The sequence below is a fragment of the Cervus canadensis genome, chromosome 17 (genome assembly GCF_019320065.1).
Source record: "Cervus canadensis isolate Bull #8, Minnesota chromosome 17, ASM1932006v1, whole genome shotgun sequence".
Taxonomy (NCBI): domain Eukaryota; kingdom Metazoa; phylum Chordata; class Mammalia; order Artiodactyla; family Cervidae; genus Cervus; species Cervus canadensis.
The window spans coordinates 42239021-42527378 of NC_057402.1; the positions used below are offsets into that span (position 1 = coordinate 42239021).

General features: G+C 42.9%; 1 pseudogene; it reads left to right on the forward strand.

The window, feature by feature from the left end:
- The first annotated feature begins 201191 nt into the window (after positions 1-201191).
- LOC122454943 lies at positions 201192-203161 on the forward strand (annotated as a pseudogene).
- Positions 203162-288358: the final 85197 nt, after the last annotated feature.

Here is a 288358-nt window from a genome sequence, read left to right on the forward strand (position 1 = left end):
AACAATTGCTCCTGATGCTGCAGCTCCAGTACTTTGGCCACCTGATGTAAAGAGCCTGATGCTGGAAAAGATTGAGGGCAGAAGGAGAAGGGGGCAACAGAGGATGAGATGGTTGGATGGCATCACTGACTCAATGGACGTGAGTTTGAGCAAACTCTGGGGGATGGTGAAGGACAAGGAAGCCTGGTGTGCCACAGTCCATGGGGTCCCAAAGAATCAGACATGACTTAGTGACTGAACAGCAACAACAAAACAAAGGCATCTCTTCCAAGGTTAGAGCCCCTTCTTGGTGACAGCCCACACTAGCATCTGGTCACTGAAGAGGTGGTGAGGTCTGGCCCCTTTGCTTCAGGGCAGGCCACTGGTGAGGGGCCATCCCAGGGCAGCCACCATTGGCCTGGCTGAGGCCATGTGGCCGTGCATGCCTGCATTGCAGTTCCACTTCTCCCCCTATCCGGTTCTTTTTTTAAATTATATTAACTTCATTTTTTTTTTTTTTTTTTTTTGCTGTTCTGGAGATTCTGCACTTGGGCTTTCTCTAGTTGCAGAGAGTGGGGGCTACTCTAGTTGCAGTGCGCCAGCTTCTCATTGTGGGGGCTTCTCTGGTTGCAGGGCACAGGATCTAGGGCTCATGGGCTTCAGTGGTTTTGACACATGGCTCAGTAGTTACAGCTCCTGGGGCTTAGTTGCTCTGCAGCATGTGGGATCTTCCCAGATCAGGGATCTAACGTGTCTCGGGCATTGGCAGGCAGATTCTTTACCACTAGCGCCACCTGGGAAGCCCCTTCTGCAGGCTGCTGCTGCTGCTACTGCTAAGTCACTTCAGTCGTGTCCGACTCTGTGTGACCCCATAGACGGCAGCCCAACAGGCTCTGCCATCCCTGGGATTCTCCAGGCAAGAATACTGAAGTGGGTTGCCATTTCCTTCTCCAATGCATGAAAGTGAAAAGTGAAAGTGAAGTTGCTCAGTTGTGTCAGACTCTTTGCGACCCCACGGACTACAGCCCACCAGGCTCCTCCATCTGTGGGATTTTCCAGGCAAGAGTACTGGAGTGGGGTGCCATTGCCTTCTCCGATCTTCCGCAGGCTGCTTTCCTCAAATCTGGGTTTTCTCTTGATTTCCTTATCAGCCTTTCCGTCACCACCGAGTGAGGATGTTTTTGCTTTTAAGTTTCTACATATGGTCCAACCATCACACACCTGCATCCCCTCCCCTTCTCTTTCTTCTTCCCCCGACCCCTGCATCTCTTGGCCCCCTCTCTTTCGTTCTTTCTCTCCTTCTTCCTTTGTCTCCCTCCAAATCTGTCTCCCATCTCTGTGTCTCTCTCTTCCTCTCTCTTCTTCCCCAAGCCCCTCACTTTGAACCCTACACGGACAGGGCTATCTGCAAAGGAGGGGTCTCCGTCACATGAGTATGAGGCACCCCCCATATTTTTTTAATTAAAAAATTTTAAATCATAGTATCATTGCTTTCCACTGCGGTGTTAATTTCTGCTGTGCAGCAACATGAATCAGCTATATGTATACATATATTCCCTCCCTCGGGCGCCTCCCTCCCACCCCCAAATCCCACCCCTCTAGCTCATCACAGAGCACCAAGCTGAGCTCCCTGTGCTACGCAGCAGCTTCCTGCTAGCTGTCTATTTTATACATTGCAGTGTGGGGCTTTCTAGGTGGTGCTAGTGGTAAAGAACCTGCCTGCCAGTGCAGGAGATGCAAGAGACTCAGATTTGATCTCTGGGTTGGGAAGATCCCTGGAGAAGGAAATGGCAACCTGCTCCAGTATTCTTGCTTGGAGAATCTCATGGATAGAGGAGCCTGGCAGGCTACAGTCCTTGGGGTCACAAAGAGTTGGGCATGACTGAGCTCACACACACACACACACACACACACACACACACACACAGAGTGTATATATGTCAATGCTACTCTCCCAATTTGTCCCTCCCCTTTCCCCTCTGTGTCCAAAAGTCAGTTTGAGACCCTCTCTCCCTTTATCTAACAGAAAGCAGTACCCTGGGAATGTTCTGCTGGGGGCTGAGGGTTCATGAAGGAGTCCTGAATATGACGAAAACTCTCTGAAAGGTGCTGGGCTTGGGGTAGCTGCTGTGGGAATGAAGGTGGGTATCTGCCCCTCCCACCCCCTGAGTGAGCAAGAACATGACAGAAGGAGAGGGGAGGGGTTCCCCACCTCATTTTATCCTCTTGACAGTTTTGCCCAGAACTAGTGCTGCCGGTGTTATTTTTGCTTGTAAATGCAATTTATTTCTACTGTCAAATCCATCCTTTTTTTAAAAATTATTATTAAAGTTTAGATAAAGTTTAAAAAAAATCCCCTCAACATCTGGCACCAGAAGGGAGATTTCAGAGAATGAGATGTTCAGATTTCCAAGTTTATTGAAAAACCTATAGATAGATAACTGCATGGCTGCTCAGGCCATTTTAAAAAACAAGAGCAGCTAGGTGGGCCATTTAAAAATGTGGGAGTTGTTGGCCGTGTGAGTTGTGGTCAGAAGCAGGGAGATGAACACCGGCCCGAGGCCAGCCAATAGCACAGAGTCACACTGCAGACTGAGCCTCTTAGCAGCCTCCACCGTGCTGCTGACCCCCTGCAGGCAGAGTGTCTAGGTGTGCCTGAGAGCAACAGAACCCAAACTCACCCCCTTCCATGTCAAGCCTCACCCTGGAGCTCCCTTTTTGAGCAGTGATAGGTCTTAAGAGGCATTTAATACCCACCAGAATCCTGAGATATGTATCATCACCCCTGTTTGCCAGGGGAAGAACATTGATGAGCACAGGAGGGAGGGACCACAGGGCTTCACTGGTGGGCCAGTGGTTAAGAATCAGCCTGCTTATGTAGGGGACACAGGTTCGATCCCTGATTCGGGCAGGTCCCATGTGACGAGGAGCATCTAAGCTCGTGCACTACAACTCCCGAGCCTGTGCTCTGGAGCCTGGGAGCTGCAACCACTGAAGCCCATGCGGCCTAGAGCCTGTGCTCCACAGCTCGGGACACCACAGTGAGAAGCTCACGCGCCACAGCTAGAGAGTCGACCCTGCTCACTGCAACTAAAGACAAACTTGCTCGGCAGTGAAGACCCAGTGCAGCCAAAAATAAATAAATAAATAAATTATTTTTAAAAATTAATTAATTAATTTAAAAAATAAATAGAGAATCATGGAATGGAGCAGCAGAGCTAAGGCAGTAGCCCAGATTTTCCAAGCCCTAATCACACGCGCACTTTGCTCTATCAGGTCACCTTACCACCAAAAGCAGTCTAGAGGGAGATGTTAGGGGAACCATCTTTTGGCCTCAGGGATAAATGTGCAAGAATTGATAGGTGAAAGGGGCATGGGAGTTAGATAGAGACTGTGGAACGTAGAGGTTACAAGTATAGATTCTAAAATCAAGCTCTGGGAGTTCAATTCCTGGTTTCCCCACTTAGGAACTGTGTGACCTTGTATAAGGTACTTAATGTCTCTGTGTCTCTTTGTAAAAATGGGAAATGATAATAATATCTACCTTGTAGGTGTGAGGTAAAGGTTAAAAAAAATAAGGGGGAACTTCCCTGGTGGTCCAGTGATTAAGACTTTGCACTCCCAGAGCAAGGGGGGGTCCTCGATCCCTGGTCAGGAAACTAGATCCCACATGCTGCATGGCCTTATTTGCTACTAAACCCACCTATGGAATTCTTAGTTATTTCATTTTCAGTTCTAGAATTTTTATTTGTTTTTAAAAACACATTTTCATCTTTCATTAGTAGTAATATTCTCCACCTTGTCCTTCATTTTCTTGGGCATATTACTCGCAGTTATCTTGAAAGCCTATCTGATAATTCCACTATTACATCTCCCTGGATCTGTTTTTGTGTCTGTTCTTTCTCTTGGTCGTTGGCCTTTCACATCTCCTAGGACGCTTTGTGGGCTTTTCTGGTGGCTCAGACGGTAAGAGTGTTTCCCCACAGTTTGGGAGACTTGAGTTTGATTCCTGGGTCGGGGAGATCCCTCTGGGAGTGGAATGGCTACCCACTCCAGTTTTCCTGCCTGGAAAATCCCATAGACAGAGGAGCCTGGCAGGCTATTGACCATGGAGTCGCAGAGTCGGACATGACTGAGCAAACAAAACACACACACACCCCGGTTGCTTTATAATTTGCTTATTAAGTGTCAGATATTGTTTATGAATTGCGAGATAATCCGAGACTCTGAGAGGATTTACTCTTGTTCTTGGAAGTTAAAGGAGGGGCGGATAGTTGTGATCCTGTCTAGGATTGAGCAGATTTGAAATTAGGGTTTAGTCTATGGCATCACTGACTCAATGGACATGAGTTTGGGTAAACTCCAGGAGTTGGTGATGGACAGGGAGTCCTGGCGTGCTGCAGTCCATGGGGTCCCAAAGAGTCAGACACGACTGAGAGACTGAACTGAACTTTAGTCTTCGTGAAAACGGAAATGACTCTTTCTGGTTAGTCCATATTCCTAGGCTTCAGATCCCATCTGAAATCTTGGGGTGCACGCCAGGATTCCAATTCTTGCCCTGAACCCCCATTTTTGCTCCCCCAGTTTGCCGAGATGGCGAAAACCCTGCTTAGCTTCAATCTGCTTGGCTGATAGTTTCTACTTTGTTTCTCCTTCTCTTGGCTTCCTCAGTGATCCATTTCAACAAGAGAGCTCGTCTCTGCTTTTAGGTTTCTTAAGAATTAGCAAATGTCTCAAGGCAAAAAGCTGTGCCAAATATCAGGTTCCCCTCTTGTGATTTCCTTTTGTGCGATCTCAGTGCCTTAAGATCTTACCACCTTTGATAACTCTGTTTTGTTTTAGTTTTTGGCCACGACATGTGGCAGGAATCTTCCCTGATCAGGGATTGAACCTGTATCTTCTGCATTGGGAGCACAGAATTATAACCACTGAACCACTAGGGAAGTCCCCTCTCTGTTATTTTTAAATAGAATTTTTAAAAAATATAGTTTTGTTCATAGTTTTTATTTGTTTGTGGTAAAAATGTTGATCTGTATACATTCAGTTCAGTTCAGACGCTCAGTTGTGTCCGACTCTTTGCAACCCCGTGGACTGCAGCACGCCAGGCCTCCCTGTTTCATCACCAACTCCCGGGCTTTACTCAAACTCACATCCACTGAGCCAGTAATGCCATCCAACCATCTCATCCTCTGTCGTCCCCTTCTCCTCCTGCCTTCAATCTTTCTCAGCATCAGGATCTTTTCAAATGAGTCAGTTCTTCGCATCAGATGGCCAAAGTATTGAAGTTTCGGCTTCAACATCAGTCCTTCCAATGAATATTCAGGACTGACTGTATACATTAGTCTGCCACAGAAATGGAGTTTCCTTGGTATTGTTTGTCAGATCTTCTCAGAGGATTTTACTGTGAGAAGTGCCAGATAGAATCAACTCCTTGACAGATCATAAGAAGCACCTGAGGCCCTTGTTTAAAAGTCTTATTTCTAGTCCTACCTTAGGCATACTGAATTACAGGCTCCAGGGAAAAAGACCGATGATTTGTAGTTCCAACAAGTACGTCTAACACAGGCACGATAGGGAAACACTAAACGTGACTAGGTCCAAGTGCGTCTGTGCATGTGTGTTTAGTCGTGTCCAACTCTTTGTGACCCCATGGACTGTAGCCCAGCAGGCTCCTCTGTCTATGGGATTTCCCAAGCAAGAATACTGGAGTGGATTGCCATTTCCTCCTCCAGGGGATCTTCCCCACCCAGGGATGGAATTCATGCCTCCTGTGTCTCCCACATTGACAGGCGAATTCTTTACTTCTTGAGCCATCAGGGAAGCCCTGACTAAGAGTCCAAAGCACATTCCACTTGTGTTCTGCTTGTCCAAGCTATTCCAGTTACCCCAGTGACCCCTCTCTACCTACCAGCAAGCCCTATGTATATGGATGAGAAAGAGCCTGGTTGCCCTGAGACACAGGCAGGGCAGAGAGCTGCTTTTTCACTACCCTCTCCAAATTTCCTTTGCATCCCACAGCTTCAAGAGTGGGAGCTTCCTTTTGCTGAATTATTTCCAATTTCTTCCTCAGACATTTTAATCAGAGATGAAAAATGATTGGTCTTCAGCCAGCCTTTTTAGTCTAAGAGGAAGTTATTTTCCTCTTAAAGGTCCATTAATTTGCAATGGCTTTAGCGCAGAAGACAGAGTGGTGCTGTAGAAAGGGCCCTAAAATCTGGGGTTGGGGTGATGAGCCCAGAGTACCTGGGTGGCCTAGGAGTCCCTCCTCACCTCCATTCCTCCCTCTGTTAGTGTAAGTTCCCTTTGCCAGCTTGGTGGCTCAGTGGTAAAGAATGCGCCTGCCAATGCAGGAGACTCGGGTTTGATCCCTGGGTCAGGAAGATGCCCTGGAGAAGGAAATGGCACCCCACTCCAGTACTCTTGCCTGGAAAACCCCATGAACAGAGGAGTCTAGCAGTCTGCAGTCCATGGGGTCACAAAGAGTCGGAGACGACTTAGTGACTGAACAACAACCAATAAGAAAGCAGGGAAATATGCCCAAGGAAAAAGAAAAAAAGGATGTGAATAGGTAATTCATAAAGGAAAAGGCACAAATAGCCATAACGTATGAGAAAAAATTAATTTCATATATCATCACAGAACTGCAAGTCCAACCATAAGAGTGATAAAAAACTAATCAGAATAATCATAGTGAGTTTGGGCTCTGAGTTTGGCAACCGACCCCAGTTTTCTTACCTGGAGAATTCCATGGACAGAGGAACCTGGCAGACTACAGTCCACGGGGTTGCAGAGTCAGACATGACTGAGCAACTGAGCACGCACATACGCATATACTGCTGTGAGATTATAAATTTTTCAGTCTTTCTGGAAAGCAATTTGGCAAAATGTAACAGAAATCTTGTAATTTTCTATGACTTTTGACCCTGTGCGTTTTGTTGTTGTTTTGGGTTGGATTTTTTTGTTTCTTTAAATTCGGCTGTGTGGGCTCAGTTACTGTGTGTGGGCTCCAGAGCATGTGGACTTAGTTGCTCCACAGCATATGGGATCTTAGTTCCCTGACCAGGGATTGAACCTGCATCCCCTGCATTGGAAGGTGGTTTCTTTACCACTGGACCCCAGGCATGTCCCAACCCTGTGTTTTTACTTGCAGGAACTTTGCAAAGAGTTGGACATGACTTAGCAACTGAACAGCAACACCATCATCCTAGTGAAATAATGTAAGCTATTTGCCCAGAGTTATATACAAGGATGTTCGGCATGGGGCTGTTTTCATAGTGATAATTGGTGTTATCTGGTGAAATACAGCCACATAACAACAGGGGACTGGCATTATTATACCAATGATACACTGCATAGCCATTAAAAATATTGCTGATGAATGTTTAAAGAGGAGAAATGTTCAAGTTTTAAGCTTTGAGAAGAAAAACAGCTTACAAAGCAATATATCACAACAATTGCACTTTATAGAAGGAAAAAAATCAATGAAAAAACATATACTAAAATGTTAATATGGCTATATCACTTTATTTTATCATACACAAAAAAATCACAGAGACATGAGTTATTCAAAAAGACAGAAAGAAAGTAGGAATATTATCACTATTATGTGGGAAGAGTGGCTTCCATTCTAGTTGTGAATTTGCCTCCTTTGCTCTAAGAGAGCCTGAGCAGGTCACCTTGGCTCTTTGAGGGGCCGTTTCCTCATCTGTAACATAGAAGTGGTCTTTGCTCCATGTAATAGCATCCATGTATGTTTGGGACTTTCCTGATTACAGGTCCTTTTTCTGTTTGTTTGTTTTAAATTTATTTGGCTGTGTTGGGTCTTGGTTGTAGCACAAGAACTCTCTCAGTTGTGGCATGTGGAATCTAGTTCCCTGACCAGGGATGGATGGTAAAGAATCCACCTGCAATGTGGGAGACTTGGGTTCAATTCCTGGGTTGGGGAGATCCCCTGGAAGAGGGTATGGTAACCCACTCCAGTATTCTTGCCTGGAGAATCTCCTTGGATAGAGAAGCCTGGCAGGCTCCAGTCCATTGGGTTGGTGAAGAGTTGGACACGACTGAGTGATTAACCACAGCACAGAGGGGCATGGAGTGGCGTGGTAGCCGAGTTGAGGCTGGGCAGGGCCTGGGGGGAAATTGGTCTGCACTGTTGGGTCTGTGGTCAGTTACTAGTTGAGGATGGAGAGGTTGGTAGCAAGCCACAGCCAGGACTGGAGAAGGCCAAAGAGAAATGTTGGAAAAACCAGAAAATGTTGAGGGAGAGAGGTGCAGGGGCTGACCTAGCAGTGATGGTCTCCCTGGAGGTCCAATACAGGGTCCTGGTGGTCAGATATAGGACTTGAAGCCCCCCCCCCACCCCCGCCAAAAAAAAAGAGCAGAAACCAGACCAGGAGGATTCAACTGGGCAGAGGAGAGACTGAATACTTTTGAGTCTGGGAGCTAGCCTGGCAGGCATTACTTTGACACAGGTGGACTTGTGTGCAAGTTGCAAGTCTGCATTTATGCAAAACCAGCAGCAGTGGAGCATGGGTAATAGATGAACTGATCTGCAGATAACCTGGACAAATGAACTCACTTAAGTGAAAACAGAGCAGTTCATTTCCTGCTCGCTAACAAGTCGAAGCCTAATCTTTAAAACTGATGCCCCTGATCTCAGGGTGCCTGCGGTGGTAATGTTGGCCATCACTGACATGGTATATCTTATCTTTTAAGTACATTTCCTCTAACAACAACTGAACTGAACGCCTCAGTTTATGGAAAAGGCTCAGCATGAAACTGCAGATTGACTCTCCCATCTCAATCTTTTTAATTACTGCACGAACCCAATTTTATTATCCAATTATGAGTAAGGTTAAAGTTCATCAAACTACTCGTTTTATGTGAAATTCCTTTATTTCCGAAAGAGCTGAGGAACATTAAAGAACAAATGAAATAGTCGGTTGCAGATTACACAGGGTGATTTATCACCCATCTTCCACGAACAGCAAAATGGCTCTAAGACTTCCCCCAGTCTAACAGTTCTGGGTGTCCAGTGGACTGTAGATTTTTTCATTTCAGCCTTGAAAAAAAATATGATCTACCCCCGACGGGAGTCATAATTTCACTGAATGTACAGTGCTTAAAGCTGCACAGGGCTCAGCCAGTTTGTTATGGCAGATGGATGACAACCCACTGTTTCATGAAATTGCTTTTGAATATTTGCAGAATGACCTTTTCCCACCCAATCCCACCGAAATGCATTAACTCATTCTACACACAAAGGAAAAAAAGGCAAACTGCTCTCCTGCAACATCTGGTTGAAACAACACATCTTTTTCTAGGAAACCTACGGTCCAAGCTTCTGTCATATGGCCCCCACCCGTATCACTTTAATCTATACTCAGTCTCCAAATAAAAATAATGACAAAGTCATGCTTGTGTGTAATATGCTACAACGAACCTACATTCAGTCAAAGAGGCACTCACTGTTTTCTCGGAAGAGGATATAGAGTCCTGTTTTTTTTTTTTGTCTTGGGGTACTGTTCCCTCTTCTCTTAACCAATTACCACTCTCCCTTTGGGATATTAAGTACTGACCAATAAAGCTAAATGTTGCTAATGCACCTTATGCAGATATTGAGGGGGTGATAGAACAGTACTTGGTTTACTTGTACCAGTATTTATATCAAAATAAGTAACAGTCATGAGCATGATAGTCTCCTTTTCTACAACTGGTTACCTGTCATAGCTGGCATTTATAAGTACCTTATTTCCTTGCTCATTCAGTATTTCCTTTGCCTACAGTAGGTACCTGGGTGGTGGGTTTAGGCTAGGAATTTGCAAATTTTTTTGTGAAGGGTCAGATAGTAAACATTTGGGCTCTGAGGGTCATAGAGTCTCTGTCTCCACTGCTCAACTTTGTGGTTACAACGGAAGACAGGCATTTGTTGTTGTTCAGTTGCTAAGTAGTATCTGACTCTGCCATCCCATGGACTGCAGCACACCAGGCTTCCCTGTCCTTCCCTATCTCCCAGAGTTTGCTTAAAATCATGTCCATTGAGTTGATGATGCCATCCAACCATCTCATCCTCTGTCAGCCTCTTCTCCTCCTGCCCTCAATCATTCCCAGCATCAGGGGCTTTTCCAATGAGTTGGCTTTTTGCATCAGGTGGTCAAAGTATTGGAGCTTTAGCTTTAATAACAATCCATCCAATGAATATTCAGGGTGATTTCCTTTAGTGACTGGTTTGATCTTGCTGTCCAAGGGACTCTCAAGAGTCTTCTCTAGCACCACAATTCGAAAGCATCCATTCTTTGGTGCTCAGGCTTCTTTATGGTCCAATTCACATGTCCGTACACAACTACTAGAAAAGTCATAGCTTTGACTAGATGACCTTTGTCAGCAAAGTGATGTCTCTGCTTTTTAATACACTGTCTAGATTTGTCACAGCTTTTCTTCCAAGGAGCAGTGTCTTACTTTCATGGCTGCAGTCACCATCTTCAGTGATTTTGGAGCCCAAGAAAATAAAATATGTCACTGCAAAACAGTCACAGACAACATATAAACAAATGGGTGTGGCTGTGTTACAGTAAAACTTTATTTACAAAAATACGTGGAGAGACAGATTTGGCCTTTGGGCTACATTTTGCTGATCACTACCTAGATCTTTAACAGTCCTGCTTGAAATGGGTTGTTGCAGTTTTCCCATTAACAAAGGGGAACTCTTGCAAATTGGGATGATTCAGTTGACTCTGCAAGTGTTCTCATGTCTAGAAGTGTGTGTCTTATAGAGCATACCTCGGCTGCACGTCATGGAAAATACTTTTTTTTTTTGGTGCAGTTCTTCTGTGTATTCTTGCCACCTCTTCTTAGTATCTTCTGCTTCTGTTAGGTCCATATTGTTTCTGTCCTTTATTGTGCCCATCTTTGCATGAAGTGTTCCCTTGGTATTTCTAATTTTTAAGAAACCCTGTCTTTCCCGTTCTATTGTTTTTCTCTATTTCTTTGCGTTGTTCACTTAAGGAGGCTTTCTTATCTCTCCTGGCTATTTTTTGGAACTCTGCATTCAGATGGGTATACATTTCCTTTTCTCCTTTGTCTTTCACTTCGCTTCTTGGCTATTTGCAAGGTCTCCTCAGACAACCGTTTTGCCTTTTTGCATTTCTTTTTCTTGGGGATGGTTTTGATCATTGCATCCTATACAATGTTATGAACCTCTGTCCATAGTTTTTCAGACACTCTATCAGATCTAATCACTTGAATCTATTTGGCTCTTCCACTGCTTTAAGGGCTGTTGCCAATTTTCTTCCCATCGACGGCACAGGGGGATTCTTCTTCCTCCAGGTTCTCTCTTCCATTTATTGTTTGTAGACATATGAGGATGACCATTGTGACTGATGGGATTTGATTTCCAACTGTTGTTCTAATGGCATTCCTCCAACAATTAGGGATGCTGAGCATCTAGTCCTGTGGGCTAGATGCTTAAAAAAGTTCAGTGAAGGTTTGCGTTCTTTTTTTTCAGTAAATGGTGTGAGGAAAATTTCCCCGTGGAAGTTGCCTTCCTGGTAGTTGGTTGCGTTTGAAATTTATTTCTGCAATACCCACCCCATGACATTTCACGAGGCCAGGTGTCAGTCACAGAACCCCAGGCCTTGAGAATCAGAGGTGCCAGTTGGCACCTGTGATTAAATTGTAGTTATAGTAAATGTCTGCAAGGCGGTAGCACTTTGCCATGCCCACCTCTGGCTAACAGGGCAACCAGAGCCTTAGGGAAATTTGGCTTCCTGGGCTGTGAATTTAGAGTGGAATGCCTGAGCAAACAGCCAAGAGCTTGTTTCTTAAGACTTTCTTGTTTTAAAGCATCACACATACATACACTCACTAGACTAGTTCCTCCTGGGTCCGCAGCACCCTGCTCGGGGTGCTTAGGATCCTAAGAGGTTGCACCGAAGGAAGAAGGCTTGAGCTGGGATCCCCAGCACCAGGAGATTAGGAGGCTTGGTAATTATTGCTCCCAAGTTCCTCAGGACGTTGATTCCCTTTGGGACTCTGGTGTAAGCTAGAACATAGCAGACAGTAGATCTTAAAAAAGTTCAGTGAAGGGCACCATGCCAGACTGTCTTGACCCCATCCCAGTCCAGCTGTGGGACCCAAGCCCACTCAGGGTCCAGGGATGGGACACCAGCCCAAGTCAGGGAGGTTGGAATAACATCATGGCCTTGCTATGTTGCAGCACAGTCAATTGCAATGTTGTGATTGTTGTCAGTGTACAGCCGCTTGATTCAGGCATGACATACCTATGGGGTATCTGGATTCTTTCTTGGACATTTTGCCGTAAAAGTCAAGCCTATTGCTAAGCATCGGGTCCTTGTGGATAATGTATCTCAGGTACAGTGTTTTGTGTATACAACGAAGGAAGGAAGGAAGGATATAATTTTTGTGGATTTTCTTCTAGAGACACAGATTTCTGTTGTACAGGTTAGAGATAATGGATTTCTGTGTACGTGTGTAAGGAAAGAAGGAAGGAAGAAGGAAGAGGATAATCCATGTGCATTATCTATTACAGGTACAGAATTCTGTATCTATGTTAGTCCGGACCTCCTAACTCATTCCCGACCTTTCACTTTTTTTTTCTTTGAACCCTTTCAGTACTCAGGGTCTCACATCATATACTATTGTCTTCCTTGGCCTTACTGACCTCCCTTAGTTTATGATTCTTCAAGGTCCATCTCTGTGGCTAGACCAGTGTCATAACTTCCTAATTTCAATGACTGTTTTTTATGGCTGGGTCATAGTTCATCATACATACGTACCACATGTTTTTTTAAGCTTTCAACCTCTTGGTTTAGATTGTGCTTGTCGTCTGCCTTGGCTATTGGAATTAGTGCTGCATTGTTGGTTGGGGTGTGTGTTTCTGGTGAGTGTTGGCCCCAAGGTCCTTGGGGCCTTGTTCCCCCTCAGGACTTTTGGTCCTAGCTGGAGGACAACAGACAGTAGAGGTTTAAAAAGGGCTCAGTGAAGGGCACCCTGCCAGGCTCTCTTGACCCCATGCAGTCCAGCCATCTGACCCAAGCCTGCTCAAGCTCCAAGGATCAAAAGCAGCCAATGTCTGGGAGGTCGGAGGGAAAAAACAAACCGTGGCTTTTTTAAAATTTCTTTAGTTTCATGCCTGTGATGTACTGGAGTATAATCGATGTGCAGTGTTTTTCTTGTTGTCAGTGTACAGATGGCTTATTCATTTATAACATGTACGTAAAGCATATCTCTGCTTTTCTGGATTCTTCTGCCATAGAGGTTATTATAGAGGTTGAACCAACTTCCTTGTACTAAACATCAGGTCCTTTTGGAGCATCTGTGGGCGATACACATTTCTGTGGTTATGTTGGTGATACAGATGTCTGTGAATATGTTAGTCTTGACCTCCTAATTCATCCCCAGCCCTTCAGTTTCTTTTTCGGCCTGGCAGGGCAGCAGCGGGGGGAGCCCTTTGTGTTCGTATTCTCCGATTCTCTTTTTCTGTTGTGACTTACTTAGTTCCTTTTTTTTTTTTTTTTTAATTTTAATTTCCTTTGATTCAGGAAATCAACCCTTAATACTCACTGGTTCAGCTGAAGCTGAACCTCCAATACTGAGGCCACCTGATGCAAAGAGCAGACTCACTGGAAAGACCCTGATGCTGGGAAAGATTGAGGGCAGGAGGAGAAGGGGGTGACAGAGAATGAGATGGTGGGATGGCTTCATCGACTCAGTGGACATGAACTTGAGCCAACTCTGGGAGATAGTGAAGGACAGGGAAGCCTGGCATGCTGCAGTCCACGGGATCACAAAGAGTTGGACACGACTGAGCGATTGAACAATGACCAGTGGTATTACAAAATAATGGCTATATTTACCCTCTGCTGTTCACTACATCCTTGTAGCTTATTTATTTTATACATAGTGGTTTGTATCTCTTAATAGCTTTACCATCTGAGCCACCAGGGAAGTCACTATTCAAGGAACCAGTGAGATAGGAGACAGATGGGCTCCAGGTTGGAAATTCACAGCCAGCCTCCATTCTGCATTCCCTGGGGCAACAGATAGGTGGGTACCAGTTGAGGAATTTACAGCCAGCCCCCTGTTTGCTCTCAGAAATTGAAGTAACAACAGAAACAGAGTAAATAGACAGTCTTTGTCTCTTGTAAACACCTCCAGGGAATAATCTTGGCAAGGACAAAGAGGCAAAACCCTGTCTAAGTAAAGGATTAGGAAGAACACTACACATGCACAGAAAGGCTCTGTGGAGTCAAAAGTCAGAGGATAATTCCAGGCCATAATGAGCCTTGCTCCTCCCAGAAGCCTTCACTTCGAGATCCATCTTGGCTAAGGTGTGTGTGCATACCCTATGGGTCCTGAGGCAAATTACTGGGATGTGGGAGACAAAGACGATTGGCCTGAGGGAAGACAAATACCTGGAGAACTGCCCCCTTATAAAGGATATAAACTTCCAAAGGCACGACTCTGTCTCTGAGCTCCCCCATGCACCTTTCCCCATGTACTTTTCTTTCTTTTTTTTTAATTTTTATTTTTATTTTGTCGTTTTTTTTTTTCTGTACTTTTCTTTTAAATAAACTTTTTACTTTACTCTTCACCTTCTGTCTCCTCACCTGAATTCATTCTTGACAAGGCAGGCAAAGACTAGGGACTTTAGCCCTGACTGCTGGCTCCTGTGGTCCAGTGGTTATGACTCGGTCTGGGAAACTAAGACCCTGCTTCCAGCTATCACTCGCTGCCACTTACCACTGCATGAGTTGGAAATGACCGGCACGCTGTCCTCCAGAGTGGCCGTCACCAATTTGTATTTCAAGTAGCACAGGAGAAGGGTTCCCGTTCTTCCACAGCGTCTGCAGCATTTAGCGTTTGTGGAGTGTTTAAAAATGGCTGCTCTGACCGGAGTGATACCTCGTTGCGGGGTTGACTGGACTTCTCTCTTACTAAGAGATGTTGACATCGTGTGACTTTTTTCTTAAAGGATGTGAGTTAAAGGTACCTGCTGAAATCGGCTCCCTGAACGTCTGCCCAGTTTTGAATTCTTTTTTGTGGACCACCCTTAGGGGACTTCTGGAGGGCAGTTGTTTACTTCCAGCCCCACGGACCTTGGGAATGTGAAGTGTCCATCAGCGCGGCTTTTATAGTTGCTGTTACAAAAAATGTCCACAAGGAGGCAGCATTTCTTCATGTCCCACTTTCATTTTTCCTTTTTCTGGACCTCCATTATTTTATTTTGGAGTAGAGTTGATTTTTGATATTACATTTATCAGTTCTTTTGGGGGTTCTCTTCTCCATATAGATAATTAAAATGTGTTCTGTAGGCTACCCTATACTATTCAATGGATTTATTTTGATCAGCTATCTGATAAATATTAATGAGCATGTGTTATTAGCAAAGTCTTAATTTATCCCTTAATCCTAAGATTTTTTTTTATAATAATAATCTTGTTTTCTAAGTTTGTTTTTCTTGTGTAATATCTGAAATTTGCATTCATTTCAAGAATATACCTGTCAGTGATACCCTGTGATATTTGTCTTTCTCTCTCTGACTTCCTTTACTTAGTAAGGTAATCACTCTGTCCATCCGAGCTGCTGCCAGTGGCATTATTCTGTTCTGACTTGTGGCTGAGTAGTATTCCAGTGTAGAGGAGCACCACTCGGTCCTCATTTTTCTGTTGATGGATTTCTTGGTTGAATTTGTTGCAGTGAAAAGGAAAAAAAAAAAGAGTTTTTTCTTTCGCTTTCCTAAGAACAAAGACGATGAAGAGAACAGTGAGCAGGCCTGAAAGTTCCTAGTTTTTTTAACTTTGCTTCTAACTCTATGTGTCTGTAACTAAGTGTGCTTTTCTGCCCCCTAACCCTGCAGGAGCTATGCTTTGGACCTATTTTCCTTGCACTCTAGGCTAAATACATCTCCTGTCTGGTGTCTGCTTTTACAACACCCTCCCCCTTGTAGTTGCACATGAGAAAGAAGGCTGCAGAACCACCGAACTGCCAGACTCAATTACTGGATTACTGACACCAGTTTATGACTGTCCTTGAAACCATGCAAGAGGAAGAAATCAAAATCCTATCACTTTTGTTCCTTATCACTGACTCCTGACTGTGAATCCTCATCTTATATGAACTCCTAAACTCCTCATGGGGGGACACAATTCTTGAGGCTCGAACCTAGTGTGTTCCCCTCTTTACCAACTGAGAATTAAACCACTTTCTATTTCCCCCAACCCCCGTCTCCATATTTTTTATTTGGCTTCACCAGGCAGAGAAAGCCAATATTTTGTCCAGCAGCAATTCTAGTTCTTGGCCATTGTCAACTGTGCTGCCCTGAAAACAACGGTTCATAGATTACTGTGAATTCTGATTTTCTCTAGGTCTAAGCCCAGACGTGGGATTATGGGACCACGTGGTTTCTGGATGTTTAGTTTATAAGGAACCTACTTGCTGGCTTTTATAGTTCCTGAACCCACTTAGGTCCACACCAAGACTGTAGGAGGATTTCCATTGGCCTCCATCCTCTGTAGCATGGGTTCTCTGTGGATGTTTTAGATGGTGGCCAGTCTGACCTGTGTGAGGTGATTTTTCATGGTAGTTTTGATTTTGTTATTTTCAATTGCTCAGTTGTGTCCAACTCTTTTCAAACCCGTGGACTGCAGCACACCAGGCTCCCTGTCCTTTACCATCTCCTGGAGCTCGCTCAAACTCATGTCCACTGAGTCGGTGATACCATCCAACCATCTCATCTTCTGTCATCCCCTTCTCCTGCCTTCAGTCTTTCCCAGCATCAGGGTCTTTTCCAGTGAGTCAGCTCTTCACATCTGGTTGCCAAAGTCTTGGAGCTTCAGCTTCAGCACCAGCATCAGTCCTTCCAATGAATATTCAGGATTGATTTCCTTTAGGATTCACTGGTTTGATCTCCTTGCAGTCCAAGGGACTCTCAAGAGTTTTTTCCAGCATCACAATTGGTAAGCATCCATTCTTTGGTGCTCAGCCTTCTTTATGGTCCAACTCTGTCATCTGTACCTGTCTTTTCCAGTAGTCAGTGTACCTGACTACTGGAAAAGACAGAGTTTTGACTAGACAGACCTTTGTCGGCAAAGTGATGTCTCTGCTTTTTAATATGCTGTCTAGGTTTGTCATAGCTTTTCTTCCAAGGAGCAAGAGTCTTTTAATTCCATGGCTGTAGCCACCATCTGCAATGATTTTGGAGCCCATGAAATTATTATATTGTCATCGTTATACTGCTGCCTGATTCGGTTATGACATACACATACAGCATATCTCTTCTTTTGGATTCTTTTACCATAGAGGAATTGCAGAAGATCTAGCAAAGTTCCCTGTGCTGAGCATCAGGTCTTTGTGGAGTATCTATTAGAGATACAGATTTCTTTGTATATGTTAAAGATACAAATTTTGGTATATACGTTAGACATACAAATTTTTGTTTATATCTGGAGGAAGAAAGCAAGGAAGGTGATTATCTATTACAGATATGGATTTCTGTGTATGTGTTAGTGATACAGATTTCTGTGTAATTCTCAGAGATTCTGAGATTTCTGTATTTGTGGGAGGAAAGTAGAAAAAAAAAAGTGACAATGTTAGTCGCTCTGTCATATCTGACTTTTCGCCACACCATGGACGTAGCCTACCAGGTTCCTCTGTCCATGGAATTTTCCAGGCAAGAGTACTGGAGTGAGTAGCCATTTCCTTCTCCAGGGGATCTTCCTGACCCAGGGATCAAACCCAGGTCCCCTGCATTGAAGGCAGATTCTTTACTGTCTGAGTCACCAGGGAAACCCATTTGTGGGAGGAAGGGACAAGGAAAGAAGAAAGGAGGAAATCCTTTTGGATTATCTATTTTAGATACAGATTTCTGTGTATATGTTAATCACTACATTCTAATTCATCTTTGCTCTTTCAGTTTTTTTTTTTGAACCCTCTGAGTCTGAATTCTCAGAGTCTCTTTATGTGTTGTAAATTGTCTATTTCTTTTCAAATTTTGCCTAGTATTCACATCATATGCTGTTTTCTCCCTTTGTCTGCCTGACTTAATTTAATCTGATTTTCCAAGGTCCATCCTTGTAGTGACCAGTGGAATAATTTCTTAATTTCAGTGGTGGTTTTTCATGGTTGAGTAATGGTCCATTGTATATATGTACCACTTTTTTTTTTTTTTTTTTAATGTACCACATTTTTAAGCTTTATTGTGTCAGTAGACATTTTCCTGGATCTGTATTTTGGTTACTGTAAGTAGTGCTGCGGTGAACTTTGGGGTGCATGTGGGTTTTTGAATGGTGGTTTTCTTGGGATATAGGCCTACATGTGGGAACAGCATCCCTGCATTGGGAAGATCCCCTGGAGAATGGAACAGCTGCCCACTCTAGTATTCTGGCCTGGAGAATTCCTGGGTCGCAAAGAGTCGGACACGATTAAGTGACTTTCACTTTCATTTTCTCTGGATATAGGCCCACATGTGGGAATGTCAGATCCTAGGCTTAGCTCTCTAGAAAAAAAATTTTTTTCTGGCAGGGGAGGCTATTCTTTCTAGTAGGTATTGCTAACGTCCATTTCCACGTACTGTGTAGGTGGGTTCTCTTTTCTCCTGGCTTGCTCCTGCATTATTGCTGTGACATGTGAGAATGGCCATTCTGAGTCATGTGATTTGATTTGTCATTGTCATTTTGATTTTCAGTTTTGTGCTCATTGGCAGTGCACAGCCACCTGAGTCAGTTGTGATGTATCAGTTCAGTTCAGTCGCTTCTCCATGAATCGCAGCATGCCAGGCCTCCCTGTCCATCACCAACTCCCGGAGTTAATTCAAACTCATGCCCATCGAGTCGGTGATGCCATCCAGCCATCTCATCCTCTGTCGTCCCCTTCTCCTCCTGCCTCCAATTCCTCCTAGCATCAGGGTCTTTTCCAAAGAGTCAACTCTTTGCATCAGGTGGCCAAAGTACTGGAGTTTCAGCTTCAGCATCAGTCCTTCCAATGAACAACCAGGATTGATCTCTTTCAGGATGGACTGGTTGGATCTCCTTGAAGTCCAAGGAACTCTCAAGAGTCTCATCCAACACCATAGTACAAAAGCACCAATTTTTTGGTGCTCAGCTTTCCTCACAGTCCAACTCTCACATCCATACATCACCACTGGAAAAACCATAACCTTGACCAGATGCTTTTTAATATGCTATCTAGGTTGGTCATAACTTTCCTTCCAAGGAGTAAACGTCTTTTAATTTCATGGCTGCAATCACCATCTGCAGTATTTTGGAGCCCAGGAAAATAAAGTCTAACACTGTTTCCACTGTCTCCCCATCTATTTTCCATGAAGTGATGGGACCACATGCCATAATCTTAGTTTTCTGAATGTTGAGCTTTAAGTCAACTTTTTCACTCTCCTCTTTCACCTTCATCAAGAGGCTTTTTAGTTCCTCTTCACTTTCTGCTGTAAGGGTGGTGTCATCTGCATATCTGAGGTTATTGATATTTCTCCCAGCAATCTTGATTCCAGATTGTGCTTCTTCTAGCCCAGCGTTTCTCATGATGTACTCTGCATATAAGTTAAATAAGCAGGGTGACAATATAAAGCCTTGACGCACTCCTTTTCCTATTTGGAACCAGTCTATTGTTCCATGTCCAGTTCTAACTGTTGCTTCCTGACCTGCATATAGGTTTCTCAAGAGGCAGATCAGGTGGTCTGGTATTCCCATCTCTTTCAGAATTTTCCACAGTTTATTGTGATCCACACAGTCAAAGGCTTTGACGTAGTCAATAAAGCAGAAATAGATGTTTTTCTGGAACTTTGTTGCTTTTTCGATGATCCAGAGGATGTTGGCAATTTGCTGTCTGGTTCCTCTGCCTTTTCTAAAACCAGCTTGAACATCTCGAAGTTCTCGGTTCACATATTGCTGAAGCCTGCCTGGCTTGGAGAATTTTGAGCTTTACGAGCTTTACTTTACTAGCGTGTGAGATGAGTGCAATTGTGCGTGTACAGACAGCATATCTGTTGTTTTTTTCAATTCTTTTTCCATAGAGGAAATTGCACAAACTCAAGTAAAGTTTAGTGTGATGATCATCAAATTTTTGTGGAGTATCTGTTAGAGATACAGATTTTCTGCACATGTGGAAGGAAGGAAGGAGATAAACTCTCCTTTTTTTTTTTTTTGGCTCTCCTTTTTTGGGTTTGAAGTCTCAAAGTCTCTTTTTGTCTTGTAAATTAGTTCCCTGTATCTGCTTTTTTATTTTGCCTGGAATGGACTCTATGCTATTGTCTTTTTCTGTCTGGCTGACTCCACTTAGTGTATGATCGTCCACGTTTCATCCCTGTGCCTAGCAGTGGAGTAATTTCAATTTCAGTGGCAGTTTGTCTTGGGTGAGTAGCAGTCCATTATCTACATGTACTGTATATCTTTTAAGTTTTAGCCTGTTGGTAGACTTCTTGCTGGTTCTGTGTCTTGGCTATTGTAAGGAGTGCTGCAGTGAAAGTTGGGGTGCATATGCCTTTTTGAATGTTGGTTTTCTCAGGACATTTACCCAGGTGTGGGAAGGTCAGATCATAGGATTAACTGCCTCAATGGGCTGTCTCTACCCCATCTCCAGTTCTTCCTCCCTTCCTATTGACTCTTTATCTTTTTTGGCCAGGTGTGTGTTTCAATCCTTACTAAATTTTAGTTCGGTTGTTTGGTATAATTTGGTATAACTTGAGGAGAGAGAACCCACCTACACAGTACGTGGGAATGGACATTAGCAATAGAGACTAGAAAAGACAGCCTCCCCTGCCAGAAAAAAAATTTTTTTTTTTAAGAGAGCTAAGCCTAGGATCTGATGTTCCCACATGTGGGCCTATATCCAGAGAAAACGAAAGTGAAAGTCGATTAGTCGTGTCCGACTCTTAAATGATATGTGATTTGAAAATGGTCTCTTCCAGTTTGTGGTTCATTTTTTTATTTTTCTGAATAAGGTGTTTCATAGAGTAGAGGCTTTATAAATAATTTTATAATTTTTATTTTCCTGAGGAAGTTTTTAATTTTCTGAGGAAATTTTTAATTTTCTGAGGAAGGTTTTAATTTCCTGAAGAAGTTTTAAATTGTACTAAAGTGAGTAATTGTATGGAAGTAATTCTATGAATATTATTAATGTATGAAAGTTATTTATTTTAGGAAAGTAAATAATTTTATGTTATTCAATTTATGAAAATTATTAATTTTATGGAAATTTTCAATTTTATGGAAGTTATTAATTTTATGGAATATCTGTGTAGTGATATAAATATTTATCTACTGAGAGATATAAATATCTATCTACCTAGACATGTAAACATCTATCTACAGAGAGATATAAAAAGTTCTCTATATATTGATATAAATATCTATGTACATATCTGTTTACATTCTTTGTCCAGGTGTGTTTTCAAATCTTTACCAAATTTTAAGGAGCTGTTTGGTATAATTTGAGTACAGATCCTTTCTCTGATATGTGTTTTGGAAATAGTTTCTTTCAGTCTGTGGTTCATCTTTTGGTTTTCTGGATAAGGTGTTTCATGTCATGGACACAGTCACCATCCACAGTGTTTTGGAGGCCAAGAAAATAAAATATGCCACATTCCTTCCCTATCTATTTGTCATAAAGTGATTGGACCAGATGCCATGATCTTAGTTTTTTGAATATTGAGTTTTATTCCAGTTTTTTCACTCTCCTTTTCCACCTTCATCAAGAGGTTCTTTATTTCCTCTTTGCTTTCTGCTGGTATCATCTGCATATCTGACATTGTTAATATTTCTCCCAACAGTCTCAATTCCAGTTTGTGCTTTATCCAGCGTGGCATTTCGCTTGATGTACTCTGCATAGAAGTTAATTAAGCAGGGTGGCCATATAGAGCCTTAATGTGCCCTTTCCCAATTTTGAACCAGCCCATTGTTCCATGTCTGGTTCTAACTGTTGCTTCTTGACCTGCAAACAGGTTTCTCAAGAAGCAGGTTGGGTTGTTTGGTATTCCAGTCTCTTTAAGAATTCTCCACAGCTTGTTGTGATCCATACAATCAAAGGATTCAATTCTTTGAAAGTTTAAAATTTTATGATATAAAAATATATACCTGTATTTTATATATGACTTATATACCTCTATTTTTATGTATGAGGTAAGTACCTATATTGTCATATAAGAGATGTATACAGATATTTTCACATAAGACATACATACCTATATTGCCATATATGAAATATTTGACTCTATTTTCATATATGAAATACCTATGGAATACAACTCAGAAAAATAGCAAAATAAAAACAGGACAATTTAAAAAATAGATGATGTCATCAAGAAACAGGTTTTGATGAGGTTTTTAAAAATCACATAATAGTTTTACCCCTTTAACTATTTCTTTATGTGTTCTCAGTCACTTCAGTTTTGTCTGACTCTGTGTGACCGCATGGACTATAGTCTGCTAGGCTCCTCTGTCCATGGGATTCTCCAGGCAAGAATACTGGAGTGCCATGCCATCCTCCAGGAATTTTTGCTTTACAAACAATTTATCAGTCAAGTCAGCCAGTTAATCTAACTACAGGATAAATATGTTTTTTAAAAAACTTAAGTTGCTTCTGTCAATGTTTCTCTGACAAAACATTTTATTTTCATTATTTTTGATGCCTACATATTAATTTCAGTTCACAATGTCCTATAAATTGAAGTCATTTAGCAATCTTCTAGTTTCAAATTAAGACTTTTGTATGTATTAAGACAGGGTACTTGATTTAGAAGTGTTATCTTAAGTCTCTAAAAGCTTTACTCAAAAGGCACAATGATTTTCATTATGGTCAATGGACTGGTATTTAAAAATCTACTAAATCAGAAGCTCTGGAGTTGCTGTCTGACAATTTTAGTTAATAAGCTGTCCAGGTAAATCTGAAGCACTGAACCAAACTGAAGTTTGAGGACTATTGCCCTGGAAGGCCTGGCAAAACACACATTTTACCAAGTCCAAGTTGTAAGAATTAGTATCATTATAAGTTATACTAAAACTTTCATTCTCTTGGTTAAAGAACAATAGCAAAGGAAAAAAATATATATATATTTATCTGCAAATATATATGTATATATTCATAAATGAAATATATACCTAGGTTTTCTTTTTTTTTATACCTAGGTTTTCATATTTGAATATACTGAATACTACTCAGCTATAAAAAAGATTAAAATAATGGCATTTTTAGCAGTATAATCCTAAAGATTTCATAATAAGTGATATAAGTCAGAAAGACAAAGAGAAATACCATATAATATCACTTACATGTGAAATCTAAAGTATGACGCCAATGACCTTATCTATGAAATGGAAACAGACTCAAAGATATGGAGAACTAGAGGTTACCAGGGGGATAGGGTGGTGGGAGGGGCAAGATAGGTGTAGGGGATTAGGAGATAGAAACTACTATGTATAAAATCAATAAGCTATAAGGATATATTATACAGCACAAGTAAACATAGTCTTTATTTGTAATGCCTTTCAATGAAGTATAATCCATTAAAAATAGTGAATCACTATGTTGTATACCCCAAACTAATATAGTATTGTAAATAAACTGTACTTCAATATAAAAAATTGTTGTGGTTACCTACAAAAATAATAAACTAATCAAAAAGAAAAAAATAAGCAAAATAAAAATGGGGAAATTTTAAAAAGAGAAAATTCCATCAAGAGACTAATTTTGATGAGAATTTAAAAAATCACATAAAGTAGCTTTACTATTGTAATTTTTGCTTTCCAAGAACTTCTTAGTCCAGTCAAGCCAATTAATCTATCTAACACTAAACCTTACCAAGCTAAGGACACTAAGCCCATTTTGTCACCAAGTTTTTCCAAGATGTCTCTGGTTGGCAAAAAAATTTTTTTTAACTTTATCCTTTCTTGTCACTAATTGTAGCTATGCCAGGAACAATATTGTTCTAGTGGCAATATCATGTGGTCTAACAAGTCTTAAGACCACATTACCAAGGGTTTTCTTTTTAACTGAGCAATTTTTTAAAAAGTTGTGCTGTACTTCATCTTGCCAATGTTAAATTCTCATTGGAGAGGAAGTCACTTGTGAGGCTTTTAGCCCCAAAGTCTTCTGTTCTCAACCTAAAGTGCTCCTGTCTTGCATTATTAGGAATTTGGGAACTGCAAAGTGAACAGAGAACTGTGTTGAAGGAGCTAGGAAGTGGCCTGTTTGGAGCAGTCCATCTGGGCAGGTTCAAGGGGCAGTGTGATGTTCTGTTGAGGCGATCAAGGAAGGCTCCATGTCAGATGATTTCTTCCAGGAGGCCCAGACCGTCAGGTAAGTTTCTTCTGGGGAATCATGATTTAGCCCTCACCATGAGAGGACGTTCATGCTAACAGTTCTGTGTGTAACGTCCGTAAGGCCTGAATCAAGAGTCCACATATCATAGAATATATAATGGGATGTTAGTCAGTTGTAAAAATGAAATAATGTCATTTCAGCAACATGGATGGATGTAGACATTAGCACATGAAGTAAAGACAGAGAGACAAATATTATATATCACTTATGAGTAGACTCTGAACTATGATGCACATGAATTTCTTGACAAACAGTCTCAGACAGAGAAAACAAACTTAGGGTTTTCAAAGGGGAAAGGGATGGGGGATTAATTAGGAATTTGGTGTTAACTGATATACAGTACTATATATAAATAGATAAGGCCTTCCTGTATAGCACAGGGAACTATATTCAATATTTGGAATCACCTAATAACCTGAAAGCATGTATGTAGGTGTGCTTATATATGTATGTATTATGTATGTTTATATATAATAAACATAAAGTATATTATATACTATATATATGTAATATATCAAACTGAATCCATTTGGCATGCTCCTGGAACTAGCATAGCAACATGAAACAACTATTCTTCAATTAAAAATATACCTGTTTTCAATACAAAAAAAGAGTCCACATATCATTGATACAAATATTTGAACTTTAAATCAGTTCAAAATACCATTACACAAAATGCACGTCTTTAAAACTGCTTAAAGATGCGTAACCAAACTCATCACCTTGAGTAACATAACACATGTTCCTAAGAAGAAAGGAAATACTAAATATGTAATAAATTCTTATCTGTGAAAAAACTGTCAAGTTTACATGTTAAACTTTATTTTACACATCTGAAAAGTAAAGAATCATCCTATAATGCTCCTCTTGTTTATTATTTGAGAAATGCAAATCAAATCTACACTGAGGTACCGATTCAAACTGGTCAGAAGGGCCATCATTAAAAAGTCTCCAAATAATGAGTGTTGCAGAGGGTGTGGGGAAAAGGAAACCCTCTGACACTGTTGCTGGGAATGTAAATTGGTGCAGTCACTGTAGAGAACAGCATGGCAATTCCTCAAAAAAACTAAAACTAGAGTTACCATATGATCCAGCAATGCCACTTGTAGCCAAACATCCAGACAAAGCTATAATTCAAAAAGATACATGCAGTATTCTAAAAGAATTTGTGCCTATCAGTTGCAGATCTGACAAGAAACCTTTACTCTCACATCTAAGATACCAAATTTGTTTTCATATATTGTGTGCTATATTTAGACTCTTGGTTCATACTCCATGTAACCCCATTGTATCATAGTTAAATCCAATTTGAATTTTAGCCTTCGTTTTAGGATGTGGTTTCCCTCCAGCAGCATAGGAGACCTCCCTTTTCTCCAGGTCCTGTTTCCCTGGTATGACATTTCAAACCTCAAAAACTGTTACTTGTTTATGTGAATATCAATTGCATTCTAGCTCAGTTTGAACAGAGAAGCAAAAAGTCAGGGGCCTATGTTTTCTGTTTTCTTCATAGAGAAAAATGAAACTGTTAGAAGAAAAACCACCTGCAGCTCACATGCTCTTTGAGCCACTAATTGTTTGCAGGAATTTTCTCTTATTTCTTTTCAAGTGTGACCTTTTATTCATATAATAAAAAATAACAGAATTAGAAGAAAGTAGTTTGAAATGATGGCTTGCTTCTACCTAGAAAATCTGAACCAAAGGAAACAATGGGAACTGCAAATATCAGGGTGCCAAGCTTTTAAGAATATTTTAGGTTTGCAAATAATAACTAGTATGCTTGCAATTTCAACAATATATTTTTATTCTGATCAAGAATATACTTTTCCAGAAGGGTTCCAGTGTGGCCACCTTCTGCTGGAAACCTGGGATGCTGGAATCTGGCCACTTCCTGTCTGACTTTAAAGGACACTGGGTTGCACTCTTAAGAAATTCCTGGGTCTCCCCTAGGTCCTGATGATCACGTGGCCAGAGAAATTGGTATCATTGTTGTTTTGCCTGTTGAAATGTTTAATGACACAGATCCTTTCAGTTTCCTGATGTGGGTGAAGTGTGGAGCCCAGTGATGATTTCTTTAAGAAATGTACATCCTAGTTCCCACATGAGGGTGAGCCCCGTGTCCAACAATGAGAGACCCTGCATGTGGGTGACCTGGGCCTCTGGGAGACCAGCTCTAAACTCTTCTGAACCTGACCAAGTTCTGTCTACATGGTAGGTTTAGACCTCTCTAAGTCCTGTGTACACTAATGATGTTTAGACAAGACCACGTGCTTTCTGCAATAAGAACATTTAGACCTGACCTTGTACTCTGTGCCCTAGGACATGGAGACCTGGGTAGAGACCTGGCCTGGACTCTGTCTTGGAAAACTCCATGCCTGCGTCTGAATGTCAGTTTTCAGATGTCTGGGGTCTGGGGCTGAGGTGGGCTTCTCTGGGTAACCGTGCTCTCCTCTGAGTGGGGTTCCATGGCCCTCCCGGGGGTCAGTGCTGCGGTAGGGCTCCTAGTCTGTACCCTGCCAGGTTCACCTTCCCTGGGGCTCATGTAGCCTCCTCAGGTGGGCTACCTGGTAATTGTTTCAATTTTCCAGCACATTCAGGTTGAGTAGGGAGGCAGGTTCACCTGGTGAATTGGTTCCAGGGCACAGGGATCAGGCATAAAAGTCAATGGGCACCAGGTGAGATTGCTGGTCTCCTTCCCATCGACTCTCTCCCCCGAAGAGAACAGAGCTGCCCCTCGTCTTTCAGCCCAACTCTCCTGTTTTTTAACACCTCAGCGGGACAAGAAAGATGGAGCCTGCCAGAACCGAGGTAGTGTGCTCACCTCTAGCATGAGCTTTCAAACGAGTGAAAAATCATATGGTACCAAAGTGAAAACAGGAGGGGCCTGACTTCTCAGGGACAATTGAGGGGAGAGGAGACGGTCCCTACATGTCTTTCTAGGGTCCTAGGAGGTCCCAGGGTCCTGGCTTGTTCACACATTGGGGGCCCACCAACCACAGCCATGGTGTCCTGACCAAGGGGATGTGTGACCCCAGTTTTGGGGGTCTGGGGGCTGTGTGAGACTCACCTCATCTGCATGGGTCAGGATCATGTGTACGGGGAGACCACAGACTCAAATCTAAGAAAAAGTGAGGAATATATGAAAGCTTCACTTGTGTTTAGGAATTAATGCTTTACGGTATTCACTTTATACAGGCCTGTGGCTGTTTGCTTCTTTACCCCTGCGGGGCTCACCTTCCCTGGGGCTCCTGGATGTTCCTCAGGTGGCTATCTGGGAATTATTCCATTCACCAGCACGAGCATGGAGGGAAGGGAGGCAGGTTTACCTGGTGAATTGATTGCAGGGCACACGGATCAGGCAAAAATCCAATGGGCAGCAGGTGAGGTTGCTGCTGTGATCTCCTTCCAGTCGACCGCCCCTCCTCAGCAGACACCAGACCTGCACCTCATGTTTGTTTTCTCAACACCTCAGTGAAACAAGAAGGACCGAGCCTGCCAGAAACAAGGTAGTGCGTTCAGCACTGTCATGACAGCTGTAAAAACAGTTACTATCACAGAGAACCAAAGGGAGAAGATGAGGACTTCTCGGGGACAGCCTGGGGGGAGGAGACAGACCCTACACTTGTTTCTACCATCCCAGGAGATTACAGGAGCCCACTCGTTCCTACCTTAGGGGCCCAACCAGCAGAGACCTGCTGTCCTAACCAAGGGTCGTGGGACCCCAGGTGCACGGTCTGGGGAGGTGGTGTCACCTTGGAGACTGTGGAAGTGTTTCCCCAGGTACGGGGTCTGGGGATTGTGTGGTCTCACCGCATCCACATGGGTCAGGATCCTGTACCCGGAGACCACATATCTGCTCTTTACCTGCAGCGTGTCTTGTTCCCTTGGAGATTCCCAGTGTCTGAATTGAGGGTGTTGCCCTGATTAACCCATGGCCTTTTCCTTCTCGTCATCTTGTCACATTCACATGAGGTCAGGCACCTTTGAGTGGGTTGTCACTCTCTGCTCTGCTCAGTGTAAACCTTTGGTGTCATATTACTATCATAGCATATCCCATATCTAATTTATAGGGGTCACCACTGGTTTCCCCTACACCAACCTCAGGTAATTTGCTTTGTAATTTAATTTTTGTTTTATATTGGAGTAGAGTTGATTTCCCTTGTTTTGTTGGTTTTAGGTGTACAGGAACTTGATTTGATTTTACACAGATGTAGGGAAAGAACAAATTAGCCAAGATGGTGATCTCAGGCTCTCTTGCCCCATGGCCTCTTGCTTTTGCCGCACGTTTTGTAAATAATGATTATTAACAGCTGAGATCATTTAAGAGCACTGTGCATGTGCGTCACAAGGTACTCGCTTGGCCATGGGCTACTTTTGTACAGTAAGTACATATAAGCTCCACCTGGAAAGCCCTTGAGGTTATATTAGGTTATGTTATGACTGCTGCTATGGCTGCTGCGTCAGCCAGGAGAGGATAAATGTGTCCGCAGTTCCTACAGTTCCTTGCATTTTCTTCCAGCTTCCCTGCCCATGCCGTGCCTGTCATTGGTTCAATGAATAGCGTGCACAGTCAGATACAACGATGCAATTGGCACTGTGAGCAGGATCAGCAGGACAACAGAGTTATATCTATTCATTTTCCATTTTTTCCTCGTATAGGTTATTACAGTTTTTTCAGTAGAGTTTCTGATTCTATTGAGTAGGTCCTATTTGATTATCAATTTGATAGATATTAGTGTGTATGTATTAATCCAAATTAATTTATCCCTCCCTTTTAGCTTTCTTTTGATGATCATAATTTGGTTTCCTCAGTCTGTGAGTCTGTTTCTGATTTCTACACTAGCTCATTGGTATAAACTTAGATTCCCTTGTGTATGATGGCTTACAGTACTTGTCATTTTGTCTCTGACTTACCTCACTTTGTATGAAAATTTCTCAGGCCATCCATGTTGCTGCAAATGTCATTTTTTCTGTTTTACAGCTGAGTGGTATTCAATTGTATAGTTGTATCACGTGGTCTTCATTTTTCTTCAGTGGACATGTTGGTGGATTCTATGTCTTGATTATTGTAAATAGTGCTACCCTGAAAATCAAGGAGCACATGTCATTTTGAATGATGAATTTCTCCAGATCTAAGCCTGGGAGTGGGATTGCAGGACCATATGATACCTCCATGTTCAGTGTTTCCGGGAACCTCCATGCTGTTTTCAATAGTGGCTTCACTATTTACATTCCCACCAAGATTGTAGGAGAATTCCCTTTTCTGTACATCCTCCGCAGTATTTATTTTTTGTAGATCTTTTCAATGATGGCTATTGTGATGAGTGTGTGGTGATACCTCATTGTAGTTTTGATTGGCAATGATTTGATAATTTTTGATGTGGAGTATCTTTCCATATGCTTGTATTATTTTATGCTTTGTGAGTACAGTTTACCTCTTGAAACTGGCTTCTTGAGAGTTAGCCCTGTTTGGAATTCTCCAATGATTTACCACAGGACATTTCTTGTGTCAGATGTCCTTTAAAGCCCTGTTGGACTTTTGACTAGTAAGAGACCTTCAGCACCTGTTTTACAGGGTGTCTGTTAATCTGACCCAGCTAACTGCTCCCTGCTCCCTGTCAACTTTTTTTTGGTAACCATGAGATTCTTTTCCAAGTCTGTGAGGCTATTTCTCTTTTGTAATGAAATTCATTTATACCCATTTTTTATATCACCAGAAATGATATCCTATGATAACTGTCTTTCCTGTCTCACTTCACTTAGTATGATCATCTCGAGTTTCTTCCCTGTAACTGGAAATGGCATTTTTCATCCTTGTTAGAGTAATACTGCATTGTGTATATGTACCCCATCTTCTGTATCCATTCATCTGTCCTTCTGCACTTAAGTTGCTTCCCTGTCTTGGCTAACATAACTAGTGCTGCCATGGTTGTTGGGCAGCAGTTATCTTTTAAAAATTTTGGTTTTTTCCAGATCTACGTCTAGGTATAGGATTGCTGGGTCACTTGGTACTTCTCTGTAGTTTTTTAGAGAACCTCCATAATGTTCTCCCTAGTGGGTGTACCCGTTTACATTCCCACCCACAGTGGGAGTGTTTTCTTCTCTCTACACTTCCTACAGATTTTGCTGTAGATTTTTTGAGATGGTCATTCTGGTCGGTGTGATGTGATATCTCATTGGACAACTGATTTGCCTTTCTCTAAGAACCAGTGAGGCTGAGTATCCTTTCTTGTGTTTTATGGCCATCTCTGTGCCTTCTTTGGAGAAATGTGAATTTAAACCTTTGGCTTATTTTTTATTGGATTATTTGTTTTTGTTTTTTGATATTGCACCGTCGAGTTGTCTGTACATGTTGGAGATAAATTCCCTGTGGGTATCTTAGTTTGTAAGAGTGTTTTCCATTCTGAGGGTTGTCTTTTTCTTCCACTGATGGTGTGTCATTTGCTGTGCAAATGCTTTTTAAAAACATTTATTAATTCCATTTGTTTGTTTTATTTGTCCTGATTCTAAAACGTGGATCAAAAAAATTTGCTGCATTTTATGTCAAAGTGTGTCTTTTGCTTTTTTCCTTAAGAGTTTCATAGTACCTGTCCTTTTATTTAGATCTTTAACCTATCTGCGGTTTATTTTTGTGTATGGTGTTAGGGAGTAGTCTAATTTCATTCTCATTTTCATGCTAAGGAATCTGTCTGGTGTCCTCCATGATGGCTGCTCCCAATTTCCATCCCCAGAATCTGTAGGAGGGTTCCCTTTGCTCTATACCCTCTCCAGCATTTATTGTTTGCAGAGTTTCTGCCTACGCCCATTCTGACCTGTGTGAGGTGATGCCTCATTGAAGTTTTTATTTGCATTTCTCTCATACTTAGCGATGTTGACATCTTTTCATGCATTTACAACACTGTGCATTAAACTTACTTATTCAAATTGGCTTCTTGAATGCCTGACCCATTTTGAATATTTTTCTGACGACCTCTTTTAGGATATTTCTTGAGGATGGTGCTTTTTACTTACAGTCAGGTGGCTCAGACGGTAAAGCATCCGCCTACAATGCGGGAGACCAGGGTTCAACTCCTGGATCGGGAAGATCTCCTGGAGAAGGAAATGGAAACCCACTCCAGTGTTCTTGCCTGGAAAATCCCATGGATGGAGGAGCCTGGTAGGCTACAGTCCTTGGGGTTGCAGAGAGTCGGACGTGACTGAGCGACTTCACTTTCACTTTCCCCAGACATTTTGAATATGAAGTGCCCATGAGCAAAGGTTTCAAAGTTGTTGTTATGGGAAATGGCCACAAGGTGGCAGCATGTCTTTATGCCCAACTCTGGTTACTGGGGGAACCAGAGCCTTGGGGAAAGTCCTGTTCCTGGATTGTCTGTCAGAGTGGAAAGTGCCAGAAGAAACACCCATTCTTCTTGTGTCCCATTCTTCTTCCTTACCCCTGGACACATCCCAATTCTTGCAACACCACTCTAGGGAGGGTGCTTTCATCCATAGGTGGGAGGACCCAAAGGAAGGAGGCTGGAGGCAGAAACCCCACCTCCAGGAGACATGGAACCCACAGGGCTTTTCAAAGCTCTTCCAGCCCAGAGGCTCCTTTGGGTGCAGTAGGTGTAGTTTCACTGCAGGAGGACTTGTCTGGATCTGGAGGTTGTGGGACCGTGCAGAGAGGAGCAGGCTCACCAGGTCCATGGGGCAGGGCTCATTGGCTGGCACACCCTCCCCAGCTCCATCAGCCCCATGATAGTCCATCCTTGGGAACCAAGTCTGTCCAGGTCACCAAGGCCTAAGGGGAATAGAGTCAGAATTCTCTTCATAATTTGTATTTTGTATTGGTGTATAGGTGACTTACAATGTGGTAGGGTCTACTTGTTTGTTTTTTGTTAGGTGGACAGCAACATGATTCACTTATGCATAGATGTGTACACGTCCTTTTTGGGTTCTCTTCCCATATAGTTTATTATGCAGTGTGGAGTAGAGGCCCTCACTGATTTTTTTAAAGAGTAGTGTGTGTATGTTCGTCTCCACCTGCTCATTTCTCGATGCCCATCACATTTCCCTTTTGGTAACTATAAGGTGCTTTGCTATGTTGTGAGGGTTTCTGTTGGTAGAGAAGTTCATTTGTATCCATCGTTAGGTTTCAGCACTAAGTGATATCACATGATGCTTGTTTTCCTTTGTCTCCTGTCACTTAGTATGATTGTCTCTACTTCTTCCTTGTTGCTGGACATGGCATGATGTCACCCTTTTGTGGCTGAGTAATAATGCACTGTATGCATGTACCCCATCTTGTTTATCCATTCATCTGTCCTCATCCACTTAGGTTGCTTCCATGTCTTGGCTGTTGTACATAGTGCTTCCTTGAACATTTCATGCACCTGTCTCTTAAAATAATGTTTTTTTCTGAATCTATGCCCAGGAATGGGATTGCTGGTCCTATGGTACTTCCCTGTTTAGTTTTTAATGAACCTTTGTCCGGTTCTCCTTTGTGGATTAGCTGACTTTCATTCCCACCAACAGGGAGGAGGGTTCTTTTTCCTTCATATCCTCTCCAGCATTTATTGTTATTGATTTTTTGATGCTGACCATTCTGACCTTGTGAGGTCACATTGTACTACTGATCCACAGTTTTCTAATACTTATAGATGCTGAGCATCTTTTCATGTGCTTCATTGCCTTCTCTGTCTTCTTTGAAGAAATGTCCACTTAAATCTTGTTCCCCTATTTGATTGTGTTGTTTCTTTGATATTGAGGTGCATAAGCTCAAGTTTGTGTGTTTTGGAGATAAATTCCTTATGGGTGTCTTTGTTTGCAAACATTAGTTTCACTATGAGGTTTGTCTTTTTGTTTATGGTTTCCTCTTCTGTTACAACACTTTTAAGGGTAATTAGGTCCCATTTATTTATTTTTGTTTTAATTTTTATGATTCTAAGAGGTGGGTCAAAAAAGGACTTGTATTTTATGTCAAAGTGTGTTCTGCTCTTTTCCTAAGAATTTCATTGTATCCAACCTTTTATTTAGGTCTTTAATCTATTTGGAGTTTATTTTTGTGTATTCTGTCGGGGAGTATTGTAATTGTATTCTCATTATCATTTCTTTAAAAACCTGCACACCATTCTCCATAGTGGCCGTTACTAATTTACCTTTTCCGGAAAAGTGTAGGAGGGTTCCCTTTTTCCACACTTTCTCTAGCATTTATTGTTTATTGACTTTTGGACAATGGTGACTGTGAACTGTGTGAGCAAATACCTTATTGTTTCCAAATTTTGATTTGCATTTCTCTAATGTTAAACAATGCTGACATCTTTTCATGTGATTTTTTTTTTAAAGGGTGTGAGTTAAGCCACCACTTGAAGTTGGCCACTTGAATGCCTGCCTTGTTTTAAATTCTTTTTCGCTGACAATCCCTAGGACATTCCTTGAGGGCATATGTTTTTTTACTTCCAGCCCCTGGATCCTTGTGAATGCTAAATATCCAGCAGCACAAGTCTTCATGGTGGTGTTACAGAAAGTGGCCGCTAGGCGGCAGCACTTCTTCACGCACACACCGTTTCAGTTTTTTCTTATAATTTCCTTCTTACATTACTTTGGAATAGAGTTCATGTCTGATCTTGCGTTTGTTTCAGGTGTAGAGGATCTCGATTCAGTTATGCGTAGTCATTTATCTGTTCTCCTTCTGGTTCTTTTTCGCATATAGGTGATTGCAGTGTATTCAATAAGCTTCCCTCTGCTTTTTAGTATTTACTATGGATCATTTATTTAATATATATTAACATATATGTTACCAAACTCTTAATTTATCCAGACTGTATCTGGAGGTTGGGGTCTCTGCAGGGGGCAAGAGGCACTCTACCTGCTACCTACTCCAGGCTCCCTCAGTCCCAGGACATTCCAGCATAGGTACCCCAAGCAATCGGGATCCAGGAATGTGACACCAGCCCATGTCACTATGGCCTGAGGGGAGCAGAGTCAGCATTTTTTAAATGTTTTTATTCTATAATTTGAATTGAAGTATATTGGTGAATTACATTCTTGTGGGGTTTTCCCCCCCTTTTTTCAGTCTAACGCAAATTGATTCAGTTCTACATAGATGTACATATGGGTTTTGGGGGGGTTATTTTCCATATAGGTTATTACAGAGAGTTGCATACACTTCCTTGTGTTGCACAGTGGGTTGTGGTGATTTAGTTTATAGATAGTAGTGTGCATGTTGGTCCGAAGCAACTCATTTCTCCCTGACTCACCTCATTCTTTCTTGGTTACTAGAGGTTTCTTTCCAAAGTCTGAGAGGTTGTGTCTCTTTGGGAAAGAAGTTCATTTGTATCCATCTTTAAATTGCACCTGGAAGTGATATAATACAATATTGCCTTTCCCTGTCTCCTTTACTTCACTTGGAATGATCATCTCTACTTTCTATTTTTTTTTTCTTCTTAAGCACAGTATTTCATTTATTTTTATTAGTTGGAGGCTAATTACTTTACACTATTGTAGTGGTTTTTGCCATACATTGACATGAATCAGCCATGGATTTACATGTGTTCCCCATCCTGAACCCCCCTCCCACCTCCCTCCCCATCCCATCCCTCTGGGTCATCCCAGTGCACCAGCCCCGAGCACTTGTCTCATGCATCCAACCTGGACTGGCGATCTCACACTTGATTTTATACATGTTTTGATGCTGTTCTCTCAGATCATCCCATCCTTCCTTCTCCCACAGAGTCCAAAAGTCTGCTCTATACATCTGTGTCTCTCTTTCTGTCTTGCATATAGAGTTATCGTTACCATCTTTCTAAATTCCATATATATGCGTTAGTATACTGTATTGGTGTATATCTTTCTGGCTTACTTCATTCTGTATATGGGCTCCAGTTTTAGCCATCTCATTAGAACTGATTCAAATGAATTCTTTTTAGTGGCTGAGTAATATTCCATTGTGTATATGTATCATAGCTTTCTTATCCATTCGTCTGCTGATGGGCATCTAGGTTGCTTCCATGTCCTGGCTATTATAAACAGTGCTGCGATGAACATTGGGGTACATGTGTCTCTTTCAGTCCTGGTTTCCTCGGTGTGTATGCCCAGGAGTGGGATTGCTGGGTCATATGGCAGTTCTATTTCCAGTTTTTTAAGAAATCTCCACACTGTTCTCCATAGCGGCTATACTAGTTTGCATTCCCACCAACAGTATAAGAGAGTTCCCTCTTTTCCACACCCTCTCCAGCATTTATTGCTTGTAGACTTTTGGATAGCAGCCATCCTGACTGGTGTGTAATGGTACCTCATTGTGGTTTTGATTTGCATTTCTCTGATAATGAGAGATGTTGAGACTACTTTCTTTTCTATAGCTGTACTTGGCATTATTTCCTACTTCTTTATGGTTGAGAAATACTGCATTGTGTCCATCGTCTGGATCCATTCATCTGTATTTTCTACAATTAGCTTGCTTCCCAGACTTGGCTATTGTACCTTGTGGGGTCGAGATTCCAAGGGTACCTGTGTCTTTTATATTTTGGAATTACTCCAGAAGCGTGCCCAGGCATGGGATTGCTGGATCCTATTGTTGTGGAATATCTATTAAAGTTACAGATTTCTGTGTATATTGGAGAAAAATATTTCCATGTATAAGGTGTGGAAGAAAAGAAGAAGGAAGGCAGGAGATAATCCTTGTGGATTATCTAAATCATATATATATTTCTGTTTGAATCTCATATTCCCTTTTTGTATTGTAAACTACTTTGCCTGTATCTCTTTCATTTTACCTAGAAGGAACATCACCTGCTGTTTTCTTCACTGTTGCTGACTTCATTTAGTGTATGATCCTCGAAAGTCCATCCTTGTGGGAAGAATTGGAATAATTTCATAATTTCGGTGGTAGTTTTTCATGTCTGAGTAATTGCCCACTGTACATATGTACCACATTTCTTTAAGATTTAACTTGTTAATGGACTTCTTCTTGGGTCTGCATCTTGAGTACTGCAGGTACCACTGCAGTGAACCTTGGAGTACATGTGTCATTTTGAATGATGTTTTTTCCATAGTATATGCCCAGGTGTAGGTATTAAAATCTTAGGCTTAGCTCTCTTGAAATTTTCTGTTTGCCTGTTGAGGCTGCCCTTTCTAGTGGCTGTTGCCAATGTCCACTCCCATGGCGCGTGTAGGGAGTGTTCCATGATCTCCCAGCTCTCTTCCCCCATTTACTGCTTGCAGACAGGTCGGACATCCTGCCAGGCGGGGTTTGATTTCCTGTTGTCATTTTGGTTGGCATTTCTCCCGTAGTAATTAGCGATGCTGAGCATCTTGCCCTGTGGTTGTGTGTGTGTTTTTCTCTTAAAGGGTGTGAGGAAAGTCTACCTGTTGCAGTTGGCTTCTTGAAAGTTGGTTGTGTTTGGAATTTATTTATGCAATACCAGTAACGGGACCTTTCCTGAGGACAGCTGTCAGTCACAGCCCCCCGCCCCCAGGCCTTATGAATCGGAAGTGAAGATGCCAGTAAGCACCGGTTACTGGCAAGTTGCAGTTACAGGAAATGACCACAAGGCGGAAGCACTTCTCCATGCCAACCCTGAAACAACCACAGTTTTAGGAATAGTTGGCTTCCTGGGCTGTGCATTAAAGAGGGAGGGATGTGCCTGAGCAAACACCCAAGGGTTTAAATATCACTACTTCTTCCCACTAAAGCTCTTCCCCTCCCCTCCAGACTCATCCTTCCTTGGGGTACTGCTCCTTGCTGAGGTGCCTAAGAGGCTGCACTCTGAGGAAGCAGGCTTCAGCTAGGGACCTAGCGCCAGGGCCCTGGATACTTGGTGACTTTACCCTGGTTGTCGAGGCCAGAGGGTCAGGCCACCATCGTTGGGGTGCACTAGGGATTCTGGTCCAAGCCAGAGAAAAGCAGACAGTACAGGTTTAAGAGGAGTCCCAATGCAGGACACCCTACCAGGCTGTATCATCCCCACCCTAGTCCAGCTCTGGGACTCAAGCCTATTCAGGTTCCAGGGGTCAGAGAGCATCCCAAGTCAGGGAGGTTGGCAGGAATAAACTAGGCATTACTTTTCTTTCCTTTAATCTCAAGCCAATGGTATGTTGAAGTGTAGCTGATTTGCAGTTTTGTGCTTGTCCTCAGTGTACAAGGGACTGATTCAGTTATGACATATACTTACAGCATAGTTGTACTTAATTTTTTTTTTTTGCCATAGAGGTTAGTGAACAAGGTGAAATAAATTTCTCAGTGCTAAACATCCCACTCCTTGTGGAATATCTGTTAGAGATACAGATATTTTGTATATGCGCAAGATATGAAGGAAGGAGATAGTCCTTTTGGATTATCTATTACAGCTACAGATTTCTATGTATATGTTAGAGATAAATATTTCTCTGTATATGTACATGGAAGGAAAGACAAAAGAAAAGGAAGGAGGAAGGTAGGAGATAATCCCTGTGAATTACCTAGTAAAGATTTCTGTGGGTATGTTAGAGATAGATTTCAGTGCATATGTGGAAGGAAGGAGATAATTCTTGTGGATTGTGTATTATAGATACTGATTTCTATGTATATATTAGTACCAACCTCCTAATTCATACCTGGTCCTTTCATTTTTTGGAAAGCTTTGTGTTTGAATCTTAGTGTCTCTTGTTGTATGGTAAATTATTTCCCCTGTATGTCTTTTTTTTTTTTGCAGAGAAGGGATATCATCAGCTATATTTTTTCTATGTTGCTGAGTACACTAAATATATGATCCTTTAATATCCATCCTCGTCTGGACCAGTGGCATAATTTCATGGTGGTTTTTCATGTCTGAGCAAAAGCCTAAGGTATACATGTACCACATTCCTTTAAGATTTAATTTTTCAATGGAACGTTTCTTTGGTCTGTGTGTTGACTGTTGGAAGTGACACTGAAGTGAACATTGGGGTGCATGTGTCATTTGAATGATTTTTTTTGTATTATTGGCTCAGGTGTGGGTATTAAAATCCTAGGCTTAGCTCTCTTGAAATTTTTCATTGTTGCCTGTGGAGGCTGTCCTTTCCAGGGGCTGTTGCCAATGTCCATTCCCATGGAGCATGTAGGGGGATTCCATCATCTCCAGTTCTCCCTCCCATTTACTGTTTGCTTACAGTCAGGATAACCATTCTCTCAGATGGAATTTGATTACTTGTCGTTTCGATTGGTATTCTTCCTGTAATAATTAGGGATGCTGAGCATCTTGTCCTGTGACTGTCTGGTATTTTTTTCTTTTTTTCTTTTCCCTTAAAGGATGTGAGAAAACTTTACCTGTTACAACTGGCTTCTTGAAAGTTGATTGTGTTTGGAATTTATTCCTGCAGTACCCACCATAGGACCTTTTCTGAAGGCAGTTGTCATTAATAGCCCCACATATGTGTGGGCATGCTAGGTCGTTTTAGTCGTGTCCTACTTTGTGCAACCCCATGGGCTGTAGCCTGTGAGGTTCCTCTGTCCATGGGATCCTCCAGACAAGAGCACTTGTGTTTCCATGCCTTCCTCCAGGGGATCTTCCCCACAGGCCTTGTGAATTGGAGATGCCAGTAAGCGCCTGGGGCCAAGTTGTAATTACAGGAAATGTCCACAAGGCGGCAGTACTTCTTCATGCCAACTCTGGTTCCATCTGCAGCCAGATTCTTGGGGAAAGTAGGCTTCCTGGACGGTGAATTAGAGTGGAAGGTGCCTGAGCAAACACCCAAGGGCCTGTCTCACTACTTCTTCCCCCTGAAGCTTCACCCCTTCCCTCCAGACTCACCAGTACCTGGGGAACGACTCCCTGGTGGGTGCCTAGGAGGCTGCCCTCTCAGGAAGGAGGCTTCAGCTGGGGACCCCAGTACCAGGAGACCTGGTACCCAGTGAGGTTACCCTGGTTCTCAAGACCAGAGGGTCAGGCCACCATTGTTGGGGTGCACCAGGGATTCTGGTCCCAGCTAGAGGAAACCAGACAGTACAGGCTTAAGAGGAGTCTTTATGAAGAGCACCTTGCAGGGTTGTCTTGACCCCACCCCAGTCCGGCCCTAGGACTCTAGTTTACTCAGCTTCCAGGATAGGATAGCAACCCAAGTCACGGTGGTCAGAGGGAATAAACTAGGCATTACTGTTCTTTCCTTTAGTCTCATACTGATGCTATGTTGAAGTACACTTGATTTGCAGTGTTGTGCTTGTCCTAAATGTGCAATGGACTGATTCAGTTTTATATATGTGTGTGTGTGTATACACACAGCATATTTGTACTTTTAAAAAATTCTTTTGCCATAAGGGTTATTGAACAAGTTCGAGTAAGGGTCTCTGTGTTGAACACCAGGTGCCTGTGGAACATTTATTAAAGTTAAACCTTTTCCTGTTCATGTGCAAGGAAGGAAGGAAGGAGATTATCCTTGTGATTATACTTGTGGATTATCTATTACAGCTATACATTTCTATGTATATGTTAGAGATAAGTATTTCTGTGTATATGTGCATGGAAGGAAGGAAGGCAGGAGATAATTTTTGTAGATTACCTAATATAGATACTGATTTCTGTGGGTATGTTAGAGATAAAGATTACTGAGCATATGTCAAAGGAAGGAGATGATGATTTTGGATTATCTATTACAGATAAGAGATTTCTCTGTATATGTTAGAAATTTCTGTGTATATTTGGAAGGAAGGAAATCTGTATCTCTGTACAGATACAGATTTCTGTGTATATGTTAGCCCTGATCTTCTAATTCATCCTTTTTCTTTCACTTTTTCTTGGAAACTTCTGATTGTGTTTGAATTCTCAGAGTCACTTACTGTGTTGTAAATTTGTTCCTTTGTATCTGTTTTTAAATTTTGCCTACAAGGGACATCATATGCTATTTCCTTTCTCTGTCTGGCTGACTTCACTTAGTTTATAATCCTCCAGGGCCCATTCTTGTGACAGTTAGTTGCATAATTTAATAATTTGAGTAGCCATTTTTCATGGCTGATAGTAATCCATTGTATATTTGTACCACATCTTTAACCTTTAATCTGTCAAAAGACATCTTGCTGGTTCTGTGTTTTGACTGTTATAACTAGTGCAGCAGTGAACATTGGGGTGCATGTGACTTTTTGATTGATAGTTTTCTCAGATATAGGCCCAGGTATGGGTATGTCTGATCTTGGGCTGAACTCTCTTGGAATTTTACTTTCAGGCCTATGGAGGCTGTCCCTTCTAGTGGCTGTTTTCAATGTTCTTTCCCGCCGACCATGTAAGGGGGTTCCTCTTCTCTCATCTCTCTCCTGCATGTAATATTTGTAATCTTGTGAGGATGCCCATTCTGACAGGTGGGATGTGATTTCTTGTCATTTTGATTGACATCATATTTAGGAGTGTAGAGCATCTTGTCCTGTGGCCTTTTTTTTTCTTTTCGTTAAGGGGTGTGAGGAAGATTTACCGGTTACAGTTGGCTTCTTGAAAGTCAGTTGTGTTTGGAATTTATTTCTGCAATACCAGCCCCAGGACCTTTCTAGAGGGTGGCTGTCATTAACAGCCCCAAGTGAAAGTGAAATCGCTCAGTCGTGTTCGACTCTTTGTGACCCCGTGGACTGTAGCCCACCAGGCTCCTCCGTCCATGGGATTCTCCAGGCAAGAATACTGGAGTGGGTTGCCATTTCCTTCTCCAGGGGATCTTCCCAACTCAGGGATCGTACCGAGGTCTCCCGCATTGCGGGCAGACACAGGCAGACGCTTTAACCTTTGAGCCAAGGTAAGCCCAACAGCCCCAAAGGCCTTGTGAATTGGAGGTGCTGGTAAGTACGAGATCAAGGTGTAGTTATAGGAAATGTCCACAAGGGGCGGAACTTTTCATGCCCAATTCTGGTTCCTTGGGCGGTCTGATCCTTAGGAAAGTCAGCCTCCTGTGTGTGAATTAGAGTGGAATGTGTCTGAGCAAACACCCAACGGCTTGTGTCTCACTGCTTCTTCCCCCGAAAGCTCCACATCTCCCCTCCAGACCCATCCATACCTGGGCCAGTGCACCGGGTGAGGTGCCTAGGAGGCTGCGCTCTCAAGAAGGAGGCTTGAATAGGGGTCCCCAGCACCAATTAGACTTGGTCCAGGTTACTTTTCCAGACTTTGAGGCCAGATGGTCAGGTTGACCATCCTTTGCTCTGGTCCCAGCCAGAGCAGAGCAGACAGTACTCGATTAAGGACACCCTGCCCAGCTGTTCAGCCCCACTCCAGGGCAGTCAGGTTTCCAAGGCTGCTCAGACTTCAGGGATCGGATAGCAGGCCAAGGCAGGAAGGTGGGAGGAAATTAACTAGGCATTACTTTTCTTTCCTTTTCTTTAATCTAATGCCAGTGCTACATGGGAATATAGTTGATTTGCCGTTTTTTGCTTGTCATCAGTATTCAATCACTTGATTCTGTTATGACTTACGTTTATATACAGCATATCTGTTCTTTTTTGGATTGTTTTGCCCTAGAGGTTATTGTAGAAATTCGAGCAAAGTTCCCTGTGCTGAATATCAGGTGTTTTTTGGAGTATCTGTTAGATATACAGATTTCTGTGTAAATGTGGATGGAATGAAGGAAGGAGATAATCCTTGCAAATTGTTTATTACAGATACAGATTTCTGTGTATATGTTAGAGATGCAGATTTTGTGTTTGTATGGGAGGGAGGAGCAAGGAAGGAGATATTCCTTGTGGATTATCTACTGAAGATACTGATTTATGTGTATATGAAAAAGGAAGGAGGTAATCCTTGTGGATTTTCTATTATAGATACAGATTTCTGTGTATACATTAGAGATACAGATTCTTTATATTTGTGGAAGGTAGGTAGGAGATATTCCTTGTGGATTTTCTATTACAGATTCATATTCCTGTTTATATGTTAGTCCCAATTTTCTAATTCATCCCTAGCCCTTCACTTTTTTTTGAGGAGGGGGGACACTTTCTGTTTGAATACTCAGTCTCTTTTTATGTTGTAAATTAGTTCCTTTGCATCTCTTTTTTCTTTTAGCACAGATGGGAGACAGTATACTATTGTCTTTCCTTGACTGGCTGACTTGGTTGGTGTAAGATTCTTCAGGGTCCAGCCCTGTGGCACCCGGGGGCGCGGTTCCATGATTTCAGCGGTGGTGTCTCATGGTCCGTGTGTGCATGTGCTGCATCTTCTTTCGCTTCAGTCTGTCAGTGCACATTTTCCTGGGTCTGTGTTCTGCTGTTGTAAGTAGGGCTGCAGCGAACGTTGGGGTGCATGTGTCTTTTTTGAATGGTGATTTTTCGGATATAAGCCCATGTGGAGGTATGTCAGATTCGAGGCTTAGTTTTTCTGAAGATCTTTTTCTAGCATGTGGAGGCTGTATTTCCAGGGCTGTTGGCAATCTCCATTCCCACTGACTGTGTCAAGTAGGTTCCATCACTACCCAGCTCTCTCCCGCATGTATTGTGGCAGACTTGTGAGGATGGTCATTCTGATAGGTTGGATTTGATTTCTTGTTGTCATTTTGATTGGTATTTCTCCTGTAATAATTCAGGATGCTGAGCATATTATCCTGTGACAGTTTGCGGGTTTTTTTTCTTACAGGTGTGAGGAAAATTTACCTTTTGCCATTGGCTTCTTGAAAGTTGGTTGTGTTTGTAATTTATTTCTGCAGTATCTGCTGCAGGACCTTTCCTGAGGGTGTGCGTGTCTGTGTGCTAAGTCGCTTGAGTCGTGTCCCACTATTTGTGACCCTATGGGCCATAGACCACCAGGCTCCTCTGTTCATGGGATTCTCCAGGCAAGAATACAGGAGTGGGTTGCCATACCCTCCTTCAAGGGGTCATCCTGACCCAGGGGTCAAACCAGTGTCTTTATGTCTCTTGCATTGGCAGACAGTTCTTTACCACTAGTGCCACCTGGGAAGCCCCAGTAGAATCCTAAAAAGTCCTTAACAACTCACCTAGTCAGACAGAAAGAGGTCAAGCTGTATCACCAGGGCAAACTGTTAAACCTCAAATGGAATGGTCACACTGAAGCCTGAGATGTGGGAAGGGTCTGTTGACATGGTGGTCTTACTGTGTGCCCCCTTGGTTATGATAGTATTGGCTCAAGGAACAGGTTTTATTGGTCCCACCAGAAGCCTTCCCTTTGAAGGGACAAGTGCACATCCTTAAAACTGCTCAAAAATGCAAAACTGAGTGTATCACCTTGAGTAACATGATAATGCATGTCCCTATAGTTAGACTAAGAAGAAAGGAAACAACTAAATATTTCATAAATCCTTATCTGTGAAAAAATTGTCAAGTTGAGATGTCAAACCTAATTTATTTTATACATCTGAAAATTAAAGACTCATCTTGAATGCTCCTCATTGTTAATTATTTAAGAAATGCAAATCAAAATTTCAGTGAGGTACCACCTCAAACTGGTCAGAATGGCCATCATTTAAAACTCTCCAAATAACAACTGTTGCTGAGGGTGTGGAGAAAAGGTCACCCTCCTACATACTTTGTGGGAATGTAAATTGGTACAGTCACTGTAGAGAACAGTATGGCAGTTCCTAAAAAAAACTAAGAATAGTTACCATATGATCTAACAATCCCACTTCTAGCCATACATCCAGACAAAGCCATAATTCGAAAAGATACATGCAGTATTCTAAAAGAATTTGTGAATACCAGCTGCAGATCTGACAAGAAACCTTACTCTCATATCTGAAATGTCGAATTTGTTTTCACATATTATCTGCTATATTTAGACTCTTGGTTCATACTCCATGTAACCCTATAGTGTCATAATTAAATCCAATTTGAATCTTAGCCTTATTTTTTGGATGTGGTTTCCCTCCAGCAGCCTAGGAGCATTCCCCTTTCTCCAGGTCCTGTTTCCTTCTATGACCTGTTACTTGTTGATATAAATGTCAGTTTCTATCTAGCTCAGCTTAAACAAAGAAGCAAAAAAAACAGGGGGCCTAAGTTTTCTGTTTTCTTCATGGAGAAAGATGAAACTGTTAGAGAAGACTAAGTCCCTGCAGCTCATATGCTCTTTGAGCCATTAATTGTTTGCAGGAGTTTGATTTTATTTTCAAGTGTGACCCTTTATTCATATAATAACAAATAACAGAATTAGAAAAAAGTAATTTGAACTGATGGCTTGCTTCTACCTAAAAAATCTGAACCAAAGGAACAATGGAAACTGCAAAATCATGGTTCCAAACTTTTAAGAATATTTTAGGTTTGCAAATAACTAGTATTAATTAAACTATACTTGGAATTAAACCAATATATTTTTATTCTGATAAAGAATATATTTTTCCAGAAGACTTCCAGTGTGGCTGCTTCCTGCTGAAAACCTGGGATACTGGAATCAGGCCACTTCCTGTCTGTCTTTATAGGACATGGGGAGGCACTGTAAGAAATTCCTGGATCTCCCCATAATGTGGCCAGAGAAATTTGTAACATTGTTGTTTTGCCTGTTGAAATGTGTAATGACACAGATCCTTTCAGTTTCCTGATGTGGGTGAAGTGTGGAGCCCAGTGATGATTTCTTCTTTAAGAAATGTACATCCTAGTTCCCACACGAGGGTGAGCCCCGTGTCCAACAATGAGAGACCCTGCATGTGGGTGACCTGTGCCTCCTGGGAGACCAGCCCTAAACTAGTCTGAACCTGACCAAGTTCTGTCTACATGGTAGGTTTAGACCTCTCTAAGTCCTGTGTACACTAAGGATGTTTAGACAAGACCATGCACTTTCTGCGATGAGAACATTTAGACCTGACCGTGTTCTGTGTGCACTAGGACATGGAGACCTGGGTAGAGACCTGGCCTGGCCTCTGTCCTGGAAAACTCTGTGCCTGCGTCTGAACGTCAGTGCTCAGATGTCTGGGGTCTGGGGCTGAGGTGGGCTTCTCTGGGTAACCGTGCTCTCCTCTGAGTGGGGTTCCATGGCCCTCCCGGGGTCAGTGCTGCGGTAGGGCTCCTAGTCTGTCCCCTGCCGGGTTCACCTCCCAGGGGCTCCTGGATGTTCCTCGGGTGGCTACCTGGGAATTATTCCAATTCACCAGCACGAGCATGGTGGGAAGGGAGGCAGATTCACCTGGTGAATTGATTCCAGGACACAGGGATCCGGCAAAAATCAATGGGCAGCAGGTGAGGTTGCTGCTGTGGTCTCCTTCCTGTCGACACTCTCCTCCGAAGAGAACAGAGCTGCCCCTCGTCTTTCAGCCCAGCTCTCCTGTTTTCTCAGCACCTCAGCGGGACAAGAAAGACAGAGCCTGCCAGAACCGAGGTAGTGTGTTCACGTCTAGCACGAGCTTTCAAACCAGCAAAAATCACACAGAACCAAAGTGAAAACAGGAGGGGCTTGACTTCTCAGGAACAATTGTAGGGGGAGGAGATGGACCCTAGACTTCTTTCTAGGGTCCCCGGAGGCCCCAGGGTCCTGGCTTGTTCACACATTGGGGGCCCACCAACCACAGCCATGGTGTCCTGACCAAGGGGATGTGTGACCCCAGTTTGGAGGTCTGGGCACTGTGTGAGTCTCACCCCATCTGCATGGGTCAGGATCATGTGTATGGGGAGACCACAAACAAAACTAAGAAACAGGGAAGAATACACGAGAGCTTCACTTGTGTTTAGGAATTAATGCTTTACGGTATTCACTTTATACAGGCCTGGGCCTGTTTGCCTCTTTACCCCCATGAGGTTCACCCTCCCTGGGGCTCCTGGAGACTCCTCAGGTGGCCACCTGGGAATTACTGCAATTCACCAGCAAGAGCATGGAGGGAGGGGAGGCAGGTTCACATGGTGAACTGAATGCAGGGCACACGGATCAGGCAAAAATCCAGTGGGCAGCAGGTGAGGTTGCTGCTGTGATCGCCTTCCAGTCGATCGTCCCTCCTCAGCAGAGACCAGACTTGCCCTCATCTCCCAGCCCACTGGTGTGTTTTCTTAACACCTCAGTGGAACAAGGAAGGACCGAGCCTGTTGGAACCACAGTAGTGTGCTGAAGATTATCATGACAGCTGTAAAGAGAGTTAATACCACACAGAACCAAAGGAGGACTTCTCTGGGAGAAGTGTGGGGAGAGGAATCTGACCCTACACTTCTACCATTCCAGGAGGCTACAGGAACCCACTAGTTTCCACCTTAGGGGCCCAACCAGCAGAGACACCGTGTCCTAACCAACCATCGTGGGACCCCAGGTGCAGGGTCTGGGGATTGTGTGGGTCTCACCCCATCCACATGGGTCATGAATCTGTACCCAGAGACCCCATATCTGCTCTTTACCTGCAGTGTGTCTTGTCTCCTCAGAGATTCCCAGCATCTGAATTGAGGGTGTTTCCCTGATTAACCTGTGGTCCTTTTTCTTCTCTTCACCTTGTCACATTCACATGCGGTCAGGCACCTTTGAGTGGGTTGCTGCTGTGTTCTTCAGAATGAAAACCTTTGGAGGTGTCGCATTAATATCATAGCATATCACATGTCTAATTCATGGGTCACCACTGTCTACTTTCCCCTTCACTAAGCTCAGGTAATTTTTTATTTTATAGTGGAGTAGAGTTTATTTTCATTGTTTCATTGGTTTAAGGTGTACAGGAATTTGATTTGATTTTACATAGACATACATATATTTCTTTTCCTTTTTGTTCCTCATATAGGTTATTACAGTTCAGTAGAGTTCACTGTTCTATTCCGTAGATTCTATTTGATTATCAGTTTGATAGCTATTAGTGTATGTATTTTAATCTGAAACTCTTAATTTATCCCTTTTAACTTTCTTCTTTAAAAATTATTTTAATTGGAGGCTAATTACTTTACAATATTGTGGTGGGTTTGCCATACATTGACATGAACCAGCTACGGGTGTACATGTGTTCCCCACCCTGAAACCCCCTCCCACCTCCCTCCCCATCCCATCCCTCAGGGTCATCCCAGTGCACCAGCCCTGAGCGCCCTGCTTCATGCATCAAACTTGGACTGGTCATCTATTTCACATATGGTAATACACATGTTTCAGTGCTATTCTCTCAAATCATCCCCCCCCTTGCCTTCTCCCACAGAGTCCAAAAGTCTGTTCTTTATATCTTGTCTCTTTTGCTGTCTTGCATATAGGGTCATCGTTACCATCTTTCTAAATTCCATATATATGTGTTAATATAGTGTATTTGGTGTTTTTCTTTCAGACTTACTTCACTCTGTATAATAGGCTCCAGTTTCATCCACCTCATTAGAACTGATTCAAATGCATTCTTTTTAATAGCTGAGTAATTAACTTTCTTTTGATAATCATAATTTGGTTTTCTTAATCTGCGAGTTCATTTCTGTTTTGTAAAAGTGTTCACTGGTATGAATTTATAGATTCCAACTGTCTGCAGTATCTTACAATATTTGTCTTTTTCTCTCTGACTTACCTCCCTTAGAATGAAAATTTCTCAGTCCATACATGCTGCTGCCAATATAATTATTTTTTCTGTTTTATGGCTAAGTAGTATCTCACTGTGTAAATGCATCACGTAGTCTGCATTTTTCTGTCAATGGACATTTTTTGTGGGTTCTATGTCTTGGCTACTATAAATAGTGCTATGGTGAAAACTGAGGAGCACATGTAATTTGAATGATGAATTTCTCCAGATCTAAGCCTGGGAATGGAATTGCAGGCTCATGTGATACCTCTATGTCTAGTGTTTCATAGAACCGCCATGCTGTTTTCCAGAGTGGCTTCACCATTTACATTCCCACCAAGACTGTAAGAGGATTTCCTTTTCTGTACATCCTGTGCAGGATTGATTTTTTGTAGATCTTTTCAATGATGGCCATTGTGACCAATGTGAGGTGATACTTCATTGTAATTTTGATTTGCTTTAACAATTCTTGATGTGGAGTATCTTTCCACGTGCTTTTATTATTTTGCACCTTGTGGGTACAATTTAACTCTTGAATCTGGCTTGCTGAAACTTGGTCCTGTTTGGAATTCTTTTCTGATGCTTTACCCTAAGACACTTGTTGAAGGCAGCTGTCATTTACAGCCCTTTTGGACTTTTGACTTCTGAGAGTATATCAGCACCTGTTTTCCTGTGTATCTATTAATCTGAACCAGCTGGTTGCTCTCTGCCCCTTTATTTTTTGTAATATAAGTTTGTTTTTTAAGTCTCTTTTGTAAAAAGTTCATTTGTATCCATTTTTAGATTCCATCAGAAATGATGTCCTATGATAGCTGTCTTTCTCTGTCCCATTTCACCTAGTATGATCATCTCAGATTTCTTACCTGTAACTGGAAATGGCATTATTTCATCCTTCTTTATTTCTGAGTATTATTGTATTGTGCATACGTACCCATCTTCTGTATCCATTCATCTGTCCTTGTACATTTAAGTTGCTTTCCTGTCTTTGCTATTGTACCTAGTGTTGCCATGATCACTGGGGTGCAGGTATCTGTAAAAAATATTTTTTTCTGGATCTATGCCTAGGTCTGGGATTTCTGGGTAACTTGGTACTTCTATTTTTAGTTTTTTAGAGAACCTCCATAATGTTCTGCCTAGTGGATGTATTCATTTACGTTCCCACCCACACTGTCAGAGGGTTTTCTTCTCTCTACACCTTCTGCAGAATTTATTGTAGATTTTTTTGAGATGGTTATTCTAATCGTTGTGAAGTGTTACCTCATTGGACAACTGAGTTGCCTTTCTCTAGTAAAGTAATGCTCAAAATTCTCCAAGCCAGGCTTCAGCAATACATGAACCGTGAACCTCCAGATGTTCAAGCTGGTTTTAGAAAAGGCAGAGGAACCAGAGATCAAATTGCCAACATCCTCTGGATCATTGAAAAAGCAAGAGAGTTCCAGAAAAACATCTATTTCTGCTTTATCGACTATGCCAAAGCTTTTGACTGTGTGGATCACAATAAACTGTAGAAAATTCTGACAGAGATGGGAATACCAGACCACCTGACCCTGCTCTTGAGAAACCTATATGCAGGTCAGGAAGCAACAGTTAGAACTGGACAGGGAACAACAGACTGTCCTAATAGGGAAAGGAGTACGTCAAGGCTGTATATTGTCACCCTGCTTATTTAACTTATATGCAGAGTACATCATGAGAAACGCTGGGCTGGAGGAAGCACAAGCTGGAATCAAGATTGCTGGGAGAAATATCGATAACCTCAGATATGCAGATGATACCACCCTTATGGCAGAAAGTGAAGAGGAACTAAAAAGCCTCTTGATGAAAGTGAAAGAGGAGAGTGAAAAAGTTGACTTAGAGCTCAACATTCAGAAAACTAAGATCATGGCATCTGGTCCCATCACTTCATGGCAGATAGATGGGGAAACAGTAGACACAGTGGCTGACTTTATTTTTCTGGGTTCCAAAATCACTGCAGATAGTAATTGCAGCCATGAAATTAAAAGATGCTTACTCCTTGGAAGGAAAGTTATGACCAACCTAGATAGCATATTAAAAAGCAGAGACATTGCTTTTTGCCCACAAAGGTCCGTCTAGTCAAGGCTATGGTTTTTCCAGTGGTCATGTATGGATGTGAGAGTTGGATTGTGAAGAAAGCTGAGCACCGAAAAATTGATGCTTTTGAACTGTGGTGTTGGAGAAGACTCTTGAGAGTCCCTTGGACTGCAAGGAGATCCAACCAGTCCATCCTAGAGGAGATCAGTCCTGGGTGTCCGTTGGAAGGACTGATGCTGAAGCTGAAACTCCAGTACTTTGGCCACCTCATGCGAAGAGTTGACTCATTGGAAAAGACCCTGATGCTGGGAGGGCTTGGGGGCAGAAGGAGAAGGGGACATCAGAGGATGAGATGGCTGGATGGCATCACCGACTCGATGGTCATGAGTTTGAGTAGGCTCCAGGAGTTGGTGATGGACAGGGAGGCCTGGCATGCCACGATTCATGGGGTCGCAAAGATTCGGACATGACTGAGCAACTGAACTGAAGAACTAATGATCCTGACAATCTTTTCTTGTACTTTATGGCCATCTCTATACCTTCTGTGGAGAAATGCACATTTAGATCTTTGGCAATTTTTTATTGGATTCTTTATTTTTTGATATTGAGCTTTATGAGTTGTTTGTATGTGTGGAGATAAATTCCCTGTGGGTATCTTCATTTGCTAGAATTTCTTCCATTTATGGTTGTCTTTTTCTTTCACTGATGGTTTCCTTTGCTGTGCAAATGCTTTTAAGGTCTACTAGGTCCCATTTGTTTGTTTTTGTTTCATTTGTCCTGATTCTAAGTGGTGAATCAAAACAGAACTTTGCTGCACTTCATGTCATGGTGTGTTCTGCTTTTTGCTTTAGGAGTTCCATTGTATCTGTCCTTTTATTTATTTATTTTGTGTGTGTGTGTGTTTCCTTTTACCTAGACCTTTAATCTACATGCAGTTTATTTCTGTGTGTGATGTTAGGTTGTAGTCTAATTTCATTCTCATCTTCATGCTAAGGAACCTGCCTGGTGTCCTCCACAGTGGGTGCTCCCAATTTCCATTCCCAGCATCAGTGTAGGAGGGTTCACTTTGCTCTATACCCTCTTCAGGATTTTATTGTTTGTAGAGTTTCTGCCTATGGCCATTGTGAGTGGTGTGAGGTGGTACCTCATTGAAGTTTTGATTTGCATTTCTCTCATGTTTATCGATGCTGGTATCTTTTCATGTGATTTTTTTTAAACAGTGTGAGTTAAACTTGTTCAAATTGGCTTCTTGAATGGCTTCCCTATTTTGAATATTCACCTCGTTTAGGACATTTCTTGAGGGCAGGTGTTTTTTACTTATAGCCCCTCAGGCTTTGTGAATGTGAAGGGCCCATGAGCGTGGGTTTTACAGTTGTTATGGGAAATAGCCACCAGGGGGCAGCATGTCTTAATGCCTAATTTGAGTTACTGGGGGAACCAGACCTTAGAAAAGTCCTGTTCCTGGTTTGTCAATTAGAGTGGAAAGTGCCGTTAAGAAACACTTATAGCTTGTGTCCCATTCCTTCTTCCTTCCTTACCCCATCCCCTGGACACATCCAAGTTCCTGCAACACCACTCTGGGGAGAGTGCTTTCATCCACAGGTGGGGCGACCCTAAAGAAGGCGGTTGGAGGTGGGAACCCAACACCAGGAGACAGGAGCCCACAGGGCTTTTCAAAGCTCTTCCAGCCCAGAGGCTCCACATCCTTTGGGTGCAGTAGGCGTAGTTTCACTGCAGGAGGTCCTCCTGGCACTGGAGGTTGTGGGCCCGTGCAGAAAACAGGCTCACCAGGTCCACGGGGCAGGGCTCATTGGCTGGCACACCCTCCCCAGCTCCATCAGCCCCATGACAGTCCATCCTTGGGAAACAAGTCTGCCCAGGCTTCAGGGACGTGCCAGCAGCCCAGGTCACCAAGGTCTTAGGGGAACAGAGCTGACATTCACTTTTTAGAACTTGTATTTATTGGTGTATAGGTGACTTACAATGTTGTAGGGTTTGTTTCTTTTTATTTTTAGGTGGACAGCAACATGATTCACTTATGCACAGACGTGTACATGTCCTTTTTTTGGTTCTCTTCCCATATAGTTGTGTGCTATTGAGTGCACAATAGTGAGGGGTCCTTATTATTATTTCATAAACAGTAGTGTAGTATGTTCACCTCCACCAGCTCATTTCTCCCTGCCCAACACATTTCCCTTTTGGTAACTATAAGGTGCTTTGCTATGTTGTGGGCTTCCCTGGTAGCTCGGCTGGTAAAGATCTGAAATGTGGGAGACCTGAGTTCGATCCCTGGGTCGGGAAGATCTCCTAGAGAAGGGAAAGGCTACCCACTCCAGTATTCTGGCCTGGAGAATTCCACGGACTGTATAGTCAATGGGGTGCCAAAGAGTCAGACAGGACTGAGTGACTTTCACTTGCTATGTTGTAGGGCCATTTCTGCTTGTAAAGAAGTTCATTTGTATCCATTTTTAGAATCCACCTCCAAGAGATATCATATGATACTTGCCTTTCTTTGTCTCACTTCACTTAGTATCCTCTCTATTTCCTTCCTTGTTTCTGGACATGGTATGATGTCACCCCTTTTTATGGCTGAGTAATACTGCACTGTGCATGTACCCCATCTTCTTTACCCGTTCATCTGTCCTTATCCAGTTATCCAAGTCTTGGCTATTGTACATAGTGCTGCCAGGAACATTGGGTTCACCTGTCTTTTAAAATAATGGCTTTCTCTGGATCTATGCCCAGTAATGGGATTGCTGGGTGCTATAGAACTTCTCTGTTTAGTTTTTAACGAACCATTACCTGTTCTCCTTCATGAATGTATTGACTTTTATTCCTACCGACAGGTAGGAGGTTTCTTTTTTCTACATACCCTCTCCAGTATTTATTGTTGCAGATGTTTGGTTCTGACCATTCTGGCCTTTGTGAGGCATAATACATGGTACTTCTGAGCTGCAGTTCTCTAATACTTACAGATGCTGAGCATCTTTTCATGTCCTTCATGGCCACCTCCATGCTTTCTTTGGAGAAATGTCCATTTAAATCTTGTGCCCCTGTTTGATTGCATTGTTTCTTTGATGTTGAGGGGCATAAACTGTGTGTTTTGGAGATAAATTCCTCATGGGTGGTTTGTTTTTTTTTTGCAAATATTAGTTAGATTTTGAGGGTTGTCTTTTTGTTGTCTTTATGGTTTCCTCTGCTCTGCCATCATTTTTAAAAATTTTAATTGGAGGCTAATTACTTTACAATATTGTGGTGGTTTTTGCCATACATTCACATGAATCAGCCATGGGTGTACATGTGTTCCCCATCTTGACCCTCCCTCCCACCTCCCTCCCCATCCCATCCCTCAGGGTCATCCCAGTGCACCAGCCCTGAGCACCCTGCCTCATGCATCGCCTGGACTGGCGATCTATTTCACATATGATAATATACATGTTTCAAAGCTATTCTCTCAAATCATCCCACCCTCGCCTTCTCCCATAGAGTCCAACAGTCTGTTCTTTACATCTGTGTCTCTTTTGCTATCTTGGCATATAGGGTCATCATTACCATCTTTCTAAATTCTATATATATGCATTAATATACTGTATTGGTGTTTTTCTTTATGACTTACTTCACTCTGTATAATAGGCTCCAGTTTCATCCACCTCATTAGAACTGATTCAAATGCATTCTTTTTAATAGCTGAGTAATATTCCATTGTGTATATATGTACCACAGCTTTCTTATCCATTCATCTGCTGATGGACATCTAGGTTGCTTCCATGTCCTGGCTATTGTAAACAGTGCTGCAATGAACATTGGGGTACATGTGCCTCTTTCAATTCTGGTTTCCTCGGTGTGTTTGCCCAGCAGTGGGATTGCTGGGTCGTATGTCTGCCATAATTTTTAAGGGGAATTTGGTCCCAGTTATTCATTTTATTTTTCATGATTCTAAGAGGTGGGTCAAACTAGAACTTGCTGTGCTCTATGTCAAAGCGTGTTCTACCTTTTTCCTCAAGAGTTTCCTATTATCTGTCCGTTAGGTCTTTATTTATAGTTTATTTTTGGTATGCTGTTAAGGAGTATTCTAATTTGATTCTCAATTCTTAAAAAACTGTATGCTGTTCTCCGTAGTGGCTGTTACTGGTTTACCTTTTCACTGACAGTCTAGGAGGGTTCCCTTTTTCTCACAATTTCTCCAGCATTTATTGTTTCTCCAGTTTTGGACAATGGCCATTGTGAACCATGTGAGGAAATGCCTCGTTGTAGTTTTGATCTGCATTTTTCTAATAAGTAGCAATGTTGACATATTTTCATGTTATATTTTTTAAAGGGCGTGAGTTAAACTTATCTCTTCAATTGGCCACTTGGACGCCTGCCTTGTTTCTCATCTACACAGATGTATATGTGATTTGTTGGGTTTTTTCTTTATAGGCTAATACAGAGTGTGGAGTGATTCCTTGTGTTACACAGTGGGTCCTGGTGATTGATTTTATAAATAGTATTGTGCATATATTGGTCCGAAGAAGCTCTTTTCTCCCTGCTCCACATCTTTATATTTTGGTGATGGGAAGTTTCTAAGTCTGTGATTCTGTGTCTCCAGGCAATAAGGTCATCTGTATCCATCTTTAGATCACACCTAGAAGTGATATCATACAATATTTGTCTGCCCTTGTCTCCCTTACCTGGAATGATCATCTTTACTTTCTTTCCTGAGGCTGGACTTGGCATTACTTCCAACTTCTTTAGAGTTCAGAAACATTGCATTGTGTACATGTACCCCATCGTCTGTTTCCATTCATGTGCTTCTACATTTAACTTGCTTTCCTGTCTTACCCAGTGGGGCTGAAATCACAGGGTTGCCTGTCTCTATTAAAATTTTGGTTGTTTCCACCTGGCTGCCTCGACGTGAAGATGTCTCGCTGTCCAGATGTGAAGACACAAGCCTGCTCAGGGATGGGAGAGAAGCCCCGGTCAGGGAGGAGGGAGTAAGCTCGGCATTGACTTTTCTGTTCCTTTTCTTAATCTCATGTCTCTGCTATGTTGGAGCACAGTCAGTTTGCAGTTTTGTGTTTGTCTGCAGGGTACTGCCCCCTACATCACTTATGCCATATGCTCACAGCATATCTGTTCTTTTTGGATTCTGTTGCCCTAGATGTTAGTGCAGAAGGTAGACCAAGTTCCCTGTGCTGAACATCAGGTCCTTCTTGAGTATCTATTAGAGATACAGATTTCTGTGTGTGTGTGGAAGGAAGATAGGTAATGATTTTAGATTATCTATTACAGATACAGATATCTCTGCATATGTTTGAGGTACAAATTTCTGTATATATTTGGAAGGAAGGAAGGAAGAAAAGAGATAATCCTTGTGGATTCTCTATTACAGATACAGATTTCTGTTAGACCTGACCTCCTAATTCATCCTTGCTCTGTGACCTTTTCTTGGAACCCTTTGTTTGTGTTTGAATTCTCAGAGTCTCTTTTTGACTAATAAGTGTGTTCCTTTGTATCTCGCTTTTTATTTTGCCCAGAGGGACATAATATGCTATTTTCTTTCTCTTTTTGGCTGACTTCACTTATCTGTGATTCTCCATCCTCCATCATTGTGACAATTAGTGGCATAATTTCAAAATTTCAGTGGTGGTTTTTCACAGCCGAGTAATACTCCATTGTATATACAAACCACATCTTTAACTTTTAATCTATCAGACGACATCCTGCTGGTCCTGTGTCTTGGCGACTGTAAGTGGTGCTGCAGTGAATGTTGGGTGCATGTGACTCTTTCAGTGATGGATTTCTCAGGATATAGGCCAGGTGCGGGTATGTTGGGTCATGGGCTGAGCTATTTTGAAATTTTATTCACAGGACAGACTGTGAAGGCTGTCCTTTCTAGGGGATTGTGCCAATGTCCATTCCCACTGACCGTGTAGGGGGTTTCCTCTCTTCCTGGCTCTCTCCTGCATCTATTCTTAGTAGACTTGTGAGGATGGCCATTCTGACAAGTGTGATTTGATTTCTTGGTGTCTTTTAGTTTTTTGGTTACATTTATGTTTATTAAAAATTATAAAATTTTAAATTTATAATTATAAGTTATATTTATAATTTAATTTTTATAAAGTAAAATATAAAATAAAATTTTTAAATTTTATAATTATGTTTTAATTATAAGTTATAAATTAAAAATGACAAAACTCTTGTCTTTTAGAATGGCATCCCTCCTGTAATAATTAGGGATGTTGAGCAACTTGTGGCCCATTGTTTTGTTTTGTTTTCTTAAAGAGTGTGAGGAAAATTTACCTGTGGGCATTTGAAATTTATTACTGCAATACGTGTTATAGGACCTTTCCTGAGGTCAGCTATCACTAACAGCCCTTCAGGCCTTGTGAAATGCAAGATGTTGAGGAAATTAATAGAATGGGAAACGCTAGAAATCTCTTCAAGAAAATTAGAGAAACCAAGGGAACATTTCATGTGCAGATGGTTCCGATAAAGGACAGAAATGGTATGGACCTAACAGAAGCAGAAGATCTTAAGAAGAGGTTGCAAGAATACACAGAAGAACTTAGGTACAAAAAGGTCTTAATGACCTGGATAACCACGATGGTGGGGTCACTCACCTGGAGCCAGACACCCTGGAGGGTGAAGTCGAGTTTGCCTGTGGAAGCAGTGTGTGTGCTCAGTCGTTTCAGTCATGTCTGACTCTTTTGGGACCCCATGGACTGTAGCCCGCCAGGCTCCTATGTCCTTGGGATTCTCCAGGCAAGAATACTGGAGTGGGTTGCTGGGCCCTCCTCCAGGGGATCTTCCTGACCCAGGGATTGAACCCATGTTTCCTGCATTGCTGGCAGATTCCTTATCACTGAGCCACCTGGGAAACCTGGAAGGAAGCGTTACTATGAACAAAGCTGTGGAGGTGATTGAAAGCCTGCCAAGCTATTTCAAATCCTAAAAGATTATTCCATTAACGTGCTTCACTCAATATGACAGCAAATTTGGAAAACTGAGTAGTGGCCACAGGACTGGAAAGTTCAGTTTTCATTTCAATCCCAAAGAAGGACAATGCCAAAGAATGTTCAAACTACCTCACAATTGCACTATTTTCACATGCCAGCAAGGTAATGCTCAAATCATTCAAGCTAGGCTTCAACAGTACATAAACTGAGAAATTCTAGATGTACAATCTGGATTTAGAAAAGGCAGATGAACCAAAGATCAAATTGCCGACATCCATTGGATCATAGAGATTTCCAAATTTGCTGTCATATTGTGTGTAGCACTTAAACAGAATCATCTTTTAGGATTTGAAATAGCTCGGCTGGATTTCAATCACCTCCACCAGCTTTGTTCAGACATTCAGTCATTTCCAACTCTTTGCAACCCCATGGACTGCAGCACACCTGGCTTCCCTGTCCTTCACCATCTCCCAGAGGTTGCTCAAACTCCTGTCCATTGAGTTGGTGATGCCATCCAGCCGTCTCGTCCTCTGTCATCCCCTTCTCCTCCTGCCTTCAATTTTCCCCCAGCATCAGGGTCTTTTCTAATGAATCGGCTCTTCACAGCAGGTGGCCAAAGTATTGGAGCTTCTGCTTCAGCAATAGTCGTTCCAATGAATATTCAGGATTGATTTCCTTTAGGATTGACAGGTTTGATCTCCTTGCTGTCCAAGGGGCTCTCAAGAGGCTTCTCCAATACCACAGTTCAAATGCATCAGTTCTTTGGCGCTCATCCTTCTTTATGGTCCAACTCTCACATCCATACGTGACTACTGGAAAAATCATAGCTTTGACTATATGGACCTTATTATTAGAAACAAATTTCTGTGTATGTTAGAGATACAGATTTCTGTGTATATGTGGAAGAAAGGGAGGGAGGGAGGAGGAGAGAGAGAGAATCCTTCGGTTTATCTATTTCCAATTCATATTTATTTATGTTAGTACAAAGTATATAGGTTGTACTCTCAGGAAGGAGGCTTCAGCTTGGTGAGTCTACCCTGTGTCTTTGAGGCCAGAAGGTCAGGCCACCATCGTTGGGGTGCACTAGGGATGCTGGTCCCAGCCAGAAAAAATCCAGACAGTACAGGTTTAGGAGACCCTGACCCTATGAAGTGTGTCTCTATGAAGGACACCTGCTGGGCCATCTCGACCCCAACACAGGCCAGCCCTGGGACTCAGGTCCGGGGATGGGATAAGAGCCCATGTCTCAGAGGGAATAAAGCAGGCATTACTTTCCTTTCCTTTTCCTTAGTCTCATTCCAGTGCTCTGTTGAAGTCTGGTGGATGTGCAGTTTTGTGCTTGTCCTCAGCATACAAGGAACTGATTCAGTTATGACAGATACATTCAGCATACATGTAGCTGTTTTTGTTTTGATTTTTTCCCCATGGAGTTCATTGAACAAGGTCCAGTAAAGTTCTCTATTCTGATCATCAGGTCCCTGCAGACTATTTATTAGAGATACAGATTTTTTGTATGTGTGCAAGGAACCAAGGAAGGAAATAGTCCTTGTAGATTATTCCAGAAACAGATTTCTATGTCTATATTAGAAATACTTCTGTGTATATGTGCAAGGAAGGAAGAAATCAAGGAAGGCCAGAAGTAAGCCTTGTGGATTAGCTCATACAAATACAGATTTCTGGATATATGGTAGATATACAGATTTCAGTGCCTATGTGAAAGGAAGATAGGATGGAAGGAAAGAAGGAAGAGGGAGATAATCCTTGTGGATTATATATTAGAGACACAGATTTCTGTGTACATTAGTACTGAACTCCTAATTCATCCCTGGCCCCTTTCCTTTTTCTTTTTTTTTAAACTACTTTGTGTTGGTATTCACAGAGTTGATTTTTGTAAAATTAGTTTCCCTGTATCTCTCTTTTATTTTAAATTTTGTGTAGAAGGTTAAGTTCACTCACTCAGTTGTGTCAGACTCTTTGGGCTTCAGCACGCCAGGCCTCCCTGTCCATCACCAACTCCCGGAGTTTACACAAACTCATGTTCATTGAGTTGGTGATGCCATCCAACCATTTCATTCTCTGTTGTCCCCTTCTCCTCCCACCTTCAATCTTTCCCAGCATCAGGGTCTTTTCCAAGGAGTCAGTTCTTCACATCAGGTGGCCAAAGTATTGGAGTTTCAGCTTCAACATCAGTCCTTCCAATGAATATTCAGGACTGATCTCCTTGCAGTCCAAGGGACTCTCAAGAGTCTTCTCCAACACCACAGTTCAAAAGCATCAATTCTTCAGTGCTCAGTTTTCTTTATAGTCCAACTCTCACATCCATATATGACTACTGGAAAAACCACAGCTTTGACTAGACGGACCTTTGTTGGCAAAGTAATGTCTCTGCTTTTTAATATGCTGTCTAGGTTGGTCATAACTTTTCTTCCAAGGAGCAAGCATCTTTTAATTTCAAGGCTGCAGTCACCATCTGCTGTGATTTTAGAGTCCAAAATGATAAAGTCTGTCACTGTTTCCCCGTCTATTTGCCATGAAGTGATGGGATCAGATACCATGATCTTAGTTTTCTGAAAGGTGACTTTTAAGCCAACTTCACTCTTCTCTTTCACTTTCATCAAGAGGCTCTTTAGTTCCTCTTCACTTTCTGCCATAAGGGTGGTGTCATCTGCATATCTGAGGTTATTGATATTTCTCCTGGCAATCTTGATTCCAGCCTGTGCTTCTTCCAGCCCAGCTTTTCTCATGATGTACTCTGCATAGAAGTTAAATAAGCAGGGTGACAACACACAGCCTTGACGTACTCCTTTCCTATTTGGAGCCAGTCTGTTGTTCCATGTCCAGTTCTAATTGTTGCTTCCTGACCTGCATACAGGTTTCTCAGGAGGCAGGTCAGGTGTTCTGGTATTCCCATCTCTTTCAGAATTTTCCACAGTTTGTTGTGATCCACACAGTCAAAGGCTTTGGCATAGTCAATAAAGCAGAAATAGATGTTTTTCTGGAACTCTCTTGCTTTTTCAATGATCCAGTGGATGTTGGCGATTTGATCTCTGGTTCTTCTGCCTTTTCTAGATCCAGCCTGAACATCTGGAAGTTCACGGTTCACGTACTGTTGAAGCCTGGCTTGGAGAATTTTGAGCATTACTTTGCAAGTGTGTGAGATGAGTGCAATTGTGCAGTAGTTTGAGCATCCTTTGGCATTGCCTGCCTTTGGGATTGGAATGAAAACTGACTTTTCCAGTCCTGTGGCCACTGCTGAGTTTTCCAAATTTGCTGGCATATTGAGTGCAGCACTTTCACAGCAGCATCTTTCAAGTTTTGAAATAGCTCAGATGGAATTCCATCACCTCCACTAGCTTTGTTCATAGTGATGCTACCTAAGTCCCAATTGACTTTGTATTCCAGCATGTCTGGCTCTAGGTGAGTGATCACATCATTGTGATTATCTGGGTCGTGAAGATCTTTTTTGTACAATTCTTCTGTGTATTCTTGCCACTTCTTAATATCAACTGCTTCTGTTAGGTCCCTACCATTTCTGTCCTTTATTGTGCCCATCTTCACATGAAAATTTCCCTTGGTATCTCTAATTTCCTTGAAGAGATCTCTAGTCTTTCCCATTCTATCGTTTTCCTCTATTTCTTTGCACTGATCGCTGAGGAAGACTTTCTTATCTCTACTTGCTATTCTTTGGAACTCTGTATTCAAATGGGTATATCTTTCCTTTTCTCCTTTGCCTTTCACTTCTCTTTTCATAGCTGTTTATAAGGCCTCCTCAGACAACCATTTTGCCTTTTTTCATTTCTTTTTCTTGGGGATGGTCTTAATCACTGCCTCTTGTACAATGTCATGTACCTCCATCCGTAGTTCTTCAGGCACTCAATCAGTTCTAATCCCTTGAATCTATTTGTCACTTTCACTGTATAGTTGTAAGGGATTTGATTTAGGTCATACCTGAATGTTCTAGTGGTTTTCCCCACTTTATTCAATTTAAGTCTGAATTTGGCAATAAGGATTTCATGATCTGAGCCACAGTCAACTCCCAGTCTTGTTTTTGCTGACTGTATAGAGCTTCTCCATCTTTGGCTGCAAAGAATATAATCAATCAGATTTCACTGTTGACCATCTGATGATGTCCATGTGTAGAGTCTTCTCTTGTGTTGTTGGAAGAGGGTGTTTTCTATGACCAGTGCAGTAGAATGGTTATCATCTGCTATTTTCTCCCTCTTTTTCTGACTTCATTTAGTGTATGATCCTCCAAGATCTACTGTTATGGCAACCAGGGGCATAATGTCATAATCAGTAGCAGTTTTCAATGGCTGAGTAATAGTCCTTTGATATATATGCCACACCTTCTTTAAGCTTTAATATATCAGTGGATGTTTTCCTAGGTCTGTACTTGGCTGTACAGACAGGCTGGAGTGAAAGTAGGGTGCTTGTGTCTTTTTGAGTGATGGCTTTATTTTTGGAATATAAGCACAGGTGAGGGTATGTCAGATTCTAGGCTTCGCTTTTTGAAAGACTTTTCTCTGGCATGCAAAGGCTGGCCTTCCTAGAGGCTGTTTGCAATGTCCATTCCACTGACCTTGTTGGAAGGGGGTTCCATCACCTCCTGATGGCTCTCCCACATTTATTGTTTGTAGAATTGTGAGGATGGCCATTCTGACAGGTGGGATTTGATATCTTGTTGTTTTAATTGGCATTTCTTCTATAATAATTAGGGATGCTGAACATCATGTCCTGTGGTCATTTGGGTTGTTTTGCATTTTTTTACCTTAAAGGGTCAGAGGAATATTTATGTGTTGCAGTGGTTTTCTGTAAAGTCAGTTGTTTTTGGAATTTATTTCTGCAGTGCCCACCCCACGAACTTTCCCCAGGGCAGCTGTCGTTAATAGCCTTCCAGGTCTTGTTACTTGGAGGTGACAGTGAGCCCCACTGATCAAGTTGTAGTTACATGAAATGTCCATAAGGTGGCAGTACTTCTTCATGCCCAACACTGGTTCCTCTGGCAGCCAGAGCCTTAGGGAATGTTGGCTTCCTGAGCTGTAAATTAAAAGTGGAAGGTGCCTCAGCCAACACCCAAGGGCTTGTATCTCACTACTACTTCCCCCTAAAGCTTCACCCCTCCCCTCCAGGCTCATTCCAACCTGGGCCACAGCCCCTGTTGAGGAGCCTAGGAGGTTGCACTTTCAGGAAGGAGGTTTGAATTGGTGACCCCAGTACCAGGAGACTTGGAGGCTAGGTGACTTCTCCAAGGTCCTGGAAGTCAGAGGGCTGAATCATCATCTTTTGGTTTACTATGGATTCTGGTGCCCATCAGGGCAAATAAGACAGAACAGGTTAAAGAGAGGACTCAATTAAGGACGCTCTACTGGTCTGTTGGACCCCATTCTTGGCCAATCGTGGGTTCCAAAACTGCTCAGACTCCAAGGATGGGATAGCAACCCAAGCCTGGGAGGTCAGAGGAAATAAACTAGGCATTGATTTTCTTTCCTTTTCTCAGTGACTAGTGGGAATATAATTGATTTGCCCTTTTGTTCTCGGTAGTATACAGCCATTTGATTGGGTTATGATATATATTTACATATAGAATATCTGTTCTTTTTTTAATTGTTTGCCACATAGCTTATTGCAGAATTTTGAGCAAAGTTTCCTGGTCTGAACATTGGGTGTTTGTGGAGTACCAGTTAGATATACATATATGTGTCAACGTGGAAGGAAAGAGAGAAGGAGGTAATCCTTGTGGATTATCTATTAGAGACACAGATGTGTACATTAGTACCGACCTCCTAATTCATCCCTGGACCTTTGCTTCTTTTGGAATCCTTTGCCTGTGCTTGAATCTGAGAGTCTCTTTGTGTTGTAAATTACTTTATCTGTATCTCTTTTTTTTTTTTTTTTAACATTTTCTCTAGAAGGGACATGATCTGCTATTTTCTTCTTCTGATGCTGACTTCATATAGTGAATTCTCCTCTATAGTCCATCCATGTGGGGACTGTTGGCATAAATTCATAATTTCAGTTGCGGTTTTTGAAGTATGAGTAATAGCCCATTAAATATCTGTATCACATTTCTTTAAGATTAAGTCTGTGGAACTTTTCTTGGGTCTGTGTCTTGGCAATTAGAGGTACCACTGCAGTGAACATGGGGGTTCATGGGTCATTTTGAGTGATGGTTTTTCATAATAATGACAGAGGTGTGGATATTAAAATCCTCGGTTTAGCTCTCTGGAAGTTTATTGTTCTGACCTCTGGAGCCTGTCTATTCAAAGAGTTGTTGCCAAAGTCTATTCCCTGTGGACATGAAGAGGGGGTTCCATCATCTCCCTTCAAAAAGCCAGTGGAAACAGGTAAATTTCACTCTCACCCTTTAAGGGAATAAAGAAAAAAAAAACATAAAAACCAATCAGCGAGAAAACAGGATGTTCAGCAACCCTAATTGTGACAGGAGGAATGGCAATCAAAATGACAAGTAATCAAATCCAATCTGACAGAACGGCCATCCTGACTATCTGCAAACAGTAAATGATGGAGAGAATAGGGAGATGATGGAACGTGCCCAACAAGTGCTGTGGAAGTGGATTTTGGCAATAGACCCTAGAAAGGACAGCCTCTACAGGCCAGAACTAAAAATTTCAAGAGAGCTAAGCCTAGGATTTTAATATCCACATGTGAGCCTCTGTTATGAAAAACCATCACTCAGAATGACACATGCACCCCAGTATTCACTGCACTGATGCATAAAACAGCCAAGACAGAGACCAAGATGAAGCCTATCGACAAATTAAATCTTACAGAAATGTGTGCATATATACAATGGGCTTATTATTCAGACTTGAAAAACTGGCACTAAAATTATTAAAATAGGCCAGTGGTTTCCCCCAGATAGACCTTTGAGCAACATACACTAAGTGAACCCAGCAATTAACAAAAATAGCGTTATCCCTTCCAGGCAAGATAAGAAAGAGGTACAGGGGGAAGTAATGTAAGACACAGAAAGAAAGTTTGACTTTCAAATACAAAGAATTCCAATTAAAAAAAGGTTAAGCATCAGGGATGAATTAGAAGGTTGCTACTAACCTATACACAAAAATCTGTACCAGTAATAGATAATCCACAAGGATTATCCCCTTCCTTCCTAGTACGCCCTGAAATCTGTGTTTCTAACACGCTTGTTGTTGTTGGTAAGTTGTGTCTGACACTTTGCAACCCCATGGACTGTAGTCCACAGGCTCCCTGCCAATGGGATTTCCCAGGCAAGAATACTGGAGTGGGTTGCTATTTCCTTCTCTAGTATCTCTAACATACCCAGAGAAATGGGCATCTCTATTAGCTAATCCACAAGGATTCTCCTCTGCCTGCCTGCCTGCCTGCCTTCCTTCCTAATTCATTCCTGGTAGTTTCCTTTTATTGATTTATTTTTTTGGAATCCTTTGTGCTAGAATGTCAGATTCTCTTTTTGTGTTGTGCACTACTTCCCCTGTACCTCTTTGTTATTTTGCCTAGAAGGGACATCGTCTGCCATTTTCTTCTTCCATTGCTTGGCTTCACTTTTATGTATAATGCTCCAAAGTCCATCCTGTGGGGACCATTGGCCTGATCTCATAATTTCAGTGGTAGTTTTTCAAGTCTGAGTAATAGCCCATTGAACATATGTACCACATTTCTTTTTTAAAAAATGTATTTATTTTAATTGGAGGCTAATTATTTTACAGTATTGTGGTGGTTTTTGCCATACATTGACATGACTTAGCCACAGGTGTACATGTGTCCCCCATACTAACCTCCCTCCCATCCCATCCCTCTGGGTTGTCCCAGTGCACCGGCTTTGAGTGCCCTATTTCATGCATCAAACTTGGACTGGTCATCTATTTCACATATGGTAATATACACATTTCAATGCTATTCTCTCAAATCATCCCACCTTTGCCTTCTCCCACAGAGTCCAAAAGTCTGTTCTTTACATCTGTGTCTCTTTTCCTATACTGCATATAGGGTTACCATCTAATTTCCATATATATGCATTAATACACTGTGTTGGTGTTTTTCTTTCTGACTTCACTCTGTATAATAGGCTCATTTCATCCACCTCATTAGAACTGACTCAAATGTGTTCTTTTTTATAGCTGAGTAATATTCCATTGTGTATATGTACCATAGCTTTCTTATCCATTCATCTGCCGATGGACATCTAGGTTGCTTCCATGTTCTAGCTATTGTAAACAGTGCTGCATTAAAAATTGGGGTACACGTGTCTCTTTCAATTCTGGTTTTCTTGGTGTGTATGCCCAATAATGGGATTGCTGGGTCACATGGCAGTTCTATTTCCAGTTTTTAAAGAAATCTCCACACTGTTCTCCATGCTGGCTGTACCAGTTTGCATTCCCACCAACAGTGTAAGAGGGTTCCCTTTTCTCCACACCCTCTCCAGCATTTATTGTTTGTAGACTTTTGGATAGCAGCCATCCTGACCGGTGTGAGATGGTACCTCATTGTGGTTTTGATTTTCATTTCTCTGATAATGAGTGATGTTGAGCATCTTTTCATGTGTTTGTTAACATCTGTATGTCTTCTTTGGAGAGATGTCTGTTTAGTTCTTTGGTGTTTTTGTTTGGGTCATTTATTTTTCTGGTATTGAGCTACATGAACTGCTTGTATATTTTGGAGATTAATTCTTTGTCAGTTGCTTCATTTAGTATTATTTTCTCCCATTTTGAGGGCTGTCTTTTTCACCTTGCTTATAGTTTCTTTAGTTGTGCAAAAGCTTTTAAGTTTAATTAGGTCCCATTTGTTTCTTTTTGCTTTTATTTCCATTACTCTGGGAGGTGGGTCATAGAGGATCCTGCTGTGATTTGTGTCAGAGAGTGTTCTGCCTATGTTTTCCTTGTACCACATTTCTTTAAGGTTTCATCTGTGGATGGACCTCTCACATCTGTGTCTTGGCACCTGGAGGTCCCACTGCAGTGAACGTTGGGGTGCATGAATCATTCTCAGGGATGGTTTTTCGTAACAGAGGCCCATGTGTGGATATTAAATTCCTGGGCTTAGCTCTCTTGAAATTTTTAGTTCTGGCCTGTGGAGGCTGTCCTTTCTAGACAATGTCCATTCCCACAGCACTTGTTGGGGGTTTCCATCATCTCCCTGCCGTCTCCACCGTTTACCATTTGCTGACACCAGGTTGGTCGTTCTGTCAGATGGGATTTGATTTCTTGTTGATTTGATTGCCTTTCTTCCTGTCATAATTAGGCTTGCTGAGCATCTTGCCTTCTGACTGATTTGGTTTGGTGTTTTTATCTTTTTTCCTTAAAGGGTGTGAGGAAAATTTACCTGTTGGCATAGGCTTCTTGAAAGTTGGCTGCTTTGGGAATTCATTTCTGCAAAACCGCTGCGGAACCTTTCCTGAGGGCAGCCGTCCCTAAGGGCACCACAGGCCTTGTAAATTGGAGGTGCAGTTAGAACCCGGGGTCATGTTGTAGTTACAGAGAATGTCCACAAGGCGGCAGTACTTCCTCATGTCCAACACTTTCCACCTGCAACCGGAGCCTATGGTTTCAGAGCAGAGATTTCAGTGCCTATGTGAAAAGAAGGAAGGAAGGAGATAATCCTTGTGGATTATCTATTTCAGACACAGATTTCTGTGTATACATTAGTACTGACCGCCCAATTCATCCCTGACTCTACATTTTTTTTTTATTCCCCCCTCTTTGGAATTCTGGGTTTGTGTTTACATCTCAGAGTCTCTAAGTTGTAAACGACACCCGCTGTCTCTCTGTTTTTCAATTTCGCCCTCCAGGACATTTTCTGCTATTTTCTTCCTCTGTTGCTGATTTCTCGTAGCATATTTTCCTCCAAGGTCCATCGCTGTGGGGACCATTGGCCTAATTTCATAATTTCATTGTTGGATTTTCAAGTCTGAGTAAAAGCACATTTTACATATGTAACCACGTTTGTTTAGGATTTCATCTGTCATTGGACCTTATCTTGGGTCTGTGTCTTGGCAATTGGAGGTACCACTGCAGTGAACGCTGGGGTGCATTTTTCAATTTGAATGACGGTTTTTCGTAACATAGGCCCATGTGTGGGTATTAGAATCCAGGTTGAGCTGCCTTGAAATTTTTTTTTTCTGGCCTGTGGAGGCTGTCCCTTCAAGGGCTTATTGCCCATGTCTATTCCCAGGGAATGTGAAATGGGGTTCTTTTGTCTTGTTGCAGGGAGAAAGCCAATTCTGACTCCATGTTGAAAACTTTGACTTGCTTTTCGTTACTTTAATTACTATAATCGTGCCTGGGGGTCCCTATGCCCCACCCTGACTGTAAACTGAAGTCCCTTTGTTCAGCTCAGGGAGAGATAATTTGTCCCTACCCACCTGGAAACAGAAGAGATTAATATACCCCTTCAGAAGTCTTTTCATTCCTTTGGAAAAGTTTTGCCAGACTGAAGTCTTTCTCACTTTACTTCCCCACTAAATCTCCCTCTCCTTCTGCCTTTTGACTTTAGTTCCTCCTTGCTTCTTTTTCTCTGGCCTATAAAACAACCTGGCATCCAGACCCCAATAAGATGGTTAATTTGAGGCACTAGCCTGCCATCTTCTCAGTCTGCTGGCTCCCCAATTAAAGTCCCTTCCTTGCCTCAACACCTCATCTCTCAGATTCATTGCCTATCTTGAGGGTGAGCAGAGTGAGCTTGGTCTCAGGAACAATTTGGCTTAGCCAGCCAGGAGCCTTGGTGCTCGTGGCTAGCCAGCCCCGATCAGGGAATACTGGCACAAGACCCTAGCAGCTGCTGGGACCATTTGTTGTCCTGAAGTTCTTTTCTGAAGTGGCACCGGCTACCCCCAGCACTTGGCAGTTGAGACAATGAACCGACAAACTTCTAGAGTTGAGGGACTCAATTTCATTCGTAAGATAAGTATATGCAATTTGATAGCTGGTTCAGTCAGTACGAAGTTTTGTGTGTCTTTTTGTGTTAAGAGCCAATAGGCTCCATTTTGGAGGGTAAGTCGCTCTGGTGAGCACACAGGAACACAGTTTCCCCTCAATCTGGTCTTTTCCTTTATGGAATAAGCAAATTTGGTTGGGTATCCATTTGCAGAGAGGAGGTGGTAATGGACTCTACCCTGAACCAGTTCGTTGGGAATTAGTCCTCGTGGGGCATGCCCACCCTAGTTACAATTACCTCAAATTGTAGGGTAAATTTATTTACCTAATTTGAGAACTGGTCCAGTTGGAACCAGTTCATTTGGGAGGTAACTCTTGTGGAAGTGGGTAGCCTAGTTGGAATTAATCATTTGTTTTATAGGGTAAATCATTTACCCAATCTGGGAATCAGTTCATCTGGATGCATCAATGCTGAATCTGTGCCAGTTTTGTTGGAATCTGTCTGGGTCTTCTGGGTTTGGCATTATACAGTGGATAAAAGTAGGAAAACTTTCATCTATCACAAAGGAAAGATCTTTGGGGTGCACATTAGATATGTTAAGATCAGAAGAACAAAGCCCCTGAGTGGTTCAGAAATAAACAATCTGGCCTCATAGATACACAGGAACTGAGCATCTGCCAAGAGGCCTCATAGATACAGACCAGGTTAGCATCAGCCTATAGGCAAATAGATGAGGAAACAGTGGCTGACTTTATTTTTCTGGGCTCTAAAATCACTACAGATGATGATTGCAGCCATGAAATTAAAAGACGTTTACTTCTTGGAAGGAAAGTTATGACCAACCTATACAGCAGAGACATAACTTTGTCAACAAAGGTCTGTCTAGTCAAGGCTATGTTTTTTCCAGTGGTCATGTATGGATGTGAGAGTTGGACTATAAAGAAAGCTAAGCGCTGAAGAATTGATGCTTTTGAACTGTGGTGTTGGAGAAGACTCTTGAGAGTCCCTTGGACTGCAAGGAGATCCAACCAGTCCATCCTAAAGGAGATCAGTCCTGGGTGTTCATTGGAAGGGCTGATGTTGAAACTGAAACTCCAATACTTTGGCCACCTGATGGTAAGAGCTGACTCATTGGAAAAGCCCCTGATGCTGGGAAAGATTGAGGGCAGGAGCAGAAGGGGACCACAGAGGATAAGATGGTTGGATGGCATCACCGACTCAATGGACATGGGTTTGGGTGGACTCCGGGAGTCAGTGATGGACAGGGAGGCCTGGCGTGCTGTGGTTCATGGAGTTGCAAAGAGTCGGACATGACTGAACTGAACTGAACTGAACTGATAGGCCTCATAATTCCCACAAGCTGAGTGTCTGCCTAGAGGCCTCTCAGACACACAGGAGCTAAGTGCATGGCCAGAGGCTCCTCAGACACACAGGCTGAGCATCTGCCTACAGGCCGCACAGACATAGGCTATTTGTAGGGATTTTTTCCCCCAAGGGCCTCCCTAAAGCACAAGAAAACCCAGAACAAACACTGTCAAGATAAGCTTGATAGGTGTGCAATTGGAGGCACATCTCAGGGTGCCTTTGGGATTTGGCACCTCGAGACACAGGAGCTGAGCGTCAGCATAGAGGCCTCTAGTTAGATACAGGCAAGCTTCTGCCCAGGAGCCTCATAGAAACACTGGAGCTGAACATCAGCCTAGAGTCCTCTAGAGAGAAACGAGCTGAGCGTCTATCTAGAGGCCTCCTAGTCACACACAACCTAAGCATCAGCCTGGAGGCGTCTAGATGTACAGGAGTTTAGCATCTGTTAGAGGCCTCAAAGACACACAGGCCTCCTAGACACATACAAGATAAAGTGCTGCCCCCTAGAGATCATTTCCTGTCACAGCAGCCCTCAGGAAAGGCCCTGCCGCAGGTATTGCAGAAATGAATTCCAGACACAACGGACTTGCAAGAAGCCAGTTTCAAAGGTCAATTTTCCTCATACCCTTTAAGGAAAAAAAGAAAAAAAATAGAGAGAACCCAAATGGCCAAGGACAAGACGCTCAGTGTCCCAAATTACTACAGGACTGATGCTGATCAAAACAATAAGAAATCAAATCCCATCTAAAAGAATGGCTCTCCTAACTGTCTGCAAAGAGTACATGGAGGGGAGAGCCAGGAGATGATGGAACACCCCCTTCACGTTCCCTGAAAAGACATTGGCAACAGTCACTTGAAGGGACAGCCTGCACTGGTGAGAACAAAAAACGTCAAGAGAGTTAAACCTAGGTTTCTAATACCCACAGCTGGGCCCGCATTACAAAAACCTGTCATTCAAAATGACACAGGAGCCCCAACCTTCACTGCAGTGGTACTGCCAAGACACAGCCCTAAGAAAAGGCCCACTGACAGATTAAACTTAAATGTGGTGCATATGTAGAAGGGGCTATTACTTAGACCTGAAATACCACCACTGAAATAATGAAATTATGCCAGTGGTCCCCACAAGGATGGCCCTTGGAGGAAAGTACAGTAAGAAGTCAGCAACAGAAGAAGAAAATAGCCAATGATGTCCCTTGGGGGCAAAATTGAAAGGAAGGGAAAAAATACAGAGGAAGTAATTTACAACAGCAGGCCTGCTGCGCTCGGTCCTGTGCGGACTCGGACTCCAGACCCCTGCTTTGTCACCAGCAGGGGGGGCTTCCGTCTCAGGCCAGGTGACCGCGCTTCTCCCAGCTCTGGGGCATCCCCCGGGGACCGGCACAGACTGGCCAGCCCCCTCGCCCTACACTCGGCGCCCCGCACGTCTTTACATGAAAGGCGGCTCGTTCCGCACTAACTGCGGTGAGGATGCGGCGGCACGTTGCTAATCTCCGCCAGACCGCGGTTGAAGCTCGCTAGCCCCTCTCCCCTCCTCCCGCTGTCGAGGTGACGCTCTGTACCTAGTCCCCCAGGTTCTGACGGCTCATGTCACAGAAGCTGGCTCCCAGACGGCACCCTTCCCCTTGGGGTTGCGTTAGGTCTGTGATTCTAAAGCGTCCCCCCTCTTTCCCGACGAGCAGCCCTGCGGGGCACCCTCTGGTCAGGTACATGCTGCTGGGTCACCGGCAGCCCCCGCCCACCTGTGCCGTCCGAGGTTGGGGGTCCTCAGGGCTGCTGGCCTGCTGCCTGCGGGGGCCGGGTGTCTCCCCGTCCAGGAGTCCGACCTGGAGGCGGTGTCACGGCAGACAGGCCTGGCGGGCTGGGGGCCAGCCCTGAGCAGCTGTGATTAAAACAGGAGAGAAGGAAAATGTGGGCCAAGATTCTTCTTAATTGAGCATGGCTTAGCTGTCAGTTTAAAAGGTTTAATAGATATTTATGACAAATAGAGCATCTGTGTTCCTGTTGATGGATTTAGGACACTGGGGTGATTCAGTGTCTCAAGCTAACTCAGTCCAAAGCAGGAACTCCTAAGAAGATAATACTTCCTCAGATCTCAGTGATGCTTTATTGCGACTGTGCTGCAATATCTTGACTTTACACACTTTCATCAGCCTTTTTGGAGAAGGAAATGGCAACCCACTCCAGTATTCTTGCCTGGAGAATCCCATGGACAAAGGAGCCTGGCGGGGGCCAGAATCCCTAGTGAACACAAATCCTAATAGCCTGACCCTCTGACTTGAAGGAACATGGAAAATCACCCAGACCCCAGGTCTCCTGGTGCTGGGGTCCCCAGCTCAACACTCCTTGAGAGTGCAGCCTCCTAGGAGCGGTGCCCAGGTAGGCAGGAGGCTAGAGGGGAGGAAGGGGTGAAGCTTCACTGGGAAGGGGTCCTGAGATACAAGCCCTTGGGTGTTTGCTCAGGCACATTCCACCCTAATTCACAGCCCAGGAAGCCAACTTTCCCTAAGGCTCTGGTTGCAGGTGGAGCCAGAGTTGGGCATGAAGAAGTGCTGTCGCCTTGTGGACATTTTCTGTAACTGCAACTTGCGCATCAGTGCTGAGGGGCACCTCCAATTCAAAAGGCCTGTGGGGCGGTGAATGACAGCTGCTATTGGAAAAGGTCCTGCCACAGGTATTGCAGAAATAAATTCCAAAAACAACTGACTTTCAAGAAGCCAATTTCAGAGGTCAACTTTCCTCACACCCTTTAAGGAAAGAAAGAAGAGAGAGAAAAATAACCCAAACGGCCACAGGACAAGATGTAGACAAGAGCTGGGAGTCTTTCTAGATGCCCACAGTCTCACACAAGTTGAACAAGAGCCTTGTTGAACAAGTTGAGGCCTCGAGAGAGACATGAGCTGAGTGTCTGCCTGGAGGTGTCATAGACACAAGGAGCTGAAAGTCTGCCTTGAGGCCTCATAGACACAACGAGCTGAGTTGTGTCTAGAGGCCTGTTCTTGCCTGGAGAATTCATGGGAAAAGGATCCCAGCAGGCCTTCAGTCCTTGGGGTCCCACAGAGTCAGAACAGATACTTCAGAAGGACATAATGTTCAGCACAGGGAGTTTACTGGACCTTGTTTAATAACCTCTCTGGCAAATAATTGAAAAAAAGAACAGATATGCTGCATGTATATGGCATAACAGAATAAGGATTCTGTATACTGACAAAAAGAACAAAACATCAAATCAAATATCGGGCTATTTTGTATCAGCATGAGATTAAAGAACAGAAAAGAGTGATACCTATTTTATTCCCTCTGATCTCCCAGACATGTGCTGTTTGCCATACCTGGAACCTGAGTAGGCTTGGGGCCCATGACTGGACTGGAGAGGATTTGAGACAGTAGGGCCAGGTATCCTTAATTGAGCCCCCTCTTAAACCTGTACTACCTGGTTTTCCCTGGCTTGGACTATAGACTCTAGTGCATCGAAAGAATGGTAGCCTGAGCCTCTGACCACGAGAACTTTTGAAAAGTCACCTGGCCTCCAGGTCCCCTGCTGCTGGGGTCCCCAGCTGAAGCCTCTTTTCTGAGAGTGCAGGCGTTTCAGCAGGCAGCAGTGCCCCAGGCTGGGATGAGTCTGAAAGGGAGGGGTGAAGCCTTAGGGGAAGAAGTAGTGAGACACAAGGCACTGAGTGTTTGCTCAGGCGAGTCCCAGTCTAATTCTCAGCCCAGGAAGCCAGCTTTCCCAAAGGCTCAGTTTGCCTGAAGAACCAGTTGGACATGAAACAGTGCTGCTGCCTTTTCCTATAACTACAACTTAAACATCTTGCTTACTGACAACTCCAGTTGACAAGTTCTATGAGGTTGCTAATGACAGCAGCCCTCAGGAAAGGTCCTGAGGCGGGTATTGTAGAAATAAATTCGAAACATAACTGAGTTTTAAGAAAGCAATTGCAACAACTACATTTTCTTCACACAATTTAAGAAAGAAAAATAATCCCCAAATGGCCACAGGACAACATGCTCAGTATTCCTAATTATTACAGGAGGAAAGTCAATCAAAATAGCAAGAAATCAAATCACACTAGTCAGAATGGCCATTCTAAGAAGTCCACAGACAATAAATGCAGTAGGCAGCTGGAAAGATGTAACACCTGCCTCCCCTACCCGACACAGTCAATGAGATGGACATTGGCAACAGCCACTGAAAGGAGAGTCTCTGCATGCCAGGAAGAAAAAAAAAACTTTCAAAGGAGCTAATCCTGGGATCTGACATACCCACGTCTGCCCGTATATCTCAGAAAAACCATCATTCAAAAAGACACATGCGCCCCTACCTTCACTTCAGCACTACTTACAGGAGCCAAGAAACAGATCCAAGAAAATGTCCACTGACAGATTAAAGAAAAAGTGGTACATGTATACAATGGACTATTACTCAGCCTTGAAAAGCCACCACTGAAATTATGCCAAAAGTCACTACAAAGATGAACCTTGGGGGAATCATACACTAAGTGAAGTTAGTGAGACAGAGGAAGACAAAAGAATATGATACCCTACAGGCAAAATTTTTAAAACATATTAAAGAAAAATCATTTAAAACTCAAAAAACTTTTCTTGAGAATTCAAATACAAACTAACAATCCCCCAAAAGTAACAGTAAAGGGGCAGGGATAAATTCAAAGGGTCACAACTAACATACACAGGAATCTGTATCTGTAATAGGTAATCTACAAGGATTTTTCCTTTCTTTCATCTTTCCAAATTACACAGAAATCTTCGCATCATAATATACACAGAAAATGATACCTGTAATAGATAATTCACAAGGATTATCTCCTCCCTCCCTTCCTTTCACACATACAAAACATCTGCATCTCTAAAAGGTAATCCTGATGGACATGATTTTCAGCAGATGATACTTTCCTTGGCCTTCTGAAATAACCCCTGGAAAATGAATCCCCCAAACAAGAGATATGCTGGAATGTGTATGTCATAATTGAATCAGGTGGCTGCCCACTGACAAGAAGCACAAAACTGGAGAGTAAGAAAAGTAAAAGAAGAAAAGGGATGTCCATTTTGTTACCTCCAACCTCCCTGACTTGGGCTGCCATCCCACCCCTGGAACCTGAGCAGGCTTGGGTCCCACTGCTGGACTGGGTGGGGTGGAGACAGCTGGACAGGGTGCCCTTAACTGAGGCCCCACTTAAACCTGTATGGTCTGGTTTTCTTGTGAACAAAGTCCCTAGTGCACCCAAAAGATGGTGGCCCAACCATCTGACCACCAGGACCTTGGAAAAGTAACCTAGCCTCTAGGTCTCTGGTTGCTGGGGTCCTCAATTCAAGCTTCCTTCCTGAGAGTGCAGCCTTCTAGGCACCCCAGCAAGGTGCTGTGGCCCAGTTTGGGAGGAGTATAGAGGGGAGGGGTGAAGCTTGAGGGGGAAGGAGTAGTAAGACACAAGTCCTTGGGTGTTTGCTCAGGCACTTTCCACCCTAATTCGCAGCCCAGGAAGCTGGTTTTCCCTAAGGATCTCATTGCCCAATGAAGCAGGGTTGGGCAAGAAGAACTGCTATTGCTCTGTGGATATTTCCTATAACTACACTTTGACCAGCAGTGCTTAATCACAGGTGTAATTCACAGGTCTGGGGGTCTGTTAATGACAGCTGCCTTCAGAAAAGGTCCTGGGGAAAAAAAGAAAAGGTCCTGGGGTGAGTATTGCAGATATAAATTCCAAACACAGCCGACTTTCAAGAAGCCAACTGCAACAGGTAAATTTTCCTCACACCCTTAAAGGAAAAAAACCCCAAATACCCAAAGGACAAGATGCACAGCATTCCTAGTTATTACAGGAAGAATGACAAAATAGCAACCAATATCACACCACACCAGTCAGAATGGCCATCCACACAAGTCTACAAGCAATAAATGTAGGAGAGAGCCAGCAGGTGAGGGAACCCCCGTACACGGTTGGTGGGAAAGCACATTTGGCCACAGTCACTAGAAAAGACAGTCTCTGCATGTCAGAAGTTAAAGTTCCGAGAGAGTTAAACTAAGGTCTGACATTTCCACACCTGAGCTATATCCTGAGAAAACCATCATTCAAAAAGACACATGCAGCCCAATGTTCACTGCAGCATTACTTAACAATAGACAAGACACAGAAACACAAAATTTCCACCCACAGCTTAAAGCTTAAACAAGATGTTGTATGTATTTACCATGGACTATTACTCAGCCATAAAAAGGCACCACTGAAATTGTGATATTAGGCCACTGATCTCCACAAGGGTGGACCTTGGAGGATCATACACTAAGTGAAATTTGCAGGACAAAGGAAGAAAATAGCAGATGAAGACCTTCTAAGGCAACATAAGAAGAGATAAAGAAACTAATTACAACGCAAAAGGATCCTCTGAAATTCAAACACAAAGAATTTTAAAGGAATTTAAGTGGCCAGGATGAATTCGGAGGAGGTTGGACTAACATACACAGAAATCTGTTAGTCCAACATATAAACCGAAATCTGTATCTGTAATAGATACTGCACAAGGATCTGATGTTCAGCAAATGGAACTTTCCTCTACCTTCTGCAATAACCATTATGGAAAAAGAATCCAAGAAAGCACAGAAAAGCTGTATGTATACATCATAACTGAAAAAACCAGCCATACACTGATGACAAGCACAAAACCGCAAATCAACTATATTCCAACGTTGCAAAGGCATGAGATTACAGAAAAGAAAAGGAAATAAAAGAAGTGTCTGTTTCATTGCCTCTTGCCTCCCTGACATGGGCTCCAATCCCATCCCTGGAGCCTGAGGAGGCTTGGTTCCTGTGGCTGTACTGAGGTGGGGTCGTGACACCAGGAAGTGTGCCCTTAATTTAGACCCCTATGACACCTGTACTGTCTGGAATCCTCTGGCTGGGACCACACGCCCTAGGGCACCCAGAGAATGGTGGCACGACCCTCTGAGCCTGAAGGCCTGGGAAAGGCACGTGGCTTCCAGGTCTCCTGGTGCTGGGGTCCTCAATTCAAGGCCCTTTCTTGGGAGTGCAGCCTCCTGGGCCCCTCACCTGAGGTTGTGGCCAAGGCTGGGATGAGTCTCCAGGGGAGAAGCTTAGAAGTAGTGAGACACAAGCCCTTGAGTGTTTTCTCAGGCACGTTTCACTCTAATTCACAGCCCAAGAGGCCGGCGCTCCTTAAGGTTCTGGTTGCAGGAGGACCAGAGTTGGGCATGAAGAAGTGCTGCCGCCTTGTGGAAATTTCCTGTAACTACAACTTGTACACCTGTGCTTACTGGTACCTCCATTCACAAGGCCTGCTGCTGCTAAGTCGCTTCAGTCGTGTCCGACTCTGTGCGACCCCATAGACGGCAGCCCACCAGGCTCCTCTGTCCCTGGGATTCTCCAGGCAAGAACACTGGAGTGGCTTGCCACTGCCTTCTCCGTCACAAGGCCTATGGGGCTGCTAATGACGGCTGCCCTCAGGAAAGGTCCTGGGGAGGGTATTGCAGAAATGGATTCCAAACACAACCGACTCAAGGAGCCAATTGTGACAGGTGAATTTCCTCAAATCCCTTATGAAAAATAAAGTACTGGAGAAGATGTTCAGCATCCCTAGTTATTTCAGGAGGAAAGACAATCAAAACAATAACACGAGACCAAATCCCACCAGTCAGAATGGACATCCACAAAAGTTACAAACAGTAAATGTGGGAGAGGGCCAGGAGCTGATTGAACCCCAAAACAAGGTTGGTGGGAATGGACATTGCCAACAACCCCTAGAAAAGACAGCCTCTGCCTGCCAGAATACAAACATTTCAAGAGAGCTAAGCCTAGTATATGGCATCCACACCTGGACCTATATTCCCAGAAATCCATCATTCAAAAAGACACATGCCCCCCAATATTCACTGTTGTACTGCTTATAATAGCCAAGATACAGAATGACAAAATGTCCTCTGACAGATTAAAGCTTAAAGACATGTTGTAAATAAATACATTGGACTATTAGTCAGCCATGAAAAAGCAGCACTGAAATTATGAAATTATTCCACTGGTGGCCACAGTGATGGACGTTGGAGGATCATACACTAAGTGTATTCATGAGACAGAGGAAGGAAATAGCATATGATGTTCCTTCCAGTCAAATAAAAAAAGAGACACAAAGAAACTAATTCGCAGCACAGAAAGAGAGTCTGAAAATTCAAACACAAGGAATTCCAAAGAAAAGAAACAATAAAGGGCCAAGGATTAATTAGGAATTCAGGACTACATATACACAAAAACCTGTGTCTCGAACATGTATACAGAAATCTGTAATAGATAACTCACAAGGATTATCTTCCTTCCACATGTACACAGAAAACTCTGTGTCTAACATATACACACAAATCCATATGTCTAACATATACACAGAAATCTGTATCTGTAAAAGAATACAAAGGATTATCTCCTTTCTCCTTCCCTCCACATATATAAAAAATCTTTAATAGATACTCTGAGCTTCCTTGGTGGCCAAAGGGTTAATAATATGACGGCAGTGAGGGAGCTTTGGGTTTAATCCTTGGGCCCAAAAGATCCCCAGGAGAAGGGAATGGCTACCCACTCCACTATCTGTGGCTGGAGAATCCATGGAAAGAGAAACCTGGGGTATACTGTCCTTTAGGTAACATAGAGTCCAAATAGATACTCCGGAAAAACAATGTACAGCACAGAGAGCTTACTTGACCCTGTCCAGTAATCTCCATGGCAAAGAACTGAGAAAAAGAAGATATATGCTGTATGTATATGCCATAACAGAATCAGGAGCCTATACACTGACAAGAACAAAACTGCTAATCAAATATAGGGCAACACTGCATAGGCATGAGAAAGGGAAAAAAAGCAATGCCTATTCCCCACCCCCACCCCCCACACACTGATCTCCTGACTTGGACTGCTTTCCAGTCCCTGGAACATGACCAGGCTCAGGTCCCATGACTGGACTGGAGAGGGGTCGAGCCAGTTGGGGCAGGTGCCCTTAACTGAGCCCCTCTCAAACCTGTACCATCTGCTTTGCCCTGGCTAGGACCATAGACCCTAGTGCACCCAGAGGATGGCAGCCTGACCCTCTGGCCACGAGGACCTTGGAAAAGTCACTTAGCTTCCGTGGCTCCTCGCGCTGGGGTCCCTAGCTGCAGGCTCAGCAGGCAGTGGTGCCCCAGGCTGGGATGAGCCCGAAAGGGAGGGGCGAAGCCTTAGGGGAAGAAGTGAGACACAAGGTCTTGAGAGAGGTGACAGGCAGGAAGGCCAGGAGTCTCCAAACAGAGGACACAGGCTGCAAGTGTCGGACATCTTTTATCTCTCTCTCAAGCAGCAGGAGGAACAAACAAGTGTCAGATTTTCCCCTCTCTCTATACAAAATTAAAATGAGGTTTCTCCTAAAATTCTGTGTTGCCATGATGACACCTGGCTCCACCTGAACTTAACTTTTCTCAAATCTTGAGCTAACCAATGTGTTTTTCTTATGGAAATGTTTGTCTTAAGCTATGTTAATAAACTATGTATTTACCCTAGACTCTCTTTCTTCAAGTCAGTTAAGACTCAGAACCAATAATGGCTCAACAAACATGTATGTTTTACTCATACATTGTTCACCTAATCTATGTTAATGAAACTATATATTTACTTGGAAACCTGTCTTTCTTCAAGATTCATGTCGATCATTTTATGGCCTGGGATGACCCACCTTGTGCCAATGGTATCTCAAAATGCACGTTGTGGGCGAGGGGCTCGGTGCCACTCTGAGTTTTGAGACATCTCCTTTCTCTAATGAACAACTTGCTGATAGGTATATAACATCCAGCTAAAGACTAGCAGGGGCACACTCTTTCTGCCCCCTTCTGATGTCTATGTCAGAGGCTTTCTCTATCTCTTCTATACTTTAATAAAACTTTATTACACAAAAGCTCTGAGCGATCCAGCCTCATCACTGCCCCCAAATTGAATTCCTCTCCTCTGGAGGCCAAGAATCCTGGCGTCTTTCATGGCTCAGCGACAACCTTTCACTTGGGTGTTTCTCAGGCATATTACACTCTAATTCACAGACAGGAAGCCAACTTTCCTGAAGTCTCAGTTTGCCTGAAGAGCCGGAGGGGACACGAGACAGTGCTGATGCCTTGTGGACATTTCCTGTAACTACAATTTAAACACCTTGTTTACTGGCACCTCCAATTGACAAGTCCTGTGGGGTTGCTAATGACAGCTGCCTTCATGAAAGGTCCTGGGGTGGGTACTGCAGACATAAATTGCAAACACAATGGACTTTCAAGAAGCCAACTGCATCTGGTAACTTTTCTACACACACTTTAATGAGAAAAAAAGAAAAGAAACAATCCACAAAGGACCACAGGACAAGATTCTTAGCACCTCTAATTAAACAGGAGGAAAGTCAATCAAAATAGCAAGAAGAAATCTAATCACACTGGTCAGAATGGCCATTCTAAAAATTCTACAAACAATAAATGCAACAGAGATGGCAAGAGATCCAACACTCCCTCCCCAACTCCTGACTTAGTCTTTGGTATGGATGCTGGCAACAGCCACTGAAAGGATAGCCTCCATGTGCCAGAATAAAAACATTTCAAAGGAGCTAAGCCTAAGATCTGATACATATGGGACTGTATCCTGAGAAAACCATCATTCCAAAAGACACATGCACCTGAACTTTCACTGAGGCACTACATACCGCGGCCAAGACACAGATTCAAGAAAACGTCCACCAACAAATTCAAGATTAAGAATATGTGATATATATACACACTTGACCATTACTCAGCCATGAAAAGCCACCACTGAGATTATGAAATTATGCCATCTGTCACTACAAGGATGGACCTTAGAAGATCATACACTAAGTGAAATCAGCTAGACAGAGGAAGAAAATAGCATATGACACTCCTTCTGTGCAAATAAAAAAAGAGATACAAATGAATTACTTTACAACAGAGACAGAGACTCTGAAAATTCAAACACAAACAAGGAATTCCAAAACAAAAAAAGAAACAATAAAGGCCAGGGATGAATTAGGAAATGAAAACTGATATATACACATAAATCTGTGTATATATCTCTAACATACACATAGAACTTTATATCTCTAACATATACACAGAAATTTCTACATGTAATATATAATCTGTAAGGATTCTCTCCTTCCTTCCACATATACAGAGAAATCTGTATGTCTAACATATACACACAGATTTGTAGGTCTAACATACACACAAAAGTCCGTATCTGTAATAGATAATTCACAAGGATTATCTCCTTTCTCCTTCCCTCCACATATATAAAAAATCTGTATCTCTAATAGATACTATGGGCTTTTCTGGTGACACACAAAAAGGGTAAATAATATGAAGGCAACGTGGGAGACCTGGGTGCAATGCATAGGTCCAAAAGATCCCCCAGAGAAGGGAATGGCTACCTACTCCAGTATTTGTGTCTGGAGAATTCCATGGAAAGAACATAGCAGGTTACAGTCCTTGGTGTCACTTACATATGGATACACCAGAAGGACATAATATTTAGCCCAGGGGAGGATACTTGACCTTGTTCAATAATCTCTATGGCAAACAATTGAAAAAAGGACAGATATGCTGTAATGTACATGGCATACCTGAATTAGGAGCCTGTTCACTGACAACAAGCAAAATACTGCAAATCAAATATAGGCCAACATAGCATCTGCATGAGATTAAAGAAAAGAACAAAGCAATGTCTATTTTATTCCCTCCGATCTCCCTGACTTGGGCTGCTTTTCAGTCCCTGGAACCTGACCAGGCTTGGGTCACATGACTGAACTGGAGAAGAGCCCCAACAGTTGGGAGGGGTGCCCTTAATTGGGCCCCCTCTTAAACCTGTACTATCTGGTTTGCGCTGGATGGGACCATAGACCCTAGTGCACGCACAGGATGGTGGCCTGACCTCTGGCCACTGAAGCCCTTGGTAAAAGTCACCTAGCCTCTAGTCACCTAGTCTAGTCACCTAGACTAGTCACCTAGTCTCCTGCCACTGGGGTCCCCGGCTGAAGCCTCTTTCCTGAGAGTGCAGCCTCCTAGGCACCTCAGCAGGGAGTGGTGCCCCAGGTTGGGATGAGTCTGAAATGGATGGTGAAGCATTAAGGGGAAGAAGCAGTGAGACACGAGGCCTTGGGTGTATGCTCAGGCACATTCCACTCTAATTCACAGCCGTAGAAGCCGACTTTCCTTAAGGCTGTTTGCCTATAGAACCAGAGTTGGCATGAAACAGTGCTGCCGCCTTGTGGTCATTACCTGTAACTACAACTTGAACAGGGATACTTCATGCCACTTCCGATAATGACAGCCGCACTCAGGAAATAACCTGGGGTGGATACTACAGGAATAAATTCCAAACACAGCCGACTTTCAAAAAGCCAACTGCAACACACAAATTTTCCTCACACCCTTTAAGAAAAAAAAAAAAACAAATTACCCCAAACTGCAACAAGACAAGATGTTCGGCACCCCTAGTTACTGCAGGAAGGATGACAGAATGACAACAACATCACCCTACACCCGTCAGACAGGCCATCCACACAAGTCTATAAGAAATAAATGTAGGAGAGAGCCAGGAGGTGAGGGAACCCTCCTACACGTCAGTGGAAATGGACATTGGCAACAGTCACTAGAAAAGACAGTCTCTGCATGTCAGAAAAATAAAATTTCAAGTACAGGATCTGACATTCCCACACTTGGAGTATATCCCGAGAAAACCATCATTCAAGAAGACACATACACCCCAACGTTCACAGCCAAGACACAGAACAACAAAATTTCCATCCACAGCTTAAACAAGATAGGGTACATATTTACCGTAGACTATTACTTGGCCATAAAAAAGCACACCTGAAATTATGAAATGATGCCACTGGTCGCCACAGGGTGGACCTTAGAGGATCATATGCTAGTTGAAATCAGCCAGACAAAGGAAGAAAGTTCCATATGAAGAACCTTCTGGGCAACATAGACAGAGATAAAAAAGGACATAATTCACAGCACAAAAGAATCTTCTGAGAATTCAAACACAAACAAAGAATTAGAAAAAAACAATAACAACAAAGGGCCAGAATGTTTTCATAGGCGTTTGGGACTGACAAATACACAGAAATCCATTACTCCAACATATACAGCAAAAACTGCAATAGATGACCCATGAGGATTATCTCTTTCCCTCACTCCTTCCTTTATCCCCAAAACACCTGTATCTCTAATGCCCCCCAAAGGATGGTGGCACGACCCTCTGACTTTGAGGACCTTGGAAAATTCATGTAGCCTCCAGGTCTCCTGGTGCTGGGGTCCCTAATTCAAGGTTCCTTCCTGAGAGTGCAGCCTCCTAGGCTCCTCACCAGGGGCTATGGCCCAGGTTGGGAGAGTTCTGGAGGGGAGGGGAGTAGCTTTAGGGGGAAGTAGTGAGACACAAGCCCTTGAGTATTTGCTCAGGCACATCCCACTCCAATTCACAGCCCAGGAGGCCGGCTCTCCTTAAGGCTCTGGGGGCAGGACCAGAGTTGGGCATGAAGAAGTGCTGCCGCCTTGTGGACATTTCCTATAAGTACAACTTGAACACATGCATCATGTCACATCCAATTCACAAAGCCTATGGGACTGCCAAGTCTTTGACTGTGTGGACCACAACAAACTCTGGAAAATACTTAAAGAGATGGGAATACCAGACCACCTGACCTGCCTCTTGAGAAATCTGTATGCAGGTCAGGCGGCAACAGTTAGAACTGGACATGGAACAACAGACTGGTTCCAGATCAGGAAAGGAGTACATCAAGGCTGTATATTGTCACCCTGCTTATTTAACTTATATGCAGAGTACATCATGAGAAACACTGGGCTGGAGGAAGCACAGGCTGGAATCAAGATTGCCGGGAGAAATATCAATAACCTCAGATATGCAGATGACACCACCCTTATGGCAGAAAGTGAAGAACTGAAGAGCCTCTTGATGAAAGTGAAAGAGGAGAGTGAAAAAGTTGACTTAAAACTCAACATTCAGGAAACTAAGATCATGGCATCTGGTCCCATCACTTCATGACAAATAGATGGGGAAACAGTGGAAAGAATGACAGACTTTATTTTTCTGGGCTCCAAATCACTGTAGATGGTGACTGCAGCCATGAAATTAAAAGACACTTACTCCTTGGAAGAAAAGTTATGACCAACCTAGACAGCATATTAAAAAGCAGATATATTACTTTGCCAACAAAGGTCCATCTACTCAAAGCTATGGTTTTTCCAGTAATCATGTATGGATGTGAGAGTTGGATATAAAAAAGCTGAGTGCAGAAGAATTGATGCTTTTGAACTATGGTGTTGGAGAAGACTCTTGAAAGTCCCTTGGACTGAAAGGAGATCCAACCAGTCAATCCTAAAGGAAATCAGTCCTGAATATTCATTGGAAGGACTGATGCTGAAGCTGACACTCCTATACTTTGGCCACCTGATGTGAAGAACTGACTCATTGGAAAAGACCCTGTTGCTGGGAAAGATTGAAGGCAGGAGGAGAAGGGGATGACAGAGGATGAAATGGTTAGATGGCATCACCGGCTCAATGTACATGAGTTTGAATAAGCTCCAGGAGTTGGTGAAGGACAGGGAAACTTGGAGTGCTGCAGTCCATGGGGTTGCAAGGAGTCGGACATGACTGAGTGACTGAACTGAACTGAACTGATGGGGCTGCTAATGGCTGCTGCCCTCAGGAAAGTTCCTGGGGCAGGTATTGCAGATAAATTACAAAGAGAACTGACTTTCAATAAGCCAACTATAACAGGTAAATTTTCTTCACACACTTTAAGGGGAAAAAAAAGAACAAAACCAATCCTCAACAGCCACAGGACAAGATGCTCAGTATCCCTAATTATACCTGAGGAAAGTCAACCAAAACAACAACAAGGCATTAAATCACACTAGTCAGAATGGCTATTGAAAGAAGTCTACACACAATAAGTACAGTAGAGGGCTGGCAAGAGATGTAACTACCCCCCCCCCCCCAACCTCACTGCCAGACACAGTTGGTGGGATGGACACTGGCAATAGCACCGAAAGGACAGCCTGTGAATATCAGAAAAAAAAAACTTTCAAGAGAGTTAAACCTAGGATCTTACATACCCACACCTGGTCCTATATCCCAAGAAAACCGTGATTCCAAAAGACACATACTCCCCAGCATTCACTGCAACACTACTTAACAGCAGCTGAATGCGGACCCAAAGAATGTCCACTGATAGATTAAAGCTTAAAGAATATGTGGCACATATATACAATGGATTTTACTCAGTCATGAAGAATCACAACTGAGATTACGCTATTGGATGCTACAAGGATGGACCTTAGAGGATCATACACTAAGTGATGTCAGCCTGAAAGAGGAAGATAGATAAGAATATGCTATCCCGACAAGCAAAATTTAAAAAATATACAAAAGAGCTAATTTAAAATACACAAAAAATCCCTGAGAATTCAAAAACAAACAACCAATCTCAGAAAAAGAAACATTAAAGGGGCAGGGACAAATTTGGAGGTAAGGACTAACATACACACAAGAATCTGTAGTTTTAATATATAAGCCAAAATGATTATCTTTTCTTCCTTTCTTCCTTCCAAATATACACAGAAATCTGGACCTCTAACATATACACACAAATCTCTATCTGTCATAGATAATTCTCAAGGATTATCTCCTCCCTTCCATCTTCCCACAAATACAAAAAAATCTATATATCTAATAGATGATCCAGAAGGACATGGTTTTCAGCAGAGGGAACTTTGTGCAACCTTCTGCAATAACCTCTATGGCAAGAGAGTCCCCAAAGCAAGAGATGCTGTTTGTGTATGTCATAATTGAATCAGGCGGCTATGCACTGACCTAAAACAAAGAACTAGCGATTAAAGAAAAGTAAAAGAAAGAAAAGGAATGCCTATTTTGTTCCCTCCGAACTCCCTGACTTAGGCTTCTAACCCACCCCTGGAGCCCGAGTAGGCTGGGGTCCCATGGCTGGACTATATGGGCTGAGACAGCCGGGCAGGGTGTCCTTCACTGACCTGCCTTTTGAACCTGTGCTGTCTGGTTTGCTTGGCTGGGAACAGAGTCCCCAGGGCACCCAAAGACGGTGGTTCAGCCCTCTGATCTCCGGGACTGTGGAAAATTCACATCTCTTCTTGATCTCATGCTGCGGTCCCCAATTCTAGCCTTCTTCCTGAGATGCAGCCTCCTAGGCACCTCAGCAGGGTGCTGTGGCCCAGGTGGGGCGGTGTCTAAAGGGGAGGGTGGAGCTTTATGGAGAAGAAGGAGTGAGACACAAAAGCACTTCGGTGTTTGCTCACACTTTCCACTGTAATTCACAGCCCAGGAAGCCAGTTTTCCCTAAGGATCTCTGTGCTCCAGGAACAACAGTTGGCCATGAAGAAATGCTGCTGCTTTGTGGACATTTCCTATAAATACAACTTAACCAGCAGTGCTTAACTGCAAGTCCAATTCACAAGGCCAGTTTAGTTCAGTCGCTCAGTTATGGCTGACTCGCTGCGACCCCATTAACTGCAGCACGCCAGGCCTCCCTGTCCATCACCAACTCCCAGAGTCCACCCAAATCCATGTCCATTGAGTCGGTGATGCCATCCAACCATTTCATCCTCTGATGTCCCCTTCTCCTCCTGCCCTCAATCTTTCCCAGCATCAGGGTCTTTTCCAATGAGTCAGCTCTTCACATCAGTTGGCCAAAGTATTGGAGTTTCAGCTTCAACATCAGCCCTTCCAATGGACACCCAGACTGATCTCCTTTAGGATGGACTGGTCGAATCTCCTTTCAGTCCAAGGGACTCTCAAGAGTCTTCTCCAACACCACAGTTCAAAAGCATCAATTCTTCAGTGTTCAGCTTTCTTTATAGTCCAACTCTCACATCCATACATGACTACTGGAAAAACCATAGCCTTGACCAGACAGACCTTTGTTGGCAAAGTAATGTCTCTTCTTTTTAATATGCTGTCTAGGTTGGTCATAACTTTCCTTCCAAGGAGTAAGCGTCTTTTAATTTCATGGCTGCAATCACCATCTGCAGTGATTTTGGAGCCCAGAAAAATAAAGTCAGCCACTGTTTCCCCATCTATTTGCCATGAAGTGATGGGACTGGATGCCATGATCTTAGTTTTCTGAATGTTGAGTTTTAAGTCAACTTTTTCGCTCTCCTCTTTCACTTTCATCAAGAGGCTCTTCAGTTCTTCACTTTCTGCCATAAGGGTGGTGTCATCTGCATATCTGAGGTTATTGATATTTCTCCTGGCAATCTTGATTCCAGCCTGTGCTTCTTCCAGCCCAGCGTTTCTCATGGTGTACTCTGTATATAAGTTAAATAAGCAGGGCGACGATATACAGCCTTGACATACTCCTTTTCCTATTTGGAGCCAGTCTGTTGTTCCATGTCCAGTTCTAACTGTTGCTTCCTGACCAGCATACAGATTTCTCAAGAGGCAGGTCAGGTGGTCTGGTATTCCCATCTCTTTCAGAATTTTCCACAGTTTATTATGATCCACACAGTGAAAGGCTTTGGCATAGTCAATAAAGAAGAAATATATGTTTTTCTGGAACTCTCTTGCTTTTTCGATGATCCAGTGGATGTTGGCAATTTGATCTCTGGTTCCTCTGCCTTTTCTAAAACCAGCTTGAACATCTGGAAGTTCACGGTTCATGTCTTGCTGAAGCCTGGCTTGGAGAATTTTAAGCATCACTTTACTAGCGTGTGAGATGAGTGCAATTGTGCAGTAGTTTGAGCATTCTTTGGCATTGCCTTTCTTTGGGATTGGAATTAAAACTGACCTTTTCCAGTCCTGTGGCCACTGCTGAGGTTTCCAAATTTGCTGGCAAATTTGGCCTTGGAGTACAGAATGAAGCAGGGCAAAGGCTAATAGAGTTCTGCCAAGAGAACGCACTGGTCATAGCAAACACCCTCTTCCAACAACACAAGAGAAGACTCTGCACATGAACATCACCAGATGGTTGACACCAAAATCAGATTGATTATATTCTTTGCAGCCAAAGATGGAGAAGCTCTATATAGTCAGCAAATACAAGACCAGGAGCTGACTGTGGCTCAGATCATGAACACCTTATTGCCAAATTCAGACTGAAATTGAAGAAAGTGGGGAAAACCATTAGACCATTTAGGTATGACCTAAATCAAATCCCTTATGACTATGCAATGGAAGTGAGAAATAGATTTAAGGGACTAGATCTGATAGACAGAGTGCCTAATGAACTATGGATGGAGGTTCGTGACGTTGTACAGGAGACAGGAATCAAGACCATCCCCAAGAAAAAGAAATGCAAGAAAGTAAAATGCCTGTCTGAGGAGGCCTTACAAATAGCTGTGAAAAGAAGGGAAGCCAAAAGCAAAGGAGAAAAGGAAAGATATAGCCATCTGAATGCAGAGTTCCAAAGAATAGCAAGGAGAGATAAGAAAGCCTTCCTCAGCAATCAATGGAAAGAAATAGAGGAAAACAATAGAATGGGAAAGACTAGAGATCTTTTCAAGAAAATTAGAGATACCAAGGGAACATTTCATGCAATGATGGGCACAATAAAGGACAGAAATGGTATGGACCTAACAGAAGCCGAAGATATTAAGAAGAGGTGGCAAGAATACACAGAAGAATTGTACAAAAAAGATCTTCATGACCCAGATAATCACGATGGTGTGATCACTCACTTAGAGCCAGACATCCTGGAATGTGAAGTCAAGTGGGCCTTAGGAAAAATCACTACAAACAAAGCTAGTGGAGGTGATGGAATTCCAGCTGAGCTATTTCAAAACTTGAAAGATGCTGCTGTGAAAGTGCTGCACTCAATATGCCAGCAAATTTGGAAAACTCACAAGGCCAAGGGGGCTGTTAATGACAGCTGCCATCAGGAAATGTCCTGGGGTGTGTTCTGCAAAAAAATTTCTAAACACAATTGACTTTCAAGAAGTCAATTGGGACAGGTAAAGTTCCTCAAATCCTTATGAAAGAAGAAGAAGAAGGGGAAAAAAGAAAACCCAAACGGTCACAGGACAAGCCATTCAGCATCTAATTATTACAGGAGGAATGATAATCAAAACGATAACAAGGAATCAAATCCTACCAGTCAGAATGGACACCCTCAAAGGTCTACAAACTGTAAATGTGGGAGAGAGCCAGGACATGATTGAACCCCACTACACAGTTGGTGGGGATGGACATTGCCATCACTCCTAGAGAAGACAGCCTCCGCATGCCAGAAGATAAACTATTGAAGAGAGCAAAGTCTAGTATCTGACATCCATGCCTGGGCCTATATCCCCGAGAAAACCATACTTCAAAAAGACACACGCACCCAACATTCACTGCTGCAATACTTACAGTAGCCAAGACATAGAACCACAAACTGTCCTCTGACAAAATAAAGCTTATCGAACATGTGGTACATAAATACACTGGTATTAGTCAGACATAGAAAAGCAGCACTAAAATGATGAAATTATGGACCATGGAAGATCATATACTAATGGTATTCAGCCAGACAGGAAGAGAATAGCATATGATGTTCCTTCTAGGCAAATAAAAAAAGAGATACAAGCAAACTAATTTACAACCCAGAAAGATACTCTGAAAATTTAAAGAGAAACAAGGAATTACAAAAAAAGAAACAATAAATAGCCAGGGATGAATTATGAATTCAGGACTAATGTATACACAGAAATCTGTATCTGTAAGAGAGATTCACAAGGATTATCTCCTTCTTTTCCTTCCCTCCTTCTTTCTTCCTTTCTCATACACTTAACAGAGAAGGCAATGGCACCCCACTCCAGTACTCTTGCCTGGAAAATCCCATTGACGGAGGAGCCTGGTAGGCTGCAATCCATGGGGGTCTCGAAGAGTCGGACATGACTGAGCGACTTCACTTTCACTTTTCACTTTCATGCACTGGAGAAGGAAATGGCAACCCACTTCAGTATTCTTGCCTGGAGAATCCCAGGGACAGGGGAGCCTGGTGGGCTGCCGCTATAGGGTCGCACAGAGTCGGACACAACTGAAGCGACTTAGCAGCGGCAGCATACACTTAAATCTGTATCTCTAACACATACATAGGAATTTCTATCTCTAACATATATACCAAAATCTGTATCTGTAATAGATAATTCACAATGAATATATCCTTCCTTCCTTCCACCTTTACACAGAAATCTGTACCTAACAAGATGGTTGGATGGCATCACCACCTCAATGGACATGAGTTTGAGCAAGCTCCAGGAGATGGTGAAGGACAGGGAAGCCTGACATGCTGCAGTCCATAGGGCCACTAAGATTGGGATACAACTGAACAATTGAACACCAAAAAATAGATAATTCAAAGGATTATCTCCTTCCTCCTTCCTTCCACATATACAAAAACTCTGTATCTCTAATAGATACTAGGGGTTCCTTGGTGACTCAAAGGGTAAATAATATGACAGCAATGTGGGAGACCTGTGTTCAACCCCTTGTTTCACAAGGAGATAATCCTTGTGAAATCTCTCTTATAGACACAGATTTCTGTGTATACATTAGTCCTGAATTCATAATTCATCCCTGAAGTTCCAAAAGATCTCCAGAAGGGAATGGCTATCCACTCCAGTTTTCATGCCTGGAGAATCCGTAGAAAGAGGAACCCAGAGGGTTACAGTCCTTGGTGTCGCATATGGTCGGAAGAGATACCTCAGAAGGACATAATGTTCAGCACAGGGAGCTTACTCAACCTTGTTCAGTAATCTTTATGACAAAAAAAAAAATTGAAAAAAGAACAGGTACACTGTATGTATACGTTACAACTGAATCAGGAGCCTGCACATTGATAACAAGCACAAAACTGCAAAACAAATATAGGTCAACATTGTATCAGCATGAGATTAGAGAAAAGAGAAGACTATTGCCTATTTTATTCCCTCTGATCTCCCTGACTTAGGCTGCTTTCCAATCCCTGGAACCTGACCAGGCCTGGGTCCCATGAATGACTGGAGAGATCAGTTGGGGCAGGTGCCCTTAATTGAGCCCCTCTTAAACCTGACTACTTGGTTTGCCCTGGCTGGCACCATAGACCCTACGGCACCCGAAGGATAGTAGCCTGATGCTCTGGCTACGAGGACCTTGGAAAACTCACCTAGCATCCAGGTCTCTTTGCTGGGGGCGTCCCCAAAAGAAACCTCCTTCTCAAAGTGCAGCCTCCTTGGTGCCTTAGCACAGAGTGCTGTCCCAGGTTGGGAAGAGTCTAAAAGGGAGGGGTGAAGCCTAAAGCAGAAGTAGTGAGACACAAGGTCCTGGGTATTTCTCAGGCACATTTCTCACGCCCTAATTCACAGCCCATGAAGCTGACTTTCCCTAAGGCTGTTTGCCTGAAGGACCGGAGTTGGACATGGAATAGTGCTGCCCCCTTGTGGAAATTTCCTGTAACTACAACTTAAACACCTCGCTTACTGGCACCTCCATTCACAAGAACTATGAGGTTCTTAAAGAAATGGGAATACTTAAAAAGACGGGAATACTCGGAAATACTAGACAGCCTCTTGAGAAATCTGTATGCAGGTCAGGAAGCAACAGTCAGAACTGGACATGGAACAACAGACTGGTTCCAGATCGGGAAAGCAGTATGTCAAGGCTGTGACAAGGCTATTGTCACCCTGCTTATTTAACTTATATGCAGAGTACACCATGAGACATGCTGGGCTGGATGAAGCACAAGCTGGAATCAAGATTGCTGGGAGAAATATCAATAACCTCAGATATGCAGATGACACCACCCTTATGGCAGAAAGTGAAGAACTGAAGAGCCTCTTGATGAAAGTGAAAGAGGAGACTGAAAAAGTTGGCTTAAAACTCAACATTCAGAAAACTAAGATCATGGCATCTGGTCCCATCACTTCATGGCAAACGGATGGGGAAACAGTGGAAACTGTGACAGACTTTATTTTTCTGGGCTCCAAATCACTGTAGATGGTGACTAAAGCCATGAAATTAAAAGACACTTACTCCTTGGAAGAAAAGTTATGACCAACCTAGACAGCATATTAAAAAGCAGAGACATTACTTTGCCAGCAAAGATCCATCTAGTCAAGGCTATGGTTTTTTCAGTAGTCATGTATGGATGTGAGAGTTGGACTATAAAGTTCAGCGCCAAATAATAGATGCTTTTGAGCTGTGGTGTTGGAGAAGACTCTTGAGCACCCCTTGGACTGCAAGGAGATCCAACCACTCCATCCTAAAGGAGATTAGTCCTGAAAATTCATTGGAAGGACTGAAGCTGAAGCTGAAACTCCAATACTTTGGCCACCTGATGCAAAGAATTGACTCATTGGAAAAGACCCTGAAGGAGGGTCAGAGGAGTAAGCCTAGAATCTGACATAGCACAGCTGGCCATATATCCTGAAAAAAACCATCATTCCAAAAGTCAAATGCGCCCCAACATTCACTACAACACTACTTATAGCCGCCAAGACAAGACATAAGAAAATGCCCATCGACAGATTAAAGTTTAAAGAAAATGTGGTACATATATACAATGGACTATTCCTCAGGCATGAAAAGCTACCACTGAAATTATGCCATCAGTCACTACAAGAATGGACCTTGGAGGATCATCCACTAAGTGAAGTCAGCTAGACAGAGGAAGACAAAAGAATATGATATCTCTTACAGGCAAATTTTTAAAAATATACAAAGGAACTCATTTAAAACACAAAATAATCGCTGAGAATTCAAACACAATCAATCTCAAAAAAGTAACAATAAATGGGCAGGGATAAAATCAGAGGTCCCGAATAACATACACACAGAAATCTGTATCTGTAATGATAATCCCCCCTTCATGGATCACTGGCTTGTCGTGGCCAAGGGGCTTGCATGACTCAATGAAGCTCTGAGCCTTGCCACCCAAGGTGTAGGGCCACCCAAGATGGATGGGTCATACTGGAGAGTTCTGACAAAACGGGATCCTCTGGAGGAGAGAATGGCAAACCACCCCAGTATACTTGCTGTGAGAAACTCATGAACAGCTGTTAAACAAGCTAGTGGATGAAATGGAATTCCAGTAGCGCTATTCAAAACCATAAAGGATGATGCCATCAAGGTGTTGCATTTAATATGTCAGCAAATCTGGAAGACTCAGCAGTGGCCACAGGACTGGAAAAGGTCAATCCTTATCCCTATTCCCAAGGAGGGTAGTACCAAAGAATGTGCTAACTATCAGATAGTTGCACTCGTCTCCCATGCTAGTAAAGCCATGCTTAAAATCTTGCACACGTGGCCTCAGTATTATGTGAACCAAGAACTTCCAGATGTCCGAGCTGGGTTTAGAAAAGGAAGAGAAACCAGAGATCAAATTGCCAACATTCGCTGGATTATAGAGAAAGCAAGCGAATTTCAGGAAAACATCTATCTCTATTTCATTGACAACACTAAAGCCTTTCACTGTGTGGATTATAACAAACTGTGGAAAGTTCTTAAAGAGATGGGAATACCAGACAATCTTACCTGTCTCCTGAGAAACCTGTATATGGGTCAAGAAGCAACAGTTAGAACCCTGTATGGAACAACTGATTGGTTCAAGATCAAGAAAGGAGTACAACAGGGTTGACTGCCATCAACCTGTTTGTTTATATGCTGAGCACATCATGAGAAATGCTGGGCTGCATGAATTACAAGCTGGAATCAAGATAGGCAGGAAAAACATCAACAGTCTCAGATATGCAGATGATACCACTCTAATGGCAGAAAGCAAAGAGGAGTTAAAGAGCCTCTTGATGAGAGTGAAGGAGGAGAGTGAAAGAGCTGACTCAAAACTCGGTATTAAAAATACTAAAGATCATGGCATCCAGCCCCATTGCTTAATGGCAAATAGAAAGGAAAAGGTGGAAATAGTGACAGATTTCCTCTTCTTGGGCTCTAAAATCACTGCAGATGGGCATGAAATCAGAAGACAATTGCTTCTTGGCAAGAAAGCTATTACAGACCTAGAGAGTGTGTTGAAAAGCAGATATTACTGTGCTGACAAAGGGCCATATAGTCAGCATTATGGTCTTCCCAGTGGTCACCTTCGGTTGTGAGAGCTGGACGATGAAGAAGGCAGATCGCCAAAGAATTGATGCCTTCAAACTGTGGTGCTAGACAATACTCCTGAAAGTTCCTTGGACAGAAAGGAGATCAAACCAGTCAATCTTAAGGAAAATCAACCTTGAATACCCATTGGAAGGACTGATGCTGAAGTTCCAGGATTTTGGTCATCTGATGCAAACAGCTCAGTCTTTGGAAAAGCCCCTAATGCTGGGAAAGATTGAAGGCAGAAGAAGAGGGTGTCAGAGGATGAGACGGCTGGATGGCGTCACCAGGGCAATGGACATGAACTTGGGCAAACTCTGGGAGATGGTGAGGGACAGAGAGGCCTGGCGTGCTGCAGTCCATGGGGTCTCAAAGAGTCGGACATGACTGGGCAACTGAACAACAACGACAATCATAATCTAAAAGGATTATCTTTTCCTTCTTTTCCTTTCAAATATACACAGAAATCTGTATCTCTAATATATACAAAGAAATCTATCTCTGTAATAAATAATTCGCAAGGATTATCTCCTTCCTTTCTTCCACAAACACAAAAAATCTGTATATCTAACACATAATCCAGAAGGACATGATTTTCAGCAGAGGGAACTTGGTTCAACCTTCGGCAATAACCTCTATAGCAGAAGAATGCCAAAAAGAAGTGATATGTTGTGTGTATATGTCATAATTGAATCAGGTGGCTGTATTCTGACAAGAAGCACAAAACTAGAGATTAAAGAAAAGTAAAAGAAGGAAAAGGAAGGAGCCTTTTGGGCTGTCGTCTATGGGGTCTCACAGAGTCGGACGCAACTGAAGCGACTTAGCAGCAGCAGCCACCAACAGTTTTTTAAGTTGAAGTACAGTTTATTTACAACACTATATTAGTTTGGGTATACAACATAGTGATTTAGTATTTTTATGGCTTGTACTCCATTTAAAGGTATTACAAATAGAGGTGATATTTTCTTGTGCTGTATAATATATCCTTACAGCTTATTGATTTTATGCATAGCAGTTTCTATATCTACCCCCTACACGTATCTTCTCCCTCCCACCTCCTTCTTGCCACTGGTGACCAGTAGTTCTCTATATCTGTGAGTCTGTTTCTGTTTCATGGATAAATTCATTGGTGTCATACTTTAGATTTCACATATAGCACATGTCTTTCTGACTTACATCACTTATTATGATAATGTCTAGGGTTATATTGCTCAAAACCCATTATTTTAATCTTTTTTATAGCTGAGTAGTATTCAGCATATATATTTCACATATGAAAAGCTAGGTATATATCTCATGTATGAAAATATAAGTATATATATTTGCAGAGAGGAATACTTTGCTTTGTTCTTTAACCAAAAGAATCAACATTTTACTATAATTTATAATGATACTAGCTCTTTCAACTTGGGCTTGGTAAAATCTGAGTTTTGTCGGGACTTCCAGGGCAATAGTTCTCAAACTTCAGTGTGCTTCAGAATCACCTGGAGAGTTTATGAACGCAAATTGTCAGATTGCTGTTCTAGAACTTCTGATTTAGTAGATGTGCAAATACCAGTCTGGTGATTATAATGAAAATCACTGTGTCTTTTGAGTAATGCTTTTAGAGACTTAAGATAACCCTTCTAACTCAAGTATACTGTCTTACATCTCAATCCATACAAGTCTTAATTTGAAACTAGAAGATTGCTAAGTGATTTCCATTTATAGGGCACTGTGAACTGAAATCAATATGTAGGCATCAAAAATAATGAAAACAAAATGTATTGTCAGAGAATATTGACAGAGGAACTTCAGTTAAAATAAAAAAAACAGTTATCCTGTAGTTAGACTCATTGACTATACACTTGACTGATAAATTCTTTGTAAAGCAAAAATTAAAAGAGGAAAACTACTTTATGTGATTTTTTAAAATTCTCATCAAAATTAGTTTCCTGATGGAATCTTCTATTTTTAAAAATTTTCCACTTTTATTTTGCTATTTTGCTGAGTGATATTCTATATATATTTCATATATGGAAATAGATGTTTATATTTCATATATGGCAATATAGGTACGTATGTCTTATATGAAAATATCAGTATATCTCTTATATGACAAAACAGGTGCATATCTCATATGTGAAAATAGATGTATATGTTTTTATATCATAAATTTAAAATTTTCATAAATAAAAAAATTTCAAACAATTAAAGCCTTTGATTGTATGGCTTACAACAAACTGTGGAAAATTCTTAAAGAGATGGAAACAGACCATCTAACCTGCCTCACAAAAACCTGGATGCAAGTCAAGAAGCAACAGTTAGTACTGGACATGGAACAATGGGCAGCTTCCAGTTGGGAAAGGAGTTTGCAAGGCTTCATATTGTCACTTATTAAGGCTTATTTAACTTATATGCAGAGTACATTATGTGAAATGCTGGGCTGCATGTCTCAAAAGCTGGAATCAAGATTGCTGGGAGAAATACCAATAACCTCAGATATGCAAATGATGCCACCGTAATGGCAGAAAGTGGAGAAAAACTAAAGAGCCTCTTGATGAACCTGAAAGAGGAGAATGAAAAAATTGGCTTAAAACTCAACTTAAAATCATGGCATCCAGTCCCATCGCTTCATGGCAAATAGGTGGGGAAAAATGCAAACAGTGGCAGATTTGCTTTACTTGGGCTCCAAAATCACTGCAGATGTTGACTGCAGTCATGAAATTAAAAGACACTTGCTTCTGGGAAGAAAAGCTATGACAAACCTAGACAATGTATTAAAAAGCAGAGACATCACTTTGCCAACATAGGTCCATATAGATAAAGCTATGGTTTTTCCAGTAGTCATTTGTGGATGTGAGGATTGGGCCATAAAGAAACCTGAGCACCGAAGAATCAATGCTTTTGAACTGTGGTGTTACAGAAGACTCTTGAGAGTTCCTTGGACTGCAAGGAGATCAAACCAGTCAATCTTTAAGGAAATCAACCCTGAATATTCATTGGAAGGACAGATGCTGAAGCTGAAGCTCCAATACTTTGGCCACCTCATGCGAAGAGCCAACTCATTGGAAAAGACCCTGATGCTGGGAAAGATTGAGGGCAGGAGGAAAAGATGGTGACAGAGCATGAGATGGTTGAATGGCATCACCGATTCACTGGACAAGAGTTTGAGCAAACTCCGAGAGAGAGTGAAGGAAGGAAATTTAATACCATTTGTATTACTCATTTCCATACAATTACTCACTTTCACACAATTAAAAAGTTCCTCAGAAAATAAAAACTTCTTTGGAAAATTATAAGCTTCCTCAGAAAAATTAAAATTATAAAATTATGTATAAAATTAAAAGTGTCTACTCTATGAATCACCTTATTCAGAAAATAAAATAATGAACCACAAATTGAAAGAGACTATTTGCAAAACACATATCAGAAAAAGGATCTATACTCAAATTATACCAAACAGCTCCATTAAAATTTGGTAAGGATTGAAACACAAACCTGGGGAAAAAAAAGAAAAACAGTAAATAAGGAAGAAGGACTAGGGTGGTTAGAGGCAGCCCCTTGAGACAGCTAACCCTAGGATCTGACATTCCCACACCTGGGTCAATGTCCTGAGAAAACCACCATTCAAAAATCCATGTGCATCCCAACCTTCATTGCACCACTAATTACAATAGACAGATTAAATCTTAAAGAAATGTGGTACATATATACAATGGGCTATTACTCAGACATGAAAACCGTCACTGAAATTATCAAATTATGCCACTGGTTACCATGAGGTTGAACCCTGGAGGCTCAAACACTAAGGCGAGTCAGCAACAGAGGAAGAAAATAGCAGGTGATTAACACTCCCTTCTAGGCAGAGTTGAAAAAAAAAAAAAAATAGAGATACAGTGGAAGTAATTTACAACACAATAGGAGACTCAATAGGAGACTGAGTATTGAATAGGAGATTCAAACACAAACAAAGAATCCAGAAAAAAAAAAAAAAAAGGAAATAGCGAGGGATGAATTAGGAGGTCAGTCCTAACATATACACAGATATCTGTATCTGTATTAGCTAATCCACAAGGATTAACTCCTGTCTGCCTTCCTTCCTTTTTGCCTATCTTTCATTTACATATACACAGAAATACTTATATCTAACATATAAATAGGTATCTGTTGCTGTAATAGATAATCCAAAAGGAGTATTTCCATCCTTCATTCCTTGCACATATAAAAAAAAATCTGTATCTTTAATAGCTACTCAACAGGGACCCGATGTTCACCACAGAGAAATTTACTCCACCTTGTTCAATAACCACTATGGCAAAAGAATCAATGAAAAGTACAAATATGATGTATGATTAAGTCATAACTGAATCAGTCTGCTGTACACTTGTTGCAGTGAAAGGGAAAAAAACAGGAATGAGTTTTTCTCTTTCCCTTTCCTGAGAACAAAGAAGATAAAGAGAACAGTGAGCAGGCGTGAACATTCCTAGTTTTTTTTACTTTAACTGCTCGTAACTCTGCAGGTCTGTAACTAAGTTTGCTTTTCTGCCCCCTAAATCTGCAGGAGCTACAATTCACATTTTTTCCTTTTGCCTCTATGCTAAATACATCCCCTATCTGCTTACAGCACCCTTCCCCTTACAGTTACACATCAGAAAGAAGGCCACAGAGCCACCGAACTACCAGACTCAATTACTGAGTTACTGATGCCAGCCTGTGACTGTCTTTGAAACAATGCACAAGGAAGAAATCAAGATCCTGTCACCTTTGTCCCTCATCTTATATAAGCCCCTAGACTCCTCGTGGAGTGGGGGCCCAGTTCTTGAGGCATGAGACTACTTTGTTCCGCTCTCTGCTGGATGAGAATTAAAGCCACCTTTCTACTTCCTCCAAACTCTGTCTCCATATTTTTTGTTCGGCTTTGGTGGGCAGAGGCGCCAAGCTTTTGGCCAGCAACACCCTGAGGAGAAGCACAAAACTGCATTTCAACTACATTTCACCATAGCGTTGACATGAGATTAAAGAAAAAGAAAGGAAAGTAATGCCTAGTTTATTCCCTCCCACCTGCTGGACTTGAGATGCTTTCTGACCCCTAGAACCTGAGTAGGCTTGAGTCCCAAAGTAGGACTGGTGTGGAGTCGACCCAGCTCAGCACAGTGCCCTTCACTGAGATCTGTCTTAATCCTATTATGTCTGATTCGCCCTGGCTAGGACCAGAACTCCTAGTGCACACCAAAGATGATGGTCCAACCGTCTGGCCTCGAGGGCAAGGGTGAAGTCACCAAGTATCCAGGTTCCCTGGTGCTGGGGTCCCCATCTGAAGCCTTCTTCTTCAGAGTGCAGCCTCCTAAGACATCAGCAGGGAGCAGTGTCCCAGATACAGAAGCCTAGCGGGGAGGGGTGCAACTTTAGGGGAAAGAAGGGCATGTGAGACACAAGCCCTTAGATGTTTGCTCATGTGTGTTCCACTATAATTCATAGCCCAGAAAGCCCACTTTCCCAAAGGCTCTGGTTGCAGGTGGAACAAGAGTTGAGCATGGAGAAATTCTGCCGCCTTGTGGACATTTCCTGTAACTACAACTTGGCCACCAGTACTTAACAGCACCTCCAACTCACAAGGTCCCCTGGGGCTGTTAATGGGGTGGGTACTGCTGAACTCAATTTCAAACACAACTGACTTTCAAGAAGCCAGTTGCAAAGGTAAATATTCCTCACACTCTTTAAGGAAAAAAAAGAAAGAAAAGGCCTCAGGATAAGATGCTCGGCCTTCCTAATTATTACAGGAGGAATGCCAATCAAAAACAAGAAATCAAGTTCCATATGACAGAACTGGAATCCTGACTGTGCAAACAGGAAATGGGGGAGAGAGCCAGGGGATTATGGAACCCCCATACCAGTTCCATGGGAATGGACATTGGCAACAGCCCCTGGAGAGGACAGCTTCCACAGGCCAGAAGAAAAATTTCAAGGCAGCTAAACCTAGCATTCTAATACCCACATCTGGGCCTATATTACAAAAAGCCATCATTCAAAATGACACATGCACCCCAATGTTCACTGCAGTGCTACTTCCAATAACCAAGACACAGACCCGAGAAATGGTCCATAGACAGATTAAATCTTAAAGAAATGTACATATATACAATGGACTTTACTCAGACATGAAAAACCACCACTGAAATTATGAAATTCTGCCAATGGTCCCCAGTAGGATGGACCTTGGAGGATCATACGCTAAGTGAAGTCAGCAATAGAGGAAGAAACTAGCAGAAGGTGTGCCTTGTAGGCAAAATTTTAAAAAGGAATACAGGGGAAGTAACTTAAAACACAAAAAGAGACTCTGAGGACTGAAACACAAAGAAAAAAAAAAAGGAAAAGCCAGGGATGAATTGGGAGGTTGATAACTAAGATACACCCCAAAAGCTGTATCTGTAGTAGGCAGTCCACAAGGATTATCTCCTTCCCTCCTTCTTCTGCGTTTGCACAGAAATCTGTATTTCAGATACTGCACAAACACCTGACGTTCACCAGTGAACTTTGCCTGAAGCTCTGCAATAACCTCCAGGGCAAAACAACCCCCAAAAGAACAGTTTGTTAATATGTGTCATACTGAATCAAGGCAGCTGTATATGACAAGCACCAAATGGCAAATCAACTATATTCCCATATAGCATTGTCATTAAAGAAAAGCAAAGAAAATCGAAGCCTAGTAATTTCCACTCACTCCCTGACTTGGGTTGCTATCCCATCCCTGGAGTCTGCGCAGCCTTGGATCCCATGACTGGCCTGGAGTGGGATGAACAGCCGCGCTGGGTGTCCCGGATTGAGCCCCCTCTTTAACCTGTGCTGTCTGGTTTACTCTGGCTGAGACCACACATCCTAGTTCAACCAAAGGATGGATGTCCGATCCTCTGACCTTGAGCTTGGAAAAGTAACCTAGACTCTAGGTCTACTGGTACTGGGGTTCCCAAATCAATCCTCTTTCCTGAGAGTGCAGCCTCCTAGGCACCTCAGCAGGGAGTCCTGCCCCGGCTGTGATAGGTCTGAAGGGGCGGGGTAAAGCTTTAGGAGGAAGAAGTAATGGGACTCAAGACCTTGGGTGTTTGCTCAGGAACATTCCCCTCTAATTCACAGCCCAGGAAGTCGACTTTTCCCTAAGGCTCTGGTTCCGGGAGGAACCCGAGTTGGACATGAAGAAGTGCTGCCGCCTTGTGGACATTTCCTATAACTACAACTTAATCAATGGTGCTTATTGGCACCTCCAATTCACGAGGCCTGTGGGGCTGCTAAAGACAGCTGCCCTCAGGAAACGTCCTGGATTGGGTATTGAAGAAATAAATTCAAACACAACCAACTTTCAAGAAGCCAGGTAAAATTTCCTCACATCATTCATGCAAAAGAAAAAAGGAAGAAAAACCCCAAATGGCCACAGGACAAGATGCTCAACATCCGTAATTATTACAGCAAGAATGCCAATCTAAAAGACAACAAGAAATCAAATCCCACCTGTCAGAATGGTCATCCTCACAAGTCTATAAACAATGAACAGGGGAGAGAGCCGGGCAGAGAGGAAACCCCCCTACACGGTCAGTGTGAATGGACACTGGAAACAGCCCGTGGAAAGGACAGTCTCCTCAGGCCAGAAACTAAAGCTTCCAAAGAGCTCAGCCCATGGTCTGACATACCCACACCTGGGCCTGTATCCTGAGAAAACCATCAACGAAAAAGACACAGGCACCCCACCATTCACCTCAGCACTGCTTCCCAGAGCCAAGACACAGAACCTGCAAGATGTCACCCGATGGATTAAAGGTTAAAGAAGATGTGTACATACATACAATGGACTATTACTCAGTCATGAAAAATGGCCACTGAAATTGTGTCAATAATTGTCACAAGGATCGAACTTGGAGGATCACAGACTGAGTGAAGTCAGTCAGATGGAGAAAGACAATAGCATATGATGTCCCTTGTAAGCAAAATACAAAAAGAGATACAATGGAACAAATTTACAGCAAAAAAAGTGACTCTGAGAATTCAAACAGAATCAGAAGTTTCCAAGAAAAAGTGAAAGAGCAAGGATGAATTAGGACTAAGGGCTGATATACACAGAAGTCTCTATCTGTAATAGGTAATCCAGAAGAATTCTCTCTCCTTCCTTCCAAATATACACAGAAATCTGTATCTCTAATAGATACTCAGAAGGACCTGATGGTCAGCACAGGGCACTTTGCTCAACCTTCTGCCATAACCTCTATGGCAACAGAATCCAAAAAAGAGCAGATAAGCTGTATGTATATGTCATAACTGAATCAGGTGGCTGTACCCTGAAGACAAGCACAAAACTGCAAAATGACTATACACCAAGAGCATAGACGTGAGACTAAAGAAAAGGAATAGAAAGCACTGCCTATTTTATCCCCCATGATCTCCCTGAGTTGGGCTGCTCTCCCGTTCCTGGAGCCTGAGCAGGCTTGTGCCTCGTGACTGGACTGGACTGGAGTCAGGACATGAGGCAGCCAGGTGGCTAAAACCAAAATCTTAATAGCGATGGGTAGCCCTGTGATTTTGGCCCCACTAGGCACAATAGCCAAGACAGGAAAGCAAGTTAATTGTAGAAGCACAGATGAATGGATACAGACAATGGGGTACATGTACACAGTGGAATATTTCTCAACCATAAAGAAGTAGAAAATAATGCCAAGTCCAGCCTCAGGAAAGAAAATAGAGATGATCATTCCAAGTGAAGTGAGGGAAACAAGGAAAGACAAATATCATATGATATCAGTTCAGTTCAGTTGCTCAGTCGTGTCTGACTGTGACCCCATGGACTGCAGCACACAAGGCTTCCCTGTCCATCATCAACTCCCAGAGTTTACTCAAACTCATGTCCATCAATCCGGTGATGTCATCCAGCCATCTCATCCTCTGTCGTCCCCTTCTCCTCTCTCCTTCAATCTTTCCCAGCATCAGGGTCTTTTCCAATGAGTCAGTTCTTCACATCAGGTGGCCAAAGTATTGGAGTTTCAGCTTCAGCATCAGTCCTTCCAATGAATATTCAGGACTGATCTCCTTTAGGATGGACTGGTCGAATCTCCTTTCAGTCCAAGGGACTCTCAAGAGTCTTCTCCAACACCACAGTTCAAAAGCATCAATTCTTCAGCCCTCAGCTTTCTTTATAGTCCAAATCTCACATCCATACATTACTACTGGAAAAACCATAGCCTTGACTAGACAGACCTTTGTTGCCAAAGTAATGTCTCTGCTTTTTAACATGCTGTCTAGGTTGGTCATAGCATTTCTTCCAAGGATCAAGCATCTTTTAATTTCATGGCTGAAATCACCATCTGCAGTGATTTTGGAGCCCAGAAAAATTAAGTCAGCCACTGTTTCCACTGTTTCCCCATCTATTTGCCATGAAGTGATGGGACCAGCTGCCATAATCTTAGTTTCCTGAATGTTGAGTTTTAAGCCAACTTTTTTAACTCTCCTCTTTCACTTTCATCAAGAGGCTCTTTAGTTCTTCTTCGCTTTCTGCCATAAGGGTGGTGTCATCTGTATATCTGAAGTTATTGATATTTCTCCCAGCAATCTTGATTCCAGCTTGTGCTTCATCAGCATTTCTCATGAGGTACTCATATAAGTTAAATAAGCAGGGTGACAATATACAGCCTTGATGTACTCCTTTTACTATTTGGAACCAGTCTGTTGTTCCATGTCCAGTTCTAACTATTGCTTCTTGACCTGCATACAGATTTCTCAGGAGGCAGGTCAGGTGGTCTGGTATTCCCATTTCTTTAAGAGCTTTTCAGTTTGTTGTGATCCAAACAGTCAAAGGCTTTGGTGTAGTCAATAAAGCAGAAGTAGATGTTTTTCTGGAACTCTCTTGCTTTTTCTATTATCCAACGGATGTTGGCATTTTGATCTCTGGTTCCTCTGCCTTTTCTAAATCCAGCTTGAACATCTGGAAGTTCATGGTATGATATCACTTCTAGGTATAAACTAAAGATGGATACAGATGAACTTATTGCCTGAGACACAGGCTCACAGACTTAGAAAAGAAACTTCTGATCACCAAGATATAAAGATGTGGGGGCATGGACAGATAATATTCTGTCTAATATTTGCATACTACTATTGATAAAGTAAGTGACCAAGGCCCAGCGTGTATCACAAGGAAACTTACTCCACACTCTATTAACCTGTAAAGAAAAACCCCCAAGAAATCTATATACACCTATGTTGGTGTGAAACAACCTGTGGTAGAAGGAAAAGGAAAAAAACAAAACAACAGGATTGTAATTCACTGTATACTCCAGTTCAAATGATGGGATGGAAACAGAAAAAATGAAAAAGCAATCCTGACTCTCTTCCCCTCAAGACCCACTGAGCCGGGCTGGTATCACATCCCTGGAGCTGGCCGGGTTTGGGTCCTGAGGCTGGAGTGTCCTGGGGCTGAGGGAGCTGGGAGCATGTGGCAGGCAGTGTGTCTCCAGAGTGGACCTGGAGTGCATGTTGCCCTCTGCAGAGGCCCCAGACTCCAGATACAGGCAGGAGAAATTGAGAGATTGGAATTAACATACACTTACTAATATATATCAAATAGATGATAAAAAGTACCTACCGAATAGCTTAGGAAAGTTGATCATACTGTAATCACCTATCTAGGAAAAAGAACCCTAAAGAGAATAGATAAATGTCTATGTGTAAGTGAATCGAGTTCCTGTACACCTAAAACCAACACAACATCAGAAATCCACTCTAAGCCAATAGAAAATAACAAGGAATTTACAAGGAAAACAAAAATGTGGCATGAAATAGTGCTGCCGCCTCGTGGCCATTTTCTGTAATAACAGCATGCAGAGCTGTTAACATTCACAAGGATCCAGGGGCTGTAAGTAAAAAACACCTGCCCTCCTGAAATGTCCTTGGGGTTGTCATCGAAAAAGAATCCAAAACAAGGCAGGTGTTAAAGAAGCCAATTTCAAGAGCTAAGTTTAATTCACCCTCTTTAAAAAAATCACAAGATGTCAACATCACTGAACATTAGTGAAATGCAATTCTAAGCTACTATGAAGTATCACATCACACTGTTCAGAATGGCCATTGCCAAATACCCTACAAACAATAAGTGCAGAGAGGGTGTGCAGACAAGGGAACCTTCCTTCACGGATGCTTGGGATATAAATGGGAACAGCCACTCTGGAGGACAGTGAGGATTCCTTCAACCATGAAAATGAGAATGAAATTAGAAAACATCCTAACACCAAACACAAAATAAACCCCAGAGAGTATAAATATCTAAATGTAATGATGGATACTATGAAATCCTTGAGAAAATATAAACAAGACACAATTTTACATAAAATGCAAGCCTTTAGGGATCCATCTCTTAGAATAATGAAAAATAAAGCACAAATCAGAAACTGGGACTGAATTAACCTTAAAAACATTTGCAAACCTAAAGCAAACCCTCAAGGAGAGACAAGGACAATCCTCAGAATAGGAAAAAAAAAATTGCCAAAGATGATATCCACAAGGGATTCATCTCCAACACATACAAACAGCTTGCACAACTTAATATCAACGATACATACAACCAAGAACAAAATGGGCCAAAGACTGAAATGGTTATTTCTCTGAGAAAGGCCTATAGATTGCACTTTGGAACATGACACTGTGCTCAGCATTACTAATTATTAGAAAAACACGAATCAAAGTCCAAGGAGTTAAGCAGTTAACATTGGTCAGAATGGTCATCTCAAACATCTTTAAAGAATAAAATGCTAGGATGTCCTTGGTGGTGCAGTGTTAAGAATGCGCTTGCCAATGCAGGAGACGCGGATTGGAGCCATGGTCTCAGAAGATTCCGCATCAGTGGGGCCACTAGGCCCATATGTCCACAGCTGCTGAGCCTGTGCTCTAGAGCCCCTGAACTACAACCCCTGAGGCCTCCCACCGCGACTCCTGCAGCCTGGTGCTCTAGAGCCCGCGCTGCAACCGGAAGCCACCACAGTGAGAAGCCTCATTCTGACAGTGAGACCAGAGAGTGGCCCCCGCTCACTGCAGAGAGAGCGAGCTGGACTCCTGCAACCAAGGCCCAGGGCGACCAAAGACAGATGATCAAATAAAACTATTTAGACAAGAACAAATGCTGGAGAGGGTGTAGAGACAAGGAAGCCCTCCTGAACTGTTGGTCGTAATGTACATAGGTCCATTCAGTAGGGAGAACAGTATGGAGGTTCACTTGAAAAATAACAAAGAAGTACTTTAGGACCTAGAAATCCCATGCTTGGGCATAAATCCAGAGAAAATAAAAAGCACAAGACACCCCTACAATCTTGGCCCACAAGGTACAATAGCCAAGTCTGGGAGATAAGCTAATTGTAGAAAATACAGATGAATGGATACAGACGATGGAGTACATGGACACAATGTGGTATTTCTCAACCATAAAGAAGTAGGAAATGATGCCAAGTCCAGCCACAGGAAAGAAAGTAGAGATGATCATTCCAAGTGAAGTAAGGGAGACAGGAATACACAAGCATCGTATGATATCACTTCTAGGTGTGATCTAAAATTGGATCAAAGTGAACTTTTTTCCTAAAGAGACACAGCCTCACAGACTTAGAAAAGAAACTTCTGCTCACCAATATAGAAATCTATGGGTTAGGGAGAAATGAGCTGCTTCAGACTCACATATACACACTACTATTTATAAAGTCACCAGGACCTACTGTGTAACACAAGGAAACTTGTCCAACACTGTGTAATTATCTATAAAAAAATACCCAAAATAATGTGTATACACCTATGTACAAGTGAATCAATTATGTTAGATTGAAAAGGAAGAAAAAAAAAAGAGCCACAAGATTATAATTCACCTATATACTCCAGTTCAAATTATAGGATAAAAACTTCAAAAAAGAAAAAAACAAAAACAAAAAAATGCTGGCTCTATTCCCCTCAGGCCATAGTGACCTAGGCTGTGGTCACATCCCTGGTGCCTGCCTGGCTTGGGTCCCAAGGCTGGAGTGTCCTGGGGCTGAGGGAACTGGGAGCATGTGGCAGACAGTGTGCCTCAACGAAGAATCTAGAGTGCCTTTGCCCTCTGCAGAGCCTCCAAGAAACTGGAAGCAAGAAGGAAGGCGCAAGAAATTAGGAGTTTGAAGTTAACATATACACATTAATATATATAAAAAAAGATGATCAAAAATTAACTACTGAAAAGCAGAGGGAAGTTTATTGAACACACTGTACTCACCTATATGCAAAAAACAACCCGAAAGGGAATAGGCAAACATCTATATATGACTAAGCTGAATTCCTGTACACAGGAAACAAATACCACATCAGAAATCGACTCTATTCCAATATAAAATGACAAGGAAATTAAAAAAAAAAAAAAAAAGTGTGGCATGAAGAAGTGCTGCCTCTTTGTGGCCATTGTCTGTAATTACACCTTGAAGAGCTGTGCTGTTGTGCTTACTCACCCAAACTTGCCCAACTCGTTGTGACCCCACCAGGGTCCTCTGCCAGTGGAATTCAGCTGGCAAGAATACTGAAGTGGGTTGCCATGCCCTTCTCCAGGGGATCTTCCCAACCCAGGGATGGAACCCAGGTCTCCCACAGTGCAGGTAGATTCTTTACTGTCTGAGCCACCAGTGAAGCCCAAGAGTTGTGCTGCTGGGCACTTAATATTCACAAGGGATCAAGCTCCGTAAGAAAAAACACAGAGGCTCGAGCAATGTCTTATGAGTGGTCATCAAAAAAGAATTTAAAACAAGGCAGGCATTAATGAAGCCAATTCCAAGTGGTAAGTTTAAAAAAAACAAAAACACCCTTTAAAAAAAAAATCACAAGAAAAGATGTCAACATTGCTAATATTAGAGAAAAGGAAATCTAAACTACAGTGAGGTATCACATCACACCGGTCAGAACAGCCATTGTCAAACACTCTACAAACAAAAGTGCTGGAGAGGGTGTGCAGACAAGGAAACTCTCCTGCACTGTTCTTCACAATGTACATAGGTACATCCAATAGGGAGAATAGTAAGCAGGTTCATTTGAAAAATAATACAGAAGTACCTTAGGACCCAACAATCCAATACCTAGGAAAAGATCCAGAGAAAACCTAAAAATTAAAGGACATGGGTAGCCCTTGATCTCAGTCCCACTAGCCAAGACAAGGAAGCAAGCTAATTGTAGAAGGACAGAAGAATAGATACAAAAGATGGGGTACATATACACAATGCAATATTCCTCAACTATATTCCAATATAAAATAACAGGAAATTACAGGAAAATAAAAAAGAGTGAGGCTTAAAGAAGTGTTGCTCCTTTGTGGCCTTTTTCTGTAACAATATGGAAAGCAATGGTGCTGGGCATTTAACATTCACAAGGATCAAGGGGCTGAAAGTGAAAAAAAAGAAAAAACACCTGCTCCAGAGAAATGTCCTGGGGTTGTCCTCGAAAAAGAATTTAAAACAAGGCAAGTGTTGAAGTGGCCAATTTCAGGTGGTAAGTTTAACTCACACTCTTTTAAAAAATCATGTTAAAAGATGTCACCATGGCTAAATGTTAGAGAAAAGCAAATAAAAACTCCAATGAGATATTTCCTCACATGATTCACAATCGCCATTATCCAAAAGTTGACAAACAATAAATGCTAGAAAAAGTGTGAAAAAAGGGAACACTCCTACACTGTTAGTGAAAAGGTAAATTAGTAACAGCCACTGTGGAGAATGGTGTGCAGGTTTTTAAAGAAATGATAATGAGAATGCAATTAGAATACTCCTTGATGCATACACAAAAATAAACTCCAAATAGATTAAAGATCTAAATAAAAGGACAGATACAATGAAACTCTTGACGAAAAGAGCAGAACACACTTTGACATAAAATGCAGCAAGTTCTTTTCTGACCCACCTCTTAGAATCATGAAAAATAAAGCAAACAAACAAAATAAATGGGACCTAATCACCCTTAAAAGTGTAACAGCAGAGGAAACCATAAACAAAACAAAAAGACAACCCTCATAATGGAACTAATATTTGCAAACAAAGACACCCGCAAGGAATTTATCTCCAAAACACACAAACAAGCTTATACACCTCGATATCAAAGAAAAACCCAATCAAGTAGTGGAACAAGATTTAAATGGACATGTCTGCAAAGAAGACATAGAGATGGCCATGAAGCACATTAAAGATGCTCAGCATCTGTTAGTACTGCTACTGCTAAGTCACTTCAGTCTTGTCTGACTCTGTGCGACCCCATCCCTGGGATGCTCCAGGCAAGAACACTGGAGTGGGTTGCCGTTTCCTTCTCCAATGCATAAAAGTGAAAAGTGAAAGTGAAGTCGCTCAGTCCTGTCTGACTCTTCGCAACCCCATGGACTGCAGCCTACCAGGCTCCTCCATCCATGGGATTTTCCAGGCAAGAGTACTGGAGTGGGGTGCCGTTGCCTTCTCCAATCTGTTAGTACTAGAGAACTGTAAATCAGAAGTACAATCAGAAGTAAAAAATCTACAACAACAAATGCTGAGGAAGGTATGTAGAAAAGTGAACCGTCCTACCTGTTGGTAGGAATAAGAGTCAGGAAATCGACGAAGGAGAACAGGACAAGGGTTCATTAAAACTAAACAAAGAAGCACCGTGGGACCCAGCAATCCCATTCCTGGGCATAGATCCAGAGAAAATCATAATTTTAAGAGACAGGTGCACCACAACGTTCATGGCAGCACTATGTACAATAGCCAAGACTTGGAAGCAACCTAAGTGGATGAGGACAGATGAATGGGTAAACAAGATGGGGTACATGCACACACTGCATTATTACTCAGCCATAAAAGGGTGACATCATGCCATGTCCAGCAATAAGGAAGGAAGTAGAGATGATCATACTAAGTGAAGTGAGACAAAGAAAGATAAGTATCATATGATACCACTTAGTGGTGGATTCTACAAATGGATACAAATGAACTTCTTTACCAAACAGAAATGGCCTCACAACATAGCAAAGCACCTTATGATTACCAAAAGGGAAAGAGGCGGGCAGTGAGAAGTGAGCAGGTGGAGATGAACATACACACACTACTCTTTATAAACAAGCAACGAGGACCCCTAATCAACACTGCATAATAAACTACATGGAAAGAGAGCCCAAAAAAGGACACGTACATGCCTATGCATAAGTGATCATGTTGCTGTCCACCTGAAACTAAAAGCAAAAACAAACAGATCCTACAACATAGTAAGTCACCTACACACCAATATAAGATACAAATTACAAAGAATGAATGTCAGCTCTATTCCCCTCAGGCCTTGGTGACCCGGGCTGCTGTCACGTCCCTGAAGCCTGGGCAGACTTGTTTCCCAAGGATGGGCTGTCATGGGGCTGACGGAGCTGGGGAGGGTGTGCCAGCCAATGAGCCCTGCCCCGTGGACCTGTGAGCCTGCTCCCCTCTGCCCGGGCCCACAACCTCCAGATCCAAGCAGGTCCTCCTGAAGTGAAACTACACCTACTGCACTAAAAGGATGTGGAGGCTCTGAGCTGGAAGAACTCTGAAAAGCCCCATGGGTTCCATGTCTCCTGGTGTTGGGGTTCCCACCTCCAACCTCCTTCCTTAGGGTCACCCCACCTATGGATGAAAGCACCCCCGCCAGAGTGGTGTTGCAGAAACTGGGATGTGTCCAGGGGACAGGGGTAAGGAAGGAAGAAGAATGGGACACAAGCCTTAAGTGCTCCTGGCACTTTCCACTCTGACAATCCAGGACAGGACTTTCCCCGAGGCTCTGGTTCCCCCAGTAACCAGAGCTGGGCATAAAGACATGCTGCCACCATGTGGCCATTTCCCATAACAACAACTTTGAAACCATTGCTCATGGGCACTTAATATTCAAAAGGTCTGAGGGACTGTAAGAAAAAGACACCCTTTTGAAGAAATGTCCTAGGTGAGGTCATAGGAAAATATCTAAAATATGGCAGGCATTCAAGAAGCCAATTTGAATAAGTAAGTTTAACTCACACTGTTTTAAAAAATCACATGAAAATGTGTCAACATCACTAAATATGAGAGAAATACAAATCAAAACTTCAACAAGGTTTATCACCTCACACCAGTCACAATTGCTATAGACAGAAACTCTACAAACAGTAAATCCTGGAGAGGGTATAGAGAAAAGAGAACCCTCCCACACTGATGCTGGGAATGGAAATTGGGAGCAGCCACTGTGGAGGACACGGGGCAGGTTCCTTAGCGTGAAAATGAGAATGAAATTAGACTGCTCCCTAACACCATACACAAAAATAAACTGCAAATAGATTAAAGGTCTAAATAAAAGGACAGTGCAATGGAACTCCCAAGGTAACTTGTACTCACAGGGTATAAAATAATAAAAGCACATGGAAAGATACTCCACATCAGTAATTATTAAATCAATGCCAATCAAAACTACAATAAGGTATCACTTCACACTGGTCACAATGGCCATCATCAAAAAGATCTACAAAGAATAAATACTGCAGAGGATGTACATGTGATATGCTATATTAATATGACACCTCCAAAGGTTTTCACTCAGCAGCACACAGAGAAACAACTCACTCAAGTGAATGGCACAAGGTGAAGAAAAACGACCACAGGTTAATCAGGGCAACACCCTCACTTCAGATGTTGGGAATCTCCGAGGGGACAAGAAACGCCGCAGGTAAAGGGCAGATGTGTGGTCTCTGTGTACACAGGATCCTGACCCACGTGGATGGGCTGAGACCCACACAATCCCCGGCACCTGGGGACACACTTCCACACTCTCCAAGGTGACACCACTGCCCCAGATCCTGCACCTGGGCCCACGACCCTTGGGTAGGACATGGTGTCTCTGCTGCTTGGGCCCTTAAGGTGGAAACAAGTGGGTTCCTGTAACTTCCTAGGACGTCAGAAAGAACTGTAGGGTTGGTCTCCTCTCCCCACACTTGTCCCAGAGAAGTCCTCCTCTCTTCCCTTTGGTTCTGTGTGATATTAACTGTTTTTATAGCTGTCATGATAATGTTGAACACACTACCTTGGTTCTGGCAGGCTCGGTCCTTTCTTGTTCCACTGAGGTGTTGAGAAAACACACCAGACACAGGGCTGGGAGATGAGGGCAGGTCTGGTCTCTGCTGAGTAGGGATGGTCGACTGGAAGGAGATGACCTGGAAGGAGAGCAGCAACCTCACCTGCTGCCCATTGGCCTTTTGCCTGATCCGTGTGCCCTGCAATCAATTCACCAGGTAAACCTGCCTCCCTTCTTGCCTTGCTCGTGTTGGAAAATTGGAATAATTACCAGGTAGCCACCTGAGGAGTCTCCAGGAGCCCCAGGGAGGGTGAACCTCACAGGGTAAAGAGGCAAGCAGGCACAGGCCTGTATAAAGTAAACACTCTAAAGCATAAATTCCTCAACAAAAGTGAGTGAAGTGAAAGTCCCTCAGTTGTGTCCGACCCTTTGTGATCCCATGGACTATACAGTGCATGTAATTCTCCAGGTCAGAATACTGGAGAGGGTAGCCTTTCCCTTCTCCAGCGGATCTTCCCAACCCAGGAATCGAACAGGGATCTCCTGCGTTGCAGGCAGATTCTTTACCAACCGAGCTATCAGGGAAGTCCAAACACAAGAGAAGCTCTCATGTATTCTTCCCTTTTTCTTAGCTTTGTGTGTGTGTGTGGGCTCCCTGTACACGTGACCCTGACCCATGCAGATGGGGTGAGACTCCCACAGTCCCCAGACCACCCACCTGGGGTCACATGAGCCCTCGGTCAGGACACCATGGCTGTGGACAGTGGGCCCCCAATATATGAACAAGTCAGGTCTCTGGGACTTCTGGGGGCCCTAGAAAAAAGTCTAGGGTTGGTCTCGTCTCCCCTCAATTGTCCCTGAGAAGTCAGGTCCTTCCTGTTTTCACTTTGGTTCTGTGTGATTTTTTTCTGGTTTGAAAGCTCATGCTAGAGTTGAACACAGTACCTTGTTTCTGGCAGGTTCTGTCTGTCTTGTCCTGCTGAGGTGTTGAGAAAACAGGAGAGCTGGGCTGAAAAATGAGGGGCAGCTCTGTTCTCTTTGGAGGAGAGAGTCGACGGGAAGGAGACCACAGCAGCAACCTCACCTGCTGCCCATTGACTTTTTGCCCGATCCCTGTGCCCTGGAATCAATTCACCAGGTGAACCTGCCTCCCTACTCAACCTGAATGTGCTGGAACATTGGAATGTTTACCAGGTAGCCCACCTGAGGGGTCTCCAGGAGCCCCAGGAAGGTGAACCTGGCAGGGGACAGACTAGGAGCCCTACCACAGCACTGACCCCCGGGAGGGCCATGGAACCCCACTCAGAGGAGAGCACGGTTACCTAGAGAAGCCCACCTCAGCCCCAGACCCCAGACATCTGAGCACTGACGTTCAGACGCAGGCACGGAGTTTTCCAGGACAGAGGCCAGGCCGGGTCTCTACCCGGGTCTCCATGTCCTAGTGCACAGAGTACAAGTCAGGTCTAAATGGTCTCATAAAAAGCACATGGTCTCATCTAAACATCATTAGTGTAGACAGGACTTGAAGAAGTTAAGTGAAGTGAAGTCACTCAGTCGTGTCCAAATCTTTGCGACCCCATGGACTGTAGCCTACGGATTTTCCAGGCAAGAATACTGGAGTGGGTTGCCACTTAGAGAGGTCTAAATCTAACATATAGATAGAACTTGCTCAGGTTCAGACGAGTTTAGAGCCGGTCTCCCAGGAGGCACAGGTCACCCACATGCAGGGTCTCTCATTGTTGGACATGGGGCTCACCCTCGTGTGGAAACTAGGATGTACATTTCTTGAAGAAGAAATCATCACTGGGCTCCACACTTCACCCACATCAGGAAACTGAAAGGATCTGTGTCTTTATATATTTCAACAGGCAAAGAACAATGTCACCAATTTCTGTGGCCACATGATGGTCAGGATCCAGGGGAGACCCAGGAACTTCTTAGAGTGCAACTCAGTGTCCTGTAAAGACAGACAGGAAGTGACCTGATTCCAGAATTCCAGGTTTGCAGCAGGAGGTGAGCACACTGGAAGCCTCCTGGAAAAAGATATTCTTGATCAGAATAAAAATATATCGTTGAAATTGCAAGCATACTAGTAATTATTTGCAAACCTAAAATATTCTTAAAAGCTTGGCACCCTGATATTTGTGGTTCCCATTGGTTCCTTTGTATTCAGATTTTTTGGGTAGAAACAAGCCATCATTTCAAATTAGTTTCTTATAATTCTGTTATTTGTTGTGAAATGAATGAAAAGTTCTACTTGAAAAAATATATAAAATTCCTGCAAACAATAGCGATTCAAACAGCCCATAAGCTGCATGCAATTTGTCTTCTAATAGTTTCATTTTTCTCCCTGAAGAAACTTGAACAAATAGGCCTCCTGATTTTTTTGCTTCTCTGTTCAAATTGAGCTAAAATGAAATTGATATTCATATCAACAAGTAACAGTTTTTGAGTTTTAAGATGTCATACCAGGGTGACAAGGGCTGGAGAAAATGGAACACTCCTACGCTATTGGCAGGCAAACAACATCTTTAAAATAAAGCTTTCGGGTGTTGGTTCAAGTACATGCCAGAATATTGTGTGAAGTGAAGTGTTAGTCACTCAGTCTTGTCCGACTCTCTGCGACCCCATGGACTGTAGCTTGCCAGGCTCCTCTGTCCACGGGATTCTCTAGGCAAGAATACTGGAGTGGGTAGCCATTTCCTCTTCCAGGGGATCTTCCCGACCCAGGGATCGAGCTCAGGTCTCTTGCATCACAGGCAGATTCTTTACCAGCTGAGCTACCAGGGAAGGCTGGGAGGAACAGACTTCTCTATCTCACCTTCCTTTGCTGCCCTCTGAACCTTGGCTTGCCATCCAGCACCCCACCCAGGGTTCTGCTAATGGACGTTAACAAAGTCACAAGTCCCCCTTTTCCTAGTCAGCCTGGCCTCTGGGGTTTTGAGCCAGACACCTCACCTTGTCCTAGCTTGATTTGTTCGTTCTTTTTTAAAAAAATATATGTTTATCTGGAGGTTCTGGGTCTTATCTGCAGCATGAGGATTTTTAGTTTCAGCATGTGGGATCTAGTTCCCCAACCAGGGATCAAACCCAGGTCCCCTGCATTGGGAGCAATGACTCTTGGACCACCAGAATCACCAGGGACATCCCTGCATCCTCTGCTCTTACCCTCTGGATTCAAGACACCCCCGTGCCAGCAGGACACCATCCCTCATTGCTTGTGACAGTTCTCAATGTTGGCCATTTTCCCCAGAGCCAGTCCAGTTCCCCCTTCCTGCCTTCCATGGAGACTCCCGGCTCACCTCCCGTGTCCTCCACGGGACTCAGCAGCTGGGATCATGTTCCCAACCCCAGGCCATAGAGTTTGCCTTCTGCCCACCTACCCTGGCTGCTGGTTCCACGGAGGCCCAGGGACCACTGCTTCCTGCCAGGGGGAGCCTGGCGAGCTGCACCCAAGCAGATGGCAGTGGAACGTGGCGAACTCCCCTCCAGGACAGGGAGAGGGAGAGGAGGGGTGGACACAGGGCCTGGGTACGACTTGGAGCCGCTTCGTCACTGAGTGTACCAGGTGCATCCTCAGAGCCCCGGGCAGAGCGATCACACTGCTGCCAGATGGGCTGCGGAGCTACCAGCATGGGCTGCGTCTCCTGGCTGTGGAAGGACGCAGAATGGGGGTGGAGAGGCCCAGAGGGTGGACGAAGGGGAGCCAAGGAGAGCATCTGGTCCTACACTTGCTCCCTTCGCTATTGCTCTTCTTCTAGCTTCTTCCCTGTTCACACTGTTATTTCAAACCCCTTTGTGTGAATTCACACAACGAGTATTATCGAGTGTCTGTTATTCTCTAGACACGATGCTGGGCTCTGGGGCTCTGTGGTCCCGCTGCATTGGAATTCCAGCCTAAGGGGGAGATGCACTGGAGGGGACCAGCACATCATCCATCAGACAAGTGTGGACGTTCCCCTGGAAGCATCCTGACAGAGCAGGACATGAAGTGGTGGCATGGGTCCAAGGCAGGGAGATGTGATGCTCAGGGAGCTCAAAGCAGGCATCCTGGGAAGACCACACCTGAGCAGCCCTCTGAGGCATGAGCCGGAATTAAGTGCAAGGAGAGGCAGGAAGGTGTCCCAGGTTGGGGAACAGAGTGTGCGAGGTCCTATCGTTGGAGGGAGAAGAGCAAACTTGAAGGATATAGGGAAAGTCAAAGTGGTGCAAGTGGAAAGATGGAGGAGGGGTAGTGTGGTGAAAGATGAGGTGCTCAGCTGACTCCTTTATAAAAAAAATTATTCATTTATTTTTGGATGTACTGGGTCTTAGTTGCTACGAGGGCTTTTCTTTAGTTGTGGCTAGGCTATTCTCTACTTGTATTCTGCAGGGTCTTCTCCTGGTAGTGGCTTCTCTTGTTGCAGAGCACAGGCCCTAGGGTGGGCGGGCTTCTGTAGTTTTGGAGCACCTTGGTTGCCTTGGTTTCCCCGAGGCATGTGGGATCTTCCTGGACCAGAGTTGGAACCCGAGTCCCCTGCATAGCAAGGGCAGATTCTATACCATTGAGCCACCAGGGAAGTCCTGGAATTGCCATTTATTTTCCTGTTTTGGAATCCAAGCCTGCCCATAATTTAGGTCTTTCCTATGAAACATAGTCTTGCACCTGAAACCAGATGCTGCCCTGCCCTGGCTCTCAGACCTCAGTTCTTGGGGTCAGTGAGAGGGAGCTAGCCAGAATCCACTGGCTGGGTCTGCAGCTCTTGGACCTTGTCTACGTCAGGCTGCAAGTGCTGAGAAAAACTGGCTGTCCCCCAGCAGCTCCTCGCCAGTGACCCATGACCTCATGCATGACCCCATCAGCACCCTCAGACACGGCTGGGGGTAACCCCGAGGAGTGTATTCTGTACTGTTTCCCAGAGTGGCCCTATAGGGGTGAAGCACTGTCCCCAAAATAGTAGCTGGTTGATAATACACATCTCATTTGCTGACTTCCCTTCCCTGTCTCTCCTCCTCATTCTCCTTCACACCCCTAGTAAACCACTTGACCTCAAATCCTTGTCTCACAATCTACCTCTGGGAGAACTGGAACTGAGACAAGAAACTTTTCCTACACAACACGATGCTATTCCATTGTTATTACATAACATACACTCTGCAAAGTGCTCCAGCAGGAGTCTGCTCCTCAAGCCCATGAATTAGCCTTTGTTTCATTTCACTGATAAGGAAATACAGATACATCAGAGAGGCAGAGAAACCTGCCTAACCCTGACGTGCTCAGCCGCTCAGTCATGTCCGACTCTTTGTGACCCCTTGGACTGCAGCCCACCAATCTCCTCTGTTCATGGGATTCTCCAGGCAAGAATACTGGAGTGGGTTGCCATTTCCTCCTCCAGGGGATCTTCCCAACTCAGAGATCGAACCCCGTGCTTCCTGCATCTCCTGCATTGGCGGGTGGATTCTTTAACACTACACCACCTGGAAAGCCCAGCCTAATGCTGAGCAGCTAATCAGTTACAGCTTGGGTCTGTTGCTCAGAGCACTTTTATTCCCATCATCAGGACTCCTAGGCTGTGGGTCGGAGCCAAGCAGATGCCCATGTGGAGATGGAGCAGCTAACTGCACAGCCCAGGCTGGGAAGGATGCTCTCATACTCCAAGACTGGCAACACTCACAGAGAAGTATCCAGATGAGCCGGCATAGACATTCATTTCCAAATTCCCAGAGACTCATGCAGACCCTCAAATCCCACTGTGTGCACATTTACACTCACATATACAAACAGTGGAGGAGGAAGTGGCAACCCATCCGGTATTCTTGCCTGGGAAGTCCCATGGACAGAGAAGCCTGGTGGGCTACAGTCAAAGGGGTTGCAAAGAGTCAGACATGACTTAGTAACCGAACAACAACAGCATGCAGAAACAGGCACACCTCTTGATATCAGCCTCGGGTTTTTTTTTGTAATTAATTAATTTTAATTGGAGGCTAATTACAATATTGTGGTCATTTTTCCCAAACATAGATGTGAATCAACCATGGGTGTACATGTGTCCCCCGCATCCTGAACCCCATCTCCCACCTTCCTCCCTACCCCACCCCATCCCTCTAGGTTGTCCCAGAGCACCAGTTTCTTTTTTTTTTCCCAGAGCACCAGTTTCGAGTGCCCTGGTTCATGCATCGAATTTGCACTGGTCATCTATTTTACATATGGTAATATACATGTTTCAGGGCTATTCTCTCAAATCATCCCACCCTCACCTTCTCCCACACAGTCCAAAAGTCTGTTCTTTACATCTGTGTCTCTTTTTCAACCTCGGTTTTCTAATCAAAACCAAACAGAACAGGGGACTTCCCCAGCGGTCCAGTGGTTAAGACTCCACCTTCCAATGCAGGATGAGTTCGATCCCTGGTCAGGGAAAAGATCTGCAGGGTGTGGCCAAAAATTAAAATAAATAAATGAATAAAACTTGGGGGAAAAACAAAACAGGACAGTAAGGCATGTACAGCCCAGCATCTCACACTCAAGCTTACAAAAGCTAGGAGCTTCCTCACGTCTGGCTCAGCCTCCTGCTTCTAAACTCTTCAGACACCAGAACTAGCACAGAGGGAAGCTTTGTCAGTTCTGAAGGGGCACTTAACCAGCTACTGAATGAGCTGTTAAGGGCCCTGGAATGATAACAGGCTTCCCAAAATGAGAAGATGAGGCCTTTTCTCTTTGACAGTTTGAGGTTTAAAATTACACGGTAGGACTAATAGGCTCTTTCTGTCTCGTAATGATGTTTGTCATGATACAAACACTTCAGCGTTTGGCTGCTGGTCTCCTTGGACGAAGCTCCCAGCATCAGATGGGTTTGTAATGCCACAAAGAGTTGTTACATTGTGGGCTGATGACAGTCTCTGTGCGATGCTCGCTGCCCAGCAAAGCTGTAGTTCTCTGGACATATGACGTGGGCTAATAATCGGGGGGTGTGTTCTCCATGGAGCTGTCACATGGGCCCTGGGACTGGGAGGCAGGAACCAACAGCTCAGGAGCCCTTGGGAGTCAGATGATCTGAGAATCCTGACACCTCTCTCTCTGCTGCAAGCGTACAGAGCTGTCCGATTGTTATGGTCCAAACAAGGACGGCACTCAAATAATTTCATCTACATGTACTGTTCCTTTGATGGAGCCATCACAGAGAATTAAACTGTAAATTGTGCAATCTGTGAGAAGAAGGAACACTGAGACCATTCTGGCTGGAACATCTTAATTTCTGGAATCATTACAGTCTGATGAGTTCAGTCCTCAAATGGACTTTGTGGAAGTCAGGCGGTGAATTGCTCTGCCTTTGTGTGGAGTGATATTAGGAAGACAGCAAGCTGAAAATGAACATTCCAGGAGGGATAAAGACATCTCAGTATGATATTAGAAGATTTTATGATACTACGTTTCTAGGTAGTTTGGACTTCTGAATCCTTAAGAAATTAAATTTCTTTCCATCAAGAAATATCTAGCACTCTTCTGGTTGCAAGTGAGAGGGATCAATGTAAACTTATTAAAATGAAGAGCAATGTTGTATAAGAAAGGCAGGATGACCTGCGGGAGAAATTGGGTGTTTTGTCTTTCCTTCTCTCAAAATGCTAGGAAAGGACTAGCTTAGCTGTTTTGAAGGGTTGGTGTATCCTTTTCTCTAGAAGAGACTTAAAAAAAAAAAAGACTATTTTTATTTTTAGCTGAGCAGCATACAGGATCTTAGTTCCTCAACCAGGGATTGAACCTGTGTCCCCTGCATTGGAAGCGTGGAGTCTTAACCACTGAACCACCAGGGAAGTCATGAGAAGAGGATTTTTTTAAAGTCAGTTTTATTGAGATGATTTACATATGGTGTTTAAACATTTATCAATCTCCAAAGTACAATGTGATGGGCTTTGAGAAAGATACCAAAGATGCCAAAGAAAGGCAATGCCAGTGAATGCTCAAACTACTGCACAATTGCACTCATCTCACACGCTAGTAAAGTGATGCTTAAAATTCTCCAAGCCAGGCTTCAGTAATACATGAACCATGAAATTCCAGATGTTCAAGCTGGTTTTAGAAAAGGCAGAGGAACCAGAGATCAAACTGCCAACATCGGCTGGATCATGGAAAAAGCAAGAGAGTTCCAGAAAAACATCTATTTCTGCTTTATTGACTATGCCAAAGCTTTTGACTGTGTGGATCACAATAAACTGTGGAAAATTCTGAAAGAGATGGGCATACCAGACCACCTGACCTGCCTCTTAAGAAACCTGTATGCAGGTCAGGAAGCAACAGTTAGAACAGGACATGGAACAACAGACTGGTTCCAAATAGTAAAAGGAGTACATCAAGGCTGTATATTGTCACCCTGCTTATTTAACTAATATGCAGAGTACATCATGAGAAACGCTGGGCTGGAGGAAGCACAAGCTGGAATCAAGATTGCTGGGAGAAATATCAATAACCTGAGATATGCAGATGACACCACCCTTATGGCAGAAAGTGAAGAAGAACTAAAGAGCCTCTTGACGAAGAAGAAAGAGGAGAGTGAAAATGTTGACTTAAAACTCAACATTCAGAAAACTAAGATCATGGCATCTGGTCCCATCACTTCATGGCAGATAGATGGGGAAACAGTGGAAACAGTGGCTGACTTTATTTTTCTGGGCTCCAAAATCACTGCAGATGCTGATTGCAGCCATGAAATTAAAAGACGCTTACTCCTTGGAAGGAAAGTTATGACCAACCTAGACAGCATATTAAAAAGCAGAGACATTACTTTGCCAACAAAGGTCCATCTAGTCAAGGCTATGGTTTTTTCCAGTCGTCATGTATGGATGTGAGAGTTGGACTCTAAAGAAAGCTGAGAACCGAAAAATTGATGCTTTTGAACTGTGGTGTTGGAGAAGACTCTTGAGAGTCCCTTGGACTGCAAGGAGATCCAACCAGTCCATCCTAAAGGAGATCAGTCCTGGGTGTTCATTGGAAGGACTGATGTTGAAGCTGAAACTCCAATACTTTGGCCACCTGATGCGAAGAGTTGACTCACTGGAAAAGACCCTGATGCTGGGAGGGATTGAGGGCAGGAGGAGAAGGGGATGGCAGAGGATGAGATGGCTGGGTGGCATCACCGACTCAATGGACATGAGTTTGGGTAGGCTCCAGGAGTTGGTGATGGACAGGGAAGCCTGGCATGCTGCCGTTCATGGGGTCACAAAGAGTCAGATACGACTGAGCGACTGAACTGAACTGAGAAAGATGCACTACACAATATACCCACTGTCATCATGATAAAGAACATCCACAGCCCTCCCCTACAACAAAATTTCCTGGATTCCCCTTTGGGACAGTCCCCTCCCCTCACCTGGGTCCTAAGAAGCTCTGCTCTCTGTCATAGTTTTGCTTCGGATAGAAGTTCCTATACATATGACCTCTGCAGTGTCACATTTTTGCAATCCAACTACATTCTTGTTTATATTCTTGCTTCCTTCTTATTGGTGACTAGGAGTATATTGTACAGCTATACAACAATTTATCTATTCACCAGTTGGTAGATATTTGGTTATATCTAGCTCTGAATAAAATACATTGCCTTTGTGTGGACTTATGTTTTAGTATTTTGTGGGTAAAGACCTAGGAGGGGGGCTTCCAAGATTGCTCGCTGGTAAAGAACCTGCCTGCCAATGCAGGAGACATGGGTTTAATCCCTGCATGGGGAAGATTTCACATGCCGGGAAGCAACTAATTCTGTATGCTACAACTGTTGAACCTGTGCTCTAGACCCTGTGCTTTGCAACAAGAGAAAGTGAAAGTGAAAGCCGCTCAGTCATGTCCAACTCTTTTCAACCCCATGGACTGTAGCCCAGCAGGTTCCTCTGTCCATGGAATTCTCCAGGCAAGAATACTGGAGTGGGTAGCCATTCCCTTCTCCAGGGGATCTTCCGAACCCAGGGATCAAACCCAGGTCTCCCACATTGAAAGGCAGATTCTTTACCATTTAAGCCACCAGGGAAGCCTGCAACATGGGGGGCCACTGCAATGAAAAGCCTGTGCAAGGCAACTAGAGAGTCTCCTCCCTGCTCACCACCAACTAGAGAAGAGCCAGAACAGCAACAAAGACTCAGCACAACCAAAAGCAAATAAAATATTTTTCAAAAAAGAATTAATGAATAGAAAATGTGAACATAAAAAAAACAAAGAATAGCTATTGGGCCAGGAATTCGTAACAATTTAGAGTATAAATCTGCTACACAGCCAATCACCCAACTCCCAGTTCTCAGAAAGATACAGATAAGGGTCCCACAACACAATCCCAAGTTTTTCTTAGGGGAAGCAGACCCCTGCAGATGAAAACTGCTGACCGCAGGCACAGAGACCTACACTGGTTGAAACCAGAAGGCTGATGATGCTCGAAACATCATCTTGATGCCAATCAATTTGTGATCAAACCCCTGGCTACACCCTCCCTCACACGGCCATCAAACCCCTTTCCTGGAAGCCATCAGGGAGTTGGGGTCTTAACGGCAGGTTCTCCTTGCTTGGTGCCTGCAGTAAACACTAAATCTTCCTTCATCATGACCTGGTGTCAGTAGACTGGATTTCCTATGTGCGGGAAGTGAGGAGCTCTGCAGGTGTGATGCAGTTAAGGGCTCTGAAAGGGAAAGATGATCCTGAATCATTCAGGTGCATCCAGTGTCATCACAGAGATCCTTTGAAGAGGGAGGCAAGAAGATCAAAGCAGAAGAAGACAGGATGACAAACCAGAAGTTAGAATGATGAACTCTGAGGATGGTGGGACGGCCACAAGCCAAGGAATTAAGTGGGGTCTAGAAAAGGTGGGAGAGAATCTATCTTAGAACCTTCAGAAGGAAGTGGTTCTGCTGACATCCTTTTTTTTTTTTTAAGGTTTTTTTTGTTTGTTTGTTTTGACATGGGCCATTTTTCAAGTCTATATTGAATCTGTTACAATTTTGCTTCCATTTTACATTTTGGTTTTCTGTCCCTGAGGCATGTGGGATCTTAGTTCCCTGACCAGGGATCGAACCCACACCCACTGCACTGGAAGGAGAAATCTTAACCACTGGACTGTCAGGGGAGTCTCTCTGCTGACATCTTAATTATAACTAAGTGAAACTGATTTTAGAGATCTGGGCTGCAGACCTGCAAGAGAATAAATTCATATTGTTTAAAACCATCAAGTTTTTTGGAATTTGTCACATAAGTCAGAAAAAGAGGACTTTTTCTTCAATATTGATCCATGAAATCTTTTTTTTTTTTTAAATTTTTGCAATGTAGTGTTGGCTTTCACTACACAACTACACACATGTCCCCTCCCTCCTGTGTGTCCTCTACCCCCATCCCATCCCTTCAGGTCATCACAGAGTGCCAGACGGGGGTCCCTGTGCTGCACTGCAACTTCTCACCGGCCATCCATCTTACACCTGACAGTGTGTACATGCTGCTGCTACTTTCTCCATTCATCCTCTCCCTCCCTCCCCTACTGTGTCCACAAGGCCATTCTCTATGTCTGAGTCTCCATTCTTTCCCTACAAATAGGTTCATCAGTACCATTTTTCCAGATTCCATATACAATATATTAATATATGATGCTTGTTTTTCTCTTTCAGACTTACTTCACTCTGTATAACAGGCTCCAAGTTAATCCACCTCATCAGAACTGACTCAAATGTGTTCTTTTTTATGGCTGAGTAATATTCCATTATATATATATACCACATCTTCTTTATCCATTCATCTTTCACTGGACATCTAGGTTGCTTCCTTGTCCTGGCTGTTGTAAATAGTGCTGCAATGAACACTGGGGTACATGTGTCTTTTAGAATTTGATCCACTAAATCTTAAAGAAGATGTCTGATTTGCCTTGTCCATATGCCCACTTCTGGACCAACCATGATGAACAGGAGGTTGAGCTAGCCAGGCCAGAGTGGCCAGGTTTGGATCACATGCTCTCTTTGAAGTCAGGAAGCAGAAAAGACCCATATGGAAGGATGACGCTAGCCCATACCTCCACAGAGGGAGGGTGGCTGGCCCAACTGTACCTTCCCCTGGCATGCCCAACCAGCCTTTGCTTTGGAAGACCATTGAAAATTACCTTCATCCTTCTAGGACAAAGCCTTGACTGCGATGAGAATATTCCAAAGATCATGTTTGAGGTTCACAAAGCTATTTCTAAGGAAGACTATTTTGCAGTCTCTTGACAGCCTATTTGAAAGAAGAAAACTTCAATCGGATGCATAAGATCTGGTATTTTTGTTGTAAATTATGTCTTTTTTCAGTCAAAAGAAAGATCTGAGTTTATCTTGCTGCGCTCTCTGAGTTTCAGTTTTCTCATCTGTAAAATGGAGATTATAATGCCTTTCTAAGGATTGTTGAAAGGATTAAAAAAGATAATTTATGTAAAACCTAGCACAGTTTAAATGAAATATGCAAAGCTTAGCACAGTTGTTCAATAAAGGATTGGTATATTTGTCTTTTCTGTATATACAGTAATAGGCAATTGGCTTATGAAAGTCAGTCGAAATCATGAGTGGGCTTGAGATGTTAAACATCTATATTTTGGTACATGGATTACCCAAATAAGCAGACTGTTAACATTTATTGGCACTGCATATGTATATATGGAATGACTTTTTAAAAAAGCTAAACATTTTCACATTTTTTTTTATCTTTTCTGGTGCCTGCTCCATTCTCTGCCGAATTTGAATATTTAGTATTTAGCTGATTACACAGAATATGAGTGTTAGTTCAATGGAAATCACTGTGAAAAGCCAGAAGCGGAGAAAAGAAGCTCCCACTTACCCAGCAGCAGCCCACAGGGCCCGGCGTGGGGAGGGAGCCAGAGGCAACAGCTCACAGCTCCCCAGGGGAATCTGCTCCTCCAGGGCGGCCCCTGCCTGGGCCACACTCTACAACATGCCAGCGTTGTGTGTGCCTGGTGTGACCCTGTGGCCTCCACGTGACCATGCTCCCCACTGCTGATTCCTGGAGCAGCAGCCTCACCTTCATGCCCGGGTGGCTCTGGTGGAGAGTGGGCAGGCAGGGGTCCTGAGGCCAGTCAAGTGTTCAGTGCTTCTCATCCTGCGGGCTGATGTCCAGTCCCACACCCAGCAAGAGTGCTGGTACCTCTGAGAAGGTGGGACCAGTGTCTAGCTGGTCATCAGGCTCATCTCAAGGTCTAGAATAGGAGGCAACCAAGTATGAGCTGCTGTGTACTGGTCATTTTCATAGAAGATGATGTCATGGTGGTAGAGTCCTAGGGACCAAGGAGACAGGACCAGACTCCTCCTGTTTTTCTGCATAAGTTTCATCTGTGCAAGACACTCTCACCTGCATTGGTTTCATGTGGCCTTGTTTACACTCATGGCAGCCTCAGTTGGCCAAAGCAAGAGCTTAGTTTTCCCTCCATTGCTCAGCAACCACACAGAGTCAGGCCATGTCTGAAGTGGCCTGGGAAACCCGACATGGTAGTCCACTGGCACGTTTTTCTCTGATTCCAAACCAAGGCCATTTAGCACCATTCACTCATCATCTCAGCTTCTCTGATAGCTCAGATGGTAAAGAATCTGTCCGCAGTGCAGGAGACCCATGTTAAATTCCTGGGTCAGGAAGATCCCCTGGGGAAGAGAATGGCAATCCAGTCTAGTATTCTTGCCTGGAGAATCCAGGGACAGAGGAGCCTGGCAGGGTATAGTCCATGAGGTTGCAAAGAGTCAGACACAACTGAGCAACTTTCACTTTCACTCATCATCTTACCATATTTTTTTTTTCAAATTTAGCACATATTTTTTACTTTTGAATTAAACATTTTAAAAATTTTATATTGGAGTATAGTTGATTTATTATGTTGTGTTAGTTTGAGGTGTACAGCAAAGTGATCCAGTTATATATATACATATATCTTTTCTTTTGCAGATTCTTTCCCCATTTAGGTTATTACAGACTACAATAATAAGGTCATTGTGGATTACCTGTTTTATATATAGCAGTGTGTACATGTTCATCTCAAACTCATAACTTATCCCTCTCCCTTACCTTTCCCTTTTAGTAACTGTAAGTTTGTTTTCTAAGTCTGTGAATCTGTTTCTTTTTTGTAAATATGTTCATTTGTATTAGTTTTTAAAATTATTGATATAGGCAATATCATATGATACTTGTCTTTCCCTGTTTGGCTTCCTTCACTTAGTATGATCATCTCTAGGTCTATCCATGTTGTCACAAATGGCATTATTTCATTCCTTTTAATGACTGAGTAATATTCCACTGTATGTATGTACCATATCTTCTTTATCCATTCATATGTTGATGGACTACCCCATGTCTTAAGCCAGAATTTCTATCTTGCTGCATAAAGACAGTGCCTCCTCAGCTTTCTTCTTGTGAGATTCTGTACATCTGTCATTGATGGGTTGTATTTTCAAGGCTCGGGTTCTTCATGTGTAGGTTCAGTTTTTCTATTGGTGATGGTGGTGGTAGATGGTGTGCAGTGGGGTTAGGAGGGGGCAAGGGTTGAAGACATGGAGAATCTAAGAGCTTGGAGTCAGGCTCTGAGGGCTAATTTCAAACTAGAAGTCTGTTGTCTTCAACACAGAAATGAAAAGGGCTGCATTCATTCCTTTCTCATGGGATAGAAATCCTATTCTGCTTGTTGGGCATCATGAAAGGAAGGGTTAGTTTCTTTTCATTTATTTTTTCATTTGGCTTTGCTGGTTCTTAGTTGTGGCATGCAGGATCCTTAGTTGCAGTATGCAGGCTCTTAGTTGCAGCATATGGGATCTAGTTTCCTGACCAGGGATGGAACTCAGGCTCTCTGCATTGGGAGCTGGGAGTCTTAACTGCTGGACCACCAGGGAAGTCCCCAGAAAGGGTTAATTTCTACTGCATCTGGCCAAAGATCCCCAAGGTATCAGAGGACTAAAATAGATAAAATGTAGCCCGAGAGTAGAATAAAGGCCTCTTGATTCCTACTCTGATGATAATAATAATCACTATTATAGATATAAATAACATTTAAGCACCATCTGTGTAAATCACCTTATTTCACTTACTTTCCCCTGTTGGTCTCTGCTCTCCAGCACTGCAAGTGAACCTGTAGAGAAGAGAGGCTGCAAGGCCAGCAGTGTGTTACTAAGTTTATCTGATTACTATGTACAGAATATTCAAAGTATAGGTCAGGTCCCTGAAGGATGAATTTACAGAGAATGAATTTAATATATATCAAACCTGGATTTCAACTATGAGGCCTGTTACAGCCTCAGCCTCAGTTTTAAGTTCATTAAGAACAAAAATAAATTTATTTAAATGCAAAGTTCATCCACATTTAGGACATAAGTATGAGAATAATTTTCTGCCTGATGCAATTCAATATGCTGGCTCCTGACTCATCAAAAAGTGGCTGAGGCCTACGTGAATATTTACATTTAATCAGACTAAGGCATTCCCCACCATATTTTTGCTGGAGAAAGAGAAGTTAAGAGAAGCCTGTCTAATTTGTATATGCAAATCTGGCCAGTATAATATGTATTCCTTGTTCATTATCACTTCTGTACAATCAGAAGCCAATTTTTCTTTCCAAGGAAGCCCCACAGCTGAGCTTTCAGCTTTTGCCAGGCCTCTCTTAAAAACTATTGTCAAATGAAGGAAAAATCACTTTTCCATGCATAATTGAGCTTACCTATGAGTGAAAAATCTCTGCAGGGTAAATTGGAAAGTTGTGTGTGTGTGTGCGTGTATGTGAGTGTGTGTGTGTGTGTGTGTGTGTGATGAGTAGCAAACTCAAATGGATAAAATTTAATGAAAGGGCTGACTTAATGTCCACTCCTGGCCTGAGAACATTAATTTCAACAATCAGATAGTTTCTAGTTCATAAGAATATTTGAAATGGGGATCAAGAGACAGTATTTTTTCACCACTTTCAGGCCTCCTGCCCCTTTGAAGCTGTGGCCTGTGGGTTCACAGAGTGACACAGGGAAAGACAGACTGTGATTTAGCTCATTGCCTGTTAGGGTGGGCTTCCCAGGTGGCTCAGTGGTAAAGAATCCACATGCCAATGCAGGATACATGGGTTCAATTCCTGAGTCTGGAAAGATCCCCCAGAGAAGGAAATGGCAACCCACTACAGCATTGTTTGGAGAATCCCATGGACAGAAGAGCTTGGCGGACTATAGTCCATGGAGTTGCAGAGTTGGACAAGACTTAATGACTAAACAACACAACTACTAGTGCAGTTTATAGGCTTTTAAGATGTCAGCTGGCATCACAAGGGCAAAGAGTGCAATGTCTCCTGCTCAGTGGAGTGAACTGTGATCAAAGTGTGCAGAGATCAAAATCCCATCGTTGAAACTAAATGAAGCAAAATGAGATGTAAAATGTACAATTCTTATTAAAATTCACATAGAAGTAAAAAAACTGCAAGAAACCTAAAATAGCCCCCCTGAAAATCACTGGAGAGCTCACACTTCTCAACTTTAAAACTTATTACAAAGCTACGGTAATCAACAGTGTGATACTAATATAGGGATAAACATAGAAATCAATGGAATATAAATGAAGATCCAGAAAAAAACCCCTCACATTTATGGTCAACTGACATTTGCCAAGGCTACTAAAACAAATAAGAGAAAGAATATGTAGTCTTTTCAACAAACAATGCTGCAACAACTGTATATCTACATGCAAAAGAATGGAGTTGGACAGCTTCCTCAAAGCATATACAAAAATTAACTTGAAAGAAATCAAAGACCTAAATAGAAGAGCTAAAATGATAAAACTTTTAGGAAAAAACACAGGAGTAAATCTTCAGTTCTTGGATTAGGAAATGGTTTCTTAGATATGAAATCAAAAGCAAATGTGACAAAAGAAAAATAGATACATTGGACTTTACCAAAATTAAAAAATTTTGTGTTTGTGAGGATACTATGAAGAACGTTAAAAGAAAGAAAGAAAAAAGTTAAAAGACAACCAATGAGATGGAAGAAAACACTTGCAAGTTAAATATCTGAAAAGGGACTGGTATTCAGATCTCTTACAACTCAATGACAGAACTTAAAAATAAAAACAGTTAAAAAAAAAAAAACAGTTAAAATGGCAAAGGATCTGGAATAGACATTTCTCCAAATAACATACAAGTTGCCAATAAACATATGAAAAGATGCTCAACTGACATTAATTATTAGGGAAATGCAAATCAAAACCATAGTGAGATTCCTTGTCATAACCACTATGTATTCTGGTCAGAACGCCGTTTCTACTTTTGGAATTAATTTAGATTTTCCTTATGACTTAAAATATGATCTGTTTTCATAAATAATCTAAATGTAGTTGAAAAGAAGGAATATTTTGTATTAGGAGGGTACAGGGTTGGACATATAGCTATAAGATACACTTTATGGACTCCTCATTTAGATTTTCTTTATTCTTTCTAGATATTTTCTCCTTGATCTGTCTAGGTCAAAGAGAGGTGTTTTGAACTCTTATTATTAATGTGGATTTATCTAGTTTTCCTTTTATCTTCTATAGTTTCTGCTTTATTAAAATTTCTATTTTTTTTGTACATAGAAATTTATGCAAACTTCATTATACGTTATGGCTTTTAGCAATATAAAGTATCCTTCTTTGTCTTTTTTAATGCTTTTAATTTCGAATTATAGGTTATTTGCAACCAAGATCATAATACCTGCTTTCCTTTTATTTTTACCTTACTTTTTTTTTTTCACTCTTTAACCTTTCTGAATTGGTTTCGTGTGTGTGTCCCTAAGGGACGTTTTACAATGTCTGCATACATTTTTGGTTGCCACAACTTAGGAAGGGTTTCACAGGCAGCTAGTGGGTAGGCGTTAGTGATACTGCTAAACAACTTACAATTAACAAGACAGACCCCACCACAAAGAATTTTCCAGCCCCAAATATCAATAATGGTGCTCTAAGGTTTGGTGTATGTGTGTTTGTGTATGTGTGCATGTGTGCGCAAGCAACTGGGGCCAAGAGTCTTGGTGGGCTGGGTTCTCAGGGCTTCTACATGGATAAGCAGGTAGTCCCAGGAACACTAACTTTGCAGTTAGAGAGATGAACATATTAAAGAGGAAATACGAGCCTCTCGAGTCAACATGAAAAATTATCCCATTCTTAGTGGAAAACAAAACACTCCAACTATGAAAACCACCATGGTGGGTCGTCAGGATTGTACAGAAAAACAAAACCCATATAATGGTCTGTCTGTTCCATCATCCATCTGCCTCTGAAACCAGGAATTCTTTTGTTTAAAGGGATGTCTAGACAATTACATAGGCAGTTATTTTTTCCCACTGTGCAGGACATTTTTGGTTTTAAAGTAATGATGTTTAATTACTCTCAAGGCACTGTGCTAATCTCTAAGCGAGGTGTATTGAAAATTCGGCTGTTTATGCTCAGCAAACATGATTTGCAGGCATTCTCCGTGATGTTATTTCAGACAGAGGCTCATTAAATTCTCAGTGAATAACAGAAACATCAGTGTAACAGAACCATCTTTCTAACGCGTGATATACTTGGGGACGTGGTTTAATTAAAAATATGTTCATTCAACCTCAGATATCCATATTTGATTTTCCCTTTAAAAGTGTGTCCAGGACCCTAGATTTAGAAATCATCTGTGGCAAGGATAATTATCGTACTAGCATTTGATCCTGAATGCCCATCGAGCCAAGGAACGGGTCTCTAAATTCACTACGTCTTTTGCACGGACATCTAAAGATCTGAGAACAGAGGGTATGAGTTGGAAAACAGGGTCTTCTATCAGACCCCACTGAGGTTTCCCACTTGTCAGCTTTTCCTTGGGGATTTGATGACCCTCTGTGGTTGGCTACTTTGTATCCTGTTTCCTCTGCCTGCAAAGAGAGAGACAGGTCCAGTATCACTGCTGCTGTTGATGTATAATAATTACTCTGTTTATCCACTGTTGCTGCCTTTCTGTATCATTCCATTCTCTTCCACCCCATGATAGTAATCCTCAAATCCAGAGAAACATGCTTCTAAACATAAGCCCAGGGGACTTCCCTGGTGGTCTAGTGGCTCCACTCTTCCAATGCAGGGGGCCCAGGTTTGATCCCAGGTCAGGGCACTAGATCCCACATGCTGCAACTAAAAGCCCACATGCCGCAACTAAAAGCTCACATGCCACAACTAAAGACTTTGCATGCTGCAGCTAAGACCTGGGGCAGCCAAACAAATAAGTAAATAAATATTAAAAAAAAATAAATTAAACCTAAGCACAGCCATCCAACTCAAACTCAGATGGCCTGACTTTGGCAAGTACATCTTGTGACTGGGCTTCGTCTTCCAGCCTGCCCAGGACTTCAGGGTAACCTTAATGAGAGAGTCTGGAGGAGTCTCACGCCAATTAGAGGCTCTCCCTTTTTCAGAATCAATCCTAGGTCAGGAAAGCACTTCAAATGCAAACTCCTTCAGGTCAACACAGCAACCTCTAGTCAGCCCTTACCTTGACCACCAGCTTCCTAGCCCTTCAGTTCTTTTTTAAAAGTGATTAATTAATTTGTTTATTTTGGCTGTGGTGGGTCTTCATTGCTTTGCTTGGGCTTTCTCTCACTGTGGTGAGCAGAGGCTACTCTCTGGTTGTGATATGAGGGCCTCTCATTGCAGTGGCTTCTCTTGTTGCAGAGCACAGGCTCAGTAGTTGTGGTTTAAGGGCATAGTGGCTCTGTGGCATGTGGGATCTTCCCAGACTAGGAATCAAACCCATGTCCCCTGCATTGGCACGTGGATTCTTAATCACTGGACCACCAGGGAAGTCCTAGCCCTTCAATTCTGGTAGATCGTTGCCTGGGTCCCTCAACCTTCCTGCCTTTTTTTTTTTTGGCCCCAGGCTAGGACTTGTCTCTCTCAGCTCCTGGTTCACCTTCTACTTCTTTCGTTGACCCCAGGGTCCTCTCTGTGTTTTCCTGGCAGGCATTCCACACTGCAAGAATACTTTCAATCTGGTTTCAAACTACATTTTCAACAAGCTCTTTCTCCATCCTCTGCCTCCGCCAGCCTTCCTACAGAATTCAGGATTCTCTGGATCTCCATAAACATGTAATCCACATCACAGCTGGAGCTCCAAGCAGCTCATGCTTAGTCATTCCATGATGCCCAACTCTTTCGACCCCATGGACTGCAGACTGCCAGGCTCCTCTGTCCATGGAATTCTCCATGCAAAAATACTGGAGTGGCTTGCCATTTCCTTCTCCAGGGGATGTCTTCCCGACTCAGGCATCTAACCCAATCTCCTGCATTGTCAAGTGGGATCTGTACCACTGAGCCACCTGGGAAACTCTTGTTAGCTTAAGAAATAAATAAGCAAGTCTACACAGTCCCAGGACACAGCACAAGCTGGGGCCCTTGGAGGTCTGGACTCTGGGGTGAGATTGTTGTATGACCTTGAATACCTGGACCGGGAAATGGCAACTCACTCCAGTTCATGGGGTCACAAGAGTCGGACATGACGGAACTACTGACCGTGAGCTGCTTGGAGCCCCAGCTGTGATGTGGCTTACATGTTTATGGAGATCCAGAGAATCCTGAATTCTGCAGGAAGGTTGGTGGAGGCAGAGGATGGAGACAGAGCTTGTTGAAAATGTAGTTTGGAACCAGATTGAAAGTATTCTTGCAGTCTGTGGAATGCCTGCCAGGAAAACAGAGAGAGTGGATCCTGGGGCTAGTGAAAGAAGTGGGAGCTGAACCAGGAGGCAGTGAGAGACAAGCCCTAGACTGGGACAAAAAAAATGCAGGAAGGTTGAAGGACCCAGGCAACAATCTACCAGAATCTCCTGAACAGAATCCCTTGCAGAGTGCCTGCAGAATCCCCTGAACAGAGGAGCCTGGTGGGCTACAGTCCATGGGGTCGCGAAGAGTCAGATATGACTAAGCCACTGAGCACACATCACCTTAAAAAAGTCAATTAGTTTCTCTGGGTCTTAAAAGCCTTTCTGGGGCCAACTTTTATTAATGACTGAATCTTTGTATCAGAGCTAATTATTCATCTATTTTTGCAGGTGGAACCGTCCATTTTGTCTCCCTGCTTACTGCCAGCCAAAGCAAGGGGGAACTTGTACCTGGGAGCGCTGGGCGATGGCCTCTGCAGAGCTCTCCACTCCTCCTTTGCTCCTCTCCAGGGAGCAGGGGTGACCTGCCTACTCGGCGAGGCTTGGGAACATGCCACCGCACAGGTGTGTCCTTGCTTGTCCTCCACAGCTCAATGTTAGAATCTTTCTATCACCTGCCTTCTCTCGTCCGCTCTGCCTCCCACACAGGATAAGCAACCAGGGGCAGGCTTTGCCCGCACAGGGGCGCTGTGGAGCTGGACATTCGGGGAGGGGCCTGAGGATATGATTCAGATATTCAGACGCTCTGCTTGACATCGGACAGGGGCAAAGAGCACTTTGGCCTTGGGCCCAAGCCCCATTGTCTAATTTTACCCAACTGTATTGTTGTTGTTCAGTCGCCAAGTTGAGTCCAACTCCTTAGGGCACTGCCTCTGGAAAAGCAGCTTTGCTCCCTGGGAACTTCAAGGGTTTTGCCTCCTCCTAGGTTGCCGGGGAGGGGTAAGACCCTTCATGGCGTTTTAACTCTAGTCCTGGGGCCTCAAGTGTGCATGTGCTAGAGCCTTTACAATTAATGTGCTGCGGGGCATTGAGCTGTAGAGGGTAAATGTATTTTTGCTTGTTTTCTGCCTTCATCCTCTTTCTTAGCTCTGGCTAAGGGGCTGGTACCCCAGGAGAAATTAAACCCTGCTGAAACAGGGAAAAGGCTGATGGAAAGGAGTGGTGATGTGTGTGTGTGTGTGTGTGTGTGTGCACGCACGTGCTCACGCGTGTGTCTGTGCTGTGTGCTCAGTTGCCTCTGACTCTTTGTGACCCCATGTACTGCTGCCTGCCAGGCTCCTCTGTCCCTAAGATTCTCCAGGCAAGAATACTGGAGTGGGTTGTCATGCCCTTCTGCAGGGGATCTTCCTGACCCAGGGGTTGAGCTGGCATCTCTTATGTCTCCTGTATTGACAGGCAGGTTCTTTACCATCAACACCACCTGGGAAGCCCTTAAGGAATGGTGATACTCCCATCGAAATTGAGAACCTTCACCAAGAAGTGGGAAATTAAAGGCTGAGAAGGCAAGACTTGGGGTGAAGCAGGTAGAGGATGGCATTGTCTCTATTCAGGGTTCCAGGGGAGGCCCCAGGGCTGAGAGACCATTGGCCTTCTGCCTGGTCTGGGAGGAGGAGGGCTTGGGAGCACAATTACACCTTAAATGAGGGATTTCTTCTGCTTGAGTGAATGCTTATTGGCAGGGAACTCCAGGCAGCCAATGTAGATGGGCTGGCATCCTGGCAGGACTGAAACAAAGAGGGATTTCTTTTTTCTCTTGTGATTTTTCTGTTTACCTGAGGCCACTCTGTCTCTACTTGACCACTTGCCGCCCACAGTGATGTGGGTCTGGGTGACACTGAACTTGGCATTCTGCACACCCTATTCCCCTGGGGTAAGAGGGGGTCTAAGGGTGACTGTGGTTGGGGGCTGGTACTGTGGTCATTTTCTGTATCCTGTGGATACTTGCAGTCTAAAATGTTGAACCTGCAAGTACTTCAACCCCTCCAAAAAAAAGGAAAAAACCCCAGAACACCCAGATTTTGAGCTGCTGAAAGAAATTTCTCTCTATCCAGACTCTGAGTCAAACCCCCATGACTGGAAATGCCAGACTGAGGGATCAGGAAGAGAAAAATATTGTGAGAATTTGCACGAGCTTCAAGTTACAAGGGGTGGGCACTTAAGTTTTTGGACCTCAGTTTTTCTTGGGAAATAAGAAATGGGAAGGGGTTCAGAAGAGTTCCAATTCAAGCATTATCTATGTGACTGGCGTAAGTCCCGGGAAAATTCTGTATGGTTGTTTGCGTTTGTTGCTTCATCTCTGAGTGGCCTGTTCTAGGCAGTGTGACTTGGCATGATTCATAACTGGTAATAAAGAGGATGTGGTACATGTATACAGTGGAATATCACCCGGCCATTAAAAGGGAATGGGTAGTGCCACTTGCAGAGACGTGGATGGGAAGACAGAAGAGGAATGCTTTCTCAGTGTCTCAGTTCCAGCACTTCATTCTGTTTTCTTTCCTGTGGCCACAGGCTTCACACAAAGTCATGCTAGAATCACAGGGCCACAAACAGCTCATCCACCTTCATCTGCCCTCAGCCCAGGGGGCCCTCCTGGCACATATCGAACCCCTGCTGAGAGGGAAGAACCTGGAGAGCAGCGAAAGCCTGTCTTCTTGATGGGGCTTCCCTAGAGCCAAGCACAGTCAGCTTTCAAAGACTGTTAGTGGAGCTGGATTGTTCCTTAAAATTGCCAGAGAAATGTTCTTGTCTTCCCTAGAAACACATTACAAGGCAGTGATGTTCTTCCAAATGCTTCCTATTAACTTTCTAATTATTTGATTAATGTTTCACATCCTGCCAGCTCTTAAAGATGCTTTGAGAACTCATTGGCTAATTGGAGAAGGAACTTCACAGATGTAAAAATAAGGCAGCTTCTATGCTGTCTGGTTTGGTAGCCACAGGACTTCCCTGGGGGTCCAGTGGTTGAGATTCCAAGTTTCCACTGCTGGGGACACTGGTTCCATACCTGGTCAGGGAACTAAGATCCCACAGGCTGCACAGCGTGGCCAAAAAGTAGAAAAAAGATAGAGTAGCCACTGGCCACATGTGGCTGCTCCCAGTTAAGATGTGCTGTAAAAATAGAAGTGCTCACTGGAATTTGAGGACTTAGGATAAAGAAAAGAAAGTGAAATATCTCATATTAATTTTGTTATTGATTACACATCAAAGTGAGAGTATTTTGGATTTACTGAGCTAAATAAAAATGTATGTTAGTAGTACTTATTTTATCTGTCTCTTTTTAACTTTTAACAAATGTGGCTGCTGAGACAGAGTTGTTCCAGGTGGTACTCACTGTAGTACTTTATTCTCTTTTTATCTAGGAGCAGGAAGTGAGTGAGTGGGTCTTAGTCATGTAGTCGTGTTAAACTCTTTGTGACCGCATGGACTGTAGCCTGCCAGACTCCTCTGTCCATGGGATTCTTCAGGCAAGAATACTGGAGTAGTAGCCATTCTTTTCTCCAGGGGAACTTCCCAACCCAGGGATTGAACCCAGGTCTCTTGCATTGCAGGCAGATTCTTTAACATCTGAGCCACCAGGGAAGCCTCTTGGGCAGGAAGGGGAACTAGAAAGGCATTGACTTGCTGCATGTTTTTGGAGAAATCTTTCTCTTTTTCTGGGTATCTCTTTTTAACTCCTGTGAAATAAGAGTAGGTTCCATATCCTGTGAGGTCATTTCTAAATCCTTGTTTCAAAACTTATTAAAAAAGAAAAGCCAATTGACCCAAAGGTATTAAGATACTTAAGTCCACTCATCTAGAGCCAGACATCCTGGAATGCGAAGTCAAGTGGGCCTTAGGAAGCATCACTACGAACAACGCTTGTGGAGGTGATGGAATTCCAGTTGAGCTATTTCAAATCCTAAAAGATGATGCTGGGAAAGTGCTGCAGTGAATATGTCAGCAAATTTGGAAAACTCAGCAGTGGCCACAGGACTGGAAAAGGTCAGTTTTCAGTCCAATCCCAAAGAAAGGCAATGCCAAAGAATGCTCAAGCTACCACACAGTTGTACTCATTTCCCACACTAGCAAAGTAATGCTCAAAATTCTCCAAGTCAGTCTTCAACAGTACATGAACTGTGAACTTCCAGATGTTCAAGCTGGATTTAGAAAAGGCAGAGGAACCAGAGATCAAAATGCTAACATCGGCTGGATCATGGAAAAAGCAAGAGAGTTCCAGAAAAACATCTACTTCTGTTTTATTGACTATGCCAAAGCCTTTGACTATTTGGATCACAACAAACTGTGGAAAATTCTTAAAGAGATGGGACTACCAGACTACCTCACCTGCTTCTTGAGAAATCTGTATGCAGGTCAAGAAGCAACAGTTAGAACTGGACATAGAACAACAGACTGGTTTCAAATCGGGAAAGGAATATGTCAAGGCTGTATATTGTCACCCTGCTTATTTAACTTATATGCAGAGTACATCATGTGAATTGCCAGACTGGATGAAGCACAAGTTGGAATCAAGATTGCCGGGAGAAATATCAATAACCTTGGATATGCAGATGACACCACCCTTATGGCAGAATGTGAAGAACTAAAGAGCCTCTTGATGAAAGTGAAAGAGGAGAGTGAAAAGGTTGGCTTGAAACTCAACATTTAGAAAACTAAGATCATGGCATCTGGTCCCATCACTTCATGGCAAATAGATGGGGAAACAATGGAAACAGTGAGAGACTTTATTTTGGGGGGCTCCAAAATCACTGCAGATGGTGACTACAGCCATAAAATTAAAATATGCTTGCTTCTTGGAAGAAAAGCTGTGACCCACCTAGACAGCATATTAAAAAGCAGCGACATTACTTCGCCAACAAAGGTCCGTCTAGTGAAAGGTATGGTTTTTTTCAGTGGTCATGTATGGATGTGAAAGTTGGACTATAAAGAAAGCTGAGCATGGAAGAATTGATGTTTTTGAACTGTGGTGTTGGAGAAGACTCTTGAGAGTCCCTTGGACTGCAAGGAGATCCAACCAGTCCATCTTAAAGGAAATCAGTCCTGAGTAGAATATTCATTGGAAGGACTGATGCTGAAGCTGAAACTCCAATAGTTTGGGCACCTGATGTGAAGAACTGACTCATTGGAAAAGACCCTGATGCTGGGAAAGATGGAAGGCGGCAGGAGCAGGGGATGACAGAGGATGAGATGGTTGGATGGCATCACTGACTCAATGGACATGAGTTTAAGTAGGCTCCAGGGGTTGGTGATGGACAAGGAAGCCTGGCATACTGCAGTTTATGGGATCACAAAGAATTGGGCACAACTGAGTGAACTGAACTGAACTGAATGTCCACTATAGTACGGCTACCTGTCAATTATGAATACTGACAGAAGGTGGCTTATGACAGTGTGGACTAGATGAATGGTAATGTTATCCCACCAGCCAATATGAAAATCTCACCAACAATAAACACAAGACAGGCTTAAAAAGATGAACCAAAAGGGAGGGAGAGCAAATGTTCATGTCTCTGCTGATTTAGACATTCTGTTTGTTTTTTTTTAACCTCCACAACTGAACTGCATCTTGACAACAATTAGAGGATGAATCAAGCCTTTGCATCCAGGCAAACAGCTAGAAGAGGTGTTTAATACAACGCAGGATAAGGATGCTGCATTTGAAATGATGACCCTCTGTGCCCTAATCACTGTGTCTACAGATTTAAATATGCTTCTCAATACTGGTTATGGGAACAGAAATTTAAATGGCTTGATTTTTCTTCATCAGACTTTGCTTAACACAGACTCATTGAAGTGGAAATCTAGTTTGTACAGAATTATTTACAGTTTGTTGGTTTTTTAAAGGATCTGTTTATAAGGAGACACATGGGCTCAAGAGTGCCAGTTTCTGAAACCAGAATCTTTTCTGTTGGTCTCATCTCATTAGCCCCCTACTAATGGGCTCTGATGTCGTTACCCCATTCCTCTCTTCTGCTCTGCCCCCTGGCCTAATTTCTTGGTTTATGTCCTCTCAGTGGGTGTCCATTTCTTTTCTCTGCCTAGGATCTAATGTTGTGGAACATTCTAGCGGGAGAGGGAACCTACCTCCTGCTATAGAAGCGGACATGACTAGACACCTGCAGTGCTGTGTTCTGGGTGCCAAGATGCACTCCTGTGACCCAGATGTGTCCAAGCAGGTAGCACTCCTGAGAGAAGTTGAGCTAGGCCTTCCAAGGAGCAGGGGACAGAGAATTCATCCCCCTTGTAGTGACAACCACTGTCTTGAAGGAGCAGTGATACTAGTGGCCTCCAGTGGGCAGCAGGGGCCAGAGGTTGTGACCTAGTTGTGGTGGTGATATATGTCAGCTGGACTCATAGTTTAATGACACCTGCCTGTCACCTGTCTGTCACTACTCACACCCAGTACCACGTCCCCCTTACCTTGCTCTATATGTTTTTTTAAAAAAATTTAGAATTTCCCTGATGGTACAATGAATAATTCACCTGCCAATGCAGGGGAAAACAAGTTCCATCCCAGGTCTGGGAAGATCCCATATGCCTGAATCCTGTGCTCCTCAAGAAGAGAAGCCACTGTAATAAGAAGCCCATGCACAGCAACTAAAGTGTAGTCCTTGCTTGCCGCAACTAGAGAAAGTTCACACAGCAATGAAGACCCAGTGCAGCCAAAAAGAAATACATTTTAAAAATCTATTAGAGTATAGTTGCTTTGCAATGCTGTGGTCACTTCTGCTGTACAACAGGAGTTGTCCTATCCTACAGAGTCCAGGGAACAGGCCAGCAGGCAGGCGCGGAAGGGCCCAGCTGGGCCTGGGCATGGCCAGAACAGGTGCACACCAGCTGCCCCAAGAGCTGCCACTTGGAGGGACCGAGTCTGCAAGGCCAGCTCTCTCTGGGGTCTACTTTGTGCTCGCTGTGTGTCACCTGGTTGGTGAAGAAACCTGACCTCAACTTATATGGTTTCAAGGTCAAGCTGCCCGTAGGTGGGCTTGGAAACTGACCAAGGTTCAAGGTCCAATTTTCAATTTAGAATTAGGTGGAAATCCCAGATATCTGCTAGTAGCTATGTGCTTTGTTGCTGTTGGTTAGTCGCTAAGTCATGTCTGAGTCTTTTGTGACCCCATGGACTGTAGCCCACCAAGTTCCTCTGTACATGGGATTTTCCAGGCAAGAATACTAGAGTGGGTTGCCATTTCCTTCTCCAGGGAATCTTCCCAACCCAGAGATCAAACCTGCAGCTTCTGCATTGCAGGCAGATTCTTTACCACCGAGCCACTAGGGGAAGCTATGTGCCGCTAGGTCTTAATCTTTTTGTGTCTTACAGACTTAATTTCTCTGTGTCTTAGTTCCCTCAGTTGAAAAATTAGGGTAATAATACTTACCTCTCATGGAGGTGTAAGGTTTAAATAAAATAGCTCATGTAAAGTGCTTAGTACATAGTAGAATTTCAGTAAATGTTAGTTCTTCTTCCATTTCCCTTTATTAAAGAGTTTAAGCATCCTCCTTTCAGTGTTGGAGAGCTACTGAAAGATAATCAGATGACATTATTGGATGTGATTTCTCTCTTTGGAGTGCAGGAGCTATATCAGAGAGGAGGAATATTGTGTGAAACAGTAATAGGCAAGAATTTCCATGTTGCTTTAGAATTCTTGCTAGAGTCCTGATGCTGAGTAAGTTTAGTTCAGTTCTGTCACTCAGTCATGTCCAACTCTTTGCGACCCCATGAACTGCAGGATGCCAGGCCTCCCTGTCCATCACCATCTCCTGGAGCCTACCCAAACTCATGTCCATTGAGTTGGTGATGCCATCCAACCATCTTATCCTCTGTCGTCCTCTTCTCTTCCTGCCCTCAATCTTTCCCAGCATCAGAGTCTTTTCAAATGAGTCAGCTCTTCGCATCAGGTGGCCAAAGTATTGGAGTTTCAGCTTCAACATCAGTCCTTGCAATGAACACCCAGGACTGATCTCCTTTAGGATGGACTGGTTGTATCTCCCTGCAGTCCAAGGGACTCTCAAGAGTCTTCTCCAACACCACAGTTCAAAAGCATCAATTCTTTGGTGCTCAGCTTTCTTTAGAGTCCAACTCTCACATCCATACCTGACTACTGGAAAAACCATAGCCTTGACCAGACAGACCTTTGTTGGCAAAGTAATGTCTCTGCTTTTTAATATGCTGTCTAGGTTGGTCATAACTTTCCTTCCAAGGAGTAAGCATCTTTTAATTTCATGGCTGCAAGCACCATCTGCAGTGATTTTGGAGCCACCCAAAATAAAGTCAGACACTGTTTCCATTGTTTCTCCATCTATTTACCATGAAGCAATGGGACCGGATGCCATGATCTTAGTTTTCTGAATGTTGAGCTTTAAGCCAACTTTTTCACTCTCCTCTTTCACTTTCAAATAGGTCCTAAATATTCCACCTCAAGAGGGGTGCTGGAGACATCTCCCTGTATCTTAGTAGAAGGCACAGAAACCACCCACGGGCTCTCACCAACTCCATTTCTGAGGCCGTGTATGTAAGCGGTAGCTGTTGTGTGTGTGCTAAGTCACTTTAGTCATGTCCGACTCTTTGAGGTCCTATCAACTGTAACCCACAAGGCTTCTCTGTCCATGGGATTCTCCAGGCAAGAATACTGGAGTGGGTTGCCATGTCTTCCTCCGGGGGGGCCTTCCAAACCCAGAGACTGGATCCACATTTGTTGTGTCTCCTGCAGCTGTGGTGTATCCCCAACTAAAAATGGTCTGCTTTTTATCATCACTATACACTGCTGATTTTGAACAATGTCAGTGATAAAGTGGTGCTCCCCACCTAACTGTTTTAGTCTAAGTTCTAACAACTGCGGTAGTTACTGAGTTCTAGCAAAGTGCGTGTGAATATGGTAAGTCCCTCGCATATGAACCATCAAGTTGCGAACTTCCAAAGATGTGAACGTGTGTTCACATGTCCAATCACGTGAGTTAGTTCACGTGTCTGGCGTACATTGTCATGTGTGTGTGTCCTCTGCAAGTGGTTGTGCTCGTGTGTACTTTACTTACACTCTGGTATAGAGTACAGTAGTGCAGTGTCTTTATTTCAAGCCCAGAACCTGTGCCATCAACGTCAGGTGTGAGTGACACTTCAGTTTGCCCTCTGTCTCCTGTTGCTGATGACCTTTCAGCTCTACTATCTCCCACCTCCTCTCCCTCCTCCAGTCAGTAACTCTTCTTGTGTGTTCATTCGATGCCAATTCTGGTATGCCAGCTATTGCATTGTACTCCTGTACTTTTCAAGGTACTGTACTGTAACATTAAAATGTTTTCTTTGTGTTTGCTATATATTATTTGTGTGAAGAGTATTATAAACATATGACAGTGCAGTACTATACAGCCGAGAATGTTAGTTGGGTACCTAAGCTAACTTTTTCGGATGTATGAACAAATTGGACTCAATAAATGTGCTCTTGTAATGGAACTTGTTGGTATAAGGGACTTACTATAAGGCTCACATTTGCACTTATTTATTAAACATTGTAATTTACATGGAATTTAATTGGAAGAACTCCTAGTGGTACATGTCCCTGACCCCTACCCCATGGACTCAGCTATAGGCATTCCTTTGGAGAGTAAGTTCATAAAGATTCAGAATCACTGTGCTTTTTATAGAAACAGTTGGTATCTCCATTCCTTGTACCATACATCCCTACATCTATATGGTGGATTAGAAATATGTTATAAGGGTAGCAGAATGATTGCAAAGACAATGAAATAGAACCCAAGTTACTTCAATTCTATCATTCTATGAAAGTCTAGAGAAATGACAAGATGCTGGTCCTCACTGCCTGGAGAAGCCAAAAGGGCAATGATTTTCACCAAGAAGCAGGCAATCTTCCTAAAGCCCTGGATCAAATAGTGCCTGCTATTATCAGCCATTTTTCTCTGGTCTTTGCAGAAGAAGAAAAACTTCAGATTTTTTTTTTTTTTTAACCAATTGCAATAAGCCATAGGCTTTTATGTAGAATAGACTTTTATTTTCTGGTGATGATGTTTTAGTGAAATTTTTCTATTTGATTGCCTCCAGAGTTCATCCCAAAGAAATGAAGACATGGACATTATTTTAATTTCTGGAATTTGTTGTGAAATGGGATTTTTAATGAATCTCTGTCAAACTTAAGATTTCCCCCAACTCTTTCTCTATCTCTTGCTCACGTTAAAGAAACTTTTTGAAGTTAGAATTTATAAAAAGTGTCCTTTTATCAACTACAAGCAAAGCAATATGACAAATCTGGCTCTACTGTCTATTGAACGTGAACATGCAAACAACATCAATTTTCAGAAGTCATTGACAAATGTGCAGAAATTAAGCCTTGAACATAGAAACCATAGTGCTATTTTTCATGACTGTGACAGGCCAATATGTAGGTACAAGTTTTTCTTTTAAAAAATAGGTTAATTAAAAAGAAGTAATCTCTTGCTTTTGAACTTTTTTGTGCTTTAATATTTATTTTATTTTTATAGGCATGATTGTGTATATGAAGTTCAATGAACATTTTTCTCTCCGGCATTTTTTCCTGGCTATTATTATTTGTTTCATTTCATGTTTATTCCTGAAAATAGTTTTGTCCTGTAGAGGATGGGCGCTTTAACAGAATGATTCACCTGATATTTCGACTATACTACTGAAAGTGAAAGTGAAAGTTGCTCAGTCATGTCCTAGTCTTTACAACCCCATGGACTAGAGTCCATGGAAATCTCCAAGCAATAATACTGGAGTGGGTAGCTTTTCCCTTTTCCAAGGGATCTTCCCAACCCAGGGATCGGACCCAGGGCTCCCACATTGCAGGCAGATTCTTTACCAGCTGATCACTGAACAGAAGACTAAACACTGAAGCATTCATCAGCCCCATGCCTCTAAGCCAAGAGTGGAGGCCTGATAGCTCCACTGTGGAAAAAGGTAGTCCCCACAAGTAGAAGATGCTAGGATACCATTCCCCAGCTGGGCAGTCACCTGTGTCATAAACTTCCTGATGTGCCCTTTACAGCAGGAAGAAAGAAGAGGGAGAAGGGGAAGAGGAAGTCAGGGTGGCAAGGATGAGTCTATTTCCTGTGGTCAAGAACACTGTGCAGGATGTCCCTGGTGACCCAGTGGATAAGAATCCACCTGACAATGCAGGAAACATGGCTTCAATCCCTGGTCCAAGAAGATTCCACAAGCTGCAGAGAAACAAAGCTCATGTGCCACAACTGCTGGAGCCTGAGTACCCTACAGCCGGTGCTCTGAAACAAGAGAAGCCACCGAAACGAGAAGCCCATGCACTTCAACTAGAGGGTATCCCATGCTCGCTGCAACTAGAGAAAGCCTGTACATAGCAACCAAGACCCAACGCAGCCAAAAAGAAAAAAGAACACTGTGGAAGACAGTTGGACTTGGGCTGTTTACAGATTCCTTGCCCAAAATGGTGGCTTGCAGGGTGAAGGAAGCCCAGCAGTGAGAAGACCACAAGGCAGGGACTGAATCCTGTTTGGAAGAGGGCAAGCTTCAGTTTATCTTCAGAACTGGGCAACTACACCCTGGAAAGTGCCTTCTGAAGAATTCACGATGGGCTCCCCTGAGAACCAACCTCAGGCCTGCTCTGCAGAGGATGTGGATGGTCTGTCAGTATAGCCAGGGGAGATGGGTAGGATGATAAGAACTTGGAGTTTTAAATAGGACTGGACTTTAGAGAAGAATTATCGAAAACTGAACAGAAAGCTGTAGGTTTTGCCACCAATGTCATCCAGGTGTTGATAAGAGGAATGGACAAGGCAGAGTTCAAGGTCACAGTGGTTGGAGCGAAAAAAGGAGTTTAAGTTCATGTCCACTCTGTTTAGATTATAAAAAACAGCAGCCCCCTATTTCCAATATTTCATAAGAGTAGCAAAATATTTTGTAATTTTAACTTGAAAACAAAATTTACAAAAATAAATACATCTTGGTGAGATTTTGAAAGTCTTTACTATAAAGTTGAGCACGATATCTTATAATTTTTTGAAAAAAATTTATTTATTTATTTGGCTGCTCTGGGTCTTAGTCGCAGCATTTGAGATCTTGATCTTCACTGCCGCATGTGAGATCTTTAGTTGTAGCATGCAGGATCCCTGTGGCATGTGGGATCCAGTTTCCTGACCAAGGATCAAACCCAGGCCCCCTGTATTGGGAGCATGAAGTCTTAGCCACTGGACCACAAGGTCAGTAGTCTTAGTCACTGGACCCTAGCGTAGTATCTTATAATTTTAAAATAATCCACATCTGGAACTCTGGCTCCTATTTGCGATGTAGAAAGCTGAAAAGAGAACTATTTCTACCCTTATGACCAAAACAACATTTGAAAGCCTACAGATTCACAAGTTTCTCTGAGTCTACCAGAGTCTTGAAGATGTAGGAAAACCAGCTGACTTCAAAGGATCGAGGTATATTCAGGCAGGGTCTGAAGGTGGTTAGTCAGAAACTATAGATACTAAGCTACAGTTCGGCCAGAGCAAAAATATTCACAACAGCAATCATTATGAGAAGATTGGTGGAAGATTTAACCTTGTCTTTGTCCACTAAAAAGCTTTCAGAAGTTTCATATTTGACAGAGTGTTCAACAGAGCAGTTTATAATCCATTTGTGTGGGACAAAGATATGTAAACCAATTTCTGGGTTAAGATTGATGACTTTAATTTTCTTGTTGAGAAAGCTGTCTGGGTGTGGGCTGTTATCATGAGTTCATTTGAGGTTTGGACAGTTGGTGGATACCAGGCATGCCCTCAGTTTTGGGGCCAATAAGCTGAGTCAGCTGACCATGACCTTGGAACCTCGCTGCAGTACAAGATTGGCCCTGAGTAGCAGAGGCAACCAATGAGGAAGGTCTAACCAGAGGGTTAATTTGACACTTGGTGTTTCTGAATCTTGGTTTCTTCATCTGTTGTTGTCGTGCAGTCGCTAATTTGTGTCCGACTCTTTGACCCCATGGACTGCAGCACGCCAGGCTTCCCTGTCCTTTATTCTTTCCTGGAGTTTGCTCAAACTCATGTCACTGAGTTAGTGATGCCATCCAATCATCTCTTCATCTGTAAGACCATACAATTTGTAATTGCGCAATCCTGCCCCTGCTTAACCCACATGGTTGTTGGGAAACAATAAATAGCAAATGAAGGGAGATCCAAACAAAGAAATAATGCTGATGAAGTCATTTGTAAATATTATGCAAATTACATGATTAATTAGCTTATCTTTCTATTCAAAAGTGTTTGATGAATACTCTGAAGATCTAGTGTCAGTTACTCAGTCGTGTCCAACTATTTGCAACCCACTGGACTGTAGCCCACCAGACTCCTCTGTCCATGGGATTTTCTCAGCAAGAATACTGGAGTGGGTAGCCATTCCCTTCTCCAGGGGCTCTTCCTGACCCAGGGATTGAACCTGAGTCTCCTGCATTGCAGGCAAATTCTTTACCATCTGAGCCACCAGGAAAATCCCTGAAGATCTAGAGCTAGAAGCTAATGGAGGACCATGAACACCAGGTGGCAACTTTAGGATGTAGTCTACAAGCAGTGGGAAACCTGTGAAGGTTTTGGTCAGCCAAGTGGCCTAATAAAAATGTTCTTTTCAGAAGACAAGTTGGTTGCCATGTGAGAACTGTGACCCTTTCAATTCTGTTTTCTGAATCCCTCTTGAGTTTGTTTCCTCCTCCTGTCCTATGTATTCTTGCCTGGAGAATCCCATGAACAGAAGAGCCTCATGGGCTACAGTCATGGGGTTGCAAAGAGTTGGACGTGGCTGAGTGACTGAGCACACACGCATTTGTCTTGTAGACACTGCCATAGTTCATAATTTAACATCTCTCATGTGAAATAGATATCTCAATAATCTTCTAAATGGTCTTCTTCCCTCTAACCTTGCTTATTCTGATTCATTCTCCATGTGAAAATTTTTTTTTTCTCTGTCATGCTGCATGGCATATGGGATATTATTTCCCAGACCAGGGATCAACCATGTCCCTCTGCAGTAGAAGAATGGAGTCTTAATCACTGGACCCATCAAGGAAGCCCTACGTTCTCCAAGTCTACCTTGAGAATTTTATCTGATTATTTATTGGTTGATTTAATGTTTACTGAGCTCTATCAAGTACAAGGTCTTGGGAACACAGCAGCAATTTTTGCTGAAGCGTAGGTCTTGACATACTGCTGTTCTCTATCAATACAATAAAGTCAAAACTCCTTCCATGGCATACAATGCCATTTATAACCTAGACTAGGGGCCTCTTAGCAGCCTCAAGGCTTGGCATTCATTTTTCTGCCTTACAATCTTCCTTGTATTCTGTACACAACTGTTTGCTATTGAAGTTGTGGAAAGGACACTAGGATTAGGATTGGGTATGAATTCTGGTGGGGAGACTTAAAAGGGAGATGACCTTGGGTAAGTCAGTTAGGTTCTCAGTTTATTTATTATAAAACATACCTTAAACATCTGTAAAAATCAATGATATAGGAATGTAAACTGACTAGCACAGTGTCATATCAGTTGATTTTGTCACAACAGAACACCTGACCTTAGAGGTTTAGATAAATAAATGTACAGAGTTTGGAAGTAGTTTCAATCTTGATTCAGTGGCTCAAAAATGACAGGGCTGAATTTCTCGATGTCATGCTGGTCACCTCATGCTCACAGTATTGTTGCTGTGGCTCCGGACTTTACATATACATCCAAGGAAGGAAAGGGGGAGGGATAGTGACTGCCATATTACTCTTTTTCATCAGGTTAGTAAAGATCTCCTGAACTCCACATAGCAGATTTTTCATTAGACCATTTTTTTCCCCCAGAAGCAGATCACATGGCCTTCTTCTGTTGTTATGGAGGTTGGGAATTTGGAGAGATGGATTTTCCAGACTGGTTGAAACAAATCATGATTTGTCATTTGGGGATGGGCACCTTGCCACTCTGAACAAATTTGGAGTTCAGTTAACAAGGAAAATGAACAAATGGTATTGACTAGCATTACTCAATAGTATGTTCTAAACACATCAGTCATTAGCAGCATTATTCATTAGTGTTTTCAAATCTTTCTGCAAGAAATTCCACATGTGTTCATGTCACTAAGTATTTGCACGTGGTATGTTGTGTGCTCACACGCTAGCAAAGTAATACTCAAAATTCTCCAAGTCAGGCTTCAACAGTACATGAATTGTGAACTTCCAGATGTTCAAGCTGGATTTAGAAAAGGCAGAGGAGCCAGAGATCAAATTGCCAACATCCACTGGATCATCAGAAAAGCAAGAGAGTTCCGGAAAAACATCTACTTTTGCTTTATTGACTATGTCAAAGCCTTTGGCTGTGTGGATCACAACAAACAGTGGAGAATTCTTCAAGAGATGGGAATCCCAGACCAACTGAGACCTGAGGCAGACCAACTGCCTCCTGAGAAGTCTGTATGCAGGTCAAGAAGCAACGGTTAGAACTGGACATGGAACAACAGACTGGTTCCAAATAAAAAAAGGAGTACATCAAGGCTGTGTGTGATCACCCTGCTTATTTAACTTATATGCAGAGTACATCATGAGAAATGCTGGGCTGGATGAGGCACAGGCTGGAATCAAGATTGCTGAGAGAAATATCAATAACCTCAGATATGCAGATGACACCTCCCTGATGGCAGAAAGTGAAGAAGAATTAAAGAGCCTCTTGATGAAAGTGAAAGAGGAGAGTGAAAATGTTGACTTAAAACTCAACATTCAGAAAACTAAGATCATGGCATCTGGTCCCATCACTTCATGGCAAATAGATGAAGAAACAGTGGAAACAGTGAGAGACTCTATTTTGGGGGGCTCCAAAATCACTGCAGATGGTTAACTGCAGCCATGAAATTAAAAGACGCTTGCTCCTTGGAAGAAAAGCTAGACAGCATATTAAAAAGCAGAGACATTACTTTGCCAACAAAGGTCCATCTAGTCAAAACTGTGATTTTTCCAGTAGTCATGTATGGATGTGAGAGTTGGACTGTGAAGAAAGATGAGTGCCAAAGAATTGATGCTTTTGAGCTGTGGTGTTGGGGAAGACTCTTGAGAGTCCCTTGGACTGCAAGGAGATCCAACCAGTCCATCCTAAAGGAAATAAGTCCTGAATGTTCATTGGAAGGACTGATGCTGAAGCTGAAACTCCAACACTTTGGCCATTTGATACAAAGAACTGACTCATTTGAAAAGACTGATGCTGGGAGAGATTGAAGGCGAAAGGAGAAGGGAAGGACAGAGGATGAGATAGTTGGATGACATCACCAAAGCGATAGACATGAGTTCGAGTAGGCTCTGGAAGTTGGTGATGGACAGGGAAGCCTGGTGTGCTGCAGTCCATGGGGTTGCAAAGAGTTGGACATGACTGACAGACTGAACTGAACTGTTGTGTGCATACAACACCCCCCTCCCACACTGTACTTACACAATTTTTTATTGCACCTTTTCTCAATACATGGCCATTTCCCACTTATTATCATTTTTAGTTTTAAGTTTTACTATTTTAAAATATTTATTTCTTTATTTGGCTGTGCCAGGTCCTAGCTGCAACATTTAGGGTATTTGGTTGTAGTATGAAAACTCTTAGTTGTGGCATGTGGGATCTAGGTCCCAGACCAGGGATTGAACTGCAGCCCCCTGCATTGGGAGCCCTGAGTCTTAGCCACTGGACCACCAGGAAAGTCCCTCGTTATCCTTTTTTAAAAGATGCACAGAGAAGATCCATTAACTGACTGCATCATGATTTACTTAACCATTTCTCTTTAGTTGGAAATTTGTTATTTTCAATCTATTATATTATTATAGGAGAGGGAAATTTAGTTAAGTTTATGTTCTGGTCCACATATGTTACATAAGATTATTTTGTGCAAACCGCAAAACCTTCCTATGTAGGAAAACTACCTATGTAGGTATTATTTCCATTTAACAGATGTGGAAATCTAGGTGCAGAGAAATTAGTTTGCCCTAAGTTCTACAACTAGTGAGGAGCAGAGTCAGGATTCACAAAGAAGATGCTTCAGCTAAAAGGCTGTGCTTTTTTATTGGAATCCACACTGAAATGGACATTTGTGTGGGTGTATCAGTCATGTTCAGATCCTCTTAGCCTCTATGGCTTTGGGGCATGTAGTCCAGCCTGCACTGCCTCTATAGTGACTACGTCAGTATCGACTTTGTCCAGCTTCATGTCAGCACATGTTACTGCACTTCTCTGGGTGCCCCAGGGTCTCCTGTGGAATCTGAGGTGTGAGCCACTGAGGGGCTCTCTGGACATCCACCCCACTGTAGCCTGGAAGTTTGAAGGAATTAATGTTTCGTGGGGAAAACTTTGACCAATGGGGGATGGAAACCAGGGGATAATTTCTGTACTTCCTCCTTGTAGATGGACTGTGTTGATTCATGGTTATTGCATGGCCTTGTTTAAGGTGGTCTTGTGACATCAAATAATCAGTTTTGCTCAATACCAAGCAATGGGCAGCCAGCCTCCTGCTCCCCCCATGTTGGTTCTTTCTCCTTGTCTTCTTCATTCTTCTCCCCACTTCCCTGATAATGAAGTTCAGTTCAGTTCAGTCACTCAGTTGTGTCCGACTCTTTGAGACCTCATGCACTGCAGCATGCCAGGCCTCCCTGTCCATCACCATCTCCTGGAGCCTACCCAAACTCATGTCCATTGAATCAGTGATGCCATCCAACCATCTTATCCTCTGTTGTCCTCTCCTCCTCCTGCCTTCAATCTTTCCCAGCATCAGGGTCTTTTCAAATGAGTCAGCTCTTCGCATTAGGTGGCCAAAGTATTGGAGTTCCAGCTTCAACATCAGTCCTTGCAATGAACACCCAGGACTGATCTCCTTTAGGATGGACTGGTTGGATCTCCTTGCCGTCCAAGGGACTCTCAAGAGTCTTCTCCAACACCACAGCTCAAAAGCATCAATTCTTTGGTGCTCATCTTTCTTTATAGTCCAATTCTCACATCCATACATGACCACTGGAAAAACCATAGCCTTGACTAGATGGACCTTTGTTGGCAAAGTAATGTCTCTGCTTTTTAATATGCTGTCTAGGTTGGTCATAACTTTTCTTCCAAGGAGTTAGCATCTTTTAATGTCATGGCTGCAATTAACCATCTGCAGTGATTTTGGAGCCCCCCAAAATAAAGTCTCTCACTGTTTCCACTGTTTCTTCATCTATTTGCCATGAAGCGATGGGACCAGATGCCATGATGTTAGTTTTCTGAATGTTGAGTTTTAAGTCAACATTTTCACTCTCCTCTTTCTTCTTCGTCAAGAGGCTCTGTAGTTCTTCTTCACTTTCTGCCATCAGGGTGGTGTCATCTGCATATCTGAGGTTATTGATATTTCTCCTAGCAATATCAGTTCCAGCTTGTGCTTCATCCAGCCCAGCGTTTCTCATGTTGTACTCTGCATGTAAGTTAAATAAGCAGGGTGACAATATACAGCCTTGATGTACTCCTTTTTTTATTTGGAACCAGTCTGTTGTTCCATGTCCAGTTCTAACTGTTGCTTCTTGACCTGCATACAGATTTCTCAATGAAGTAATAGTACACAAATGTGTACAGTTTCAGCCTGCCTTTCTGGTCAACCCAGGCTGAGCCTGTACATAATGCTATTTAATTATTTAGGATGATTTCCTTTGTCCAAAAGTGTTCCCATAGTGGGGTTACTGGATTAAAAAATATGAATATTCCTAAGGCTTTGAGAGCTTTATAATTGATTTCAAATCTACCCCCCTGGCCTTTGGCTCACCGAATCGATGAATATTGTCAGGGAAGAAGAAATTTTCCTCTGTCCTTTTGTGTTATTCTGGCTGACCTAAGAATTAGCTTGACATAAGATAGATTAACAAGAAATAAAGGAAAGTTCAGTAACCTGTGTAAATAGGAGAGATCCAGGAAAATTGAGTAACCTGCTAAAATTCCCAAACTCCTCAGTTGATTAATTATTTTTTGTTTGTTTTTTGTTTTTTTGGCCACACCATGCAGCACTTGGGATCTTAGTTCCCCACCAGGCATTAAACCGAAGCCCCCTGCAGTGGAAACTTGAAGTCTTAAGCGCTGGACAGCCAGGGAAATCCCCATTTTATTTTTTTTTAAATTTTAAAAAACTTAGTTTAATTTTGGGTGTGCTGGATCTTCCATGTTACACAGGCTTTCTCTAGTTATGGAGGCATGGGGCTACTCTCTAGTTGTGGTGCATGGGCTTCTCTTGTTGCAGAGCACAGGCTCTAGAGTACAGATTCAGTAGTTGTGGCACACAGGGTTAGTTGCCATGAGGTATGTGGAATCTTCCCTGACCAGGGATGGAACCCATGTGCCCTGTATTGGCAGTTGTATTCTTAACCAATGGACCACCAGGGAAAGTCCTCATGTGGCAAATTTTACTCCCCTCTATGTCTCTCGTCTTTGTCAGATTGACTTCACTCATTATTGCACTAAGTGTGGAGCCGAGATCCTCCTGGCAATGACTTATAAAGAAGGCCGTAAACAGAAACATTTTTGACCACATACAACCAAAATTGATTCAATGTTAATGTGTGGGAAAACGTCATCTTTGCAGAAAGGGAATTTTAACCATTTGAGTTTATGTTCCCTAGGGAAAAACCCCTAGGCACACAGCTTCTAGGAGTGTGCTGGCCCCTGGCAATTGCTCTAATTACCTGTGGGCTAATTAGAGACCATTATGTATTCAGAAGTGAGATTTTCATCCTTCAAAATTTGCATCTTCAGCGAGGAGCTCATTCTCTATGCATCACAAGGTGAGTGTTCCCTGCTGATTTCTTCTCATATATAAGCCGGGTGCACTCTGGGACTGCTTTAATCAGAAGGCCATTAAGCAGAGCCCAAAGAAGCCAGGAGGAGGAAGTCGACTTCTGGAGCACACAGATGGGTCTGGAGTCTATCTCATCATAGAAAACAATGATTTGGAGAGAGAATTTGGACAACTCTTTGCAGAGGCTGCTTTTGAGTTTGTTCAGTCATAATCACAGGCTTTCCAGAAGAAAGCAAATATCAGATACCTCCCTGAGTAAGAAATGACCATTGTTAGGGCCCTTCTAAGATTCTAGGAGGACCCTGTCTTTCTTTCTTTTCTCTATTTCTTTCCTTCCTTCTTTCCTCCTTTCTTCTTCTTTTTTAAATTGGGGTATAGAAGCTATGGTTTTTCCAATAGTCACATACGGATGTGAGAGTTGGACCATAAGGAAGACTGAGCACTGAAGAATTGATGCTTTCTAACTGTGGTGCTGGAGAAGACTCTTGAGAATCTCTTGGACAGCAAGGAGATCAAACCACTCAGTCCTAAAGGGAAGCAACCTGGAGTGTTCACTGAAAGGACTGATGCTAAAGCTGAAGCTCCAATATTTTGACCACCTGATGCAAAGAGCCAACTCATTGGAAAAGACCCTGATGTTAGAAAAGACTGAGGATGGGAAAAGAGGGCAGCAGAGGATGAGATGGTTGGATGGCATCAGTGACTCAATGGGCATGAGTTTGAGCAAGCTCTGGAAGATAGTGATGGACAGGAGGGTCTGGAATGCTGCAGTCCATGGGGTTGCAGAAAGTCAGACATGACTTAGTGACTGAACAACAACCAATAGTTACTTTACAATTTTGTGTTAGTTTTTTCTGTACAACAAAGTGAATCAGCTGTACACACATGTATATCCCCTCAGAGATGAGGTCTAACCGTCAGTTGAGATGATGCAGAAGATAGAAACAACAAGGGCTATATGACTAGAAATCCGAGGTGATCTTGGGTGATCTTGATCCAGGGGTGCACTTTCCATTTTCCTGCAGTCCTCTTGACTCTGCTTTACTCAGGCCAGTAACCGAGTTCTAGACCACTGAAGGGTGCAGTGACCCCCAAAGAAAGAACCCCCAGCAGCCTTTTCTAGAGTCTCCTTGGCCCCAGTTGGGTCAGTCCTAAAGGCAGAAGAAAACCTTGTGTTGATTACCGTCATCCTGGGGTCTTGACTCATTCACTGGTGAGAGGATGGGAACACCAGGACTGACTGAGACGAGCCAGGATGCACCTGCAATCTGCCACTCATTGGAGATCGGGTGGAATCCACTCACTGGCTCTGAGTCCTGGCCCCTCCCGCACCTCAGGCACTGAGGACTTTGCCCAGGGACCAGAAATCAATCCAGCTTTGCTGAGGCACTAGTGATGGAGTAGACAATATTACATGACAATTTCAAGTATTAGAGCAGTGCATGCAAAAGAGCCTTGTGGGGCTTCTCTGGTGTGTCACTGGTAACGAATCTGCCTGCCAATGCAGGAGGCGTGCATTCTCTCCCTGATCCAGGAAGATCCCACATGCTGAGGGGCAACTAAGCCTGTGCGCCACAACTACTGAGCCTGTGCCCTAGAGCCTGCACTGTGACAAGAGACGCCACCACATTTAGAAGCCCAAGCACTGAAACTGGAGTGTAGCCACTGCTCTCTGAAACTAGAGAAAGCCTGCTCAGCAACAAAGACCCAACATAGCCAAAAATAAATAAACAAAGTTATTTACAAAATAATAAGAATGTTGTGGAGAAGCACAGCTCGCCCCAAGCAGTGACTAATAGGACAACTTGGAGCACTGGGACAGTAGGTCAACGCCTAACAAAATCGCTCAGCAGTGAATTCATGGGATAAGGCTTAGAGGTCATTTGAGCAATCTTCCATAAATAGGCCATGTTCTTAGAATAAAACATAGATAAATGATACTCAGATAAAGATGTCTTTTCTCTTTAAATCAAGCCTTCTTTTTATTCAGGCAAAATTAAAACAAAAAAAGTTCAAGCGCAGGGGCTCTGCTTCTCCACGCTGTTGCTCTGCACCATTGATTCAGTCTCATTTCAGAGATGCAGGAATTTATAATTGGTTTTCCAGTTGTCACCAAGGCACCTTAATGGCTTCTTACAAATTATCTGTTGTATGAACAACATTGATGGAAACCAAACAAAAGAAAAATAAAAATTAACCCATGCTCCAACAACAGACCAAGCTGTTTATGTTTATTCATGCTTTGTTCAAACTCTTGCCCAGGTCCACACAAAATTTTATCATAGAACAGTCATATTTATATTGCTGCATTGTGAGCACATTCTGTGTTTATTGTGTTAATGTCCTAATTATGCCTTTTGGTCTATAATGGACTTTTTGGAAATGAAAAGTCAGTGTCTGTCTTTGACACAGCCATGCCCTTGCCCTCTCCTGCATCCCACCCAGATTTGGAACTGAACTGAGGTAATTCCTCCACCCCTTGTTTTATTTTTGTGTTAAGGGAATGTGTGCTCTTAGGTGAAGGAACGTATGTTGTCCTAACATGGCATAAATTGCATGTCTCTAGAGGAACACCTACTTCTGCAGAATTTTTTCCTTATAATCTTGCTATTCTAATTGCACATCTTTTTCTTGGCTCTATTATTTAGGAGTTATACCCTGTATACTTCCCAAAGGAATTGTGTGGTTTAGGGATAGAGACGGTGTGAAGTCTAACTAGAGATTTCTTAAAAGAGGATTGAGTCCAGGGACTTTGCTGGTGGTCCAGCAGTTATAAGACATCACACTTCCATGACTGGGGGCACAACTTCGGGAAACTAAGTTCCCACTTGCTGCACAGTATGCCAATAAATGAATAGAAAGCAAAATTACCATCTCTCCCTTATCATGTTCTAATTCTTCTCTAATAACTGCATACACTCTGATGGGTATGATGAGTGTCATGGAGAGTTTCTCTCTCGAAACAAACTTGATAATTACTCCGTCATTTGAACAAATAGAAGCATCATTTATGTTTCATAAATTCCGTGGGCAGATTTCATACTATTGTGTTTTATATTCTGTTATGTTTTGGACTGTTAACTTTTTTTTTAATGAGACTTTGGATAATATGCTGCGTTTCAGGATTTTTGTCAATCAGATAGGTTAGGGTTACGCTGCTGCAATAGACAATGCCTCAGTGTCACTTGCTTAGAACAATAAAGGTTTATTTCTTGCTTATACTACAAGTTCATCCCACTTGGCTGGCAAACCTTTATCCATGTCTCATTCAGGAATGCTGACCGACGGGGGCTTCACCACCATCTGTCGGTCGTTGATCACCATGGCAGGAAGAAGAAGGAAAATATGGTGAATTGTGCACTGGATTTTTTGTTTATTTTGTTTTGCTTTTATTCAGTTTTGGGGGGAGTATAACTGAAGTATCATAAACTGTACTTTTTTTTTCCAGTGAAGTTATCAGTCCAGGATCTATGTATTATAGCATTAGCTAGCATTCCTCATCTTGTTGTGTTTGTTCTGAACCAGGTGAGCCCTTTTATTTCTCTCCTCTCCTATGGCAGATGTATAGACTCTGTATTAAAGGTATCCTCCCACTTTCCTGAACCTGCATCCCCAAGAATCTCTGCAGATTGATTCCTGTCTGTCCTGTCTTGCTGATTTCACTGGTAGATCCTTTATTTTTTTAAACTTATTATTTTGTTTTGGAATATAGCCGATTAACAATGTTGTGATAGTTTCATGTGGACAGTGAAGGGACTCAGCCATACACATACCTGTATCCATTTTCCCCCAAACTCCCCTCCCACCCAGGCTGCCGCATAACACTGAGCAGAGCTCCCTGTGCCATACAGTAGGAGCCTGTTTGTTGCCCATTTTAAATATGGCAGTGTGTACTTGCTGATCCCAAACTTTTTAGACCTGACTACTTCTTTGCCCACCTCCTTTTTCCATTTGATGTCTCTGGGCTGCAATTCCAGAGCAACCCAATCCCAGGGATCTTTTTTTTTTTTTAATTTTTAAATTCTCCTCATTTAAAAAAAATTTAATTGGAGAACAATTGCTTTACAACATCGTGTTAGCTTCTGCTGTTTAACAAACTGAATCAGATATTAAGTGTTAGTTGCTCAGTTGTGTCCAACTCTTTGCAACCCCGTGGACTATAGCCCACCAGTCTCCTCTGCCATTGGATTCTCCAGGCAAGAATGCTGGAGTGGGTTGCCCTGTCCTTCTCCAGGGGATCTTTCAAACCCAAGAGTTGAATCCACGTTCCCTGCATTGCAGGCAGATTCTTTACCATCTGAGCCACCAGGAAAGCCTGTAGGTATACAGATATCCCCTCCCTTCTGAGCCTCCCTCCCCACCTCTCTAGGTCATCGCAGAGCCAGAGGTTAGCTCCCCCAGAGCTCTTTTGACTCAAATGTATGCCAAGCACTGAGTTGAGTGTGAGTCCCTCCCTCTTCTAGTACCTTCCAGGTCCCAGAGAAGTGATTCCTAAACCAGAGTCCTAGACAATCTACCATCCCAGGGGCACTCACACAGCCATGAGGAAGAAAGTGATATTAAGTAGGACAGTTTGTATGGTATAAAGAATTCATGTGAAAACTATGCTGACATAAAATCCATTCTGCTCATCTAAAAAAACAAAAAATTAACTAGCTGAGTCCTGTCAAAGTGCCTTCCAGATCTCCTGTCCAGAGCATCCTTCCTTCCAGCAGCTAGTCTGAGATGTGAATCAGAGCTGGATTTCCAAGGTTATGGCAGATTCTGGGTGATGCTGGCAGACAACTGTCTAGATAAATTGGTAGCAGGAGAGTCTAGCTGGTTGGTTAAGCATCTGGCAGATTTGGCCACTGTGATGGGAGGAGCTTGTGAAGGAAAGTGTAGGACTCCAGAAGGAGGCTTGGGTGTGGTCAGGTAATGGAAGGAAAACTCAGGAACGGAGCCTCAAGCCAGAATACAAACTGAAACAGATTGGCTGAGGCTCAAGTGGGAGCTACCTGCGAGATCGAGTATTTTTTCCAGACCTGATGATTACTCTGAGGCGTCAGATCCACACCTTACACAGATTCTGCAGGTTGGGGAGGATGGAGGTGGGGGTGTGGGCTGCTCTCCAGCTGTGGGTGCTGATGAATGAGTGAAGGAGCGCCAGGCAGAGTGTGATGAAGGGAATCATTTGTTAGTTTATTTATAGAGGACTAAAAATGATGATCTCTTCCAGATGCAAATACTCACACTCCTCCTAAGGAACCAAGAAAAGAAGCATACAGATGCAGCTTATGGAGAGAGAGTCTTTTTAAATGTCTACAACTGTATTATCATCGTACTGCATGGATGCATGTGTGCCAAGTTGCTTCAGTCATTTACAGCTCTTAGTGACCCCATGTACTGTAGCCCGCCAGATTCCTCTGTCCATGGGGATTCTCCAGGCAAGAATACTGGAGTGGGTTGCCTCCTCCTCCTCCTCCTTCCCGACCCAGGGACCAAACCCAAGTCTCTTAAGTCCATGCATTGGCAGGCAGTTTCTTGACCACTAGCGCCACCTGGGAAGTGCTACAGCTACATATAGATCATATTAGTTTGCTACAACTGCCCCAGCGAAGAACTACAAACAAGATGGGCTTAAACAACAGAAACTGATTTTCATAATTGTAAAGGCTGGACGTCTGAGAGTAAGGTCTAGGTAGAGTCTGTTCCTTCTGGTTGCTATAAAAGAGCATCTTTTTCATGCTCTCCTCTGACTCCTGATCGTTTGTTTGCTGTCTTTGGTGGTCTTTGCTTGGTGAAGGATTTCTCCAGTCTCTGCCTTTACTTTCACCTGGCATCCTCTCTGTGTCTGTCTCTAACTTTCTCCTCTTTATCAGGACACCAGTAATTGGATTGGGGTCAACTCTAATCACCTAACTTTAGCTTAATTATCACAGTAAAGGGATATGTGACTACGTTGCATTCTGAGGTCCTAGAGGACTGACTCTCTCCATTGTGCATGCTCAGCCGTGTGCTACTCTCTGCGGCACCATGGACTGTAGCCCACTAGGCTCCTCTGTCCATGAGATTCTTCAGGCAAGAATACTGGAGCAGATTGCCATTCCCTTCTCCAGGGGATCTTCTCGACCCAGGGATCAAATCCACATCTCTTGCATCTCCTGCATCACAGGACTCTGAAGAGAAGATGTGTTTTTCGGGTTTTGCAGTCAGTTCATCACATCTGCATGTCTTCCGTCATGTGTGAAATGAATTTTTCTGGAGTTATCCTTTACCATTGCTAAGCATACATATTTTGTGATTTGTACAGAATAGGAGAACTTGAGTTTTCACTTCAAAAGGAAATGTAGATTTTCCATTTTAAGTAAAGTCCTTCATTTCTAAATGCTGAATAGGATGGCAGTCTTTAAAGAATTCCACATGGTTAAATTAGGAGAATAAAAAGAGAGAGAGACCAGTCCGAGATTACTCACAGAGTTCGAAGCATTTTAATTTGGTTATGAATGAAATGTGTTTTCACTTATCTTCAGTGTGTGACTTTTCATATTTTGTTCGGAAATGATTGCCAGTCTCACAACAAGAAGCCCTTGGGCATGTTAAGGTCCCCTTCCCCCAATCCTCCCTCCCCTACCCCGGCTGTGCCTGACTTCCCTCAGAAAGCAATTCAAGATGAAGTTGTCCTGCTTAGAATAAAAAGAGGCTGTACTAAGAATGTACATGTTTTCCTCTTGTTTAGTCACTAAGTCATGTCTGACTCTATGTGACCTCATGGACTCTAGCCTGTCAGGATCCTCTGTCCATGGGATTTCCCAGTCAAGAATACTGGAGTGAGTAGCCCTTTCCACCTCCAGGGAATCTTCCAGTCCCAAGGGTCAAACCCACATCTCCTGCATCGGCAGGCAGATTCTTTACCACTGAGCCATGGGGAAAGCCCAGGTGTTTTCCTATACAGTTTGTCTTTTTGAAGGGGACAAGTCTGTGTGGGTCATAGAGAAGGCTGTGGTGCTGTGATGCTGCTGTTTCTTGGGCTTTGAAGCTGTGGACCCTTCCCCCAGATTCCTCTCAGGGTCAGTGTTCAAAACTGGCACTTGGTCATTTCTCTTCGGGAAGGTAAAGCACTCCCCAGTGGGTTATCCGAAACCATCCTCTTTCCTGAGATTCTTGGAGATCAAGTTTCTTCTCTCTGTGCTGTTGCCTTTCTGGTTCTCTGAGCCAAAGATGTACGAAGAGGAGGAAGAGGAAGAGGAAAGGAGGATGAGGAGCATTTGAAAGTAGACACCCTCACTGTGGTTAGGATTTGCAAGGAAACATTGCAAAAGTCCTCAAGGAATCAAGAGGCTGTTGCTCAGATACTCCCAGTGTTGACTTAAAAAATACTCACAACCTAAAAATTGAGGGTTATGTTTTACTTGGTGGGAATTTTTAGGACTTCAAGCCTGGGAGACAGCATCTCAGATTACCGTGATAGAACTGTTCCCAGGAGGTGAGTTGGGGAGGATTCAGATTATATAGAGTTTTGCAAGGAAGGGCAGGTGATCTGAACATCAAACGATTATTGTTAATTAAAGAAAACCAGATATCCCAAGTTCTTTGTATGGGAAGATGGAAACATCTGGGCTCACTGAGATCATTCCTTTGGCAGTAGCTCAGCTGGCTGGGGCCAGTATCCTGTGTATTCTCATCCTGAGTTTCCCTGGGGCTCAGTGTGGGGAGTGGCTGCAGCCTGATGGCTGCTAGATGGCAGATTTTCTTTTCCTTTCTGAGTTTCTTCAGCCTCACTGGCTCACACTGGAGGGCTTCAATAGCTGATGATTGTTACATCCTTGTTTACTGATATGGCAGGAAATACTCCATCTCTCACCAGATATTTCCATGTTCAGATGATGCCCACGTTGCTTTAGGAGACTGACTTCAGCATCCTGAAGTCCCTTCTTAAACCAGGAGATTTCTGCTGGCCTGTGATGTGGCTGTGGAGTCCCATATGGCCAACCCAGGGACCATAGATGCTGGTCTCATGGAATCCTCAAGGATTTTAGCAGTAGACAGATTTGATTGGGATCCAAGCCCTGACACTTACAGGAGTTCTAGCTCCATGGGCATATACTTCCACTGGAAAAACTAAATGACTCCTAGACTTTTTTGAAAGAAAGACTTCTTTTTTCAAATTGTTATAGCCAATGTTTTAATTTTTTAAGTGGAGGTGTAGTTGCTTTATAATGCTGTGTTAGTTTCTGCTGTACAACAACGTGACTAGCTATATGTGTACATATATCCCGTCCCTTTTAAGCCTCCTTCCAACCCCCATCCCATCCCCATCCCACCCCTCTAGGCATCACAGAGCACTGAGCTGAGCTCCCTGTGCTATACAGCTGCTTCCCACTAGCTATCCATTTTACACATAGTAGTGTATGCATGTCAGTGCTACTCTCTTAATTCATCCCTCTGCCCTCCCCCATATCCAGACGTCTGTTCTTTACATCTGTGTCACTATTCTTTCCTTGGAAATAGGTTCATCTGTACCATTTTCTAAATTCCACATGCATGTGTTAATATACAATATTTGTCTTTCTCATTCTGTCACTTTGCATGACTCTCTCTAGGTTCATCCACATCTCTACAAATGACCTAATTTCATTTCTTTCTATGGTTGAGTAATATCCCATTGTCTATATGTACCACATATTCTTTATCCATTGATCTATCATTGGACATTCAGGTACTTCCATGTTCTAGCTATTGTAAATAGTGCTGCAGTGAACACTGGGGTGCATGCATTTTTTGAATGTTGGTTTTCTCACGGTATGTCCAGCAGTGGGATTGCTGGATCACTGGGCTTCCCAGGTGGGGCAGTGGTAAAGAATCTGCATGGCAATGCAGGATACACAAGGGACGTGGGTTTAATCCATGGATTGGAAAGATCCCCTGGAGTATGAAATAGCAACCTACCCCTAGTATTATTGCCTGAAAAATTCCATGGCAAGAGGAGCCTGGCAGGCTGCAGTCTGTGGAGTCACAAAGAGTCTGACATGACTGAGTGATTGAGCACACACATGGTAGTTATATGTTTAGTTTTGACCTTCAGTTTTATAGCATAGAAGGAGATCAGTCCTGGGTGTTCATTGGAAGGACTGATGCTGAAGCTGAAACTCCAATACTTTGGCCACCTCATGTGAAAAGTTGACTCATTAGAAAAGACCCTGATGCTGGGAGGGATTGGGGACAGGAGGAGAAGGGGATGACAGAGGATGAGACGGCTGGATGGCATCACCGACTCAATGGGCATGAGTTTGAGTAAACTCCGGGAGTTTGTGATGGACAGGGAGGCCTGGTGTGCTGCGATTCATGGGGTCGCAGAGTCAGACACGACTGAGCAACTGAACTGAACTGACCTGAACTGAGGGAATCTGTATAACATGGAGACTAAGAATGCAGTCTCTGACCCACCATTTGCCACATTTGTGATTTGTGCAAGTTACTTGAACTCTGTTAGCCTCTGTTTCCTGTAAAATGAAAACAATCACTCTCATGCATGATGCATGTGCCCAGCACAAAGTCAGAACTTAGTATGAGTCATTTTAGACACCTGGACTCTTGCTACCGTTTCACTCATACGTCCTCAGCATGATGGTTTGTCGTCTCATGGTCACAATGTGGCAGACATAGTACACTTAATGCAAGTTGGCCAAAAGGAGTGGCTGGGATATGTCTATTCAAAAAATATTATGTTATTTATTTGAAATTTGAAGTTTACCAGGTGTCCTGTGTTTTTATTTGTTGTGCCAAGCAATGCTACTGCATACAGATGACCATTGAAAGTCAGCCAAACAAAGAAGGGAGTTAGGGAGTTTGGGACTGACATGTGCACACTGCTATATTTAAAATAAATAATCAACAAGAACCTACGGTATAGCACAGGGAACTCTGTTCAATGTTATGTGGCAGCCTGGATGGGAGGGGAGTTTGGGGGAGAATAGATACATGTATATATATGGGTGAGTCCCTTGGATGTTCACCTGAAATTATCATAACATTGTCAATCAGTTATACTCCAATATAAAATAAAATTTATTTTAAATTATTAGAGAAATTCAAATCAAAACTACAATGAGATATCACCTCATTCCAGTTAGAATGGTCATCATCAAAAAGTCTACAAACAATAAATGCTGGAGAGGGTGTGGAGAGAAGGGAACACTCTTGCACTGTTGATGGGAATGTAAATCGATACAGCCACTATGGAAGATGGTATGGAGATTCCTTAAAAACCTAAGAATAAAACCAGCATATGACCCAGCCAGCCCCACTCTTAGGTCTATACCTTGAGGAAACCAAAACTGAAAAAGGCACATGTATCTCATCGTTCATTGCAGCACTATTTACAATAGCTAGAACATGGAAGCAACCTAGATGTCCATTGACAGATGAATGGATAAAGAAGTCATGGTACATATACACAATGGAATATTACTCAACCATAAAAAGGAATGCATTTGAGTCAGTCCTAATGAGGTGGATGAACCTAGAACCTATTATACAGAGTGAAGTGAGTCAGAAAGAGAAAGAGAAATATATTCTAATGCATATATACAGAATCTAGAAAAATGGTACTGAAGAATTTATTTACAAGGCAGCAATGGAGAAACAGACATAGAGAATAGACTTATGGACATGGGGAGAGGGGAGGAGAGGGTGAGATGCGAGGAAAGAGTAGCATGGAAACTTATATTACCATATGTAAAATGGATAGCCAATGGGAACTTGCTGTGTGGCTCTGTATCAACCTAGAGGGGTGGGATGGAGAGGGAGATGGGAGAAAGTTTCAAAAGGGAGGGGATATAGGTATACCTATGTCCAATTCATGTTGAGGCTTGACAGAAAACAACAAAATACTGTAAAGCCAATTATCCTTCAATAAAAAATAAACAAATTAAAAAAAAGTCAGCCTAACATGACACTGCTTGCTTCCCTTCATCCTTAGCAAAAGGAGAAGAGGCCGGCAGAGGATGAGATGGTTGGATGGCATCACCAATTCAATGGACATGAATCTCAGCAAACTCTGGGAGATAGTGAAGGACGGGGAAGCCTGACATGCTGCAGTCCATGAGGTCACAAAGAGTTCAACACAACTTACCAACTGAATAGCAACAAATGAATGTCACTTCTAGGTGGGGGCATGTAATTGCCTATGTTTGAGTTTCTAAAATTTCCCTGATGACGTGACTGTAGAGGCAGAAGTGGATTTGGAGCCCTCAGCATCCTGCATCCCTGAGTGTCTGTGACGAACTGAACGTCTCTGCTGACCTGTGATGTACATGTCCATATCAGGAGACATAAAACCTAAGCAAGGAGTTGGCCAACTATGACCCACAGGCCAAATCTGGACTATTTTTTGTTCTTTAAGTAAACAGAGCCACACCCATTCATTTATGAATTATCTATGGTTGCTTTTTTTGCTATCATGACAGAGTTGAGTAGTTGCCACAGAGACTGTGTGGCTCACAAAGCCCCAAATATTTACTATTTGACAGTAATTCACAGAAAACATTTGGAAATTACTGTTTTCAGTCACTTCTTGTAGTGGTTACTACAGCATACTAGCCTCTCCTGATTGCTTTCCTGAGTACAGTTTTTAAAGTTTGCTAATTTAATGGGTGAAAAAAAAGATAAGGTAACATTGTGTTTAGTTTACATTTCTTCGATTTTTACTGGAGACACAACTTTTTCTGTTTGTTGACTAGTTGACTCTCTTGTCTGTTTATGGCCTTTACCACTTTATCATTAGGGATTTAGTTATCTTCTTATTGATTGAGTTCTCAAAGGAGAAAGGATATTAATTCTTAGTTTATGTTTGATTTATTCTACCAAGTCTTAGCTTAGAAAGGAGGTAGTCTTGTTTCTCCAGAAGTCCAATAAATATTTAATTATATTTGCTCTAGTTTTTGTATTTGATTTTAAAAAATCTACCAGTAATTTGTTTCAGTGGGAGAAGATAGGAACTTAAATAAATGCTTTTTTCAAATTGTTAATCAATTTTCCAACACTATTTATTGGTAAAACTTTCCTTTCTCTTTTTTTAATATTCCTTTCATAATGTGATAAAGTCTTCCATGTGAAATGGTCCCTTTTAAGATTAGTTTTTCTGTTGAGTGAATTATCCTGTACATTCTTGCAAAAATTGCTTTTGTTATAATGTTAAGCAGAAAAGCAAAATACAAAGAAATGTATATTCTCAACTATACAATAAAAGAAACTTACACATAGTAAAATAGACTGAAGGAAAAAAATTCTAAAATGTTTATATCTGCATTCTTTGTATGAAAACCATGTTTTATAGTTTTCTCCTTCTTTCTATTTTTTTTTTTTGTCATTTTCTGAATCTTCTCATATATACAAAAGAGGAAAACTAATTTATTTTATGGGAAAAAATTCATCTTAAAATGGAATCTTGGTTTTCCAATTTCTTTGACTTCTATTATATTTATTACTATCTTGAGACTTTTGGCTGTGACTCTAAACTACTGCCCTACATTTTAATTTCTACCAGATTCTATTTACTGCCACGTAAAGCCGTTATCTTTCCAGCAGCCACTGTACATCACCTCCTTATTTATTCAGACAAAATCTCTTTTACCTTTTTGCTAGTGTTTCAGCACTCAGCGCTCTGAACTGAGATTCAGATCAACATTGTCAAGAGTTTTGGCCCCTGGAGGAGAAACTGTGGGTGGCTGGTTGCAGGAGATAGGAACCTCCAAGCCCAATGGCTCCTCATTCAGCCTCTAGCATTCCAGATCCTCCTCCTCAACCACTGACGACATATCAAGAACTAGTAAGGCCACATCCTTCCTCATAAGACATACCCTCAACCTTCCAGTGCTTCCCACAGCCTCGCCATCTACACAGCCGCCCTTACCAGACACTGGAACCTCTCTCACGTCATTATTACCAGGCTTGTCCATCCTTGATATTCCCCTTGAAACCCTCCTGTCGTCCCCACTCCTAGTTCAAGTTCACAATCACTTGTTGGATCGACAGGGGTCTCCTTTTCTCTGGTCTAATCTACTCTGATAGCCTGCCAGAGTTTTCTTGCTAAAATACATAGTTGAAATCAAGTTCTTTGCTTTAAAACTCCCACTGTGAGACAGCCATTAAAATGCCTTAAAAGTCCAGATCAAACAATTCCCTTAACCATATATGTTGTAGTTCAGTCGCTAAGTCCTGTCCGACTCTTTGCTACCCCATGGACTGCAGCAATCCAGGCTTCCCTGTCCTTCACTATCTCCTGGAGCTTGCTTAAACACATGTCCATTGAGTCGATGATGGCATCCAACCACCTCATCTGATGTTGCCCCCTTCTCTTCCTGCCCTCAATTTTTCCCAGCATCAGGGTCTTTTCCAATGAGTTGGCTCTTTGTAGCAGGTGGCCAAAGTATTGGAGCTCCAGCTTCACCAACAGTCCTTCCAATGAATACTCAATGAACATTGTCTTTGTCTTTCCTATTTCACCCATTCCCTGTCTTTTTTTTTTAATGTGGACCATTTTTAAAGTTTTTACTGAATTTGTTGCAACACTGCTTTTGTTGTATACTTTGGTTTTTTGGCTGCAAGGCATATGGGATCTTAGCTCCCCAACCAGGTATTGAACCCCCACCTCCTGCATTGGAAGGTGAAGTCTTTATCACTGGACCATTAGGGAAGTCCCACTCATTTCCCTTCTTGTAAGATGATTTCTGACTTGCTTGTCTGACTCTCTGGATGTTTGTGATTTAGAATCAGGAGAATGGTTAGAGATGGAGAACCAGAAAAATGGGCAAAAGGGGGGAAGAAAAAGAGGAGACCAGAGTCTGTCCCAGTGGTAGTGGGTTGTCAGTGAATTCTATGCAGAAATGAAAGGTAACACTGGGATAAGAGACTGCAGAACTGCAAAGGGAATATGAGAATAGAGAGGAGACGAAAGGAAATGTTAAGGAGTTGATTTCAAATGCAAGTAATGAATGGAACTATTTTAAAATTTCTTTTGACTACCAGATTGCGTTTCTTTGAATGTGCTTTTGCCTGGAAATTGGGTTACACTGGGTCTTTGGTTTTATTTGGGTAAAATATGCAGATGCTTCTTTGATACAGGAGACATAGAGGGTCCTCAATAAATGATACATGCTACAACAATCAAAATCACTGCTGGTTGCCACTTCCATTTTTCTTCGGCTAAGTATGATGGTTCTCTTTTCAGGCTCTCAGATCTTTCTTACTTCCATTTTTGCCCACCCCTCATGAAGAGAGATTACTTTTGCAAGGCCCGAAGTAAAAATCTGGGGCATTGCTGCAAGACATTACATTCCAGTATGGCACAAAGGAGTAATTCCATTTCTGCCCCTTCTCCATGCATCATTTAAGGCCATAGATCCTGAGGAAACTGTCACAAATGCAGGCAGTGCCAGCGGGGAGAAAATTCATGGGCATAGATTTCTGGGACTGTGGAACCTTACAGGTCTAGTCCTCATTATCATGGGTTTGTGAATTTCCAACATCTCTGCTCTCATATTTTTCTGTCTGTTTTTTTTAAAGTGGGGCCCTTCTTTTTAATTTTTCTACTTTGATCACGATCTTTCTTATCATCTTGAGACCAGGTAAGGTAGGATTGAAAATCTCTCAGAGGTAACAATTTTCTCTTCATTTACCAATGAATATTTCAGTATGAATTTCTAATTTTATTTTCAGTTTATCACCAGGTGAAAATATCTTAAATAACTATTTATCCTCTCATTTCTTTGCTTTTTTTCAACTAGAATGTGAGCCTCATGAGGTTTTGGTCTTTATCTATCTGTTTACCACTGAATTGCCAGCATCTGGAAAAGAATCTGGCACAGTTGATATTGAGAGAGTAATGGATTTTCTTGTCAATTTTTTTTTCAACACGGGAGACTTCTGGCACAATAAGGTATAGCCAGAATATAAGAAGTTAGGTGTCTCTTGAACTTCATAAATTTGGGAAACAGGGACATAAGAGTCAAACGTTAAGGTCAATTCACAATAGACCAGAGCAAAAGATCAAAGTCATTTTAAAAAGACAGTTTTAGACTTAGAGAACTAACTTATAGTAGCCAGTGGCAGGGATGGGGCGAAAGGATAGTTAGGGAGTTTGGGATGGACATGTACACACTGCTATATTTTAAATGAATAACAAACAAAGACCTACTGTATAGCATAAGCAACTCTGCTCAATGTTATGTGGTGGCCTGGATGGGAGTGGGTGTTGGGGGAGAATGGATACATGGATGTGTGGCTGAGTCCCTTCGATGTTCACCTGAAACTATCACAACATTGTTAATCAGTTATACTCTATACAAAAAAAGTTTTTTTGGAAGAAGACACTGTTTTAAAGGCTCATAAGTGTGGATATAACATGACTGAATATACTAGCATAGATTAAAAATATGTCATTCAGAAATGAGGTTAGGGGACTTCCCTGGTGGTCCAGTGGCTAAGACTCTGTGCTCCAAATTCAAGTGGTCTGATCCCTAGTTAGGGAACTAGAGCCCACATGCCACAACTAAGAGTTCGCATGCTGCAACTAAAGATCCCACATGCCACAATGAAGCTCAAAGTTCCTGAGTGCTGCAACTAAGATCCAGTGCAGCCAAATATATAAATAAATGTTTTTTAAAAAGAGATGAGGCTGGACAGCGATGGAAATGAACTTTAAAAGATAGTGGAGGGGTGAACTTAAGCCAATGCCTCTTAAATAAGGGGAAGAAGCAATCCTGGTCATTGAACTTGAGTGGCATTCCCACTGAAGGGCTCTCCTTAATGTGAGAAATAGTACTTAGGTTATCCCAACTGGATCCGTTAGAAGCCTCACTCATTCACTGATCTTGAGTTCCTGCTCACCATGACACTTTCTGGTGGGACTTAACTTCCCACCCAGGTTTGTTTTCTGAAAGAAAGTGTACTGGTTGTAATTACAACTGTTATACTTCTCTTTGTAACATCACTAATTGGAATCCTGATGTTATACATCTTTCTCATCATCTTGGTTAGTGGGAGTCCAGCCTTGGGCGTCAGACCCCTTCTCCACAAACTGGCAATTATGGTTCTGAGTCTGCACAGCCAAAGGTCAGACTTATATTCTGGGTCATTATTATAATGAATGTTTCCCTGTGATGGCTCCAAAGTCACAGCCACTATCATCTCTTAGAGCCACCATGGTTTTGTCATGGGTTATTCCCACTAATCCAAACATATTTAGGAAGAATTGAAATGGTCTTTGTAGCAGGCATGTGGCATGAACACTGCCTGTCTGGAAAACCACGTCCTTGTTCTAATGAGGTCACTATTGCTTCAACCATTTCTCATCTCTTCTTTGAGAATGACCTTCAAGGCCACTTGTGATAGACCTGTATTAATACTGAAAATTTCATTTAAATTCAATCACTGAGCCATGCCTTGTGCTAGGTTGACTTCTAGTTACTGAAGGTATGATATTTAACAATATCATACCTGTCTGCCCCTCAGAGACATTGGGTGTAATACCTGTAGAGAAAGCTCCCAGCTTGGTTAAGAAACAACTCACCTGACTTGATTCCAAGTGATATTTTGTTTATTCCAGAGATTAAATCTGCAACCAGAGATCCAAATTTTTCACCATTTAAAACATGTTAATAAATCTACTTCAGCTTCAAAGGGCAATTTCTCTTAATAAATTTATTTTTCCAGAGTGGCAGCATCGTTAAAATAGGTTTTATAGCTGATCTTCATGTAGTAACTACTTTGAAGGGACATAATAATTCAAATATACAACTGTAGGATCTTTGTTGAAGATAAAGCTTTTCTCAAAAGCCCTTTATGTATATTCATTCTTAACTCAGTTGTTGGACAGTTTTACTATGAATGTTAGCATTTTCCATCCCTAAGCATATTCTAGTTTTGCTAACACATGTGAAAAGAGGTTGCTTTGTATTCTTAATTCCACTTTTAATATTCCAAAGTCATTTTAAAGTTTCTCAAGGGTGAATGTGGAGATAACACTTTTGAGAAGAATTTACCAAGTGGTTTTTAACCCTGGCTGTGCATCAAAATCACCTGAATGTGCTTTGAAAATACCTGCCAAGGTCCCATCTCAGGATAATTAAGTCAAAATCTCTGGTAATAATATCTTCGTGCCATATCCTCACACCAACTTTATGAAGTTGTTATATTTTTCCTATTTTTTTAGATATCGAATCATAGACAGGTTAAGTAAATTGCCAAGGTCAAACCCAGATCTGTATGATTGCAACTCCATGTTCTCTGTATAATGTTGCCTCTGTCAGTTCTTAACAGAGCAGTTTGACAGGGTAAAAAGCAAATTTCCAGTGATTCTGAGAGAGCAATAGAAAGAGAAATTAGTAACGACCCACTGTTTGTAACTTTAAAAAAAATTTTGTTTCTATTATAGTAAAGTCACATAATATAAAACATACTATTTTAACCATATTTAATTATACAGTTCAGTGGTACTAAGTACATTCACATTGTTGTACAGCTCTCACCATCATCCATCTCCCTAATCATTCACCTTCCTAAACTGAAACTTTGTTCTCATTAAACATGAACTCCTCACCCTAACCACCTCCCAACCCCTGGCCCCTGGCATCTACCAGTGTACTTTCTGACTCTATGAATTTGACTATTCCAGGTATGTGCTTAGTTGTTCAGTCATATCCAGCTCTTTGTGACCCTCTGAACTGTAGCTCGCCAGGCTCCTCTGTTCATGGGATTCTCCAGACAAGAATATTGGAGTGGGTTGCCATGCCCTCCTCCAGGGGATCTTCCCAACCCAGGGATCGAACCTAGGTCTCCCTCATTGCAGGCAGATTCTTTACAATCTGAGCCACTAGGGAAGCCCAAGAATACTGGAGTGGGTAGCCTATCCCTTCTCCAGGGGATCTTCACTACTCAGGAATTGAACTGGGGTCTCCTGCACTGCAGGCGGATTCTTTACCAGCTGAGCTACCAGGGAAGGGCAGGTACCTCATATAAGGGGAATCAAACAATATCTGTCTGCACCTAATGTATATTGGAGTGCATTTTTGAGATTAACTTAATATAGGTCCTACCAATGGCTTGGACTCTTTATTTTTTATTTTAATTTTTGTACTCTTTAGATTTCCCCTTGGTAGGAGAAAGCATTGAGAGCTATTGTGGTGAATAATTGCTTATCCTTGATGGTCATAGAAAGGGGCTCCATGTATAATACTGGGTTATTAAAGCTTTAGTTTCAGTTCAGGTGAATTATATCAGGAAAATATGAGTTAGTTTGCTAGTATGTCCAATAAAACAGCTGGGATATAGAGAAATTTGGTGTGGAATATTTCAGCTTTTACTGTGTCTTGCTGTTGCTCAGTCACTCAGTTTTGTCTGACTCTTTGCGACCCCATGAACTATGTTTGCTGCTTCTTAATATGTTTACTGTCAGCTCAAAATAATTTTTATGTCAAAGAGGCACGTTTTGGTGTGGCATATGCTGGTTTCCTTTAGTGTTTTTTTTAAATTTTATTTATTTGGCTGCTCCAGGTTTTAGCTGTGGGATACAGTATCTCTAATTGCAGCATGTGGGATCTAGTTTCTAGACCAGGGATCAAACCTGGGCCCCTGTATTAGGAGCACAGGAGTCTTAGCCACTGGACCACCAGAAAGTCCCACTTTTAGGGTTTGGAGTGTCTACTCTGATCCTACATTACATTAGGTGATGGGAAACAGTTGTCCAATGACCTGGTCCCTAGGCTCACCAACAAGTGAGAGAGACAGGCAGATGACCAGTACTGGGGTGGGAAGGACCGGTGGAAAGGAGAATGGACCAAGGACAGGTGCAAATGCTGGTGACTCTGGTGGTAAGAAGTGGAGGGAAGATGTTTCATTTTCTCTGATGGAGGAGATGCAATGAGGCTTGTTGTCAAAATGGCAGCAGAGTAAAAGTTCTGAGAAAGAGCAAGGTTGGAAACAGCAGACATGAAGAAGGAAGATAGGACAAGGGGAGCCATAATTTACCTTTCAACAGTTTCTTTCTTTTTTTTTTTCCCCTTCTCATGTTTATGAGAATGTAAAGATAAGTAAAAGGAATTGAATTCTCTTTCTTTCACCAAGAAATCAACGATAACCTTCACATCTGCTTTTGGAAATCTGTACCTTGCAACCAAGGTCAAACTGAGAACATTGCACAACGTCTCATAAAAGAAAATGCTCTCAAACACTGCACTAGGGGAGGATTCCCCATTTTTTTGTGTGTGAATGAACTGAAGTGTCTCCAAAAGACAGTCTGGTTCTTACACCCCAAATTCTTTATGCGATAGAGTGTTTATTGTTTGAGAGCATTTGCTTATTCCCCGGTGGCACTAGTGGTAAAGAACATGCCTGCCAACACAGGAGACATAAGAGACTCGGGTTTAGTCCCTGGGTCGGAAAGATCCTCTGGAAGAGGGAATGGCAACCCACTCCAGTTTTCTTGCTTGGAGAATCCCATGGACTGAGGAGCCTGGTAGGCGACCCAGTTCATGGGTCACAAAGAGTCAGACAGGACTGAAGTGACTTAGCACGCATGCCTGCATGGAAGACAATCAGATTAGACCTCTAACTTATGCCATATATCAATATAAATTCCAAAGGAATTCAAGTGCTAAATGAATAAAGCCAAACCATGAAAGTTATAGAAGAAAATGAAGGATTATTTATAACTGAGGGAGGAAAAAAGGCCTTCCCACACAAGATGCAAATTCAGAAGCTGTGAAAGAAAAGATTGATAGACTTGATTACATGTACGAGAAGGTAATTACAGCATTGTTTATAATGGTGAAAAATTAGAAACAATCTACAGATTCCTTAATAAGGAACTATTTAAATACATTAAGGAGCATTTACATTATGGAGGAGCAATGCTGCCTAGCAGTGAAAAGCATGACATTCTGATGCCAGACTGCCCGAGACTGAATCTCATCTCCTCCACTTAACTAGCCAGGTGTCCTGGGGAAAACTATCTTACTTCCTCCATTTCCCCATCTATACATTAAGCATGAGGATTTTCTTTCATAGGGTTAGTGTGAGGATTAAGTGAATTAATAATGGAAAGTGCTTTAAATAGATCCTTACATACCTGCACTTAAGTATTGCAACTTTATCATGTGGCACTTAAAAAAAGAATGAGGCATGACAATGTGTGATGACTGTAGCCTGCCAGGCTCTTCTGTCCATGGAATTTCCCTGGTAAGAATGTTGGAGTGGGTTGCTATTTCCTTCTTTAGAGGATCTTCCTGACCTAGCGATGGGACCCAGGTCTCCTGCATTGGCAGGTGGTTTCTTTACTGCTGAGCCACTAGGGAAGCCAATGTGTGATGATTCATATAATCTCAAATTATTATTAAGAAAGCAGGACAAGATATAGAGTGTGGTCCCATTTCTTTTAGATGATATCCATAATTTTTTTTAAATTTTAAGGTATAATGGTATAATGGTATTACTGTGATGTTAAAGAGTTTATGTTTTATTTTCTTTTTGTTTTTTAAAATTAATTTTTATTGGAGAGTTGTTGCTTTACAATGTTGTACTAGTTTCTTCAGCTATACATATATCTGCTCTCTTCTGGATTTCCTTCCCACTGAGGTCACCACAGAGTACTGAGTAGAGTTCCCTGTGCTGTACAGTAGGGTCTCATTAGTTATCTATTTTATACACAGTATCAATAGTGTATAGAGTGTGGTTCCTTTTTAATAAAAATATGTTCATATTTACATTCATATAGATGAAAAGGAATAAAGAGAAAGACTATGGAACAGGACAACCCACCAAACTATGAACAGTTGCTATCTCCAGGGAGGACTGCAGGAGTGCTTGGAAAGGTATAGTCACATTTTATGCTTTGTAATTTTGTATTACTTCAGCCTTTACAAGGAGAATGAGGTGACGCACTGTATGTTAAGGAAAAAAGGAAGGAAGGAAAAAGGAAGAAGAGAGAGAGGGAGAGAGGAGAGAGAGAGGGAGGGAGGGAGGGAAGATGTCTTTTAACACTCTCTGCTGTCAATAGAGGGTAAAACTGATGGCCTAAAATTACAAGCATCCATGGCATGGGCACTGCTCCCCTCTCCTTGTGACACAACTCTAGTCTTAGGAGTGAACCATGAGGCACAAGACTTGGAGGGAATAAACTAGAAATGGATAGAACTGAAGCTGTGGTCCAAATGATCTTATGACTAATAGAAAAATCAAGTCTAGGTAGCTTCTACACAAATGAGGCATGAATTCAAATGGAATATTGAGTTACATTTTGAATAAATCAATTCTTTTTTTCTAAGACCATTAATGGTCTTCTTAAAATATCTTTCCAGATTTGTGCATGCTTTAAATAAGAAAAGGATCTTTGTCATAATACAGAAAACAAGCTGTGTTGGGTGTGTATGTGTGTGTGTGTGTATGTGTGTGTGTGTTTAGTCACTCTGATATATGGCCTTGGTTAGTCATTTTCTTCAAATCTTCATAGAAGAGACATAACTTAGAGACACAGCCTCATTAGATGGAAAGAACCCAGAATTGAGAGGCAGGAAACCTGACTAGTCAGTCCTTTTCCCAATTACAACAGTTATTTGTGTGCCCTTGAGCAAATCACAGAGTTCTTTAGCTGAAAAATGCAAAGATAAGTTCTTATGTGATAACGTAGGTCCCATCTAGTTTCAAAAATTACAAGATTTGCTGTGCATTTTTAAATTTTTGAAAACAAAAACAAAGCAATCACTGTCCAGAATGACTCCAGTGAGAAGCCATCTGCTTCTTATTCAGTCGCTTATTAGGCTTAATTAATAAAAGTCTAGTATCAGCATGCGAGGTGTTAGAGGTGATTACTTAGAAGACAGTTTTTCCCCCAGTGAATGGTCCTGGCAGTCTTGACAAATATTAGTAGACATATGGATGTATTGATATTTCTGGACTCTCAATTCTTTTTTTTCTCTTTCTTTTTTATCTTTTAAATTACAAAAGTATAATAACACATTTACAGGAGACTTGGAAAACACAGAACAAAGTTACATATAGTTCTACTATGTGTGTGAATGTTTAGTCACCAAGTCATGTCTGACTCTTTGTGACCCCATGAACTGCTGCACGCCAGGCCTCCCTGTCCCTCACCATTTCCCAGAGTTTGCCCAAATTCCTGTCCATTGAATCGGTGATGCCATCCAACCATTTCATCTTCTGTTGCCCTCTTCTCCTTCTGCCTTCAATCCATTATATATTCCACTATATATTATAGTTATTTTTAAGTAGATAAATTAAGATTTTTAGTTGGAGTTTCAATATCAAGCTCTCAAAAATTAATAGAATGACTAGAAAAGAAGAAAGATATAGGAGACCTGAAAAGCCCCATGAATCAATTCAACATGATTAAGATTTATACAATTTTCATGCAGCAGTAGTACAAATTCTATTCAAGTTCCCATAGACAATAAACTGGGAGGCCCTGGAACATATCTAGACTCTCAGTTCTATTCTACTGAACTATATGCCTATTTTGTACCCACACTCTCGTGATTACTGTTGCTTTGTAGTAAGTTTTGAAATTGGAATGTATGAGTTCTCCTACCTTGTTCTTCTTTTTCAAAATTGTTCTGGCTGTTCTGGGTTATTTGCAATTCCCTAATAAATTCAAAAAGAGCTTGTTAATTTACAGAAAGAAGTCAGCTGGGATTTGGACAGGAATTGCTTTGAAATCAGAGATCAGTTTGGTTCCCAAGTTATATGGGATGCCTTTCCATTTCTTTGGATCTCCTTTCATTTCTTTCAACAATGTTTTGTTGTTTTAGAGTATACATTTTTCATTTCCTTTGTCTAATTCACTCCTAAGCATTTCATTCTTTTTGATGCTATTGTAAATAGAGCTATCTTCTTAAATTTATTTTTGGTTCATTCGTTGCAAGTGTACAGAAATGTAATAGGTTTTTATATATTGGTCTGGACTTCCCTGGTGGCTCAGATGGTAAAGAATCTGCCTGCCATATGGGAGACCTGGGTTCAATCCCTGGGTTGGGACGATCCCCTGGAGAAGGAAATGAACCTACTCCACTATTCTTGCCTGGAGAATTACATGGACAGTACAGTTCATGGGGTCGCAAAGAGTTGGATATGACTAAGCAACTAACATTTTCACATGTTGGTCTGGTATCCTGTAACTTTTCTGAATACATTTATTAGTTCTAGCAGTTTTTTTTTTTTTTTTTTTTATTCTCTAGGATTTTCTCAGAATCATGGCAGCTTATGTCATGGCTACAGTCTGGTCATCATATAGTCAACTTCTTCCACCTGGTGGGGAGTTTAGTATCCATAAGACAGCTCACAGAATATGGCTTAGAATATTTTCTATAGCCCTTGAAGAGGAGCTAAAGGTCCTTGACTTTGCTTAATAACTAAACTATTATTTAGTCTCGTTGGACTCTTTTCCTTTGTGTCTGAGTTTTCTCACTACTCTGATTAAATTTATCCTTTGGCTAAAGTTGTTCCAGAGACAAAAGGCAGGTGGAGGACATGTGCGGCAAGGACCATAGGGTCCTGCTCCATCTCATTACCAATTCAGTTTGCTGTTATTTTTGCATCAGCGTTCATGAGAAATATTGGACTGCAGTTTTTCTTCCTTGTGATGTCTTTGTCTAGTTTTGGTATTAGGTTAATGCAGGATGCACAGAGTAAGGATGTGTTTTCTCCTCCTCTAGTTTCTGGATGTGATAGTTGAGAAATGGTAACTTTTCTTCCTTGAATGTTCAGCAGTATTCATCAGAGATGCCATCTGGGCTGGTACTTTCTATTTCGGAAATTTAATTATCGATTCAACTTTAAAAATAGACCTAGACCTGTTCATATACTCTATTTTTCCTTTGTGTGTTTTGGCAGTTTGTGGATTTCAAGGAATTGTTGCATTTCATCTGTACTATTCAAGTTGTTCAGAAAGGTTGTGCTTGGTCATGTCTGACTCTTTTCAACCCTATGGAGTGAAGCCTACCACCATGCTCTTCTGTCTGTGGGATTTTCCAGGCAAGAATACTGGAGTGAGTTATCCTTTCTTTCTCCAGGGATCTTCCAGGGATAGAACCCATGTGTCCTGTGTCTCCTGCATTGGCAGAAAAGGTTAGTATTCCCTCAGTATCCTTTCAGTGTCCCTGGAATCAGTAGTGATGGACCCCTCTTTCATTTCTGATATTATTAATAATTTGTGTCTTCTTTCTTTTCAGCTTGACTAGAGATTTATCAATTTTACTGACCTTTCAAAGAGCCAGATTTTGATTTTATTATTTTTCTCTATTGATTTCCAGTTTTTAATTCCATGGATTCCTGCTCTAATTTTTGATGTTTATTTCCTTCTGCTTGCTTGAGATTCATTTCCTCTTCTTTCTTGAGTCTTAGGATAAAAACTCAGATGACTGATTTTAGATCTTTGGTCTTTTCTAGTGTATGCATTCAGTAAGATAAACTCCCCCTGCCCCAGGTACTGCTTTTACTGTATCATGCAAACTTTTATAAGTTGCCTTTTCACTTAGGTCAAAATATGTTTAGATTTCTCTTGAAACTTCTTCTTTGATTCATGTGTTATTTAAAAGTGCATTATTTAGTCTCTAAAACTGTGGTGGTTGCAGGTTACTGGTTTTCAAGGGCACTTTGAACTGAAGTGGAAGAATAGGGAGGTGTGAGTTAAATGGGCAAGTTAAATGTCACAAAATTTGCTATTCTTACTGAAATCCAGCTCTTTCTAAAAAATAAATGAAAGAAATAAATATTCTTTAGATTGTTGCAAACTTCTAGTTAAAATTAGAGTTTTTAAAAAGTTGACTTAGGCAATTTTTGCCTGTGTTCTTGTTACCTTAATGGAGAAATGGAGGAGAGAATTTTCAAAGTCTTTAGTTTTTCTATTATTTTCACTGATGTTCTTAATTCCTTTTGATATGCATATTTATTCCCTATATATCTTCTTTGACAAAGTGTCTATTTAAGTCTTTTGCCAATTTTTAAATTTAATTGTTTATTTCCTTTTTGTTGAGTTTTCTTAAACTTTATTTTGGAAAAAAAAACTTAGATTTACAAAAAAGTTGCAGAAATAGTACAGAAAGTTGCCTTATAAATCTCACCCAGTTTCTCCTTTTGTTAATATATCTCATATCCTTGATATATTTCTCAGAACCTAAGAAATCAGCATTCATACATTATGACTAACCAAACTGCAGACTTTAAATTTCTTAGTGTTAAGTCTTGAGAGTTCTTTGTATACTTTGGATGGAAATCTTTTGTCAGATTGTAATTTGCAAATGTTTTCTCCCAGTCTATAGCTTGTCTTTCCATCCTTTTAAACATATTACTTTTATTTTTTAAATGTCAGCAAGAAAAATGTGTTTGAGTGGTACCATTTTTTATTCTTGGCATTTCTCTTTGATGAACATAAATGTTTAAAATAAAATAACCAAAAACTATTGTCCCAAAATGTCATATTCAGTTTAACTTGAATCAAATGCCTTATGACAAAATTTTTTTTTTGTTTTTCTGTTGTTTTTGACTTAAAAATTCCAAGTGTGTTTATCTCCTTTTCAATGCAAGGACATAAGCCATAAAATTCAGTCTGTAATTGTGCCAAGAAGGCATGAAAACCCCTTCATTCACTTACAGAAATCCATGAAATACATGAACCCTGTTTCTCAACATTTAAAAATTTCATGTTTTTCTTTTATTCATAAGTCCACGTTTTTATTTTACTTCTTCCACAGATTAAAAAAATTTTTTGTGGTAAAAGTCACATAATATAAAACATAATATTTTAACCATATTTAACTGTGCAGTTCAGTGGCACTGAGTACATCCAATTGCTCTGCAACACTCAGCAGCATCCACTTCCCGAATTTTTCTCCTTCCTAAACTGAAACTCTGTCCCTATTAAACACTAACTCCCCATCTCCCCTCCCTATCCCCATTCTCCGTTGCTCCTGGCATCTACTAATGTACCTTTTTTGTTTACTAATGATAATTAAATATAAGCCATTTTTATTGGAAATGTACTTATTAATGAGAAGAATTAGGTTTTCCCAATTATTTCTTATATCTCTGTGTGAATGTGATTTATGTAGGCAGTGAAATGGAGTCAGGCATCTATTTTGTTTCTACTCTTTTTTTTTTTAATAGTTGGAAACACTGAGAAAACTTCTTCATATAAAAAATTACACAGAAATAGAATTTTGTTATGTCACTGTTGCTTAATACTTTGAATGCCTTTTGAGTTATTTCCCAAAATTCACACTAATTTATCATCAAGATGACTTTCAATTTTATTAAAAAACAAAGTATTAGGAACCACCAGGCTTGGAAATGGAATTCTTATCCACTTAGAGTCATTCACTTTTTCAGTTACTGGAAAGTATACAGAAAAGACTTTTATAATATAAATTATTAAGAATCCACCTTGTTTAATCAGATATAGTTTAAAAATTGTTGGGAATAACAACATACTGTTTGTTAATGGCCTTCCACTTTTGCTAAAACAATCTTTTCTGATACAGTGCTTCTTTATTATCACGTGTTTGAGTATAGTTTCATCAAAACTTGGAACTATAAGTTTGTTTTATTAAATATATATAAAATGTCTGCCATATCAACTACTTAGCAAAGCTAATCCTCACTGTAAAACGAATCAGTCAGGTAGTTCTTACTGTCTGTTAAGATAACATCTGATTTTTTTTTCAATTCAATCAAACATGCTAATAAGAATTTCAAGGACTATTAAAATACCAGCGGGAAAAAAATTATAGAACCCATCTTGCAGAACAGATAATAAAAGCAGTCAAATCAGGATTGAAATGATGCAGAACTAATGTAATTAATTTATCCATTTTATAATGTTATAAAAACAAGATCATAAATCAAAATGCAGTTTCTCTTTGCTGAATTTGTGATATGGCAGTGTTATATGTATGGAAAAGCACATTTATAAAATAAATCTGGTAAATGTGTATGTGTATCAAACATTGTTTTTCCACTTTGGAAAATAACTGAGTCAAATATAAAGATGAGAAATTGCTCCACAGATTTTATGAGATAGTGTGACCACACTTTTCCCTTATGTGTTAGAAGAGAGAGAAAGCTAAGCACCACTAAAAGCTAATTAACAACCCAATATATGTGCTCTACTGTCCTAAATCATTTCAGTCATGTCTGACGCTTTTCGATCTTATGGACTGTAGCCTGCCAGGCTCCTCTGTCCATGGGATACAGGCAAGAATACTGGAGTGAGTAGCCATACCCTCCTCCAGGGGATCTTCCCGACCCAGGGATTGAACCCATGTCTTACATCTCCCCCATTCGAAAGTGGGTTCTTTACCACTAGCGCCACCTGGGAAGCCCAATTCAATATATACTACACTAAAATTAAGCGTTTCTTTTCTATAGAAGACACCATTAAGAGAGGGATATGACAGGTCACAAGGAAAAAAAAAGTTTGCAACAGTCTGCTCTGGTGATTCCAATGTACATTCAGGTCTGAGAGGAGGCCTGGAATAGGCAGAGCTATTGAAGGGGCTGGGTAAGGGAGGAGCCATGGGCCCTCCCTCCGAGGCTTCACAGAGGAACTGAACTTTCCATCTGGTAGCATTTTGATGAAGGAAGAGCATCAGCAGGATGCAGGGTTATGTGATAAGATGTACAAGGATGTGAATGTGTGGGGTGTTGAGTAAACTGGGCATGTGAAGGAAGGGGTGATAAGAGCTGATATAGGGCCAGGGAGAAGGGGTTGCCTGAGAAGGTTATTCAGTAAAGGGCTGAATATGGTTGGCTCTGGTTCTGTAGGAAAGGCAGGAATGGGATCACTCTCTGACTTTAGGAGCACAGTGTTGGTGGCCAAGGGTCTAGAGTAGCAGGACTAGAGGTACCCGAACTGTCTTCATCATCTATTTCTGTGTAACAGATTACCCCAAACCTCCTGGATGAACACAAGTCCCTTCATTCCCTCCTGTTGCTGAGAGTCGGTGATCCAGGCAGGGCTGGGCTGGACAGATCCACTCCACTAGCACTGTTTACACTTCAGTTGGCAGTTGAACTTGACTACAAGGGATTTGTTCTGCGGTCTGGCCCTTCAGCACTCCTCTACATGGCCCTTCCCTCTCCAGTGGGGAGGTGCTAGTTCAGAATTCTGCAGAAGACAGTGATTTCAGAAGAATGCCTTCCCGAGGGAGCATTCCAAGTAGCAAAGGGCAGAAATGTGGACCCCTGAAGCCCAGCTGGGGGAGTGACTTTTGCTGCATCCATTGACTGAGACAAGTCACAATGACAGCTCAGATTTAGGGGGCAGAGGGTAGGCTCCTCTTGTACCTGTCCTCATGCAGGAGAGTCAAGATTGTGTTGCTTGCATGCATATGAGGATGTGGGGTAGAAGACCCTGATGCAGCTACCGTGGTAAACACCACCTACAGCAGAGACTAGTTGGGCTATTGCAGTCTTTCAGACGAGAGATCTGGATGCTCAAGCTTAGCAGGAACAGTAGTGATGGACAAGGATGTCCCTGAGAGATCTTTCAGAGGTAGAGTCGCTTTGACCTCTTTCTTGAGTGGATTGAGTAAAGAGGAAGGATAGATTCCCCAGTTCCTGGGCTACATTAGTGGTCACAGCCACTGAAAAAGGTGAGATCCCTGGAGATATTTGGTGACTGTGAGTCTGGTACAAGCTGAGTTTGATCCGTGTCATGCTGACTCTAAGACCCTCCAGATGAAGAAGTTGAGTTGGCATTTGGAGCTCAGGAAACAGATATGGCTTAGTGATGCAAGAAGTCACTGAGTTGAAACCATTAGTTTGTTATTGTTGTTCAGTCACTAGGTCCAACTCTGTGACCTCATGGACTATAGCCCTCCAGGCTCCTCTGTCCTCCACTAACTCCCGGAGTTTGCTCAAATTCATGTCCATTGAGTTGGTGATGCCATCCAACCATCTTATCCTCTGCTGCCATCTTCTCCTCCTGCCCTGCGTTTCCCAGCATCAGGGTTTTTTCCATTGAGTTGGCTCTTTGCATCAGGTGACCAAAGTATTGGAATTTCAGTTTCAGCATCAGTCCTTCCAAGTGAGTATTCAGGGTTGATGTCCTTTAGGATTGAATGGTTTGATCTCCTTGTTGTCCAAGGGACTCTCAAGAGTCTTCTCCAGCACCACAATTCAAAAGTATCAGTTCTTCGGTGCTCAGCCTTCTTTATGGTCTACCTCTCACATCCATACATGACTACCGGAAAAACCATAGCTTTGACTATACAGACTTTGTTGGCAAAGTGATGTCTGATATACCTACATTTCTCTTTTTAAAATCTTCACCAGTCTTATTAAAGTCAAGGGCAGTTTCATCCCTTTGAATATGTCCTTTTCTAAACACAAAGTAAGTATGAAAACACATCCTGGTTGGGGGTGAAAATGACACAAACCAAAGGCACAAGCCAGAGAAGAAGAGGAGCAAATCTCCCCTTCAGCATGAATCAGAGGCATCTGCTTCCCCTCCCTGCTCCCCAGTCCTCCCACTGTGGCTTCTCTGAAGTGGCTCTTCTGCAATTAGCCATTATTTCTATTCCCCCTTCTCCCATCCAGTGAACAGAATCAGAAGTGTGAATCAGGTCTCAACTTAGCAATTGGAAAAAACACTGTAAATGTTATTTTTAAAAAACATTTAAAAATATCTCCTCTGAGCAGTCTTCTAGAGGAAGAAACTCGTTTAAAATGTAAATACTAGAAGCATTTCCTTTTGTTTGTTGTTGTTGTTTATTCAGTTTACTCCTAACAAAATTAGTTTGTAAGGTCTGATTTTAAAAGATTGATTTTTATTCTCAGATGTTAGGGAGAACATATCCAGAAATGAAAGTACCTTGACCAAAAACATCTTTACAAATAGGCCACCTTTGAGAAAATAGAAGGGACCTCCCAGGTGTCTCAGTGCCAAAGAATTGGCCTGCCAATACAGGAGATGCAAGAGATGCAGTTTCGATCCTTGGGTTGGGAAGATCCCCCAGAGGAGGAAATGGCAATCCACTCCAGTATTCTTGCCTGGAGAATCCCATGGACAGAGGAGCCTGGCAGACCGCTGTCCATCGTGTTGCAGAGTCATGCTCAGCTGAGCAAGTATGCACACCTTGAGCCGGAACCACACCGCTACTGATGATGGATTCAGCTGCTTTATTTTTATATCTAACAGAGATTGAGCTGAAGAAATTCATGTGTGAGAATCATTCTGTAATTTAGCAAGATGCTAGAATTCTTCTTTTGAAATATAACCTAAAACACTGAGACTGCAGTGACATATTAAACCACAAAGACGGTGGTACATTCTGTGTTCATAGAAACTTCTAAGACAATCCTATTTCAGTGTCTAATTATGATCTGCACAGGTCTGAGCCTCTTGGGTATCTGTGGAAAGGAAAAGAAGCCCCTGGGTGCACCCCTGGGTCCCTTCCTTCCTGCCGCTAGGTTTCCTCTCACACTCAGGGCTGTTGTCCCTGAAACTTTTCTCTGAAGGCGCTCCAGCTGAGCTGTCAACCTCCTGGGCTTTAATGCATAGTGATTGCTGCTATTTTTGTTATTTTCCAACTCTTTGATGTTGTTCCATTGTCCCTCCTGCCGATTGCCCTTTTCTATTCTTTAGTATTTTAATTAATGTTGTTTAATTATACTCAGCCCCCTGAGGCTTTCAAAGGGGTGAATTCAATGGCTTGGACTCAATGAATGAATTCTTCAGTCTTCTGCTCTCTTGTGACCAAGAGCTTCCCTCCTCAGGAGGGGGCACACCCAATCATTTTCCAGACATTAATAATTCCAAATGAGAGGACTTCTAGGAAGAAGTCCTGACAAAAGACTTTTATTCTGTGGTTCCAGCCCTCTGGATGAGCTCATTACATGATTGTATTAAATGTAATTCAGTGATACCTCATCAGTGAGGTCCATACTGTTTGCGACCCATGGACTGTAGCCCGCCAGGCTCCTCTGTCCATGGGATTTCCCAGGCAAGAATACTGGAGTGGGTTGCCATTTCCTTCTCCAGGGGATCTTCCCACCCCAGGGATTGAACCTATGGCTCCTGCATCTCCTGCACTGCCCACCAATTCCTTACCACTGAGCTACCTGGGAAATCCCAGTAGAACACAGGTTAACCAAACACAGCCTAGTAGCAATGATACCTTCCAGGGAGAGTCACATTCAGCCATATCCATTGGTGGCCCTGTGTCTCATCTTTTTCTCTTTAAAGAACACACATGTGACAGTGTCACACACTACCCCTGTTCCCCTCCCTCCTCATGGTGACAAGGATGTTCTTTCAGCATCCTGTGCTTCAGCTTTCCTCTCCAGAACCTGCTCCCTGCCCTGACCTCCAGGAGTTACAGCCATCTCCTCGGAGACTCCAGCTTTAACAGGGCTTCACACTGAAGGTGAATCTTGCCTCTGTACCTGGACACTGAATTAAATCTTGAAGACAGAATTTTGGGTGAAGGTGGTGCTAGTGGTAAAGAACCTGCCTGCCAATGCAAGAGACATGGGTTCAACCACTGGATCACTCCATCCCCTGTAGGAGGAAATGGCAACACACTCCAATGTTCTTGCTTGGAGAATCCCATGAATAGAGGAGCCTGGCAGGTTATAGTCCATGGGGTCACAGAGTCGGACACGATTGAATGTCTGAACACAAAAAAAGAATAGCTTTATTGCTTTGCCAGGTAAATGGGGCCACAGCGGACTCATGCCCTCAAAACCATGTGTCCCAACTTGGAGAGGACAGTGAGAAATTTTATTGTAAAAGTTCAAAGAGGGCATGGTCTGCTCACAGACATGTTTCCAATGGGTGGATGGTGAGGTAAGAAGGAGTCAGCATCATCAACTTTCAGGTTCAACTGGTCTGGGGTCTACATGCTTGTGGGCAGCTTACTATGGATAAATCTCTTTTTTTTCATTTATTTTTATTAGTTGGAGGCTAATTACTTCACAACATTTCAGTGGGCTTTGTCATACATTGACATGAATCAGCCATGGTGGATAAATCTTAACTTCTCCCACCTGGAGGGGGTTTCAGTATCGACAAAACAGATCGAAGATACTGTTGCATTTATCTCTTGATGGGGAACCAGGACCTTGCCCAAGCCTACACTATTGTTCTTCTCGACTGTTTTTCCCTGGTTTCCCATTCCCTCCCTTCACTAGTTAGCAACTGATTGAGTCTTGAACCCATGGAACTCAGGGAAGGTCATGGAGACTGAATGAAGGCTGTTTCCTGTAATTAGAGAAATGGGGGACACAGAAAGGCTTTGTGCCCCAGAGCCACACAGGGTCCTGGTCGGTATCGACTTCTCAGGGTCCCCTTGGATTTCTCCCCCATCCATAGCCTGGTGGTCTCTGCTTCTGCTTTAATTCCCATCTCAAATGTGTCATCTCTTTTCTTTAGACTGTACCCAAAGCCGTGCTTTGTCAACTACAAATTGGCACTTGCCATCTGTCTCTACAAGGATTAAATCATATGTTGTTTTGGCTGTTGACCTTCAACACACCCTGAAAGGAGTTCTGGGTGGAATGCAGGAATGAGGCATCTGTAATCCGGGAAATAGTGGCAGGACAGGTCTTCAGATAGTTCGATATTTTCAGAGGCTGTTTTGATAAGCCAACTTCTTGTATCTCCTCATATCTAGGAAAGCACTAAATTCCTTCATAGTGACATCTGCTCCCCGTGACTAGCAGAAACTTTCTGCAAAAAAAAAAAAAAAAAATACGTTCTTGATTGCACATACTCCCCCTTCCCCAAAATCATGTCTGTCCTGACCTTCCCCCCACGCCTGTCTCTTTGGAGCAGTTTCTCAGAGCTCTCTGAGGTGCTATCTCCTGGGCTATAGTCCTCATTTTGCTCCAAATAAAACTTAATTCACAACTCTCATGTTGTGCATTTTTTAAAAACTGACAGTTCCTCTGTCTCTTCACAGCTGTCCCTTCAATTCAGGCTTGAGTACCCCACTGCTAAACTATTACAATCAGTGGTTCCCTTCTCAAGCCCTCTCTTTAAATATCCCCTCACCCTAAACTGTGCACCTTTCCTATAATCCAGAAGATCAATACTTGCTGAACAAATGAACACTACCATGAGAACTACTACTATGGAAAATCATTGATTCTGTGGAAATAACACAGACTCCCTGAGTGGGACCTTTGAACTTGTTGCAGTAAGGGAGCCAGTCACGTCCCTGGTATTTGGCAAAGACTCAAAGGCAGGAAAAGGAGTGGATATCTATACAGTGGGGAAAAGGGGAAGGCTTCTGGTGTGCCTGAGTGGAGGTTGTTGCCATGGGGATGCTGGAGGCAGGCTAACCAGAGTGTGACATCTTCTGTGATCAGTCACAGATTTCCTGATTGGTACTAAGTTGGGAGCAGGGGCAAGAATCAGGGAAGCTGTCAGTTACTGCTCAAACCTTGAGTGTCTGGGGCTGACAGACACAGTGACAGACTGTGGTGCAATTTTCTGGGTTGGTTGCAAAAGGTGGTGAGTTATGGTTATTTTGTTATATAGTCCAGCCATCATTTGTACATTCAGTCTCTCCATTCTGAAAGGCAAATTTTCCTCCTCTATTTTAATATATCTAAAATTAGGTTATGACTTATATTTTACAACATGGCATAATTAAATTGACATAGTATTTTTCTTTTCTTTCTGGTTCATAAAAAAATGGTGCATTTAAAAGTGACAGGGACTTCCTTGGTGGTACAGAGGTTAGGACTTTGCCTTCCAATGTAAGGTTGCCGAGTTGATCCCTGGTCGGGAGCTAAGATCCCACATGCCTCACAGTGAAAAAAAAACAAAAAACAAAATATAAAACAGAAGCAATATTGTAACAAATTCAATATAGACTTGTTTTAGTCATTTATTTTTTTATAACTGACATCTTCAGTTCAGTTCAGTTCAGTTCAGTCGCTCAGTCATGTCCGACTCTTTGCGTTTTAGATTTGACCAAATACAATGTTGTGAGGGAAAACTCTGATAGATTTCACCCTCTCAAGAGTTTATAATATAGTAAAGAAGAAAAGATATCCAGAAAAAAGTGATATTTCAACATGCATTCTAGGCAACCTTGTGTGGTTCATTGGGCTTCACTGATGGCTCAGCTGGTAAAGAATCCGCCTGCAATGAGGGAGACCAGGGTTCAGTTCCTGGGTTGGGAAGATCCCCTGGAGAAGGAAAAGGCTACCCACTCCCGTATTCTGGCCTAGAGAATTCCATGGGCTGTGTAGTCCATGGGGTTGCAAAGAGTCGGACACCACAGAATGACTTTCACTTTCACTTTATGTGGTTCATTATTAAAGCAATGACTCAGATAATTGAAACTGTGAAGGTACAAGAGAATAAGGATCTGAGTCTTAAGGACCAGAAATGGCAGAATCAGGAAGAGCAGTGACTTACAGAGTGCCTACTATGAGCCAGACATTATTCTAAGTGAAATGCATAAATTATCTTCGATACAACGAAATGAATTTGCACATCCAGAGAAAAGGTAAGAAGGAGGAGGAATTTTTTTTCAGGAACAAACAGCAGAAGAGTAACAGTACCAGACATCATAAAGGTTTTTAATTCTTTCCTGTAAGGAAGAGTCCAAAGAGAGGCAGTCCGAGGATGGTGCAGGGCTCCACGATGTTGTCAGGCAATACCTTGCCTCTGTTCCTGCTCTCTGATTGCTCTGCTGCCTTTAATACAATAGCTCTTTCCTGTATGGCTACCAGATGCCTGCTGTAGCTGGAGAAGACTCGTGAGAATCCCTTGGACAGCAAGGAGATCAAACTAGTCAATCCTAAAGGAAATCAACCCTGAATATTCATTGGAAGGACTGATGCTGAGGTGGCTCAGACAGTAAAGAATCCACCTGCAATGCAGGAGGCCCAGGTGTGATCCCTGGGTCAGGAAAATCCCCTGGAGTAGGAAATGGCAACCCACTCTAGTATTCTTGCCTGGGAAATCCCATGGACAGAGGAGACTGGCAGGTTACAGTCCATAGGGTCACAAAGAGTCGGACACGACTGAGCGACAGAGCATGCATGATTCTGAAGGTGAAGCTCCAATCCTTTGGCCACCTGATGCAAAGAGCTGACTCATTGGAAAAGACCCTGATGCTGGGAAAGATTGAAGGCAAAAGGAGAAGGGGGAGGCAAAGGATAAGATGGTTAGATAGCATCACCAGCTCAATAGACATGAATCTGAACAAACGCCCAGAGATAGTAGAGGACAGAGGAGGCTGGGATGCTGCAGTCCATAGGGTCACAAAGAGTTAGACATGATTTAGTGACTGAGAAACAAAACAACAAAACAACAAAACAACAACCCCAGACTTCATGGCTATGGTCAAGATGGGAAGCTACGTGGAGGAATAGGACTATCTGCATCATCTACCCTGTTAATTAGGAAAGCCAAATCTTTCTTGAGCACTTCTGGCAGATTCCAAATTTGCATTGTCTGGAGCTAAGAGATGCGGCAGCTTCCTCTCTTTAAGCATGCTGGGAAGTCATGTGTTTGACAAATGGAGTGGGAGTAAAACCATAGGGTTAGGTCCCATCACCATTTATCACTAGGGCTGGGAAACTATTGTTGCAAACAAAATTGGGAAGTTACAGAGAGTACCTGTTGTGCAGACAACTAAGAGTGGCTTCCACTGTGTGCCAGGCAGTGACCAGCTATGTCTTCTCTATGCATCTGTTGATGGGCAAATTGGCTATTGCAATGAACATCAGGATGTCTCCCCTACCTCTTCCCTAACACTCAAACACCCAGGACCCTGAGCAAAAACAATGTCATTTCCTGGGACTCTCTTATCACAGCAGTTTCCTTTCTGCTACCTGTTTTTTTCAGCACCATCCTACTTCTTTGTGCCAGTTCAACTGTGAGTTGATTCATGAGACTACAAGGAAGAATAGCTGCTTAAAGGTGGTAGAGCAGCAATCTCTACCAAACTACTGTTGTTGTTGTTTAGTTGTTAAGTCATGTCCAACTCTTTGCAACCCCATGGGCTGGAGCCTACAAGGCTTCTCTGTCCATAGGATTTCCTGGGCAAAAATACTGGATTGGGTTGCCATTTCCTCCTCCAGGGGCTCTTCCCGACCCAGGGATCAAACCCATGTCTCCTGCACTGGCAGGTGGATTCTTTACCTCTGTGCCAACAGGGAAGCCCCTATCAGACTATAGTCAGGGCCAAATGCAGCCCTCTACCTATTTTTGTAAATAAAGCTTAAGTGACACACAGCCACACCCATTTGTTTACACAGTGTCTTTGGCAGTTTTGGCAGATGTAACAGCATAATTTTTCTTTAAACTTTTTATTTTGTTTTGGAGTATAGCTGATTAACAAACAATGTTGTAACAGTTTCAGGTGAACAAGGAAGGGACTAAACCATTCATATATGAGTACCCATTCTCCCCCAAGCTCCCCTCCCATCCAGGCTGCCACATAACATTGAACAGAGTTCCCTGTGCTATACAATAAGTCCTTGTTGGTTATCCATTTTAAATATAACAGAGTGTACATGTCCACCCCAAACTTCCTAACTATCCTGTCTCCCCCTTTCCCACCAACCATAAGTTCATTCTCCAAGGCTGTGAGTCTCTTTCTAAACAAACATAGCTCTAGTCACAGTCACAGAAATAGCCAGAGAAGACAAAATTAAGGAACTGGAGCAACCCTAAAGGCTGAACAGAAAGGGAGACAAGGCAGTGCTTACCATTTACATGGGCTTCCCAGGTGGCACTAGTGGCGAAGAATCCACCTACCAGTGCAGGAGGATTGTAACAAATGGACAGGATGACCTGTCTGTTTGTTACAAACAAAGACCCATGACCTCAAGTCCTAAAAATATGTACTGTCTGGTCTTTTATAGGAAAAGTTTGCTGAGCCATTGAAGGTGGAGCCAATACATTCAGCTTCAACTCCTGGCTTTAGAACTTACCAGCTGGGGTGTTGAGAGAACCATTGCAGACATGGGTTTCTTCACCTCTGGATCCAGGATAATAAGCCCTCCACACATTGCCTGTGGGCATCACGGTGGATAATGTGCATGGAAGCCCTTTGCAAACAGCAGACTATTGTGGAAATGGTGCATGCATGCTCAGCTGCTTAATTATATCTGACTCTTGGATCCCATGGACTGTAGCCTGCCAGGCTCCTCTGTCCATGGGTTTCTCCAGGCAAGAATATTGGAGTGGGTTGCCATTTCCTCCTCCAGGGGATCTTCCTGACACAGGGATTGAACCTGGTCTCTTACGTCTCCTGAATTGGTAGGCTGATTCTTCACCACTAGTGCCACCTGAACTCACTCCAGTGTTCTTGCCTGGGGAACTCCAGGGATGGCGGAGCCTGGTAGGCTGCTGTCTATGGGGTCACACAGAGTCAGACACGACTGAAGTGACTTTGCAGCAGCAGCAGCGCCACCTGGGAAGCCCATGTAAATGGTAAGCACTGCTGTCTCCCTTTCTGTTCAGCCTTTAGGGTTGCTCCACTTCCTTAATATGATATTCTCTGGTTATTTCTGAGGCTGTGACTAGAGCTATTAAAACCTGCAATTTACAGGCAGTGCTAATGCTATTAATAATTTTCTACTCAACCTACCTTTCTGTAGGCTGTCAGGTGACAAGGATATTTTTAAGTAAGCATGAATTATGTAAAATAATTGGTTCATGAATGAAGCCCACAATCATATATTCTATGCCAAGAGTTTAGAAATCTCCAGTTGCTATATTCTCTATTCAGTGGAGAAATTGCACGTGTCTGATAACTATATTTAGATTCTCCATGTCACCTTCTTTGGCCAGATATTCTCCTTGGTGATAGCAGCTGTATTATGCATGCCTTTGAGAAGAGAGGCCCTGAGGACTCCGAGGAGGGTGTGGTGACCTGGGTCATTACCCAGACCCCAGTTGTGAGGCTGCTTAGCAGCTGAGCTGGTGAGTACAAGAAACAAGGAATCTGAGATGGCAGTGGGCAGCCCCCAGGCTTCACCTGGGCTGGCAGGGAACAAATAGTCCAGATTATGGTGTACAGAGACTGCTGTGTACATAGGCATAGTTTGGGGCACAGCTTGTTTGCTCAGGACTGAGTAATTTGCAGCACATATTGGTGTAGTTTGCACACTGATGGCCCTCGGGGCTGAATAAAAACTGCAGATTCACTTGGCTTGACTTACTTTGTGAAGCACACATGTTTTTAAAAAACTTTAAATTTTGTACTGGAGTATAGCTGATTTAACAATGTTGTGATAGTTTCAGATGCACAGCAGAGTGACTCAGCCACACATATACATGTATCCATTCCCATTCAGGGTACCACAAAACCTTGAGCAGAGTTCACTGAACTACACAATAGGTCCTTATTGGTTATCCATTTAAATATAGCAGTGTGGATACGTCCATCCCAAACTCCCTAACTATCCCTTTCCCCAGGCAACCATAAGTTTGTTCTCTAAGTCTGTGTGTCACTTTCTGTTTTGTATGTAAGTTCATTTGTATCATTTCATTTTAGATCCCACCTATAAGGGATGTGGTACAATTGTTTTCCTTCTCTGTCTGATTTGACTTTATTTTTATATATTACTTAAATGTCTTCAGGTGAAGATGTTTGTTCCACCTCAGCTCCTGTCTTCATAACTCCCTAAATATATTGTTTATAGCTGCTTGATACTCTGAAAACTTAGGGTTTACAACACTTCACTAAGCAACGGTTATCTTCATTGGTAGGTTGATGACAACATCATGATCTCTGGTTAGAGTGAGCCCCTAGGCCCAGGACAGACCCCAACCCCTTCTCGTCCCATTTTTGGGGGATAGGGTTTGTTAAAGCCAGATAAAGATTTGGGGATCCAGACAGATGGACAGAAGTTCAAGGTCAGGCCGCCATGTATGCTCAGGAGTCCAGGGGAGCAAGCAGAGCCAGGGGAGAAGTAGAAAAGGAGTGGATGCTGGCACCTCTTTGCAGGGTACTCAGCTAGCCCCCGACATGCACTGGGCACTGGATGGGGGTAGCAGCCTTGTTCCCAGACCCTACCTGCAGCTCCTGCTAGGCCTGGTTGGGATTCTCTTGGAGCATCTTGCAGCACAGCTAGAGCTGTGCCCTCCGTTGAGGAATCTGCCAGTGTTGGGGGCAGAAGGATTGCTTCCTGCTGGGGATGAATTTTCTCCTTCCTTTTTGAAAAAAATTTTTATTTATTTATTTTGGCTGTGCTGGGTCTTCATTGCTGCATGGGCTTTTCTCTAGTTGTGGCGAGTGGGGGCTACTCTCTAGCTGTAGTGTGTGGGCTTCTCATTGTGGTGGCTTCTCTTGTTGTGGAGCTGGGGCTCTAGGGTATGCGGACCTCAGCACTCAGTAGTTGCAGCTCCCAGGCTCTAGGGCACAGGCTCAGGAGTTGTGGTTCACAGGCTTAGTTGCTGCCTGGCATGTGTGATCTTCCCGGATCAGGGATCGAACTATGTCTCCTGTGTTGGCAGGAGAATTCTTCACCAATGAGCTGCTAGGGAAGCCCCATCCCTTTCTCAGTCTTCATCTCCCTGCCCTAGCTTTTCATTTCGCAAGAAATGACAATTGAGTGTCTGCGCGCGCGCGCGCGTGTGTGTGTGTGTGTGTGTGTGTATACTGGGGATGATCAGGTGATGCTGGGCTCGATTATTATTTGCAAATTTGCCAGATTTCTGGCCTGAGAATGGTGGACATTGGAGATGGTGGAGATGGTGGACATTGGTGTTTTGTTGCTAATTTTATTAGGAAAGTGACAAATGCGGGACTTTCATAACTCTTTTTTTGTGCACTTAACCTGTCCGGTGGTCAAGTGAAGTTTATGAACATCCTTCTCTGAATCAAGAGTTTAAATGCATAAAATAAAATACATAGGATTGCAAAGGAAACTAATGAAGTAGAAGTCCGTTGTGTTAGATTGTAAATGTCTGTTTTCATCAGTACAAAACTGAAGTAAAAAGTCCAATTGATAGTCTCTGATTTAAATATATGGGTCCAATGAGTTTACATTTTCTGTTTTTTTTGGGTGAACTATATTTACTTTTTCTATCTTATTTTCGATAGTGTGATATATTTATTAGTTTCTCCTTTCCTGTCTTCTCTTGGATTGGTAAAGTTTTCTTTGTCCTCTATCTCTCTCTTTCTTTCTCTCACTTCTGCTAATGTGTAAATTACACCTTGAGTTTCTTTTTCTTTAAAATTTTAACTTATATCCAAAATAGATTTTTTTTCAATGTTTAAAATATGCAACTACAACTTCTGTTTTCTTTCTGATAATATTAACCATACATTCCTTAGTGACTTTTTTTTTAAGGAAATTGCTTTATTATCTTAAATTTCTCTGAACTGAATGATCTCTGAGGTGTGTTCAGTGTCTGTCTTTTATGGCATCAGTTGTCCTCATATGACTCACAATTGTAGTGTATGGTTCATGAGGAGGAGCCATTCTTGGCCTTTTTTGTTCTTTTTCTCCTACTCGCCTTCTTTATATCTAGAAGTTTTATAGAGAACTAGGCTTCACAACTCAAAACCAGGACTTATGATAGAAGTTTGAGGCTCCTGTCTCACAGGGATGCTTCAGATTCAGTTCTGGAGCCGATGGGTAGTGTGGCCCAAGTTCCGCCTGCGTGAATGTCTAATTCCTTCTCCTGCCTTGCCAGGCCATACCATGCTTTGTCACTTAGTCGTGTCTGACTCTTTGAGACCCCATAGACTGTAGCCCACCAGGCTCCTCTGTCCCTGGGATTCTACAGGCAAGAATACTGGATTGAGTTGCCATTTTTTCTCCAGGAGATCTTCCTGACCCAGGGATCGAACCTGCATCTCCTGCATTGCTGGCCGATTCTTTACCAACGCTGCTACCTTGGGCAACAGCTTAATGTAGAATACAGCCAGGAAGCTGGGTCAGCTTCTTTTAACCTTTGTTCTTGAGTGAGAGAGCCCCACCTCATTCTATTCCAGCTCCTGATTTCACAGGCCAGGCCTCAAATCAGCCCACTACTGAAGCTGAATATGGGCTACTTGTATTAATATCCTTGGAGCCCAGAAGGTCCACAGCTCTAGCCCTGCCCAAGGTTATGTATTAATCTCTCATTTTCTTCCATCAAGATGCTTATCACTTTTTTTAAAACTTAAAAAAAATTATTTATTTATTTGGCTGCACCAAATCTTATTTGCTACATGCAAGAACTTTTAGTTGTGGCATGCGGGCTCTAGTTCCCCTACTGGGCATGAAACCTGGGACCCCTGCATTGGGATCATGGAGTTTTAGCCACTGAATCACAAGGAAAGTCTCTTATCACTTTTTTTTTTAATACACCAAGGTTTAAGATGGAGCATTGTTTTGGTTTGGAGCAGAGGATTGTGTTTTATGTCTTACAAGGCAAACTCACAACATCATCTGCTACAGTTGAAACTTGGAAATTTTTATACTCTTTGGCTCAGCAATTAAAAATCTAGGAATTTATCCTAAGGACACAATTGGATAATATGTGTACAATGATGTTTGCTACAGTTTTTTAAAATCATGGCAAAGAGCTGGAACCAACCTAAATGTCCATCAGTAAGGCATTCAATAATTTATAGTATTTCTAAATACTATTAAGAAATAGAAATATTATTTCTAAATATTATCACTAAAATTATGATATCATAATTCCAGAGAATAACCCTCTAATTTGAGACTCTAGTTAGGTAGGTTTGAAAAGCTTTGGCCCTTATAAATTTTTTTTAAAATAAAAGAGCCATAGGTGATTCTGATTTACCTATAGGATTAGGAACCACTGATAGTAGGAGAACATCTAATATCCTGGGAAGTAAATTAGTTTTTAAAATCGAAGTATACTTGCTTAACAGTGTTGAATTCATTTCTGCTGTTCAGCAAAGTGAATCAGCTATATGTATACACATACATATATCCCCTCTCTCCAGAACCTTCCTCCCACCCTTCCATCCCACCCCTCTAGGTCATCAGAGGGGTGGGACTAAGTCAGGGTTTGCCAAACCATGGCCCAAAGTCTAAATCCATCCTGCTGCTTGCTTTTGTTGTCCTATGAGCTAGGAACGTACTTTATATTTTGAAACAGTTAAAAAACTTCCTTGGTGGCTCGGTGGTAAAGAAGCCGCCTGCCAATGCAGGAGATAGGGGTTCAGTACCTGGGTTGGGAAGATCCCCTGGAGAAGGTTGTGGCAACCCACTTAGGTATTCTTGCCTGGGAAATCCTGTGGGCTAAGGAGCCTGCTGGGCTACAGTCCACGGGGTCACAGAAGAATCAGACATGACTTAGCAACTAAACAGCAAGAAAACAATGGGAGAATAATATTTTGTGATATGTGAAAATTATATGAAATTCATATATTGAAACCCAGTTATACTCATTCAATTACATTTTGTCTATGTTGCTTTCTTGAAGCTGTGGGATTGAGTAATTGTGCTCAAGACCATGTGTCTGTGGCCTCAACTACTTATTCTGTGACCTTTACAGAAGGTTTGTGACCCTGTTCTAAACTACTTCTCTCTCTTGCCACTGACTTGACAGTAGCTGCTTAGTCATCGGTGTAGGGATGTATATAGGGAGAAGGTCATTCTTCCTTAGTTTGTGGGTGAAAATAGTCCACCCTGCTGTGAAGTCTGAATGTTTCCCTTTATTCCACAAAATACAAAACAGATGCACCCAAAGAAAGTTCAGAAAATGGTTACCAGGGCTCTTAGAAGAAGCAGAGCAGCATTCTGCTTTTGTTGTTTTAATTAAACCACCCAAGGAGGATTAGACAGAAAAATTATGTTTCAAACTGAAGACAGTGTTGCCTATGGGCGGGCCATCCAGCTTTCCACACCTGGGGAAAGAGTTTTTGAAGCCATATGTAATCAGATCTGCAGGTTCCCTCAAGTTCCACTTGCAGAAACTGTCCGTGGCACTGCATAAAAGGATGACTCTGGAACAACTTGTCTCAAGCAACTCATTCGTCTCATTTCCGTTGAAACTTTGCTCTTGTATTGGACATTGGGCATAGTCTATCTATGAGCCACCTCGGTGTCCTCCTTCACCACCATTTAGGCTCTCACTAGTTTTTCTCCCCCAGGCCACATGGTTTCAGCACCCTCCCTGCTTCACTCCTACCCTGGCCCTGCTTCAGCATTGCTACCCTTCCAGTATTAGGGTCCCATAAGTCTTCCCAATGTGTCCTTGAGGGGGAAACTGAAAACTAAGGATTGCTAGAAATTAAGATACAGGATGTTAGAGGTGAAAGCCCCACAGTGTCTCTCAGAAAGAGGGTTGCAAGACAGAAAAGACCTGATGTGCAGATAAAGATCAAGGCTTTTAAAAGGCAGAAAATAACCAGCAGTAGAATTGTAGATTTAAATGCATCTTGAAGCATGCACTAATGGGATGTCTGCGGGACCCAAGGGCACCATGGTGATGAGTACTGTTATTGAAAGCCTGAAACGCAGAGTCTGGGGGCCGGGAGTGGAAAGCTGAGAGACAGAAGGGGAGGAACGGAGATGCGAATGGATGCAGAAGAAAAAAGAAATCTTTGGGGGAGGGAGTACCTTTGGTGAGAAATAGTCAGGAGTGGAGAAGGAGAATTTTGGAGTCTGTTTCAGGTACCAACAGAGGGCTTCCTCCCCTCTGCTTTGTTATTTGTCATAAGGGGAAGTGACACCCAGGGATGCTGTGAGGATCACGGAAAGAAAGGCAACTAGCGGGACCTTCCTGGTGGTCCAGTGGTTAAGAATCTACGTGCCAGTGCAGGAGACACGGGTTCAATCCCTGGTCCAGGAAAATCCGCTGGGCTGTGGAGCAACTAAACCCATGTGCCACAACTGTTGAGTCTGTGCTATCAATCCTGGGAGCTGCAACTGCTGAGCCCACCTACTGAAGCCCATGTGCTCTAGAGCCTGTACTCTGCAACAATAGAAGCCATTGCAATGAGAAGCCCATTCACCATAGCTAGAGTAGCCAGCCCCTGCTCACCACAACTAGAGAAAGTCCATGTGCAGCAATGAAGATTCCGCACAGCCGTAAAAAGATACATTTTTAAAAAGAAAGGCACCTGGCACAGCCCTAGGCATACAGCAGACCTCCTTCCCCCCCCACCCCCCCCACCCCTCCCATGTCAGCTTCATCCACCTCCCACTTCATAGTTTGTGATTTATCACCTCCAGGCTGCTCACAGAGCCTGTTCAGTCTCAGGCTGAGTCCATTGACTCTGACGTCAGTCCTATGTCAGTCATGTGTGCCTTCCTGGAAGGTACCAGAAATGACATTACTTGATGTCAGTGACCTCTTCAATGTAATGGGTCAAAATAGAGGCATTTTTATCTCATTTGTTTCTTCTATAGGGGACTCAGATGTGCCTGCATCCTACTAAGGTGCGATGAAGGATTACCCAAGGAGCATGTGCAAACTACATGCTTATTAAGTGAAAATGAAAACATTAGGGCCAATGACAGGGACCACATCTCTATTGCTGTACACACAGCCTTATCTTCCACCGATACTCATCCATGCTTCCCAGGTTCAGAGATGTAAACGAAGTCCCCTCTTGATCTGTGGTATGCAAAGGCCATTGTTGCCTAAAAAGTATCATCGCTAGTGTTTACCAATAAGGCTTTGGATGTGGAAAATGTCCCAGACAGTATCACTCTTTCAATGGGGGACCCTCTTCTTTAAAAAAAAAAAAGATTATTTTTACTTATGTATTTGACCAGGCCAGGTCTTAGTTGCAGTATGTGAACTCTCAGCTCTAGCATGTGGGACCTAGTTTCCTGACCAGGGATGGAACTCAGGCCCCCTGCATTGGGTGCGTGGAGTCTTAGCCACTGGACTGCTGGAGAAGTCATAACAGGGTCCCTTTGTGGAAGCTTCTTGTGCATGGGGTAGCCAAACCATTTTCCTTGCACCCCACCATGCCTGGCCTTCCTCTAGGGACTGTTGTTTGTATTGCGAGAGGTAAGCATCCAGGAGCCTCCAGAGACTTTTTCTGGCCCTGCAATGCAGCATGCAGCATCTTAGTTCCCCGACCAGGGATCGAACCTCTATTGGGAGCACAATCTTAGACACTGGGCCACCAGGGAAGTCCCAGGGACTCCTCTTCTTGTGAACCATTGCCCATATCTTCTCAGGAGGGCACCTCCCATTCCACTGTGGCCAGCTCGGGTTTACTTCCTGCCAGGAGCCTTGCCTGATGTCCCAGAGCCAGCACACCCCTCCTCTGGACGTTTGGAACCTGCTGAGCTTGATTCCCTCATGGCAGTTAGCTCTGTGGATTGCAAGTCCCCAGTTTCATGTTTCTCTCTTCCTCTAGTGTCTGAACTTGTTGAGGACAAGGACCAGGTCTCATCTGTCATCTTATCCTCTGGAGCAATGAAGTGGGGCCACCAGAGTCTGAGTCGGCAGGGCTGGGTTAGGGCTGAGATGCTGTGTCTCTAGAGAGCTTTCAGGTGATGCCGAAGCTGCTGGCCTGGGGACCCCACCCAGGGTGGCAGAGTGTTGATGCCTAACACAGGCCCTGGCTAACACAGAATCTCATTCAGTATTTGTCAAAAGCATACATATTCTGGGATCCAGGAAAATGTCACAAAGATTTTGAGAGTGTAAAACATTTATGAGCATATTAGGAGCAGATGTGGCTGTGTGTCTATACATACATACACACATATACATATATATAGATAGATATACATATTTTAATAAATAGACATGCTACCATGCTTTTAGCTACTTGCTAGAATATGTCTGTGTTAGTCACTCAGTCATGTCCAGCTCTTTGCAGCCCCATGGACTATAGCTCACCAGGCTCCTCTGTCCATGGGATTCTCCAGGCAAGAATACTGGAGTGGGTAGCCATCGCTTCTCCAGGGGATCTTTCCAACCCCAGGATTGAACCCAGGTCTCCCATATTACAGGCAGGTTCTTCACCATGTGGGCAGCCAGGGAAAGCTCTAGCTAGAATAGGAAGTTGACAAGTAAAAGTTATGTAAATAAATAAATTAAATATGCACATGACTAAGCGACTGAACAACAGCAACACTACATATAAAATCGTTAACCAATAAGGACCTACTGAATAGCCCAGGGAACTCTACTAAATATCTTGTAATAGCCTAAAGAGAATGTAAAGAAGGAAGAACATAACTGAGTCACTTTGCCGTACACCTGAAACTAACACAATATTGTAAGTCAACTATGTTTCAATAAAATTTTTTTAAAAAGGAAAAGAAAAGTAAAATCTACAGACTAGTTATCTACATTGGTTAAAACAAACAAACAAAAAAAACAGAACAAAATCTGGCTGACATTTTTTTTCTTCTTTCATTAGCTGATTGAATTGACTTTATATTATGGCCCTGGAGTTTGGAATTCATCTGGACAAAGTCTATGTATTGTATGCATGGAGGCTGATATTTTATATCTGTTCATTTTAAAAACACAGTCCCCTCTAAAATCTATGCAAAATATCTCCATTTCAAGAACTAAAGGAAGCAGAGATGAGCCCTGTAAAGTGACTGGAACGTGAGGAGTTGTCATTTGAATCCCCTGCTCTTGTCCAGGTGAATTTAAAATCAGCAGACAGGTCCTGATTTGCAGCTGGGGTTACTGCAGTATAGTTCACAGGGCAGGAGAATCTGGACAGAAAAGATCATCAATTGCTCCTTCCTTGGGCCCCACCTACCTCTGGTGCCTGAGAATAGGACATATTCAAGATCTCTGAGGCTGACCAGAAGCCTCACCTGAGGCTGCCAACCCTACCACTGATCCTCCAGTGGGAAGTTGGCATTTCTCTCTTGGCAGATGCTTTCAGGATGGGTTAGTACCTTGGTTGGTGGATATGAACAAATTGTCTTGGGTGGTAAAATCCTATTGACCAAATTCAGCCCCACCCTTCTTGAAGGAGGAGGGCCTGTTTGAACACCAGCAAGGTTCAACACACTCCAATACTTTGGCCACCTCATGCGAAGAGCTGATTCATTGGAAAAGACCCTGATGCTGGGAAAGATTGAGGGCAGGAGGAGGGGGGACAACAGAGGGTGAGACTGTTGGATGGCATCGACTCAATGGACTCAATGAGTTTGAGTTAACTCCAGGAGATGGTGAAGGACAGGGAAGTCTGGCACGTTGTAGTCCATGGGCTGGAAAAGAGTAAGACACAACTTAGTGATTGAACAACAACAAGTCTTCAACATGCAGCATCTCAGTGTGGCTTTGATACTGTAAATGCCAGGTTCAGATTCCTTGGGTTCAGATTCTGGCTCTGCCACTATCTTTGAAGGAGTTTTTTAAACAGTCTCTTCCTCAATTTCCACATCTGTAAATGAATCCTCCCCATAAGTAACCATCTGATAGGATGGTTGTGAGGAATGATAGAAATAATCCATATAAACCACTTGGCAGAGAGCCTGGCATAGTGAACATAGTCTGTGTTAACTGTTTTTATTAGTCTGGATTTCGGCTGCTTGAGTGGACAGCTCAGATATGTCCAGCTGCTGCCTGCCAGGAGCTGAATTAATCAGGATGCTTTCAGCAAGGAGCAGAACACTTGACCCACAGCAGCTTATGCAATAAAGACATCTATCATCTCATGTCTTGAGAAGCTGAACTTAGCACAGGCTCTGGGGTTGGCTAATTCTGGGTCCCGGGATGGTCATCAAGGACACACTGTCTCTCTCTCTTGCCCACCCCAGCAAGTGGGTGGCTGGATCTTCGGGCTGGTTCCCATTGTGGGTAGTGTCCACAGGTCTGTTCTCTGTGTCTGCATCTCTATTGCTGCCCTGCAAATAGTTTCATCAATACCATCTTCCTAGATTCCACATATATATGTTAATACATGATATTTGTTTTTCTCTTCCTGACTTACTCTGTATAATAGGCTCTAGGTTCATCCACCTCATTAGAATTGATTCAAATGTGTTCCTTTTTACGACTAAAATTCCATTGTATATATGTATATACCACATCTTCTTTATCCATTCCTCTGTCAGTGGACATCTAGGTTGCTTCCATGTCCTAGCTATTGTAAATACTGTGGCAGTGAACATTGAGGTACATGTGCTTTTTTCTATTATGGTTTCCTTAGGGTATATGGTGGAGTGGGAAATGGCAACCCGCTCCAGTACTCTTGTCTGGAGAATCCTATGGGTGGAGGAGCCTGGTGGGCTACAGTCTATGGGGTCGCAAGGAGTCGGACACGACTGGGCGACTTCACTTTCACTTTAGAGTATATGGAAGGCAGAATTCTTATGTCACGGAGGCAAAGGCAGAAAGGCCGAGAGTCCTGTCCTTGACCTTGGGGAGAGGACTTAAGTCCCAACTCCATGACTAGGGGATGGTGCTGGGGACATGCAAACTGATGGGAATGGAAATGCTGTGCAGGCTGTGAGCAGCTGTGCACACCTGATGGATGGCTATTATGAATACACAGCAGCGTCCTTCTGTCATTCTCCGTTTATAGTCTGACTCTTACGTGGGAGCTGACAGATACAGAGAAGACAGCCTGAATGTGCACTAAAGACATTTCTCATTCACCTGGTCTAAAAGTATCCTCCCCAAGACAGACACCCAGCTCCACTGATTAAGCAACAAGAGTAACAATAATTATGACACTTATGGCCCCTGAATGTTTTATGTCTTCAAAGTGCTCTATGATTTCATTTGATGTCTGGAAGCGGGTGATGGTCTGAAGCTCAGAATCCTTCTATGTAGACTGTCTGACACCTCGTTGTGATGTATTTGCCCCCTGCTGCTGGGCAAGGGGTGGAGGGGCTAAGCTGGTCTCTTCCTCTCCTCGGCTTCCTCACACACAGCTGCCCATTTCCCTTTTATGGCTGCTGTTTTGTTTGAAAATAACTACTTCAAGCTCAGCCCAGACGATCTGTCTGTGACATTGTCTCCTCGACTGATTTCCCTAATGTCAATACCATATCAAATTCTTCCCGGGCTAGAAAGATAAGAACCAGGGCTATATTTAATGTGAGAAGGGACGCTGAGTATAGAACTCTTGCTTTTGTTAAAAATCAGAGTTTAGCAAAAGATGTTTGACAAGAGGGGAAGGGAGAAATGTAGCCTCGAGTCCTTTGAAAATTCTCCTTTCCTAGAAAGCACTTGGAGCGGCTCTCTTTAGAGCTTCAAATTTCCTGGGAGACAACTTAATGACTGCTCCATCGGTGTGGCCCCCTGCTGCCCTACCCCGTGTAATACTTTACCAAACATGCTGCTTCCTTTCTCCAACCCACCTGGCTTCATTTCACTGCAAAAACCAGGGCATAGACTCTGGCAGCTTCTGACAGGCATCTTCCTTCCACACCTGTTGGTACCAAAATGCCAAATGGACCGGCACGTCAGGTGATGGAGTAGGTCTAAGTGCTGCTGTCTCAGGAAGCTGGGGTATTTTGAAGAGCAGAAGTCTGACATTGAAATCCCAGTCTTTTACTAGTGGGCTGTGTGACTCTGGGTAACTTAAACAACCTCTCTGAGCCTCTGTGTAAAATTCTGATAATTATTCACTCTCTCTTCTGGGTCATCAATTCCTGGATGCTTGGAAGGGTCAGGAGAGCAGTCATCAACAAGCTGTGCAGACTGGCCTAGACCAGAACCCTCATAGAGGGCACGGGGGAAGCCAAGCCCAGCTGCTTTCTGCCTCCAGGCTTCTTCTGGTTATGAACCTGCTTAGTGATCTGGGAGGCACTATGGCAGTGAGCCCCCCTGTTTATTACCCACAATGAATCTGCTGGGCCCCGGGTTTCCAGGTGAGTCTCACTGGGCTGGCGCTTGTACATAAGACTACAACTTGTTCTTTCATTGGTTCTCTAGTTCCTCCCTAGTGCCCTTGCTAAGAATCCCACAGGGCTGCCAACTCAGGTTTGTGGAAACCACACCCCAGTTTCCTATCTCTGTACTGGGGCGTGGTTCCTATAGAGGGTAAGGGGTGGGGTGGGGAATGGAGTGGGGGATTGGGTTCCAAACAATGTCATTCAGGGCCTTCCCTGTCTTTCATGAGTGGTGACTATTACCATGTTCCATTTTGAAAAGAATGCCAGGTGTTTACATCTTATTAGCTCTTGAAGAAGCCAAGTAATGTTCAGAGTGGCTTTGGGACTTCCCCTGGTGGTCCAGTGGCTGAGACTCCATACTTCTACTCCAGGGTTCCATCCCTGATTGGGGAACTAAGATTCCGCTTGCAGGGGCCAGACAACCAGAGATGCTGCAGGGCTGTGACAGTGCTGGCTCGTCGGGCAGCTGGGAGCACTGCCTTGAAAACACCAACGTAAAGTGAATTCTGAGCATGAAAGAGTTTGATGACACAGAGCACTGAATTTCTTTGTTTGGAGTACAAGTTATCACCCTTTCTGGAGCACGTTTCAGTTCATTTCAGTTCAGTCGTGTCCTACTCTTTGCGACCCCATGGACTGCAGCACACCAGGCTTCCCTGTCCATCACCAACTTCCGAAGCTTGCTTGTAAACCGAGCACGTTTACAAGTTCTGTATGCAAACGATCTGATGGTGAAGAGCAGACAGTAATGGGATGTGAAAACCAGTCCTCCACACACTGCTCCAAATAAACAGCTGCCTTCTCTTCCCCCCAAAATGCTCTGCCCGTAATTAAGTGTACATCTCCTGCCCCAGCAACACAAATGGCATCTATGCTTCTTATGGACCTTTCTACTTGAAATACTTCCTCCTTGCAGATTTTACTTTGATTATGAAGCAGAAGTTACCAAGTGTCTATGTGCTGCCTTCCTATCAATCTGCATTACTGCGGTTTGGAGTCATGTTTGTAGGGCATGGACTCTGTCAAGGTGGTGTATTTAAGTTTACATCCCTGAAGACTACCTAGAAGGTGACTGTCCACATTTGGTGTTTGATATTCCCCTCTTTCACCTGCTAGTTGATCCCATTTCACATGAACTGGGGGCTTCTCAGGTGACTCAGTAGTAAAGAACCTGCCTATCAATGCAGGAGACATGGGTTAGATCCCTGGGTTGGGAAGATCCCCTGGAGAAGGAAATGGCTTGCCATTCCAGTATTCTTGTCTGAAGAATCTGATGGACATTGGAGCCTAGAGGGCTACAGTCCATGGGATTGCAAAGAGTTGGACATGAATGAGTGACTGAGCACACACTGAGAACACACAAAGGTGAACTGGATGCAAAGAGTATTTGCAAAGTGGCTGCTGCTGCTGCTGCTAAGCCACTTCAGTCATGTCCAACTCTGTGCAACCCCATAGATGGCAGCCCACCAGGCTCCTCTGTCCCTGGGATTCTCCAGGCAAGAATCCTGGAGTGGGTTGCCATTTCCTTCTCCATTGCAAAGTGGAGGTGGAACCATAATCATATTTGGCAAGTATTGATGTGTGCAAGGCGAGTTTTCTACAAGATTGATCCAACAAGTCCCCTAAACCCAGAGACTGCAATACTGGGTGTAAAATCTAGCTTTTGAAAAGTAAAGTGGTTGGCAGTGTTAAGGTGTGCATTGCTCATTTGTTTGGTCACCCTAAAATAGGATACCCCTACATATTTAGCTTTTCTCCGTAGAATCCTTCTGTACATGCTGAAGCCAGAGAGAAGATGATGACTCAGACAAAGCCTGAAGAACAGCATAATAAAAGTGTCCACTTTCTTGGCCTGTAATGGGTAAATCCTAGCTAAGGACAGCCTTTCAGTAAAGAAGAGAAAACAGTAACAGCTTAAGGGCTGGTGATTCTGGTGCACCATGAACTTTCCTGCTGGACTCAGGCTAGTAGAGTTGACTGATGGACTGTCAGCAGAGCAAACCGGCATGAGGAGTGGCTGACGTCAGTGTGGTCCGTGTGTGCTTAGGTTCTAACTGCAAGTTCTGGAAATCCCCTTTTTATGCACTGCATTACCTCTGGTAAAAGTATCTTTCTGGCGGTTATCTAGTTTAGTACTTTTGATTATTGGGGACTTGAGACTTATGTATTTTTTCTGAATATAATGCTAAAGGTAAGTTGCATTCATCTAAACTAGTGAAGTAGGCAGAGTTCAGTGCTATCTATGAATTTTAAGGCTTCCCTGTGGCTCACGTGGTAAAGAATCTGCCTGCAATGGGGGAGACCTGGGTTCTATCCCTGGGTCCAGAAGATTCCCCTGGAGAAGGGAATGGCAACCCATTCCAGTAATCTTGACTGGAGAATCCCACGGACAGAGGAGCTTGGCGGGCTACAGTCCAAGGGGTCGAAAAGAGTCAGCTCATGACTGAGCGACTGATGCATGAATTTTTTTTAATTTTAAAATTAATTTATTTATTTTAATTGGAGGATAATTACTTTACAATATTGTGGTGGTTTTTGCCACACATTGACATGAATCAGCCATGGTGTACATGTGTCCCCCATCCTGAACCCCTCTCCCACCTTCCTCCCCATCCCATCCCTCAGGGTTATCCCAGTGCACCAGCTTTGAGTGCCCTATTTCATGCATTGAACTTGGACTGGTCATCTATTTCACATATGGTGATATACATGTTTCATTTCTATTCTCTCAAATCATCACACCCTTGCCTTCTCCCACAGAGGCCAAAATTCTGTTCTTTATGTCTGTGTCTCTTTTGCTGTTTCACGTATAGGGTCATATTACCATCTTTCTAAATTCCATGTATATGTGTTAATATACTGTATGGGTGTTTTTCTTTCTGACTTATTTCACTCTGTATAGTAGGCTCCAGTTCCATCCACCTCATTACAACTGTTTCAAATGTGTTCTATTTAATAGCTGAGTAATATTCCATTGTGTATATGTACCACAGCTTTCTTATCCATTCATCTGCTGATGGACATCTAGGTTGCTTTCATGTCCTAGCTATTGTAAACAGTGCTGTGATGAACACTGGGGTACACATGTCTCTTTCAATTCTGGTTTCCTTGGTGTGTATGCCCAGCAATGGGATTGCTGGGTCATATGGCAGTTCTATTTCTAGTTTTTTAGGGAATCTCTGGAGCTTCCCTGGTGGATCAGATGGTAAAGCATCTGCCCACAATGAGGGAGACCCAGGTTTGATCCTTGGGTTGGAAAGACCCCCTGGAGAAGGAAATGGCAACCCACTCCAGTACTCTTGCCTAGAAAATTCCATGGATGGAGGAGCCTGGTGGACTACAGTCCATGGGGTCGCAAAGAGTTGGACACGACTGAGCGACTTCACTTCACTTTACTTAAGGAATCTCCACACTGTTCTCCATAGTGGCTGTACTAATTTGCATTCCCACCAACAGTGTAAGGGGGTTCCCTTTTCTCCACACCTTCTCCAGCATTTATAGTTTGTAGACTTTTTGATAATAGCCATTCTGACCAGTGTAAGATGGCACCTCATTGTGGTTTTGATTGCAGTTCTCTGATAATGAGTGATGTTGAGCATCTTCTCATGTGTTTGTTAACCATCTGTATGTCTTCCTTGGAGAAATGTAAGTTTAGTTCTTTGGCCCATTTTTTGATTGGGTCATTTATTTTTCTGGTATTGAGCTGCATGAGCTGCTTGTATATTTTGGAGATGAATTATTTGTCAGTTGCTTCATTTACTGTTATTTTCTCCTATTCTGAAGGCTGTCTTTTCACCTTGCTTATAGTTTCCTTCATTGTGCAAAAGCTTTTAAGTTTAATTAGGCCCCATTTATTTATTTTTGCTTTTATTTCTGTTACTCTGGGAGCTGGGTCCTAGAGGATCTTGCTGTGATTTATGTCAGAGAGTGTTTTGCCTGTGTTTTCCTCTAGGAGTTTTATAGTTTCTAGTCTTATATTTAGATCTTTAATCCATTTTGAGTTTATCTTTGTGCATGGTGTTAGAAAGTGTTCTAGTTTAATTCTTTTACAAGTGGTTGACCAGTTTTCCCAGCACCACTTGTTAAAGAGATTGTCTTTTCTCCATTGTATATTTTTGCCTCCTTTCTCAAAGATAAGCTATCCATAGGTGCATGGATTTATCTCTGGGCTTTCTATTTTGTTCCACTCATCTACATTTCTGTCTTTGTGCCAGTACCATACTGTCTTGATGACTGTGGCTTTGTAGTATAGTCTGAACTCAGGCAGGTTGATTCCTCCAGTTCCATTCTTTCTCAAGTTTGCTTTGGCTATGTGAGTTTTATTGTATTCCATACAAACTGTGAAATTATTTGTTCTAGTTCTGTGAAAAATACCATTGGTAGCTTGATAGGGATTGCATTGAACGCAGATTGCTTTGGGTAATATACTCATTTTCACTATATTGATTATTCCGATCCATAACATAGTATATTTCTCCATCTATTTGTGTCATCATTGATTTCTTTTATCAGCGTTTTATAGTTTTCTATATATAGGTCTTTTGTTTCTTTAGGTAAATTTATTCCTAAGTATTTTGTTCTTTTTGTCGCAATGGTGAATGGGATTGTTTCCTTAATTTCTCTGTTTTCTCATTGTTAGTGTATAGGAATGCAAGGGATTTCTGTGTATTAATTTTATATCCTGCAACTTTACTATATTCATTGATTAGCTCTAGTAATTTTCTGGTGGAGTCTTTAGGGTTTTCCATGTAGAGAATCATGTCATCTGCAAACAGTGAGAGTTTTACTTCTTCTTTTCCAATCTGGATCCCTTTTATTTCTTTCTCTTTTTGATTGCTGTGGCTAAAACTTCCAAGTAGTGGTGAGAGTGGGAACCCTTGTCTTGTTCCTGACTTTAGGGGAAATGCTTTCAGTTTTTCACCATCGAGGGTAATGTTCGCTGTGGGTTTATCATATATGGCTTTTATTATGTTGAGGTATCTTCCTTCTATGCCTACTTCCTGGAGAGTTTTTATCATAAATGGGTGTTGAATTTAGTCAAAGGCTTTCTCTGAATCTATTGAGATAATCGTATGGTTTTTATCTTTCAATTTCTTAATGTGGTGTATCACATTGATTGATTCGCAAATATTGAAGAATCCTTGCATCCCTGAGATAAAGTCCACTTGGTCATGATGTATGATCTTTTAAATATGTTGTTGGAGTCTGTTTGCTAGAATTTTGTTGAGGATTTTTGCATCTATGTTCATCAGTGATATTGGCCTGTAGTTTTCTTTTTTTGGTGGCTTCTTTGTCTGGTTTTGGCATTAGGGTGATGTTGGCCTCATAGAATGAGTTTAGGAGTTTACCTTCCTCTGCAATTTTCTGGAAGAGTTTGAGTAGGCTAGGTATTAGCCCTTCTTTAAATTTTTGATGGGATTCACCTGTGAAGCCGTCTGGTCCTGGGCTTTTGTTTGTTGGAAGATTTTTGATTACAGTTTCAATTTCCATGTTTGTGATGGGTCTGTTAAGATTTTATATTTCTTCCTGGTTCAGTTTTGGAAGGTTATACTTTTCTAAGAGTTTGTCCATTTCTTCCAAGTTGTCCATTTTATTGGAATATAGTTGCTGATAGTAGTCTCATGATCCTTTGTACTTCTGTGTTGTCTGATGTGAATCCTCCATTTTCATTTCTAATTTTGTTGATTTGATCCTTCTCCCTTTTTTTCTTGATGAGTCTGGCTAATTGTTTGTCTATTTTATTTATCTTCCCAAAGAACCACCTTTTAGTTTTGTTGATTTTTCCTATAATCTCCTTTGTTTCTTTTTCATTTATTTCTGCTCTAATTTTTATGATTTCTTTCCTTCTGCTAACCCTGGGGTTCTTCATTTCTTCTTTTTCTAGTTGATTTAGGTGTAAATTTAGGTTATTTATTTGATTTTTCGCGTGTTTCTTGAGGTAAACTTGTATTGCTATGAACCTTCCCTTTAGCACTACTTTTACTGAATCCCATAGGTTTTGGGTTGTCATGTTTTCATTTTCATTTGCTCCTATGCATATTTTGATTTCCTTTTTTATTTATTCTGTGATTTTTTGGTTATTCAGAAGTGTGTTTTTTAGCCTCCACATGTTTCTATTTTTAATAGTTTTTTTTTTTTCCTGTAGTTGACATCTAATCTTTCTGCATTGTGATCAGAAAAGATGCTTGAAATGATTTCAATTATTTTTAAAAAATTTACCAAGGCTAGATTTATGGCCCAAGATGTGGTCTATCCTGGAGAATGTTCTGTTCTATGTGCACTTGACAAAAAGGTGAAATTCATTGCTTTGGGGTGAAATGTCCTATAGATATCAATTAGGTCTAACTGGTCCATTGTTTAATTTAAAGTTTTTGTTTCCTTGATAATTTTCTGTTTGGTTGATCTATCCAAAAGTGTGAGTGGGGTGCTAAAGTTTCCCACTATTATTGTGTTACTGTTAATTTTCTCTTTCATATTTGTTAGCATTTGCCTTATGTATTGAGGTGCTCCTATGTTGGGTTTATATATATTTATAATTGTTATATCTTCTTCTTGGATTGATCCTTTGATCATTATGTAGTGTCCTTCTTTGTCTCTTTTCATACTCTTTATTTCAAAGTCTATTTTATCTGATATGAGTATTGCTACTCCTGCTTTCTTTTGGTCTCCATTTGCATCAAATATCTTTTTCCAGTTCTTCACTTTCAATGTGTATGTGTCCCTTGGTTTGAGGTTGGTCTCTTGTAGACAGCATATATAGGGGTCTTGTTTTTGTATCCATTTAGCCAGTCTTTGTCTTTTGGTTGGGGCATTTGACCCATTTACATTTAAGATAGTTATTGATAAGTATGATCCCATTGCCATTTACTTTGCTGTTTTGGGTTTGAGTTTATAAACCTTTTCTGTGTTTCCTGTCTAGAGAAGATCCTTTAGCATTTGTTGAAGAGCTGGTTTGGAAGCTGAACTCTCTCAGCTTTTGCTTGTCTGTAAAGCTTTTGATTTCTCCTTCATATTTGAATGAGATCCTTGCTGGGTATAGTAATCTGGGTTGTAGGTTTTTCTCTTTCATCACTTTAAGTATGTCCTGCCATTCCCTTCTGGCCTGAAGAGTTTCTATTGAAAGATCAGCTGTTATCCTTATGAGGATCCCCTTATGTGTTATTTGTTGCTTTTCCCTTGCTGCTTTTAATATTTGTCCTTTGTGTTTGATCTTTGTTAGTTTGATTAATATGTGTCTTGGAGTGTTTTGCCTTGGGTTTATCCTGTTTGGGATTCTCTGGGTTTCTTAGAATTGGGTGGCTATTTTCTTCCTCATTTTAGGGAAGTTTTCAACTATTATCTCCTCAAGTATTTTCTCATGCCCTTTCTTTTTGTCTTCTTCTTCTGGAACTCCTATGATTTGAATGTTGGGGCATTTAACATTGTCCCAGATTTCTCTGAGTTTGTCCTCATTTCCTTTAATTATTTTTCCTTTTTTCCTCTCTGCTTCATTTATTTCCACCATTCTATCTTCCACCTCATTTATCCTACCTTCTGCCTCAGTTATTCTAATGTTGGTTCCCTCCACAGTACTTTTGATCTCAGTTATTGCATTATTCATTGTTAATTGACTGCTCTTTATTTCTTCTGGGTCTTTGTTAAACATTTATTGCATCTCCTCAGTCCTTGTCTCTGGTCTATTTACCTGTAACTCCATTTTGTTTTCAAGATTTTGGATCATATGTACTATCATTATTCTGAATTCTTTTTCAGGTAGACTCCATATCTCCTCCTCTTTTGTTTGGTTTGGTGGGCATTTATCATGTTCTTTTGTCTGCTGAATATTTCTCTGCCTTTTCATTTTGTTTAGATTGTTGTGTTTGGGGTGTCCTTTCTGTAGGCTAGAAGTTCATGGTTCCTCTTTATTGTGGAGCCTGCTCCCTGTGGGTGGGGTTGGACTAGTGACTTGTCAAGGTTTCCTAGTTAGGGGAGCCTGCATCATGTTCTGGCGGATGGAGTTGGATCTCTTTTCTCTGGAGTGCAATGAAGTGTCTAGTAGTGAGTTTGGGGATATCTATGGGTTTGGCATGGCTTTGGGAAGCCTGTCTTTTAATGCTTAGGGCTGTGTTCCTGCTTTGCTGGAGAATTAGTGTGGTATGTCTTGCTCTGGGACTTGTTGGTTCTTGGGTGGAGCTTGGTTTCAGTGTAGGTATGGAGGCTTTTGTGTGAGCTCTTGTCTATTAATGTTCCCTGGAATCAGAAGTTCTCTGATATTCTCAAGGTTTGGAGTTAAGCCTCCTGCCTCTGGCTTTCAGTCTTATTCTTACAGTAACTTCAAGATTTCTCCATCCATACAGCACAGATGATAAAACATCTGGGTTAATGGTGAAACAATTCTCCATAGTGAGGGACACCCAGAGAGGTTCACAGAATTACATGGAGAAGAGAAGAGGGAGAAGGGAGATAGAGGTGACCAGGAGGAGAAGAGGGGGAATCAAAAGGGGAAAGAGCAATATAGCCAGTAAGCAATTCCCTAGGGGCTCTCCACAGTTTGGAACACCCAGAGAGATTCACAGAGTTACGTAGAGAAGAGAAGGGGGAGGGAGGAGATAGAGATGACCTGGGGGAGAAAAGGGAGAGTCAAAAGGGGAGAGAGCAATCAAGCCAGTAATCTTTGCTTTTTGGTATTTGTTATCAATTTTGTACCTTTAAGAACCTAATTGTCAGTATCCAAAATGGGTATTAGAGTAGAGGATAGAGTCTCAAAAAAAATATTAAAAATACAAAACAAAATCACAAAAATTATAAAATATATATATATGAAATTTGCTTTAAAATAAGGTCTTTTTTTGCAAGATAATAGTAGGTTATAAAAATGAAAATTAAAGGAGTAATACAGAAGTTAAATTAAAAAAATTTTAAAGTGATAATAGTAAAAATATATCTAGGAATTTCTCTTGGAACTGTTGTGGGAAGTGTGGGGTCAGTTCACTTTCAGATAGTTCCTTGTTCCAGCTTGTACTTGTTCTCAAGGTCTATAGGCCCCTTTCAATTCCTAGTCAATGTTAACTACAGGGTTTTAATCTGTTGCACCAGTCACTTCCAGGGTGGTTCCCACTTCTTTGTTTATTTTGGCTTCCTCTGTTTGCAAGTCTCTTCAGTGTCTAATTTCTGCCCTGACACAAGGGTGTGAAAGTGGTCACTTACTTAGACTCGCTTATTCAGTTGTGTTGTGGGGAGGCAGGAACACCTCAAACAAATATCGCTGGCATGTGTGGGGAGTACTCACATGTATGGACTGGGTTTGCCCCAGCTCAAGGCGGCATGTGCTTCCTGGGTCTACACTGCTCAGGCTCCAGGGTGCTCTTCAGGGGCACTGCCCAAAGCGGACCCTGCATTTCGTGCACCTTCCAGGTCTAAGCCGCTCAGGTTCTCGGGTACTCTGCAAGGGCACAGACTCAGTTGGGCATGCGTTTTGTGCCCTTCCCAGGTCCGAGCAGCTCAGGCAACCAGATGTTTGGCAAGCGCGCTGTCCCACGTGGGCCGTGCGTCCCAATCACCTTCCCAGTCCAAGCCACTCGGTTTCCCGGGTACGCTTCAAGAGCACCGTCTCAGGTGTGCCATTTGCCTCCTCTGGGGAGCTGATCTCTGAGTGCGACCCTCCTGGCAGATGTCAACCATCCAGGATCCCAGGAAGACGTGGTTAGCAACTGGGAGCCTGCTCACATTTCAGTGGAGGATGCTGGTCTCTATGACCGAGATTGCAGCAGCCCGTTGCCTTCCGGTTCTGGCTGTCGCACACCTGCCTCTATGCCTCTGGCAGGCGGGAGGGGCCTGTTTGGTATTTGCTCAATCCTTTGTTGTGTGAGCAGGCCAGTCTGCATGTTAGAGCCTTTGGCGAGAAATTTCTCTTTTTTTTTCTCTCTGGTGATCCCACAGTTTAGGTTGCGCTCTCACATTTGCTCCCTCAGATTGTCCTCAGGGCATTCAGGACAGGTCCTTACCCTAAGCACTGATTATGCAGCCCATGCCTCCCTGTCCAGCCCCTGCTGCTGGTGGCCAACACAAGCGTCTGGGCTACTTCTCCACTGGCAGTTGCAGTTAGGCGCTTATTCTGTGGGTTTTTGTTTTTGTTTTTGTTTTCTCCTGGTTATGTTGCCCTCTGAAATTCCAAAGTTCCCCACAGACCCGCCTGTGAGAGGGTTTTCTACTGTTTGGAAACTTCTCCTCCTTCAGGACTCCCTCCAAAGGATGGGTCTCTGTCCCTAACTCTTCTGTCTCTCTTTTTGTCTTTTATATTTTGTCCTACCTCCTTTCAAAGAGAATGGGCTGCCTTTCTGGGTGCCTGGTGTCTTATGCCAGCATTCAGAAGTTGTTTTGTAGAAGTTGCTCAGCATTCAAGTGATCTTTTGATGAATTTGTCGGGGAGAAATTGGTCTCCCCGTCCTATTCCTCCGCCATCTTAGGACCACCCTGACACATGAATTTTAAATCAGTGGTTTCAGTTATATGTACATAAAGATACACAGAAAGAGTACTTTCCATAGTTTATTAGCACTTTTAAGTGGAAGAATATTTAGGGATTGCCCTGGCAGTCCAGTGGTTAGGACTCCAAACTTCCAATGCATCAGTTACAGGTTTGATCCCTGGTCAGGGAACTAAGATCCCACAGGCTGCACAGCATGGCTCAAAAAGAAAAAAAAAGAAAAACACAAATTATTAATTTAAAAAGTGGGAGAACATTTGAACCTCAGTCTTCACTGCTGTCATGGAAGTCCTTATTAGGTAAGGGAGAGAAAACCCGAACATTTGTTTATAGTTTTGTTCCTGTCCTTTAGCCCAAGTGAACTAAGCTACCAGCCCCTAAACACCTCCATCAGGTCTGCATGGGGCCAGTGCATGACACTGAACGTCCAGCCACAATTTGGTCCTCTCACCTATGTGTTCGGGCTTTCTCTGGCAAGTGATAATGTTTAAGATTGTGTCCTTGACTCAAAGCAGAAGTTAAATTTTATACTAGGGGGACACTGCAGAGTTTTGATTTGCATTGTTGTTACACAAAAATGAATTTGTTTATTGTTTCCCTCATCGTGCCAACGAAGTGAATCAGGTATATGTATATGTATATGTATATCCCCTCTCTCCTGAGCCTCCCTCCCACCCCCCACCCTGTTGCCATCCCACCCTTCTAGGTCATCACAGAGCAATGAGCTGACATCCTATGGCTGCACATTTAAGTTTTCAAAGCAGTGTTGAAATATTGCATCATTTTTATTCTTTTTAAAACTCAGTTAAAAAAAAAGAGTAAGGCATTTTAAAGACCCTGATACTGGGAAAGATTGAGGGCAGGAGGAGAAGCAGGTGACAGAAGATGAGATGGTTGGATAGCATCACCGACTCAATGGACATAAGTTTGAGCAAACTCTGGGAGGTAGTGGAAGAGAAGGAAGTGGCATGCTGCAGTCCATGGGGTCGCACAGAGTCAGACACAACTTAGCGACTGAACAAAGTGTTCTTCAAAGAGGCTTCTAAGTATCTTCCTAATTTTGTATATGGGCTTAGGCTTTGTGACGAACGAAAAAGTTGCTATCAAATATGATAAACCTTTGATGAACCTAAAAAAAGATCTAGTTTTAACTGCTGCTTCGTTTGAAGCAAATTCCATGTGTGACAATGATTTATTGAATGCCTGCTTAACACCAGACACCTACCTAGATATGTGAGTATATCAGCCATTCTCTGGCATGTCCACAGTAGGTCAAGTAGATAGTAATAAACATTTGAAAAATCATATGTACTGGTCACACATGGACACCCACACTCTCAGGCTTAAGTGTTCTCTCTTTTCATTTCCCTCTTGATTTTCTTTTCTTCTCTATCTTTTTTCTCTGGCTCAAGGTGCTGACTGCAACCACATACAAGGCCTTGGCAGGAAAGCATATCATCCGTTTGCTCTCAAGTGCCTTGATTGAATACAGGTAGCAGGAGTCAAGAGTGCGTGCAACTAGCTTGGGCTTGAGTAACGTGGATCACTTGTTTGCTGGCAGTCAATGCCAGTTTTTCAAAACCTGCACCTGATCTCTTTCAGTCATATTTTCTGTATGCTCTTTAAAAACTCCTCTGTGCTAAGGTAACTTATTTTCTGATTAAAAATGAGTGATGGTAAGTAAGTGGACAGGGAGAGGTCGAGACAGAGAGGATGATGTTAATGGGATTTATGAGTTCTTTCACTTTTTCTCTGTCAGCAGGTCCTTTAGCTTGTGTCAACTGCTTTACAAACATTTGCTTATTATTTATTCTCCTCAATATCTCCAGCTGAGAAATAGCCTTGTTTCCATTTTGAAGAGGAAGATATATGTGAAAAGTTGGCAAACATCGCTGGCCAGGCAGGCTGATGCAGAATTTGATGAGTCTTCATAGATACTCAGGGGCTTGTGAGTCCTATCTGTGAACTCCAGACTGGTGTTCCAGGTAATGGGGTATTAGGTAGGTAATTTTTTTTTTAACTTTGGAGTAGCACATTTTGAAGATGATCTTTGTTGGGTAAAACTAGTTTTTGGTGTTTGATAATTAGCTAGGCACCAAATCAATTAATTAAAGCAAGGATTTAGGAGTTTCCCTGGTGGTCCAGTGGTTAAGAATCTGCCTGCCAATGAAGGGGACATGGGTTTCGTCCCTGGTCCAGGAAGATGCCACATGCCTCGGGGCAACCAAGCCCATGTGACACAACTACTGAATCCCACGCACCCTAGAGCCCGTGCTCTGCAACAAGAGAAGTCACTGCAGTGAGAAGCCTGAGCACCACAGCCAGAGAGTAGCTTCCACTCGCTGAAACTAGAGAAAGCCTGAACACAGCAACAAAGACCCAGTGCAGCCAAAAATAAATAGATAAAATTATTTTAAAAATTTTAAAAAGAATGAGAAGGATATGGCTTAAAGGAAATCTACCTGATAGGTTTGAGTAATGTTAACACAACTGATGTGGTTCCATACAAATTTTAGAATTATTTGTTATAATTCTGTGAAATATGCCATGGAAATTTTACATGGATTGCTTTGAATTTGTGCAAGGATGTTTTAACAATACTAATTCCTCCAATTCATGAGAATGAAATACCTGTCCATGTATGTGTGTCTTCTTCAACTTCTTTCATCAGTGTCTTATAGTTTTCAGTGTACAGATCTTTCACCTCCTTGATTAAAATTTATTCCTAGATATTTTATTTTCTATTGAAATTGTAAATGGGATTGTTTTCTTAATTTGTCTCTCTGATAGTTCATTATTAGTGTATAGAAATGCAACAGATTTCTGTATATTTATTTTGTATCCTGCAGCTCAGCTTTATTGAATTCATTGATTAGTTCTAAGGGGCGTGTGTGTGTGTGTGTGTGTGTGTGTGTGTGTATGTGTGGCATCTTTAAGGTTTTCTCTGTATTCCATCCTGGAGAACACGGAGATTCAAAGCAGGGGATGAGGAAGGAAAGCAGCGGAAGAGGGAAAGGAAGAAAAGTCGTTTCAGTGGGAGGTAGCGGTGACTCAGGAACCCAGGATCCTTCTTCTGTTTTATGGCTCTGTTGAACATCAAAGCTCCTCCCATGCCACCTGTGGAAAGGGAGAGACGATGAAGCTCTGAGCATAGGAAACACCTTGCTTCCGCCCAGCTGGCTAGAACTCAGCCACATGTCCCATCAATGTGTAAAGGAGGCTGGCAATTGTGGCCTCTGAACCCCCAGAAAGATAAGGAAGTGGGGTAGGAAAGTCTGCGGCATGCCATTACTCCAAGAACCATCCCAACAGATGTGGTTACATCAGTCGAGACTATGAAACTTCTGCTCCCTTTGACAGATGATGTCATCTGGTGACATCATCTGATGTTGGTTATGGCTGAGATCTCAGACCTCAGAATCCCTTATCTGAGCAGCCTGTGGGCCTCTAGGATCTCTGACATGGCTGTATTCTCGGCTGGTTCCAGCAGTGGGTGAGAGTTTCAAAACTCCTTTCAGTAAAAAGCATCATTGTATTCTTCAAAAGGAAGCTAAAAACTAATTTCCCCCACTTTAGTGAAACAAAAAACGAGACATGATTACTCTATGAGCTACTCTTCAACACTCAGCCAAGAACAGCAACTCAGGAGAAGTCCCTGAATCCTGCCATGCCTCAGATTCATAAAACTGGGAAAAACAGAACTGAGTGGCATGCTCTAGCCAGGCAGGTGTAGTGAAATAGGAAAGCAAGCCAGGTGTGCAATGTTGGAGGTGGTACCTACATGAGCAATTCATAAAATCATGGCAATTAATTTTTTAAAATGTCTGGGAGGCCAAACAGCAATAGCTGCAAACTACATACCTACCAGTGGGGGACCTCTGCTTTACAAAACCTTTGCCTGTCTCTCTTACCAAGTTCCTTGAATCTCAGGCTATTTTAGACTAGCTGAAAGACAACCGTTTTCTAAGGCAGAGCAGTAGTTTCTCAGCAGGCAGTCTCCTGTGAACACCACTTCAGACAAGTTCATCTTGAGCCCAAGAATATGATCAGCTAAACATCTGGTCCTGGCAGCCCCAACAGCTGCACATGCTTCCATTCAAACATCGTCCATATGGGCATCATTTGCCTGCAAATTGACCCTCAGGGTCTGGATGAGAAAAGAGGCTGCCAAGTGGTGTGGAAGGAGTTCACAGGGGATATCTTGAGAGGAAACGCCCATCTGTTCATGGACCATAGGTTTCCACAGACATAGCTCTGAGTGACCAGCTCTGACGATGGTGCAGGCAGACTGGCTTAACTCCTGAGGTTCATGGTGGATGTCCACAAACCCAGCCAACACTGCACGTGATCACTGCATTAATGTGAGCCTGAGGACTGGAGGACCTGAAAGAGGAACCCAGATGGCGGATGGTAGGAACTGCAAGGGTTATTAGGGGTGTGTATGTGTTAGTCGCTCAGTCGTGTCTGACTTTTTGCGACCCTAGTATAGCCCACCAGGTTCCTCTGCCCGTGGGATTTCCCAGGCAAGAATACTGGAGTGGGTTGCCATTTCTCCTCCAGGGGATCTTCCCAATCCAGGGATAGAACCCAGGTCTCCCGAATTACAGGCAGATTCTTTACCATCTGAGCCAACAGGGAAGCCAATTATAGATATTGTTTAAGGTTAAAAAAAGAGAGAGGACAGTAAATATATAGTTTCTCATATTTTTGAAGGGGCTTCCCCAGGGCCTCACGGGGTAAAGAATCTGCCTGTAATGCAGGAAACACAGGAGACTCGGGTTCAATCCCTGGGTTGGGAAGATCCCCTGGAGGAGGAAGTGGCAACCCATTCCAGTATTCTTGCTTGGGAAATCCCATGGACAAGAGTCTACTAGACTACAGTCCATGGGGTTTCAAAGAGTCCGCTAGGACTGAGTGACTGGACACTCACACACACTTTAAAAAAAAAAGAGAGAGAGTTAGGTCCAGTCCTCTCAGGTGAAGCTGTGATTCCTGATCCTAATGTGCTCCAACCTCTAGGGGGAGCTCAAGATGACACATGGGTAGGGCCTGGAGAGAAAAACTGAGGGTTCAAAGGCAAGGTTGTGTGACTGGAGCATTCTCTTAGGGGCAGAGTGTTCAGGGAAAGAGGTTTGTTTAAATTCTATTTCTTTTTAGATTGTTTCACTCTCATTCACCAGTGCCCAGTGTCCTTGCTCTCTCATTTGCTGTTGGAGACAAAAGGGGGGCGAATGTTGTATGTTATGCCCTCATAGGGTCAGGGTCAAGAAGCAGCAGTTAGAACCACACATGGAACAACAGACTGGTTCCAAATTGGGAAAGAAGTACGTCAAGGCTGTATATTATCACTGCTTATTTAACTTATATGCAGAGTACATCATGTGAAACGCTGGGCTGGAAAGGCCAAGCTGGAATCAAGATTGCTGGGAGAAATATCAATAACCTCAGATATGCAGATGACACCATCTTTATGACAGAAAGCAAAGAGGAACTAAAGAACCTCTTGATGAAAGTGAAAGGGGAGAGTGAAAAAACTGGCTTAAAACTCAACATTCAAAAAACAAAGATCTTGGCATGCAATCCCATCATTTCATAGCAAATAGATGGGGAAACAATGGAAACAGTGACAGACTTTATTTTCTCTGGCTTCAAAATCACTGCAGATGGTGACCACAGCCGTGAAATTAAAAGCTTCTTGAAAGAAAAGCTATGACCAACCTAGACAGCATGTTAAAAAGCAGAGACATTACTTTGCTGACAAAGGTCCGTCTAGTCAAAGCTATGGTTTTTTCCAGTAGTCATGTGTGGATGTGAGAGTTGGACCATAAAGAAAACTGAGCACTGAAGAATTGATGTTTTTGAACTGTGGTGTTGGAGAAGACTCTTGAGAGTCCCTTGGACAGCAAGGCGATCAAACCAGTCAATCCCAAAGGAAATCAGTCCTGAATATTCATTGGAAGGATTGATGCTGAAGCTCCAATACTCTGGCCACCTGATGTGAAGAGCTGACTCATTGGAAAAGACCCTGATGCTGGGAAAGATTGAAGGCAGGAGGAGAAGGGGACAACAGAGGGTGAGATGGTTGGATGGCATCACCTACTAGAAGGACATGAGTTTGAGCAAGCTCTGGGAGTTGGTGATGGACAGGGAAGCCTGTCGTACTGCAGTCCATGGGATTGCAGAGTCGTGCACGACTTAGTGACTGAACTGAATTGAACTGATGCCCTAGTAGACATGCCTGCATCTCCACCAGAGCAGGGCAGACAGATGCTGGTAAAAATGACAACTCTGATGACAGAGTCCTGCTGCGTGTAGCAAGTCTGCAGCCCAAGGAATTTTAAAAGCAGCTATTTTCAACAGTGGCCTGTAAATGCACATCTTAAATAGCAGATCTCGCACATGGCCCAACACTGAATCTATTAAAACAGGATGGCTTTTTTTTTATTATTAAAGTTATTTATTTATTGGGAAATTGTTGCTTTACAACATTGTGTTAGTTCCTTCTGTACAACAATATGAATCAGCTATATGTATATATATATATATATCCTGGAGGAGGAAATGGGAACCTACTCCAGTATTCTGGCCTGGAGAATTCCATGGACAGAGGAACCTGGTGGTCTTAAGTCCATGGGGTCACAGAGTCAGACATAACTGAGTAACTTAGTTCACACGCATATATACATCCCCTCTCTCTTGAGTCTCCCTCCCTCTGTTCATCCCACCCCTCTAGGTCATCACAGAGCACTGAGCTGAGCTCCCTGTGCTACACAGCAGCTTCTCCCTAGCTCTCTATTTTACACACAGTGGTATATATATGTCAATGCTACTCTCTCAATTTATCCCACACTCCCTTCCTCCCTGTATCCACAAGTCCATTCTCTATGTCTGTGTCTCTATTCTTGCCCTGCAAATAGGTTCGTCTGTACCATTTTTCTAGATTCCATAGCTACATGAGTTAATGTATGATATTAAATCTCTTTATGACTTACTTTACTCTGTGTGGCAGACTCTAGGTCCATTCACATCTCTGCAAATGACCCAACTTTATTCCTTTTTATGTCTGAGACTTTACTAATGCTGCTTTGGCTTAAAAAAAAAGAAAGAAAGCAAGCTTTGTGTGGTAGCCGCAGTGCAGAATTCCAGTCCCATATCAGTAACATCTGCTGATTCTGCCTTCTGAACAAAGTAATCAATCCCCGCTGGAGGCTACAGTGCAGAAAAGGAAGCATGCTGGTTGGGAGGCTCTGCTTCCTGACCTCAGTGATGTGACCTCAGATGCCATAGAATGCGCTTCACCCCCTGCTGGAAGCATAGAGAAGTTCTCCAAGGGGACCCTTGCTCTGCCTTTCTGGAGCCTTAATGCTGCTGCTGTTTAGTCGCTCATTCGTGTCTGACTTCTTGTGACCCCATGGACTGTAGCCCTCCAGGCTCCTCTGTCCATGGGATTTCCCAGGCAAGAATACTGGAGTGGGTTGCCATTTCCTCCTCCAGGGGAGCTTCCCAACCCAGGGATCAAACCTGCGTCTCCTGCATTGGCAGGCAGATTCTTTACCACTGAGCCACCCAGGACTGGTCCTAACGACTGACTCTCTCAGGATTCAGAGCTTGAATCTATGAGTCAGAGCTTCCTAGGTGATGTGCCCACCCATTTGGACAACACTCCTGGATCTGGGAGCACCTGTCAGAAGCAGTACCCATCCTGGTGTCTGGAAAATGATCTATAGCATGTACTCGAGCAGCCTGGTTTTGACATTTTATTAATCCTAATGTCAGATAATCTAAAATGATAATGTATTTGTGATAGGGCTCAACATTTCCAATTTTCTAAGTAAACATTTTGGGGGTTGACTTGAGGCTTCATTTTTTAAAATAATGCTATTCTCTGGGGAATTTCTTCTGTTTTATTTCCTTTTTTTTAACCCAAATTGCAATTTAAATCTGTGCACATATAAGGAATTCCAAGAAGATACCATTACACAGAGGCAGGAACTACTATTCTTATTTTGGATATGGGAGGAGAAAGGAATTATTTCAAATGGCATATCTGTATGTAATCAATGAGTGTGAATTTTTATTGTTTTTCACATTTTTAAGAGGTGTCCTGCATGCTTTGTATTGCAAAGTCTTTTCACAAATACTGTCACCTTTAACTTCATCTTCAAAACATGTCTGTGTAATAGATATTGTTATCTTTATCTTATGAATTAAGAGATCAGTAAGTTTCAGAAAGAGACAGCTTTCCTTTTCTCTGTTTCCTACCAGCATTCATATACTCCTTCATCCATTGCTTTGATTGGCCACCAACTCTGGGTGTCCATCTTCTACATACCCAGGCTTGAGTTAAACATGGTGCTTGCCTTTGAGGACTTACTCATCTGATGGAGAAGTCAGAGGGCAATCAAGAATGTCAACTCAATATGCTAAGATAATTGAGATTGATTTTTTTAATTCTAAACTGTTATTTCATATGCATCCATTGAGCGCTTATTTAAGTGCAATTCCATAAGAGATATGAAAGTGAGTAAGACATGGACACCTCTGTTAAGTATCCCAGTCTAGCTGGTGAGGGGCATAGAAAGACAATACATCTTCTGCTGCATGCAAGAAACATTCCTGTCTGTCCATAATGAGACTTAGTTCTGTCACGTCATGGGAGAGCCAAGGAAACTTGACCTCAGTCAAGGGTAGTGTCAAGAGTCTTGCATGTCAGTAGGTGCTGGGGTAAAGTTTTGATGGTGTGTCCACACCCAGGTAGCGCTAGTGGTAAAGAACCCACCAAATAATGCAGAAGACTTTAGAGACACAGGTTTGATCCTTGGATTGGGAAGATCCCCTGGAGGAGGACATGGCAACCCATTCCCGTATTCTTGCCTGGAGAATCCCATGGACAGAGGAGCCTGGCGGTCTGTGGTTCATAGGGTCACAGAGAGTCGGACATAACTGATATGACTTAGCACTTATGCAGGCAAGAGCAGAGTCATCTTTTATTCCTGTCCAAACGGTCCCTTTATAAGTTGTTTCCATGTCATACTTGGGGGATTGGGGACATTTCCACTCCTTCTGTCCACAGGTGTATGCTTGTGGAGGTGTGGGGAAGTTGCCAAGGATGTCTTTAGGAGGCTAGATAAGGTTTCATCTACTTTACTGTTGTTGTTCAGTTGCTAAGTCGAGTCCAACTCTTTGCAACCCCATGAACTGCAGCATGCTAGACTCTTCTGTCTTCCACTGTCTCCCTGGAGTTTGCTCAGACTCATGTTAATTGAGTCAGTGTTGCTATCTACCCATCTTGCCCTCTGTTGCCCTCTTTTCCTTTTACCATCAGGGTCTTTTCCAATGAGTCGGCTCTTCATCTACTTAGATGCACTCTATATCATTCTGTTTCTGGGAACTGGCTGCCTCCTCAAAGAGAAAAATAATTTATGGTACTTGTTAAAAATGGTAAGGAAGACTTTACTCAAGGTAGGATTTTTTTAAAGAGTTTATTTATTTTATTTAGGCTGCACTGGGTCTTCACTTTGGCACTCGGGTTTTGTTGTCCTGTGGCATGTGGGATCTTAGTTCCCTGACCAGGGATTGAACCCTCCCTGCATTGGAAGGCAGGGTCTTAACCACTGGACCATGAAGGAAACCCCACTACAACGGCTTTTGCAGGGGAGGAAGACTGGGCTCATCTATGAATATATTAAGGGCAAGTGGAGATTTATATCCAAAGAGCAGGTAAGGGCTATAGATGGAAAATTACTAAGACGAAATAGCAGAATTAAGGAGGATCCTGTCTAAACCAACTTGACAGGATATTTGCTGAGGGCAGGCCAGGGCAATAAGCTCTCAAGGGTGAAAAGCAAGGAATTTGATCAGATAGGATCAAGGATGGGGGATTTTCTTTAAACTAAACTGGCAAGATTCTTGCTAAAATTGGAAAAAGCAGGCCAGGAACTGAGCACAAGGTTAGAATGAGGATTCAGAGGAGCCTGACTCAAGTTTGGTGAAGCAGGAAGTCTTTGTCACCTCCTGACTCCTCTCTGGTGGAATCCTTTTTCTTCTCTTCCTTTTTTTAAAAATTATTTTTATTTTTCATTAAACTATAGTTGCTTTACAATTCTCTGTTGGTTTCTGCTGTGAGGCAGATTGAATAAACTATAGGTATACATATATCCTGTCCCTCTTGAGGCTCCCTCCCTGCCTGCCCTCCCCCCCACCCCCCGGCCCAGGTCATCAGAGAGCATGAAGCTGAGCTCCCTGTGCTATATAGCAGCTTCCATCTAGCTGTCTATTTTACACGTGGTAGTGTACATGTCAGAGCTTTGGGTTGTTGTTCAGTCGCTCAGTCATGTCCAACTCTTTGCGACCCCCATGGCTGCAGCACAACGGGGTTCCCTGTCCTTCTTTATCTCCCAGAGTTTGCTCAAACTCATGTCCATTTAGTCAGTGATGCCATCCAATCATCTCATCCTCTGTCACCCCCTTATCCTCCTGCCCTCACTCTTTCCCAACATCAGGGTCTTTTCCAATGAGTCGGCTCTTCGTATCAAGTGGCCGAAGTATCAGGGCTTCAGCTTCAGCATCAGTCCTGCGAATGAATAGTCAGGGTTGATTTCCTTTAGGATCAACTGGTTTGATTTTTTGCAGTCCAAGGGACTCTCAAGAGTCTTCTCCAGTACCACAGTTCAAAAGCATCAATTCTTCAGTGCTCAGCCTTCTTTATGGTCCAACTCTCACATCCATACAGACATGTTGAGCACCTTTGCACGTGCCTCTTGGCAATTTTTTATGTCTTCTTTGGAGAGACAGCCTTTTAGGTCTTCTGTCCATTTTTTGATTGGATTGTTTTTCTGATATTGAGCTGTTTGTATATTTTGGAGGTTAATCCTTTGTCCACTGTTTCATTTGCAAATATTATCTCCCACTCTCTGAGGGTTATCTTTCCATCTTACTTATGGGTTCCTTTGCTGTGCAAAAGCTTTTAAGTTAATTGAGAGATTAGCATTTACCTGTATAGTCAAAGCTATGATTTTTCCAGTGGTCATGTACAGACACGACTTAGCAACTGAAAAGAACAAAATACAGAGTACAATGCCCAGTGGCTGGCACACAATCAGTGCTTAATAAGTGCTGAATCTTTACCCCTTTCATTTCTTTGGAGAAAAGCAACCACATCAGCTAAAGGCAGGGACTGAAATAGATCTTACTCCCTTGTGTTCTTGGTCTGGTCATGGACACTTGAACAGGATCTCCTGATGTGGGACAATGACCAAGCCTGACCCTGTATCCCTAACCCAGGCCCAGGCTTCCCAGGGCATCTCTTATTGCCTTGGTATACTTTCTTTTCCCTCAGATTCCAAAAATGGCCATTCCAGACAGACCTTCTCTCAGCCAGCCGCCTCCGCGGCTGGCCACATTGAAGCCTGCATTTGTCAAATGACAGATTTAATGAAAAACGAAGCACAGACTCAGATGCATTAAAGAAGTAACCGAGCTTTTGGGGCTGAATCACACTACAAAACAGTTCTGTGCAGCCAGGCTCAGTGAGATTGATCTCTTTAAGTCCTGCGTCTAGCTCTGATATTTCATCTCAGGAAGTCAATATTGTGGTGTGGCCATCTAAACAGTACCCTTGTCTGCCCATATATAAATTGTTGGATGGCAGTCTGGAAAATTTCTCCCATGTAGTCATTTCCTTGTTAATCATAAGCCAGTTTCTTTGTTGTTTTCTTTCTTTCCTTTCCTATTTTTTGGCTGTATCTCGTGGAACGTGGGATCTCAGTTCCCTGACCTGGGATGGAAACCATGCCCTCTGCAGTGGAAGGGCAGTATCTTAACCACTGGACTGCCAGGGAAGTCCTTTTGTTGCCTTAATGCACGAAAGACTCGGTTTGTTGAGCCAGCCAGCCTGTCAACATGACATATGTAGATCTGAACATGAGATCAAACTTAGGCCCCAAGAAATGGCTAGATGGGAGGGAAACTGAAATAAAGGAAAAGTCAAGTCTTAGTGCATTGCTTGTCTATTCTGGTGAAGATGGTTTGAAAGATAGAATTCAATAAAGACTTTTAAAAAGTGATCCACATGAAAAAAATGTCTAAACAAAACAAAAACCAGGCAATACAGAATAAACATGTTGATGATGGCTTCTTTGCCTTTAAAGCAGGTGAGCTCAGAGGACTATGGTGAGGATTCACTGAAATAATGCACCAGAGTAGTTATGAGCCCAGTGCATGACTCAGGAGCACCCAATAAATGCTGGCTACTGTTAATTTTATCCCTCGTCTTCTTTTTGATGAAAAAAAGAGCTATGAGCACATAGCTGAGGAGAGAGAGTGTTTTACAGGAAGTCAGGAAAAGCTTAACCTCTGGGGGTAGGGGGATCAGAGCCAGTGTGAACTCTAGGAAAATGGTATAGATGATCTTATTTGCAAAGCAGAAATAGAGACACAGACGTAGAGAACAAACCTAGAGGGGAAGAGAGGATGGGATGAGTTGGTAGATTGGGATTGACATAGTCACACTATTGATTTAAAAAAATAGATTACTAATAAGAACCTCCTGTATAGCACAGGGAACTCTACTCAATGCTCTGTGGAGACCTGCATGGGAAGGGTTTCCCAGGTAGTGCTAGTAGTAAAGAACCAGACTGCCAATGCAGGAGATGTAAGAGATGTGGATTTGAGCTCTACATGAGGAAGATCCCCTGGAGGAGGAAATGGCAAGCCACTCCAGTATTCTTGTCTGGAGAATCCCATGTACAGAGGAGACTGGCGGGCTATAGCTCATAAGGTCACACAGAGTTGACATGGCTGAAGTGACTGAGCATGCATGCACAGAGCTGATTCACTTCGCCATACAGTGGAAACTAACACAACATTGTAAAGCAACTAAACGCCAATAAAGTTTTTTTTCTTTAAGTTCAAGATATGGGGACCCCACATCAAGGTAGTATAAAAGGAGATGGAAAAGAGAGGCTAGATTTATGAGATATTGAGAAAGCAGATCAATTAAAAAATGATTACTGATTAAACCCTGGAGGTGAATGAAAGGAATGATTGAGTCTGTTTCTTAAGGTACTTGGAGGGTGGGTGGTCTCTTGACCCAAGAAAAGCATTGAAGGAGGAGGTGGAAGTGGAGGAGGGGGAGGTAATTTGAGCTTGAATGGAGGGGGTTATAGTTACTCAAAGTGGGGTGAGGATTGGACAAGCTGCTTGGGCACTAGAGAAGGTAGAAGACAGACAAACAATTGGGGTGTTCAGAGAAGATATCCCAGGTGAGGACACTGAGATAGTGATGCAGAGAGGCAAGAAAGGAAGACAGGATGGCAGGTGTGATCAAGTACCACAAAGGGGCAGTGAGATGAGGACTGACGGAAGAGAGATGCCATTTATTATCTGGGGGTGATGCTTCTCAGATAGGTCTCACTTCTGGATAGTTATGGACAAGTACTAGTGATTTACCCAACTTCACTTTTCTGAAATTCCTTATTAATCAACAAAAGTTTTTTGGCTGCAATAGAGTTTCTTGTCCACTCTGTTGCCTGGTCCAGTGGTGTATAAAAAAGTGTTGAACAAGGGGATTCTTCCACTTATAGCCTTACAGCTTGCCTTTCTTCAAGCTGGTTATTAAGATTTCAGAAGGTCCTTCATCCATCCAGGAACTCATTGGTATCACGTTAGGTGGATGGTTTCCATGGAAACTCATCTTGTTGATTTGTTAATCATCTCTCTCTGTGCTCATGTCAGCAAGTGACCTTTCCTGGCTCCTTCTCCTCACTCCATCCATGTGTCTGGGGGTCCAGAGGGTGACAGGTGGGGTGAGACCTACCCACTCCTGACTATAAAGTTGGCCATCTTGTCCACACTATTCTCAGCCTTGTGAGGATGAGAGAAAATTGTCTCCATCTGGACATCATGTAAGAGGACTGTGCAGCCTGGTTTTAAGTCCTGGCCACCCCACCTTTGGCATGTGAGATGTTCGGAAAGTTATTTAAATGCTCTGAGCCTTCACGACTTCACCTACAAAGTGGAAATAAACTCTAACTTATAGGGCTATTGGGGGAATTAAATGAGGTGAGATATTAAAAGTAGAGGAGAGCAAACAACAGCTTATAATTGTTGAACATTTGGGTGGTTTCTAATTGCCATTACAACTGTTCTAGAAACAGTTAACTCTTGAATGAGGCAGTTAGCTCATTCAGAGTCTCTTCCTCAGGCTCTGTTCTTTGACTCATTAAGATCTTTACTTTAAAACAGGGAAGGGGAAGAAAATTCACAGAAATTTGCATGGGGCTGTGATGATAAATACTGTGAGAGATGATAAACCCTAGATTGGGAAACCGAACGTGTAGCCTGGGATCCTGTTTCCTGCTCAAGGAAGAAAACCATCCCAGTCTCCGGTGTGATGCTCCCACCTAAGGACCAGATCAGATATACCCCCTCCATCCCTACATCTCTCCTGACTGCCTCCCTGCCTCTTTACCTCCTCCCACTGGGGGTCCATGCTGGAGCATCTAAGCACATCACTGCCCAGCCTGCACTTTCAGTTGAGAAACTGGGTTTAATGGAGAAGGCAATGGCACCCCACTCCAGTACTCTTGCCTGGAAAATCCCATGGATGGAGAAGCCTGGTGGTCTGCAGTCCATGGGGTCGAGAAGAGTCAGACATGACTAAGCGACTTCACTTTCACTTTTCACTTTTATGAACTGGAGAAGGAAATGGCAACCCACTCCAGTGTTCTTGCCTGGAGAATCCCAGGGACAGGGGTCGCACAGAGTCAGACACGACTAAAGTGACTTAGCAGTAGCAGTAGCAGTTTCTTGGTAAGACTGAACAATTAGTTGTCGACTGACCATTCTTCTCTTGTGAATTGTTCCATTTTGTCTTTTGCCCAATCAACTTCCTCCTTAGAGCGTTTGCTTTGTGTTTGTAAAAGTTTTTTGTAGTTGTTTTAGAGGAAATAGTTTCTGACCTACTTTTCAGGAATTTTCCATTTGCATTTTTAAAAAACAGTTCCTTTTAAAAAATCTTTTGGCTGTGCAACATGGTCTGTGGGATCTTAGCTCCCCACCCAGGGATGGAATCCATGCCCCCTACATTGTCAGTATGGAATCCTAACCTGGAGTGCCAGGGAAGTCCCTCCCTGTTTGCTTTTAAGTGGGCAGTATACACTTATCTAAAAAATTAAAAACATACCAAAGGGATCATAGTTAAAAGAAAGGATCCCTCCTTCCCCTGCCCCCCATCACTCACTGCCCCTCTCTAGAGGCATTACCAATGCTGACGTCTTCTATATCTTTCCTGGGATATTGCATGAATATCCAGATTATATGTACATATACAAATATGTATGTCTGTGTGCATATATGTTAATAGTATATATATTCATTGGAAAAATTGGTATTCATTGAAAGGACTGATGCTGAAGCTGCAATACTTTGTCTACCTGATGCAAAGAGCTGACTCATTGGGAAAGACCCTGATGATGGAAAAGACTGAGGGCAAAAGGAGAAGGGGGCAGCAGAGGATGAGATGGTTTGATGGCATCACTGTCTTAATAGACTTGAATTTGAGCAAACTCTACGAGATAGTGAAGGACAGAAGAGCCTGGCGTGCTGCAGTCCAGGGGGTTGCAAAGAGTCAGACTCGACTTCGGGACTGAACAACAGCAACCTCTCTGTTCCAGATGCCATGCTGCTCAGTAACTATTGCAGGAGATGGATATTTCAATATAAGAATGAAAGAGGAAACAGACAGAGCTGGACTCCATCTTAGGCCAGGCTGCGAACATTAGGCTACACGCATGGTCACCCTACCAATGGACTCTGAACTTTGTGCCCGGTGTCTGTAGAAGTGGCATACCAATGGGAAACCAGACCCCCCAGATAAAAGAGCCTCAAGACTTGGACTTGGACTCTCCGTTGCCTAAAAGAATATGCTAATTATCTCTGTAACAGAACAAAGTGGCAGATTCCATTATGTTTATTGGGATATGACCACAGTCCTATTGATAAATGTCCACTGTTTATCTAGTCTTATGACACATGAATCATGGGTTAACTTTGATTGTATCTTTTACCTTGTCCAGACTAGTTTCAAGGAATTTGGGGAGGTGGGTTTGAGCAAGTACATTTAAGGTGTATAAGGTTTTCACAAAAACTGGTCAGGATCCTTGGCTAAGAGGAGACTCTGCCTTGGGCCTGCTGGTGTAATAAACTGCTCTCCACTATCTGCATTGTCCTTCTGAGTGAGTTTGTTTCCTGGAACGTATAGCTACAACAAGAATGATAAGGCAGTATGAATAGTAATTTACTATGAATATAAAGTAATTTTTAAAAAATGCTATAAAGCAGTGTAGCAACTAGAACCACATCAACATAAGTCAGGTGGGGAAGAGGCAGAAAGAAGAAGACAAAAGGGAGAGCCGAGAAGGACAGGCTCCGGAGGAAGAGCAGGGTTCCTGATAGATGCTTTCTACTTCCAAGCATCTCCCCATGCTGTTTACCTCCCTGTAGAATGTCCCCTCATCTTCTGTTAAAGTCCAGCTCAAAGGACTTCCCTGGTGGTCCAGTGGTTAAGACACTGTGCTTCCAATGCAGGGGGCACAGGTTCAATCACTGGTCAGGGAACTAAGATCCCACATACCTTGTTGCACAGCCAAGAAAATAAAAAAATAAAGTCCACTTTTCCCAAGAAACATGTCTCAAAATCTCTAACTCATGTGCTCTTTCCTGGTACTTTTTTTTATAATTAATTTTTATTGGAGAATAGTTGCTTTACAGTATTTTGATAGCTTCCTCTGTATAACAAAATGAACCAACCATACCTATAATACATCCCCTCCCTTAGGACTTTCTTCCCATTTAGGTCACCAAGGAGCATTGAGCAGAGTTCCTGTACTACACTGCAAAGAAAGAAGAAAGCGAAGTCGCTCAGTCATGTCCAACTCTTTGTGACCCCATGGACTGTAGCCTACCAGGCTCCTCTGTCCATGAGATTTTCCAGACGAGAGTACAGGAGTGGGTTGCCATTTCCTTCTCCAGGGGATCTTCCCGACCCAGGAATCGAACCCAGGTCTCCCTCATTGCAGGCAGACACTTTACCATCTGAGCCAGCAGGGAAGCCCATACTGTACTGTAGGTTCTCATTAGTTATCTATTTTATATATAGTAGTATTTACATATATGTCTATCCCAATCTCCAATCCCTCCCCTACTTGCCCCTTGGTGTCCATACATCTGTTCTCTACGTCCTTGTACTTTTATTTAGAACCACGTCCCCGAACTCTAACCACACCAGCAGCCCTCAGACTCCTTGAGATAAGACACCTTGAAATTCTTTGTATATCCCCTCTTGCCTCTCCCAGGGTCTGCGTGGTGCTGGATACACAGTAGGTGCATTTTTTTGGATGAAATGATCACTCAACCAATGAAATAATTAATACTTGGTCTCATAACCATGGCTCTGAGGGTCCATCTCCCACTGCAATCCCTGTTGGCCTTTGAAGATGAGCAAAAATGGGAGCTATTTGCCTCCTCCGAGCTTGCAATACATGCTTCTTTTACACAATTCTCTTCAGGAATCTGAGGGAGCGGGAGAGACCCGGCTGGTGATGACAAAATGGCTTGGAGGCAAGAAGGAACGCGGTGTAGAAACCTGGCAAACACAGCCCTCATTGCTGAAATGTCAGAGCAACTGAAGTCAAGCCCATTAATCTTGTTTTATTGCAAGATTCGAAATCGCCATGCTATGGCAGCCACAAAATTGATGGATGGGTTTTCCTGCGTTCCCCCAGCGCCTTGGCTGCCTGGGAAACCAGATCTCAGATGAACAGCGAGAGGAAATTAAAGCTGCCTTTCGAGGTTTTTGGGTAACTGCAGGAGAGAAAGATGGGGCATACAGGGTCTCCGGCAGCCAAGGTGCTTACGTCTTGTTTTCACTGCCACCTTTTTGTAAGCAAATCAAAGGAACAGCAGTGCTGAAACCATCACAGTAAATCTTCAGCAACTTCTGTTCCAATGAAGGGGCGAGAGTGGTCACAACTTAGCTGCCCTGTTGCTTGAGGCCACCAGGCTGTGATCTTATTTGACTTCTTGCTAATGAAGTAGGTGAAAGATGGCAATGCCCGGCTGTTTTAATTTGCAATGTTTTTGATCGCTGGGGAGACCAGATCTTTTTCCATATGTCAGTTTTCTAGTTAGATTTCCTCTCTTGTAAATAACCACTTTTTCTCATGCCCCTAGTATAATTTATAATTCAGTTCAGCAGTTCCGCATTTACTGTGGGCCTGTGTGCGCAGCACATTTAGTGTAAGATATACAGACATGGCTCGGCAGGTAAAGAACCCGCTTGCAATGCAGGAGACAAAGGAGACGTGGGTTCAATCTCTGGGTCGGGAAGATCCCCTGGAGAAGGAAATGGCAACCCACTCTAGTTTTCTTGCCTGGAGAATCCCATGGACAGAGAAGCCTGGTGGGCTGCAGTCCATGGGATCCCAAAAGTCATACATGACTCAGCACATACAGATATAGATGTATTCCATTTCCTGATACAGTGCAGAGATGGGCTGGAGAGAGGGAGAGTCAAAACCAAAATATCACTTCATTTAGATATAACTGATATGAATATTTCTAGAATATTTTCCCTGGTTTTGCTGTGAAAAAAACATTTCTCTATTTTTAGAGAGCATAGAGGTATTTCTATTTTTTATGTTGTACATTATAAATCTCAGAATTGCCCAGTTGTTATCTTTGCTCATTCTCTTTTCTTTCCTTCTTTTTTTCTTTTCTTTACTAATTTGTAGAGGCTCTTTAGGTATTTTGGAAGTTAATTTTTTGTCTTTAGAAGTGTCACACATATATTTTCTAATCTTTTTATTTAACTTCATTGCATTTTTACTATGCCAAAAATGGTCATTTTCAGAACATTCTGTAATATCATATAAAATAAACTCAAAATGGATTAAAGACCTAAAGGTAAGACCAAAACCAAAACCTAAAGGTAAGACTCCTAGAAGAAAATGTAGGCAGAACACTCTTTGACATAAATCATAAGACTGTTTTTGTGGCTTGTCTCCTAAAGCAAAGGAAATAAAAGCAAAAATAAATAAATGAGATCTAATCAAACTTATAAGCCTTTGCATAGCAAAGGAAACCATCAGCAAAACAAAAATGCAACCTATGAAATGAGAGAAAATATTTGCAAGTGATGTGACAGATAAACGGTTAATATTCAAAATATGTAAATAGTTCATAAAACTCAATGGCAAAAAGCAAACAACTTGGTTATAATGGGCAGAAGACCTGCATAGACATTTTCCCAAAGAAGACATTAAGATGGCCAGCAGGTGCATGAAAAGATGTCCAACATAATTAACTATTAGGGAAATGCAAACCAAAACCACAATGAGATATCACCTCACACTTGTCAGAATGGTTATTATCAAAAAGACCAGAAATAACAAATGTTGGTGAGGATGTGGAGAAAAGGATGATAAATGTCTTATCTTACAACTACATGTAATAATGTCATAACTTAAAATTTTTCTTTTACTGTCAGTTACTAGATTCTCATTTTCATTTTTAATGATCCATTTTGTATTTCTTATATTGTTAAAAGGTTGACCAGGGACTTTGTTTGATTGTTCTGTTTGCCTTTCAAAGTCATAGCTGTTAGTACCAATAACACTGCTATTACTACTAACATTCTTACATAAACGGTAACTACCACTTCAACCACTTAAGATTCATTCAGCCTATATCAGTATTTCACCAGACACTGTGCTTCAAGCTTTATCAGACATTATTGAAATTAATTTTTACAACAACCCTATAAAAATGGCACTGTTACCCATATTTTACAGATGAGAAACATGGGAAAATGGGTCACAGAGAAATTAACCAAATGTCCCAAGGTTACAGAGCTATGTATGTTGGAGTGAAGATAAGTAAGCCAGGTTCACTTGACTTCAGTGCTGGAACCCTTTACACCCTACAGTTAACTGCTTTTCTTTTTTTTTTCTTCTCATTTCATTTCCTCTTTCTTTCAAATTTTTCTGGTATTGTTTTATTTTTTTAATTTTTCCCTTGTTGTGATTTTCTGTTCCAAAAGTGCGAAGTTCATTCTCACTTTTCATTCTCCCATTTTTCACTATCTCTTTCTCTCTCTTTCCTGGTTTCAACTTTCTCTCCATCTGAGCAATGTGTAAATCATTATTCTTAGTTTCTAGATATGTGAGTATTTTTTCATTTAAATATCTATTTGAATTTTTTAACTTACTGCATTGTGATCTTAAAGTATTCTCTATAAAACTTCTGCTCTTGTGTTTATAGATATGATTTAGTATGTGATTTTTTTTTTGCTTATAGACCAGGTATATATACTTCAAAAGAAAAAATAATCCATATTTGTGGATTATGAAATTTAGTTTAAGTCTGTTAGATGGACTGCATTTATTGTGTCTCATTTTTTTCTACATCCTTATTTAATCTCTGTCTACTTGGATCTGTAATAGACTGATAATGTTAAATTACTTTCTTCCTCTCAACAAAAACAAAAAAGCTTGCCTTTGTTTCATTTCTTGTGTATTTTTATAGCTTTTTGCTTTATGTGCTTGCAAGTGTTAGGTAAAACTACTTAACACTGTGCTGTCTAGAATTAAACTGGCTATTCCTTGGTTTGAATTTGACAGGTGTATTCTGGTCCATGAATTCATTTTTAACTTCTAGAATCTGACTGCTGAAGCAACGTATCTTATGGGCAACTTAACAGAAACTTAAAAAAAAATACAACCTGTAGAGAATTCCCTGGCAGTCCTGTGGTTAGGACCCTGCACTTTACCGTGGCCTGGGTTCAATGGCTGATCAGGGGACTAAGGTCCCTCAAGCCACATAGTAGGGCCAAAAAGAAGCGGGGAAAACACTTAAATAGCTTTATAGGCCACTTACTTTTTTTTTTTTGGGCCATGCCATGACACATGTAGAATCTTAGTTCCCCAACTAGGGATTGAACCCATGTCCCCTACACTGGAAGCATGGTGTCCTAATCACTGGACCGCCAGGGAAGTCTCTACTTACATTCATTTTTATAAACACCACAGTGTGTTTACCATCTGTCATTCCACTTTATGTCTACTTGTCCTCCTTTTGATTTTTGATGTGTGTTTTGATAAATAATTGTTTTATACTTCATTTTCTGTCTTATAGAATTTTAAAAAGTAACCTTCTGATTCTTAAAAACTCATTTACAATCAATGAATGAGACATTCCATGAACCTTCTTAAAGCTACAATCATCTTTTTTAATCTTTCTAAATAAGCACAACTTTTAACTCCCCTTTAGAGCTGATGAAAGATTTTTACAGGTTTGGCTTCTTTCCCTTTGTCCTTCTTTCTCAGCCCTTTCTTCATTGGTAAAATCTGGGTTTTGATGCTACTTTATTTTTCTTCACCATCCCTCCCCCCTCCTCCCCAGTTTTAGTTATCTGTACTTATTTGTGGACTACAACTTTATTCAAGTTAAATGAATTAATTTTCAACAGTCAGTTCTATTTTCTCCAGTTCTGTTATTACTATATTGTAGACATCCTTACTGCTATTAATGAATTTTTTTTAAATGAACAGCTGGGCATATAAACTTTCCCAATTATTTTTCCATATCCAAATATCCCTTTTCCTCTCCGTTTTTGAGTGTGTTCACTGCACAGTGGGCACCTGTGAAGGTCTACACATAGGTCTTTACTTCTGATGTGAAAGTCCTCATAGCACATGGGACTGCTGGGGTGGTAGCCAGGCTTAAATGTATCAAGAGTCCAGGGAAGAGGGAGGCTGGGCTTGATCTGAAGGCAAGAGCAGGGATGGTACAGCCCCCTCTGGTGTCTCTGGACCCCAGACTGCCTTCCTTTCATTGTTTCTCCTCTGTTCAGGTTGAGTCAGTTCCTGAGCTTCCAAGGCCATTCTGCCATGACCCAGCATGCCTGCCACCTAGAAGCATTGGCGAGGCATAGAGACAGATACATGGCCCATGCAAAATGATTTTGCTTAGGAAGGGAAAGACTGTGAATTTTCAAACCTTCACAAACATGGGATAATTAGGTGGTACAATAGTTAATGAATTTAATGCAGATAATTGCAACTTAATGCCTATAGACAAAACCATTTAAATTGCTGATACACATCAGTAGCTTCTGATTCCTTGGGAATGCTTGTGACATGAAGAGGTCTGTCCTTGGCTTTAATAACAGAGAGATGCTGTGTCTCAGAGCACAAGGGGGTCTTTGAGGCATCAACTTGCCAACAGTGAACACACACATTCATCTTACAACTGGGCCCACCTAACACACAAATCAACCCTCAATATTCATTAAAAGGAGTGGTGCTGAACCTGAAGCTCCAATGCTTTGGCCACCTGATACAAACAGCCATCTCATTGGAAAAGACCCTGATGTTGGGAAAGATTGAGGGCAGGAGGAGAAGAGGGTGGCAAAGGATGAGCTGGTAGGATGGCATCGCCAACTCAATGGACATAACTTGAGCAAACTCCTGAATACAGTGAGGAATAGGAAGGCCTGGCATGCGTGCTGCAGTCCGTGCAGCACGAAGAGTCAGACAAGACTTAGCAACTGAACAACAACAACCACCACAAACAAGGCTGTCGGTGGATAGAGAGCAAAGGCCCATCCACTGGAATGAGGGCTTCACAAATGGATACAGTAGACTTATGTCCTGATGCAAAAGATACACTTTAACTTCAGGAACCAGCTTTGAAATACAGCCTGCTAGTTTATAAAGCTGCAGCTGGTCTTAAGGGACTAGAAGCCCGGGTGTTAGATCCTGGCTCAGAACAATGATGTGAAACTACTCATAGACTCTGATAGAGAGGAAGAGAGATGGGAACCCCCTGGAGTCCACGCTTCTGAAGCCAGGGCAAACTCTGTGGAAATGCAGGCAGCTCAGGGTGGGGGTTGGGAGGGTGGTCCCAGGACCAAGTCACTGTTTAAGGTGGGATTACATAGCCCCTGGGATCCTTGCCTCTTAGCCACTGGCCAATTGTGGATGGAGAGATATGAAAGCCTTCCTCAGTGATGAGTGCAAAGAAATAGAGGAAAACAGCAGAGTGGGAAAGACTAGAGATACCAAGGGAACATTAAAGGGCTCAATAAAGGACAGAAATGGTATGGACCTAACAGAAGCAGAAGATATTAAAAAGAGTTGGAAAGAATATACAGAAAATCTGTACAAAAAAGATCTCCACGACCCAGATAATCATGATGCTGTGATCACTCACCTAGAGCCAGACATCCTGGAATGCGAAGTCAAGTGGGCCTTAGGAAGCATCACTACAAACAAAGCTAGTAGAGGTGATGGAATTCCAGTTGAGTTATTGCAAATCCTAAAAGATGATGCTGTGAAAGTGCTGCACTCAATATGCCAGCAAATTTGGAAAACCCAGCAGTGGCCACAGGACTGGAAAAGGTCAGTTTTCATTCCAATCCCAAAGAAAGTCAATCCCAAAGAATAATCAAACTACCGTGTAATTGGACTCATCTCACATGCTAGTAAAGTAATGCTCAAAATTCTCCAAGCCAGGCTTCAGTGAACTTCAAGATGTTCAACCTGGTTTTAGAAAAGGCAGAGGAACCAGAGATCAAATTGCCAACATCTGCTGTATCATCAAAACAGCAAAAGAGTTCCAGGAAAACATCTACTTCCACTTTATTGACTATGCCAAAGTCTTTGACTGTGTGGATCACCACAAACTGTGGAAAATTCTTCAGGAGATGGGAACACCAGACCACCTGACCTGCCTCTTGAGATATCTGTATGCTGGTCAGGAAGCAACAGTTAGAACTGGACTTGGAACAACAGACTGGTTCCAAATTGAGAAAGGAGTATGTCAAGGCTGTATATCATCATCCTTAACTTATATGCAGAGTACATCATGAGAAATGCTGTGCTAGATGAAGCACAAGCTGGAATCAAGATTTTTGGAGAAATATCGATAACCTCAGATATGCAGATGACACCATGCTTATGGCACAAAGTGAAGCAGAACTAAAGAACCTCTTGATGAAAGTGAAAGAGGAGAGTGAAAAAGTTGGCTTAAAGCTCAACATTCAGAAAACTGAGATCATGGCATCTGGTCCCATCACTTCATGGCAAATAGATGAGGAAACAGTGGAAACAGTGGCTGACTTTATGTTTTGGGGGCTCCAAAATCACTGCAGATGGTGACTGCAGCCATGAAATTAAAAGACACTTACTCCTTGGAAGAAAAGTTATGACTAACCTGGATAGCATTTTAAAAAACAGAGACATTACTTGGCCAGCAAAGGTCCATCTGGTCAAGGCTATGGTTTTTCCAGTGGTCATGTATGGATGTGAGAGTTGGATTATAAAGAAAGCTGAGAGCTGAAGAATTGATGCTTTAGAATTGTGGTGTTGGAGAAGACTCTTGAAAGTCCCTTGGACTTCAAGGAGATCCAACCTGTCCACCCTAAAGGAGATCAGTCCTGAGTATTCATTGGAAGGACTGATGTTGAAGCTGAAACTCCAATACCTTGGCCACCTGATGCGAAGAGCTGACTCATTTGAAAACACCCTGATGCTGGGAAATTGAATTGAATTTGAACAGGAGAAGGGGATGACAGAGGATGAGATGGTTGGATGGCATCACCAACTCAATGGAGATGAGTTTGTGTAAACTCTGGGAGTTGGTGATGGATAGGGAGGCCTGATGTGCTGTGGTCCATGGGGTCACGAAGAGTTGGACATGACTGAGTGACTGAACTGAAATGAACTGAATTGTGGATCATCTGCTGGAGGCACAGAGCAGACCAGCTGATAGGATGTGTACAGGGAAATTTCTCTATTTTTTTGAAAAAGAAAAAGATGATTTGGCGAGAGTGGGCCTGTGTTTTTAGGGGCCAACAATCAGCAGGAGCTGAGGGCCATTTTTCTCTTTATTTTTTTAAAAAGTATTTATTCATTTGACTGTGCAGGGTCCTAGATGCAGCTTGCAGGATTTTTCAGTTGTGGCTTTCAAACTCTTAGTTGAAGCATGTAGGATCGATGAGTTCCCTGACCAAGGATCAAATCTGGGCCTCCTGGAGCAAGGAGTCTGAGCCAGTAGACCACCAAGGAAGGCCTTCTTTCTCCTTTTTAGAAGGGCGGGTGGCCTCCTGCTCTGAACATCCCACCACTCTCAGTGGTCTTCATTCATTTTGACCATCTTCCTGGTCCAGAAGGCATTCATGTTTGTATCCCAGCCAGGTGCTATGCTAGTTAATAAGATGCAGAGATGAATAACATGGTACATCTTCATGGGACAGCCTCTTGAACACAAATGCCTTTCCTTATTCACTCAACAAACTCCAAGTGTCTATTCTGTGTTGGTCTATGTGTTGGTGCTAGGAATGAAAAAATGGAACACCTCACTGGTGTTCTTAAGAGTGTACAACCTCAAGGGGAGAGGGATGTTGACAGATGATTGAAATACAAAATGGTTGCTATGGTAATACAAAAGCCACGGGCATGAATGATTAAACCTTCCTGTTCTGACCATACTGGCCAAAAGACTGGTTAACAGTGTTCCCAGGCAGGCCTGGAATTGAGCAACTAGGGGATCCAGTTTTTAGAACTGACCAGAAGTAAGAAGAGATTTTTTTTCCTTCCAAGGGCTATAAATTCTCCCTCATGGGTCCAAATGGGTATTAATACAGAGGAACACAGCTGCAAAAAATTGTCCAGTTATAGAGAATACGTATTACTCCAGGGCTTTCAAAAGAAAGGCCTAGAATTCAGTTTGTATGTGGAGCAAAGCATGAATACAGATTGAGACTAAAATGGAAAATTTTAGGGCAAGAGTCTGGTGCAGATACGATGGCATAGGAGTGGAACACTGCAGGATACATAAGAAAATCCCAACCCAATATACCTGTAGAAAAACATGATCCGAAAGGATACATACACCCCAATGTTCACTGAAGCACTGTTTACAGTAGTTAAGACATGGAAGCACCCTAAGTGCCCATTGACAGAGGCTGCACTGCATCACCATTTGAAATGGCCCATCACTGATAACATCTTCTGCTCCTTGGTTTCAGTATATATATAAACCGCACAGAGATAGGATCCAAGTAAACAAGGCTACAGATCCAGTCTAGATCGGTGTGTCATCACCATGGTTGTCTTGTGCACTTAAAAACCTTACTTTCAGTTCTTTTTAATCTCATATTATTAAAGGAGATATCAAGTGTAATTAGCATCCCCTCAAAAGCATGTCGGCTTTCTCATCCTTGAAGAAAGGTTGTTTAATTAGTTTGAGCACTCTGAGAATCAAGTTGTAGAAACACAAGCAAGCAAAACCACGAAAAAAGATCTTAACAGTGGAAAACTTCTTCAGTCTGACAACAAATTTATCCTTTGAAATTCATAATTAAGAACTTAAACTTGTAGAGATCATTTTGTTTTTTTGGTTTCTCTCTCTCTTTTTATCAGAGTATAGTTGCTTTACAGTGTTGTGTTAGCTTCTACTGTGCAGCAAAGTGAAGCAGCCATATGTATACATATGTCCCCTCTATTTTGGATTTCCTCCGAGAGAGAACTGTGACTCCGAATTTTGCTTTAGTTCATGGAGTTAATAAGTCAAGAATCTCAAATCCTGCAAGGTCTTTCTAGTTCCAAAGTCCAGGAGATCCACACTGCCCTCAGCAGCCTCCCTCAAGGTCAAAGCTTGGAGACCTTCTGTGCAGCAAAGTAAAGCAGTCATATGTATACATGTATCCCCTCTATTTTGGATTCCCTTCCCATTCAGGTCCCCAAAGAGCATGGAGTAGAGTTCCCTGAGCTATACAGTAGGTTCTCATTAGTTATATACTTTTTACATAGTAGTGTACATGTCAGTCCCCACCTCCTAATTCATCCCAGCCCTCTCTTCCCACTTAGTGTCCACGTGCTTGTTCTCTACATCTGAGTCTCTAGTTCTTTGCAGAAAAAATCATCTATACCATTTTTTCTAGATTTCACATTGTAGTTTATTTGCCTTATTTTGTTTTACAAAAGAAATGCATGCTTATGGTAAAATTAAAATCACTTGTAAGATTATCAAATGAAAACTAAAAAAAAAAAAAAGCCTGGAGACTTTAACTAGACATGTGAGCTGCACACATTGGTTAAATCTGTGGGGCCAGCTCCCCCAAATGTGAACTGGAATAATAATCTGTTTCGCTACCCTAAAGCAGAGGTTATGAAAAAGAAAAATGGGGCAGCAGTTGAAGATCCATCTAAAAAACTTGTAAGCCCACATTCTAAATATACAGATGTACTTTCATTTCATGGTCAAAGAGAATCACACTTCTCTCCACTCTAAGTCTTTAAGCATCGCCAAGGCTTCTCAATGTTTTTATCTTCTTGTTTCCTCAGCAGGAAAATATTTCCTTAAACCTCCCTTTTTACCTGGCAAGTTTCTCTGTCCCTTAAACCCACATTCTCAGGCACCAACTCCTTCAGGAAACCTTCCCTGACTGCCTCTTCCATCCCCTTTGCAGCCCAGGCCTCTGTCAAAACTCTTCCTACATGGCACTGTCTCTATATTTTTGCACATCACCAGACCCAGAGGTCCTCCGGAGAGGAGCCATGGTCTAGCATCTTCTGTACCCCTGGCCAGGAGTGGCATGTATGTTGCAAAGCTCTGGGGAGGTCTGTTGAACCTAATAACATGGCATGAAACTATCGAGTCTGAGTTTCTTAGATGGACTTCCAGACCCAAACCCAAGGAGCAGTTCTCCCTCTCATCAGGAAGAAACAGGCTGTCCTGAGTGAACCAGAGTGAAGATCAGAGACAGCAACTCTGCTCTGCCCTCCTCTATTCAGCTGCTCCCACCTCACTCACCAGGTAGGTGGGACACCCTCCTGGGGGTGTTCCTAGGTTGCAGAACTTTCATTTTTAAAACTAAGACAACCTACAGAGGTGGGGTGGGGGTGGGAGGGAGGCTCAAGAGGGAGGGGATCTATGTATACACATAGCTGATTATCAGGTGGCGCTAGTGGTAAAGAACCTGTCTGCCAAAGCAAGAGATGAAAGAGATGCAATTTCAATCCCTGGGTCAGGAAGATCCCTTGGAGAAGGAAATGGCAACCCACTTCTGTATTCTTGCCTGAAAAATTCCATGGACAGAGAAACCTGGTGAGCTACAGTCCATGGTGCTGCAAAGAGTTGGACGTGACTGAGCACACACACACACACACACACTCACAACTGATTTACACATTACTGTACGGCAGAAACCAGCATAACATTGTAAAGCAATTATCCTCAACAAAAAAAAGATAAAAAAAAGAAAACCAGGATAGTCCCAAATCAACTATCTCCAGATTTCAGTGCCCAAACTTTCAGATTGTTCATTCTAACCCCAAGCATAGAGATGATCCTGCTGTGGGGAAGTGGTACTCCGACATGGAGCTTGTCTGTCATGTCAGCCAGCAAACAAAGACGCCTCTGTCTCACCATTGCCAGGTGGCCAGGACACCAGCGATGGGGCTCCAGCTGTCAGTGTCAGGGAACAGAGAACCCAAGTCTCAGAATCTTCTTAGCCAGACCCTCAGATGTCTGCTGTGTGGGGAGAAGGTCTTTGGGGAATACTCAGCAGCTTTCATGGCTTCTGACTGCTAGATGCCACTATCATCTGTTTCTCCAGATGTCTCCATTTCCAAGTGTCTCCTGGTGGGTGCCTGTGTTGCCAGTCACTCAGTCATGTCTCACTCTCGGCAACCCCCTGGACTGTAGCCCACCAGGCTCCTCTGTCCATGGGATTTCCAGGCAAGAATACTGGAGTGCATTGCCATTTCCTGCTCCAGGGGATCTTCCTGACCCACGGTTTGAACCCAAATCTCCTGCATTGGCAGGTGGCTTCTTTACCACTGTGACACCTGGGAAGCCCCAGGGAGGAGCAAAAACACCCCTGGTTGAGAATCACTGTCTTAGATGAATAGTGGCCACCTTCCACTTTTCAAACCCTTTGCAAGCTCCGGGTGTATCACTGCCAGCTCTGAAGAGTGGGGCGGGGCATGGTCAGCCACTTGGAAAACATTCACCATAAAAGTTCATGACTGGGGCTTTCTGGCTTCTATGCTGCCCTGAGATAATTAAGGGATGCTGTGGTGGGCGCTGTAGCAGCAGTTTACTTGCTGGGAAGACAGAGCCACGCAGATCTGCTTCTTCGATACTTGCTATTCTGAGCGGGGCTTGCTTCAGCCAAGGCTTTATTTACATCTGAAGGTCTCTGATGAGGCTTTTCTAGAGAGCAGATGGGGCTCTTCTCCTGCAGGGAGCGAGCATCTCAGAATAAGGGTGGAGACGATGTTGGCAGAATGAAGCAGCTGGCTGGCTGACAGTTGTTCCACTGTGGGGCTAATTACAGCGGCATCTTCCTCCTTGTGGATCAGGAGGGAAAACACTTTGATCACTTACAGCTTCTGTCTTGGTTATTCTGTGGCACCTGCTTCAGACCCTATTGGTGGGTAGGTACCTGATGTCAGTTCTTGACACAAGACAGTGCAGAGCAGAGGACGAAAGACATAAGCTGGGGGAACAAGACCCCACCATTGTGGTTTCCTAGCCCTTGTCAAAATCTGCATAAAAGTCAGCAAGACATACTAGAACATAAAGGACCAGACAAACAGACTGTTTGGAAGACAAGAGATGCAGTGGAAGCAGAGGTGGCTGTCAGCGCCCCAACTGTGTCTCTTTGGTTCAGGACATAATGGTCCACCATGGCTGATTTATGCCAGTCTCTGCATCTCTCTGCCTGAGGGCTTTGGAGGTGGCAGAGCCTGTAGCAAGCAGGAAGTACTGGAAAAGTAGTCCTTTGCCTCCAGGAGCACGTAATGAATGGTCAAAGGCAGATGGAGTAGCTGTACCCCAGATCTTTTACCCCTTCTGCTCATACTCTTGACAAGTATTCTACATTGGCTCTGTGTTTCTGGGTTAGGATTATGCTCCAACTATCTCCTTATCTCAGTAGAGTTTTTTGCTTGCTAACACACTGCATATTGGCTATTTTTTCTCTCCCCTCTCACTTCCTCCCTCATATTAATGCATATTGGAATCACCTCCTAAGTAAACCATCTATTCTCAAATTCTCAATGTATCAATAAAGTTTATCATTGAGGAAACCCAAACCATTGTATGCAGGTCAGGAAGCAACAGTTAGAACTGGACATGCAAAAACAGACTGGTTCCAAATAGGAAAAGGAGTACGTCAAGTTTGTATATTGTCACCCTGATTATTTAACTTATATGCAGAGTACATCATGAGAAATGTTGGGCTGGAAGAAGCACAAGCTAAATCAAGATTGCTGGGAGAAATATCAATAACCTCAGATACGCAGATGACACCACCCTTATGGCAGAAAGTAAAGCAGAACTAAAGAGCCTCTTGATGAAAGTGAAAGAGGAGAGTGAAAAAGTTGGCTTAAAGCTCAACATTCAGAAAACAAAGATCATGTCATCCAGTCCCATCACTTCATGGCAAATGGATGGGGACACAGTGGAAACAGTGGCTGACTTTATTTTTTGGGGTTCCAAAATCACTGCAGATGGTGATTGCAGCCATGAAATTAAAAGACACTTACTCCTTGGAAGGAAAGTTATGACCAACCTAGACAGCATATTAAAAAGCAGAGACATTACTTTGTCAACAAAGGTCTGTCTAGTCAAGGCTATGGTTTTTCCAGTAGTCATGTATGGATGTGACTCCATCCATTTAGAGTTGGACTCTAAAGAAAGCTGAGCTCCAAAGAATTGATGCTTTTGAACTGTAATGTTGGAGAAGACTCTTGAAAGTTCCCTGGACTGCAAGGAGATCCCAACCAGTCCATCCTAAAGGAAATCAGTCCAGAGTGTTCATTGGAAGGACTGATGTTGAAGCTGAAACTCCAGTATTTTGGCCACCTGATGCAAAGAGCTAACTCATTTGAAAAGACCCTGATGCTGGGAAAGATTGAAGGCAGGAGGAGAAGGGGACAACAGAGGATGAGATGGTTAGATGGCATCACCGACTGAACAGACATGAGTTTGGATAAACTCCAGGAGTTTGTTATGGGCAGGGAGGCCTGGCATGCTGCAGTTCATGGGGTCACAAAGAGTCAGACACAACTGAGCGACTGAAAAGAACTGAACTGAACTGAAACCATTGACTGAATACTAACAGATGAGGACGTGGTATTTACCTGCTCTAAGGTTGTGTCTGTATGTTGACAGAAGGGTGCACATAGATATGCAACGTCAGATGCATCATTGGCACATGGCACATGTTGAACTTCCCAATTCAGAGGAGGGCTCTCTTGGTGGCCCCATGCAAAATTTAATTTCCTCACATTTCATTTTGAGATTGGTTGGCTTGATTTCTCACTTATGGTCCAGTCACTAAGTCAGGTTTGACTCTTTCAGATCCCATGGACTGCAGCACACCAGGCTTCCCTGTCCTCCACCACCTTCCTGAGTTTGCCCAAACTCACATCCATTGAGTCGATGATGCCATCCAACCATTTCATCCTCTGTCACCCCCTTCACCTCCTGCGTTCAGTCTTTCCCAACATCAGGGTCTTTTCCAGGGAGTCAGTTCTTTGCATCAGGTGGCCAAAGTATTGGAGCTTCAGCATCAGTCTTTCCAATTAATGTTTAGGGTTGATTTCCTTTAGGATTGACTGGTTTCATCTCCTTGTGTCCAAGGGACTCTTAAGAATTTTTTCCAGCACCACCATTCAAAAACATCAATTCTGTGGCACTCAGCCTTCTTTTTGGTCCAACTCTCACATCCATACACCACTACTGGGAAAACCATAGCTTTGACTATACAGACCTTTGTCGGCAAAGTGATGTCTCTGGTTTTTACTATGCTGTATAGGTTTGTCGTAACTTTCTTTCCAAGGAGTGAACATCTTTTAATTTTGTGGCAGCAGTCACCATCTGCATCAGCTCTAGATGGCAAAGACTTTGTGTAGACTTGTGCGTTCTCATTTGCATTGGTTTATGTATCTAAATACACTTTAAACGCTCTAATTTCAGTGTATGCACTGGTGTACAGTTCTTGCTTGCTGATGTTGAACTGATTGAAGCCCCTGTGTGGGGGTGATACCCGACAGTGACGTTGACCCTGGGTTAAATCTTTATCTTGAGACTTTTTTTTTCTTAGAGAATTGCTTAGATTTAACATCTAAAATTATGTCTCTGGGATTTGAAATAAAATTTTGGATGATATTTGTTAATTCCATTGCCTTTATTAGCTAAAAAGAAAACCCAGTTACACTCTTCACAATACCCAGGGGTTAAAAATATTTAATGATCTCCTGAGTAACTTTGTGGCAACACTAGGAAGAACTCAGCAGAACACCATTCCTCTACTTACCTGCCCGGCTTTAGCTGTCTCACAGCTGACAGCCATACCTAGAGTTCTTAAAACAGCCATAATTGCTAATTCGTTTACAATTAAAGAAATGCACGCTTGTCATAGATGTAGCCTGGATCTTAGCCAAGAAGGTTGAGATGTAGAGAAATTAGTTCAAGCCTCTAATTCCATATCCATGGGAATTGCAATGCCCCTCTCTAGATTTCTGAGAACTCCCAGGGGCATAAATTCTCAGTCACGTCCTTCTCTTGTTTTCTGCTTTTGCTCAACTTCTGTTCTCGTGGGTTTCTTCCTCCCATGGCTGGTCTCTTCCCTGTGCTGTGCACTCAAGTATGAAATTTATCTCCTTTCCCTGATTTCCTGCAAAAACACACAAAGCATTTAATCATGTGTTGGACTTAGATGTTCCAGAGTTAGGAGTAGGTTACAGCAAAGCAAACAAGTACTATAAAGATGAAGATGAGACCTACCTGCTCTTTTGGGAACTGTGCACTGGAAGTTTTCACTTGCTTCTTTTCTCCTGCGATCCTGGTTTCTTGTAACCTGCTGCCACACTTGTACGTCTCCCAGCTTCTCTCTCTGTCCTTCTCTCTGTTCTCCACTCATTTGCCTTTCACTCTTAGGACAGGCAACAACATCATGTCCCCCTCTGCCATGCCCTTCCCTGCAGGAGGATGATATGCCCTACCCTGTTGAACCCAGGAGTGGCTGTGACACAAGCTTTGTCCAAAGACATGTGACTGCAGGTGATGCAGGTTACATCACGCAAAAGATTTCCAAGTCAGAGCATGGTTCATCACCTCTTTTTCCTCACCCTGATGGCATTCCAGAAAGCAAGTGCTCTGGAAGCCTGGACCTGGGGGCCAGACAAGGGAGATTGGATGGGGCCAAGTGCACTTACGGATTCAAGGAAAAGAGCTGTTTTCTCTGGATTCGTCTTACATGATCAGGCCATCTGTGACTAAGCATAATTTTTTTCTTTCCTTTCTAATTCCTTTATCTTCTTATTGAGAATCTCCTGTGAAGTGTTGAGTCAACTGAAGGTAGCAAGAAACTCTGATGCTATCAACACCAGGGGAGAGCTCTGTAATTGTAATGACTGTGACAGACTTTTCATAGATAACTTTTATCAGATTAAGGAAGTACTCTTTCATTCCTATCTTTATAAAGGTTTTTAACATAAACAGATATTGCATTTCATCAAATACTTTTTCTGCACATACTTGAAATGATCATATGACCTCTCTCCTACAACTTTTCATTTTTTCTTTGAGATTTTTAATATTTTCCAAGTGTTCAGAATTAAATCACTGGTTTTGCAACTATATTCTGAATTAAAAATTTACATTCTCTTTTTTGAAAAATAATAATAATGACAATTGATTTTCAAGTGTTAAAGCAACCATGCATTACTAAAGTTAAAAAAATTCTTTTCATGTGTCACTGGATTTAAACTACTTTGTTTTATTTAGGAATTTTATGTCTACATTCATAAAGAGTCTGGCTTATATTTGATTTTTCCTGTAATGTTGTTCTCTGATTTCTATCACAGGTTTACTGGCCTCATAAACTGAGATGGAATTCTTTGGAACTGGGTTTGGAATTTTCTTCCTGTAGGTCTTCCACTTCTTTTGGTTCAATTTGGGTGAATTTTGTTCTTCTAAAAATTTTTCTTTTTTTAATTTTTAAATTATTACCAGAACAGGTTCAATCCCTGATTGGGAAATTAAGATTAAAAAAAATTTGTGGACACATATACAGAAAGATGGGTTTCCCTGGTGGCTCAGACAGTAAAGAATCTGCCTGCAATGAAGGAGACCCAGGATACTCCAGTATTTTTGCCTGGAGAATCCCATGGACAGAGGAACCTGGCAGGCTACAATCCATGGGGTTGCAGAGTCAGACATGACTGAGTGACTAATATTTTCACTTTCATACAGAAAGATGGGTTTTTCCCAGGTGGCACTAGTGGTATAGAACCCACCTGCCAATGCAGGAGACATGAAAGATGCAGGTTCAGTCCCTGTATCAGGAAGATCCCCTGGCCAAGGAAATGACAATCCACTCCAATTGGAGTGGATGGACAAAATTCCATGGACAGAGGAGCCTGGCAGGCTATACAATCCATGGGTTCACAAAGAGTTGGACATGGCTGAAGCAACTTAACATGCATGCATACATATAGAAAGATAGCAATTTCATTAGAGCTTGCAAAGAACTACTATTTTTGCTTTGTTGATTCTATTACAGATTTTGGCATCTATTTCATTAATTCCTTTTATTAGCTATTTCCCCCTGTTCATATTCACCAGTGTCGCCACATCCCTGCGCTAAATTCATTCCATCGTATGCTGATACAAGATAATATATTTCTTTGAGTGTTTGGAAAACAAAACAAAAAAAGCAATGACACCCCTCCATCCCTCACTCTCTCTCTCTCACACGCATATTTTGTTGATATGTTGGCAGATTCAGGAGGTTTATGAACCACGGTTCTTACACTGGTAAAATGTGAGTTTTAAGATACATTTTTGTTTTTCCCAAAGAGGTAAGTTACAGTGCTGAGTCAGCCACACTCACTCATATTGTTTCCCATTGACACCAAAAGCTCAGGCTTCTGCTCCAACACGCCCACCCCCGAGAGCCAGCCTGTGGTCTTGGAACCAGATTGCTCTCATTCCATATGGAAGCCAGAGGCATGACCTTGGCAGATGAGCCTGCCATGTCAAACACTTAGGCTGGACACCTCAGATATTGCCAGGTATTGAGCATTTTGCCCCAAATGCTGCCAGCAAAATGTTCCTGGAAAAGGAACATTTTTCAAGGTCAGTCCGTGTCTTTAAGGGCTCAAGGTTCAGATTTCAGTCACAAGGCTCCCTTTACCAAATCTGAAAGTTTGCTTTTTGCCCTGCATTGGAACAAACGTTCACTTTGCTTTAAAGCATCCATTCTTTTTCGGGTCTAAGAGATTTCCGTTCCCTTCTGCTTGCCTGTCTCTGTGATATTACGAGCACCTGTGGCTGGAAGAGAGGTCTTCTGCTGGGTCTGGAAGCTTGGCCCAAGGAACTGGTGTTCTTGTGCAGTGAGGTCATCTTCCAGAAGTACCAGACTGATGTGTTTTTCATCTCTCATCCAGACACCACGTGGACTGGCAGCCATTCCTCCATCAAAGCATATAGGAAAGGGGAGGGCAAGTGCCTCCTATAGAAATACAGAATAAGGGGTGTCTCCATCAAAGGAGGAAGAAGGGAGAAGTCACCCCTTCTGGCCACAAAGAACGGTGGGAGGAAGGAGAGGGTCGGAAGCAGGAAGTCAGTAGAGAAAGAGGTATGTTCTGACTTTCCTGGCTGAAGTGGGAACCCTCCCGGCTAAGACTCCAGAGGCTTCCTCAGCTGCTGGGGAAAGGGCAGGAACACTGTCCATTTTTCCTGGTGCCCCTAGAAGATCAGAGATGGATGGAGTTGGCTGGGAGGTTTACCTGGGGAGAAAGATATTGCTGTGTTGTGGTGAGGGAGAGCTAGAGCTGCAGGCTAGAGGGCAGGCCATCCTGACCAAGAGCTGGCTAGGCAGGACTTCCTGGTGCTCCAGGGGTTAGGACTCACGCTCCCAATGCAGGGTGGCTGGGGTTTATTCCGTGGTCAGGGAACTAGATCCTATGTGCTGCAATTAGGATCTGGCACAGCCAAATAAATAAAGCACTCACCAGACATCACAGCTAGACCTCCTGGACATGCAGTCCTGGAAGGGTTGAGCTGGAATCAAGGCAGCAGGACTACTGAGCCCAGACAGAACCCAGGAGGATACAATTCAGCCTCAGGTTCCAACTGGGTTCCTGGCAATCAGGTGGACAGGGGCATCCTCATAGAGATCAGCAGAGCTGGAATGGACTGTGGCAGCATCACAGTCACACAAACCAGCTCTCTCATACAGCTAGATGCCATCCTGGAGATAAGCAAGGTGAAGGAAGTGAAAGTCACTCAGTCGTGTCCGACTCTGTGATCCATGGACTGTAGCCTGCCAAGCTCCTCTGTCCATGGGATTTTCCAGGCAAGAATACTGCCATTTCCTTCTCCAGGGGATCTTCCTGACCCAGAGATTGAGCCAGGGTCTCCAATGGAGGCAGATTCTTTACCTTCGGAGCCACCAAGCAAGCAAGCCACCAAGCCAAGCAAGGTTAAGAGGGATAAAAAAAAGAATTAAAAAATACAGAACATTTATGGGACTTTCCTGGCAGTCCAGTGGTTAAGACTCTACACTGCCACTGCAGGGGAAATGGGTTTGATCCCTTCTCAGGGAACAAAGATTCCGCATGCCAAACAGCGCAGCCAAAAACTGGGGGAAAAAATATAAAGCATTTTTCCAAAAGAGACTGAATTCTCTAAAGAGACTATTCTACATTATTAGATCAGATTGAATTTCCTTACATCAATTGTGGAAAATAAATAAGATATGTTTTCTTTGCAATTCTGAGTGTCACTGCTAAATTTGCAACCCTGATACAAGCTGATGCACAAAGATGACACTTTCAGCTGCAGGAAGGCAGGACACAGAGTGAGGATGGTCTGAGCTGAGTTGTTCGTGTCTCCTTCTGCTTGGGAATTGACAGGGACAAGAATAGGGGGACGAGACTGTATCTGTGGAGAGCTGTTTCTCTTCGGTGGGAAAAATAATTGGCCTGGAGGTAGCTTTCATCTAGTTCTGCCCCAAGCCGATTTGTTATGATCACAGGCGGAAGGCATCTCTTCAAGAACACCCCAGCTCCTTTCTTGGGACTTGCCCACCCTCCACAGGTTTTGGGATCCAGAAGGAGGTGGTCCAAGCTCCAGCTCTGATTCTGACTGGGTGCACAAGTCCACAGACTTCCCTGAGCTCCTGTCTAATAAATTGCAATTGAGACATGCATACTCCTGATCCTCTGGCTGCAGGAAGAGCTGGAGGGTGGGAGACAGAAAAGTACTTTTTATAAACTGAAAACTGTGCCCATTCCAGCCTCCCAGATGCCTGCCTGCTCCTGCAGTTTCTTCTCTGCGTCCTGCAGATCCTGCAGGTGGAATTTTCCTCCAGGTACTGTTCTGGCTTTCAGCTGAGCAGAGGATTGTTCATTTGTATCAAGGCCTGTGCTGGGTCCTGGAGTTCTTGAGGCCAGTTAGATACAATGTCTTGGGACTTCCCTGGCTGTCCAGTGGCTAAGACTCCAGGCTTCCTCTGCAGGGGGCATGAGTTCCATCCCTGGTTGGGGGACTAAGATCCCACTTGACATGGGGCACAGACAAAACAAAACAAAACAAAAGAAAACAAAAAACAAAAAAAACCCACTAGATGCAACGTCTCCCCTCCAGGAACTTCCCAGAGACTCTCAGGCACGGTTCTGCCTTCTCCTGCCAGGCTGTTTTCCTTTAGTTTATTTATTTATTGAAGGCTGTGCTGGATCTTTGTTGCTGCACTTGGCTTTCTCTAGTTGCAGTGAGTGAGAGCTGCTCTTCATTGCGGCGCTTGGGCTTCTCATTGTGGTGGCTTCTCTTGTTGCAGAGCACAGGCTCTTGGGCGTGCAGGCTTCAGTATTTGTGGCACGTGGGCTCAGTAGTTGTGATACGAGGGCTTAGCTGTTTCATGGGGTCTTCCTGACCCATGGATAGATCCCATGTCCCGTACATTGGCAGGTGTATTCTTTACCACTGACCCACCAAGGAAGGAGATGGAGTGCAAGCTGATTTCCAAGAGTGATCTGCTTCCTCAGTTGGGTAACTTTTGTGCCCAGTGTGACCTTCATCAGTGAACATGGTGGACCTGATTGGTACAGAGACAAGCCGATGGTAAAAGGACACCTAGATATGGTCTGGTCCACCCATTCCTGTCTTGGAGAAGGGAGAACTGAGTCCCAGAGAGGGTAAGGGGGTGACCCCATTCATGCAATATCTCTTCAACAGAGCACACCACCCCTCCCAGAAGGAGAACCCTCCCTCCCAACAGCCTGGCCCATTCATTACCTCAGGGTGAGAAGCCAGCTGGAAGGAGATCCCCTCCCAGGACTCCAGGCCTGAATCGAATCATGGTTGTTGACAAGATGCAGGCTGGAATAAAGGATTTGGAGGAATGGAATCTTTGCAGATGGTTATTTTCCTCCCCATGTGTACATGGTAGTGGACACGTCTCATCTGCCCATGGGAGCTCATTGACTTGTTCTACAAAACTTTTGATCACCTACTGTTTGCTTGGGACTCCAAAGTGAATAAGGCAGGGTCTCTGCCACCCGGGAGGTCCTCAGGCAGTGGAGGAGGCAGACACATATAGAGACAGGAATGGCACGGACTTGCAAGGAGACGTAGGGAGCGTCATGGAGGTGATAAGCCTTTAGCTGACCCATCTTGGGAGCCAGAGGGAATCAGAGTCACTCATGAATCAATCTTGTTTTATTAGTTTTTTTCTGGAGTGCTTCCCGGAACCAAGTCTCTTATACCCTTGAGGCTTCTCCTCTTGGTTTCCAAGGCCAGGGCCACTGACCCCTGGATAGCCAGGCCTCTCCAATATGGGTCACCATGTTGCTGCTGATGGCTGGCCTGACCAGATGCAAGTGGGCTTAGGGGACCTCATGTTTTCTACAGGGGCTGGCCCTTCCAGAACCAACCATAGGTAATAGGGAAATTTTCCAAGAACCACAGTTCCCCATCTCTAATGACTTTTTCACATGAAGGCAATGGGCCTGTCCCTTGGAGAGTGGTGGCGAGAACTAACAAAGATGTCTACTGACCACTGATGGGGAGTGTATAGAAAGGAACGAGCCCTCCCACCCAAACCCTTCATGTCCATAGGGTGTAGCAGGTAATTACCTTAATAGGACAACAATCGGCCTTTTGAGGTAGTTCATCAGAGATGATGAATGTGTCTTCTGGGCAGAGAAGCATGGATTTTCCCTTCTGCTCTTCTGCCCTTCTCTGTGCCTCTCCCTCCTCCTCCCCTCCCCTCTCCTCCCATCCACTTCCCCCATCTCTTCCTCTCTTCCTTTCTGCCCTTCCTCCCTCTTTCTCTCCTTTCTTCTCTAAGCCTCAGAGGAAAGCACACTTGCATCTCAGAATCAAGCTCACTAAAGTGGTGGTCTAATTGGGCCCTGGGAGACTGGTCAAAGGGTGCTTCGTGTTTCAGGTAGATCCTCAAGAACGGAATTCTTTATAAGCCTTGCAATTTCCTTCGTTAATATGCATTTCCGTTCCCTCTATGCACACCTGCTCCTGACTCCCAGGCTGCCAAGCCCTGCATTTGTCTCTGGAACTTAAATGCCGACAGGGATGTACAGTGAGGATCTCCGAGGGTGTGGAAAGCCAGGCAAGCACGTCGTTAGTCAGAGGAAATGGTCAGCCTGGAAAAGCTCGTCCTCAGTCCTGAGTGGCATCTGCTGGATGGCCTCTCAGAGGGTGAGAGCTGCTCCTCCCAGGTCAGGCTCTGACTAAGCTCAGAGTTGGAAGCTACTGTTTATTTTTTTAATTTATGTTTGGCTGTGCTGGGTTTTTGTTGCTGCACAGGCTTTCTCTAGTTGTGACAAGCAGGGGCTACTCTCTAGTTGTGATGCGCAGGCTTCTCGTTGTGGTGGCTTCTCTCATTGTGGAGCACAGGCTCTAGGACATGAAGGCTTCAGTAGTTGTGGCTCCTGGGCTCTAGAGCACAGGCTCAGTAGTTGTGGCACACAGGCTTAGTTGCCCTGCAGCATGTGGGATCGAGCAGGATCAGGGATGAAACCCGAGTCTCCTGCATTGGCAGGCGGGTTGTTTACCACTGAGCCACCAAGGAAGCTCCTAAGCTACTGTTTATCATCCACCAACTCTGCACCAGATTCTGTGCTCCTTGCCTCACCGGAACCAACCCCTCTACTCCTGCCCCATGACAGGTGGAAGGAAGAGAGCGTCCCAGTCTCCACTGACAGATGAGAAGGATAAGGGTGAATGAGGTCAAAGAACATGCCAAGGTCACTCAGCCGGTAAATGGCAGAGCATAGACCTGACTGTGGATCCAGAGGATGCCCTGACTGTTCCAGGTGCAGGTGAGGAATAAGGCCAGAGACAGTGTACACTCTGCCCCACCCACCCCACCCCTAGGTGCCCGAAGCAAGACAGAATAAGACAGTCATGGCTCTAGAACTTCTTCTCCCAAGGCCTCCAGGAGCTTGAGAGAGAGCAGGGCACTGCCTGCCCCCAGCCCCCAAAGTGGGGGCCCCTGGAAAGACTGAATCTGTGGCAGGGAACAGTCAACAGAACTGATGACTTTTCCCCCAGGCTGGACGGTTGCTTAGGGACAGACTTGTCCTTCTAGGGGACACCAGCCACTCCAGGTGCTCTGGACTGAACTGTGTCTCCCCGAGAGATGCTGAAGTACTAACCCCAGGACTGGAGAATGTGACTTTATTTGGAAATAAGGTGTTTGCAGACCTTCCAGTAAAGATGAGGCCATCAGGGTAGACCCTGATCTAGTATGGCTGTAATCATATGAAAAGAAAAAATTTGGACACAGAGACTGACTCTTATGAGGGGGCATACACTGTGTGAACTTGAGAGAAGAGATGAGGTGATGTTTGTACAAGCCAAGGAGCCCCAGTGATTGTCAACAAACCAGAAGAAGCTGGAAGAGAGGCATGGGACACATTCTCCATCACAGCCCTCAAAAGAAACCCATCCTGGACTTCCCTGGTAGGACAGTGGTTGAGAGTCTGACTGCCAATGCAGGGAACAGGGGTTCGATCCCTGGTCGAGGAAGATTCCACGTGCCTTGGGGCAACTAAGCCTGTGTGCCATAACCCATGAAGCCCATGCACCCAAGAGACCGTGTTCTGCAACAAGAGAAGCTACCACAATGAGAAGCCATGCACTGCAACTAGAGAGTATCTCCCACTCACCGCAACTAAAGAAAAGCCCACGTAGCAATGAAGACTCAGTACAGTAAAAATAAAATAAAATTTCAAAAAAGGAATCAATCCTGACAAAACCTTGATTTTAGACTTTTAGCCTCCAGAACTATGACAACACAATACATTTCTGTTGTTTAAGCCACCCAGTCTGTGGTGCTTTGTTGTGACAACCCTAAGACACGGGTACACCAGAGCTCCTGGGATGTGCATCCTGCTTTCAGGCCTGGGCTGAGAAATTTCAGGGAGCCCTCGTGTCATTGCCTGACTCAAAGGGACCCAGCATTGCTGTCTGGTGCCAAGAAAGGCTAATGAGTGTATGGCCTCATCCAGGACTGGCCCCCTGCTGTGTTAAGTAAGGCTGGCAGCTCATCGTCCAAGGAGTGGAATTCCCAGTTACAAAGACCTAGGTGGAAATCCAGTTGCGCTCTCAAGGCAGCTGCCGGAGAGGATGGTGTTTGTGTCCTGTGATGTTCCAGGGACAATTAGCATCAGAAGATTAAATTCATAATGGCCCATTCGTTTTCTCCACTCGTCACCGGTGTCTGGTAGAGAATTGGAATTCTTAATCCCCCATGCTCTAAGTGAATACATATTGAACTGTTTTGACAGCTTGGAAATTTCATTGCAGATTCTTGATGACTTCCCATGTCAAGATCAATTTGCAGCCTTGTTTTTTTTCAGCTGACTAGGTCCCGTCCAATTTTCTTGAGCAAGGGTTGCAGAGCACTGGGTTTCTTCCAGCTCTATCCAAAGGGGTGTGGGGTGGGGATGGTCCTGGGGAGGCTGGGTTTGAGCTCTGATATCCAAGTTCCTCAGGAAAAAGACAAATTCTCTTCCTTCATCTGCCTCTTTCTCCTTCTCCACCTCCTTCTTCCCTGTTCTTCGTCCTCAGTCAGAGAGAGTCTGCAGTACTATCCAGGAGAAAGACAGGGAGAGACACATGCGTCATTTTGTTTTCTGGTAGCTATGTTTAAAAAGCACAAAAACAAATATCATATATTAACACATATATGTGGGGTCTAGGAAAATGGTACAGGTAAACCTACCTGCAGTGCAGAAATAGAGATGCAGACGTAGAGAATGGACATGTGGACACAGGAAGGTAGTGGAGGGTGGGATGGACTGGGAGATTAGGACTGACATATACACACCACCACGTGTGAAATAGATGGCCAGTGGGAAGCTGTGCTACGCAGCAGGGAGCTCAACTCGGTGCTCTGTGATGACCTAGATGGGGTGGGAGAGAGGTTTAAGAGAGAGATGATACATGTATTCATACGGCTGGTTCACTACATCAGCACAACATTGTAAAGCAACTATACTTTTTTTCTGAAGAAATGGTATGGTGACTATGGTTAATGATACTATATTGCATATTTGAAAGTTGTTTCAGAGACTAGATGTCAACAATTCTTATCACAAGAAAAAAATTCTAACTATGTATGGTGATGGATGTTAACTTGACTTACTGTGGCGATCATTTTGTAAGACTTGGAATTAGTGAATCATTAAGTAGTATACCTAAAATGAACATAATGCCATATGTCAATTATGCCTCAATTAGAAAAAAGAATTTGGAAAAAAGTGGTATAAAGAAACAGGTCAAATTAATTTTAATAACACATTTTATATAAAGTAATATAGTATAGATCATGTAATCAATATAAACATTTTAAAATTATTTATTTATTTTTTACTGGGTCTTCATTCCTTGTATTAAATGTTTATTTTTATTTATTTGGTTGTGCCACACTTCTAGTTGCAGCATGTAGGATCTAGTTCCCTGACCAGGGATTGAACCTGGGTGCCCTGCATTGGGAGCAAAAACTCTTAGCCACTGGACCACCAGGGAAGTCCCCTGCATCTTCCTTCCTGCTGGGGCTTTTCTCTAGTTGCGGTGAGCAGGGGCTACTCTCTAGTTTTCAATGCTCAGGTTTCTCCTTGTGCTGTCTTCTCTTGTTGTGGAGCACAGGCTCTAGTATACTTGGGCTTCAGTAGTTTCGGCTCTTGGGCTCCAGAGCCCAAGACTCAATAGTTGTGGCACGTTGATTTAGTTGCTATGAGTCATGTGGGATATTCCCAGATCAGGGATCGAACCTGTGTCTCCTGCATTGGCAGGCAGATTCTTCATCACTGAGCCACCAGAGAAGCCCCTCAAAGTAAATATTATTAACAGGACACTTTACATTATATTTCTCCTTCTGTGTCTTCACAAACCAGTGTGCACGTTACACCAACAGTGTATCTCACTTCTGGACTGGCCACATATCAAGTGTTCCATGAGCCACATGAGGCTACCATTGGGATGCTGGATTGCACAGCCCTAGATGTGCTGGAGCTTGTGATTCTCCTAGAACCTGCCTACTTATCAGCATTAACACAATCTCCTAGGCTTCTTGTGCTGGGGTGACAAGGATGCATCGTGACTCTCAGATGTAAAGGCAGCTGGTGAGTCAGGAGCTGGCCTCTGAAACAGCAGCCAAGGCAGGAGGTGTCATTCCCATTGCAGACCCTGTGCCCGCGGCTGCTATTACCTGCCCAATGAGACAGCTTAGCCCTTGATTGATGGGTCTGGGGATCAAGAGATGAATAAGAAAGACACCACCCTGACTCTTAATGAATTCATAGTGTAGTGGTGGCCTGTGTGCAAAATAATTACTGTTCACTGTCATAAGAGCTGTGATGAAAGTTTCTTAAAGTTGTTGATAATGCTCTATGGTGACCTAATGTGGTGGTTTATTCGCTAAATCATGTCTGACTCTTTGTGACCCCATGGACTGTAGCCTGCCAGGCTTCTCTGCCCATGGGATTTCCAGGCAAGAGTACTGAAGTGGGTTGCCATTTCCTTCTCCAGAGGATCTTACCAACCCAGGGATCAAACTCACATCTCCTGCATTGGAAGTGGATTCTTTACTGCTGAGCCATAGGAAAGCCCTAAATGGGAAGGAAACCCAAACAAGAGGGGATATATGTGTATGTATGGCTGATTCATTCACTGGACAGAAGAAACTAACACAACATTATAAAACAACTATACTCCAATAAAAACTAATTTAAAAATTAAAAAATTTTAAAAATTCAGTTGATGAAATGAAAAAATAGTGATATATGTAAGATAACATTAAAAATATAAATTCTATAGATAGTAATGGATATTAGGATTCTCTCAGTTCCTAGAAATAGAAACCTTAAGCCAGCTTAAGCCAAAGGGTAAGGACTAAGGGTGTTATACTAAGAATTTAGGGGAATCATGTAAACGGAGGAAGTGCTATATCCAGGTGAGGATGCAGACAGACTGGGGTGACATTAGAGACTCTGGCAAATCTGTCTTGTGCATTCTGCCTAACACACGTTTTGATAGTGTTCTACCATGGCAATTCAGCTTGCGTTTTCCAGTTCACAAGAAATAATTCCGGTCATTGGTAATGGCTCCAGGATGTACCACCCAGACTCAGAGAGTGGACAGGCCAATGTTTCAATATCTTAATTCAATATTTTTAGAAAACTGATTTTATTTTTGGCTGTGCTGGGTCTTTGTTGCTGCACAGGTTTTTTCCCTAGTTGCCGAGAGTGGGGACTACTCTCTAGTTGTCGTGTACAGGTTTGGAGCATGGGTTCCATGTCTTTTGGGATTCAGTAGTTGCAGCATGTGGGCTCAGCAGTTGTTGCTCACAGGCTCTAGAGCATAGGCTAAATAGTTGCAGCACATGGGCTTAGTTGTTTCCAGCATGTGGGATTTTCCTGGACCAGGGACTGAACCTGTGTCTCCTGCACTGGCAGGCAGATTCTTCACCAATGAGCTATCAGAGAAGGCCTTCATTCGGTATCTTAATTTGAAATTTGTGAGAAAGGACTTTAATTCAGCTTGAATCCGATAGAGTTAGAAAGCCAGGACAACATTGTATAAACATGGCTTCTTCTTCTCCATATAGCTGGAAGAGCACAAAATTCCTTTCCAGGAAAATAAGAGAAGGTGAGTGAATCAAGCAATAGTGTTTACTACCTTCTTCCCCTTGACTGCCCAACATACACATACATGCTTGTGTGAACACACATGCACATATTCTTTCCCCCCCACACACACCCAAAGAGGCCTCTGCCTCCTGTGATCCTCCAAATTCTTTTTCCCCTATGGGAGACAAGGAAGTCTGTCTGGCAATGAGTTCTAACAAGCTGTTGGACCTCTCTTCTCCAAGTTCAGTCTTTGGGTATTACCCCTTCATCCACATATTTTCTTTTGAAGGAATGAAAGGGGCAGTGGGAAATGCCAGGATACCCAGACTCTCCTGGCCTCTCCCAGATGCTACTTCTGCTAAGGGCCACTCTGTTGCTCAGTCGATAAGTCACGTTTGAGTCTTTTTGACCCCATGGACTGTAGCCTGCCAGACTCCTCTGTCCATGGGATTCTCCAGGCAAGAATACTGGAGTGGGTTGCTGTTTCCTTCTCCAAAATCAATTCAACTTCAATAAAAAAATTTTTAAAGAAAAAAAAAAGAGTGTGGAATTCTTTTTAAATTAATCTCTACAGGAGTGTTTTTGCTGTACAATACTATGTTAGTTTCCTCTGTATATTTAAAGTGAATCAGCTACACATATACAGATATATCCCTTCTTTTTTGGATTTCCTCCCCATTCAGGTCACCACAGAGCACTGAGTAGAGTTCCCTGTGCTATACAATAGGTTCTCATTAGTTATCTATTTTATACATAGTAGTAAGACTCTTGCTCCTTGGAAGAAAACCTATGACCAACCTAGACAGCATATTAAAAAGCAGAGATATTACTTTGCTGACAAAGGTCCATCTAGTCAAAGCAATGGTTTTTCCAGTAGTCATAAATGGATGTGTGAGTTGGACTATAAAGAAAGCTGAGTGAAGAAGAACTGATGCTTTTAAACTGTAGTGTTGCAGAAGACTTTTGAGAGTCCCTTGGACAGCATGAGAAATGCTGGACTGGAGGAAGCACAAGCTGGAATCAAGATTGCTGGGAGAAATGTCAATAACCTCAGATATGCAGATGACACCACCCTTATGGCACAAAGTGAAGAAGAACAAAAGAGCCTCTTGATGAAAGGGAAAGAGGAGAGTGAAAAAGTTGGCTTAAAGCTCAACATTCAGAAAACTAAGATCATGGCATCCTGTCCCATCATGTCATGGCAGATAGATGGGGAAACAGTGGAAACAATGGCTGACTTTATTTTTCTGGGCTCCAAAATCACTGCAGATGGTGATTGCAGCCATGAAATTAAAAGACACTTGCTCGTTGGAAGGAAAGTTATGACCAACCAAGCCAGTGTATTAAAAAGAAGAGACATTACTTTGCCAACAAAGGTCCGTCTAGTCAAGGCTATGGTTTTTCCAGTGGTCATGTATGGATGTGAGAGTCGGACTGTGAAGAAAGCTGAGCACTGAAGAATTGATGCTTTTGAACTGTGGTGTTGGAGAAGACTCTTGAGAGTCCCTTGGACTGCGAGGAGATCCAACCAGTCCATCCTAAAGGAGATCAGCCCTGTGTATTCACTGGAAGGACTGATGTTGAAGCTGAAACTCCAATACTTTGGCCACCTGATGCGAAGAGACGAATCATTGGAAAAGACCCTGATGCTGGGGAAGATTGAAAGCGAGAGGAAAAGGGGATGACAGAGACTGAGATGGTTCAATGTCATCACTGACTCAATGGACATGAGTTTGAGCAAGCTCTGGGAGTTGGTGATGGACAGGGAAGCCTGGTGTGCTGCAGTCCATGGGATTGCAAAGAGTCGGACATGACTGAGTGACTGAACTGGACCTAACTGAGTGTATACATGTCAATCCCAATCTCCCAATGCATCCCACCCTCCTTCCCCCCTTGGTGTCCTTAAGTTTGTTCTCTACATCTGTGTCTCTATTTTTCTTTGCAATTAAGGGAATGGAATTCTAAAGGACACAGGAAAACATTGGCAAACTGAGTCAGGGAGAGGTAGTCCAGAGCAGCCTGAAGATGAGAGCACAGGAGGGGACAGAGTGAGGACGATGACATTAAGACAGTGATTAAGGATAGGAGGGATATGGAGTAGGATAGAAAAACTAGGGCTTCCCAGGCGGCTCAGCGATGAAGAATCTGTTGGCCCATGCAGGAGACACAGGTTCGATCCCTGGGAGGGGAAGATCCCCTGGAGAAGGTAATGGCAGCCTACTCCAGTTTTCTTGCCTGGGAAATCACATGGACAGAGGAGCCTGATGGGCTCTAGTCCATGGGGTTGCAAAGAGTCAGACATGACTAAGCACACACACACACACACAGAGAAGAATAAACTGAACTACAAAATTTCCAAAATGATCAGTCCCCACTCACTCTCCAATGTCAAGGGAGCAGACATGGAGGGCCTGGGAAGGAGGTAGAAGAAATGAACTCGTGGCTTTTGGGGGGAGGCAGAGCCCAAGCTGACAGTACACACGTTCCTGGTGGACTCTGCAGTCTGAATGCCCAAAGCTCCAGGTGGATGTAGAGCCCCGGGCCTTGCTGGAGGGGTTTAGCGGCAGCCACGGCTGCTGTTCTCCCTGTGGCCCAGGAGACGTGGCACTCTCATCGCTCCGCTGGAGGCTGCCATATGGTCAGTGGTTATCCATCATGTCCCTGCTGTTGTGAATTTTCTCCTTTTCATTTTTTATGAGCGTTTTCCTGAGAAGTTAGGGTGAGGGTGCATCAAGCTGAATCTGAAGGTGGGTAATTGTAAGAAATGTTTCCCCAAGGTGGGACGTTGTGTTTGAAAGAGCAGAGCCTTTCACGGTCTCACAAAACCCACAGCAGGTGCTGTGACTGGTAGGAGGGGTGCTGAGTCAGAGACGGAGGAGAAAACTGACAGTAGGATCAAATCCTGCCCAGGGCAGCAGAGATAGGGGGCAGGGAAGCACAGAGAGAGTGAATGGCGCATTTGTTCAAGGTTGCAGCTCTGACAGGGACTCCTAGGTTGCACTACCTGTAAGGAATCTGCCTGCCAATGCAGAAGACATAGAGACCTGAGTTTGATCCCTGGGTCGGGAAGATACCCTGAAGAAGAGAATGACTCCTCACTCCAGTATTTTTGCCTGGAAAATTCCATGGGCTAGGGAGCCTGGGGGGCTACAGTCCATGGAGTCCCAAAGAGTCAGACATGACTGAGCACACATAACAGCACCTTTGGTAAGAGAGAGAATTGACACTAGAGCCCAAATTCACAAATACATGAAACCAGGGCTGACTTCATGGCTATTGACCTATTCTTGGCAGAGTCCTGCATTAAAAAACCCCAAGCTCCCTGAAGGTGTAAAAGCCAGTGGTGGTGAGTGGGGAGCAGCAGAGAGGGCACAGGGTCTTTGATCAGTTTATGCACAGCTCTCCGATTGGCTGATGATGAGTTAACAGGTGGTGTCACAGAAGTTAACATTATCAGTCCTTAGGCTGCAGAAGGCCTGGGGCTATGAGCTCCTGGTTATCAAGTAGTTAATGTTAACATGTTCTATTTGTTGGAGAAAGAAAGAAAGCAACTCTGCAAGTATGAATCAAATACTATTATCTAGGTACTTCAGAGAGGGACTAAAGCAGAGGATATGGGATAAGGCCCCATGGGGTCCTGCTTGGTTACAATTACATATTTCTTACCATAAACCATGATATCACAATAAGAAAATGTCTACCTTTGATTCATATTCTATGGAATACTTCTATATGCCTGTCAAGCATCAAGTCTATATATTTGTGAATATATTTGTGAATGCTTTTGTTGCTGTTATTCAGTCACTAAGTTGTGTCCAATTCTTTTTGATCCCACACCAGGCTCTTCTGTCCTTCACTGTCTCCCAAACTTTGCTCAAACTCCTGTCTGTTGAATCAGTAATGCTATCCAACCTCTCATCCTGTCACCCCCTTCTCCTGCCCTCAATCTTCCCAGCATCAAGGTCTTTTCCAATGAGTCAGCTCTTTGCATCAGGTGGCCAAAGTATTGGAGCTTCAGCATCAGTCCTTCCAATGAATATTCAGTGTTGATTTCCTATAGGATTGACTTTTTTGGTCCACTTGCTCTCCAAGGGTCTTTCTGAGCCAACAGGGATTCCCACGATTGCTTTGAGAGATTCCATCTCTAAGGTCCACCAAGGCACAGGGTGAGGACCAGAGCAGAGAATTCCTTCTTGGCAGGCTCCTGAGGGCTCTGTTGCATCCGGATAGGTCTTGCTGGCCATTCTGCCACCAGAGTTACACTTCACAGATATTATCAGTTAATCTAAATTGAGGAGTCATATAATAAAGAATTCACCCCAACTAGCAATTGTTTGCTTTCTTCTGCTTCTTGTCGACTCCATGTCCAGATTCATAGATAAAATTTACACACTGGTAATCAGAACGAGCAGTCCATGGGGTTGCAAAGAGTCGGACATGACTGAGCACACACAGGAATGCTCTCTATACACTCTAGTTTCTCCACCACACCTCCCAGACCTGTAAGATAAACTCTCTCCCCAACTACAATGTTATTTTCACACTTAATTTTAATGGCAGCATCCTCTCACATTGAAATGATCTTATAGCACTCACTTTGTTCCTTCTGTGAACATTGTATTTTCTTATTTTAACAAACTTGAAAGGGCCAACTCAGTGTCATACCTGTTGGAGATTGTGTTGGAGACACAAAGAATAAATAAAACATGACCTTGGTCTTCACTATGCTTCAGTAAAAGTTAAAACTCAGGGAGCTTCTTTACTTTACCTTCATTTAGCTTAATTCCTAAGGAGAAATTCCTTGAAGGGAGATTACTGGATCAAAACACCAAGCACGTTAATGGCTATAAGTGTATATTTTCAAGTCACTTTCCAATTCATAGTCCTCTAGCAATGAGCAATTCATTGTACCTGTTTCACTGGAACCTTACCAAAAGTGGGTATAATTAAAAAAAAAAAAAACTTCCCAGAATTTAATAGGTGTTAAAGGGTAAAGAATTGTCTTAATTTGCCTGTGGTTCTTTTAAAGCCCTATCCTTAAGTCTTGGTAACTGCTTATTTTAGTCCTGACACTTCACCTTATCGACATGAAGCTCCTTTTTTTCTCTGTATGAAGTTAAAAGACAAGTCTCATTACACCCTTTTTTAGTAAATACTGTGGGATCCAATGAATTTTTACAACAGGTAAAATCATTTTCTTAAAGAGAAATCCTTTTTGTTCCCTTAAAAATTACATCTCCCCCCAAATATCAGTTCCTTCTTGTACCTGCCAAGATATGGGCAGGATTGTTCTGAAGAGATTCTGCTTTTTTAAACATCTTCAGACACTCAGATTATTACAACTCTCAGATCCACTTTGTGATGTGTTCCTACTCTGACTCTAAATAGAGGCCACTTAAGAGCCATGTGTGTTTCAATTCCTCCCTGTTCAGTTACAAATCCCCTCAATGGCCGAGTGAGTGGTACTCTACATCCTATAGTAACAGAGTCTCAGTCCATTCCCCTCAGGGGCAGGCACGTGATCCAAGCTCAGCCAATCATATCCCTCACTCCTTGAACAAATAGTTGGACCAATTGGAAGGCCTGTGGTCCAAAGCAAGCCAATCACAGTCCTCACCTGAGATTTTTCAAATTGGAGTTGACAGAAGAGTAGCCTCTTTTCTTTTAAAAACCTGGGTCTATAAAGATGTAAATATGGAACTTCCAGCTGCCAGGTTCTTCCCTCTGTTCCCTGCTCCGAATCCCACCAGTCACCTTGAGAGAGAAACAACCTGGTGGGAGTGCGTGGAAAAGCACTTTATACATTTTAATCATATGAATTTTTTTAAACCCTTGTTTTCTCTTATTTGCTCACTCTAGTTAGATTTCTTCACTTGCAGGTAAGTGTTGATGTTTATTCACAGTCATGAGGATTTTCCTTGCGTCTGGTTGGGTTTGTTGAAGTGAAACTGTGTGGGTAAAATTTAATAATTTCAGAAATTCAAGTTAAATGGCTGGGTGCATAAAGCCATTCGTTTGACATGGATTACATGTCTTCTTACAAGAAATTCCAAGCAATTCCTGGAAGTGGAAATGCCACTTTCCCATCAAGACTTCAACTACCCAAATGATTTCTTAGATTCATAAAGTATGGAACTGGAAGCTAGTCTTAAACTCCATCTTATCCCCTTGTGTGTAGTTGCTCAGTTGTGTCTGACTCTGCAACCCAATGGGCTATAGCCGGCCAGGTTCCTCTGTCCTTGGGATTCTCCAGGCAAGAATACTGGAGCGGGTTGCCACGCCCTTCTCCAGGGGATCTTTCCAACCCAAAAATCGAACCCATGTCTCCTGTGTCTCCTGCACTGAGGGCAGATTCTTTACCCACTGAGCCATCGAGGAAGACCTGCACTTTCATTTTACCAATAACGTCAATCAGGAACAATTAGCTGGGGCTTGGACTGCGTCCTGCGTCTGTGATATTACGCTGAAATTGGCCCCAAGAAAATGCAGATGCTGTTAGATGACAAAAACGTAGGCCAGCAGCCTGGACAAAAGTTAGATGTACAATAACTATTATCTTTGTAGTGTTAGTATTGGGCTTCCCTGGTGGCTCAGTGGTAAAGAATCCACCTGCCAATGCAGGAGATGCAGGTTTGTTTCCTGAGTTGGGACGAACCCCTGGAGTAGGAAATGGCAACCCACTCCAGCATTTCTGCCTGGAGAATCCCATAGACAGAGAAGTCTGGCAGGCCACAGCCCATGGGTTTGCAAACAGTCAGCTATGACTGAGCAACTGAGCACACCCCGTGCTGTATCAGGATGGAGCATTTGCTGGGGAGCTCTATTTTTAGCAGAGGCATCAGGTTTCACATAAATAGTATACATGTTTGTCACAGGCCTCGGTTCCCTATTCTTGGGAGTCGTCTACTACTGTTTCTACACTCCTACCTCACACGTTATAGGAAGTGCAAATAACACCTGCCAGACTGGAAGAGCTTCTTGCTTCCTCCCAGGCAATAGGTAGTAAGGGCTGTGCCCACTTTTGTAGCTTCTTTTCATAGTTACGGCCAGAACGCTAGCCTGCACCCCACTCTTGACCTCCTTTGGCTGTCCTCCTCCTGGAGAGGTGATGTGGGTGAGTCAGCACCCTGGGGTGAGGTTTCCTCCTAGAGCAAGTGAATGAGGAGACCAGAATACTCTTGGAAAGCAGAAACGTTTATGCCCAGTGATCATTCCTGGCTCTGTGCCTGGATGCAGAGAGTCAGATTGCTGGAGAGGCCTTCGGGCATGGGCAGGGGCGGGGGTTGGGGGGTGGTAGGTGAAGTTGACCAGATGTCAAACAGAAGGCTGCTTGGCTTGTATGTCTCTATCTTGACTTTACATCGAGGCAGACTCGCTGGGGGAGGAGGTTAGCATGAGAATCACAGGGAGCGTGTGGGCCTGAGGACCCAGGGATCTCAGGAGCAGAGATCTCAAGGACTTCATGTAAAGCTGGGATTTTAGTCTTCCCCATGAGGCCTCTTGGACACTGTCTTATTTCTCAATGGAATTCTGCAAAGAGAGGGGCTGAGGACTTGTTTTGGAGGATGCAGAAGAAGGACTTGGGGAGATCCCACCACATTTTATGGTGTGGGTGTGTCCAACAGTAAGAGAATGTTTAAGTGATGATAGTGTATCTGTGTATGTGCTCAGTTGGGTGCGACTCTTTGTGACCCTATGGACTGCATGCCTCCAGCCTCCTCTGGCCATGGGATTTCCCAGGCAAGAATACTGGAGTGGGTTGCCATTTCCTCCTCCAGGGGATCTTCCCGAAACAGGGATCAAACCTGTGTCTCCTGCATTGGCCCACTGGGGAAGACTGATGGTGCATCTACCTGTGGCCAAAGGTAAATGCTGGCTAGGGCTAAGAAAAAGCCTAGCCAGGGTTTTGATTGGAAAATCTATGTAGAAAGGAAAGGTAATTGGTTATGTTTGAGGAGGGGGACTATTCATTGGTTTCTATTTCATTAATTTGGTTTTCCAAACTGTCCCCCTTTCCCTGTGTCAGCCTTGACAAGGGTCCTTAGAATTTGTCCTTCTCCCTTCCCAAAATGCTCATCCCCAGGGGACTTGTGGCTACCTTCTCCCATCTCTCCTCAGAGAGCCGTCCCTGGCTACTAATCAATAACTTCCCCCGGTACCCTGCTTCCCTGTGTCTAGTAGAGACATTTTTTAGCTTAAAAGAAGAAAAGAAGAAATTCTGACTCAAATCAATTAAAAATTAGAAATACAGGAGTTTAGGAAAGGAAGACTTCACTTTTAGCTGGGGACATCCAGCATATGAATGTAGATTAACCATCCAAGACAACTAGTGCTATGGGTTTGTTTGCTTGCTTTGTTTTGCAAGCAGTGGTAATTATTAGACCAGGCTGATTCAGGGAGAGTGGAGGGCCTTAGGGCTGATTGAAATAAAGCTTTGCGATTCTATACCTTAATGTGATTTATTGTTGCCCAGATGATTTATTCATTTTCATAATTTCACAATCTGCCACTTGTCTGGACTAATTTATCTGTGTCATAATGAGAAACAGGAAATGGACCTTGCTTTCCAGATGGCTAAAGCCAAGGTAGGTACAAGTGATGAACTGATAATAGACAGGTTTATTCATTCAGCAAGTAATTATTGAATGTTTGGTCTTGAGTAACAGTATTGATCAGAGGGTGAATCTATTGTACTGGAGGCAAGGAAAGTATCAAGTTTACTTAATACTAATGAAATGAATTTACATATTACTTTTGTTTGTTTTCACTATTTTATTTATTTATTTGGCTGCACTGGGTCTTCATTGCTGCACTCAGGCTTTCTCTGGTTGTGAGTGGCATCTACTCTCTAGTTGCATTCACGAGCTTCTCATGGTAGAGGCTTCTCTTGTTTGGAAGCACGGGCTCTAGGCACACAGGCTTCAGTAGTTGTGTCTCCCAAGCTGTAGAGTTTGGGCTCAGCAGTTGTGGTACATGGTCTTAGTTGTTCTGTGGCATGTGGAAAATTCCTGGACAAGGATCAAACCCATGTCCCCTGGACTGGCGAGTGAATTCCTATCCACTGCATCATCAGGGAAGCCCCTGCTTTTATTCATTATTGAAGTATAGTTGATGTACAATATTACATGTTACATGTGTACAAAACAGTGATTCACAATTTAAAGATTATGTACATCTATAGCTATTAATATTTTAAAATATTTGGTATATTCCTTATATTGTACAATATATCCTTGCATTAAGATATTAACTTTAGAAAATCATATAGAAATTGATGGGATCCCTGGAGAGAACACAGGCAGAACTAAAGAAAGTTTTTGCTCTCTGGACCTCAGGAGGAAGGGACAATGGACGTTTGACCAAGTAGAGTTAAGATTTTGGTAAAGACTGAGATTGGTTTATATTACTCCAAGTTGCCCTGGCAATGGCGCTCCCTCCCCCTACTAGGAAGGAAAACATGTTGTAAATTAAGTAGAGTAATGAATGGTGGTGTGCTAGGTGACCTATTGAACATCATCTCATGGAGTGTTTGCTAACTAGGGATTTGGGTCACTTCCATTAGACAAATCCTTCACCTCCACATTGCCTTGCTTGTTCTAGGTGTTGCCATAGTGATGTGGAGAGACAGTTGCTCTAATGTCTCCTTGGTCCTCCCTTCAGCTTCTCTGATTCCTGGGTCAGGTATGTGAGCTCTGTGACTAAGGGCCCCAACTTCTGCAGGGCACCTACATCCTGAAAGTTAGAGATGGTTCCAGTCTGTCCTCATAACTTTCAACTCATGCCCTTGGGTCCCAGCCTACTCAAGACTTTCCCTTCTCTAAAGGAAAAACTTCCTCTCTCTTCTCTCAGCACTCCTAACACCAAGCGTGTGGGTTTTCTACACCAAATGATTCTGACACTGACTTCCTAGAGTTAGCATAGAGCCCACAGATTCAGAGCTCAGTCCCAGAAGACTGCCTTTCACTTAAAATGCCAGTTCTAAGCCTAGGCCTCCAATACTTTTGACCAACTGGGTACAAACCAGGGGTTCCCAGGACCCCTTCCTCAGGTTTGATAATTTTCTAAAATGACTTATAGAACTTGGGAAGCCCTTACTTGCTTTTAGCAGTTTATTATAAAGGATACAAGGGCTTCCCAGGTGGCACAGTGGTAAATAATCTGCCTGCTAATGCAGGAGATGTGAGTTCGGTTCCTGGGTTGGGAAGATCCCCTGGAGGAAGAAATGGCATCCCACTGAAATATTTTTGCCTGGGAAAATCCCATGGAGAGAGGAGTCTGGTGGTCTAACGTCCATAGGGTCACAAAGAGTCAGACCCGACTTAGCGACTAAACAACAACGACAATAAAGGAAACAACTTAAAAACAGATAATGGAAGAGATGCACAGATAAGATATGTGGGGAGGAGTAGAGTTTCCATGCTCCCTCTGAGCACCAGCTCTCCAGCACCTCCAAGCATTCACAGGTTGAAAGCTCTCTGAACCCCATTATTCAGTGTTTTCATGGCAGTTCCATCACATAGGCATACTTGATGATATCAGTGACACTTGAGAATTAACCCCAACCTCACTCCCTCCCTGGAGGTTGGGAAGATGGAGGTGGGGAGACAAAATTCCAGCCCACCAATGGCTCCAACTCCCGTGTTTTCACTCCTCTGGCAGGCAGCCTGCACCCTCTGAGATTCCCTTCATTAGCATAGAAAACAAAGCTCCAGCAATTCCAAGGGTCTTAGAAAAGTTCTGTGCCAACCACTGGGATGAAGACCAAATGTTTCTTTCTCATTGTATCACAACATCACACTTCCGGATTGCGTACCCTGTGGGTGTGCAGCTTGAGCATGGGATATGCAGAAAATACTCTTTGAGAGGCTACTTAACTAACTCCCTGATTTCTGAAAACAAATTCCCTGCATGAAATCTCAGTCGCTCCTTCTCTCTGTTTCTGTCTCTCTTTCTTTATGATGTCCTTGCTCAGTCACCAAGTTGTGTCCAATTCTTCGAGACCCCATGGACTGCAGCATGCCAGGCTTACCTGCCCCTCACCATCTCCCATGGTTTGCCCAAGTTCATGTCCATTGAGTCAGTGATGGACTCTCTTTTTACATGTATCCTGTTATTCTGCTTCCCTGCTGGCTCAGATGGTGAAGAATCTGCTTGAAATATAGGAGACCCAGTTTCCATCCCTAGGTCAGAAAGATTCCCCTGGAGGAGGAAATGGCAGCCAACTCCATATTCTTGCCTGGATAATCCCATAAACAGAGGAGCCTGGAGGGCTACAGTCCATGAGGTCGCAGAGAGTTGGACTTGACTGAGCGACTAACACTATGATTCTGCTTCTCTGGTTGAAACCTAACTGATACACCCTCCAGGGTAGATGAATGTGATGGCTATACAGTCAAGGAAAATGGTATTTTATTTTCCTGCATTCCTAGAAATGTCTACTTCATGGTGACAGAATATTAGAAACAGAAAAATGAAAGAAACTAGAAAATGTAGAAGACTGCAACAATCTGGTAAACTCAAGAATGTTTGTCAAGGAGCCTGGGCAGTAGGTAAGAAGATGTAGAATCTAGAAGCTGATTTTTTTTAGAGGGATAGGCGTTGGGAGCTCCAGTTTAATATTGGTATGAATTCTGATAAGAAATTAGGTGTAAATAGATAACTAATGAGAATCGACTGAGTCACTGACTCATATACCGAATGAGTATAGCACAGGGAGCTCTACTCAGTGCTGTGTGGTGACCTAAATGGGAAGGAAATCTAAAAAAAAAGACAGGATATATGTATACATATAAGTGATTTACTTTGCTGTACAACAGAAACTAACACAACATTGTAAAGTAGCTATACTCCAATGAAAATTTTTTTAAAAAAAAAGGAAATTAGGTGTAAGGACAGAATGGAAATGCAAGGCTACATCAGAGTAAGTAGAATCTGTGTTCTATATACCCCCTCTCACACCATCTTGCAGCCAAACCAGACATTGCTAATCAATCACAGCACTGTTTCTTGTCAAGGCTGCTACTCAATTTCCTCCCCTGATCATGAGGCCTGGACACAGCAGAATCTAGCAGGGCCTGGAAGAGGGAATTAGGGTGTGAAGCAGGGCTTGGCATCCAAAACATTTACCACCTCATCTCTCAAGTGTCACTTTTCCTTTAATGTTCCAGTTTCCTTATGAAAGTAATGGTACATTAGATTAACATAAAACACTATTGAAAATAGCTAATAATGAATTAGGTCGATAGGTTTAAGGGTTAAGTCGTGTCCAACTCTTGTGACCCCATGACTGTAGCCTGCCAGGATTCTCTGTCCATGGGATTTCCAAGGCAAGAAAACTGGAGTTTATTGCCATTTCTTTCTCCAGGGGATCATCCCAATCCAGGGATTGAGCCCAGGTCTCCTGCACTGCGGTCAGATTCTTTACCGTCTGAACCATTCCAATGGAGCCCTCCATCACCCCTGCAAAGCTGAGAACGTGGCCAGCAGGTCTGGGGAGAGTTAAGAGACTGTGAAAGAAGGAGAAGTGAATGAAGGATAGAGATAAAGTATAAAGATCATCCACTTAAGAAAGAGAAAGCCCAGCCCTAAATGCTGAAGCAGTGAACACAGTAATGGGACTTACTGGCTTATACACCAGCTGCAGGGACAGAGCTTAAAGTGAGCAGGACCATAAGGGGCAGATTTGCAGAAACATTGATTCCGGATGTGTATAAACTACACAGGGAAGGGATGATTCCCCAGGGAGGAGATGTGGCAGGACAAGGGAAGAAGGAACTAATGAAGAAGACGCTAAGATTCTAAAGGAGGAACTTCCCTGGTGGTCCAGTGGTTAAGACTGCACCTTCTGATGCAGAGGGTGTAGGTTTGATCCCTGGTCCAGGAACTAAGATCGCACTGCCTTGCAGCCCCCAAAACCAAAACATAAGAAGGAAGCAATATTGCAACAAATTCAACAAAGACTTTAAAAATGGTCCACATAAAAGATTCTAAAGGAATGAAGAAGGAATAATTCCAATCAGCCCCATCTATCCCTCTCCCCACATTAATATAGCTGGTTAAAGTCACATTTTCCCATATCGACAGAAGAAAGCCCTCTTGAACTATGACACTTCTCCTTGAAATATCTAGTTATTTTCTCAAAAATCAAACCAACCCTATACAAAGCTACAACAAGAAGACAAAAAAATAAGTCGTAACATTTTAGCTGATGATCATTCTTCTCAAAAAAACCATGAAGCCAAGTAAAACTGCAATGCAACAGAGTTCACTTTAGACTAAATCAAATATCCTCAAACTAGCATTTGGAGGTAATGAAAAACACAAAGAAATAGAAACTCAAAGACTAACAGCAGAAATGTAAGAGCGAGAGAAAGATAGGCAGTGAGAACTCGGGGGAAAATAGAATAAAAAGACAAGATCATCTCAAAAATAAAAAATAAATCATAAAATGCCTAGGGGAGAACAAAGTCAAAAAGTAATAAAGTCCAATGAAATTTTAATAGGGGACATTGAAGACAGGTAGAAAAATAGCCAAGAGAATAAAATTGAGTTATAGAAATACATACAAAAGGGTCAAAGAGAAAGTGATTAAAATGGAAGTTAATACAATATACCTAAGATTTCTGTCCTGGAAGAAACAAAGCAAAACAATGAAACAGAATTAAAATTCAAAACTATAATCTAAGAAAACTTTGTGGATCTGAGAGAGAACTCAAATCTACATATTGAGAAGGATGACTGTATACTTTGGAAAATACACCTGGAATGATCAACTTTAAGACACATATTAGTGAAACTATTAGCCTTCATTTTATGTTTATTTTTATTTTAAAATTGAAGTGTAATTGCTTTACAATGTTGCCTTAGTTTCTGCTGGACAGCAAAATGAATGAGCTATATGTATACATACATCCCCTCCCTCTTGAATTTCCCACTCACCTCCCTCAATATTATTCTTCACTTAAAGGAGCTAGGTTTCTTGGAGAAATGACTGCTCCTGAGCTGGGGAAGAGAAGGTCCAATATGAGCCTGAAATATCTTGTGCCAGAATGTCATGAAATGCTCAAAAAATAAATTAATTTAATGATGGGGGTATGTCAAAAGGACAAAGGAAGAAGCTTGAAGGGGATTCCACTAGACAAGTCTGTTATGATTTTAGCGTCAAATTTTTGACCACAAGAAACAGCTGAATGTGTGTGTGTGCATGCATGTGTGTTTGAGCTCAGTCGAACCTGACTTTTTTTTTTTTTCCCCCTTCCCTCCCCTAACCTGACTCTTTCAAGCCCTACAGACTGTAGCCCACCAGGCTTCTCTGTCCATAGAATTCTCCAGGCAAAAATACTGGAGTGGGTTTCCATCTCCTTCTCCAGGGGATCTTCCCGGACCAGGGATCAAACTTGAGTCTCCTGCACTGGCAGACAGATTCTTTACCAACTGACCCACTGGGGAAGCCCAATGATTGTACTACTAAATGATATAATATGATTTTATGGATCTATCAATATATATCAAAATTATGTAAAATCAAGGAAAACGAGCTGAAAGGATCTGCATCAAACAGAAACTCAGGATGGAGAGAGAATGAGGTTTGCTCAGAGGGGACGTCAGTTTTATCTGGAGTGTTTTAATTTTTGCAAAGAAAAATGTATTCCTATACTGCTTGTGTAATTAAGGATTACAAATGTAATTAAGAATTTCATATATAATCACACATTAATTTTAAAATGTAGGCAACAGTCTACCTTACCAAGATCATTTATACATCAATTTTCTTTTCTGTTAATAAATCAGCTACCACTTCCTGGAGGACTGTCCCCTCTGTCATTCTGGCTTCTATTTTTACTCTGCCCTGGCACCTCTGGACCTTCTCTTTCAATCTGTAATATTGTGATTTGGAAATTAAATTCAAGTGAGGACAAAAGAAAAGTGCTTCTGAATTTAAGCAGCTCGGGTATTTGCCTTTTCCTTATTCAAATGTGTGCACAGGAACCTCTTGTCTTAACCCTGTGAGGAAATGGGTGAGAAACTGCATGAGGGTGTCACTGGGGGCAGTCTGCACAGTTGCACATTTCAGAAGCTCTGTTCTTTGGCGATACTGTGCAATAATGATATTTCTCTTCCCAAGTCTGTTGACTAGAAAGTGTGAGTCTCCCATGGGACCACCATCTCCCCAAGAATGGATGTGATGCCCTGTATAATTCTTGATGAGCTTCAAATATCCCAGAAAATTATAACATAGACATATTCCATATTCTCATGGAATATAAAAATTTAGAAAGAATTTGATGATTCTCAAGTCAAATCATCTTTTTTTTTTAAGTGTAGTGTAAGTGCTTAACAACGTGGTGTTCCTTTCTGCTTACAACCAAGTGAATCAGCCATATGTGTACATACACCCCTTCACTCTTGTACCTCCCTCCTTCTTCCCCTCCCATCCCATCCCTCTAGGTCATCACATAGCACCGCTGAGCTTCCTGTGCTATATAACACATTCCCAGACATAGAAAATATACAGACACATGGACACAGAGAGGGAAGGGGAGTGGGGGACAAAGTGGGAGATCAAGTTAAGTCATCTTGAGGATCTTGTTGGTGCTTCTTTGTACATTTGTTTGTTTTTTTTTTTTTTTAATGGAGAAGCTGAAGCCCAGAGGAAGAAGGTGACATCTCCAGGTCCCAGAACATCTGGGCACAGTTGAGGGCAGGTCCTATCCCTGATCTCTCTTATAGCATGACCATGGCAAGTGTGTGGCGTTATGTACATGTTCCATTTTGTAAATTAGATGAGTGAGTGATGGAGGAGAGGAAGCTTCCTGTTTTCTTTGCTGTTATCTGCCTCATGGGCCATATGCTGTGACATAGTCCAGTTACAGAACTGTGACATAGTCTGGTTCCCCCATGGACATTGCCTGCTTGGGCGAATGGGGGTTGGGGGAGGGTCTAGATTGCCAATATTGGTGACCTGCATCAGGAAGGGCTGAAGACAAGAGAACCCAAGGAAAACTGCCAAGATAAGGCATTATCTTCATTGTCAATGATAAAAATACAAGTTGTGTTTTTCTGGTCATCAATCATTCCTACGATTTTCCCCAGTCACTCAGAAACTTGCTCCTCCACCTCACCAAGGAGCCGGGGAGACTCAGAGTGAGGAACTGATGCTCTTCAGTTCTCACGTGCTTGAGCTTGGCTGCTGTACTCCTCTTTCTGCAGGACAAATTGTGCTGATGACCCAACTGTAGGAGCTGGTTCGAGTCTGATATGTTCCACCTCACCATAAAAAACAATGAAGCCCTATGCTGCTGCTGCTGCTAAGTCGCTTCAGTCGTGTCCGACTCTGTGCAACCTCATAGACGGCAGCCCACTAGGTTCCTCTGTCCCTGGGATCCTCCAGGCAAGAATACTGGAGTGGGTTGCCATGCCATGCCATGCCCTCCTCCAGGGGATCTTCTCAACCCAGGGATCGAACTCAGGTCTCCCACATTGCTGGCAGATTCTTTACCATATGAGCCACCAGGAAAGCCCATACACTATCATATGATCCCGCAATCCAACTCCTCGTAGGAGAAAAACATGATCTGAAAAGATATATGCACTCCAGTGTTCTTTGCAGCACTGTTCACAACAGCCAAGATATGGAAGCAACCTAAGTGTCCATTGACAGAAGAATGGATAAAGAAGATGTGATACATATTGACAATGGAATATTACTCAGCCATTGAAAAGAATGAAATAATGCCATTTGTAGCACCATGGATGGACCTAGAATGTCCTAATGAGTGAAGCAAGTTAGATAGAGAAAAAAATACCTTATGATATGGCTTATATGTGGGATCTGAAAAAAAATACAAATGAACTTATTTACAAAACAGAAACAGACTCAAAGATTTAGAGAAAGAACTTATGGTGATCCAGGGGAAAGGATAATTAGGGAGTTTGGGCTTTACATGTACACACTACTGTATTTAAAATGGATAACATACAAGATCCTATTGTGTACAACAGGGAGCTGTGCTCAATATTCTATAAAAACCTAACTGGGAAAACAATTTGAAAAAGAATAGATACATTTATATATACACACACACATATATATACATATGTATATATAACTCAATCACTTTTTGTACACTTGAAAATAACACAACCTTGTTAAATAACTATATTCCAATATAAAATAAAAAGTTAAAAAATAAATAAAACAGTTTGTCAGAAGTTAAGATTAAAAAAACAAAAAACAAAAGGGGAGCTGTTCAGGTACAGGTGTGGAGCAACACAACTGAGAGGTAGACACTATTGGGACATTTAACAGGTAAACAAGTGATTGGATTCTGAAGGCACCCTCACGGTGTGGAAGTGCAGTGGAGTGTGTGCGAAAACAGAAAGACCACTGTTCTGACATTTACTGACATAATCTGACATTTACTCACTGATCACCTTTGGTTTTCTCATCTATAGAATGTCAGTAATCACAAGGTCACTGTCAATCCTTGGTAAACTGAAGAAAAGTGATGAGGACAGGAAGAAGATCAAAAGCCACCATGCAAGTTCCTTTAGGAATCAAGTATGGTGACTTATTTAAAGGACCTAGTGTTTAAGATTTTCATTAAGTGGTTAAAGCAAGTTATGGTGAAGGGTCCTGTAGAAGCAAATAAGCCTGAAATCAAGTTCCATTTATTAGATATTTAGCTTTTCATCTGGGTCATTTACTTAGCTGTGTGACCTTCAGCAAACTCCTGCCCCTTTACGAGTTTCCTCATGGGAAAATGAGGATTAAAGAGCAATTTTACAGGACTGTGTGAGGTCCCATTGCAGCTGTGTTTAAAAGAGACACAGTTCAAAAGAAGAAAGGAAGTCATCTCCCACCCAAGTCCTAACCAAAGAAGTTATGGTATGTATCTACAATGAAATATTACTCAGCTATGAAAAGGGAATGAAATTGGGTCATTTGTAGTGACATGGATGAACCTAGAGAGTATTATACTAAGTGAAGTCAGAAAAACAAACATCATGTATTAATGCATATATGTAGAATTTAGAAAAACGGTAGAGATGAACCTGTTTGCAGGGTGGGAATAGAAATGCAGACTTAGAGAATGGGCGTGTGAACACAGCAGGGGAAAGGGAAGTTGGGAAGAATTGGGAGATTGGGATCGCATATACACTATCGTGTGGACTGTATACACTACCATATACTGCCATGTGTAAAACAGATAGCTATTGGGAAGCAGCTGCATTGCACAGGGAACTCAGCTTGGTGCTCTGTGATGACCCAGAGGGGTGGGATGGAGGGGTGGGGACAAAGCTCAAGAGGGAGGGGATATATGTATACATACAGCTGATTCACTTTACTGTACAACATAAACCAACACAACATTGTAGAGCAACTGTGTTCCAATAAAAAAAGAAAATCTACTCTCTCTAATGTACTTTAATCATATTTCCTTAATGCTAGTCATCCATTTATTTATCTGATTGATTTTGTTTGAATGTCTTCTAAGTGGTGAGCCCTATTCTGGGTTTGGAGGACAGATCTGTTAATAGGAGGTAATCTTGCCTTTAAGGAGGTTTATATTCTAGCAGACAATACAGAAAAGTCAAGGTGATGATAAGACAGCCTACTGGAGTCACCACGATAATCTCTTTCACTAGACAGTGGGATGGAGAGCAGGGACCAGCTAAGTTTCTTCTCCATATCTTCATTCTCTAGCCCAAAGTGAGAAAATAGTCTCTAATGGTTGAATAGCTAAATTTAGGTAGTTCTGGACTTATGCCGGTAATTGGGCCTTGTCTTCCTGTCTAACTGAACCATTGAGATCTTAAATGAACCCAGATTTTTTGGAACCTAAAAGAACCTCAAAGATTAAGGAGTCCAGTCCCTTAGCTATAATCTACAATATTCCTACAATTGATTTCATGAAGCCAAGTAAGAGTTCCTAGGCATGGGGGTATCATGAGAAAATAAGATGATGTTACTTTTGCTAAACATTAGATGTGGTATAGAGATGGAGATTTAAAAACCACAGGCTCCAAGGAAACCTGCAATCCATCTCTAGCTGGCATCGATGAGTGCTGCTCTGTTCTTCATTAGTGTAGACAATGTGACATGCAAGTCAGACTCTGCTATAAGCACTATGACAACCAGAACTTTCGCCTAATGAAACAATTGCTGAACGTTGGCCCACAGCCCTCTAATTCCACACACCCATCATCAGCGTAAACTCACATAAAAGAATTTGGACAGTTCATTGAAGTTCACTGTGATCCTATTTGTCTCGGAATTAAAACCACATTAAGTGGGGTGTGACAATTCATTTGGGTTCCTTTGTTCTGGCTTCCTGTGCAAATCAGGAGTGGACACGAGGGCAATATTTAACCTTGTTGAACATGAATAAATACGTGAGAACAACGGCCAAGTCCTCTTCAAACCACTTTGGCAACTGTGTGATTGAGAACAAGTAATGAACATGCTCAACACAAATACTTCCATCAATTCTTTCAAATCCTGGCTGGTTTCATAGTGCGGCTACTCAATATCTCCCCCACAGCAGCAGCATCGCAATCAATGAATGTATGTCACATGGTAGAATTTTTTCAAGTCTTTACCATTTTCTCACTATCTCCTACTTGGGGGAACACGTGAAGCTTTGCAGTATGAGGACTCAGGGGAGCTTGGGGCAGGCTCTGAGCCTATGGAACCTATGATTCTAATGCCTTGCATGATAAGATGAGTTGTTGGATTCCCATGCATACGGGCAAAGTCAGATGAGAAATTAGGATTTGGGGGATTCAGAGAAAAGCAAAACATGCTTATACCTTTGAGAATGAACTTGTGAACCTCTGGTAAGGACATGGAATTCATCTTTAGGAGGCAAGGTTAACCTGTTAATCAGACATAAACAGGTTCATACTGCAGCTCTGCTTCCCACAGTCTGTGACCCTGAACCTACAGAACACACCTGATTGCTTCCCTATAAGACCACCTGTAAAAGGGAGGAAACTCCAGCCTCCCAGGATGTGGGAGTTTTGCTGGGAGAAGATAGGGCAATGTGTCCACAGCAGTCAGCTTGGTGCCTGACATGAATGCTTAGTTCCCTCAAGGAACACTTGGGTTTACAGATGTGCATGCAAAGTCTTTGGGAACAGTCCATTCAAGCATGCAGTCTGGGGGCCCTTTAAAAGAGAAGCATCCATAGGCGCAGTTATGGGAATGACTGATTAACTAGAACCACTACAATTCATTATGAAGGCCAGGAGGGAAGATATCACTGTGACAAATGGCTTGGCTTTTTTTCCCTGTCTTTACATGAACACATCTGTCAGCACAAGAGGAGGAGAGAAAAATAAACAAAAGAAGTTCTAATGTCAAAGAGATCTCTTATGGATTTGGTTCTGCGTGACTTTCTCGTTCAGAACGAGACAAGATAGACTCTCAGGAGACCCCTTCCCTAGGACAGAATAGCCAAGTGACCTCTGGAGGTGACTCCTGAGTTTGTCCCTCCAGTCCTCAGATTCTGTACCCTCCCCCCTTTTTTTAGCAGAGATGATGGAAAGAGAGAGGCAAAGATAAGCAAAAGTAGTATTATGTTTTATCCTTTGACAATGCTTTGAGTGTGTGATGGCTGAGAACTTTAGCTTCAAAGGTGGAGAAATCTGGATTTGAATCCAAAATCAAGTTCAGGTTCAAAATTGATAACTGTGTGACTTTAGATCTACTGATGAATAGCTCTGAGCCTTAGATTTATTTCTACATCAATAAAATGGGCACAACAGTATCTGCTTCTTTTAGAAAAATATATGTATTTATCTATTTGGCTGTGCTGGATATTAGTTGTAGCATGTGGGATCTAGTTCCCCAACCAGGGATGGAACCCCAGGCCCCCTGCATTGGGAGCAGGGAGTCTTAGCCACTGGACCACCAGGGAAGTCCCAATACCTGCTTCTAAAGATGAGGTAAATATTAAGTGAGGCAAATGTCATTAATTGCCATCCAATATTATATACTCGTTGGCCTCTTTTGTGTATCCCCACTCGATTATAATTAGCGTAAGGATATGGTATGTTTTGTTCACCCCTGTATTCTCAGTACCTAGGACTTTGTCCAGCACAGAGGTCACACTTTTTAAAAATTGATTGGATGAACAAAGGGCTTAGCACAGTGTCATTATATAGTGAGATCTCAAGGTACAGTGGCTTTCAAAAATTCGGTGAATGGATGAAGGAATCTTTGTCTTGAGATCTGAGAGGCCAATTTAGATTTTACTTTGAAAGGCAGCATAGCAGAGTCAATAAGAAAGTGAAGCCTGATTCCAGAACACCTAAATTGAAATTCCGGGTCCCCCATCATCCAACCTTGGGCAAGTTACTTGACTGCTCTGTGCCTCTGTCTCAAGTGAAAATTGGGTTGGCAATTAACAATAGTACCCACTTCAAAGAGTGGTGGTGAAACTGGGTGTGATGCTTGGCTCAGTGTAGGAGTCCACTATTCTTAGCTGCCTAGAGATGGAGTCAGCTGACCCAAGGAAGGGCTAATACACAACTGGAATCATCAAGTCCCAGGGGTCTTGCCAGCACTAAAGGTCTAAAGGTCACTGCCAACCAGAGTGACGAGATCTGAGAACTGACCTGGGGGTGTCAGGCCTGCATGTCACACCCTAAGACGGAGGCCCACAGCAGGTCCACTGCTGTGGTGGGTCTGGGGGAGGAACCTTCCCTGTGGACAAGGCCTCCTTGAAGGCACAAGGTGTCAGGCCAAGGTGAGCACCACAGTGGGCACAAAAGGGACTCTTGCTCCCAGGGAGTGCTTCTTTAAAAGCTTTTGTCACCTAGATCATCACCCCATCCTCAGGGCTAAGTCAGAGCCTTTTATTACCAGATTCTAGGATACCTGTGCTCTCCCATATGCTCACGCCATGGGGGTGGTGACTTGCTCCATGTGTGTCTCCTGACAGGCCAAGAGGCTCAGGCTGAGGTCTGACTCTGCCCTGCTCTAGGTCCAGCTATTGGCATCATCCTAGGTGCATCAAATAGCTTCAAGAAACAATCTGTAGAAGGAAGGGAGGGAGGAGGGAAGAGAGAAAGGAAGAAGGAGAGGGAGGAAAGAAAGAAGGAATGAAGTGCATCAGTTTCATAGGCAAACAAGAAAAAATCTATGAACACGCAATATGTTTGGTTGAACACACAATATGGCTGTGCCACAAATGTGCTTCTTTGTCTTTCTCAGCCTCAGTCTCTAATTCAGTCCTTGCCACTTGCATCTCAGCAATAAAAGCTGAAGGTGTAACCCATGCCCCTGGGGTTTCCCATGTAGACCCAGGTCCGCAGGAGGCAGCTGCACTTAGGCCAGGATGCCCGCTGAAGAACCCAGCTGGGAACAGAGGCATCTAGAGACCCTAGCCACAGTTGGGGCCCATCTGAAGGTGCCCCCCAGACCTGCACAGAATGTCCTGGTGCCCAGAGGTCAGGGGCCACCCTGGGGGGAGATGGAGAGTCAGCTGTGAGCAGCCGGAGCCCAAGCTCGGGAAGCCCGGCACGTAACATGCAGCCAGCCCGAGTCGTACAGCCAGGGCTACAGACAGTGATTAATTTCAGAGGCTGTGTTTGCATTCCAGCCGCACAGCCAGGAAGTTGGCTCCTCTCCACTGACCAAGCACATGCATGCACACCTCCACGTACATACGCTCACACATTCACCCACACACACATATACCCACACACGGAAACCCACCCACACCTTGTGTCCACTTTACACAACCACACATACACTCACAGTCGCATGTGACTGTCCTGACCAAAGAGAAGAAAACACACAGCGGTGTCCTGATTTTCACCCCACCCTTGCGCTTGTGGCCCCCAGGTCCTCCCTGGGCTCTGGGCCTTTCCAATTAGGCAGTCGCTAGTGTTGACTAGGTCAGTCCAGCCTTGAGCATCATGGCCAGGCCTCCCCAGTCCCTGCCAGCATAAGTCCCTATGGGCAGCCCCTTCTGACCTTCCTCCTTACCCCTTCCCTCTTTCCCAGCAGATGAGAGATCCCCAGTACCACCTGACCCCAGCTCTTCCACCTCCCTGGCCTCGGCAGAATATGGATAAGCAGAGTGGTACCCGCAGGAAGGAGGCGCACACACAGGCTTCAGAGTCATCCACAGCCACAAGTCTGGCTTCCGCCTGCTCACTTCCTGTCTGTACAGATTGGGGCGGGTCCCTCAGCCTGTCCTGATGCTGAATGCATTCATCTGCAGCACAAGATCCCTGGGATCTGGAATCAGTAAGTGATTGAGTTCAGGAGCAGGAGAGCCGGAGGGCAGGGAGCGGTACTCCAGACCTGTCCACTGCTTCACTCTGCTCTCTTCCCCAGGTGAGTCTCCACCTGGCCTGGGTTTCTCTCCTGCAAGGTACACCATGTATACAAATTTGAAGACATGTCATGCCACTAGTGGGCTTCGATACTTGGGTTGGGAAGAGCCCCTGGAGAAGGGCATGGGAACCCACTTCAGTATTCTTGCCTGGAGAATTCCATGGACAGAGTAGCCTGGTGGGCTACAGTCCATGGGGTCAAAAAGAGTCGGACATGACTGAGCAAAGGAGTACACACACACGTGCCACCAATAACTATGGTAATTTAAAAGATGTTGGAATACTATCAGTAAATAACTTTGAAAAATTGAAATTTTATGAACTCTGGCTAAGACTATATTATATAAAGTATATGTGGATATGGGCAGGAATTTTAAAATTTGGAAAAAATAAACTTCTGAGATGAAAAAAGCAGGAAAGGAAAAAACCATGAACCCTTCTCTCTCCTTGGGATTCTGCCCCCTGGATCTGTAGCCATGCAAGAGTCTCCTGTTTTCTAAAGAAATCCCTCTTGACAACACCCTTCCATTGCCCAGCACTTCTCTTCATTTATGTTATTAATATGATACTTACAATACTGCCCTTCATCTGCTTCCTCCTCTCCCATACATCACAGTGAACTTGCACCTATTCCACCTCCAGTCTCTTTATGTTTTTTAATATTTATTTAGTCACACCAGTCTTAGTTAAGGCACATGGGATTTAGTACCCCCCCCACCAGGGATGGAACCTGGGCCCCCTGCACTGGCAACACAGTCTTAGCCAATGGACCACCAGGCAAATCCTCCAGCCTCTTTTTTTTTTTTTTTTCATTTATTTTTATTAGTTGGAGGCTAATTACTTTACAATATTGTAGTGGTTTTTGCCATACATTGACATGAATCAGCCATGGATTTACATGTGTTCCCCATCCTGAACCCCCCTCCCACCTCCCTCCCCATCCCATCCCTCTGGGTCATCCCAGCGCACCAGCCCCGAGCACTTGTCTCATGCATCCAACCTGGACTGGCGATCTGTTTCACACTTGATAATATACATGTTTCGATGCTGTTCTCTCAGATCATCCCACCCTTGCCTTCTCCCATAGAGTCCAAAAGTCTGTTTTATACATCTGTGTCTCTTTTTCTGTCTTGCATATAGGGTTATCATTACCATCTTTCTAAATTCCACATATATGCGTTAGTATACTGTGTTGGTGTTTATCTTTCTGCTCCAGCCTCTTTAAATGACACTTGCTCATGGCTCCTGTGGGGTCTTTCATACCCAAGTCAGTTGCACCCCCCTTCCAGCCTCCTGGTTCCAGTTCCAGCGTGCTCCCTTCAGTTGAGGGTGGGGTGGAGTGGGGGGTGGCCAGAGCAGAGGCCTGACTTCCAAGCCCGGCTCAGCCCCTCACCAGCCATTCTGCCTTGGGTCATGCACACTTACTCTCCAAGCCTCAGTTTCACTATCTGTAAAATAGGGCCTCAAGGAACACCTGCTGTACTGGGCAGTGGCTGTGAGAGCTATACAAGGTGATGTGTGCTAGGTGTTTCCCAGGTTACAAGTTCTCAGTCATCATTATCTCTTTTTATTTATTTGTGCAGTTTGATCCCTAGGTTGGGAAGATCCCCTGGAGAAGGAAATGGCAACCCACTCCAGTATTCTTGCCTGGGAAATCCCATGGACAGAGGAACCTGGTGGGCTACAGTTCATGGTGTCACAAAGAGTCATACATGGCTTAACGGCTGAGCAATATATATATATATATTTATCTCCCCTTACTCTTGAGCCTCCCTTCTCTCAGTCATTCTTCTTATTCTGACCCTTCAAATCTTCACTCCAGAACCTTGAATCTCCAGCCTCCCCGAGTCCATCCCCTCATGTCTTTTTTTTTTTTTAATCCTTTCAACCTTTAACTTGGGAATGTGCTAGCACTATGTCGTTTCAGTCATGTCTGACTCTTTGCAACCCCATGGACTATAGCCCACCAGACTCCTCTGTCCATGGGATTCTCCAGGCAAGAACACTGGAGTGCATTGCTATTCCCTCCTCCAGTATTCCTTATTTGGGAATAAACCCATCCTTAAGGAGAAACCTAGACTTCTAGACTGTATTTCTTTTAGGCCAATTACAAGAATGCTTCAAACCAAGAAAGCAGGATTGTATTTCACAACCTAGTGAATTCCATGCTTTTACTGCAATCTTCCACAGATAGTACGAGATCATTTCAAGGAAATTCTCCTCTGCTCATGAAACAGATATTTGCTTGGACTTTCTTTGAAAAAACAGACTTCCAGTTCCATAAATATAGTGTCAAAATGCAACTGCTGATTCAGTGAGCCTGGGTTTACATCTGAGGAAACCCAGCACAAGTGGCTGCCAAGATATGACAGTGCACCCAGCAATTTCAGATTTAGGTGAAATTGGGGACAAAATAGTTTGTAGAAAGAACACCATTACAGAAATAAGAAGACCACAGTTAAAGTTCCATCTCTCCTAGGTATGCGACTCTTTGTAAAATGAGAAACTGCAGTATCTATTTCTCGTGGTTCCTGAGGCTACAGGAAAACACTCAAAATTTAAAAAAAAAAATTTTTTTTGAATGAAGGCAAAAGAAGGGGATGATAAAGAATGAGATGGTTAGATAGCATCACTGACTCAATGGACACAAATTTGAGCAAACTCCGGGGATGGTGAAGGACAGGGGAGCCTGGCGTGCTGCAGTCCATGGGGTTGCAAAGACTCAGACATGACTTATTGACTGAACAAGAACAACATAGTCACATGGTTAGAACTTCAAAAAGTACAAAGGATATGTAATGAAAACTCTTCCTTCCACTCTATTTCCCATCTCCAAATCCCATCTGCAAAGGGTAATCACTGTGATTAGTTACCCTCCTAAAGATGTCTTATGTATACATATAACAATACACTGACATATTCATTTTTGCACCTTTGTTTTTATACAAATAGTAGCATGCTAGACACCATTTTTGCACTCAGCTTTCTTCACTTAATATGAGTGTTAAAACTTGCAAGTGGTACATGAAGGCAAGGAGTTACGATAAGATTGGCATCACCAACTTGAGGGACAGGAGTTTGAGTAAGCTCTGGTAGTTGGTGATAGACAGGGAGGCATGGCGTGCTGCAGTCCATGGGGTCGCAAAGAGTCAGACATGACTGAGCAACTGAACTGAACTGAAAGAGAAGGTGCATTGCACCACAAATCAAGACAGTCATAGTATCTATTATTGTTCAGTTGCTCAGTCATGTCCGACTCTTTGCAACCCTATCGACTGCAGCATGCCAGGCTTCCCTGTCTATCACCAACTCCCAGAGTTTGCTCAAACTCATGTCCATCAAGTTGGTGATGCCATCCAACCATCTCATACTCTGTTGTCCCCTTCTCCTCCTGCCTTCAATATTTCCCAGCATCAGGGTCTTTTCCAATGACTTGGTTCTTCGCCATCAGGTGTCCAAAGTATTGGAGCTTCCACTTCAGCATCAGTCCTTCCAGTGAATATTCAGGCTTGATTTCCTTTAGGATTGACTGGTTCAATCTCCTTGCTGTCAAAGGGACTCTCATGAGTCTTCTCCAGCACCACAGTTCAAAAGCATCAATTCTTTGGGGCTCAGCCTTCTTTATGGTCCAACTCTCACATCTGAACATGACTACTGGAAAAACCATAGCTTTGACTATACAGACCTTTGTCAGCAAAGTGATATCTCTGCTTCTTATTTCTTCCCCAATGATTTATTCTTTGCTCATCTACACCTCAGGAAATCTATTTCCTATTCATATACACATTCATATCTCTTCCTTTGATTTTCTTGCTTTCTTTCTGTCTTTGAAAACTGTGCAACACCAGGAAAATCAATTCTTTTTCTTCTGTTTTAATTTCTGGTACAAACTGACTCCAAGTGTGGTTTAGGCCCTTGAGAGCCAAGCTAGTGTCACATTCAGGTCCCCTGAAAGGAAAGTCATCAGCTTTCAAGTGGCATCATACAGAATGAGAAGTGAGTGGAACTTCGTGTCCTCTAAAGGGATCAAAGCCTTTGGCTGCCTCTCCAGCCGAGTGGTTTTCCAGATGACACGTGCATTGGCATCGTTTGAGCGGACTTGTTATAATCCAGAGTCGGCCTGAGGTGGCATCTCAGATTGTGTGTATCTCACAGATGCGTAGGTGAGGCTGACACAGTCAGCGGCGGGTGCTGGGCTGTGCTGCCCTCGATCCTGGCTCCAGCAGGGAAACCGCAGCCCCTCCTCTGGGTGCTGGAGCATCGGTGATGGAGGCTCCCACGTGAGCTGCTCTATGGGAGTCACTTTCAAGTGATGAAAGGTTTCTCTTCCAAAGACAAACTATTTCCCCAGAGGCATGTGTGCGTGCTCAGTGAGACCCTGTGGACTGCAGCCCACCAGGCTCCTCTCTCCATGGGATTCTCCAGGCAAGAATACTGCAGTGGGTAGCCACACCCTCCTCCAGGGCATCCTGGGTCGGGATCAAACCCATGTCTCCTGAGTCTCCTGCATTGGCAGGAGTATTCTTTACCACTGAGTCACCGGGGAAGCCTCCCCAAAGGCAACGTCTCTGAACTCCATTCCAGCAGAGGCAGAGACCAGCCCCTTGCTTCAAGGTAAGACAACACCTTCAGAGTCCCCCTTGACTGGCCTCTGCTGTAGCTGACCCATGGTCCACATCCTCCTCCTGATCAGTCGTCCCACCTCCAGGCTGCTGACCCTACAGGCACTCCCCAGCCAACCCTGCAAACAAATCTCTGTCCCCTCGTCTGTTTCCTGAGAGCCTAACAAAAGACACTTTCTTGAAACTAAAATCTCTGTCTTGAAATACAGAGAAAACTATGTTAACAACAGAATGAAACTGTAGATTTTGTCATGCTGTTTATGGAAAGGACCATTATAATTACTACATGTATCATTTTAAAAAATCTTATCTTATGCTCATTTCTATTACAAATAGAGGATGTCCCAGCTAATTTATGGAAGTCTAGCCTCAGGATTTTGTAAGTTCACTGAGCATTCCAACCCCACATTAATAACATCCTTTTCATAGTAGGTTCCTTTCTTTTAAAAATGGCAATTTGTATGATTTTTCATTCTTAATGCAAATGTGAAGAAATCATCCATTCATTCTTTCTAGAAATATTCACTGAAGTCCTCTGGGCTTAGCACTGACTGTTCTGGGTGCTGAAACTACAGTGTTTTGGAGATTTCATTCTAGTATTAAATAATTATGTCTGCATAATGGCAAGCTTTAGCTTTCCAGGTCACTTAGTGGTAAAGAATCCACCTACCGATTAATGCAGAGACACGAGAGATGCTTGATCCCTGGGTCCGAAAGATCCCTGGAGGAGGAAATGGCAACCCACTCCAGTATTCTTGCCTGGGAAATCCCATGGAATAGAGCAGCCTGGTGGGCTACAGTCCATGGGGTCACACAGAGTCAGACGTGACTTAGTGACTAAACAAAAACAACAATGACAAGTTCTACTAATGGACTGAGATAAATGATGGGTGTAGACAGTGACTTCCAAGAGTTTAGATCTTAAAGCCCTTGATCTTATATAAAACACAGTTCTCAAGGGAATTCCCTAGTGGACCAGTGGTTAAGACTTTGCCACCCAATGCAGGGACTGTCAGCTTGATCCCTGGTTGAGGAGCTAAGATCCCACATAACTCGTGGCACAAAAACCAAAACATGAAGAAGGAAAAAAACAGAAGCACTATTGTAACAAATTCAGTAAAGACTTTAACAATGGTCCACATCAAAAAATCTTCAAAAAAAAGAAAGAAAACGGAGGAAGAGGTAAGCAGGTACAAAACCATTGAATCTCAAGTGTCAAATTTCACCCTGTAGGGACCAGATGGAGAAAATCTCAAATGGAATATGCCCCACACAGAGCCTTAGGTACCATCCCCTACCCCCAAACTGTTCTTCCTAAAGTCTTCTCCAATCGATTCAACAGCACTATCCCTTACCCTGCTCCAGGAGCCGAAAATTCAGCAGTAGTCCCGGATCCACTTGTGTCATTCTCTCAGCCCCTTATCAGCAAGTCTGGTCAGCTGCATCTACAGACACAAGCTCAGTCCTTTCCACCTCCACTTCCTCACCCTAGAGCAACAGCATCTCCTGACCAATCTTCTTGTTTCCAGCCTTGCTTCTCTGTGGTCCAGTCTTCACCTTGCAGCCAGAGTGAGCTCTTAAAAAATATCAATCAGAATATACATTGTTGTTGTTCAGTCGCTAAACCATGTCTGACTCTTTGAGACCCCATGAACTGCAGCACACCAGGCCTCTCTGTCCTTCACTATCTCCTGAAGTTTGTTCAAACTCATGTCCATTGAGTCAGTGAGGCCATCCAATGGTCTCTCCTTCTATTGCCTTCTTCTCTTTCTGCCTTCAACCTTTCCCATCTTCAGGGTCTTTTCCAGTGTGTCAGCTGTTTTCATCAGGTGGCCAAATTATTGGAGCTTCAGCTTCAGCATCAGTCCTTCCAGTGAATATTTGGGGTTGATTTCCTTTAGAATATACATTGCTATTTGTGAAATGGGAATTTGCTGTATGATGCAGGGAACCCAAAGCCAGTGCTCTGTGACAACCTAGAGGGGTGGGATCGGGTGGGAGGTGGGAGGTAGGTTCAAGAAGGAGGGGACCTATGTATACCAATGGCTGATTCAGGCTGATATATGTCAGAAACCATCACAATATTGTAAACTAATTATCCTCTAATAAAAAAAAAATAAAAGTATATCAGTCAGATTATGGATTAGGTCATCTCTCTGCTTGCAACCTTTCCACGCTCCCCATTATAAAACCAAAAGTCCTTACTGTGGCCAATAATCCCTTTACAGTCTAGCCTCTGCCTATTTCACTGATCTCTACTCAGACAGAATTCCCTAGTCTATTTCGCCAAGTTCAAGCCACCCTGGCTTTCCTCTGCACTGCATGTTCCCTCTATCAGAAATGTTCATCCTCAGTTCTCCACTCACCACATCCTCAGGAACCCTTCCCTGGCTACTCTAACTCAAACAGCACCTCTGTTCCTCTCTGAGTTGAAAATCTTTCTTCATTATGCCTATAGCTGTTGGAAATTATTTTATTTGCTCACTTGATTGCTATCTACACATTCATTAGAATGGAAGTTCCGTGACATCAGATCTAAAACTTTCATGCACTCATGTGTCCACTCATTGACTCAACAATAACTTATTAAGCATGAAAAAAATACGTACAAAATACTGTTGCTTCTTGGAACCATGTGCTGTGCTATGTGTGCTAAGGTTCTTCAGTTCTGTCCAGCTTTTTTTGACCCCACAGACGGTAGCCTGCCAGGTTTCTCTGTCCATGGGATTTCCCAGGCAAGAATACTAGAGTGGGTTGCCATGCCCTCCTCCAGGGGATCTTCCCAACCCAAGGATCAAAGCTGTGTCTCCTACATCTCCTGAATTGCAGGCAGATTCTCTACTGCTGAGCCACCAGGAAAGCCCATGTTTCAGCCATAAGCCACTACCTTGCATGTGCAAGTTTTCTTAATAGATATCAGTTGACTAAAGAAATAACTGAATAAACTGAAGGGTAGAAAAAAGATTGAATAAGAAAGAGGTATATAGGTCACATATACATTGCTAATGAGAAAACTGAACTTTAATAATAAAGCAACAAAATGCTAATTTAGACTGGCTGAGACATCCCAGATCAAACAGCACTGGTCCCAGAGAAAATGAACTGGGAAAGGTTCCCTCATTGGGACTTCTGAAATTATACAAAAATCATTAAAATGTAGAACACGACTGTGAGTGACCAGCAGGAAAATACCATCCACAGTTCTTCTATTAGCAGGATAACCACTCAGTAACTTATTAGGAATAATTTATTAAGTGCTTTCCTTGACAAATGAAAGGAAACTGTATTGTAATTAACCACACTTGCACTGCTGATTTCTAACAATAATTTTGTGTCCAGGATTTAATGAATCTTTCAGGAATTTCAAAGACTGCGACAAGCTGAAGTCAGTTTTGAGACAGCAAAGCAACCGTGTTTGCATGGGTTGAAACAACAGTGGC